Below are 282,277 nucleotides of genomic sequence, written 5' to 3'. Positions count from 1 at the left end.
TGTTAAATTCTTTGCAAAATACATGAAAATTTATAAGGGGATATTATTTCTAATTAAACTATAATAATTTCTTTCTGCATCTTGCAAGAACATCATGTTTTTAAAAAAGGAGACATTTTGAGAACTTTACAGAGATGGATTGGTAAAATTTTCAGCAATAAAAGATTGGTATACAAGATGATAAATCTTTTCAGAGAAAATATGACTAGGAGAACAGCCATGTGTATTTTTTATCACCGTAGTGCACAAGCATAAGTGCCAGGGCGTAAGGGAAAGCACACCTCATGTTAAACATGCAATTAATTATTTTTCAGAAGAGATGCTTGTATTGGTAGACCTAAGCATATAAACAGTTTAATGATTGGTTGATAATAAAATACTAGGCTTCTCAGAGATTGAATATGGGACGTCTTTACAGAAAGACAATTATTAGAATACCAATTTGTGAGAAGTTTAGCAAGCTGTTATCTTGCTGAGTTACAAGAATATCTAGATGAAAAATTAAGAGAATTTTCAGAATACCACCCCTGGATCTTTTCACAAGGAGTTGTACCAATATGAGACATTCCCTTTAAACAGCATCAGCTCAAGACCAAGTTATGAGTGGACATCATGTGACCATCTAGGATTCGTCAGAAAGGAGTTAAAGAGAAATGCCAGTAGTTGCAGTAAACACTGATTTCATGAGAAAGTCTGTAAAACCAGGCTTAATTGTCTGTTTCTCATTGAGGATCTAGATCTGGTACAGTTACATAAACTGAACTTTGTGAAATCTTGAAATCTACGCTGAAAAATGTTCACACTGAAGATCACCAACACAGATAGGCACACGTGGGACAGTGTATTATTATTGCTGGAATAAAGACCCGACGGAATTAAGTGACCGAATCCGCGCTTATTTTGCTTATTTCTCAGCAATTACACAATTTCTTCCAGAATCCTTTGGCACATATTTTTTATTCATACAAACAGACACTTGGGTGGTCATTATATTAGATTCTGTAAAAAGTCATTTTGAGATCGTTACCAGAACTGGAATTTATCTTTAAAGCCAACAGCAGCTAAATGCTTAAATTATGCATGTAGTTCCTTGGATTGATCCTTACCCATGATGCATTATTCTGGTCATTTACTTAGTCTAAGATACCATGCCCACGACATTGTGTGACAAAAAATGTTGTGTAGTCAAGGCTGCATATTTTTACTAACACAAACTTGTTATACCCAGTTGTTATGTCTGGACGTATTGTTTATTCTGAAAAATGGCAGATTTCAGGAACTTTGCCGTCAAATATATCATAAATTCGTATGAAAGTAAATGAAGAGGCTTTAATAGGAGGAAATTATAATTTGTTTACAAATTTTCGGTATTACTCTTATTTGTTTAATTTACCATCTATTGTCCATGGCGGATGGCATTCAGATACTAATGAGTCAGAGAGAAGAGGATCTAGGGTATTTGAATTCCAGTTCATCGTGGCTTAGCCGTGAACCAGGTGGTTAAGTCGCTGCCCAGCAACAGTAGATGGCAAGTTTGAGTCCAACTGGTTCCAATTTTCTCTGACTTATGATTTTCATTACAGATCAAGCATCTTAAGCAAATAGGAGTAATGCCAAAAATTTGTAAACAAATTTGTATGAAAGTACTGTAAAACTATTTTACATAGCATAAAATTTCATCATTTCTATTTGATGCATATGTGTTTAGAAAACCCAGATGAAACATGGATATTGCATCAACGTCCAACTTAAAATGTTGCTGAAATATGTTGCTAAGCATTGTCTCACCATGTGTGAAAAGCAGAATCATGGTTTGTTTTCAATTTGACAAAGAAATAGTTTATTTTAATGTTTGATATTCAATTTCAAATATTCCAATCATTAAATCAGTACAAATTTTATAGTAAAGTCGCAATTTGGTCAGTGATTCACTTTCATTTGCTTTCTTATAGATCAAGAGAGGATGGAATGTAAGAAGAGAAAGAAATTGAGAAGGGTCTGGGAAGACAGAGAGAGAGGGGGAGAGGAAGAGAGGGAGTGAAAGAGAAGAGAATGAGACACGTAGAGTAAGAAATAAGCAATTAGCAATTTTATAATTCACCTAAATTTGGGTTGCATTTCATCAAGCTGTTTGCATGCTACACTTATTTTTTTTCAGCATTACGCTCTTCATGTTTTCTCTTCTCTATTCATTTAAATCAACTTTTCGTTGTGGTGGACTTTACCCTTTAACAAGCAATGGAAGCAAAATCAAATCTTCATAAAGTACAATCTAATTTTATATTTTCAAAGCAAGAAAATGTCACAAATCATGCACAACAGCTTCATGAAGCCCCCAGGACAATGTAAATTGATTACACTGACTTGATGAGTGATTAATCATAATAATGCTATGGGGGGCCAGGCACCACTGCAATGATGTATTTACATCAGTAAAGGCACCAAGCCATTTACTTGTTTCTACTAAGGAGTTGCACATTAAATTGAAGAAATAATAGAAATACATCACATCAATAGACACATATCTATTTCAGAGAACAAGACCTTGTTCTTCCTATTTATTTGTCCTTTTTTTGAGATCATGTAAAATATACAGAGTCAAAACAAAACAGACCACATACTAAACACAAAATAATACAGGAAATATGAATGTACAAAAAATGTTCAAAATCTGAATAGAAAAAAAAGTTTTGTACACATTAGAATACAGGGTAGAAAAGTGGTTATGACAAATTAAATAAAAGCAATTTTTCTTGAAGAGGTTAGGGGCCTGTTGCAGAAAGAGTTGCGTTTAAACGCAATTCAAAATAAAGATCTTTTGCGCAAGTCCTGAATAAGGGTGCTTCAATGGCTGTAAATCACGCTGCGCAAGATTTTTTGAGTTGCGTTTGATCGCAACTCTTTCTGCAACGGGCCCCTGGAGTTATATGAGAGGCTTTCATGGCTCCGTGCTGGAAAAGTATTATTTTTTTTTCAATTTTCTTTGTTTCTACACATGTATGAAAAGGTACCATAGTTACTAGATTGGACCAAACGAGACCCGAACCACTATTTTACATGGTGTGTCTAAACAGTAGAGGAGCTTGAAATATTCATAACTTTCAGAAGAAAACCTACCTTTACAATTTACACTTTTTGTGTGTAATTATACATTTTTGTTCAAAAGCTGGTGAACCCTACCATGTAATGCACCCCTTCATGCCGAGTGTTGAATGTAGACAACAATATAATGATTAGCAAGCCCAGAGAAACAAGCTTTATTAAATGTTATATTGTATCACCTGACTTCGAAATTAAATATCTAAAACATGGCAGAACATGAGCACATTAAATTTGTTCATTTTTCTGATGTGGTTCACTAACATTTTGAGCACCACTGTATATAAGAATTCCCTCATTTTGCCTCCGACGAAGATACTGCTAGGATCGAAAGCTTAGGCCCCTTTTGACTTTTAATTTACTCCATTGGCTCTCTTTTATTAGATAAGCAGTTTTCAGCAGCTTCTTTTTGCCATCAATTCCCTTTTTTGTGTTATTATATGTGTAGTTTTGTGCACATCAAAATAAGATTTCCATCTTTGAGACAGAGGTGGAGGGGAGGGGGGGGGGGGGAATTGGGAGAGCGCAAAAAAATATACACAAATGTCTATAAAAGAGGTATAATAATATTACACCCAAAAATGAAGTACTAATACTTATACCTCACTGATTCTCTCTCTACTTGTACATGCACCGTATAAAAAAATCCCAAATAATCATCATTAGAAAAATGTCTGTTGCTATCTTTCAACAGACATGTTTTTAGCATAATTTACTACATCAATCAATCATTCAAGGTTTATTATTTACAAGGGTGAAAGAATTCAGGAATGGTACGTGTTTTGAGAGTGTAGAGAAAGGTTCAGACGCACTGTATGTGTGCTGTTATTTTAAAGAATTTAGCAAGAAAACTGAACAATACAGCTCCCTGATATGGCAGACAATTCCACTTCCATGCAAATGAAAATTATGAACACATAACTCTCATAAATTTCCTAACTTTAGACAATTTCTATGTAAATTTGAATTCTATAAAATTTGCTTTCAAAAGGCCTACCAGGTCTAATCATGTATTTAAAATACAGAGATTGAAGAGCCTCTATGGCCCTGTGACATAAAACTAATCAATTGATCATAGGGCTCAATTCTATGAATGATTCCATTGATTATTGTTCAATTGTAAAATGCAGCTACAGGAACAATGGGTGATTTCAAGTCCGGTGTTGGAAGCACAAATTGGAATGCTTCCCCTTGCTCCGAAACTTACTCAGAGTTTGTAAAACTGATCCAGATCACATTATTGACATCTCAACAACTAGTGAGTGACTTTTCATGACCATCTTCATTTTATGTTTGGTGTTATACTCGTGTAAAGATCGACCCCACGCTAACACCAAAAGGTCAACACTGAACTTGAAATCCCCAAATCAATATGCTTTATGATACAGGCCAAGGACATTCATTTTGATACTTATATCCATTCTATCCAAGGTCACTTAAAAGCTGATACCAATTTATTCTTGCAATCCAAGGATTGTCACATTTGCACTTGAGAGTCATTGACAGAGATATTAAACAAGTATTTTGAAGAGACATAATTTGTGGAAAACACTACAGTTCTTCTATTCCCCACCATAGACATGTGTAGTTACAGAACATCGCATATTCCACATAAACTGCACTATTTTTGGCAATAAGATTGTGGAATATACCACATTGCTTAAAAACCCTGACAGTTTTACATGCAAATCATTCATGTAATGTGAAATTAACAACCTCACGTTAAACATGTCATGATGATGTAATTTATGTTAGTTATTTATTCAACTCAAAAGTGAAATAACTTCTGAGAAAAACATTTACAGCATCAATTAAAAAAATATGTTCCATGAAGGCTTGATAGGTAATTTAAGTTGATAAAGCTTGAATTCAGGCTTAAGCTTGAAATTTGGCATGACTGCTACTAGGTCCAGTAGCAGAATGGGTTGTACTTTAGAGCACCTTACAAACAAAAATCAAATGCAAGTCTAAAATGTTTCAATTTGCATTGAAATTTCTTTTGAGGTGTGTTTAATTAAAAATTTCTCTGCAATGGTGTCCTGAGTACTTTTTATGATTGGTTGAGAGGCACTGCTCTCTGACTGTACCTATGAAAGCTGTTGATAATGATACCTTGTTAGTGAAGACTAGCTTCATGAAACTGTGCCCTGATTGTGAATATGCTTGAGGATGTATCAAAGGTCTGGCATTTACACAGGGATGAATGGCTTTCATTTCCTTGACTGATATGATTCCTTTTAGTTCATATGAAACAAGATTGGTGGGTGTTTGTTTATAGAGTTCATTGACTGTTTCCTGTCATCAATCTTGTTTCTCTGTCGCAGGGGTGGCTGTCGGAGCTGTAGCGGGCTGGGCAGGGCCTGATGAGAGGTTACCAACGGCAGGGGTGGTTCCTTCGGTGGGGGCGGTCACCTTGGGCGCAGGGACACTCGGATCAGCAGGAGAAGCTTCACCTACATGGAGGAAATTAACAGAATGTCAAATCATGAAGCATCTTAGGCAATCACTTTGAATGGCACCAACTTAAGACCTTAGCTACTCACATAAAGTAGACTCTACTAAAGTCCACCTTCATTAAGTTAAATAATTGCCCAAGTCAAATACCAACACATGTTATTTACATCTTCTTAGATAATATTTGTCCTAAGTTGAACAGATTTGTGAAGTCCCAAAAGAGTTTGACTGAGGAGATTCACCAATCCAGTACAGAACAAAGATCATTCATGTATTCACCTTGCAAACGAGATTTAAAAGGTTCTGAGTAATGATATTTGCAAACAATTATAGTATATCATATAAAAGTGAAGAAAAAAACCCACAAAAATGTCAGAGGAACCTTGTTAAAAGGGTAACCTGGAGAGAAGTAATAGCGAACTATCTCCAAATGTGTGTTTGCTAGTATACAAATAATGAATGTTTACGAGTGCAATGGACAGAATACTTCATGAGGTGAAAGATAAAATGATCCATTCAACGAGGGGTAGCCGAGATGAATGGATCATTACTTCATCTTTCACCGAATGAAGTATTCTGTCCATTGCACGAATGAAAAAAATTCATTATTTGGTTTAAATGACACCTATAAATGATTTCGATGCAAAACATGCTCATGCAGTGCCAGTTTGGTCTGTTGATTTTTACGTCATTACATCATGCGCACTGCTGGTGCGTGAGCTGCAGTCTCGGTGCGCGAGTGCAATGGACAAAATCGTATGGATCCAAAATTGCATGGTTGATGATGTCATTGCAAAATCGGCTGAATGATCGATATCAAACAACCAATCAAATCACAGTGTCATATAACAATTAATACTTGAGTAGCAGTCAGGAAATAATCAACTTGACCATTTAAGAACTGACCTTGGTCTTTCTCAGGTGGTTTAGCCTTGCCTTCTGAAGGTTTGCTGGATTCTGGTTTGTCATCACTGCAAGATAAGAACACAAAGGATAATCAATCTATTAATATAGACACAGTTCATTTCATTTCATGTCTTTTGATTGAATCAGATGGAGGATTGAGTAGGACATAGTCATGCAATGGGATAGTGACCAGTCTATTCACCATCTCATACCTTCATAGTCATGCAATGGGATAGTGACCAGTCTATTCACCATCTCATACATCACACACAGCCCTTTGGATGGTGGTCCCAGATGTTTTTATCTGAGTAAAATGATGATGTAGTACCTTCTGAAACCAAAGTCTTGACATATAATCACAGGCCCAATGAACAAAGGTTTGCGATTGATAGTACAGTTGACTTGTATGCTTGCACATATGATCAATGTAATCTGGGGGTCGTTTCATAAAGCTTTTAGTAAATTAAGACCGACTTTAAGAACGACTGGTGGACCTTTCTTACACACTTAGCTATCGCTAATGAATATACCATTTTCCACAAGAAAGGATCACCAGTCGTAATTAAAGTTGCTCTTAACTTACGAACAGCTATATGCAACACCCATCGGGTGCAAAAGAATAGCCCTATGATCAAACGCATGGCTTTGAGTTACAGAGCCTATGTGCAGGTACATAAAGATTATTGATTAACTTGTGGGGATGGAGGCGGGTGTAGGAGACAAATGAAAACAATGTGTGAGTTATGAGATTGGCACATGATAGATGAGTTGAGGACAGGATTTAGAATTGATGAAAGAAAGTAGGGCATTTCTACAGATAAAAATAAATTGATCCTTCTAAAGTGCAGCATACTAGGCTGTGATTCATTAAGCTATTCATAAATAATGAATGACTTTACACATGCTTGATTAGTGACGATCTAATGCCAAATCAGATTCTAAATCACTTTGATCTCTGTCAGCTTCAGTTGAAATCTGATTATTTCAGCTTGAAATTATTGCCTCATTCATTGAGAATCTAAATGCAAAGTTTTTCTTTTGTCTAAACTTGATTTGGATTATAGGAAATTCACCCCATTTTGTGTTGATTAATGAGGGAAACATGGGGTCAATAATTTAGCAAAGAAAAGGGTCTCCAGTTGTGCAGAACTTATTAACATCTTTATGAACAGCGCCCCCTGGTGACAAGAGAATGACATACCTTTTCTTAGCTTGAGGTGCAGGAGTTGTATCCATTGGAATGGCTTGTTGATCAGCAGGTTTTAGTTCCTTTGTTGTATCACTTGACTTTGATTCTGGGAGACAAAACAAAGTATCAATGAGAATAAGGGATGATGGTCCAAGCAATGTCCTAATGTACACTTTATTCCTTTAAAGTAGCACTTAAGACATATCTCCTCCGTAAATAGTATAATTTTTACAGTTAATATGTACGTAGTTGAGTTGGTCATTTAGATATGTAAGGCAGTTAGTTTGGATGTTATGTAAGGTAGTTAAGTTGATAAGTAAGTTTGGTCTATTAAGTTAAGTAGTTAGGTTTTGTGATGTTAAGCGCTTAGAGAAATTTTGATAGGAGCTATATAAATATTGAATTATTATTTAAAAGTATTGCTCTCACTATGATTAAATACAATGTACAACAGCTATTCATGACATCTACTTCAACATCATGAGATGAAGCTACTTATATTAATTTGAAAAAAGAATCCTATGAAAGCCTTTTAATGAATACATACTCATGCATTGAATGGCATCAGAACGTTTACTTGAAACCAACACAGATATGTTCTGTCAAGATTTGTTCATCCTATGCCAAATTCAGTTAAAAAAAGTGGTTTATTTTAACCTGATTGTTACAAACCACTAGACTGATATGATTGTCCTGAAGATCATTGGGGAAACTAAAATTTAAATAAAGCACCTGAAATTCTCATAGGTTTAAATACTAACTCTGTTTAATACTGACCTTTATCAGCCTCTTTGCCTGTTCCATCTTCCGTCTTGGATCTCTTAGCTTTGTGTGACCTATGATCGCGTCTACCGCCCTCACCCTCATCTTCACTGTCAGAGAACTCATCATCACGAGAGATACGTTTATCTTGAGCCATGATTGAGATACGTTTGTCTGGGTTCTCTGCCTCGTCTTCAGCGTCGCTATCATCAGGGATGGCATCCTCTGGAATGGGTTGCATCTGAACACCCGGTGCATGGGGGATCATACGCATGTTCTCATATAGGCGAGTCCTGCAAGGAAAAAACACTAGCACTGTTAAAACCAAACTCAGGAAGCGAGCTCTAGACGAAAATAATGGTAACGCTATAAAAAAAAACTCAAGGAGATGCATGTGGGATCATATGCATATTCTCATAAATAATTTAAAACAATGGCAACACTTTGAATGACCATCTAATAAATTTCATGAGTGAAAACTGAACTCACATTTATTAATTGCAGTCCCATAACATCCTGTACTATTTTATGCCTAACAGCCATTTTCTCTAAATTTACTTCATTGCTTGCTGCAGCTAACTGAGTTTATGATAGTTTACAAATACATTAAAAAACCCAGGTAGAAATACATAAATATCCTTCCCAGAAATGCATGATTCATCTACAATAAGAAATTACTATAAAAAATGTAAGGGGCTTCCTTCACATTATAAAACTCTATATAGCTTGTCCACTTGTTAGACTGAATATAAAAACTTGTAAAATAAATCAATGAAAGATTAATACGAAAACAGTGTGCACAGGTTGATACCTACTCAAGCATGAGAACTCCTAGTATCCAGGGGCCCATAACACAAAGCTTAGCAATGATCACAGAACACTTTTATGTGATTGATTGCATTGTCTACAATGTACAATCAATCGTGAAAATCAAGCGTACAATTAATCGCTAGCTGTTGTGTTATAGGATCCTGAAGTTGAAATTATCTCAAAGAAATTGTTGTACATTGCATTCTTGGTTGAATATTGATTTCATATTTTGATACACTGAAACTTGACCGCCACTGGGAGACAAATAAACAGGGCCTCATCTTACAAAGAATTGCGATTGCTCAAATCAACCACTACTATGGAAAGCCAGCATCGTCATTATTTAACAAGCATGTTTGTTCAGGATTTTTTTCTTCTAGATATGATGTCCGTTCATAAACCTATAGTTTTCTTGAAAATTCAATGTGCTTATCTTTGCTTATGTACAAAGGTTATTGTGCAAGGACATTGTGCGAATTGAGGAAAAAGTTATTCCATATACTTGAGGTTGATTGAATCAATCTTGAATCAATCGTAGCTCTTTGTAAGTGTGTGGTCTTTTTAGGCAGGTGGCTTTCGTTTGCATGTTTGACTCTATGTAGATAGGCAATGACTAAAATAACCTAATCTTTTACATTTAGGTTTCAAAATCTAGAACAATATTTTGGCTAATACAGACAACTTGTATAGGGTTTGAACTGGGCACATACATATTAATCCATGGAAAACTATGTACCGATCATCAACTCACTTGATTTTATCAAGGTATTCTCCTGTGTTCTGATTGGTCATGTTAGAAGGGCTAATGTGAAGTTTGAAGTCTGGTCCAAAATATTCAAAGTAATCATTGTATGGCAATTCTGAAAGAAAGAGATAAGAGGAGAAATTAATGATACAAATAATACTTGTGTACCAGGATTATAACAAGAATCACCTCATATTACTTGATAATGCATCAGAACGTTTACTTGAAAACCAACATGGGTGTTCTGTCAAGATTTGTTCATCCTTTGCAAAAACGCACAAAGCATAGCATAATAATATTTGATATTTATAGTGTGTCATGCCTGTAAAAGATGACACAGTATGAGAGAGAGAAGGGGGGGGGGGGGCAGTATGACTAATGACAATGGACAAGCATTTGATCAATAGAATTATAATGACATGTTACATCAAAGATACCCACCGTTAGCAATCTCAACTCCCAAGGCTGTGGAGGTCTCATACGTCCAGCATCTTGCAACGTTTCGTATCGTGTAACCACCCCCACCCATCAGTAATAGGGGTAGGTTATACTGCTTCATGAATTCAACACACTTAGCATGACCTGAGGTGTGCAAAAGACAGAGATACAATTAAACATATAAAAATTTGATTGTAACTTTTCATGTGGAGCATTGTGGCCCAGTGGATTAGTCTTCTGACTTTGAAACAGAGGGTCCTGTGTTCGAATCCCAGCCATGGCGTAATTTCCTTCAGCAAGAAATTAATCGACATTGTGCTGCTCTCAACCCAGGTGATGTGAATGGATACCCGGTAGGAAGAAATTCCTTGAATGCTTGAGCGCCTAGGCAGCTCAGCTAAAGCCGGGGTAATACTAATGGCAGGGCCCGCTGGGAGAACAGTTTTCAGAACTGAAGTGGCTTCCCTGGGTAAATGTTATTTATTATTATAATCATTATTACATAATTTGCCATAGACTTAGTTACACATTATTGTGATTGCATTATTTTAAGCTTCAGAGTATTGCAGGATGTCAAATAAAGATATTTATAATAATACATAATAAACACAACCAACTGTAACTATTTGTACATGGGCTGCTAGACTTAAAGTTATGGGCAATTCTACAAACATATAATTTTCAAACATCCGACCCTCACTCTTCTCTATTCTTGCTTCACTTCATGAACTGTGCACAGGTCATATTTTGAATGCATGACAAAATGTACAATTAAATATAAAACAGAGAGAAATCCTTTCAGAGTCACACACGTTTGGTTGGATATACGAATATAGAATTGCCCTTATTTTTCCTTTGCCTATCACTGCTGAACCTTAACGTTGACCATTGCCTTCCAGGACCCAATGGTCCATATATAAGGTTTATCAGAATTGAGGAATTCAGTAGATAAGAAAAGTTGAAAATCAGAAAGACGTAGCATTGACATAAGTGTGCATCAGAACGTTTACTTGAATAAACCACATTGAAGGTCTTGAAAAGATTGTCATCACATTTATGAACTAAATTTTCATTCTGTTTATGGAACACATTCAGTTTCAAGTTTAAACCAGAATGAAATATTTCCAGGAGTACAATGGCCTTGTGCTCCCACAACTAACCAGATTAATGCTACTCCTACATGCATGACATAAAAGTGAAGTTGAGACATTAAACATTTCTCAAGTTATCAAAAGAATGAAACCATTGTTTGAGAGTAAGAACGAAGCATCAAAGCCTTTTTCCTGATATGCATTTGTTTATACACAATTCAGACAACAGCATTTTCTTGTATGTCTTTATTGGGATTTGAGTTCCTATACAATAATATGACTGATGTGTGAATGAAGGTTCATACTTGGGAGAGCCCAATTCTATGTTTGGATAATGAATATATGGCACATTTAGACAACAGACTTTCATTGTATGGGTTTATTGGGATTTGTGTTCCTATACAATATTATGACTGTTGTGTGAATGAATACCTTTGAGTATAAGATTGAAGCACCCAAGCCTGTCCCCTGATAATGAATAAAGGACACATTTAGACAACAGCCTTTCACTGTATGGCTTTATTGGGATTCATGTTCCTATACAATCCTGTCATCTGAATGATACCTTTGAGTGTTAGATTAAAGCGTCCAAGTCTGTCCCCTAGTAATGAATAAAATTGTTCATTTAGACAACCAAATTTCACTGTATGGCTTTATTGGGATTCATGTTCCTATACAATAATATGACTGTTGTGTGAATGAATACCTTTGAGTGTTAGATTGAAGCATCCAAGCCTGTCCCCTGATAATGAATCTGCTCCACACTGAAGGCATATAGCACTGGGTTGGTACATCTCCATTACTTTAGACATGATCTAAAGAAAATAAATAAGCCATCAAATTACAAAAATGTCAAATATATTCAGAGATGTGAATATCTAGAGGTAATTTCAATTAATTTAGATATTATCTGTAAAACAACAGATAATGGCAATGTCAGTAAAGTTAGAGAAAACAACGTCTGGGAAATGTATCCTATACCTGAGATATAAGCTACAAAAAAACACAAAAAAATAAACAAAAATAAACAATGACTGATGGCAATTATGTAGAATGGTCGGAGAAATAAACGTCTGGGGTTTACCACATTTACTTTAGACTTCATCTCGAAAAAAAAATCCTAAAATAAATGGGAATGATGATGACTACAGTGAGAGTATAGGAGTATGTTATTACCTGTGCACCAATTTGACAATCTAATAGGTAATTGGTAAGTTTTACAACTTTAAACAATTAATAACCATTTTAGTGTCTATACAACTTTGTTCAAATTTTGATCCATTCACTATTCTGATTAGTCTTTCCATTTGGACTGGATTATGCTTTAAAAGAAACTGAAGACTTACTGGTTTGAAAATCTTGTCATAAGATTCATCATCGATGCCATCTCTGAGAGGAAAGTTGACTGCATAGTACTTCCCTTTCCCTGCTCCAATATCCTGTGATATCAAAAGAAAATCATTTAAAACGATAACAATGTTATAAACCATGTCTGCTATGGCATTGGATACCCATATATGTTTCAAAATAGGAGGTCAATTCATGTGCACTCCCAAAGTGAATAAGATCTTTTAAGATCTCTTCCAGAGGAGAAACAAAAAAGTAAAAAATAAGATAAATAAAATAAATAAGGTGTGGAGGTCGAAGTATGAAAGGAAAACCAAAGTTAACTTGTTCAAAACAGCCAGACCTGTACTTGGATATGGTTATGAAACATACAAGAACAAAAAAGATAAAGAAAAGCTAGATTTGTTTCAATATCAGTGCCTAAAAAGAGCACTTCAAATATTCTGGCCAAACATTATGGATGAGCTCAATAACCTCACTTAACAAAATGAGTCAGGAAGTCAAAAGATGACATTGGAATTGGATAGGTCATGTCCTAAGAAAGCAAGATGACCATTATTGTAACACTGCTCTAAAATGGAAACCTGAAGGAAAACGTAAAACGGGTAGACCAAAAACAATAGGGAGGAGAGCTGTAGAGAATGAGAAAAATACCAGTGGATGGAAGAGAAGGAATGAGGCCAAGGGTTGTGCTAGAGACCGCCAAAAATGGAAAGAAAGCGTGGAGGTCTTATCATCTTATGAGCCACAGAGCATAAATAAGGATAGTAGAAGCAGTCAAAGGAGAAAGAGTGTAATTAAAAAAGCTGTTTGAATAAAGAAACTCTTACTTTACTGCCCCATGGAATTGACCATGAGTGAACAATGAAAGTGCCTTTAGATGGCTTATTCATCAGCATTGGCTTTTATTGTAAAGGCCTGGATTTTTTTGGGGGGGATTCTACCTTTTAGGATTGAAACTGACGTGAGTCTTTAACATATTGTGAGACCTTACTCCAAGGTAATTTTACTTCCTCAGGGAAGTATTTACCATACTTCATACTTCAATCGACTCTTGCTGATGGCGAACACCTGTTACTTGGTAAGTCACCCTACCGCCCAAAGCCGATGGATAAGAATCTTTAACGTAGAATGGGGACTTACCCTAAGGTCTCCGGTACCAGGGAAGTATTCACCATACTTGTGAAAGGACACAGTCATAACACGGTCTGTCGTATAAAAGGCTTCTTCTACTCCATCACCATGGTGAATATCAATGTCTATGTACAAAACTCTCTGATGGTATCTACAAAGATAAAACAATATTTTCTGGAATATACAAAATTTTCAATACTAATGGGATAGGGTTAGGTGAAGTCACTAAAAATAATTCCTCAAAATCAAGACAACAAATGGATTAACAATAATGTTTCTTTCAACATTAAAAGGAAAAGACATTGCAATAAATAATTCACTGATTATTGACATTAGATAAAAGAAAAACAATATTACAAAGCTGCAGAAAAAAAAGAGTGTCCACCTTCTCAACTTATAAATCAACTCAATCAGAGGAAAATAGTGATCAAACCTCACATTCCATTAAAATATATTGATGAAATTAATTATAAAACTGATTAGATACAAGAATGAATAACCTATTTATCAATGCCAAGGCTATGTCATTAACAATGTAGAACCCAATGATTCAGATTTCATGGTTATCATTATGACCACGAATTGGCAATGCAATGAAAAATATATAATCACTTAAAATAGTAAATTGGTAACTTCTTATTTTACAATTTTTTTTATTTTGACCCATGATATTCCAATCTTAATATTCATTTAACTAAGTAAGATGGCAAACTATAACTACATGTAATTATGGGTAAAAACTGATGTCAACCTCGAGAAATTGTTATAAGCTTAAAAAGGGAAACTCACTTGAGTAATTCAAGGATTGCCAATACAATGTCATTAACATAGCAAAATCCTGATGCTTCTGATTTTTTTGCATGATGAAGACCCCGGCCCAGTTGATTGCAATGTCTGTCTGTTGTTTGTTGAGCTTCACAGCACCCGCTACTGAACCACCGGATGAGAGCTGACAGAACTCATAGAGACCATCAAATACAGGACAATCTTCACCTACATTGACTGTTTCAAAGAAAAAAATAATTTCATATTTAATTAAATTGCTTAATCATCATCAAAAGACATAAAGACCCTATATTCTGAAGTCTGGTAGGCATTTCATAAAATGTCAATGAACATTTAATGGAGTATACACATTACCATTTACCGCAAGAAAGGATCACCAGTTGTTCGTAAAGTCACTCTTAAGGTACAAACAGCTTTATGAAACGGCCCGCAGGTTATCTTGGGCTTTGGTCTATCTCTGTGCTAAAATTATGGAAAGCTAAAAATTCAATATTTTAAAAATTTGGGAACACTTCTTATATTCATTGCGTTCATTTTCTTAGCTCTAATGGCAAATAAAAGTACTGGTGTTAGGTAAATCATTCTCACAGTTATGAATTATATGACTGACAAGTATGATGATGACTTTTAAACAGTTTGAGATTTTTGTCTATATTTTGTCTGCTTGGCTATCCATAGTAGAAATCTAACTTTAGACCAGAGTTTCAATTAAACCCAAGTAATACTGACCACAGTGGAGAAAAAGATCTGTCTTGATGTAATATGGACTGCTAATAGACCATTTTATTTATTATATATATATTCATATATATCTATGGACTGTTAATATGAACATTTCTGAAATTACAAGCAATTTTATTGCAAAAACATGCATTTTTATTCTCAACATATGCAAGATTTACCCAAGTGATGATCTAAATGCATTACCGAGAAAGACCAACTCTCTGGCCTGTATTCTGAAGTCGGGTTTAACTTAAACTCAGGTTTAAAGTTGTGGTTTAAGTATGGAAAGCCAATTGTTACATAAATCACTAACAGTAGAGATATCATACTTCAGCTCATTTGGCTCTCAAATCATTCATAATTGTCTAGGAAGTATAAATAGATGATTGTCTTCACCATCGATGAATCAGGAAAGAGCACAGTAAACATAAGAAACGTACAACTTAATAAACATTTTGACACTTTTGGCTTCCCATAATTTTAGCACAGAGTTAGACCATGGTCTAAGTTAAACCTGACTTCAGAATACGGGCCTTTATATCTGACAAAATCTTGTGTTTGTTTGCATTTCTAACTGTCTGGTGAAGTTACATAAATGGAAAGGCTCAGGCCTAGATTGGCAGACAATACAGGAAAGGAAGGACTTACATCTTTGCATCTGTTTAGTGTATTCTGACATGTTATCAGGTCGAATGGTTCTCAAGAATTTGACATAGTCATCACTGTGGTATTTTGTCATCTCCTCCATCACAGCTTTGTGTGGTCTCTGAAATAAACCAAGATAAATAACAACATCAGAAGAAAAACAAAAAATTGCATCGATTGTCAGCTAAGCACCCCGGAATGCAAATATCAGCATCAACATCACCAACATACAGATCAGAAATTGGTACTGTTCACCATTGAGTCATTTCTTTTCAAAGATTATGTACAAGACAACCATTCATGAGGTCACTATCAGGCACTATACAGTAATTGTAAGTTCCAAATCTTGAAATGAAGGTTTTGATATGGTGGTTTTAACTCACATCTCTTTCTTCTATAGGGTCATGGCTTCAATTCTTATCTCTGTGGTGACACAAGGATATTTTGTTAAAGGAACATTTATTTTGGTGCACATTGGGTAATTACATGTACTCAAATTTCCACTGTGTGCCAAAAAAGGTTGTAATTTTATATTACTATTGATATCACTAAATACTTGAGTTTAGATAATCTGTAAAATATCAGACAAAAATCATCTATTTCCCTCAGATTAATTACAAATTTGATTCTTAAGAGAAGAAATAAAAGAATTCGCCTCTTCAGCTCATCCACATTTATCTGGAATGGTGTTCCACTGAGGATCCTATAAGCAAATTCACTTTAAACATTTGTAAAATATCTAAAATCATGTTTTAATCTTATTTTTGTTGAACATTGAAACCTCAATTGGTCTGTTCATGCACCCAAACATAAAGTAAGCAAACACAGGTGTATGTAATCCTTCGCACCCCCCCCCCCATTCCATCTGCATCTCAGGATAGTTCACTAGATAGATGAAGCATAATAAATCTTGCATTAGCTACAGGCTAAAGAATAGTTGAAGGAATGAAAATCAGCATCAACAAAAGCAAAATATTGAATAGAAATTGGTGAGCATGCAAATCTTCTGATCATTTCTTTTCTTTTAATTGCAGACAAAGCAACCATGATGGCTACATAATAAAGTTTGGACCAACAAGTCTCAAGCAATCATTGAATATTAGAGCTCTGTCGTTTTTTTTTAAACAAGTGCACACCTAGTTACCAATAATGCACATACATGTAGCATTTCCATTTATTTGGAAGGATGATAAAAGAGCAATCTAGATTAAATGCCATGCTCACGGGTGCCGCGGCCGGGATCGAACCTTTGACTTTCCATGTATAGCCAGGCGCCTTAGACTATTCGGCCACGGCACCTCCATTGGTAACTCCTTGGCTGAAAGAGCACCCTCTAATGTTTAATGATTTAAACTACTTACGTAGATTTCCATCTTTCTGTAGAGTCCATAGTTGAGTATGAGATTATGTGTCATGCGTATTCTATGCGGTTTCATGGGATGTCCTTGTCCATAGTAATAGTTGCCAACATCACCTGCAATACACAAATTAATAATAATACTAATTCATTTCATTGAATGAATAAATAAAATAAGCATAATGATTGCGGACAGTTGCTGTACCATCATCGTAAAAAAATCTCATCAATAGATAATGGTTAACAACATCAGGACCCCATTTCACAAAAAGTTGCAAGTCTTGCTGAAATGTCAAGTAGAATGATTGGCTCTTCCAACGAATGTTCATATTCCAGAAACAGTTGCTATCTTTAATAGCAACTTTTTTATGATATGGGCTCCTGAATGAATAACCAAATCTTTTAATTTCTTTTGAAGCTACAACAAATTAAAACAGCATGATCTCAAGAGCTAAGCCAAGGCTCCACACTTCACTTTTTTGGGATGGCCGATCGGTCCACCGATTCATCAATTTCACATATTTGATGGCCCACAAAGCAAATTTGGTGGCCCTAAAACAATATAAAACATTACAATTTATCAAAACTTTGGTAGCCAAACCGGGCAACAAAGTGTGGGCTTGTAAAGAATTTAGATGGCCCAACTCTCATTTCTGTTTGCCCCGGGAAATCGGGCCACTGCTTATGTTGAGCCCTATCTACGCTACCTAATTATCAACCTGCATTATTAACATCCAGGCTGAAGAGAGGAGATTGGTATTCAGTAACCTGAAGACAGGTTCAATGCTAAAATTGAACCATCTGCGACAAAGTGTACACTGTAATACATTTGTATAGTTGATCTGATCTTCCTACATGTAGATGATTAGCACATGTGTGGAATTAATATACTTCCAACTGAATTGATGCATCAATTTGACTCAAACAGCAGCATGCTTTATGTAACTGATTGAGGACCTGTTTAAAAGGGAAGATCACCCTGATGAAAAGTTTGTCATAAAAATAGAAAAAAAAATTATGAAAACTATTGGTGAGGGTTTGAGGAAAACCCATTAAAGATTAAGAAAGTTATCAGAATTTAAGATAGTTTAGGATTTGTGACATCATAAATGAGCAGCTGCCCCATATAATATAAAATGCAAAATTTCAGATTTTTAATGGTTCGTGATGACTTAGTTTTGTTTTCTTTTTAGAACAAGTCTGAAATGATTCATATATTGATATCCTGATGTTACAGTAAAAAACATTTTCAATTTTCCAAGAAAATTACATTTCATTGATTTTTTTACATGCCGGAAAGCTGCTTGCTTATGACATCACAAATCAAATAAATAAAATTTTAATAACTTCTTTTATTCTTCGATGGATTTTTCTCAAACCTTCGCCAACATCTTTTATTATTTTTTCTGCTATCAATTACAAAAAACTTTTTGTCAGGGTGAATTTGACTTAAAGGAAAGCTTTGCTTTAGTTTATATTTTTTTCGAATTCATGATTCCTTACTTAAAAACAACTCCTAAAACTTTCACCATGAAGTTCAATTCATAAATGGACATTTAAATGCATACATGTATCATTCAAAGATTAACACTGCATGGTTTCAAATGTCCCAGAAAACAATCGGCCAACTGACATTTTACACAACTGCTATCTGCGACAATTGCAGGATAGGGTTTCTGAAAAAAAAAGGTTTAAAAGTTGGGAGGAAAATTCAGATTTAACTAATGATTTTGTAACACCTTGCTCAAAACCTTGAGTTTAATTATAGTCTTGTATTTCTGCTGATGCCCATATTTTTGTCAGGGTGAATTTTCCCATTAATTGTGGAAGCGCCGTGGTGTAGCGGTTCTGACTCTCGCCTTGTAATCAGAGGGTCGTGTGTTCGAATCCCACCATGGCCTAGCGCCCTTTGGCAAGGCGTCAATCCACACTTTCCCACTCTCACCCAGGTGCTAATTGGGTACCAGTAGGAAACAACCGTCATTGTGGTTGGTTTAGCAAGTTTGCGCCTAACAGGCTGCTTGGAACGCTATGAATCCAGTGACCAGGTAATAATAATTGTGAAGCGCTTTGAACAGTCGATTGATAAATCGCTATATAAATGCCAATTATTATTATTATATTCCCATGTCCAATCATTATTATGGCAAGTTGAAATTTGAATAGGAATTTTTTGGGGAATTGGTTTCCTGCAGGATGGGGCCTCGATATCTGGATAGGCCCTTAAAAGAAAAGTCCACCCACCAAAAAGTTCATTTGAAAATAAAGGGGGAACCAAACAACCATGATACTGAAAATTTCATCAAAATCTGATTCTCAAGAAAAATAAGGAAGTTATGGTATTTTAAAGTGGCGATACATTTCAAATTGTAAGATAGGAGGTGTAAATAAACATTGCCATAAAAAATAGAAAATTACCGGTCAACAAACATTGTGAAAAGACAGAACAAACAGACAAAAAATGTAGCAGAATATAAAAGAGCTTAACATGTCAAAATGTGTGCAGGTTACTCTATTCATGAGATTTGTACACACACATTTCCACTGCCAGTGCCCTGGTAATAATGAAGCTAAGATTCTAAGAGTAAACTTGTGGTAATATCACTTACTCTTAGAAGTTTAGCTTCATTATTAGCATAAAATTGTGTAGGATGAAAAAGGAATTCATGTTTGATCTTACATTCAATTTCAAATTTCAATTTTTAGGTGAGCAGACGTGGCATGACCCCCTTCAATGACTACTTTTTTAAGGCTTTCCTTCAATGACTACTTTTTTAAGGCTTTATTTAATCATGTTAATTCAATTGGCCAAATAAACCCCTAGCCCTTCTTGATCAACATTCTCATGTTTCATCTCGGATAACGGTAACCCAGGGAGCGCCCTACCCTAGTCTCGATCGGCCATTTTGTTATGATTCATAACAAAAACGGCCGATCGAGACCGGGGAGGAGAGAACTTTTGGATTTTTGAGGTTCCAGTCTGTGCTTCGACGTCAGAATTCTACCACTCGTTAGACCTTCATCCATATAATCGTGGTAAGTGCATAATTTTTCTTTTCACAATTTAGGCCAAGTAAAAAAAGATAGTAGTTGATCGTCCGGGTTTTTTGAGAGCGGTGATGAGGGAGGTCCTTGCTATTTGCTATCTTACTATTTTTTTAAGAACACGGAGGCATTTTCTCGGTCCGATTTTTGACATCAGTGATGAGGGAGGTCCTTACTATTTACTATTTTTTGGGCTATTTTTTATTCAAATGATTGTCAGGCCATGTCAAGCTCAAATTATGTGATCGATGTATGCTCAATAGTAATAATAAATGATTAGAAATATATATATACATATTATTAAATATGTATAAATATCTACGATTGATTGGAAATCTATGGAAAATAAAAACTATTGATGTATTATTACTGATGTATACTGGTACTGTATTGTTGTCAAACAGAATGTTCATGTCAAGTGAATAATTTAAACATTTTAATTTATGTAAGGGTAAAAAAATGCATGGGGGGTCTTTTTTATTGTCATGGAGTCTTGTTCAATTTTCCAGAGCCAATCTCATTTTTAGCTCTGGGTATGGTTTCGCATCGCAGTTTTCGGGTGCTTGTTCGTTTACATAATGTTTAATACTACTGCTCAATTTTTATTCATTTTTAAAATTGATATTGAATATTAAATCCCTCATTGAATATTCGATGCATTGCCTCCTGACATTAGAAAACTCGCCAGAAAATTCAATGCATTTCACAAATTCACATGTCACGCCAGCACAGTCAATCACATCATCCTAGCACACATGCAGTTCTCCCAACAGAGTCACAAGCACACAATCACCGTAACACACATCTAAGTACAGGCGCTATCACTCACCAAAAAAACCCGCTGAAATACAAATTACATCATTAGAATTGATTTATCTGCGCCATATTTCAAGAGCATGCGACGGATTAGTTCAGATTCAGTAAGCGGGGTCCCCGAAAATGCACTAAAAATGAAGAAATCCGCGATCTTTTCCGAGTTTGCAAACCTTATTTCCTCGCTAAATTATGATGGTATCTTCATAATCCAATAAAAAAAAACGAATCAGAATTTTTTTCTTTCTTGCAATTACGGCGATATCGGACTTTGCAATTGTTTTTGAAGTTGCGAGAGAGATCCCAGAGTAATCTTGTGAATTTTTTCGTTATTCAGCAGCCATAAAAATAGTTAATAACAAGAAAATTGATGCTTGCAATTAAAAAGGGAAGATGGCGAGGACGAGAAACAACAATTTTTTTTTTTTTTTTTTTAGAAAATAGTAAATAGCAAAAATTTTCATGCGGCAGCCAAAAGTGATGTGCGCGAGGACGATCAACTACTTTATTATTTTACTTGGCCTTATCTTGCTAGATATTTTGACCATAAACTACCCTTGTCCCGTTAGTATATGTAAATACATGGTAAGCTACACGGGCCGGCGCTCCCTGGGTTAGGATAACGGCAGTCCATAACAAAAGGTTTATGAAATATATTTCAACTCATTAATGCCTCAAAACAGTTTAAAACATGTCCAAACAAAACAGACCCATGGATCAATTTTGAGATAAACAACAACTTAATATTCCAATATTTTTGCTTTAGGCCTAATAGTTAATCAATTTCAGGTATTGGGTGTATGTGCACCAACGATTAAAATTGCAGAATGGCAATGAAACTTGACTTTTGGATCAAAGACAAAGTGCATGTGAAAATCAAAATATCACATGCAAATTAGGCCACATCAAATCTGACATCGCGTCCGCGACACAAAAAATCTTGGCGAGAATTAGACCAAAAGCTTCAGTCTCTGTATTTTGGTTGTTCCGCTGAACTGCGTTGGCTCCACTCACCATACATAGACTGAAAAGCTGCGGGGTCCGTGGCTACAGACAACGTATAGTGAACTAGCGTTTTATATATCGCGATTTAAAACTGTTTTTTGAGTGAATATTATGACGTACATTAACAGGGAAATACAAACAATTTAAGTAATTGCATACCTTGGACCGGAGATATAAAAAAAAATCCACTGGATGATTGAGAAATCTGTCATCTAAGCCATTTTCTCCTGACCTGACGGTTTATCTTACAAGTTGCCATCTTGAATGACGTCATTATCGCTAATGTCTCGATATATCGCGATTATAACTATTATCGTTTGTCTTCGTGAGTGTATATCGTATTATTGCCTTGCTGGTGGAATGCAATATCGATATCACATTCGTACATTGTTGACGCCCTCTCCGTTCGTTTGTAAATATTTCATAGTTTGGCTGCCATTTCGACCTGTTTTCCTGGGTCGTACTCAACTAAACATCGGTAAAGTATCATTTTCATGCATTTTCATCTATATCGTTTAAATAATCTGAAAATATAAGAATCAAATATTTCGCATATTTAGTTTTCACATCCTTAGATTGTAACTTCGATGTGAAATATTACACCAAAGTTTGGACTCTGGTCGGACAAAGGTGCTGGTGTTATAACAAATGGGAGCCCACACGGACACTTTACCGTCGGTAAATGGGGATTACAGTAAAATGTCAGAAATTGTTGAATAAATCCCCAGAAACGACGGTTATTCCTGTCTAGGCGAGAATGCTGTGAATGAGTGTGATAAACAAGGTGAAGGACCATCTGTATGCAGTAGAGGCGCACAGCCAATATTGGAGACTGTCTCCCATGAGAGAGATTATCTCCAATATCAGAGACTTTTATAAAGAATTTGGGTATCCAATTTCAGAGACAGTCTCCAATTTGGGAGACCAATTTTCTTTGTTTACATTTGCTTAAAAAGGATTACCTTGGCGGCAGATAAAAATGTGATAAGCAGATTCCTCATGAAATATTACCCCTTTTCACCGTCTACTTTAAAAATTCACCGTCTACTTTTGTTTTTATAAGGATTTTTGTTGTCATCCACACACAAAACAAATGGGCTTCTGACCTCAGTGGGACAAAAGTTTGGGTGGAAAAAATTATGCTTTTGTTGGTGTTGTTTCTTTTGTTCTTTTGCAAAGCAAGTCTCTAATATGGGAGATTGTCTCCCTTATTGGAGAGAGTCTCCCATATTGGCCGTGCGCCTCTACTGGTATGTATGTAGGCTAGATCCAAGTAACATCCCAATCTGGGTCTGCTCTAAATTGGAAGCCGGGCTGTTGCTGGGCCGGTACCAAGTCTATCACCACCACGGACACACACACCACACTGACACAGCAGCAGACTGCTGCCACTGGAACGCTACAATGTGCAGATCAAACACAGCCGACAGTCCCGCAGTCGCAGAAACACGGTGAATTAATACGTCTTATTTCACTATCTACCCAAAAGAAAAAGTAATAATGCACTAGACAAAAGGTTCTATGCATCACTCTCATCCGTTTTTCTGTGGAAATTTTGTTTCAAATCAAGAAATAAACTTACCATCATAATAATAGCAGACCCTTTTCTTTGTACCCGTAGACGCCATGCCGGTTGATTCTCTACCGCCTACAGAATACTCTCATAGTCCCACGTACATAAACATAAAAAAAAACTGAAGAACAATGTAAAAACAACGAGAAGCTGCTCCTCATTGTATATCTGTAATACGTATTGCCCGCAAGAGAAGCTGGTTCAGCGAATTGTGGCGCTGCCAAGCTAGCGCTGGCGCCTGCTGGCTGGGGCACCAGCCAACACGAATGGGGCCCTAGATTTTGAAAAGCGTAATGAAAGTGTGTGTGTGGGATGGGGGGGGGGCACATAAAGGGCACTTTTTCTTTTGAAAAGGGCACTATCTTAAACATATGGCCATATGCAAAAAAAAAAAATCGCGGAGGGCAGCATGCACAAACTTGTTGGAAAAAATTGCATTTTGATAAGTGAAATTTATGGATTTTGTGTATACTTTTGGTGAATTTTGTGAAAATCTGCAGTAAAAAAATGTGAGTTTTCAAAAAAAAATATATATACATATATATAACATAAACACAATCTAAACAAGCATGAAAAATAAACAAACAAAAACAAATAAAACTTAATAATAATTGAAGGAAACGCTAAAAAAAACCGTTTCCTTCCATTATTAGTTTTATTAGTTTTCGTTTGTTTATGTTTCAGTTGCTTGCTTGTTTAGATTGTGTTTATGTTGCATGACATCCTTATTTTCGTTAATTTTCGTTTAGGCCTATATTCTTTTGTGGGTGAGCCCTGAGGAAGACTGGTTACACGATCGAAAGCTTGGCATAATAAAAGAGTTGGACAATATTGCTACTTCTTGCATCCTCTCTCTTCAAGTGTCAAATTCACACTTATACATTGGCGGCGGAAGCAAAAAATTTAAGGAGGGGACAACAAAAAAAATTTTGACAAAAAAAAAAGTTCTCAACCAAAAAATTTTAGGGACGTAGGAAAATAAATTGACAAGCAAAAAAAAAAAAAAAAAAAAAAAAAAAAAAAAACCCCGTCCCCCCCGCTTCATATATATATATATATATTGGCAATGAAAGCATTAGCTTCAGCATTCAGCATTATTTTGTTACCTTACAGGAGCCAATACGTGAAACTTTAAGATATATATATACATTCTACATTTTTCCGTCATATAACAGGATGACTATCTTCCTATTGCTTCTTTATAAGCGCGAGCTGAAGTAATTTTCAAGGATAAACATCGCCCTCGCATCAAGTGCGATCCATTATATTCAAAACAATATTTCCTGCCTATGATTGGCATAGACCTCCTTTCCATGGCTCTGGAAAGCGGGGGTGCAGCTGAAGCAACCCCAAGATTTTCCGGGGGGGGGGGTGAGTGTATTATTCTCATTCGACAAATATTTCTGTTGAAACCTTTTTTTTGCCCTTCAAATTTACTTCAGCACCCACAGCCCCAAAAATGTTCCCATGCAGGGCCCTGCCCCTTTCAGATCTGAATAAAAATAATCAGTTGGCGTTTGGCAATCGCGTTATTCATTTAAGATGATATCTTACTCCTTTTCATAATGAATAATAATAAAAAAGATTCTAGGTTTAAAATCTAAAAAAGGAAACGAAAGAAAAGCCTGCGTATCGAGCAAACATGTTCATTGACAGCAACACACAGCTCGTTCTTTATTTAAAGGACAAGTCCACCCCAATAAAAATTGATTTGAATAAAAAGAGAAAAATCCAACAAGCATTACACTGAAAATTTCATCAAATTCGGATGTAAAATAAGAAAGTTATGACATTTAAAAGTTTCGCTTAAATTTTACAAAACAGTTATATGCACATCCTGGTTGGTATGCAAATGAGGAGACTGATGACGTCATCCACTCACTATTTCTTTTGTATTTTATTATAAGAAATATGAAATATTCTATTTTTATCCTCGTTGTCAAGTGTTTAATTCCTCCCTGAACATGTGGAATTAGCAATGTTTGATACTATAATGATTCAGTCAAGTCGGTCCCTATGGACAAATCTGTATAGAAAATGAAATATTGCATAATTCAAACAATAAAAAACGAAAGAAATAGTGAGTGGTGGACATCATCGACTGACTCATTTGCATGTCACTGAGTTGTGCATATCACTGTTTTGTGAAAAATAAGCGAAACTTAAAAATGCCATAATTTCCGTATTTTACATCCGATTTTGATGAAATTTTAAGTGTTACGCTAGTTCGAAACGTGGGAAAGACCACCCCCTTTCTCTCTCACTCTCTCTAAAGGAATATATTTTAGAGATCCATTAAGAGTATGCATATCTCACCATAGTCATCTAATGCGAGTGCAAAGCGCTCGATGATTTTATTAGAATTACATCTGAACACATGAAACACTTTTTGTAGTCATTGCAATCATGATTATCATACGCATCTCACTAATCTAATATTGCGAGCGCGAAGCGCGAGCTGAAAATTTAGACAATTTAGACCTGAAGTGGGGCATTCTAAGGTTTCTTTGTAGGAATTAACTAGGACCATATAGGTATTTCATTAACCAACTGATGCGAGCGCGAAGCGCGAGCTGAATATTTTTGATATTCAGATCATCAGAAGGAACATTTTAAGGACAGATTTTAGGAATTCATGAAGAGCAGACATATCTCACCAATCCACTAATGCGAACGTATCACGGACAGGAAATGTTTCATATATACGAAGACCTTAACATGGGGCAATCACTTTTTGAGTCATGTAAAAGAAGCATATGTCACTACATAAAACAATGATAACTCAAGTGCTAAGAAATATATTTGGTTTATATTGACTTGAAAACGGAATGTTTTAGTACTTCAGGATTATATCGGCCTATCTCGTTAAACAGACAATGCGAGCACCAGGAACAATGAAGACGTAGGCCCTGGGCAAATTATGTTTCATAAAGTTATGATAAAAATGTTTTTATATGTAATGTAACATAACATAATTATAATATAATATAACATTATAATGAATAATATTTTCTTCTTTCCCACTACGTTTCTCTTCCTTTCTCCCTCTTTTCTCCTTCCCCCTTTTTTGGGTCAGCCGATGGAGAGGGGGGGGGGGGGTGGGTATGTGCCCCCGTAGTTACGCCACTGTATGTCCATATGGCAAATACCCCTCCAATATTATTTTTCTTACCCCATGATGGTTCAATGGTTTTATTAGAGATTACATTAAAAAATTGACTTTCCATCTTAATCCCTTCCCAAAGTCCCCAACATTGATGAATTGGAAGAAACGAGGGTTTCTCTTCAATGTTATAATAAGGACATAAGTATTTCGTTTGGGAATAGTGAACTGGCTCTTTATTTGCATTTTATGATTCAATAATATTGTTTTATTTGTTAAGCGGTATTTTAGGAAGAATTTTTATCAATAAAGCAACTATCTCTTGTGATTTTTTTCATTTCTTTTGTAAAAAGTGGGGGGGGGGGGATGTTTGTACAGGCCATCCCCCCCTCCTCGAAAAGTGGGGGGATATATCCCCCCATCCCCCCCGGGATTTACGCCAGTGCGTCCTATGCATGATGAATTGAACGCCGCCAATTAGGATCCAATTTTCAGGTGATTTGACAGGTATTCGCTAATCTGGGACCTGTTTCATACAGACTTGTAACTATTGTAACTATCCCATTATTGTAACTACCATGATGATCGCAACCAGGGGCGGAAATCTCTCCCAAAAGGTAGGGGGTCAAGGGTCTTGAAAATTTGACGAGCAAAAAAAAAAAAAAAAAAAAAAAGGTTATCTCGTCCGAAAACGCACGTTTTATTCACATTTTGAGTGATATATTTCTTAGCATCAGCAAAGACCCAAAATAGTAGAAGGGACATTTGATATTGTGTCCCCCTACTATTTTGAGTAGGGGGGACACGTCCCCCTGGGATTTCCGCCCATGGTCGCAACAACAATTGTCCATGGTTCATATCATCATGTTAACTTAAAGTCAAAAGAAAACGTAAGATGGAAAATAAACTAATTTGACAAATGTCATTAAAGTGAATTAGGTTACTCATACATTCGTAATTCTGAAGCATCGTTATTCCGAAAACGAAATGAGGTTCGTAATTCCGAAGGTTCGTTAGTCCGAAAACAAAGTGATTAACGAACCTTATTTCGCTTTCGGAATATTAAACCTTCGGAGCAATGGCGGCGGATGCCCAAAAATTTAAAGGGGGTCTACGTGAAATTTTGTGATGGGCACATGTAAAAAAATTTGACAAGCAAAAGAAGAAGAAAAAAAGGTCATCAACCTAAATTTTAGGAGGGGGGCCAGAGACATTTTATGGGGGGGTCCACCAGAACTTTTTTTTGGGGGGGACGCAGGAAACAAAATTGACAAGCAAAAAAAAAAGGTTATCAACTAAAAATTCTAAAAATTTAGGGGGGATCGTCCCCCCCACCTCAAATTTTTTTGGCGGACCTGTCCCCCTCCGGCCCCCCGCTTCCACCGCCTATGCTTCGGAATAAATAACGCCACAATTATTCGGATTAACGAACCCTTTTGCGTTTTCGGATTAACGGAACCTCGAGGTATAGGCAATTTACGTGTTTCGGAATTACGAACCTTCAAAATAAAGTGCAACCATTAGGTTACATACTACACAGTAAAAATGCTGTTTAAAATTTTATACAACGCTGTTTACTCTAATTATGAACCTTACAGTATTTGTTTAACCGTTCAAACAATCATGTTTAATTTAGTGAAGATTAGATATTGAAAATTAAACTTTGTTGCTTAAGATTTAAACACTTGTTTAAACTGCTTAAACAATTACTGTAAGGTTAATATAGTAAACAGCGTTGTATAATTTTTTAACTATGATATGTATTGTAGCTTTGGCGTTTGGGAAGATAACAAAACCTATGCCAATTGTTGTTGCAAATTGAATGAGTGCGTACAAAATGAATATATTGTGAACGTCACGTCGTTCTGTAAACACGGTAAAGTCAAACCCACATTGGAGAAAGAGAATAAAGTTGGCAGAAGAGGAAATAAATTATGTGAAGAAGAAGAATTTGCCCTTGTAATTAAGCTAATTTGGTACAAAATCATAAACATCGTGGGTGTTTATTATTTTAGAAAAAGTTGAGAGAAAGCCAAGAGAGCGAGCGGATGAATTGAATATTTTCGAGTGAAAAGCACAGTTATTCATAATTATATTTTTTTTGCAGGATTTTTGCATTTTTTGGAATAATATACAAAACAAATTTACAATGCTTGAGACATAATCATAATATAGCATAAAGTACATAATTAAGTGACAATCTTATATGTAGTGACTGGAGAAAGACATGAATACAATATATAAAAAATACATATAATGAGTTAAATGCAGAGGCAAACTATATAAGCAAATATATGCTTGAAGCAAAGCAGCCAAAAAAGGGAAGGGCTACATGGAAACCTAAGAAATTAATTGTGTCTGTAAGAAAAAAAATTAATGTCACGAATCATCAAACAACGGGAAAAAAGTAGAGATTGAAAAATGAAGTGTGTGCTAGTGAGTGCAAGTACAGTTGGGAGATTTATGAATATCTGGATAAAAGGTGTATTTTTTTAATGGAGCTTTAAAAGAAAAGACAGATGCAGTGAGTTTAATAACCCCCATAACATTTTATAACCACTTTTGTGTTTTGGTCGTGTGCCGTGGTGATGGTGGTGGGGAGGGGGGGGGGGGGGGTACTGCAGCCAGGGGCGACGATCCTGGGGGAGGGGGCACAGTGCCCCCACTTTTGTGCCCCCTTGCATTTTTGTATGTGTCCTTTCCCGAATCAGTGCCCCATTTTATCCATGAAAGGTGCCCCTCACCACTGGCGTAAATCCGTGTTGATGGGTTGGGGGGATGACTGAAATATTTTGGCATTTTTTTTGCAATCATGTATTTAGATATGCAAGGAATTGTCATTGATGTGTCCACAGTGGTGTACCGTGGGTCACGGCATTGTTGGGGCACCAGCAAATTTTTTGAATCACTGAGTGAGCGCGCGAAGGGCGCTCATTTGACAGTTATACTGACCTAAATGAGAAATTTTAAGGACAATGTCATTAAATGGATGTGTATCTGACTGATCAAATAATGCGAGCGCAAAGCGCGAGCTAATTTTTTTTTATTCACACCTAAAAAGGGACATTATAATCAAATTTGTGTAATCACGATAGCTACCTGTCTTGCTAAATAAAGCGAGCGCGAGCTGAAATTTTCGCATAGGCCTATTTTGTCCCCAAACAGCGAGATTTTAAGGAATATATTTTAGGAATCCATTAAGAGTATGCATATCTCACCATAGTCATCTAATGCGAGTGCAAAGCGCTCGATGATTTTATTAGAATTACATCTGAACACATGAAACACTTTTTGTAGTCATTGCAATCATGATTATCATACGCATCTCACTAATCTAATATTGCGAGCGCGAAGCGCGAGCTGAAAATTTAGACAATTTAGACCTGAAGTGGGGTATTCTAAGGTTTCTTTGTAGGAATTAACTAGGACTATATAGGTATTTCATTAACCAACTGATGCGAGCGCGAAGCGCGAGCTGAATATTTTTGATATTCAGATCATCAGAAGGAACATTTTAAGGACAGATTTTAGGAATTCATGAAGAGCAGACATATCTCACCAATCCACTAATGCGAACGTATCACGGACAAGAAATGTTCCATATATACGAAGACCTTAACATGGGGCAATCACTTTTTGAATCATGTAAAAGAAGCATATGTCACTACATAAAACAATGATAACTCAAGTGCTAAGAAATATATTTGGTTTATATTGACTTGAAAACGGAATGTTTTAGTACTTCAGGATTATATCGGCCTATCTCGTTAAACAGACAATGCGAGCACCAGGAACAATGAAGACGTAGGCCCTGGGCAAATTATGTTTCATAAAGTTATGATAAAAATGTTTTTATATGTAATGTAACATAACATAATTATAATATAATTTATATGACATTATAATGAATAATATTTTCTTCTTTCCCACTACGTTTCTCTTCCTTTCTCCCTCTTTTCCCCTTTCCCCCTTTTTTGGGTCAGCCGATGGGAGGGGGGGGGGGGGGGGGGGGGGAGGGGTGGGTATGTGCCCCGTAGTTACGCCACTGTATGTCCATATGGCAAATACCCCTCCAATATTATTTTTCTTACCCCATGATGGTTCAATGGTTTTATTAGAGATTACATTAAAAAAATTGTCTTTCCATCTTAATCCCTTCCCAAAGTCCCCAACATTGATGAATTGGAAGAAACGGGGGTTTCTCTTCAATGTTATAATAAGGACATAAGTATTTCGTTTGGAAATGGTGAACTGGCTCTTTATTTGCATTTTATGATCCAATAATATTGTTTTATTTGTTAAGCGGTATTTTAGGAAGAATTTTTATCAATAAAGCAACTATCTCTTGTGATTTTTTTTCATTTCTTTCGTAAAAAGTGTGGGGGGATGTTTGTACAGGCCATCCCCCCTCCTCGAAAAGTGGGGGGGGGATATATCCCCCCATCCCCCGGGATTTACGCCAGTGCCCCTCACGAACTTGTTCTCTTCTCTTGTTCTCCCTTCAGAAGAACCCGTTTTATATTTGAGCAAGTGCCCCCTTTCCTTCCTGTAAGTGCCCAATCTCGAATCAGTTCCCCCTTTTTACCCAAGAAAAGTGACCCAAACGAACGTGTTCTCTGCTCCTTTCACACTAGGCCCCATTTTAAGTGTTAACGAGTGCCGGCCCCTATGAAACAAGAAAACAATATTCTTCTATGTTACTATACAAAAATTGTAACGATAATCCTGCGTGCCTTAAGCTTAATGTGTCATGTAGTTGGGGTAGACACGCAAACGGAGGTGTACAGAGGGGGGGGGGGGCTCTTGCCCTTCCCCAATTATTCATGACCAAGAAAAACAAGAGAGAAAAGGAAAGACATATCTAGTTCACTCAAAATTTTTGCCTCACTACGCCCTGTAGGTAATTTTTTCTTTGTTTTAGGAAATTTTTTTCCCTATACCCCCCACTTTCAACTTCGCGCCGCGCCGGTCCTTGACTGCATCTATCATTCATCGGTGTCATTAGGAGGAACAAAAATATAGCTTTTGAAACAAATTCACCTGAAATCTTTTTCGTGGTATGCACTTAGTGTTGACCCCATTACAGAATTCATTTGCTTTCCTGTTCTTTTCCTCTTCATAGATTTGTTCAAAATATTTTGTTTATAATATTGAGAATTTACTATATTGCACCTCTCTGCCATTCATTATTGAGAATCAAAGTGTTTTTTTTTAGATGAAATGCTATAATAATCAATGACTTGAAAAGCGAATATTTTGGCCTCAATACGTAATCAATAGTTTACATATATTTTTAAGGTACATTTTGTTCTATTCGTGATTTTTGTTTAAACAAACTTAAATTTCATTGTTTGGTTGTGTCATAAAACTGAATGCGAGCGGGAGATGCGAGCGAGCATTTAAAAACAAGGGGTGGTATTCTGAGATCCATTTTATCTCAGATAAAATAAAATATTTTAAAGATAAAATGACCTCAGAATACCACCCCTGGGCAATATACTGTCCACACAACTATTGGTTAAAATCTGCCCAAATCGGGTAACAAATTTGCTCAATTTATGGATGATAATTGCTCAGAATATTTGTATATATTTACAAACACACATAACCCGACACAGTGGACAGTATGTTGCCCAACATTTTAAGTGTGTAATATTGTGAGAGACTTTTAAATTAATATCCCCTTTTCGTTATTTTTCTCCCCTTTTCTTGGTCTCTAAACTTTTAGGGGATCCACGGCCCCAACGCCCTCATCTGTATACCAGTGTTAGACGGTCTACATTATAATGCGATTAACACTCTTTGTTAAAAAAATCTCACAATACGTCACGAGGAAACGCGAGTATTTAGAAATAGGCTTAATTATCAACATTTTATTCGTTATTTTTTTCACATTTTTACCCTTTTCCAAAGGGAAGTTCACCCCGACAAAAACTTAATAGGAAAAATATTGTGGAAAAAATGTTGAAGATACGAGGGAAATCCATCAAAGTTTTTGAAAGTTATTACATTTTTTATTTGTTACGTAACGTGCGAGTAGCTTCCTTGTAGTAAAAACATCAATGAAATATCATTGTCTCAAAACTTCATTCTGTTTTGTTGATCATCATAATTATTGCACCTTCAGTATAATCATCACGCAAATCATTTCAAAACGCTCATGAATGTAAAAAGATTGTTATCAGGAACCGTTAAAAATGAAAATTTATGCATTCTATCTTACATAACATATGGGACAGCTACTCGTATATGACGTCACAATTCAACAACTTTTTAAATTCTGATAACTTTCTTAATCTCTTTTAGATGTTCCTCAAACCCATAACAATATTTCATTATTTATCTGGTGTTGATCTGAAAAGTTTTCGTCAGGGTGAATTTCCCCTATCAGTTTAATATCAGATTTCCTTGTAGTTTTCGAAGAACCTGACGAATATCCGTGAAAGTGAAAACACGCATACGAAAGCTTCTTACTCTTCTTGATAATAACAACACTTTTCTCCTACTCTCAGGAACAATTAATAAAGACTCTTTCTTTCAGTTTGCCACATCCTGAGACAACATATTTATTCCGATATTTCTTTCACTTTCAGGAAATGTTTATTGTTTCTATCTGCAACTCTGGTTTATCTTATTTTTAGTAAAGTAAATATTGATTATTAGAAACGACATTGCGAAATATTCTTGATGCCATTACGTTCACTATTTTTATTACGTTTACAAACATCGGACATGGAATCAAGGTGGGGAGGGGGGGGGGGTGATGGGCCATGGTCATTAGGTTGACCTATTCCCTACCCCGGCCCTACCCAGGCTACCTGGTTAGGTGAGCAAGAGTCTACACAATATTTGTATTTTTTGTACTAATTTGTTTTTCTGAACGTGCCGAATTAGTTGACGTTGGCATGATCGTGTTTGATTCTGATAATACAGAAAATAGGAATATGATACAAGGTCTGACAGCAATCCATCAAAGAATTAAAAAGGGTTTGGATAATTGCTTGAAATATTTGGTTTATGCAGTCACAAAAACACATTTAAACATATGCATTACTTTCAATTATAATGACATCAATCATTTCATTGTTCCTTCTATTATTTCGTAAGTAAAAAAAGAAGAAATTGTGTCAAAGGATGGGTTGAAGCTGGCACACTGTTAGAAAAAATAAAAGAAGTTCCTGCAGCAGAGTCTCGAGAACACCTGTAATCTTACCGAATTGCGTAATAATCATTCTGTAAATTCATAAAACAAGAATTTTTCTGCAATTTAACAGAACAGGTCTGTTTAAAAAGGGGGAAAAGGGTGTTTTATTCAAGGAAATTTGTAAGATTCCATACATCAAATACCAATTTCCTGTAAGATTACGCAATTCGGTAAGATTACAGGTGTTCTCGAGACTCTGCTGCAGGAACTTCTTCTATTTTTTCTAACAGTGCATCAAATTGATTTATACAGAAAAATGAGAGAATAGGATCGACGACAGTCCATTAATTAAAGAATAAAACATTTATGAGTGCTTGAAATCTTTATTTTACGGTGCAACATATCTACATATATTTCATTGAATTCATTAATTTTCAATTCATTGAACACATTTCATTCAAAGGTATATATTGAACAATATCTTTGTTAAGAAAATCATCATAAAAATGTCACCAATATATTTATGGATAATCACCTCATTTACCGTATATACATGAAACATAATAAGCCTTTACACATAGCCCTCTAATCTTTCTGGCATGTTAATAAAAATTTTGTCGGACTATAATGACATTAAATTCTCAAATTCTCTTTTGTACAAGCTTTGTTTTTTCGGCAAGTCCATCCGTTTTACTTTTAAATGCAAATGTCATTTCAGATAAATTTATTTACTCAATCGTGTTCTTCAAATTTATGATTATTTATATATACATATTATATTTTGTAGTATCTTCGACCTTGTTTTGTTATGTTTACCATATTATTGTTATGTTCATTATATTACTGTGAAACGGAAATAAATAAATCAATCAATCAAAATCAATCAATTAAAATAAACCAACGTCACTTTGATGGCTTAATTGAATTCGTATTGCAACTCGTTGTAATATTTACGAATCCATGCATGAGAGCCTAAACCAAATGTGATTTCACTGGATTGTTATAAGCTACTGAAATCCTCGCATCTGATTGGTTCAGAGCCAATCTGCGAGTGAAAACCACTGAAAAGATGCTGCATGAATCACTCCCCAGATGTTGCTTAACCAACAAAAATGATTTATTATTTTGGCCATATTCTATCCGACGTTTTCATAAAATCGATCAATTTCCTTAAGATATGCAGATTAGGCTGAAATTTAACGTTTGTTTTATTTTTTGATGTAAATTTTTATTGTTTCTATCTTTATTTTTCTTAATCAATTCATCTCCACGAAACAAGTGAAATATAAAATGATTGAAAAGTGACCCTTTATCATTTGTCAAAATAATGATACAGTCACACCTCATCCTCCGAACAGACTACGAATTTTCTCAAACATTATTTTTTTATCATTCAGAATACCGCAAATCATAAGTAAAACTTCTTCCATGTTAAAAGATATTCCAGAAAAAAACATATACATGTATAAATTTCAAAATATATGCATTCAATAAAAATAGCTATTTTACAATTATTTACCATTAAATTAGTAATCACTCTCTCTTTTGCAAAATATTTTCAAATTTTGAAAAGTTGTGATTGATCAAATCAATCTTACCTCTCAGGAAATCCATTAGTGTCATAATTTTTTCTACAGGAAATTTACAAAATGTCCTTTGTAAACAAAGGAGAACACACCAAATCGTCAAATCAATGAATTGATGGAAATCTAGAATATCTAGATTTTTTTAAAACGAACATGCATTTTATGTGTTGACTTTGTTGGCTTTCCATAGTTGCGATTGATTGGATCAATCTCAATTCTTTGTTAGACTGGACCCTTGTGTGTTGGGTGTTTGCTACAATCATGATAACACTAAAAGGGTCATGCCTGTAGAGAGTTCAGTCAATCCAAATCCAGGCGTCAGGGGATCATTTCGACTTGTCACACTTTTTATCCGACAATTACCATAGTAACAATGCTTCTCAGCCATTAAAAATCAAGCTTAGGTATCCGATCTGACAACTTGTCGGAGAGAAATGTTGAAGAAACGCTTCTCTGATTTGATAACTTGTAGGACGAAAATGTTGATGAAACTCTTCTCAGTTTTCAGAAGCTTATATTATGAGCCAAAAAAAAAAATGGTCAGACATAGCATACAGCCAGGGTAATTATGCTGCATTATACTGTAGAGCGCTTAGAGACTTCTGACAAAGTAAGTGTTAAGCGCTATATAAGCAAGTATAATTATTATTACAGGGCTAATTTTTTTCGAGAACTTTTTAATACAATAATCTAATTTGGGAATAGATTTTGTCATAATATTAAGAAAATGAAAGACATTTCAATACTTTTTCTCTCTCCTTTTTTTAATTGATCGTGAAAACTGAAGGGGGTGGGGGCGTAGCTCCAAGCCACCCATCTGTACGCCAGTATCCGTGTTACAAGTAACTTAGCTGCATTTTCTTTAAAAAAAAGTTCTATTACCTCAGCTAAAGATGATACGATGTGAATAGATTGCTATCCATCATATTTCTTTGACTATCCTTCCTCCAGAACAGCATACAACGGGATACTACTATTGTCATTTGGTATCAAGGTTGGCATGTCAACATAAGCATACTCTGGTTCTTCCTCAATATCACTGGATTGGTGTAAAACATTGTCAATCATGTCGTCATTTCGACACTCTTGTGACCCGTCGACATCTTCTAGTGTGTCGTAGAAGACATTGCCCGCTTTATCATTAGTTGAACCAGAGTGAATGACGTCACTGGATTGATATAAAACATTGTCAATCATGTCGTCATGTCGACACTCTTGTGACCCGTCGATATCTTCTAGTGTGTTGTAGAAGACATTTTCCACTTTATCGTTAGTTGATCTTAAACCAGAGTGAATGACGTCACTGGACTGGTATAAAACATTATTAATCATTCCATCATGTCGACTGTCTGGTGATCTTTCTGGAATGGCAGCATAGAGGGTAGGGTCTAACTGACTGCATGCACTAGTATCACCTGGTCTGACACTAGAGCTAACCATATCACTGGACTGATACAAAACATTATTAATCATTTCACAGTGTCGACTCTCTTGCGATCTGTCGACATCTTCTGGTATGGTGTAGAGAGCATTGTCCATCTGATCGCCTGATTTCAAATTAGAACTAGTGGTATCACTGGAGTGATACAAAACATTATCCATCATTTCACCGTGTTGACAGATCTCTTGCGATCTGTCGACATCTTCTGGTATGGTGTAGAGGGCGTTGTCCATCTGATCGCCTGATTTCAAATTAGAATTAGTAGCATCACTTGACTGATACAAAATATTATCCACCATTTCCCCATGTCGATCATCTGGTGAATCGTCGATCGACGAATAATATGTGTCGTAATTATTCGCAGTTTCGTCACCAATGGCATCATTCGTTTTGTCCTCATCCATGCCACCACCAGGGCCCCGATTCCTGTCCCGTCTTTGTCTAAATCGTACAACAAATATTGTGACAATAGTAACAATGATGAATATAGAACCCACGATGGCAATTGCGATGATCACTATACGGGGCTTTCTGTTATTACTCCCTCTCTCTGTACCTTTCACATCTTTTTCCTGCAATTGTGTTGCAGCTTCAGAAGTTTTTGAGGTGATCATGGTGATCGTTGACCTAGTTGTCGAGTCATACAGTTTCGTGTTTTCATCTTCCCTTTTTGTTGTTGAAACTGTCGATGTCGTGCTTGTTGGCTCATCGGTTATTTTCGAATCGGCAGTAGATGCTGTTGGCGTTTGTGGTGCGTTTGACTTTGTTGCTGTTGTTCTTGTTGTCTGTGGTGGTGGTGACGATGTTGTTCTTATCGTTGTTTCAGAGCTTGCTATCTTTGTTGTTGGTGCTGTTTCCACTGAGTCCGATGTTATCAGCATCGATTTGTTTGTTGATGTAGTCTCGGATGTGGTCTCTGGTGGCAATGTGCTGTCTGATGTTACACCTGTCATGTTTGTTGTTAGTTTGGATGTTGTCAATGGTGTCGTTACCGATAAGGTACTTGAAGAAATCGTATACGAAGTATAAGTTTGTGGAGTCGTTAACTGAGTAGGTATTTTGCATTCTATGGTGGACCCAGAATCGAGAAAGACATTGAGCAACTCAACTCTGATTGGATACATCATATCGATTGGAATATCAAATAAGTCTATGACTGAAGTGTTAGGTCTAATGATAGCCGAACTGTTCATTGTCTCATTGTTTATTCCGAATATATTTGTACGTACTCTTATCGCTACATTTGTCTTAAAACCTTGAAAGTCACAAGTGAAGTTCATTCTTGGCTGTCCACCTGACCTAGATTGTTCAATCACAGAGCATGTTGAACATCCAATCACCCGAACATCGTACCCCGTGATTACACCGCCCTGGTCATACTGACAGGTATAATTTGCTCGTTCTGGTTTTGCGTCGTAGATATTCAATTCGATTAGGCCAGAATCTATTTTGGGTTCATACCGCTGAATGAAACTACCATTGTTTATGATTTCCAACTGATCCTGGTTATCAATACTTACGATTATTAATTGTTTGTCATACACAGTATGCACAATCCAAACGTTTGCCTCTCTTGTGGGCATCATGATGTTGCAAGTCAAAGTTATATTCTCTCCAGCATTGGCAACAATGATTTCACGAGTCACCCCATCTTGAGCATTTACGAAGTACAGAATCCCATACACCACTGCAACAAAGAGGAGCATCTTTGTATTACTCGACGCCATGTTGATCACAATCAAAGCATATATATGAACTGTAAAATGAAGCTGGAATATGTTCTATAAAAAAATATTCATTTATCCTGACGAATCTCTGTGATAACTAAAACCTAACCGAATTGAGTGATCCTATATACTTCCATCTATAGTTTTGAAACAAAGATACTTCCTTGTGCAGAATCGTAGGAGCAGGCTAGGGAGGCATGGGGATTTTTCATATGCATTAGAAAAAGGTCACAAAAAATTGAGAGGTAGGGGCAAAAGGAGGGGGGGGAGTGGTGTCCTCGACGAACAGGATGGAACTTTTCGGGGAGGGTTTCCCATTGAGTTTTATTTGCACGCAAGTTTTCTCATCGCTCTGAAAATAGGATTAGATGACTTAAAAATTAATATAACCCACAATGGTCAATGAAATCACGACATATAATAAAAACAATACTCGACCCCCTCCCACCCAAAAATGAAATGTTATAGGACCAATATGCCTTAGGGATGCTAACCGGGAAACCCCAACATTGTTTCCGGAAATATGTTGCAATTCAGTGAAAGTTGACGTTGCAAAGTCTCTTTTGGTCATTGATGTCCAAATATGGATATCATCCCCTATCATCTCTGATTTTTTTAAAAAATATGATGATTTCCGGATTATTTCCATCGGAGATATGAGGCATGCAGGGCCAGTAAAGTGACAAAACAATAATCAAAATATAAGGCAGTGTTTGACATTCAAATAAAAGAGTTATTTTTCAAGGACGAGAGTCACGGTTGGAAACATGCATGCACAGGGGCCGATCCATGGGGATAGAGGAGAGGGGGGTATTTCCCATTTTTTCCCAAATGGCAGACTGACTTAAAATATTATTTTTATAACCTTTGGTGCATTTTCCGGTGTATCAACGCGATTCACAGTGGTTTAAAGATATTGACAAAGTCTTTTAGGAAAAGAGAATCATTATTAATACATTAAAATATTTCCTTTAAAAATGGATTGACGAACAGCTTAGTACCCTGATGTCGATTTTTAAAAACGATCAAATTTGAATAATGTGTTTAACGCGGAAAGGGCAGGCATTTGGTGAAATAGTGATTGTTCATTTTCAAAGTATTTTTATTCTATTAAACTATAGAACGAAAGGGGAAATAAAATAAACATTGTGAAAAAATGGGGTCCGTTTCATAAAATTATGCATGACAATAGGCTCAGCCAATCAGGATAAAAGTTTCGATGAAACTCACACTAATTGGAAAATTACAGTATTCTGAACATGATAATTAAAGGGCAAATCTACAGTTAAATATTGTCTGTATTTGAGTTAAAATTATTTGAATTCTTATTAAAAATAATGTCTCGGGAAAACTTATAAAAAGTTATGAGAAAGTTGCTTTCCGGGGTAAATACATACCAAAAATACATAACAAGTGAGAAACCCAAGTGAGTGAGAGAAACAGAGGGAGGGGGCGGGGGGGGGGGGGTGGGGTGAGGGGGAGAGAGGAGTTCCTCTACAGCTCCTCCCCCACATACCTCCCGAAAAGACACCCCACCCCCCGAAATCAAGTTTGGTTCCCGATCAGTGTTTGTATTTTTCTTCTGGGTATAATATTTTCATTTCAACTATACAATGAGAACAAAAATCACATGCATTCGTCAAATCATTTTTTGTGAATTTTTGATAAAAAATATAATAAATTCATAGCATATATACATATTAAGGTGTTTTAATGGTTTATTTCCAATTCGTCTATTGCCAATTCGTCCAATATTGACAACTCGTCTACTTTCATTTGGTCTATATACCATCAATTCGTCGACTCAGTATTGTCTACTTTCATTTAGTCTACTAATTTAATTAATTCCGACTAATAACCAGTTGGTCCAATAGCCATTTCCATAAACCATTTGGTCTAATTAAACTAAAGTGTTAAGTGCAAGATTAATGAAAAGAAAATGGGTATATTATAGACCAACTGGTTAGTAGATGAGAATGGCAGACGAATTGGTGATTAAAAGATTGGACCGAATGGTTATTGGACTAAATGGTTGTTAGACGAAACGTTGATGGACGGAATGGTATTAGACTAAATGATGGTAGACCATGTGGTGAGTGGACGAGGTGGTAATTTATAATATTGCCCTAAAATCAGTCACATTGATATAAATCACTAAAACAGAATTCGATTAAAAATAATGTCTTTATACAGTATTAATAAAGACTGAATATACATGACTTATAAGCAGGAATTGAATATCAGCCTAGTTTTGATTATATTTCCTTGAAAACTTTGATAGGTTTATTGATAATGAAAGTAAGGGGAAGAAGAAACGTTTTCAAAGGAACGAGGAATTTGGACTTCGCTCTGGAGATATTGAGTGCGGTCTATAGCAAGGGGTGGCCATCGCCTATTATGCTAGCTTCTCCACTTGGTGTAGGCACGGATCCATGGAAGGGGGGTCAAGGGGATACTTGCCCGAAGTTCTGCCCCAAGTCTACGCCCCCCCCCAAAAAAAAAGGGAAAGAGGAAATAAAATGAAGAGGGGGCAAAAAGATATGGAGGCTATTTACCCCTCTCCATGTTTATAAAAATATCCAATGAAGAAAAGGGAAATAAAAAAGATGTCCGGGTCTAAAAGGCGTCATATCCATACCTACAGGCTTCTAATAACAGGCCTACATACAGTGATCTTGAAAGAAATCAAGGAAAAAAAAACTAAGAAGAAATAAAAAAAAGCGAAAGGGAATAAGAGATCCTGAAAATGATTGACCGTATAAGTGTAAAAGAAGTAAAAGTCTTCTTGGGGTGTTTTTTCCCCACAAACTATAAGACCCTGAAAACCTAACAGCGTCTGTTAATTTCTAAAAATAATGAAATAAAGGAAGATAGAGTGACGTTATAATATCACATTTCACGAACTCGATTCCTTTTTCAAGTTAGTTCACAAAAAATTGTGATTAAACATGTTTTACACGCGATCACAGATTTAAAAAAAAATAGCTGGACGGTGTTGATATGCTTGTAGTATAGGCATATGAATTTCCTAATAAAAAGGTTATAAACTAAAAAAAAGTTGATGCGCAAATTAAGTGAGATACAAAAAGACAATAAATATAACATGATATATATAAGAATGCCTTACATTAAATGTCGACTTGGAGACAATGGCGTATCCGGGGGAGGGGGGGGGGGGGGGGTTAGGAGGCACGTGTCCCCCCGGGCGACACTTTCAGGAGGGCGCATAATCATCACTTTCCCCGGCACCATTTCTTCTTCTCCCCCCTTTTTTTTTTACTAAATACACCACTGCTTGGAGGATAGGAGACTGGCATTTTGTTCATATTTTTTTGACAAAAATGACTCAATGGGAGAGGGAAGAATCGTTGCCTTGAGACGAAAACTGAACATAATGCCCTACCCAACTTTATTTCAAAAGTATGTTAACCCCCAAAGAAACCTCATGAGAAACAAAAACATTTTGAAACTTGCAGATAGCGATCATTATCGTCATTGGCGGCGGAAGCCAACAAAATTAGGAGGGGCCCACCTGAAATTTTGTGACGGACACAGGTAAAAAATTTGACAAGCAAAAAAAAAGTCATCAACATAAATTTTAGGAAGGGGGGGGGGTTCCATATGAATTTAGGGGGGGGGGGACGTAGGAAACCAAATTGACAAGCAAGCAAAAAAAAAGGTTATCAACTACAATTTTTGAGGGGACCATCCCCCACCTCAAATTTATGGGGGGGGGGGAGATCTGTCCCCCAATCCCCCCGATTCAGCCGCCTATGATTATTGTGTTCTGCCAAGAAAATTGTCCGTTATTCATGGAATTTTCATGATGATGATATGAGTATATGGTGGTGATGATGATGATAATGGGCATCATGATGGTGATGACCCGGGGGTGATGATGATGATGATCGATGATCATGACGATGATGATAATAATGATGATGATAATGGAGAAGGGGAAAGGGCAGGGGCCGCGGAACGGTTATCAAAGTGGGGGGGGGGGGGCTCAACCCCCTTGCAACCATGCAAAAATATCACAATCATAAGATAATTTTTACATATATGGTCAGTGGGAAAAGTGGGGGGGGGTGGGGCTTTCCGCGGCCCCTGGAAGGTGATAATAAATATTGGTTGGCCGTGAGGGAGATTCCGCAGATTTCATTTTTTGTCTTAAAAACTTCACACAGTTGATAATGATGATGGCTGATCATGTGCACCATATATATACCGAGTACCGGTACTGTTATATAAAACAAATTAACGGAAAATTGCCGTGACGTCGTAGATGGCAGCTTTTCAATTCATTTAATTTTGACGGTGTAGGCTATTACTTGTAAATGAGTCTTATCCACTTCTCCTTAGCCTACTTCGTCTTCGGAAATGCCATGATCACTCTTTCTGATGCAGGTAATTAGAAGTTATACGTTTTTAAATATCACGAGGCGATTATGTGGTAAGTTTCAAATAATTTGAGTATAAATTAGATTTGTTTTAATGGAAATTAAAAGGAACCGTGCGCGTCTTTTTTGCCCGAGTGTGAGCGAGAGTCAACAAAGGCAGACAGTCGGACTCGCAGAGGCTGCCCCGCGCTGGCCGGGCCGATTTCCGCGCGGCGCAGCCGCCGCAGCGAATTGTATGATGTAGGCTAGACCAAAACTAAAAAGCGTCGGTCTCTGACTGTAGTGTAGAGACAGCTGGCAGCCGTCTGTTTCGAGGAGTTTTTTAACATTTTTTTTATTCTCCTCGTACACAGACGGCTCGCTATCGTGCAGCCACAATTAGGGGACTTGCACTGCAAAATCCCCCCGTCGGGGCTCTTCATTTTTTGTCTTTAATAAATAAAATTTTGAAAATAAACGCGACCAAAATGCAAATTAATATTCCCTCTTGGCATTAATTGCCAAAATAAAGGAGAAAAATCAAGTAAAAGGAACAAAAACAGTGACTTAGCTTACCTCGGCTGTCGCGCAAATTACTTCCCCGTTTTATCCGATCTTAAAGACCCAGACCGGACCCAAAAATGAAATTGACAAATTATATACCAATCGAAAGCTTATCATGCTTATAAGCTACTAAATACAGCATTGTGAGCTTTATTCATTTTCACCCTTCCCAGCTGAGTATTTTGCTTAAAAATATTCCAATTATCGGGCTTCGAACCCGGCTTAGAAAATAGGCTTTATTGTGCTTTTCAAATGCCTCGAGACCGTGACGTCACGTTGTGTAAGAAGCGTCGCGATTCCATAGGTTTGTACACAGAAAAACTGGGTTATTTTTTTGCTTTCCAGATTATGCATTTCATTTTCTTCACTTTCATCACAGAGTGATATCACATATATTTTTTCCTACATGCTTAAATTATGAAATCTACAATTTTGAACTAGTTTTTGCCATATTTTATTTCCTGCTTATTTGGCGTAGATTTCAAATCTGTCTGCATTCAGATTATGTATCACAACTTTTCCTGACATAGCAATTTAGGCCCAATAAGAGCCAAACAAAGAAGTCACAAAAAAGGCAGTGAATAGTTGTAGGTTTCCATCAATTTCAACAGTGAATAATTGTGAGTGCCATTTTCATCTGAAAACGGAAAAAAAATTGGATTCATAATATAGAAATGGAAGAAAATACCCAATGCTTTTGTACACAAACCTATGGAATCGCAACCATCCAGACACAACATGACGTCATCCTTTCCAGGCGACGTGGGGTGCTCAATCGAAGCGTACTTTGGAGGAGCAGTTTCTTGGATTTTTATCTAATATTTCTTAAAAATGGAAGGAGATGTATAGATTATCTTTGGTACATGTATATTTGTATTGTATGAATCATTGCCTTTCTTTTAATATATGATTGTTTTTACACCGGTCAGGGTCTTTAAGTACACAGGCCTACATATGGACATTGAGTCCCCTGTACAGATCGCGCTAGAACTTCGGTCTCTGTAAGACTGTATTTGTTGAGTGAAGCCAACGGAGTTCTTCTTCTTCCAGTCTGGTACAGTCGGCCAATGGCATATTATCGTACCTTGCTGAGTTCAGCTGAAAAACCAACATAACAGAGACCAAAGCTTTTGGTCTACGGTCTCTGTTATGTTGGTTGTTCAGCTGAACTCCGTTGGCTTCACTCACCAAATACAGAGACCAAAGTTCTAGCGCGATCTGTACAGGGGACTCAATGATCGGGAAAAACGGGGAAGTGAATTTGCGCGACAGCCGAGGTAAGTAACTGTTTTTGTTCCTTTTAATTGTTTTTTCTCCGTTTTTTGGCTCTTAATGCCAAGAGGGAATGTTAATTTGCATTTTGGTCACATTTATTTTCAAAATTTTTATTCATTAAAGACAAATATTGAAGAGCCCCGACAGGGGGATTTTGCATTGCAAGTCCCTTAATGGTGGCTGCACAATAGCGAGCCGTCTGTGTACGAGGAGAAATTTTAAAAAAAATGTAAAAAACTCCTCGAAAGAGACGGCTGCCAGCTGTCTAGATGTAGGCCTACTTGGTAGGCACCAAGTCTGCGCACCTAACAATTAGAGTTAAGATTAAGTTAACATGAATTTCTTTTTATTCACAAAATCTTTAGTTTTGAAACAGTTAATAATGTTCCTTATATTATTAAGAGTAAGCGTACCAAATTTCTCATTAAAAAATGAAAGAAAATATAGGATTTTCTTGAAAAAAACCCCGGGCAGCCATTTTCAGATTGAAAAAAAAGTGGTACCGCCATACGGTAGACTACCCCATGTCTGCGCACTCATTCACTTCGCACACGATTAAGGGATTTTGATGAGAAAGGCTGCATTTTGAGGCCTTCACATGAAATGCCCTAAATTCATTATTTTCCCACCATTTTGAGTCAGATTTTTTTTTATGAATACCTGTGTATTTATTGCATGTGTAAAGTTTGTGCGCAGATACGCGTGTGCGCAGACTAACGCTAGGGGGACTGCGCAGACTTTTTTGGGGAAACATGCCATACTATGAATGATGTGGGCCTTATTCTGCGCCCCGGAAGGGGGGGGGGTAAACTGATAAATCCGCTGTTTCGGAGGAGTTTTTCAAAAGTTTTTGATTTTTTTTTGTCCTACACAGACAGAAGACCACCATTGCCATGGGCTCGTAATGGTGGATCAAACATCCGCCATTTGCCTTAATACGTACAGTTATCTGCTAAAAAATGGTGCATTTTTGGCTTTTTGCACCCTTCTCGAGTCCTCGTCCTCGATCCCTAAGTCCTAAAATTTGCTTTTTGATGGGGAAAAGGAAGAAATAATAAAGATACATTTATATCAAATACAATCAGCTTACCACCTTTCTTCGATCACCATCAGCTACAGCTGGTGGCAAGGGCAGATGCCAAATTAAAACCCGTTCCGAGCTAGATACCATTTTCGTTCTGCTCCGCAGTTTATGACATCGTCTTATGAGAATTTGCCGAGGTGTAACGATTCTGCTCTCGCGGCTCTAATTCGTGGGTTAGTTTCCTTTTACAGCAACATCTCATATCACAACTTCTTGAGTCTGTTGGCTGCTAGTGCTAGAGCTCCAATGGCTTTAAATTAAGCTCATGCTGTGCCGGCCGGCTGCGCTGGATATAGCTACTGTATGCATGTTATAGCGGTACGTACTGTCATGACTAGGCAAATATTGTGTGTATGTGTGTAGATCAAAGAAAATGGCGCATGACGAACTGGCTTGCAATTTGAAGTGTAGAAAGTTGATAAATGAGTGCAAAATCGGGAGAAAAAAAAATTGCGCTACTTTGAAAATTATTGGTTGCCCGATTCGGGCCACCAAAACTTAGCATTTTTCAATAATGGTTGCCCTGGGCCTTGCCTAACCACATATTGGGTCCAAATCCTCAATCCTAATTTAGCCCTTGGGAAATTTGTCAACTTCCAAAAATTCTTTCTGGGTTGATCAGCCTCCTTCTAGATAGAGGATTCTTTATTATTTCATACACTATAAAGGATATCAATCAATAAAGTTTCTTAAAAAAATCTGAATACAATTCAGATTATCTACATTATGAAAATTATATCTGGCTCGTAATTCTCTTTTTTTCATAGTTTCCCTTTCTAGTAAAGCTGGAGTATAGCCTGTTACTTCAATATTTGAAATAATAGAAATATGTGCATATTGCCATATAGGTGTTTAATACGAACTTAAAAAAATTGATGCAATTTTCAGAAAGTTATGGCAACTACATGTATAAAGTTGTACACCCTAATTGTGCACATGGTCCTATACATGTATAAACAGCATTTTCTCAAAGATCAAATAATCTTGTTTCTATAATTATGATCAATTTTGCCACACCAATTTACATATACATGATCTTTCTATTTGAAATCAAGTGGGCAACTCATATTTTTGTTTTGGTTTGATGAACAGGAATGACGTTTTGCTTCCAAGGATATAACCATCGTTTGAAGGTCATCAGCTAGGCTGTTGTATGCGCCGATAGCCATCATGTTGGACTTACAAGCAACTATTGAATTTATGGTGGAGTTGGAATGCTTTCATAATATTGATCTGTTTCAGAGAGGGTGAGTGTTCAATCTGTATGTGAATGCAACCTATTGCCCTTATTCTGAAGTCGGGTTTGATTTAAACTCAGGTTCAATGTTTTTGTTTAAGTATGGATAGCCAACTATTACCTAAATCACTGACAGAAGAGAAATAATAATCCAGCTCGCTTGGCTCTCAAATCATTCATTATTGTATAGGAAGTATAAATAGAGATTGTCTTCACCATCGATGAATCAGGAAAGAGCACAGTAAACGTAAGAAACATAAAACTTAATAAAAAATCTTGACACTTTTGGCTTCCCATAATTTTAGCAGAGTTAGACCATGGTCTAACTTAAACCTGACTTCAGAATGCAGGCCTTTGTGTCCATGGCCCCGTCTTACAAAGAGTTACCGTTGATCTGATCAATCTCAACTGTATGGAAAACCACCAATGTCATATTTTCTTCTGCAGGAAATTTATTCATCCATTGTAAACAAAGAGAGTCATGTTTGATTTTCTAGAACAACAAAGGATTATGATACATGTAGCATGTATCTTGACAAACATGTATTTTAGAAGTTGATGTTGCTGGCGCTCCATAGTTGTGATTGATTGGTTGGATCGAAAGTCTTTGTAAGACAAGGCCTAGAAGTACATTGTTCTGTTCAAGTAAGGGAGGGGGAGGGAGACAGGGGGTGGTGGCGGCCTACATGTACATGTGTATACTGCAAGTATTAAAGGTATCAAGGGTTCTGTTCAGTTCAGAAGGTTTCAGCATTTTTTCCTCAAAGTTTAGTTCAGGTTCAGGGTTTGGCAGTATATCAGAATTGATCTAAAATAAAATAAATGATGAAATATTAAGAAACAAGGAACACAGCGGAAACAAGGAACCTTTACAAGAGAAAAACTGGTTTTCTGTAATGTGCATAACTGTAAAAATGTTTTAAAAAGGAATGTTTGTAAAATATGTCATTTATTTTCATACCTGAAGAAATTCTGCAAGTCATTTCTATTCATACTTTTCAGTTTTATAAAAGTTTTATATTTCATTCTTGCAAATTTTCATATTACCATTGTATGTGTTGTACTCTGAAACCACTGAAGGAGATCTAACGGAACTAAACAATAAAATATCTAGGTTTTTCAATATTTATATCTCATACTACCATTTTTTCACCGGGCTGTATGTAAATTCAGGAAAAATGAATGAAATTGAGAGAAAGAGGGAGATGGCGGAGTACAGCAAGTTTGCATATGTATGCAGACTAAACCAAGACAAGAGGGTAGAAATAGAATTTAAAACTGAAATTGGAAAAATTTGAGTGAATAAGGTTGTAAATGATAAAAAGAAAATCATACTTGATTTTTTACATACTGGTAATACATCTATGTACATGTACTTGTCCCATTTCCACCTAAATAGTGAATAAAAAAAGTTTAATATTGTCATGTACATGTACTGTACTGCTTTAGAAGTAAAATTCTAGGCCTATTTACTTTCTTGGTCCAGAAATAGTATTGTTTACAAAAATGCATACTGTACTTGGTGACTGGACAAAAAAAATAGATACATTATATTTAACAGTTTCTTTTTTTTTCTCGGGGGGGGGGGGGGGGGGGGTGAGGTGGGGAGGAAGAGCTTCCCCTAGCCTCTATCATGCCATATACTACATGTAGGAGTTTTTGCCTATTTGTACATACATGTACATGTACATGAACATTATACTAGTCTGTTTAATATAGCAAAATTCCTAGTTGAATAGGGGAGTCAGATTCACGTCAAACTTGCAGCAATCATCCTTTATACCCCACCTCTCACTTTACATGATTCATCTCATATGGATCTTAAAATCAACACTATATTCTTTGACACCGTTCTCACAACGTTCCTAAAACTAGTTTCGTGGAAACTAATAACGCGCAGTGAGAACGATGGAAGCGGTCTTGGAAGCGATCTTCCAAACCAGTAAGAAAAACCATCTCGCGATGTAGTTTTCAAGATCACTTTGCCTTGTTAAACTGGTTTAAGCGTAAGTTAGGACACAACCGTTCTTCGGGAAGCAATCTACAATGTACGCACATTTTGAGCGCTTCTCCACATGACAGATGTAGAATGCCTACGCTGCGGTTTTGAATTCTGCGCGAAACGTGTCACCCCACTGAGAGCGTTTCCATAGCAACAAGATCGCTTCATGTGAAGTGATTTTGAAAATCACTTTCATGTGACCCAATGGGAACGCTAGCAAAGTGATCTAGTTTTATAAAGCATAATGAGAACGGCCTCTAATCTACCCAGCCCTGAGCTCTCCACCACTAGCTTGATTTCTATTTTTGTCTCCACCTCTTCTACATGTAGTTAATGTCCACTTGATGATGTAAATAATTTCTTCTCCTTGTTCCTGTTGCATTGAAGTTTTTATTATAGTAACTTTGCCATCCAATTGTTACTGTCATGGTAACAGTGCTAATCAGCCAATCAGAGTCAAGGATTTAATTGAAGTTACCATTGGATGGTAAAGTTAGTATAAAAGTACATTTAGCTGTTATGCAGCAGGCCCAGTTTGTATGCTTGGTCTACATGTACAACTATTAAGTTTTTTACTATGCAAGTGAGATGTGTATGCACTTGTGGAACACCTTATAAAAAAGTGCACATGCTTGTGGAACATACATGTACTGTACACCACACCATGACCCAAATTCAAGAAAGAAGTTTAAATTACACGAGGGGGTTTAATCTCTTCTTAAGTAAAAAGATTTGGTGTAGATAAAAAAGTCCATGACTGTACTACATCTTTATGTACAACGTAATGATAATTCAAGTGTGAATTTATTGCCTATTGCCAAAAGCACAAATTTATTGAGTGGAGCCTTTCTCATTATGCTATTAAAAGTTAGATGCAAAGATGTACAAAAAAATCTGCATACATGTACATTGTATATTCCATGGTTTATTAGAGCGCCACTCAGTCTTTATGTCTCTACATTGTAATTTGTATACTCTATGAAGTACATACTGGTACCTTTCTATATGTACATGTATGTGTCGTTCTTGTTAATAACAATAGCTCTCGTTTCCAGGACATTTGTTCAGGCTATGATCGCTCTGCTAATATTTCCACATAGTAATCATATATTATAAGCAACTTCAATCCTGGATTTAATATTACACGACTCTTCCTGAAATCTTGTCACCCTAACCTTAACCCTACAACTCTATGAAATAAAGCTTGAAGAAATTGTGAATTGTCACAGTCTGAGCAAATGTTGTGTCACCTAGCTTTCAAATTGCAACGGTTCATACACACCTTGTAGATTAAAAACATTTTGACATGGGAAATCCATTTTAAAAACAAAGGAAATTTTATTTTCTTGGCTGTTGCTTTTGGGGGAGTGTTCAGGAAATTTGTAACCCATAAATACATGTGCACTATGTATGTATGTACAGAAATGTACTACAGTAGTTAACAAACAAGCTAACTACATGTACATGCATCTCATTTGGGAGTGCTCTTAATCGGGCTAACATTCACAGACTGACAAAAATAATTATTCAATTTATGTTTAGTTCAGTCATCATCCTTTCATTGAATCCCTCCTACATAGAAGTATGCCAATCGAAATGAATACTGTAAGTCACTGTACATGTACATGTACATGTACTATATAATGTGTCATTGCCATGATTTGAAGTGAGTGATTCTAAACATCCCCTAGGAACTCAATTTGCCTTTAATATAAAACAGAATTCAAGAAATGGGTGATGAAGGAGTGACTCATTCTGTTCCCTGACATACATCTTCATGTATGTGTATCTCGGCCAGTTTAGAGGTTGATTTGTAGTAGAGTATTGGTATAAAAGATGAATTACAATGAATGTATTACACATTCATGGGAAGGGGGGGGGGGTGTTTCAGAAACAAGGTGTTTGTGTACAATGTACATGTACATACTATTGATGAAAAACATCTTTACATATCATTATTCTTCCATATTAAAGAATACAGTATACGTGTATCTCTTTGAGTTGTAGAGTATTGTTGTACTTTAATGACTTGTGGGGAATAACATTTGAAGGACATTATTATGGCTTTTGCTGTTTTTTTTTGAGTGTTCAGAAAATTTATAACCAAGAAATACAAACATTGCTCATGGTACAATCTGAATGACTGAAAAAGTACAATGCATAAAACTGTATTCTGCAATCCCCCCCATTCTGTTGTTGTTTTAGTTATATGGTGCATACCATTCAGTAGTGAATATTTGCGCCTGTAAAAAGAAGTAGTGGCCTTGTTTCAAGATTAATTGGTACCAATTCATGGACATCACATACTTATTTTTTTTTCTCGTAAAGTCATCAAAAAACTCTTTTCTGAACCTTAATATTGTTTTAATATTTCCACAGTTTCTACAATCTTCACACCTATATCAAAGTTCCTCCAAAGTCTCCTCTGAAATATGAAGTATTCCTTCCAAGACAATCAGGTAAGTAAATAGTTTCAAGCCTCAATCATTGATTGATTACAGTGAAAATAGAACCCTTGCAAAAATAACAGCTTCTACAGTATAATAATACATGTGTTTTCTTTCAGGGTCTTGTTGTCATTATTGAAGTATTAATTGAGGCTGTTATTATTTGGGTCATTTTTTATGCTCATCACACAATTCATAGGTTACACACAAAGTTATTAGCATTACACCTTGCACATGTGCATGTGTTGGGCTGCTGCAAAACAAAATTTTTGGCAATTTTTATCGAAAATTTTGGGCGAATTTGAAGAAAATGGTTGCCACAAACAATAAGACTTTGTCTCTATATTGGCAATTTGTGTTGTAAGAGGGAAAGTATGGTGATACTGATGATTGCCCCTCTTCTGTGTGTATGTACTGCACACGTATATTTTTATATTATTTGTTTTTGTATATGAATTTCTCTGAATCAAGTCACAGAATTTCACGGAAATATATATATATTTTTTTTATAGGCAGATATTAAAGTTGGAAAAAAATATATACAGTAATATCAATCATGAAAATCAGAGCAATATCCTCTGAAACAAAAAATGCATCAGGAAAATCACTATCAGCCCTGTTCGAAATGTTAAATATGTGATGCCAAGCTTTATTTGCATCAATGTACATGAAGTGCTTTATCGTTTAATGGAACTAATGGGTTTTTTAAACAGATTTTCACCATCTTTGACATTACCTACGGTGAATGTGTTTTCAACCGAAGGGCAGAGAACTGGATTGTTCAGAACAGTGAAGAAGCATTTTTTAACACGGAAAACTGTCAAGAAAACTTATTCTAGAGTTTATCCCATTGACTTTGAACACAAATTGTTGAGATTTTGTTGCAGAGCTATAACACCAAGGGCAATGAACATTATTACACATAAATAAACTGTCTTGAGAATTACTGGGAGGGTGGATATGATTTGCATGTGTGATGTACAGTGCTACATGTAGATATGAAGTCCAATGTGTTAATTGATGTCTCCTTGGTGCTTCATTCAGACCATGTAATACATGTACATCAAGTGTCCATGAAGTGAATGCTGTTTATTAGTAAATTGAAGATTAAGTGCATCAATGGGTACATGTACCTAGTTTACACTGCTAATTCAATAACAAAATGCCAAATTTGCAATTCATAATTCTATTGGGGTACTGGACGTTTAAGTGGAGTATGTCGTGAAGGGTGTGGTCCTAAAGAGAACTGTACAATGTATGAAATTATTCAATTAAACTGAAAGAACTGTAGTACGAAGCACAAGATATTGTAGCCCACAGCCAACTAATGTCATGCACTTGACATGCACAGGGTGTACACGTAACGTACATGCAATAATGCAGTGTGAATGAGCATACCAAGGTTTAATAATGTATGGTTTCTAGGCTGTTCTATTTTGAGGATTTGTCTGCGATATAAATAGTTGGATGAGATGAAAGTGTTTATAAATCAATTCTAGATTACCACTGTTTGTGCCAGGCATACATGGTAATAGGAGAAAGATGAGCATTTTGAAAGATTTTTTATTTTTTTGAAAATATATTTGCCAAGTGCTACACTTCATCTTTAACCTATTTTTTGCTTTCATTGATATGCAATCTACTTATGAAATGAATATATTCTATATTAAGGCAAAGGATGTTTATGACCTCCTACATGTGTTTGTCTTTTATTAGTGGAGGGCTCAACAGTTTTCCAGAATCATATATTTGTATGCTTTGCAATAAGACTTCTACATGGTTTACCCAGGCATTTAAAAAGATATACATTTAAAAATGAGTTTAATAGTATTTTGAAAATTTTGAATTATTATTCTGCCTTTGTAAATCATTCATTTCATGTTTCTTTTCTCTGTACTTATAGCATTTGAGCTGGTTGCCCCACCTTGCATCACTCAAGATAATTTAGCGATTTCAAAGACATTTCAGATTCTCTACAAGAAAGAGGAGGTTCAACTTGATGACTGCATTCTCTTCAAAGTCTATCTACTTGTAGACAGTACTAAGGTATACAGTTTTAGAATGATTGGCTGATTGCTTTCAATTTTTCAAGTATACGTTTTAGGTCATGGTCAATCTGCTAAGATTATGAGAAGCTGTATGTTTTGTTTGTATTTTTTATATGTTTCTTATTCTTATTTTACCCTACCTGTATTCCCCATAATTTGATTGTGAAGAAAAACATTTTAGATCTAACATTAATAATGTCAAATGGGCTGATATTGAACAGATTCTCTACTTATTACAGATTTATATCACAATTGCCCATCCATTGTTTATTTATTCCATTTATTTATTTATTGTTAAACAACACATTTAGGCAGTGAAAAACTTTAAGTTACAAACAATTTAGTTTACATTTTAATTGCAGAAAAGCTCATCTGTATTCTTGGTATTCATATTTCATGTACATGTACATTTACATGGCATGTCAATTATACTACATGTACACATGATTTGAAAGTACTAATTTTAGATTTGTTTTCTCCAGTTTGTGCCCTCATAAATAACAATGCCAAGAAATATGACAAAATCAAGTTTAAATTGAAGTTTAGTGTGGAGGTACATAAAACAGAAATCCCAACACTGACACGTAGAAGTACAAGATGTACATGAGATACAATTTTATTAGATAGAGTTCAAATCACACTTCTGTCGGTGGATATTGATTCTATAATATCAAGGATATGACTCATGCCCTCTATGTACTTTATTATTCATTATTGCTTTCATGGAGGAATGGGATAGCCATGTTCACATGGCAGCTTGATACACTGAGAAGTGGGATAACCATGTTTATATTTTCACTTAGGAGTGGGATACATGTAGCTGTGTTCAAATTGTTGCTTTCACTGTGTAGTACAGTAGGATCCACGTTCATTTTATTACTTTCACTGAAGAATGGGATAGTAGTGTTCATACACTGTATTGTTTTTACTGAGGAATGGGATAGCAGTGTTCATACACTTTATTGTTTTTACTGAAGAATGGGATAGCAGTGTTCATACACTGTATTGTTTTTACTGAGGAATGGGATAGCAGTGTTCATACACTTTATTGTTTTTACTGAAGAATGGGATAGCAGTGTTCATACACTGTATTGTTTTTACTGAGGAATGGGATATCAGTGTTCATACACTTTGTTTTCACTGAGGAATGGGATAGCTGTATTCATATTGTTACTTTAAAATACATTGTGTAGTGGGATCCCTGTTTATATCACTACAGTGTACATTCACTGAGGAACAGGATCACCACATTCATGTTGTTGCTTTCATACTAAGTATATTGTTTCACTGAAAAAGTGGAATACATTTGTAGAGCTCTCCTTTTTGACACATAATGCATCTTGCTTTGTTCATGATATTAATATTTTTGTGAATGAAAGCAAAGTATGTACACATACATGTACATGTATATATGTATGTACACATGTCAGTAAAAAAATGACGAGTCTTCAGTCTCATAATTTTCGTCACAGCCATACATGTTTACATACAAAATGTACATGTAATAGCTGATTGACAATTGTACATGAGCTTAATATACATTGTTCATTGACATTGTCTGAACACAATGTTTGTGATTTCCAAGAGAATTCACTGTTCATAATTATAAAGCTGGTGTAGACTGCATATAGAATGTATGCACTGGACAAGTGTGAACGTAAAAGTGCTAGGTATTTGACCTGGTGATATTGATATATTTTCATAAGCTTATATACATTGTATCTTGTATTGATCGACCGTGTCTGAATCACTATACTAGCCTGGTCACTATTCATTTCATGGTTTATCTATTTGAAGTAAAACAATCATAAACATAATGCAGCTAAAAAGCTGAAATGTATAACATGTACAGTAGGTAAAACAATTTTACAATACACGCAGCATAAAAATAGTAGTAATATAAAACTAATGGTGCGTTTAATAGGAGAATCCAGAATATGAAATTATAGTGAAAATATTCAGTTCATGAAGTAATTGATATGGTATTGCACTGTGTTAAAAACGGGAGGTCCTGCATAGTTTGTATTGCATACACTGTATACCTTTTTTGTTTATTGCTGGAGAAAATACAGTACAGTGAGTGTGTTTATTCATCTTCTCAGCTCCCTCATATTGCCTAGGTAGTGCATATGTTTATTTATATTTTATTTATTTATTATCAATTTGGCAATTACAATATATGATTTATATACATGTATGAATATAAAACAAACCAAAGTGAGTACATGTAACTTAGCTGCCTGGGTTTGGAAAAGCTGGTGACCCAAGGTTCTCCCTCCCCGAGTATCCCCAGTATGGGTCTATAATAATAATAACTGATAGAACATTAAAAAGAAGATAAGTACATACATGTATGTAGGTTCATAATGAATTGAGAAGATTTTTAGTAGATAATAAGATAATAGATTATGTGTATAAACATGCAATATAGTTTATTATTGTATGAAGTACATGTATCATTAAAAATCAGGATTGGAGATAGTTAACTCGTAAAGCTACATGAAGAAAGAGATTGAAATCAAAAGAAATACTGTATTGGAATACTGTATTGGTTTGAGTGTACGGCCAAGAAATGTTGTTTTGTGAAAATACTACATGTAGTTTATTCCTTACAAATTTCTTATTCATGTACATGTATATGTATTATACATATAGATTTAGTTCAAAATATCACATAATGCTAAATTTTCTCCTCCAATACGTGTATGTATGTCAAACTGCTCAGTAATACTTTGCAAAATGCATGTATAAATTGAATGTACTTAAAAATAGATTTTCCTTTAGTATCTGTTCTTCCTTCTCATGAATAGTCTTTTCAACTATAATTTGCAATATTACTTGTATCTTTTGTTTTAATTTCCCCTTATATTTTCTTAGACATATCTCTGCATTCTTAATTCACCCTGTATTCCATTTTCAATATTTATTTCATATATTTCTTTATCTATCTCTATTCATTTTGATTTAATTTGACCACAATATCTTTTTTTTCATTTTCATTTAGATTGAGGAATGTATCAACAATGCTAACATCCAGTTGGGTATAGAGCTTCATTATGGAACCAGTGAACAACCGTAAGTCTCTCTTTTTTTCTCATTCTCTCCCAACTCTGTGCCCCTGTCTCTATCTCTATTAGTCTGTCCATCCCTCTTTCTATTTCTTACTCTTCCAAGTCTTTGGCCTTTATTCTCAAAAGAGGTATCAATTATGGTACAAAACCATGGTTTATCACGCTTCAATTAGGCACCGTTTGCTTAAAGTATGTTTTTGATTTTTTTTTGTTCCATGTGAGAGCTGTTTGAGGTTCACCAAAGTTTTACACTGACTTTAGAATTTTTTACTAGAAAATTACTTATGCTAATTTAAATGAAATTTATTCAAATATCACTGAACAATTCTTTTCTGTTATATCTTCATCAATTTCAATTCTGTTTTCTCAATTTATGTCACCAATATAACTCCATTGTCAACTGGGCTGAAATTGTAAATTGTGTTGAATTTCTTTTCGAGATGCCGTATAAGCTCCACATCATTGATGTGCTACCTGTATCATGGTGCAATTTAAACCTCTTTTGAGAACACGGGCCTCTCTACCTGTTTCTATGTTTGCCTTCCTCTTTCCCTCTCTTGCTCTCCCAAGTCTCACTCCCTTTTCTCTCTCTCTTTCTCTCCCAATCTCTCTGCTTTTCTCTTTGATCTATGAAGAGTTGATTTTTTGACTGTGTTGCCTTACCTGTAAAAATGTAATCAAAGCAAGGAAAAAATGTTTCATGGCCCCATGTTATAACAATTAGTGATGAGGCAATCAATCAAGACTAGCTGGCAATCCATTAACCTCCAAATCATGTTTGTCTGTACAGGTGGCACGACTTAGGGTCCTGAGACAATTGCTTGGGTCTTAATAATATCTCAGTGGGCATAGGGTTAGAGTTACATGTAGTATTGTAATAGAGTTATTTATTCAGAATAATGTAAAGGTAAGGATTAGGGTTGAATTTAGTGTTTGAGGTTGGGTTTTGTTTGGCTTAACGTCCAGACATTTCGTTGGAGAAATTGTTGCTGGAGTAAATGTCATAGAACTGCCTGTACAAGGTGTTTTTTTTATATCAAAGCGACACTCCTAGTTGAATATTTGTTTGCATTTTTTTGGCCTGAGATCACTACCTGAAAGATTTTCAAATGGATCCTGTTGTTCTTTGTGTGTTAAACACAAGAATAACAAACTTTAATAAGATTTTCTCTTCTTTGATTTATAACAATATCTTCTCCCATCCAGACCTGTCACACCCGCTGCTCTTGAGCTGGTTAGCAGTCGTACCATCCTCCTTCATCTAGGGTTGTCTACTGGTCTTCACAGTCATATACCAGTTCTCTTTGATTACTTCCACCTGTCTGCCATTTCCATGACGATACATGGCACCATTACCAGCTTGCATCAAGCTACATTCAGGTTAATATCATCATAAGTCGTAGCTCTGTTTGTAAATTCATCAAGAAATATAGTGTTCTTAAAAGAAACATGTTAGAGACTGGCTGATTAGGCTTAAATGTGTATTTTGAAATTACCCCAAATTGCATACATATAGACCTACATGCTTAGTCTCCAATTATTTTTTTTGAGTTTCACAAAAATAAAACTCTCGATCAATCTGAATATGATATGCTAAAGTATTATCAAATTTTTTTTCAAATGATATTTATTATAATCAAACATGTTAAAGGTAAATACAAATCTAGTATACTCTGCATTTGACTATTATGATACAACCTGAGCAAATGTGACAATTTAGTATACTATAGGCACAGAAATAGAAAATAACAAGAATCAAGTTACCCTCGCAATTTATTGATATGATATAATGACATAATGTTCTTACAGTGCGTATCACATTATCCTCTGTATGCGCTTACTGAGGACTTATTGTAGTATTCTTCAATTCGATGTTATTTCATTAAGAAATGCTAATTGGAAGAAACATTTGTTATAGCTAAAAGCTGAATAAAACATGTTTCCAAGGGATATGAAGTTACATACATGTAGCTTCTTAAAGGACAAGTCCACCCCAAAGAAAAGTTTATTTGAATAAAGAGAAAAATTTGACAAGCCCAACACTGAAATTTCATCAAAATCGGATGTAAAATAAGAAAGTTATGACATTTTAAAGTTTGGCTTCTTTGGCTTAATTGGCTTTAATGCAAATGATTAGACTGATTCCTTATTTTACATCTGATTTTGATTAAATTTACAGCGTTATGCCTAGTTTAATTTTTCTTTATTTTTCATATCAACATTCTGCTGAGGTGGAATTGACCTTTAAGTATGAAATAATGACTACGAATTATACATTTATTTATTTTTTTCGTTTTATTTATACAGGGTAGCCCCATCAGTAGTCATGTACTGTTTTCCAGGGGGCCCTGTAAACAAATGTTTACAATATAACAAACAAGTAAATTACATAAGGAAAAACAAACAGAACATGCAAAATAATCAGAAGTGAATACATGGAAAAAAGATGATGGTACATAGGTACCATGTAGGGAAGTAACGTTAATTCATCTAGATTTCAATCAGCATTACAATACAGGAAAAACACCCCCCTACATTTCAATTATTTAAATTAAGGTTAATCAGTGTGATTGCTACTCAATGTAAATAGTACATACGCAAATTTACTAGTGGAAACGAAAGTATGCAAATCATCAACTATTTTCCATGAAATTAACAGAGACTCATAATTATTTCATATGTGACAATCTTTAACATACAAACAATAAATTGGATATCAATTAATGCACGTTATCAAAAGTTAGAGCCAAGTCTTCCCCCCACAGGAATCCAGTAAGCTGCTTTTTGTCTCACCTACATAGCAGAGTGAGACTATAGGCGCCGCTTTTCCAACGGCGACGGCGTCAACATCAAATCTTAACCTAAGGTTAAGTTTTTGAAATGACATCATAACTTAGAAAGTATATGGGCCTAGTTCATGAAACTTGGCCATAAGGTTAATCAAGTATTACTGAAGATCCTATTAGAGTTTCATGTCACATGACCAAGGTCAAAGGTCATTTAGGGTCAATGAACTTTTGCTTTTTTGTTGGTGTGTCAACTCTGCCATGTGCTTGTAAAGTGTCTACAAAAAATCTTCTTTTCTAGTCTAAGTCTTCATACTTCACACTTCATATGTTGTGCAGCTAATAGATGCCATCTTTGTGACATCTGTGTTGATATACGCTACTATCAGAATGTAGAAACTTTATGTGTTTTTTGGTTGGATTCCTCATGGGTCTTGCAAGGAACTTCTTACTACAGTCCCACACCTTGGACTTTTTGTGATACTTGGAGCTAAAAATGTTAGTGAAAGTGAAAGTGGATCAATGTGGAGAAATGTCCTTGAGAAGTTATTAGTTAACATTCCATTCCTGTAAACATAGTCTTCGCTTCAAAACAGAGTACTACTCTATCAATGCTCTTGCTGTTCACATAAACCTGTCCTCTCACTTGGGTCTTTTCCTCCGCTGCAGACTTCACTCACATTATTTTTCAACAATTTGCTTTTTTTTTGGATTATTCCCACCCATTTCTCATTTTAAACCCATATTTTTTAATATGCCAACAAAAAGGGAATCTGACGACATTGCCCAGCTTGTCATCGACAAGCTCGAGAAAAGTAGTCAACTAAAAAAGTTTGTAAAAGATGCTGTGACAGAGGCAATGTCTGCAATCATCACCCGGCTAGAGATGCAGGAGGGCCGGATCATGGATCTTGAGGGGAGGATAAAGGCCCAGGAGTCAGAGATTCAACTACATAAGGAGGCAGAAAAGAAATCAGTGGAAAAGATGGCAGTCTTGGAGCAAAGAATTGATGACCTGGAGCAAAAATCCAGGTCACGCAACATCAGGATCCAAGGAGTTCCCGAGGTGAAAGAAGAGGATCCAGTGGAGGCTGTCCTTGACATTGGCAGGAGGATGGGGGTCAACTTGAGTTCATCCGACTTTGTCCGATGTCATCGACTGGGTCCTCCAGTAGACAAAGGAGCAAGGAGAAGTTCTCCTCGTCAACTGCTAGTGGAGTTTTCCAGCCTCCGCACCCGAGCTCGTATTATGGGAGCCAGATCAAAGTTGAAGGGTTCAAAAATCTTTGTTAACGACGATCTGACTCCCACAAGACAGAAGCTACTTTTCAATGTTCGTCACTCACCGAAAGTTGAGCGGTCTTGGAGCAACGATGGAAAAATTTTCGCTGGAATTAAGAACACGGGAGGCGGACTTACGAAAAAACTCATCACATGTGATGATGACATTTTGAAGCTTTGAATTATAATTAATGCCTATTGTAGGATATCATGCTGACCTATATGCCCACTTTGAAAAAAGGTTATTTCCTTGCAAGCCAAATCCCATGATAACCCAAAATTACTTTTCTTTTTCCATTCAACTTTTCTTTGTAATTTCCTTTGTGTTTTTTTTTCTTTCATTGTTATTTCTATTACAATCTCTAATCATCTTTTTTGTTTTTTTTTCATTTGCTTTTGTAATTCATATAATATGTTCATTTTATTTTATATACATTATTGTATGTTTTTCTCTTATATATTATGTGTGCATCTTGACAATCTTCCTTTTCATGCTGACATGTTCTTTATGGCGCAAACAGTTAGATTTCACTTGAAATTGTATACTCAACATCCAAATGATTAGTATAGAAGAAGCCATTTGTAGCTCCTTAGAAAATAATTCAAGAATACTAGAGCTTAGTGATACTGATGATTTAGGACATGCTTCTGCAATTAACTGTCAATACTAGTCAGAAAATCAGTTTATTAATAGTTTTCAAGACAATCTTGAAATTGCTACTGTCTTGCATTTAAATATGAGAAGTATGCCTAGGAACTTTGATGCATTTAGTACACTAATTGACAAATTTGAAGATAGTAAAACAGTGATTGGAGTCACTGAGACGTGGTTCTCGAGTGAGAATGACTCAAATCTTTATCGTATTCCTGGTCATAATCTTGTGTCTAATCATAGATATGCTAAAAAAGGAGGTGGAGTCGCTTTATATATTCCAGATTCGGTGGACTTTCAATTAAGGGATGAGCTAAATATGATGGCTGAGCATATGGAATCAATATTTGCAGAGTGCTTCATTCCAGGAAAAAGAAATGTTTTATTTGGAGTTGTGTATAGACCTCCTCAGAGTAACTTAGAGAGTTTTGTGAACGAAATGCATAGTATTCTTTCAAACCCACTTTTCGTAAACAAAACAATTTTCATAATGGGTGACTATAATATAAACCTCCTTCAGTGTGATGAAAATTATCATTATGATGCATTTCTTAATATGATGCTGTCTTTTTCCTTAATGCCATTAATTATTAAACCAACAAGGGTAACTGAAGCTTCATCTACGCTCATAGATAACATTTTCTGTAATAGACAACCTTTTCCATCCTCAGGGATCATTGTATCAGATATTTCAGATCATTTCCCAATCTTCGCTCGTCTAAACTTGGATAGAGGCTGTAGACAAGAATCCAAATCAATTCGGAAAAACACTTCCGCTAATATCGCAAAGCTGAGAGCAGCATTAATGGAAACTGACTGGAGTGAAGTTCTTAAAGAAAATGATGTGAACATATCGTTTAAAAGGTTCTTACAAAAATTCATGTCTCTGTATAATAAAAATGTACCAGTCGTAAAGCAAAGTAGAAGAAATCGTAAAACTGTTCCTATTATGCCATGGGTTAGTGCTTCTTTGTTGAGATCCATTAACAAGAAAAACAAGCTGTATTATTCGTATAAAGTGCGTGGTACTGAATCTTCACGTAAACGTTATGTAAATTATAAAAATACTCTTACTTCAGTTCTTCGTACTGCAAAGAAATCATATTATTGCACTCAATTTCAAGCAACAAGAAACAATATCAAGGGAACTTGGAAAGTGATTAAGAAAGTATTCAAGTCAAAGGAAAAGATATCACATGTAAAGAGTATTGAAATTAACGGTCATGTGGTGGAAGAAAGGAATATTATAGCAGACAACTTTAATGATTACTTTTGCAGCATTGGTCCAAAACTTTCACGGGCAGTGCCACTTTCTCAGCAGACTTACAGAGATTTTATGAAAGAGCGAAATAGTAAAAGTTTATTTTTCTTACCAGTAGTTCGGGAAGAACTGCTTACCATTGTGAAATCTCTTAAAAACGGGAAAAGTCCCGGTTATGATGGGGTTACTAACAACTTAATTAAAGAAATTATCTTAGGAATTATTCAACCCCTACTTAATGTCTATTATCTATCAATGTCATGTGGGGAAGTTCCTACTGACATGAAATTGCGAAGGTCGTACCTATTTTTAAGAAAGGGGACCCTCAATATCTGAATAATTACAGACCTATTTCTCTATTGACTGCATTCTCAAAGATTCTTGAGAAAGTGATCTATGTTAGAACTCTGAAATTTTTCAACAAGAGTAATATATTTTCTAAATTTCAGTTTGGCTTTCGTGAGAAACATACCACCACCCATGCCTTGCTACATTTTATTGATAAAGTATCACAATCCATAGACAAAAAGATGCATACAATTGGTATATTTCTTGATTATTCGAAAGCTTTTGACACAGTAGATCATGATATTTTGATTGGCAAGTTATCACATTATGGTATCAGGGGTACAGCATTGGACTGGTAAAAGAGTTACTTAGCTGACAGGAAACAATTTGTCTCGATAAAGGATGCTGAGTCAGGTTTACAGAATGTCACTTGTGGTGTTCCCCAGGGATCCCTCCTTGGTCCGTTATTATTTATTGTGTATATTAATGATTTTCACTATTCCTCTGATATTTTATCATTCATTTTATTTGCAGATGATTCAAGTTTGTATTATTCCCACAGAAATCCTGAGACCCTTTTAAAAACAGTTAATAGTGAACTGAGGAAAGTCACTTTGTGGATTCAAGCAAATAAATTATCTCTAAATTTGCAGAAAACAAATTACATGCTTTTTAGCAACAGGATTAGAGAAGTTCCAGGTGATGTTATATTTAATGATGTGTTAATAGATAGAGTAAAGACGACCAAATTTCTGGGGTTGCATATAGATGAAAAGCTGATTTGGAAAACCCATATAAATCATCTATGTAAGACATTATCAAAAAATTGTGGTGTAATATACAAATTGAAATCCTTTTTCTCTACTGATATTCTTTGTATGATGTATTCAACACTAATTCTCCCTTATCTCAATTACGGTGTTCTTGCATGGGGTAATTCTCTTAAAACTAATCTAGAAAGGGTGTACTTGATTCAGAAAAGAGCTTTAAGAATTGTTTGTAATGTTAACTATCGCTCGCATACTACCCCACTTTTTTATGAGCATAGAATTCTTAAATTACAAGATATCTATGATTTTCAACTTGGTACTCTAATGTATGCATACAATGCAGGCATCATGCCACCAGCTCTGGTCGCAATGTTCATGAAAAATAGTGACATACATAAGTATTATACACGAAATGCTTCTGCATTCCACTTACCAAAGTTACATACAAGTTTTGCTTTTAGGACAGTTGTAAATACAGGACCCAGGTTCTGGAACTCTCTCAATTCAAATATTAAAAAATATGTAAGCATTTATACTTTTCAGCGTGTACTTAAAGGTTATCTTCTTAATTGTTATTTGTGAGTTGCTTTAGGTTAAGATATGCTTTTATATACTATGTTATTTTTAATTTTGGAGCCTATAAAAAACTGTATATAAGACTGGAGAATGTTATGATATATCAATATTTATTTATTTTGTATCTTGTCTAACTGGATTCTTCTGCAGAGGGTCAGCCCATGTTTTTTTTTTTTCTTGTGTATCTTTTACCTTTGTCATGTTTTGTTTTTTACTTTACTATTTTACATACGATCTTCCTCTTTTTTCATGCCATGTTATCAATACTTATTCCTTGTTCCATCATATATACCTTAATTATATCATATTGCTGTTAGTTTATTAGACTTCATAATTGTACATTCAAGCAATGTATTCTATTTTTTAATGTGTTTTTGTCATTGATTAGTTTTAGTTTATCTTTTTTGTGTGTGTTTTATTGTTGTTGCCTTTTTTTTAGTTGTTTTGTTTCTCTTGTATTTCTAAGGATATTACATGTACACACTGAATACTATTTAGTCATGTACTTGAAACAAAGGAGACCCTAGCCTTACAAGCCTTGCTTTTTCAGGGGTTCTCCTTGTCTTTCTCTCAATACGTAATTAGTTATTTGCTGTGTTTCTTTTTTTTTCTCTACTGTAACAATGATTTATGGTTAATTGATCTTCATTTGTAGAATGTGAAATCACACTTGTAAGATAAATGTATGTGCAGACAGAAAGACGAATAAATATCTTAATAAATATCTACCATGTTGGGGGAATCAACATCAAAATCTTAACCTGAGGTTAAGATTTTGAAATGTCATCATAACTTAGAAAATATGTGGACCTAGTTCATTAAACTTGGACATAAGGTTAATCAAGTATCACCAAACATCCTGCATGATTTTTACGTCACATGACCAAGGTCAAAGGTCATTTAGGGTCAATGAACTTTGGCCGATTTGGGGGTATCTGTTGAATTACAATCAAAACTTTAAAAGTTTTTGGATCTGATTCATAAAACTTGGACATAATAGTAATCAAGTATCACTGAACATCCTGTACAAGTTTCAGGTCACATGATCAAGGTCAAAGGTCATTTAGGGTCAATGAACTTTGGCCGAATTGGGGGTATTTGTTGAATTACCATCATAACTTTGAAAGTATGTTGGTCTAGTTCATAAAACTTGGACATAAGAGTAATCAAGTATCACTGAACATCCTGTGCGCATTTTAGGTCACATGACCAGGGTCAAAGGTCAATGAACTTTGGCCATAATGGGGGTATCTGTTGAATTACCATCATAACTTTGCAAGTTTATTGATCTGACTTTTGAAACTTGGACATAAGAGTAATCAAGTATCACTGAATATCCTGTGCAAGTTTCAGGTCACATGATCAAGGTCAAAGGTCATGTGAGATCAATGAACTTTGGCCGCATTGGGGGTATATGTTGAATTACCATCCTATCTCTGTAAGTGTATTGTATTGGTCTAATTCATAAAACGTGGAAATAAGAGTAATCAAGTATCACTGAACATCTTGTGTGAGTTATAGTAGTTTTCAAAGTCAGCACTGCTGCTATGTTGAATCGCGTGATGCAGGTGAGACGGCCAAAGGCATTCCACTTGTTATTTCAAGTCATCACAATTACTATAGATAAAACAATAGAGAAAGCAGGAAAGCTGCAATGAGAGACGAATACATGTAGCATTCTTATAGCAGGATTCCTGCTGTTAAGACATTGCGCAGATTTTTGGCAAGTTTATAATGCAGAAGTTATGTTATGGAATTTTCTACTTTTTGTTTGATTTTGATAGTGTCCCTCGAGCTCCTAAGACTGGATGGCTGAACAAGATATCGGGAGGGAATTCCCCTGCTAAACAGATTCCTATACCAACCTTGGAATGCGTTCTCTTTGGAAATCAGACAAGGCCTCCTGTTAGCGCTAATGTAAGTCAAAGTCTATTTCATTGTATTTCTTGAATTTTGGGCCCAGTATTACAAAGAGTTGCGATTGATCCGATCTGCCACAATTATGGAAAGCCAGCAACGTCAACATTTAAAATGCATGTTTGTTCAAAATATTTTCTAGATATTTTCTAGTTTAACAGAGAATTCGGTTTGACTAAAAGTCCTACTTAATGTCATGATGTTTAATGCAAAGTCTCCCTCAAACCAATGCTCCTTAATGAATCAATGTACGGTATACCATGCAATGAAAAGCCCCCTATCTGTTTTCAATTCTAGGTGGATAAATATGCAGTAGCTGCCAGCTTACTATCTCATGCATACAAGATATACCGGAGTTTATGTTTGATTCTACTCCGCATCAGAACGGGATTGTGTCAAAGCTTCAATGAACTCATCTCATTACTCCCTCCAAATCAACAATTCAGTGTCGGTAGGTATATATATCTGACGTTCTTGGAGATTTCATTCAGATGTATTAAAGCTTGTCACTACAAAGCGTGTTTAGTAGTAGCAGTAGTAGTAGCAGTAGAAGAAGTAGTAGAAGTAGAAGAAGTAGAAGTAGAAGTAGAAGAAGTAGTAGAAGTAAAAGTAGTAGTGGTGGTGGTGGTGGTGGTAATGGTAGTAGTACAAGTAGTAGTAGTAGTAGTAGTAGTAGCAGTTAGTTTGTAGCAGCAGCAGCAAAAGTAGCAGTAGTAGTAGTAGTAGTATTAGTAGTAAGCTTTCGATTGTCTGCGACTGCAACGTAGTCCTAGTTCACTGGAAGTGGTGACACCGCTCGTTCAGTATCACGTTCATACATTAATGAAAACAGTTTTGATTGAAGTCGACGTACCCGTACCAGGCCACAGCATATACCATCGTGATAGCGAGCGGGCCGTGGGTCGATGCTCCGGAGAAATCAGGCATAGCATCACTCTACGAACCAGTGGGGTGACTGTGGGTGCAACATTTGCACTCTTGCGCAAAAAGCTGAAAAAACACAGTTGTTTAGAAATAGAACATCAATTACCTATTTTATATGTAGTGTTTGAAAACAGGATACACTAAATGTAATGAAAAAGCTGGTAACAAGTAGTAATTAGCAGTTTACCAGTCCTGCTGAATCAACGAAACTCGAATGTTGATGCGGCTTCATTCATGTTTGCTAAGCTTGGATGACGTCATCATGTACGAACTAGCACTCATTCGAGCACTATGATACCGAACGTCAAAACCCTCAAATACGAGTGATTTGGGCAGTGAACGAGAAGGCTCGTCACAGATTACTTCGCGCATGCGCAGCGCTCCCCAAATTCCTTAATCTTGTATGTCCACATGGCTCGTCACAGAAAACAAAAGGTCTCTAGTAGTAGTAGTAGTAGCAGCAGCAGTTGTAGTTAGTCATAGTAGTAGAAGTAGTAGTCATTTTCATATTAGAAGTTGTAGTAGTAGTAGTAGTAGCAGCAGCAGCAGTAATATTTGCTAAATTCATTATATTCTTGCTTGATACATCATCCACCTAAGCATTCAAGTCTCAGCAAATTCTGCTCATGCTCAATGGTTCTATCTACATTATTTATTGTATGTTCATGTTCTATCTTAGATCCATTCAACGACAGAGAGAGGTTAGATGTGATGTGTGAAATTGTAAGGGTAAGTATCAGCATTTAATATTTAGCTTCTAATCATATCATAAAGGCTTTCCTTGGATAAAAATACATTTAAAAAATGTTTACTGTTTCTGGAGTTGATAACCTTCATTTTGCAAGGCAGATTTTGGGGTAGGAAAATTTTGACTGTTTTTGAGTTGCTTGGCAGAATTTAGTGGAAGAAAATGTTGGTTTTTGGAGCAGTTAAACTTCTGTTACAGATTGCCCATTCTACCTCTATGATGGACTGTCTTTTTGAATAAAACCAATTTTTTTTCCGAAAAGAACCCCTTCTAAAAAAAAGCTTGTATGATTCTGATAGAAGTGAGGGCATTGTGGTCTAGTGATTACGACTCTTGTCTTTCAATCAGAGGGGCATTGGGTCAAATCCCAGCCATGGTGTGTTTTCCTTATATGCTGTATTCAACTTTGAATGACATTGAATGTCAAGTTCAGAAAAAAATATTTATTTAGCTTATAACATGAAAATATCCTTAATGAATTCCCATCCTTGAATGCTTGAACTCTCGATCAGGGTAGCCATGCTAAAGCCGGGGTAATAGTTTACAGCGCTTGTTCATTGTATACTAAGCTATGTAAATGTTGTATTGTTATTTTGTGACAAAATAAAACAAAGTGCCATCAAAGAAAGTGAATTTTCTCTCTCATGTCTAGAACCTGAACAGTGAGGAGGAGATTGTTGAATCAGTGAACACCTCTTTAGCTCAGCTCTCAGGTGAGATCTGTCTGATGTGGACTCAGTTCATGGATGTCTTGATTGGCCAAGAGAGAATTAGAGTTCATCTAAGAGATAGATACCACCATGCTAGGGTGAGTCTGGTGATTAATATAATGGGGGATTTCTGGTGTTGGTGTTGTTCTGGTGTTGGTGTTGTTCTGGTGTTGGTGTTGTTGCTGGTGTTGATATTATTCTGGTGTTGGTGTTGTGCTGATGTTGGTGTTATTCTGGTGTTAATATTATTCTGGTGTTGGTTTTATTCTGGTGTTGGTGTTGTTGCTGGTGTTGGTGTTGGTGTTGGAAGCAGGCCAGATCTAGCTTTATTAGACACAAAACCATTTCAGGGGCCATGTTTTTGTACAATAGTCAGCCACCCAAAACTATTGTGTCTAATCTGAATGGATCCTCTCCTGATTGGAAGCATGAGTTGCCTTCAGTACATGTAGCTCCAATACCTAGAGTTTGCAAAAATGGTTTCATATCACATTACTGATAGCTCAACACTGTGTGTACTTGTCAACAGTCTGTGGAGCATCTTCTAGCAGGAATCCCAATATATAGTGCATCCCACAAAAAAGGAAAGTCTTTTTCAGAGATAGATTTCACAATTATTAAATATAACATAGAGAAGGTTTACGGTAGTATGAAGAAGGGAAGGAAATACAGGCAGAAAGATTGAAATGGAAAGATGATATAGAATATACAGAGAAAATTAGAAGTATTATTTTCTTGAAAGTGAGTGAAGTCCTGAAAAGGACTGTAAAGCAGATGAGATGAGCTGAATATTGCTTGAGTAGCGATGATTTGAGTAGTAGCAGGATTCTTGCAGGAGAGATGTGCTGAGTTTATTTAGATACACATGGTGAACCATAAACCTTCTCCACGTTATAAACTCCACCATGCAAACCTACAAAGATCATCTGATTATTAAATGTTTTTTACTGTAAAGTTGATAATCGCAAGAGTTGAATCTCATCTGGAATTTGAAACCAACAGCTAAGCAATCGTTCACGCATGGGAGATTACAAACAGTAAACATTGAGGCATATCAGAAACGATTTGCGTAGAAACTCGCGTGTGAATCTGAATCCTCTCTCATTTCGGATCAGCGAGAGAATCAAAACAAAGAATACAAAAGAAATGCTAATAAGCCAATCGTTAAATAAGCATTGTCTTGAACCAATCTTGTCCCATATTTCTGCACAACCTAGTCTTGGCATGAAAATTTCAAACTCGTCTTGCTCATTAATGCGTGAAATGTTCATCTCACGTCAGGTATCAAACTAAAGAGAAAACAATTTAAAGTTGTGACTATGTAAATGAAATATAATTCATTTGCCTTCATAGCTGCTAAGTGTCTTGTTATATAGGCTTTCCTCCATTCCCTGTTTTATTATCTAAGATAAAATTTGATGATTGGTTATTTGGGATGCAGGATTCCTGCAGGAGAGATGTGGCTCTGAGATTTGACAAAGTGTCTTAGTGAGACTTCTCTTCATGCCTGTCTTAGTTCAAACTGAGTGCTGTGCAGAGTTAATTTAGATATCTTTCCAATACTTATGGACTCCTAAAAAAAGAGCATTAGCCTATCAGGTATTTCATCCCACGAGTGGTAAATATAAAAAAAATAAATGCCAACACCAAGAAGTCAATGCAGATCTTCAAATATCCGACTGTGTAATCCTTACAATGGGAAGATACCTTCATAATAACTTCTAAATATTTCATCACTTTGATGTTCAACTACAAGGGGTAGCTTTCCCTCACACCTTTGTATTTAGAAATACATGTACCATGGCATGGTATCAGGGTGAAAATCTACGTGAATTTAGTTGGAATAAAAACAGAAGAATGTGAGAAATATATTGATGAAGGTATGACAAGAATTTCAAGGAATCAATATTTCTGCTAGGAAAAAAGAATACTGTGGCTGAGATCAGAATCCATAACCCCCTCTGGTTGAAAGGCTTATTTTGTTAATATCTCATACAAACACAGGTTCAACGATTCTCTGAGGCTTTCTTTACTCTAAGCCATCCACAGTCAGACTGCCTGATATTCAACGAGTTGAGGAGGACAATATATCCCTAAGATCCTGAGAGCTTCCATCCATTATTGAAAGATTGCTTTCTTTCTTAACCTCTCTTACAAACACAGGTTCAGCGATTCTCTGAGGCTTTCTTTACTCTGAGCCATCCAAAGTCAGAATGCCTGACATTCAACAAGTTAAGCAGTACAAGATATCCCTAAGACCCTGAGAGCTTCCATCCATGATTGAAAGATTGCTCTCTTTCTTAACCTCTCTTACAAACACAGGTTCAGCGATTCTCGGAGGCATTCTTTACTCTGAGCCATCCAAAGTCAGACTGCCTGACATTCAACGAGTTGAGCAGTACAGGATATCCCTCAATAGTTCAGACCTTGAGAGGTTCTGCCTATGGTTCAACCCTACCACCTTTATCCATTGAATGCAGTGAACTAGATGGAGATGCTAACTCGGTTCCTATTGTCTTTGAGGATCGTTATAGGGATGACATCACAGAGAGTCCTGCAGGTGAGAATGGTCATAGGAACAGGGTTAATTGCCATTTGGTCTACACCTGCTTGATCTATTTTTCATTTGGTCTACTTTTCATTTGGCCTACTTTTCATTTGGCCTCATCCCGAACGTTCTTGTCCTAGATTGTTTACTACCCGCTTGGTTGAATTGCCACTTGGCCACTACTATTTTATCTTAATTCCATTTAGGGTATACTCGTTTCATCTTATATCAATTTGGCAAACACCACTTGGTCTATATGATTATGTGAATTGTTCATTAGACAAAATTTTCATTTGACTAAGTGCTAAGGGTAAATAGATTGAGTGGAAATTAGACCTTCTGAGCATTAGCCTGAATGGAAGTTAACTCAAGTAAGTGTTAGACCAAATGATGGTTGGAGCACATTGATAGTACACTTATGGGATGTTGCAAGAAATTGCATTTCAAATTTTGGTTCCAAAATCAATCATACATCTTGCAAATGAATAACTGTGCCCCGTCTTACAAAGAGTTACAATTTATCCAATCAATCGTAACTCTATGGAAATCCATCCATCCAGCTTGAAACTCACAAACATAGCTAGACAAGGATCTATGTAAAAAAAGAAAACTAATCATATTTTGTCTTAAAAGATATAAATGGTATTAATCAATATCTTAAAATTTGGCTTCTCTGAAAGTGTAACTCTTTTTCTTCTAGGATGCAGGCATTAAGTGAACATAAAACATCTATTTCTCCTTGGGCTTGTTTCCATGTGCAATGTGTATGAGAAAATGATGGTAGTTGATCATTGCTTTCTGTTTAATATTTCAGGAAGGAAACTCAACCTTGAGGAAGTCACTCTAAGTCTGAAGAGCCTCACCAAGCAAGGATCACCCTTCCGCTCCACCAAAAGCCGTTCACCATTTGTTGAAAGAAGGACTCGTAAAGAGATCATCGATGATGGGACGGATGGTAGCGTGCGTAATAAACCAAAGAAGGGAAAAATGAAATCCATCAGGCACATCAAACCTGATTTTCTACGGAAGGGTCTTGGCTCGCATTCAAATAGAGGAGGTGCCATTCCTAGAGACATCCGATGTTATGAGATCAAGAACGAGGCTTGTGCAGGGATGCAGAAGCGTTCATCCCTTAAAGAGAATGGAAAACCAACATCTCCAATGATATCAGGTGCTGTCCCGAACTCTATCTCCATGCCAATCCTCTCTCCCAGTATGGGATCTACATCTACAGGAGTTGATGAGTGCAGCGATTACGACAATCTTGAGGACAGTCGGGTTCCTAGGCCGCTCAGAAGCACACAATCTGCTGAAGACATTCTGAATAGTATGCATGATGGTCAGAGTGATGCAAGTACATGTAGTATTACTGGCGATCCTCCATATGGGAGCAATCCTCTGTTAGATGCCGTCATGAACCCTGAGAGGGCTGCCAGGGGTACCTCTGAAAACATTGCATTGCTAGAACCTGATGACATTGATATCAATCTGTTAGATCATACAGGGCTTTCAGATCCGAGTGACCAACGTAGGAGTGTCAGGTTGAGCTTCCTGCAGAATGGCGATCCTAACGAGGATCAGATCCTGAACAGCCTCTCAAAGTATCTCCAGAAGCAGATGACGATGTCTGAGGCTAACCTTCGGCAGGCAGAACTGGAGGCTGGGGAGGGCAGCTCTTTGGTTAGAAGGAAAGATCAAGATGTGCAATCTAATGGAGGGGCAATAGATAATGATGTTGAAGATTCCACTAATGGGGTAGAGGTCTTTGATGATCTTGCCATCAATGGAATCACTTTAGATGACGACGAGGAGTTGGAGGTGGAGGGGGCAACTGCAATAAGCTCAAATGTGCAATCGTCTTCTGTTATGAATGGGACACATACAGAATTGAATGGTCAGACTATGAATGGGGAAGGTGCTCACACCAATGGCAGTATTAGAACTCAAGAAGGCTTACAGGAAGTGGGCGGAGCTTCCTGGCCAAGTGGAGCCACACCAATGGATGGAGCAGCTGAGATAGATGTTATGGACGATACAAATGCTAGGAAAGTCATGTCATCTTCTCGAGAAGGTCTCATCTGTGATCAACGGGAAGATGAAAGTACAAATGAGGCTGTAGTTATCACGGACATTGAACCCACTAAGGAGCGGAAAGGTCACAAGCACAAGAAGGGTCACCATCAACACAAACACTCCAGCGGTGGAGGAGTTGGTAGCTGCGCTGGCTGCTTTTCCTTCATTCATTCCTCTGCATCTCCTTCCAACTCTTTCACGGAGCCGTGTCTAGTGAAACCAGTATTACCGTTAGAATCATCAACCAGTACTTCATCATCCAGTGTGAATGCTATTGGTCAGAGCAACAGTATGTCTAGTGCAGGATCTCAGGAAGGCATGGCTGAGGGTGAGGACCATAGACCAACGGATGGACTAAGGTAAAAGATCTTTCTCATTCTAAATGCATTTAACTCAGTCTGTATTGTTTTTTAAAATTGCTTTAGTACAAATTTTGCACATTGCAAAGGGTGTAAGTAAATATTATGCCCATAATATAATGGGTTGAATGCAGCGGTTATAGTGTTCAATGCATGCTCTTAGGATAGGACGAGAGTGACCATCTCAGGCCAGCAGATGGACAAAGGTAAAAGATGTTGATGTTTTGAAATTCCTCAGTCTAAATGTTTCTAACAGACATATGGTGCCATGTTTCTTACTGATGAATGCTATTAAACATCATAACCATCATCATCATCATCGCTGTTGTCGTTATGAACAATGTGCACAAACTTTTGCACATTATTGAAATCATACACATGATTGATGAAAAGGTGTATTAAGCTAAGGTCAGAGTGTACTAACTATAACTCTAGGCTCTCAGAATATCTTTATGGATTTGTGATTCCACTTTGTGAACATCATACAATTTATCTTCAATTTCAGCTATGTGAATGCCAGACTGGCATTCAAACAGAAGCTCCACTATCCTGGTCAGATGTACTGCGATCTCCAAGAGAAAGCATCCCAGGTTCCATACTTCAGCATCCCTCCTGCTGCCCAACAACCTGAAGATGAGGAACAAGGTGTGGAGGTTCATCTCATTATCTGTGTTCATGGTCTGGATGGTAACAGGGCTGATCTTAGACTTCTTAGGACCTATCTTGAGTTAGGACTTCCTGGAGAGAAACTAGACTTCCTCATGTCAGAGAGCAACCAGGTATGGGAAAAATTGCATGACTGGTGATCCTTTTTTGTGGTAAATAATATTCACCAGTAAACGTTCATTGGTGATTATTTACAGTGTATGAAAGGATCACCAGTCATTCTCAAAGCCACTCTTAACTTACAAACAGCTTTATGAACACCCCCTGGAGGCTGGAAAAGACTGGGTGGTATATCATAAAGCTGTTCATATACGACTGGAGTATGGTCTTAGGTGTTTAAAGTCAGCTACAGGGATACATCATTTAGCACAAAAAGGTTTATACATGAATTACAAACAGCTTTTAAACAGCCCACTGGAGAATGTTCTTTGTACTGAATCAGACCTTCTATCATATAACACTCCCATTTAGCTACAGAAGTTAGACAATTTTCTTTCATCCGCTAAAATTCATGTTGATAAGTGTATTTGTCGAAAATTGATAAGTGTCAAAAGAAACTTAGTTCCACTTTGTCATAGGACCAATGTGTGTTTTTTTTCTATGATATAAGTTTGTTTTTCTTCATAATTGTTTTGTAATCTTTAAGTAAACAATTTTGTTTAATAGTTTATAGATTTAATCAATTTATCAATTATCAATTTAGAGATTATCACTACTCCTTGTCTTCAACTCTTCATTCTTTGAAATTTAAGAAGCAAAATCGCTGTTCCACTAGCCATACAGCCACCCATAATTATTACCTTTTTGCGGTATCTCTGCTAAGTGTTTCAGAATTCGCATCATTTTATTTCTAATATTATAATCTCTCTTTTACTCAAGGGTGACACATTTGCCAACTTTGAGACGATGACAGACAGGCTTGTCCGAGAGATTGTTTACTATGTGGAAGTGTTCAGGATAAAACCAAACAGGGTCAGGTATGCATTGAAGGTTTTCACTCTCAATTATATTTAGTTCCTTAAGGAAAGTAAAAGATAATTTGGATAAATATTTTGCAAAATATAATGTAGAAAAGAACTATATGATGATGGAAACAGGAATATATTTGTGATTTACATATTTATGATGATGATTGTGATGGTGCTGGTATTGATAGTGATGACGATGATAGTGATTAGAGTGATGATCATGAAAACGACAATCGTGATGATGATATTGATACTTTTGATGTTAATGATAATAATAATCATAATCAAATCACTTTATAAAAATAAAAAAAACTAAAATAAAGGCTGCTTTCTCTTTTTCTCTCCATAGCTTCATTGGTCATTCCCTTGGTAACATAATAATCCGGTCAGCATTGACCAGGCCAGAGTTAGAACCATTCCTTGGAAAGCTTCATACTTTCCTCTCATTATCTGGACCTCATCTAGGTCAGCTATACAACAGTAGTACCATAGTCAATACAGGTTTGTACATTGATGATATGTTTTAATTTCTTATGAGTGAATGGTCATGTCCAACCATTTCCCTTTTCCTTGAAATTTGTAAGTAAAGAAAATATCTGTTACGTGTGATGCAAGTGTATGTACATGTTTTTCAGGTAAATATTGTATGAAATTTAAATTTTAAGGCAATGAAAGTTTTAAAGGCAATGGAAGTTTTCTTTATGGTACAATTCTTTATTTCAGCATAAATTGGGAAAATTAAAAGGGGCACTATCTCTACTCCCTTTGGATCATTTATTTTTATTTGAATCATCGAGTATATAGCTAGCTTGAGAAATAGTTTATGCACCTTCTCTACTCCCTGGGGAGCATTTATTGGTTTAATGAGATTTTGTTAGATGGGGTTTATCAGGAATGTGTTTCATTAAAGTAGAAGTGGAAGGAGTCTAACTCCTTGCTTTAGCTAGCTTGAGAAATAGTTTATGCACCTTCTCTACTCCCTGGCGAGCATTTTTTGGTTTAATGAGATTTTGTTAGATGGGGTTTATCAGGAATGTGTTTCATTAAAGTAGAAGTAGAAGGAGTCTAACTCCTTGCTTTAGTTTTGAATAATGTTTTTATTCTGATTTCATGAACATAACATTTCAATTTAACATTTCAAATCATATATAATACTTTACACTTCATATTTTCACTTTTTTCCACTAACTTAACAAAATCATGAGTCATATATATCTTAAAAAAAATCAACAATGAAATCAGTTATTATAAAAATGCTTAAAGACCAAACTTCCCCCTCCCCCCACCACAACACACCCAAACACACACACACACACACCCAACACACCACTGCCCAGAAGATCTGCTCACACTCATTATAAATAAATCATGTTTAAAAGTACAAAACAATTCGATGAAAAATTTTGAATATAACAAGCTCACGGGAGAAGCATTACATATATTGAAAGTAAATAAAGACTTGCTTTAGCTAGCTTGAGAAATAGTTTCTGCACCTTCTCTACTCCCTGGGGAGCATTTGTTCTTATTTGATTTGATTTTTTTAATTTGATTCATCAGGTATGTGGTTGATGCAGAAATGGAAGAAGTCAAACTCCTTGTTACAGCTGGCATTGAGAGACCATACAGACCTGAGACAAACCTTCTTATACAAACTCAGTCAAGACTCTGGTATGTATAGCACTTTAGGAAATTCCATAAAAATCAACATTTTTTTATGTCTGGCTTCCATCACTCTTCGCTTTGTTTATGAACTGCTCAAGCCCTGTTGATTTTATGGAATCGCAACTTTCATGTGAACCAGAAAACAGTCAAACACACACACATCAATCCAACACCATGATGACTTATCACCCATATCAATTGGTGTTCCTGTGTGAATTTAGCCTAGATGATAAACACAATATGGAAACATCTAAGTTTAACCCTAAATAGACTGGGCTATTTCGACGCCTAAGAAGACTGGGGGGGGCTGATTCAGCCCCCCCTTATGATCTCGGCCGTCGATCGCGCGATCGCGAAGAAAATTGGCACACGCGTTACCCATGGCATTATCTACGAAACTATAACATCAAATTCTGCAAAAAATCTCATGTTTCATTAATTATGCTAATTTATGCGTAAAATCATAAGTTTGCTGTAATTAATAAAATAATGCCCCTGAAATGCTAATTTTTGTTTCACATACTCTAGATAGGCATCTGATCAAATTTATTTAATAAAAATTTCAACATCACATTTATTTTCTTATGTATTCTATTGTTTTCTAAATTTCTTATGTATTTCTTTGTTTTTCGACTTTTTGTTTTTTATTGTTTTTTCAATGGAAATTGTCGGGGACTTTATTTGGACCATAAAAAAGATAAAATTAATTGATTTTTAGCAGTAAAAGGAAAAATAATGATACATTTATGAATTTTAGCTAAAAACACTATTTGCATTGGATTTGTACACAAATTCACGTTTTTGAGTAATTTTGGGTCTGCATGCACTTACGAAATGTTGCGTAATTTCCGAATCGCGTACCCGGGGGTCACAATTTTGGTCTCAAAAGTTGCGCGAGACTTGAAAGTAAAAAGTCAGCGAGCGACGCGGTCAAAAAAATTTGCGCGGCGGATTTATCACGAAAAATGTCGAGGGGGGGCTGAATCAGCCCCCCCAGTCTTTTTAGGGTTAAATAATATTAAAATGATTCTTGCTCCTTTTTGCCAGATTTAGACCCAGCATTTGCTCCAGCAGCAATACCTTTAGTCATAATTTCCCAGACTACTCATTGTTTATGGCCTTAGTGTAAGAATTCATTTTATTTATTTTATTTTTATTTTATTTAATTTCCAGGTACACATACTCATAACAATAGTCGAATTCATTACATTTAAAATAATCATACAACATCCAATACACAATATATCAAATAAAAAAAAACACTAAAAAAAGAGGAAAAAACACCAGCTAATGCCTGGGGATTATCAAAAGAAATCAAGTTTCTGTTAAAAGACTCTCCTCATTAGCTGGTGCTAAAAAAGAACATTAACATTAAAATACAGTCCAACAAAGAACAAATAAAAATGACATTTGAAGACATAATTGGGCTAATGCAGGTTTAGAAGAAAAAAAAAGAAAGAAAGAATTGTGATATTGCTTTAGGTTTAGGATGTTGTGATGATAAGGGGAAGGGCTGGAGTTAGTGTTCGGCTTTAATTTTGGAAAAATGTGACAATTTCATATCAGCACAGTTGTCACTGAAGCAAAAGTGAGATTAAATAATAACTAATAGTAATAGTCAGTTCTTGTATTGTGCATAACACATTATGAATAACATCTCTATGCGCTTCCAAAGGACTTGGATATTTTTACCCTGGCTGTAGCTCAAGCAGCATCACGCTCGGCATTGCAAGGAAGAAATTGCTGCCAGGTACTCATTCACCTCACCTGGGTTGAGTGCAGCATAATGTGGATTAATTTCTTGCTGATGGAAACTACTCCATGGTTGGGATTTGAACCCACGACCCTCTGATTCAAAGTCCAAAGACTAATCCACTGGGCCACAATGCTCCACAAATAATAAAAAGACATGTGGCTTGCAGGATTTCTGTAAGAAAGATGTGGCCTGAACTTTTGTTTATGTGCTTTAAGTGTACTGATGAACCTATACCTTCCATTAAATGAGATCCATTATAATCAAATGTATTCCATATGATTCTAGACACTGTCAGTGGAGTCAAATCATGGAAATGTGTTTCACTAGTTAACAACAATTATGCTTTTGGTTCCCAGGCCCTGAACTCAGAAGTTGTTTTCATAATTTTCTACTATTTGTTACAGGTTTGTCCAACTTCAAGCATGTAGTATTGGTAGGTTCTCTTCAAGATCGCTATGTACCAATCCATTCAGCTAGGATAGAACTCTGCAGAGGTGCTCTCAAAGATAGATCTTTATATGGTATGTATGGCAAGCCATAAGGGAAACAAATTATGTGACATTTCAATGTATTTTACTCTATAAAACTATCATTTTACACTATTTCACCAATGTCATTAGACAAAATGATTTCATTCATATTTTATTGTAAATATCAAAGATTTTATATTCTACCATAATATTTCGTAGATTTTGTTTTTAGTTTTGACCTGTTGATTTTGTGTGGAATTCATTTGACAAGATTTTTCTTGAAACTATTCAACCAAAAATATTCAACAATTCATTTGACATATGTTAGATGGCGCTTTGCATGTAAAAATTTCAATGTTACATCACCGAACCACAGCTTTCCTGTAGGCGAGACAGGTGGGCAGTTTCACCTAACCGTGTTAGGCTGTTGGTCAGTTAGTGCTTGAATAGTATTCTCCATTGAAATATGGATTTCAAGTATCTATCTATGAAGACAACCTGCACATAAAATACATTTTTCTTTTGGTCCTTAGAGCTTTAAATGGAGTCATATCATCAATTTTTGAGTGAATGGGTTTGCAAAACAGCCTTTATTATTGTTTGTATTGGATCATTCAATCAAACCTGTTTTGAAATATAAATAAAATGACTGTGACCTGCAATGACCTTTGACCCTATGTTTGACCTCTACAGGTTCAGTCTACACTGAGATGTTACATAACTTATTGAAGCCTCTTGTAACCAATCCCAATGTGTCCATCGTCCGATATGATGTCCACCACACCCTTCAGACCTCAGCTAACTCCCTGATTGGTCGAGCAGCTCACATAGCTGTCCTGGACTCCGAGCTCTTCATCGAGAAATTCATGATGGTTGCAGGTCTCAACTTCTTCAAATGAACTTTGTCAAGCTGAAAATCACTGGCTGCTTGTTGTAAGCTACAGAAATCATTGCATCTGATTGGTCAAGAGCAAATTATTCAGTGAAAAATCATGGAAAAGCCTCTTCATGAAATGCCCCCATGAATTAATTTTCCGATCCCGCAGTCATATGAGTGATGCCAAGTATGGTGGTTTAGGTGTTGAGAGCTTAAATCTAGCTGGTGAACCTAGGTTCTAACATCAAGCTAAAATACAGCAGGGGGCTGTTTTAAAATGCTGTTCTTAACCCAGGGTAGCCACTTCATTTCTGAAAACTGTTCTCCCAGCGGGCTCTGCTATTATTTCCCTGGCTAAGCTAGGCTACCTATTCAGGTCATGAATGACTTTAAGAAGACTGGTGAACCTTTCTTGTGGTAAATGATATTCACTATTAAATGTTCATTGGTGATTATGTAGTGTGTAAGAAAGGTTCACCAGTCGTTCTTAAAGTCACTCTTGCATGACTGGTGAACCTTTCTTGTGGTAAATGATATTCACCATTAATGTTCATTGGTGATTATATAGTGTATAAGAAAGATTCACCAGTTATCCCTAAATTCGCTCTTAACTTACTAACAGCTTTATGAAACTCCCACCAGGTTCAGCAAGTCATGGGTGCCGTTTCATAAAGCTGTTCGTAAGTTAAGAGCTACTTCAAGAACGAATGGTGATACTTTCTTACACGCTAGACAATCGCCAATGTATATACCATTTACTAAAAGAAGGGATCACCAGTCGTTCTTAAAGTCGCTCCTAACTTACGAACAGCTTTATCAAACACCCACTAGGGCTGCCAGGTTTTCCTGATCGTTGGGGAGACTCCCTGGAAATTCACTGATCTCCCTGATCCATACATTGATTCATTTCATTGGATTGTGTGAAATTGAGATCTCCTCAGTAAGTTCTCTGTGGAAGATGAATATTAATGTGGGCAGTGTTGCAATACCGGACAAGACAAAAATCCCTGACTACTTGTTATAAGCTAGTGAAATCCTTGCATCGTATTGGCTGAAATTTAACTATTCAGTGAAAATCTCTGACAAGCCTCTTATTGATTGAATAATAATAATAAATGATAATATGCACATTTATATAGCGTGTAATACAAATGTTTCTAAGCGCTGCATACTATTACCCAGCTTTAGCACAGCTATCCTGATTGGATGTTTGAGCATTCAAGGAATTCCTTACTATCGGGTACCCATTTTCTACACTTGGGGGTGGAGAGTGGTAGAGTAAATGTAGATAAACGCCTCGTCAAAGGATGCGAGTACCGTGGTGGGATTTGAACCCCAGACCTTGTGGTTCAAAGTCTTGAGACTTATCTACTGAGCCACAACACTCTTGTTCTCTAGGAATCACCCTGCGGTCTTGTGAACGATGTATTTTATGGTGTTATTGTATTGATGTTGATAAATTAATAACCTGGTGAATCTAGTTTCAACACCTTCTGTTTGGTTTACTGAATAACACCAATTGAGATATTGATATATTAACACTGAATGTTAGTCATAGCACCTGTCTCATTTTGAGTAGTATCAGTCAGTGTTTGTGTTGAGAGCTGAATTGAGTTGTTTATCCTACATGTACCCTCAAGCTAAAGCAGTCCTAGCTCTAGTCTAAGTATGGTGTTAGTCGTTGGTGTTAGTGTTGCTCCATTTTCAACACTGACCTTGTCAGTGGATATGCAAAAGTTTAGTTAATTTTTTTTAATTACGTATTCCTATGTCGGTAGAACATTGTTCTTGGACTAGGAAATGTACAATAAAGTAGGTTATATTATGGAATTGCTCAAAAGTCAATAATCAGGATTTTTATGATTTCCATGAACATACCTCTATTGTACATGTATAACCTATGCATTCAGACCCTGTTATTGCAATACATTCAAGCCTGTGTGATATTCTTTGCACGCTTCATTTTTAGTCCCGCACAAAGCTTTAATAGCCCAGACTAAACTGCTTTACTAAGGCTTAACCATAGATTCTCTGTTATTGTCTTTCAGACCTCTAATATTAGCCTCATTAGTCGTTATTTTCACACCTCAAATTTGAACCCAGGCCTGATGTTACTGTATTAACAGTAGGGGCTAAGTTCATGTGCTTTGTTGTTTACATCGGGAAAATGAATATTATAATATAGTTGTAATATTGTGGTAATTTGATATGTCACACAGTGTATGGTGTATTTGTTATAAGTCTTGTTTTCAAGGGGACTGTCATTATAAGGTGGAAACCATGCTTGCATGTGCTCTTATAATGGACCTTAGAAATAATGTTTTCATATTTTTCCGACCCTAAGTAATGCCTGAAATATTTCAAATTTTTTGATAATGTGAAATATACACATAAGATAGATTTTGGCAATTTTTGATACCCTTTTTCCCTGAACATCATCAGGCCGTGAAAAACAACTTTTTTTATGTGCTTTTGTGTACAAGCATGGCATCCACCTTGCAATGGTACCTGGATTGTTTTCACTCAAACTGTGACTAGCCAATATAAATGTTTTACAAAGCCTGTATTGCCAGCAGAGAAAATGAATTGTTTCAATTGTACAAGCACAATTTGCAAAAATATGTCTGTGGCATGCTAAGGGTTAACATCTATGATCTTAAAACATGATCAGTGCTTGGTCTATATTCTGTATTTGACTGACTCTTGGATTAACTATAAGTCAATTGTTAATTGTTTTATTGGAGGACTTCATTTATTCCAAACTGTCTTTAGTATTAGAATCTGCTCAAGTGACTCCTGTATTCTGGAGACACACATGCTCATTGATCTGTGTTCCATGAAGCATGCGTCACCAACATTTATTTATCATGAAGTCCCTGTGGGTCAACCAATTTATCCCAAGATATATTTATTGGCTGCAAAAAAAGAAAAAAAAAAAGAAAAATAAATACTGATCAGAATGAAGAGCCATGAGGAAGTATCCATGGATACTGTAGTGTTTGTTTGTAATAGCTTTGAGAGGAAAACACTGATAAATGCGTAGTGTCAATTATATTACACCTCGATAGATCCTTGTCATTTGATCTGTTGTTTGATGTCGATCTTTCTGCCCATTTTACAATGTCATCATCCATTCAGCGTGCAGTTTTGGATCCATACAATTTTGTCCCCCAAACCAAGACTCCAGGTACCTCAAGTAAAAACACTTGTGTTTGCAGCGCGTCGCATGTAGGTACGCAACAATCAATAGACAAGCTGGCATTGGATGAGCACATTTTACATCAAATGACAATGATGTTTTTTAGGTGTCATTTAAACAAAATAACGAATGTTTTTCATTCATGCAATTGACAGAATACTTCAATTGGTGAAAGATGAAATGAATGATCCATTCAACTCGGCTACGCCTCGTTGAATGGATCATTTCATCTTTCACCTCATAAAGCACCGGTACTCTGTCCATTGCACTCTTAAACATTCATGATTTGTAAAGTATTGTGGTCAACTAATTTTTACGAACTATCCAACTTGGTCCTCCAATTATCTTTTTCGAATAAATTCTCATTTTTGATTCAGGATTGAAATTTCCAATAAAATTCAATGCAGGGCTCAGAATTCCAAATTGTACAAAGTATATGTACATAATGTACAAGTATATTAATAACATATGATATTCAGGTACTTGCATTAGGAAAATAGGTATTATATTGTGTGTATATACAGTTGTATTACAGTTGTTCATGACTTAGTATGTTTTATATATACGATTGTATGAAAATAATGTATTACATGAAAAAAGTTATTATTATATGGAAGTGAATAAATACAATGTTGACCCAATTTTGGTGTAAAACCCTGTGTTTTATTCCTGGATTATTCATGTTAACATAAAAAAGTTATATATTGCAAAGATAAAATGTCTATATCTTAGTAGTAGTACCAGTCAGTAATACAGTAAAGTGAAAACTTCTTTTGAATTTCAAATTAATAAAATTTATGAGAAATTACTATATCATTTAAAAATAGTATCCGTCTTTTCAGACCATAATAGGCCGGCAAACAAAAAACTTTGTTTGCTTTTAAAACTCAACTGACCCTAGCATGACAATGTATTTTCATTCAAATTTATCCCACCAATAGAAAAGTGTCAAGAAAGTTGTTGAATCTTGCAAATGGAGCAGTTAAGCACTGTTTATATCGTTAAATCATGCAGGTCTCACCATTTGATCTCCATTTTACAAGAATAGAGCGCCTGCATGGCTAATGTTATTCAAAGATCAACAGATGCAAAATAGACTAACTACTAATTAATTGTTTCCCCACTTATGGCAAACAAACATTGGGGGACCTTAGGCCCGGTGCACACTATGTAATTCAATGAGATCCAAATTTCAAAGAATTTGTAGTAACATTTGAGATGAAAACATTCAAGCCAAAATAATCTTAGCGATCAGAGTTCAGAATAGTATTAAGGACTACTGATATCGAAATTCAGTCTAGTCGAGCCTCAAACCCTGTAGGAATAAAAGGAAATTCAATTTCATATGGCAGTGATGTAATCATCGGCTGTGACTTGAAGTCGATTTGGGGTTTACTCCGACCACAGGGCTTGCTGCAAAGCAAAATTATGATTTTATTATTCCTAACATGATGCCAAACTTCAAATAAAATAAGTTTACATCTTGGAACCTTCACATTTATTTCAAAATATGATTTATTACAAAATCATTTAGCTGGGCTTTACAATGCTGCCAATTTGGCAAGATGCACTTTTCTCCCATGAACCTGGGAGAAAAAACTTGGTTAAACGTCATGAAACAAGCTAAAATAAGAAACTATGTGGTTTATATTTTAGTAGTAGGGTATCAGAAGACTGACATGTAAAGCAAACATTAAAATCAAGCTGATCAGTGAATTCATGTTAAACATTAACAAATAACAATATTTCAGATCTATATAAATGTATATCAGCACATGTATCAGGTAGTATGAATTGCCGGTAATAATTTTCTAAAAGTTTATCTATTGCCTAAACATTACGGAACAAACACTAAATTATTGCATCATCAGCACTAGCATAACCAGCATTAATTATGACAAAGAAATGTATGGGTCCATGCATGGGCGGAAATCCCAGGGGACAGGGGGATGCATCCCCCCTACCACAAAATAGTAGGGGAACACAATATCAAACCCCCCCCCATACTTTTGGTCTTTTATGAAATAGAAAAACCATAATTCACAATCGAGTGAATTTTGAGTGAAAACTTTTTTTTTCATTTTTTTGCTAAAAAGGCTTTACATTTTGGGTGATAACCTTTATTTTTTTATTGTTGCTTGTCAAAGTTTTCAGCTCCTGGTCCTCCCTACCTTTGGGGACAGATTTCCGCCAATGGGTCCATGCACAAGTATAATAGTCACTATTGTCCCCAGACAATTGGGGCCATGAAATGCTTTGTAGGATCTGATGCTGGATATGCTCCTGATCAGTGTACATGTAAATATATAAATGCATTTCTAATAACATATCAACAATAGGCAGAAAGATATTACCTTGTTTATCAACTGTTCTCTCAGATATACATGTACATCTAAATTTGTTTCACAAAGATTTATAATGTGAGTCTGTCTTAAAGTTGGGTTGTAAGTGCCAATGTGCACATGACACTCAAAGACTCTCACATCTGACACACAGTCGTGAGTATCTCATGAGCATTACATGGTCTGACAATGCAGTAATACATTACACCACGCATCACTGGGAGAATTATTAGTCACACTAACATCATTTTGAAACACATCCCAAAGACGATTACATTCTTGTATTAGTGACTGAGGTAGGAGATAATTTCATACACACCTGACCAGGGGGACGTATCAGCTGTTCATAAGTTATTAAAGAGACACTTAAAACAAGGGATCGCCAGAATTCCTTAAAGTCGCTCTTAACTTACGAACAAGCTTAGCTTTATGAAACACCCACCTGGTCAAATACAACTATAAAAGACAAGATGAAATATTTTTTGCAAAGAGGAATTTAAAATGAATGATAAAAAATAATAACACCTGCTGTTTGAAATAAAAGGTGTTATAATATATATATGTAAAAATATGAGCTGGCATGATGGTAAACGCAAGTAGTTTTGGGAACCATTTTGCCAGGAAGAGTTGTAGTATGTGAGTCGATTCTTGAGTTGTGAAAACATATATGTATACATGTAGTTTGTTATATATGTATAGCAACATTTTTATTGTGATTTCAGAGACAACCATCTAAGCAGCATTTCATGAAACAGATTTGATTTGAGCCAATCAAATGAAAGGATTTCAGTAGCTTATAACATCAACTGGTTTCAATCACTGACAAAAGACTTCATGAAATGCTCCCTGTATGTTAACTATATCACTGAAATCAGAAATGTTTTTAGATTAATTTACATTCTATGAAATGAACTATATATATGGAAATAACCAATTTTGTTTAAATATAAATTTGAGCTTCAATAAAGAAAATTTGTGCTGGGAGTGCAGTACTTTCAGATCAATACACCATAGCACCATGGCCACATGCAGCGATGGGGGGGGGGGGGCAATTTCCCACTGGTAATTCTGAAAAATTACATTTTATTAATTACCTTTCACAAAATCCACCAAAAGTATGCACAAAATCTTATACCGGTAATTTCACTTTAAAATGTAAAAGCATCCCAATGATAAGCTCGGTCGTTTCGCTCTCTTGCTTTCAATTTTTTTATTGAAAGTTTATGCGTATGACCCTTCATAGCACTGACATGATGCTTTACCCGTAATTCAACAGTTTGATTTCAGAAGTTTTGGGGAACCTCAAAGAAAAATTACAATAAATTACAATGAAAGTGATCAAAGGCAGGTTTCACAAAACAAAATACAACTAAAATGTAGACTTATGGCGAGAAAAATGACCTAACATAAAACTGCAAACATCAAATCTTTTCAACAGGTAGGCCTACTTTTTCCAGTATCTTCTTCTTTTGCCTTGTTCAGGAAATCATCATGATTTGATTGTAATCCTTTTAATATTGTTTGTATGGATTTGAAATCAATATAATAAACTTGAACTGTTTTCTAAACTCAAACTCAAATACAGAAAACCCTCTCCAAATTACAACTTTAAATATCTATTAACATTTTATAATACCAAATACCATGTATCTAATTAAAAAAATAGTTTTACAATCACCCACTAAAAAGTATTAAATTCTACATGTTCACATTCATGTACAATAAAACTTTTATTAAAATATTGGCTCTTAGAGTCACATCACATCGAGTTGTTAAAAACTAGGTGTTTCTATATTTCATATTGTGCAAGCAGTATAAAAAAACATGCATAAACAACACATATAAATACATCACTCTGATATTAAAAGTGTGCATGCCATTATACAGTGCGTCCCACAAAAAAGGAAACCCTTTTAAGAGATAGATTTCACAATTATTAATGTGTTTATTACAAATTTGATACTCATGGCAAGAGTGGAATCTCATCTCTTGTAGCAAATCGTTCACGCATGGTAGATTAGCAACAATAAATATTGAGGCATATCAGAAACGATTTGCGCAGAAACTTACGTGTGAATCTGAATACATTAAAATATCAAACTCGTCTTGCTCATTAATGCGTGAAGCGTTTGCCTCATATTAGGTATCAAAATAAAGAGGAATAATTGAATTATACGATTATTTAACTGAAATATCATAATTAATTTGCATTTGAATTAAAAAGACATGGGAATTCGGCTTCCTTTTTTCTGGGATGCACTGTATATCACATACCCTGTAAATTTCAGTTACATTCTCTTAGACTTAGTTTGTGCTTTAAGTTTTACCTGAGTACAATCTCATATACTTGGTTTACTAATGAATGTGTAATATTCTCTTATAAGATCCTCCTGCTCTGCCGTCTCTATAGAGCCTGGACGTTGGTGGCGCACTTCAGCTATTGCCTCGGCTGCAGACATGTTTTGCATTTTGATGAAATAGCAGGCAACCATGGTCCCTGTCCGTCCCCTCCCACGCATACAATGAACAGAAACAGACTGGTGGGAGAAAGATATGAAAAGAATGTGTTATTCTTGCTGTATACATTTCCAGGAAGAAGTCAGATTTCATTCTACTTTCTATGACAGTATAGTGGTTTATAATGCCAAGCACATATCTTTCGGTTTATATTGTCAAACATATACATTTCATAGGAACATTGCAACACAAATTCTTTTATCACACAAATAGAAATTAAATATCCATTATATAAAAGCTTATTACTCCAAGTGAATGTTGAATTAATCTGAACTATATACATTCTGAATTTAAATTTGAATATTAAACTGAATCTTCTATATAACATTAACTATGAATTGAATAATCAGTCATCAAATTGTAGTATCCCATTTTAGACTTGTGGTCAATAGTATTTAAACAGATCTACAATCTATGGAAGCTTAAAAGTGCCACCGAGATGTTGAGATAATTATCTCGGGAAGTCGACATCTTGATAGCAAAATATAAGATGACGAGATCCTGGATCTCATCATGTTGACATCTTTTAGAAGAGATGATGAGATGACGAGATCCTGGATCTCATCATGTCGACATCTTTTAGAAGAGATGTTGAGATGACGAGATCCTGGATCTCATCATGTCAACATCTTTTAGAAGAGATGTTGAGATGACGAGATCCTGGATCTCATCATGTCGACATCTTTTAGAAGAGATGTTGAGATGACAAGATCCTGGATCTCATCATGTCAACATCTTTAAGAACAGATGATGAGATGACAAGATCCCGGATCTCATCATGTCAACATCTTTTAGAAGAGATGTTGAGATGACAAGATCCCGGATCTCATCATGTTGACATCTTGTAGAAAAGATGATGAGATGATCTTGTCATCTCAACATCTCTTCTTAAGATGTTGACATGATGAGATCCAGGATCTTGTCATCTCATCATCTCTTCTACAAGATGTCAACATGATGAGATCCAGGATCTTGTCATCTCATCATCTCTTCTACAAGATGTCAACATGATGAGATCCGGGATCTTGTCATCTCATCATCTCTTCCAAAAGATGTCAACATGATGAGATCCAGGATCTTGTCATCTCATCATCTCTTCTAAAAGATGTCAACATGATGAGATCCGGGATCTTGTCATCTCAACATCTCTTCTAAAAGATGTTGACATGATGAGATCCGGGATCTTGTCATCTCATCATCTCTTCTAAAAGATGTCGACATGATGAGATCCAGGATCTCGTCATCTTTTGCTATCAAGATGTCGACTTCCCGAGATAATTATCTCAACATCTCGGTGGCACTTTTAAGCTTCCATAACAATCCAGTACAGATTAATTTTGCTTTAATACAAACCTTATTTTCTTTCTCTGCCTTTTCCACCACCCTAATAAATTCTGCCACCTGCTCCAGTGTTGGAGGATGAAAGTCATCAATACCTATAGGAATCCATGTTATACTGGGTGTTGCCTCTACAGGGGGACGACATTCACTGGTCAACGACACCACGTAACAGATACCTTTATCTTCAAGGTAACGCATCTGGTCGGGCAAGGAAGGCAGTCCATGAGCTGCAAGGTTGCTTGATACCCAAGTGAAGAATGGGGGCGGGGTTGCTTCACCCATGGTAAAAATGAGAGGGAGGGTGGGGCAGGTGATGGTAATGGATGGCGTTCCTTCAAAACCTGTGTATGCAATGTAAAGCATGGTGAAATTATTAAAGGCAAATTCCAACTATGTAATAGGTTAGCTTGAACAGACCTGAATAGACAGAAAAAAGCAACAAATATCATCATCAAGCTTAAAATAAGAAAGTTTTGGTATTTCCAAGTGTGGATTCTTTAAAAAACATTTTCTCATTTGGATATCATCATTCATAGGGCTTGTAATGGTGGAGGTTCGACCGATGCTTAACTACGTCTATGGAGAATAAGGTGCACTATCGCACCCTCTTTGATTACTGTACAATTCCCCCTTTTGATGGGCGAAGAAGGGCGCAATTACAAAAAATAATCAGCTTACCACCTTTCGAAAATATATGCTGGAAAATACTGAGTTTCTATGACAAACACACATGCTATGGTCAGGTTCTTTCTTGGATTGTTCGTCGTCATGTTCGTTACAGATTAAGCAGAAGGGCACGCCGCCATTCATGTCCGTGTTACCAATGTAACACAAACTTGATTGACTGGCACATTCATATACTCAATCAAGTGCTTACAAAGAACAAACTTTTTCCAGAACCTTTTTTTTTGTGGTTGTTACAGTTAGCCTTTTCCATTAAGTAGCTTAACATTCTAGATCTAGACCTATTCTGAAGTCATAGTCTAAGTTAGACCTAATAGCTTACTCTAACTTAATTCTAGGCCCTACATGAAATTCATTTTGAAAAACATGACTGATAGATCTAGATCCCTAGTGCAGAGCTAACAAGTCTCACGCATTATGCGTGAGACTCAAGCATTTTGGACTCTTGTTCATCCCCTCAAAACTCTGTCTCACGCAACTATCACAGCCTATCCTCATATACATTGTATACAATGTCTGTGATCTCACTCAGATTCACAGAAAATCTCAGGCAAAGCTGATGAACTTGGCATCTCTGCCCTAGTGTGATACTGATAGTTTTACAAACTAACGTTAGCCAGGGCATTGTGGCCTGTCATCTCTCTTTTTGTGAAACTTTGGTACAGATGGGAGATGTTGTTCCATCTTTCTTTATTTCCATCTCTCTGTGTTCATTTTCTTCTTTCTCTTACCTGCCTTCTTTATTAAATTTCCTTTATTTCATATTTCCTTCATTCTTTTTTTCTTAATTTTGTTTTGCTTCCTTCTCCCTTCCTCTCCTTTTTCTTTTCATTCTTTCTCTCCTCCCATTATTTGTTTTTTTCATTATCTGCTCCCTTCATTCTTTCCTCCTTTTATTCATTCTTTTTATTTTTTGTTTATTCTTTTCCCTTATTCTTTCTTTCCCTCTCTTCCTTCCTTCTTGTTTTTCTTCTTTGTTGCTTACTTTCAAAGAATGAAAGAAACATGACTTTCCTTCATTTTTTCTTTCCTCCTTTTTTCTTACTTTGTTTCTCTCCTTTATTTTGTCTATGAATTCACACATTTATTCATCCTCCCTTTCTTTCTATATTCAATTCAAAGAATGACAGTAACATTTTCTCTCTTTTATTCTTTCTTTCATCCTTCTTTTATTCTAACTTTCTTTTATTTTTTCCTTCATTTTTTCTTTCCTTCTTTCCAATTCATCTCTTCTTTCTCTTCTTCATTCTTTCGTTCACCCTCACTTCCAATTCCAATTATATTTTTTCGCAAGTCTAAGACCGTGTAGTGTGTACTGTGTAGCCTTGTTTGTTGATCTTTGTTTGGTCAATTGTCCCATATTTCATTTTGTGAAATCTGGTCACCCTGGTCCAAAGACAAAAAAAGAAGGCTCCAATTTTCAAAATTAAAATTTGAAGTGTCCGGACACCTGACCCCCTAATCAAGCTAAGGCTAGGCCTAGTACCATGTTTTTTTCCCTGTTGATGGTTAAATTGCAATGTGTTGGTGCGTGTGTGCACTTGTTGTGTACAAAGTCAAAACTCCTGTTCAAACTGACCAAACATCAACATTAAAAGGTCAACACTGAACTTGAAATCACCCAATCAACATGATCAAACTGCAAACGAGCGCAAGCGCCCTACGCCCACCGGACCGGCCCGGGGAGCCGGTCGACGAACGCGAGCGGTCGATCAGCCTGGCTAAACTTGGCTAACGCCCAAAGCTGTTCACGACTTTTTCTGCTACTGAATATTGTGCTTTAGACAACCTTGACAAACTAAGAAAATCCATACACATGCAATTGTAACATTTATAGCGTCATATAATGATACATTGTAGGATTGCCTAATTAATAGAATCAATTTTCTTACCACCGACGCCTAGAAGTACAAATTTTTCTCAGCTAGGCCTACGGCTACGGCTAGTCTGCTGGGCAAACCCTTCACCCGAAATAAGGGTCTGAATGTGCAGCCTACTCATGCCTTGTGTACTGAAGGCTCTCTCGCTCAGGAACAGCAAGTTTTATATGTGCTAGTCTTTGCGTGGAGGCACACTTGTTGATCAAAGTTCCAATCAGGGTCTGTGCCTGCAGACTAGCCTACGGCCGGCTACGGTCCGATCCGATAGCGATATGCGATGGCATGGCGGCTCTGATCGTTTGGGTCACGTGCGTGCAGAAATATGCGTGTTATGCATCAAGCTATATCAGGTGATCAATGATTTTATTAGGGGTCTTAAATCGTGTCAAATTTAAACGACAATTTGTAATAAGTTTGCGCTAATAGAAGGAAAGGGACAACGGAAAACACTGTTTGCAAATACATTGTAATATAATAACAAAAACAGGCCTACTAAAAAGTTAATGAATTGTTTTTTTATCACAAAACATTTTGCATTTCAAAATATCCATCTCCCTATGTTAAATTATGCCGATTTTTTTTACTTGACTGCTAAGAAAGCATGAATGCCTGTGAGCAAGGGGACATCAATAACGGCTTAAGGTCCATATCTCTCTCTTCATCCCCTCTCTATCTCTATGCTATATCAATAACGGCTCAAGGTCCATATCTCTCTCTTCATCCCCTCTCTATCTCTATGCTATATCAATAACGGCTCAAGGTCCATATCTCTCTCTTCATCCCCTCTCTATCTCTATGCTATATCAATAATAACTATTGTGACTCTGCCTTTATCTTATCGGGGGGGGGGGGGGCAAAGCCCGCCCATGCCCCCCCTGTATTAATGGAGAGGCAACAATCAAAATTTTTTAATGTATAAGTGCTGCTGAAACAAGTGTGCCCCCCCCCATTTTGAAAGTGAAGACCCTTATTTTTGCTTGTAAAATTTATATTTTTAATAACCTTTATCCCCCCCAAAACCCCTACCATGTGGAATTGTTTTCCTTGGGCAGAGAGATATGGACTATTGATTTTAGGCCAAAGACAAGTGGCATGAAGCCATTAAGGCTTACATCATTGTCTCTCGATCCCCTCTCATCAAACTCTTTCTGGATGCAGAGAGTTAAATTGAATTCTACAACCAAACTTTCTCATTTTCTCCTCTCACATAGAGGCTAATACCTCAGTCACATTTGTTCTACTGCGAGTCAAAAACTGCCGTTTTATTCAATTTTTATTTACACCACCTACCGTATATGTAGCCCGGGGGGGGGGGGGGGCACTGGCACTTCCATTCACGAGTGGATATCATGCGCGACCACGGGGTCTCGAAAAGCACCCTAAACACGTAAATTTCCATATTCTGAAAATGCACCCCTTAACAAGTATTGGCGAGTGAAACCCTACCCTTATCAAGTATTAGAACTCTTGGCAAATATTCCCTGAAGTGAACCCCTAAACAAGTACAGGAATGTTTTATTGTTACGGGTTCTTCGGTCGTCGGCTTTACCTTATTTGGTTTACTACGACCCCAGCTCCTACACCTCGCGCAAATCGGACTCTAAACACGAAGTGTTGGGGCAAAAAGGACATCCTTTATGAAACATTTTAATTTTGTTTTATCATCCCCGCAAATTCGACCCTAAACACGTAATTTTCCTAGCGAAATAGAAACCTTTTTCATTATGTTTGTGTTTTTGACACCCTTATCACGTTACGTACGTAACGTGCCCTATCGATAAAAAGACATCCTTTTTACGTGTTTTTTGTGGTCGCGTATGGTATCCACTCGTTAATGTAAGTGGCCCCCCGGGATATGTCGCTATTACAAAAATGTTAGAAGAGCTATTTTTGACTTACCTAACGGCCGCCATAGAGCAATGTGACCGAGGTATAAAATATGGTTTATATCCAATTGGTCTAATGCCAATTCATCTAATTACCAACTTGTCTACTTCTTTCAACTATCCATATTGTTTATTCACCATTTTGTCTAATAACCAGTTGGTCCAATAGCCATTTACCGGTAATCCATAAACCATTTGGTCTACTATTAAAGGAGAATGAAACCTTTGGACCAAGATAGCTTGTGTGAAAACAGAAAAATCAAAGAAACAGATCAACGAAAGTTTGAGAAAAATCGGACAAGTAATGAGAAAGTTATGAGCTTTTGAATATTGCAATCACTAATGCTATGGAGATCCTCAATTGGCAATGCGACAAAGATGTGTGATGTCACTCTTGAACAACTCTCCCCATTACTTTAGTATATATTTCACTTAAATTGCCTCTTTTATTACATCTATCAGTAAAACATATATTCTTTCTATAGGAGGGCATGTAATACAGATTTTTAAAGAATACATTTGGATAAAGAGTTTGTATCACCATACGAAAAAGCAAAAAAACACATTTTCAGGGTATTTCATAGTCCATCAAAGGGAAAGTTGTTCATGTGTGACATCACACATCCTTGTCGCGTTGCCAATGGGAGGATCTCCATAGCATTAGAGATTGCAATATTCAAATGCTCATAACTTTCTCATTATTTGTCCGATTTTTCTCAAACTTTCTTTGTTCTTATTCTTTGATTTTTCTGTTTCGACACAAGCCTACTTGTTCCAAAGGTTTCATTCCCCTTTAAGTGTTAATGGTGTATAATAATAACAGTGTATATTTGTAGAGCGCACACACCGTCAGTAGACGCTCATGGCGCTACCCGAGCAACAGTTCTCTTTTACAATGGAAAAATTAGATTTTATAGAAATTTATATAAATACTACACACGAACCATGAACAAGTACAATGTAAGAACTAAGAATAGTAATTTCACATCTGCTTCTGGGCGAAATGAATGAAAAGAAAGTGGGTATTAGTCCAACTGCCAATTAGACAGTGGTCATAGATGAACTGGTGATTAGACAAAGTGATGATCTAAAGAATTGCTTTGACTTTAGCGAAAGTTTAACATATGAAAGGTAAGCTCAGGCAAGACTACCTGTATGAACAATATATTAAAAGTTTTTTTTAATGTGTTGACATTTTATGAATCGATTTGCTCTTCTGGTAAAAAAAAAATTAACCCCCCCTTCGAATCCAGCTATGAGATGAAGCTGTTGAACCACCATTCTATGGCATTTGTGTCTATGTAAATCACACACACAATAACTTCTTTCTGTCAAAGTATGCTGTATCATTATTCTTATCAGAATATATATATGCTTTAAACAGGCATGATATTCCCCTCTCCCTCTGAAAAAAAAAATCTGAAAAAATAGTTAAGGATCGTTGTGTCACTGCCGAAGTCCGAGGCACCCCAATGGTTGGGGTTACAAGCTTTTGCATAGTAAAGAAATCAAAAGTGATATTTCAAGGTGAGTCTGCATGATAGTTTTATCATTTGCCTTAAAAATACAGTAAAAACAGCATGAGAATCTTCTTGGGCAAAGGATTACACACACAAACAAAAATTAGAATAAAGAAAATTTTCAAAAAAAAAAAAATAAAATCAGAATTATAGTCAAGAGAATCATGCCCGTTTAAAATCGTGCTTTGAAATAAACACATGATCGCAACTTTTACTGCTTTGTCTCTCCATTTCCTTTAACATCATCAGGTTCACAATGCAATGTACATGGAAAGAAAGAAAGAGGGAGCCATTTACTTCACTTCAATAAATCATTTATTATAATAATTATTACAACATACTGCACAACAGCACTGTATGTGGACCATACTCACACAAAATATTTCTAAGAGTGTCGGATCAATGGCGTTTCCTGGTATTTTTAGGGTATACAAACTTTCATTTTAAAAAGTTCAGAGCATAGAATAGCAGTTCACTTCTTTGGCTCCAATTTGATGACAATTGCCTGGTGGTTGTGTCATAAGCTGTTTGTAAAGTTACACAAGACTGGAACATGTTCTTGGATGCTAAGTCAGCTAAAACGGATGTACAAGTGTCACCAGTCGTGTGTAAAGTCATTTGTAACTTAAGAACAGCTTTATGAAACACCCACTAGGTTTATGTCGCCATGTTGAATGAGAATGACCACATCTGGATAAGGTGCATTGACTTGTCAGAGAATTATTGATATAATTTGACAGATGTACGCTGTAGAATCAGGATAGTTGATATTCCATGAATTACGACCCTTGCTTGTAATACATCGCTGTGGCGGATCCCACTTTGGTCGACTTCATGCCCAACATGTGATAAAGGTCACTCTGTACAAGATTGCATGAAGGATAGTCCTATAATACACCTGCATATAGAGGAAGATTGAAAAAAAAATATATATACAGTATATTACGTACGTATGCACTTATATTGCTACTCAATTACAAATTACATTTAAGTCTGCCTAAGTTGACCCACTCAAGTCAAATAATTGATTTCAGTGGAAGCAATTATCAGACCAAGGGTCTATATCATAAAGAATTACAAGTTCTATCGTAACTTTGCCATTATGGAAACTATCATAAGTATCATGGTTACCAGCCCTTATAATAACTTCACTCATTGGCATTAATCCTGAGATACAGTTGGACAACAGTGTACTCAACATTCTGCATTAATTACTGTTTTCTCTTTAAAAGTGATTTTAAACCTCATCTAAACTATATGTTTTCCTAGTATCTTACTTGTAGCTCTACTGAATAACCATTATTGTTCCTTGTGCTTCATGATTAATCTTTTACCCGACACAGAACACCCCTCCCCAGGACGCTTTTTGGGAGAGTGCTTCTTCAAGGTTCAATTAAATATATCTTTGACTTCTCACTTACAGTGCATGCCGTCTATGAAAAATTTGTTGAACTACAAGAAGAGCTATGACTCATGACTGTTGGTGGTGCATTATGAAACACACATTTATACTTAAAAAGAGAAAAAAAAACCCGTACAGAGCCCACTCGTACCTGAATTGAAAAAGTTGTCCTAACTACAAACTTTGATGTTACAGTTATTCTTGCTCACTAAGCGGCCTTGCTGATTGGAATACACCAAGCTCACGCATCCTTTCAAAATCAGCCTGGGCATCGTAAGTCTTGTAGAAGTCAGCGTACTTCTTCTTCCTTGCATCATATACTGCAAAAAAGCCCAGAAAATATATAAGTAACTTTTATATCGTGCTTAATAAAAATGTCTCTAAGTGCTGCATACCAGTACTAATACCCCGGCTTTAGCATGAGATAATATACATTACATTGAAATGGCATTCTTTCAAAAAGTCACAATTCATTAATCAACCGACTTTTTGCCCCACTACTACATGTATGTAAAAATGAATACTAGACAAATGGCACACTGCATCTGTGTTCAGCTGCCAACAACTTCCTGATATGAATGAAAAGCTGATTGCTAACAAGTGTGTTATGGATTAATGTCATGGATATCAACAAACTTGTTTGACTTGAAAAAACAATGCCCACTTGATCTACCAATAATTGTCAATATGCAGCATATTAACATACTATTTACACATTGCACATAATTGGAAAACCAGAATAATTCCAAGGCTTAGTATAATCCCTTGTTCATTTGGAAAATGTTTCGACATATGAACTAATATAATCAGATTGGCAGAAAATAATCATACATGTATATAATCATCAGTACACACACATGTTAAAAGTACAATGAGATATCGTGAGACTAAACACACTATGATTCAAATATTGCAATATGGATAATGAACCTTGAATAAGTTGTGTAGCGTGAGGAGACTACATGTAATAGGGTGTTGCGAGAAACATGCGGTCAATTGCAACAGTATTTTCAGTTCTTAAATCAATCACATGAAGTGTAATCTAATTTGCTACAGTCAAAACAGAATATTTTCAATGTATTACAAATATTTTCTTGCTATACCACCCTTAATCAATCTTGGGGAAGGGCAATCAGTAATTCTATCAAAGTGGTTTTATTTGGCATACATTGGTTCATGTGTATTAATGTGATGCACGCTTTTGTCAAAGTGTATTAATGTGATGCACGCTTTTGTCAAAGTGCACCAAACTGTTGCCTCTTGCCATGAATAGGTATGCTATTTTATTCATGAGTCCACTGTTTTGAATAAAATAGTCCACTCTTGAAACAGTGAAATCATGAATAAACTACCATACTTATTCATGGTAACAGGCATCAAATTGGCGCACTGTAAAAAAGCGTGCATCAGCATTGGACATTTTTAATATATGTGGTAAAATAAGCAGAATTTATACAAGAAATCTGCATTAACCATAGGTTCAACTGATGGTTTTCAAAACCACCTTTGTGAATTTGGGTCATTGGGTTTTTGTTTCTATCAGGTACACACTTCTATCTACCCCATCAGGCTTGAAATTTGAAAGTCTAGACAAACGAAGTGGTGTTGCTGTTATGCTAAATGGCATAGTGTATTCCTGGGCCCCGTCTTACAAAGAGTTGCAATTGATCTGTTCAACCATAACCATGGATGGCCAGCAACATCAACATCTGAAATGCAATTCTACTTAAAATATTTTTTTTTAGATATGGGCTATTCCACGGTTACTCACACCTTGACTCATACTTGGAGCTGTAACTCCATTATTATTGATAGGAACTAAACATCTCCTTTTCACAACAAAGTACACAGTCTGACTATCCTTCGTATAAAAACAAAACTTGGGAAATTCTATTATGCTCCTGGAAAATCTTTGGAATGTGTCGGTTACTCACGTTACATGATTTGGACATGCATAAAATGAAAAGTCGACATAAGTGAAAAGTCTCCTTATACAAGGCTTTTATGAAAGTTGATTATATCCATTTCACAGAAGTATATTAGGGAGACAAACTTTGTATATAATTAAAAAAATAAAGAACACATGGTTTTTACTTGGGGTGCAGATAATATGGTTACTCACGTTACGGTTACTCACGCTACATTTTGTCCATGTATGGTTAACAACACACATTAAAAATTCAATAATGTTTATAAAATTCATTGCTAGGAACATCTAAAAGAGATTTTATACCAAAAATTGGAACAATTGGAGCTATATTAGGGAGTAGGAGGGAAAAGTACAATTTCGCTTACTAATTATGCATAAATTAGCATAATCGCTTAATACCAATTTGCATGAAATAAATTACTGTATAGTATTGTAGATTATGTCCAAGACAACCTGCATGCAAATTTTCGGCGTGATCGTGTGGCCAATGGCCGAGATCTCAAGGGGGGCCTGGGAGCCCCCCCTCCCCCCACGCCATATCAACTCCCAAAATACCCCGGCCTAGATAGGGTTACAGGTAAGGGCATTCAATGTGTTTTCGAACACTCTTTAAAGTTTGGTTAATCAAAACCAAGTCTTACTAATGCACTCTCACATTGTGAATACTTCTACTAATTCAATTTTTTGTGTGATTGTATGACCACTGATATTTTGATGAACAAAGAGTCGCCTCAAAGAGATGTACCCTCATTTTGCTTTTAATTAATCAAAAATAACTTCACAACTCACCATGAGAATTAAAACTTGACATCCCACAGAAAATGTTACCGAACTGAATAATTTTACTGGTTACTCACATTACATGATGGTTACTCACGTTACAAAGTTACTCACTTTACAGTTTTTCTTCATTATTTTTATAAAAAAATCGTACTTTTTAATGATTTTGATAGTCATCACTGTGTCAAAGATTGTCTGAAAGAAGAGAATTAAAAATCCCACCAATTAACTGTGAAGAATTTTTCTCTCAGAAAACAAAGTCAGTTTTTTCGGTTACTCACGTTACATCACCTGAGCAGGTTGCAATGTTCATTTTTGAATGAGTACTACAAATTTACTTGAAAAGCGGTTGTGTATTTTGAGTAATTCGACTCTTCTAAACTATGTAAAGTGGTATGTTGTTGCAACAACAAAATGGTAATGAGGCATATTTCATTTTTCACTATTTTTCTTGTATTTTGGTACACAATGGAAGACACAACTTTTGACCATTTTTTTCCAAAGTATACATATGAAAATAAACTTTTTATTTCTTGTTCCTGAAACTATCATGTATGAAGGACTTAAAGTATTAAAAATTCAAGAAAATATTGAATTTGAATTTTTAAGCTCATGTTCACCAACCTGTGGAATTGCCCATATGCAAGGCTCGACATTAGCGGTGGCCCGGTGGCCCGGGGCCACCAAAAATTCATCTCGGGCAACCATTATTGAAAAAATGTTAAGTTTTGGTGGCCCGAATCGGGCAACCAATAATTTTCAAAGTAGCACAATTTTTCTCCCGATTTTGCATGCATTTATCAACTTTCTACAGTTCAAATTGCAATCCAATCCGTCATGCGCCTTTTTTGTTAATCTACACACAAATACACACACACAAAGATTGCATAGTCATGACAGTGTGTAGGCCTACCGCTGGCATACAGTAACTATTATTCAGCCGGCCGTCTGGCTGAGCTTTGCATGCATGAAACCACTGCAGCTAGCTGCGCTGTGCGATAGCAGACTATTCAGACTCAGGGAGCTGCGATACGAAATGTTACTGCCAAGAAATCTTCCCCAGAACTTTGAAAATCTACGTCAAAGTCACAGTTTACACCAATGAAATGCCCTTCTACAGTCCATATTACTGAAACCTGATTATTTAAAAGCATTAAAAGGAGGAATTATGACCTCTCTTTTGACTCAAAAAGACCGATTTCCAAATGCATTAATACACATAAAACACAGAGGTGAGTACATCACAGTCCCACATGTGCATTTGTATGTATGTTGATATTTGGTTTATTTTGAAGCTGTGTCTCTTCTAGCCAAAAACAAATACACAGCTTCTTTCTTTCTTGTTTATAAATGACTTCTTAAACCATTCTTAAGGAAGTAAATACTTTGGAAAGGCATTACATTGGTATGAAATGTGAATTTTTTCCATCATTTTGTCAAAAATAAGGAAGGAATTTTCTCATTTTTTTTCCAGATAACTTTTGCCGTTTTCTTATTTTCTCCCCCCCCCTTTTTTTTACAGTGATTAAACCATTTATACCCCTTCCCATTGAATATGCCTGATTAAAGAACGTGTTTCTACTGAATAATATTAATAATAAAATTTTCCCCCATTTTTTTATAATTTTGTGCTATTCATTTTTCTTACATTTTCTTTTGTTTTTTTCTCAATTTTTTTCCTGTTCTTTGTGTTTTCTTTCATCATTTTTTCTTTTGTTTTATTTCACTTAGATCTATTCATTTTCACAATTTTTGTTTTCTTTTTTCAATACATTGTATACTATTCTAAAAATTATTTTTGTTTATCTCCCCCTTTTACACATTGTTCTAATTCTGCAGCATATTTTTCTGTGATTTTCTCCTGCTATAATATGCTGGAAAAGAGAAAATAAACTGGATTTGGGGCCTGCATAATCTAGGTTTTACGATCAAAAAGGAGGAAAGGAAAAATCAATTGTTTTGTAATCTATCTGAGTTTGCTACATGCACTATTTATTTACTTTACCATTATGAGTGTGTGTCTATACGGAGATTAAAAGTCCACACAACCTGGGAACAATACAATTCTTTTATTCTCTTTCAATCATTTTTCATATTTACAATGAAGGAACAATTTGTATATAACCACAAAATAAGCAAAGTACTTGATTTTGGCTTTTTCAGATATTTGAATTACATGTATGATATGGCTTCATTGCTCACTCACCACTAGTCCAGATTGGACCTTGTTGTTTGGAAGTGCCCTTTCCCAAAAGCTAACATAGAGGGCACATGTCTCCCAATCTCTAATCAGCGCCAATCTACTCATCTTGACTCCCCTGGGGAGTCAAGATGAGTAGATTGGCGCTGATTAGAGATTGGGAGACACGTGCCCTCTATGTTAGCTTTTGGGAAAGGGCACTTCCAAACAACAAGGTCCAATCTGGACTAACTCACCACACGCAAATACCTGGAAAATATTTGCGCCAGGACGTCAAAATTTTGATGATTTGGGGGCTTTATGGGTGCAATTGCATGGCTTTATGAGCGCGAATTTGCGCTCAGCGCCAACTTATTTCAAGGCTTGACTCTATGTATTAAGATATAAATATTTTGAGCCCAGACCATCCGTTTAAAATTCTGACTAATTCTAGACAAACCAAGGGGTGTTGCCATTAATATGCTAGTGGCATAGTGTATTCCTGGGCCCCGCCTTACAAAGAATTAAGATTGATCCGTTCAACCATAACCATAGACGGCCTGTGAAATCAACATCTGTAATGCAAATTTGTTTAAATATTCTTTTAGGTATGATGTATTTACATACATTTATTGTTATCAGAGTGATTCTCTATGTTTAAAGATTGTGCAATTTGCCTGTAAAAAAATATGGCATGTGGTATGGATGGATTTCCATCTAGTTGAAATTGATTGGATCAATTCTAACTCTTTGTAAGACTGGACCCAATAGGAGGAGAAATGCAACTTACAGAAGACTTTGACAAGGGCTGCTCCTGTAACTGATAAGGTAGCACCAATGATGAAATGTCTGGTGAGGAAACTCTTCAGGAGTCCTCTCATCTGGGGCCTGGGTAGAGCAGACATCCTTGAAGAATCTATCAAGAAATATCAAACAACATCCTTAGATAATTTTTTTCTGAGGTTATATGAAGACCTAAACAAGTTTCCTCGGAACTGTAGAGAGCAAAATATTGTGGATACTATCCAAAATAAAATATGAAACAATTCACAAATCATTTTTGGTTAAATTATGTCTTTCGATGTCAGGAGGCCCCTAGCAATCAAATTTTCTGATTACTGCTAGATCCTTCAAGACAAGAACTCAGTCGTCTCTGAATCCAGTAGAGACGCCATCTAGTTTCTGTCAAAGTAGGAAACCACTTCATAAATAATGCAAGGTTACTCTTCTTTTGTGAGAGTGAGAAAAACAGGCTGAAAGCAATTGCATTGCATTTTTGGGGAAAGAAAGAGCCACCAGCGGCATCAGGTCATATGTGTCCCACCTGTAATCCCAAGGCACATTCCTGTCAAAAAATGAATTTGCGTGCCCCCCCTCCCTGCCCCGTGCCATACGTCTATGTTAGAATCATCAGATCTGAACAAGTGCAGAATAAGTGTACTGCAGGAACAGTGATTTTCCGCTATCGCTGAAAACGGACGGAATTCACGGAAAAGGCCTTTTGAAACGGAAAGTGGCATTTCAAACGGAAAATCACGGAAAACATATTTTCCCTCAAAATATACATAATAGCAACAGAAATTACTCCAAAATCACAACTAAATGAGAATAATAAATGGCCAAAAAACCCTAGGAAAAAAGGGGCAGTATTCTGAAAGCTCAATTAGTGCTCAATTACCATTTTGGTATTCTGAAAAGTCACTTAAGTGCCCCTTTCCTTATTTGGCAGAGTTGCGTTGTGTTAAGACTGCGCGAAGACAATTGAGTAGTTACGAGACTTTTGGTATTCTGAAAAGTCTCATAGCGCTCAGCGGACTTTCCAATGGGGAAAGATAATGGTGATAAGAGGTCTATTAAGTCTCCCCATATCTTGCTAAATGTGGCTTTCATTTCTTATAAATATTATCAAATCGGTTTGATACAGCAAACAAAATTAGGAGGAAGGTAGAGAATAAAGGAGAAAGGTATAAAAAGGGAATAGAATAAAGGGGGAGAAGGTACAAGTAAAATAAGGAATAGGGAGTATATTTGGTAATAAAGACATTAGAAAAGAGGGGGAAAAGAAACGAGAATTGTATGACTATTTTTCTATATTTTCTTTTATTAGAAGCATCATAAAGTACCATTTTGTTTTGGCACAATATTTTGACAATAATGAGATTGCCAAATCACAATAGGTGCAGCAATGTTCAGGGTGAATCAAACCTTGTTTCTGACAATAAAATAAGCATAGACTCCTTTCTTTTTAGCATTTAAATAAATATTTTCTCATGGAATAAAATACAAAATAAAAAAAAATAGTGAGTGAGGCCATCGTTTTCCCCAACTATAAAATCTTAAATGTTATAACTTTTGTACATCCAATTAAGATTTCATCTTTTTTTATTATGGTTGTCTGATTTTCAAATCTTTTTATTCAAATCAGCATTTTGTTGAAGATTTCTCATAATAAATAAAAGTATGTTATTTTCAAAATAAGTAGGAAATTAGTTAAAATAGAATCCCCCCTGAGACAGAGGAAAATAAAATATTGTAAAAAAAAAGAAAGCTACGAATGGATTCAAATAGGTGGATGTGAAAATCAGAAAGCGTTCGGAAAAAAGCAAATGGTACAATAAAGGAGAAAGGGACAAGACAACAGTTAACTTAAAAAAAAAAAAAAAACCTGAACCTCTCATCACTGATGCAAATAATTTTAGCATTTTTTTTTCAGCAAAAATTCTTTGTATCAAAATCGTGTTGCAGTGCAGCAGCAAAAGCGCTGCGCTGCAAGCCAGCAAAGTGAAGAAACACTGGGCGATAGTAGACAATTTTATGTTGTAAGAGCGCATTTGATTGGCTAATTCGGCTCAGTAGGGGAGTGGCCTAAAGGGAGTTAATTAAGCACTAATAGAGTTTTCAGAATACGAATTTGGAGGTCCATTAGCACTCCATTAAATGGGTAACTTATGAGGATATTTAAGTGGAAACTTATAAGACTTTTCAGAATACCCCCCCCCTGATCTGACTTCGCTACAATCATAACAATTCACATATCGTGACTGCAATCGACATCAGCAAACTCGATTGTACCCTGGCCCTGTGCCCGTACATGGCCGGTCGAGTTGGGCTTCACATGCACTCATACCGTTCCAACAACACGGTCGTGTGTTGCTGCCCACTACGTTCGAAGATGTAACAGCACGATATCATGGTCTTAAAATCCAAGATGGCGGATTGGCTAAAGTCGTTGACTGATGATAACGATAACCAAAAAAACCTAAAATTATCGATTAAATTTTATTTCACCTTAAAAAAATGCTAATAATGTGAAAGGTGAGGATGTATGCATGCTAAATGTTTTTGTAAATATACTTAATGCACCCGCATAGATCCGATTAGAAAGGATTCTATTGTGTTGTTGGTACAGTGGCAGATACAAATTTTGACCAGTGCGAGCGTACGTATTGTGATTATGTGTAAACGGAATTGTAACTTTTCCGTGTGTACAAAGTCTATGGGGAAACGGAATTTCCGTTTTCGGACATGCAACTTCTTGTCGAACAAGGGTCAAAGCACTTGTCACACAATAGAAACGTGTGCAGACCTCTTAATAGTAGCCATTCAACTTGGCCTCGGTGTAGCCATTCAACTTGGCCTCGGTGCTGTCATTAATTGTATAATAGACAACACTAAAAGGCAATTTGCAGGATTCTTTGAAAATTTTAGACCCTCATTTGTTACTAAAGTGTGCACACTGCACATCATGACATTAACAGAGCCAGCAAAACTCATAGATTTACATGTACACTCATTCTAGACTTCATTTGCAATCTTAACACAACTTGCAAAAACTTTCTCAGACTAGGAGGGCCTGTTTCAAAATTGGTAACCATCATGCTTATTTTTGAAAATTGTTTTTAAACGATGTTTTCTCATTTTTTATTGATGATTCATATCTCCTCTTTCATGAAGTATAAGTATCCATTCAATTTTTACAACTTTTCTTGAATTTTTTGCAAATTTTATAACGTGATGCAAATTTGAAAGCATGTCGGACGGAATTCTTTCTCCGAAATTAAATGGTCCTAGGTAACACTTAATATCTTTGTTTTGAAACTGCATGTTTATAAATATTAACATATATATCAATCATCCTTTTTATACATTAACTGGAATCATATATGTAGAAATGAATGATTTCTGCAATTTTAGAAAAGGTAACTCAAAATTTTCTGTCCGACATGCAAAAAATTTCCAAGAAGTTTTCCCTCAGAAAAACCATTGACAATTTTATAGATTTTTCCCAGCCAAGTATCAATGAATTGATTGTAGTCTTAGAATGAATGATTTTTAAACTTTACCTGCACCTAAGTAGGAAAAAATAAGGATAACTTCTTTTTCCATCTGACATGAAAGTGGCATGTCGGACGGAATCTATTGAGATACATTGTAGCACAGATTACACATCTGTTCTGCAGCTTTCAGTGTACAATAACCTCATATATTACAGTTCAGATTCTGGACACACACAATACACAAACTTACACACAATTAAACAGTACTTAGGTATGGTCTTTTCCTGCAATCTGATTGGTCAGAAGTGATGTACACTTTCAATATGTAAAGCACATGGCTTGGGACCTTCCTCTTGCTTTCACCTTTCCAGTATGGTAGTGGATCGTATTACCGAACACTTTTCATGAATTTGATCATATCAAACACATTATTCCAATAAAATTCACCAAACTTTCACCATAAATACACAAATACCTACAAAATATAAACATGCAGAAATTTTGCCGAAATTGTTTTTCATTTTTACGACATCAGCTTCCAATCGGACCCCTCTTCGCAAGTGAAATATTTTGGTCACTTGAAAAGGTATCGTATTACCGAACGTGTGTTTTCTATGGGAAAACAACAAAGTCACTGATGAGCTATTTTGACCATATTTTATTGTTTTGAGGATATAAAGACTTCGAAATTGTGTTTTTGATAATTTTTCATCATTTTTCTCTTTAAGTTCCCTTTGGAAGGAAGTTGCAAAGGTTTGAGCGTATTTGATTATTTTCTGACGCATATGATGCGCGCGTTCGGTAATACAAGGCCGGTCGGTAGTACAATCACTCACTATACTTGTGTTTTACTGGCCAAGGTAGTGTCCTGTTTTACTGTAGAAAACTAACATTATGTATTGCTTTAAGCATTTTCTAAATGAATAGTAAGAAGTTTAAAACTCAGAGATGCATGTGGGATACAAAATTTGCCCAAAATATAGCTGAAGAAAATGATAATCTACTTCATAAGATGCTCATGTTTTTGGATTGGGGAAGGGAGGACTCTGTGCACTTTAGCAACTCAGTGCATGGGCTATAGCCTATGCACAAATCTATCAAGTGTCTTGTGGAAAGTTAAAATAATACTTGACTGCAATATTGTCTGCTTGTTTTACAATTCAATATGAGAGTGCACTGTTTTACATCTGAATTTGTGAATGATAATAATAATAATAATAGGGTAAATAATAATGATAAAAATGATAAAAATAATTTTTCATAATACCTGAAATCAATTTTTGTTTCTCAATTTTTATGAAACTGTATCCCACAATTTGTTATAACATCCTAAAAAAAAACGGTGAAAAAAAGAAAAAAAATTCTGGATGTGTGCAAAGAACTTAAAACTTATTTAATTTACCATCCTGATGAATTTATTTCGCGAAAAAGCTATCGTGTTTTGGTTGTGATTTTCAGTGTCCTTGAAGTTGCAAGAATGTCGGAGCGTTCAAAAAATGCAATTAGATGCAAAAATTGGCGTGACTCCCTTGATGCTCAAGATCGAAAAGAAAGACAGAAATAGAAAACGTCAAGAAAGACAAAAACTTAAACAAAACAAGGAAAAATATGAGTCTGCTCTTCTGAAAGACAAGTGTCGTAAGAGAATGAAAGCAAGAAATGCTTCCTTGTCTTCTATCTCAACTATTCATCAGTCTGCAACTTCTGATCCCACTTCTAACTCGTCTGCTTCCACTGCCATCCATGCTCCTAATACAGCTAATACATCCTCTACATTCTCTGCTTCTACTCCTGAGCCAGCATGCACCACCAAACCATCTACCCCACCATCTAAATCCAGTCCATTCAGCACGAAGCACTCAGCACTAATTTCTGATATTAAAGCTGTCAAACTTGAGTGAAAGTTTGCACCACTTTCTGTGAGGTCTTATGCAATCATTTTCTTTTGAATTGCATTGTTATTCAACTTTGACGGGAAGACTGTTTGTTCATTGTTCACCAAAAATACTATTGCGATTTGAAAGTCTCATAATTCATGAAATTAGAAAAAAATTGGGGTGATACGATATGCTGTAATTCTGGTAATTTCATTACTGAGAAATAATGAATCGTACAAAAATTGTACTGAACAGCTAAGTGCATTTTGACTGTGTGCTATTAATCATGTCGGACGGAACCTAGCATGTCGGACGGAATTTCATCAATGTTCCTATGGTAACAAAGTTATAAATAGATGTCAGATCTTTTTAACTATGAAAAACATTAGTACCCATGATGACCTTTCTACAAAAGGCAAGGAATTAATGATTTGGGCAAATTGCTAAAAAAGTAACATTTTCATTCCGTCCGACATGATTGGTTCCGTCCGACATGATGATGTGTTTTTGAATAGTTCCTGTTGCCATGACAACAATCCTTGAATAAAGATTTTTTTGAGAATTTAATGTTTGGTTGTTCTTCTGTTTATTTGACTGTGAATTGCTCACTTATCACTTAAACTTTCGATAGAATAACTTGAATAAGAAAAGTCAAGGGTCCTCATTTCTATCGATTCCTTCCGACATGGTCAGTTTTTGCCCTTTTACAGACAAATTTTGAAAAGATACTTGGGAAGTTACTTATACATGATGAAAGTCATGTAAGCTCTCCATGTCCCTGTACAGAAGTCTAAAGAAAACTACCTCTAACAAAAATGACAGCTTCTTTTGCTATCAAATTCCGTCCGACATGATTACGACAATTTTGAAACAGGCCCAGGAGGAGGTACAGAGGCGATGGTCGGACAGCGCTCTACGGCCGCTTTTCACCGAAAATGCGGCTTATTGTAGCAGATCAATGCAGACGGAACGACGTAACAGAAAATATGTGAAGCTTTGGAGAGAAGTTGTATCCCATTTACGTGATAGGGCTAGATCTTTAAAAATCTCGGGGGCGAAAGTATGAGGATTTTTGGCGGTACATGCAGATGAATGCGATGGAATCCCAATTTCTTGGCTCCATGGAGAGTAAGCATACATTAGTAAATGATGTTTAATTTCACTCTCTTATGTTATAGGACTCCTGGCTACGTTTGCCCTCTTTTCATTCCCTTGCGTGACATGATGCACATGCAGGCTTTGCGCCTTGCAGTGACCGGGTGTTGGTGACATATGCCCTCAACTCAAGCGACAAATGCTTTGTGGGAAAAGGTCTAGATCTATACATGTAGGCTTGTAGCCGAGTATAGGAGAATATCACTCATCCAATGAACAAGGTTATGATATAACCTTGTTCTCAGTTATATCTCCATGTGTGGCAAAATAAGGGTGGCAATGTTTGGCTTATTTTCTCTTTTTCTTTGGGGCAAATGCTTGATTTCTTTACAATGACAGTTTCCATTACACCTATTATTCATACAACTTGGCTCTTATTAGAATTTGATTCTTTAAATCATTTTTCCTTAATTAAAAATAGAGATAAAAAAATGAAAATTTTCTTGCCATATTACTTTCCACCAATAGAGGGCGTACACAAATATATGCCCAAAATTCAAGTTTTTGAGCGCTCTAGGGAAATACAAAAATTATTCCCAAGTTACTAATGAAAAATAAATTGCAACTGTATGGAAATTAGAAATTTTGGTCACAAAAGTGATATTTTAATTGATTTTTTAAAGTGTGTGCTATATATACAGCATTGGCATACCATAGTCCTACCTGTAGATTCTCCACAGGCAGGATGGTAGCAGTGTCAGTCAGTGAACAAGTGGAGAATATCTTAAACTCAAATCGGCTACAATAAAAATAGGCCTACATACAGATTACAGGGCCAGGGGCCTGTTGCATAAAACTTTTTCCCCGAGAAAACTCTGGACTTTGTCTGGTAAAAACTGAAAACTTAAAAAGCCAAAAAAGGTTAGACTGAAAGAATCATGAAGACATGATTTCTGCCATTGACATGATTGACTTAACAATTATAGTCAAGACAAGAACACTAACAGTCGCGTCGCAGCCACCCAGGGCAAAAACTCTGGTAAAAACAACCTGAGTTTTCTCAGGTTTTATGCAACGGGCCGGGCCCCAGATTTACACAGAGGAATCACCCGATGCGAAACTAGTCTGCTATGCAGACTCTGAATGGCTCGTGAGGTGGGATCTGCTACTGGTTTGCGAAGCAAACCAGCCTGAAAGGGTGAGCGAAGCGAGCCATTTCAGAGTCTGCTTCTTCTTTGGAAATCTTGTTCCCACGGTCAAAATAAGTCCCACCCACCCAAAATTTCAGAGAGCTTTCATTGGATAACTTCATCTGTCTATCAACCAAATTTTAGGACCCCTGAGGAGTATAGATAATCCCCTACTTTAACCACAGAGCCACGAGCAGGGTTATTATATAATACCCTGGCTCAGGCCATCAGAAAGTGTTTACATATGACATTCCACTGAGCAGCTGCATGTATGGCTCCATTGCCCAAACCAATACATATTGTGTATGCATGGTAGTGGATAGCTCTATTATGGTATTATCATTATCAAACACTTTTCATCATATCTAACTCATTCAATTCAATTCAATCTTTATTTCACAAATAGTATAGAAATACAAGGAAACATCAAATAATGCGATTAGATAATAAAAATAAATTCCGTGGCTTCCAATGAAGGTAATAAGAAACCTGTGAGGCTGGATCACCAAAACATAGTAAAAAACACAACATTAATACAAAACAAAATGTCATATCATTATAATAATTAGTGCAGGAAAAGGGAGGAAAAAACAACACATTACAAAGAACACGAGTTGAGGGGTCTATACAGTACAAGTATGCATCGATATCAACTGCGAGAATTAATAATCATTTCCTAGAAAATTTGTATACTGTTTTCTAAAGGGAGATAAAAATTGTGAATTAGTTATTATTTGGGGAATCTCATTCCATTGTTTGGGACCTACATAACCCAGCTTCGTGACTAGACCTGATAGACCATAAATGAAATTTATTGGAAGAACGAGCATTATGGTTATGAACTTGATTACTGTATGAAAAAAGATCTGAAAACTCTACATGGGTAGCAACCTCTGCTTGTACGTATACATAAATATTGTGAGTTCTTGCTTATTAATATCATAAGGACAGTTTCTTAAAGTTCAAGACCACCCCAGGAAAATCGGAAAATGCTGACTTAATAAATACTGAAAAATCAAACTAGCATATAGTGCAAAAAATTTCATCAAAATCGAATGTAAAATAAGAAAGTTATTACATTTCAAAGTTTTGCTTATTTTTAACAAAATAGTGAACGAGCCAGTTACATCCAAATGAGAGAGTCAATGATGTCACTCATTCGCTAAAATAAATAGTGAGTGGATGACGTCATAGTCTCGTCATTTGTATACTAGCTAGAATGTGCACATAATTTAAATTAAGCGAAACTTTGAAATGTCAAGACTCTCTTATTTTACATCCAATTTTGATGAAATTTTCAGTGTTATGCTTGTTGGATTTTTCTCTTTTTATTCAAATCAACCTTTTTGTTCGGGTGGACTTGTCCTTTAAAGGTCAAGTCCACCTCAGAAAAATGTTGATTTGGATCAATGGAGAAAAATCAGACAAGCACAATGCTGAAAATTTCATCAAAATCGGATGTAAAATAAGTTATGACATTTCAAAGTTTCCCTTATTTTTAACAAAATAGTTATATGAACGAGCCAGTTACATCCAAATGAGAGAGTCAATGATGTCACTCATTCGCTATTTCTTTTGTTTTTTATTGTTTGAATTATAGAATATTTCAATTTTTACGAATTTGACGATTATGACATCCTTGCCTGAAGCACAAAATGTTAAAATAATGGAATTCCACGTGTTCAGGGAGGAATGGAAACTTCATTTCACATGACAATGACAAGAAAATGAAAATACTTCGTATTTCATATAATAAAATACAAAAGAAATGGTGAGTGATGTCATCAGTTCCTCATTTTCATACCGACCGAGATGTGCATATACCGGTAACTGTTTTGTGAAATGAAGCGAAACTTTAAATTGCCATAACTTTCTTATTTTACATCCAAGTGTGATGAAATTTTCAGTGTTATGCTTGTTGAAATTTTCTCATTTTGTTCAAATCAAGTTTTTCTTGAGGTGGACTTGTCCTTTAAATAAATGCGCGGATGGTGCTAGGTAATGGAAATTGGTAATTATTCTTAAGTTTCTTTTGAATTTTGAATATTGAGTCCAAATTCATATGAGGTTACATTGATATTGCAATATTTTAAATAAGAGCGAATCATGGAATGGTATAAAGTTATCAGATTTTTATGAAGCAAACTACGCTTAAGTTTGTAAATTAAACCAGTATTCCTTAAAACATGTATCATAATGGTACTTAAACTCGAAATATTATCCAACCCAAAAACACCATAGAGTTCAGAACTTGAATAATAGATAGTTTACAAAATGAAAATCTTAAATTTCAAGATTGTAAGTTTGTAAACTATCATACTTTAAATCAAACAGGATAGCTATGTTTTATTATTTTGTTCCTGTTTGGAATTAACTTCTAACCACAGTTTGTTGATTGGACCTGGGACCTTGTATGTATATTCACTTCTCCATGCATGCTACTACTGTATTCAACCTGTTTTACTGTTATGCTTACAGCTCGGTTTGATATTAATTAGCCTTAATCAGCATCATTTAAGTTGTCATGCCCAGCAACATTCGTTCACCTTTGTATTGAAAGTGCTTTTATGCCAGCCATAACGTACAGTTATGTATGTGACAAATCTGGTACTTTCAATTCAAACTCATAAGTATGCTGAATGACAATGTTGGCATTTTTTTATATAAACTTAAATCGGATTTATTTGATTTAAATAAGATTTTTTAAATTTTAATATGATTTTTTCTAACAGATTTTTTTTAAAAACAAAGCGCAAACACCCAAAATTTAACCCTTTACACTGACATCAATTTTAAGATCATACATTTCACCACTAAGAATATTCTTAACTATATTTCATAATCAAATCCAGTCAAAATATAATTTACAGAAATTATTAAAGCCATGAATAGGCTGACATTTTCTGCTGTGTCTAAAGTGAATGTAGAGAGCTTCTACTGATTGGTTCAAAGAAACTGTCTTGGTACAGCTAATGCTGCAAAGTTGGTGTTCATTTTAAAACTCTGAACATTTAATGAGAATCAGTTTATTTGGAAGAATTCCATGACTCAGAGATTCAAATTCTCCAAAGCGAAACATTTTTTTAAATCTTATTTTCAAGCCCATGATTGAAGATCATGTTAAAGAAAACTGCACTTATCTTTTGTTTGTTTCAACCCCAAGTTGTTCTTTGAGCCAAATTGGAACAACTGTTTCAAAGCATTGGCTTGCAAAACTTTGACCGACTGCATTCAAACTTAAAGAAATGGACCAGGCTGAAAATATTCACATCTAGATAAATAGAGTAAAATGATGAAAATTTCACAAAAATTTGATGACAAATAACGAAGTTATTGTATTTTAAACTTTATCAGTATTTTGTGAAAAACAATACATCGTCATGAATATTCATTTGGTGGGTTAATGATGTCACATCCCATCTTTCCTTTTTCTTATAACACGAAATCATAATTATTTCATTTTTTCATACATGTGTAAATAATGTGTCTCCATTATGATGAAATAAGTTGCGGCAATAAATAACTAATGTACTTAATTGGTTCTCAAATCAATTTTTTTAGTTCTTGGTAAATTCTGTTTTTAATAAACCTAATATCATATAATTATGATAAAAAGAACAAGTGGAGATATGCCACCATCAGCCCAACTAATGGATATTCATGAAGACATGCCTAGTTTCACAGGAAAGATGTTATTTGTTATGCGATTTTGATCACATTTTCAGCATTTTGAATTTTACTCTATTAATCAGTGAGATATAAATTTCTCCAGCCTGGACAATTCCTTTAAGTTCTTCTTTGAGCCATAGTTGGAACTATTGGACTATTTCAAAGCATTTGCTTGCAAATTTTTGACAAACTTGCAAGTTGATTTAAATGATTTCTTTCACAATAAACTTGAATACCTGCAGTATTTGGCAGTTGTTAGAAGTTTTGCAAAAAATAAGAAAACGGGTTCCCTTATACTACTGTGTCTGCCTATTTATTTGAATAAGACATATAAAAGAATAAAATGATAAACTATTGGTCTAATGGGTCACCAGGGACATTGCAGAATTTTACTTTTATTGTACTCCATTCAAAACATTCACTAAAAAATGTACAAACATAAATCCTTTTGGCGAAGGGCACTAAAATGTATAGTTGCTATGATTTAGTCATGTTAGTGCCCTTTGCCAAGAACATTCATCCATTTTTAAAATAAAAATGTACATTTTACTGAATCTTTTTCAGTGAACTGGCTGAATTAATCACAATCTCACTCAGAATGTCTGAACAGGCTTTTTCTAGTAGGATCCAAGGTTATAACCCATGCATCCTGGCAAAATTTATGTTGAGATTCAGCCTAATAAGTTCAGAGTTCCTGTACTTTTCTTTCTTGAAAACTGTCTTCTAAAACACTTCTGAAGTTTGACATAAAGAAATAAGAACTGTTTTACTATCAACAAAGTCCACTCATACATACAAGTCGAGTAGGGGTCCCATATAGGCTACATGTACATCTTTGGTTTTGCAAGATTGACTTGATTAAGTTGATTTTATTGATTTGATTTCAATTGTTATGAGTAGATATAAAGGGTTTATTCCTTTTCTCATGATATAAAGTTGGTAAAATCTTACTCTTTTGAATTTAAAAAGTAAAACTGCCACAAACAATAAATAAAAAAAAATCCCAAATTTGTAGATGTTCCAATGGAAGTGATTTAAAGGACAAGTCATGCACCCCAACAAAAAGCTGCTTTGAACATGTTGAATAGTAAGAGAAAATCAGACAAGCATAACACTGAAAATTTCATCAAAATCCAATCTAAAAGAAGAAAGTAATGACATTTTAAAATTTTGCTTAATTTAAAAAGAACAGTTGTATTTATATGCAAATCCTTGTCGGTATGCAAATGAGGGGACCGATGACATCACTCACTATTCATTTTGTATTTTATTATGTGAAATGTGAAATATTTTTATGAACAAAAAAAAAATCCCCCCCTGAACATGTGGGATTACATTGTTTTAACATTTTGTAGTTTAAACAAGAGGGTCCTATTTTTTAAATTCGTAAAAATTGAAATGTTGTATTATTCAAACAGTACAAATACAAAAGAAATAGTGAGTGACATCATCGACTCTATGATTTCCATATCACTGAATTGTCCATATAACTAAGGGCCTTTTCATAAAGCTGTTAATAAGTTAAGGGCGATTTTAAAGGACATATCCACCCCAACAAAAACTTGATTTGAATACAAAGAGAAAAATTCAACAATCATAACACTAAAAATTTCATCAAAATCGGATATAAAATAAGAAAGTTATGACATTTCAAAGTTTCGCTTATTTTTAACAAAACAGTTATATGAAAGAGCCAGTAACATCCAAATGAGAGTCGATGATGTCACTCACTCACTATTTCTTTTTTTTTTATTGTTTGAAATATGAAATATTTTGATTTTCTCGTCATTGTCATGTGAAATGAAGTTTCATTCCTCCCTGAACACATGGAATTCCATTATTCTAACATTTTGTGCTTCAGGCAAGGAGGTCCTAATCATCAAATTCGTAAAAATTGAAATATTGTATAATTCAAACAATAAAAAACAAAAGAAATAGTGAGTGACATCATCGACTCTCTCATTTGGATGTAACACTGGCTCGTTCATGTAACTATTTTGTTAAAAATAAGCGAAACTTTGAAATGTAATAACTTTCTTATTTTACATCCGATTTTGATGAAATCTTTAGCATTGTGCTTGTCTGATTTTTCTCTGTTGATTCAAATCAACATTTTTCTGAGGTGGACTTGACCTTTAAGAACGACTAATGATCCTCTCTTACGCGATAAATCATCGCCAATATATATACTATTTACCACAAGAAAGGATCACCAATCGTTCTTAAAGTCGCTCTTATACGAACAGCTTTATTAAACACCCACCGGTTTGTGAAAAATAAGCGAAACTTTAAGATGTTTTATTACTATCCTATTTTACAGCCATTTTTGATGTAGTTTCCAACGTTATTCTTTGATTTTTCTCTATTTTTATTCAATTAAACTTTTTTCTGGGGTGGATATGACCTTTAAAGCAATGATTTGAAAAAATAATCATCATAGTGATTTAAATCAGCCAATCCTGCTGAATGAACTGAATATGAAAACAATTAGCTTTGTCAACACATGCAATGCAGGGGCCGCGAAACGGTTTTCAAAGTGGGGGGGGGGGCTGACCATGCTAAAAATCACAATTATATGGTCATTTTTACGTTTTTGTAAGCGGTTTTGGAAAAAAGTGGGGGGGGGGGGCTGAAGCCCCCCCAGCCCCCCCCCGGTTCCGCGGCCCCTGCAATGTCGATGCCAAAGATGTGAAAGTTGCATATAGTTATGCCCGGGAGCTACATGTATGTGCCTTGATGTTTTTTAATTACCTGTTTACTAGTGCAAACTGCTTACATGTATGTGCCCCATTGGTTTGAAGAATAATTATTTCGTTTCCAAATATTAATTTGTTGGATTTGAATTGTGGAAAGTAGGTCAGATCTTTGTTGTCTGTTAAATATGTGCTTACCAGTTATATTGGCTGTAGTGTATGCTATTTATATCATTTCATAGGCGGATCCAGGGTGGGCCCGAAGTGTCCGCCCCCCTTATATTGGCAGAACTAAAAGAAGGAAAAAGGCGGAAATAAAAAAGAAAAAGAAGGGAGAAGAGAGGAAGAAGATAAAAAAGAGAAGACAAGAGAATAAGATAAGGTCAGGGGAACTCCGGGAAAATAACAAAAATATGTAAAATTTTCGCTCCCGCTTCGCGCTGACATTGCCTGTTCGATGAGATACATATCTTATTTCAGTTCGGACATCGAGCTTTCATTATTTTGTTTTACAAATGATTTTTTTTCATAAGTGCTTTGTAAAATGTCCGTTTTATGGTGTGAATATCAACATTTTCAGCTTTCGCTGTGCGTTCGCATTATGTAATTTGTCAAGTACTGTACATATTGTCTTTGTGTATTACATTAAAGTTTCAAAATATCCCTTCTGAGGTGTCTGATTGTGAAAAAGTAGGCATATGAGCTAGCGCTCTGCGCTAGCATTTTTGATTGGTAGGTCCAGTATAGAAAACGGTTCTGTACATTAATCAATCGGTTCCATTATAATGTAGAAATGATAAAGATACATCATTTAAAAACAGGATATTTCAGGAAGGGAAGAAGAATGAGAGAGCAAGTGAAAGATAAAACGAAAATAAAAATAAGAAAGAAGGAAAGGAAAGAATGAAAGAGTAAAAGAGAGAGAGAGAAAGAGAAAAAAATGAAAAAAAAAGAAGGAAAGAGTGAATGAAAGAAAGAAAGAAAGAAAGAGAAAGAAAGTAAAGGGGTCACAGGAAAAGAAGAAGAGAAAAAAGAAAGAAAACAGAAGAGAAGAAAGAAAGAGGAAAAGAAAAAATCAAGAAGAATCAAAGGGAAAAAAAGGAAAACGAAAAAGAAAGGAAAAGAAAGAAAGGGCCAATGTTTATTTTTATGTCACTTATTAGGCCCAATTACATGACGGGGGTGATCTTCTACATATTCATATTCTGTATACACGTTCCTCTCTGCATGGACCGTTATAGAAGATATTTCCAAGGAGATATCATCTAACTCCTTGATATTTCAATCTACCCATGTATGTTATGTATAGCCATGGTCATGGACCTATATACATGTAGCAAGCCCAGAATGTGAAAGAGAATGGCCCTACTTGTATACATTCCACAAGATAAGAAATGGTCATAACAGCTGGATCCTAATCCCTCTCTTGCCCCTACTTCCACAAATCTGCTGTCAATCATGGTATCTACTGGCAACGGAGGGTTTCAGCAAGCTCCGCTCCGCCTCACATCCACGTTTCGTGGATGTGGCTCAAAGAAGTTGTAGACCCACTTCTGCAGCTTCAGTAGACCTAGTCTGCTATGCAGACTCGTTGAATCAGCTGAGGTACACACACTGCAGATGTGGGTCGACATTTGTAGACTAATGCGAAACTGCAAATGAGCCGCGGCCCCGCATACATCATGTAGTGCCCTAGGCTTAGTCTAGCAGCAAAGGGCTCCACAGCACCGGCATGATCGGGCGCCGCGCGGCCCCGGTGTCATAAGTGTGAGGGGTAGTTACGGCGCGCCGCGGCGGCCACTTAAAAAAAATCCAATCGAAACATGCCGAGAAAGACGAAAACAGAAGACCACATAAATCAAATTATACAGCTTGAATTAAAAAATTAAAAAAATCAAGATACATAGTGATAAATCAACATGTTTGACAAAGAATACCATGAATGAAATTCCCCCAAAGTAATGTAAGAAATATTTACCTTGGGCACTCAAATTTAGAAAAGACGTGCAAGATTTGGATACAAAAATGGCGACAATCGGAAGACGCCCTCTCTCCGCTCTATCTAAACATGCAGAAAAGAAGATGATAGAACCACTGATTTATAGAGATCAGTGGATAGAACATGCAGCGCCCTAGCTAGCCTAGGCCGAGCTTCCACTCTGCCTGGAATCCAGGAAATTCCAGGGGGCCTGTAGCATAAAACTTTGACTGAGAAAACTCTGGTAAAAACTGAAAACTAAGGTTAGTCTGATTTCTTCCATCGACTTTAACACAGGGACACAGGGCAAAAGGAGTTTTCTCAGGTAAAGTTTTATGCAACGGGGCCCAGTCTCAGGGATGGAATTGTAAATATCAGGAAGTTTTCCAGAAAGCGCTGCCATTTTCGGGATTGGGGAATGATATGATGTTCTGAATATCAGGTAAAAATTTATCACAAAATTTGATCTTTTCAATTAAAATGTCAATTTTTTTGCTTGCTAGTTCGCTCGCTCGCAATTCTTTATAAACTTCTCCTGCTACCATCACGGCCCCCCCCCCTCAAAATTGTTGGATCAATTACGGCACTGCCACTGGGTCCTATTTTTTTCTGTGTAAAGTCTTTTAGTAGAGAATTATAACTTATGGAAGATTCGGATTTCGAAAATCTCAGGATATTTTGTAAAATTCCAGGAACAAGAGTAAATTCCAGAAGTTCGTTAATTTGAAAAGTGGAAGCCCTGAGAGGGACTTATATGAGCACCAGGGTGACCAGATTTCACAAAATGAAATACGGGACAATCGACAAAAAAGATCAACAAAGAAGATTACACAGTGTTACACCTGTGAAAAATTATTATGAATTGGAAGGGAGGGTGAACGATAGAATGAAGGAGAGAAAGAAAAGACGAAAGAAAAAAGATGAATTGAGAAGAAAGAAAGAAAAAATGAAGGGGAAAATGAAGGGAAAAAAAGAATAAAAGAAAGTTAGAATAAAACGATGAAAGAAAGAATAAAAAGCGAAAAAAGTTTCTGTCATTCTTTGAATTGAATACCGAAAGAAAGAAAAAGAAAGGAATGGAAGAAGAATACATGTGTGAAAGACAAAAGAAAGGAGAGAAAAAAAGAAAGTAAGAAAAAGGAGGAGGAAAGAAAAAATGAAGGAAAGAAAAATGTTTCCTTCATTCTTTGAAAGAAAGAAACGAACAATTAAGAAAGAATGAAAACAGTAAGTGAGGAGGGAAGGAATTAAGGGAGGGAGGAAGAGAAAGAATAAGGGAAAGAATTAGAAGTGAAAATAAAATAAAGAACGAAAGGAGGAAAGAGAGGGAGAAAGAATGAAGTGAGGAGGAATGAAAACATAATGGAAGAAGAGAAAGAATTAAAAGAAAAAGGAGAGGAAGGGAGGGGGAGAAAAAAGTTTAAAGAAAGAAAGAATGAAGGAAATAAAAAAGGAAATTTGATAAAGACAGGTAAGAAAAAGAAGAAAAGAAAGAAAAATGAACAGAGAGAGAAAGGATCAGGAAAGAAAGATAGATGGAATAAAAACGGGCAAGCAGGAAGGGTAGATGGATGAAGAAAGAAGGATAGAAAAGTAAGGAGGAAAAAAGTTCAGACTTCAAGCAAACAAAATCCAATCATCTAACAAAAATTCTGAATGATATTTGGTGTTTTTCAAATATGTTTTTAAAACTAAAAAAAAAAGTTTCAGAAATGAATAAAATTTCAAAGTGATTTTCTTTTTATTTAAAAATTAGATGAAGCATCGCGGCATCATACACAACAAGACTCAAAACGAAGGCTTAAACAACTAGATCTATAGTATAAACTCAAGAACTTGTTCCTCCGATCACATCTCCAAACCAGTAATCTGAGAACCCAAAATATCATTATACAAATTTTGTACATTTTTTGTGATTATTTTCGCACGTTTGATGGAGAGAATCTGCTCCGATCCTACATGCCTAGCTATAGTAGCCTGCCACACGATGGCAGGAGGCCAGTTCGTTTGCGATGTATTGGGGTTAGCAAGAAAATCACCGCAGAACTTGCATAAGTTTATTCATTAATTTCATTGTTGTCTCTGCTTCTTCATAATTGGTTATTTGGATGAAAATTCGTCACTTTTAAATACATTTTGTTCAATATTCTGAAATACGGGACAAAAGGCGTCCCGGGAAGGGTTTGTCGGGACGCCGGGACAAAGAAGCAAAATACGGGACAATCCCGGGAAATACGGGACGTCTGGTCACCCTGATGAGCACGGTGCAGTTTTAAAAACTGCACATGCTTGTATGCATTTGTTTTATGCAGGAACAGAATGAGTCGGCCTACCTCAAATCATTAAATATTTAATGCGAGCGCAAAACGCGAGCCCCCAAAATTGTGACATTCCTTCCAGAAAACTGCAAATTTATTTCTTTGAACATACAAATCTTCCCGGGGCGCGTTTCCGTTTTACACCCTGGCGAAGGCATTTTCTGGAAAAGTAGCCAAAAAGCGACTAGTGAAGAGTCTACACACGTCGCTGGTTGCATGCAGCGTGCGACACAGGCGAGTCCACCACCACCGCATGCAATTTGCACAGTTACTGATCAGAGCACAGAGTTCCTTGGCACTTCATGTACAGAGAGAGCGGCAGTCAGGAGTGAAATCCGAACATGCTTTTGCAGTCGCGTTGTTTATGATAGTTTTTTTTTCTAAAAATAAATTATTAACTAAATGAATAGAATGACAGACAAAATCAAAATAAACAGATACTTATAATGGAAAGACAAATTGAAGTTTGATGGATTGATACACTTAGAAGCTGCCGAAAGAAGACTGATAAATAGATAGAGAGAGAGATAGAAAGAGAGAGAAAGAGGGAGAGATGGATGGATAGATAGATAAATAGATAGAGAGAAATGGAGAAATACAGACAGATGGATAGATAGATGGATAGAGAGATAGATAGAGAATTGAGAGATAGATGTTAAATAGATTTAAAAGTGAGAGAGACAGAGAAGATTATTAACAAATTAACAGATAGATACTGAAGTTATAAAAATAGATAGATAAATAGAGAGAAATAGAGAAAGACAGACAGATGGATAGATAGACAGGGAGAGATAGAGAGATAGATAGATGTTAAATAAATAAAGAATGAGACAGGGAAGATTATCAACAAATTAACAGATAGATAGATACTGTATACAAAAATAGATAGAAGATAGATAGATGGATGGGGAGAGAACTTGAGAGATGGAGATATGTTATAGATATATGGACGGAAAAAGAGAAAAAGACAGACAGATGGATAGATAGAGGGAGGGAGAGAGATAGAGAATTTGAGAGATAAATAGATGTTAGATAGATAAAGAATGAGAGAAACAGAGAAGATAGACAAATTAACCGATACTGTAGTTTCATAGATAGATAGATAAATAGATAGAAGAAAGACAGACAGATGGATAGAGAGAGCTGGAGAATTTGAGAGATAGATAGATGTCAGATAGATCAAGAATGAGAGAGAAGAGCGACAAATTAACAGATATATACTGTAGTTACATAGGTAGGTAGAGAGAGAGAGAGAGAAAGACAGACAGATGGATGGATAGATAGAGAGAGATAGAGAATTTGAGATAGATAGATGTTAGATAAAGAATGAGAGAGACAGAGAAGATTGTTAGATAGATACTGCAGTTACATAGATAGATAGAATTTGAGAGATAGATATATAGACAGATAGAGAGAAAGACAGACATCAGCAAATCGGCAAGGCAAATGATCAAGGCAAACATTCGTATTGAACCTGGAAAGTATAGGCTCAGCTGCATTTGCAAGTACGGTATGTTCTGCGGATAACTTCGGTGCGGACTTTGGATCGCGCGCCCAGCTGATAATGTAAACAAACGTAGACGTAGACTCTTCACTAGTCGCTTTTTGGCTACTTTTCCGGAAAATGCCTTCGCCAGGGTGTAAAACGGAAACGCGCTTCCCGCGCGGGGGGGGGGGGCACTCAGTGTATAATTATGCATAGTGGGTATGTGCCGCGGAGGGCCGGGAACCCCATTTTTACACTCAAATTTCCGTTCCAAGGCATAGCATTTTTGTCTTATTGAGAAAAAGAACAAAGAAAGCCGCTCCAAGGCATAGCATTTTCTTCTTATCGTGAAAAGGGAAGAAAGAAATCCGATCCAAAGCTTCGCATATTTTCCGTTACGCCGTTTCGGTCGCATTGATCTGCTACAATGAGCCGTAATTTTGGTGAAAAGCTGCCGCTGAGCGATGTCCGACCATTGCAGCTGCATGCGCGTGTATGTCCGTTCCATAGGGATGCACGCACTCACATGCAGACGACTCGTTCCAAGGACCCCCGTTTTCACAAACTTTTGTAGTTCTGAAGCCCGTTCCGAGGACCCTTCTTTTACAATTAGTCGGCTCCAAGGCCCCCGTTTTTTGTCTCGCCCGCGGCACACCCCACCACTTTTTTGATCGAGTGCCCCCCCAGGCAAATATTCAACAATGATTGATGCAATCGCGAGCCCCCCCCAAAAAAAAAAAAAATTGGTGAATTTTTAATCCTCTGTTTTATGCTTTACTTAAAAAAAGGGTAGGCCTATTTCATTTTGAAAAAAAGGACTCATTTTATTTTGAAAAAAGGGTATTTTAAAAGGGTATATTTATAAAGGTATAAAGGTGGAGGGTATACTGCCACTACATGGGCCGCGGAACGGTTTTCAAAGTGGGGGGGGGGGGGGGGCTGACCATGCTAGAAATCACAATCATATGGTAATTTTTACATTTTTGTACACGGTTTTGGAAAAAGTGGGGGGGGGGGGGGGCTGAAGCCCTCCCCAGTTCCGCGGCCCCTGCACTAAGTGGACAGGTCGACAAGTACAAACGCACCCAAAAGGTGTTTTTTCAGGACTCCAGGCTTTTTAAGTGCGCACTTAGGGTAAAAATAATAAAAAAATCAAGTCAGGGAATACTTTGTAACTCTATCATGGAAATGAATTGAGACACTTCAAGTTGGAAATCATTCCACTATAGGATTCTGAGTGAAAGAGGATTACTGTTTTAAGGTCCACCTTGAAAATACATGATCGTGGATAATGCACGGTGTCCACCTTTTCATGTCAGGATAACAACTTACTAAGTTATTAACATAAAGAATTGCATTAGTCGTCTCGAAGTCTTGGAGACGACTAATGCAATTCTTTAAGATCTCTCTTATTATTACTGCCTTATTCTCTCTCCTATCTCAACATTCTTCCCAGGTGAGCATTTCATGCAAGGTTTGTTTTATCCCGATAGTTACTATATGGACTGTGCTTCTCAGCCAATAACAATATAACTTTTCAGATCTGATAACTTGTCGGACAAACGTGTTGATGAAACGCTTCCTGGCATGGAATCTTCTTTTCTTATTCCGACGATCATTTATTAGTCTTACAACATACTTTTCTTTTCTCGTTTTTTCTTATTCAGTCTCTCCTGTGTCACCCCTTTCTCCCGGGGGGGGGGGGGGGCCACTTCCATTCACGAGTGGATACCATGCGCGACCATGGGGTCTCGAAAAGCACCCTAAACACGTAATTTCCATATTCTGAAAATGCACCCCTTAACAAGTATCGGCGTGTGAAACCCTACCCTAGCTTAACAAGTATTGGAAACAAAACGATACTCTTGGCAAATATTCCCTGAAATGAACCCCTAAACAAGTACAGGAATGTTTTATTGTTACGGGTCCTTCGGTCGTCGGCTTACCTTATTTGGTTTAGTACGACCCCACCTACACCTCGCGCAAATCGGACTCTAAATACGAAGTGTTGGGGCAAAAAGGACATCCTTTATAAAACATTTTAATTTTGTTTTATCATCCCCGCAAATTCGACCCTAAATACGTAATCTTCCTAGCGAATTAGATACCCTTTTTTCATTATTTTTGTGTTTTTGACACCCTTTTCACGTTACGTACGTAACGTGCCCTGTCGTGAAAAAGACATCCTTTTTACGTGTTTTTTTGGTCGCGCATGGTATCCACTCGTCAATGTAAGTGGCCCCCCCGGGTCTTTTCTACAACTCTTTCTCACTATTCATCTCTCCACTTTTCTATCCCCCTCTTTTATTTCTGCTCCCTCTCACTCCTTCCTTTACTTACTATCCATTTAGCCTTTGTTTCCCCCCCCCCAGTCCTCTTATTTTTCTTTCTTCCTCTCTCAACCTCTTACTGATCCCCACCCCTCTCCTGCTTTCTTTCTCCCTGTCATCATTTCCCCCATCTCTCACTTCTATCCTGTACTCTCCCCACTAATCTCTCCCTCGCTTCCCATCTCTTTTATCAAAGGATGCTAAATGAAAAAAAAAAGAATTTCTTTATTTTATAATTTTTTTTTATTAACCTACACTAAAAACTACAAATATTCAATGTAAACGACTACATTTTGGGGTAAGTTGAGCCACAAAAACTATGTACAAAATGTATGAGAGGAGAACCAGCATGTCAATTTTTTGTTTAAAGTCTTTTCTCTTGCTAATTCTCTATAAATACTAACATCCTTTAAAAGGAAAAGAGCAGTCATGTAAATTTGCTCCTTTCAGCCAGCATTTCAATCGATTTTTATGGTTTGTTTGTTTTTTAAGATACATTACCATAGGAATTACCATGGCTCAACTTGCCCCAGTCCGAACTTAGTGTGATAATTTTGTATCCACACATTTATTATGCATCCATCATATAAAAGACTATGACGAGAATGAAGATCCATACCTTGACTAATAAGGTTGTTATCATGTCTTTATTATATTCAAAGACGTGTGTGTTTATAAAGCACTTATCTATTTCACACTCTTTTTTACTTTTTTTGCTGAAATTCATGTTTTTCCCTCTAAAAGACTACTTTTTGTTTCAAAGTTGAAAACAATGTGGTGGAGTTAGGGGTTATGCTATGAGTCATCAATACATGACACCACCACAATGTCTGACTCATTCATCATTGGCCAGGGGCTGGTGGCTCAACTTGCCCCTATGCTCAACTTACCCCGCCTTCCCCTACTCTTTGGCTGGTGCCTATTTAAAAAGAACTTCAAATAGAAACATATATGTACACATGTAATTATAATCAATAAGTCAATCTTCATTGTAATATAAAAATAAAAATAAAAACATGGTTAAGAAATTAACAAAAGAAAGAATACAAATTGGATCAAACCAGCAATTAATCATTACCGGTAATCAAATTCGAAAAAAAAATGGTGGGTCAAAATGTTGAATTTTGGGTTAGAAAGGAACTGTAGTATACAACAATTACCATGTTTGTGTGCGAGTTACATTCACAAGTATGTAACACATAAAAAGAAAAATCAGAAAATCAAGATTCATACCCAAAGTATATTCAATGAAAAAGCTTCCTAGATATAAATTGAATTTTAGGCTTAAGCAAGGGAACAGTACCAGGCTACCAGCAATTAAATCTATGTAGGTGTAACAGAAAATCTAAGTAAATACAAAGAATGGGAACGTATGGCAAAGAACAAAAATCAAGAAACAAACATACATTTAAAGAAAAGGTCTGTGACATGAACTAAATCAAGAGCTATACACAATGTGGGGAATGGTAATTTATCCTATGAAGGTGAAACATAGAATTTCAGTAATTAGAAAACCTAGTAATCAGTCAATCAAGATACATACCAACAAGTGTGAGATGCTAAATGAAAAAAACATCTAAGAAATGGAACAAATTATAAGCCTTTACAAGGAGAGACAATTCAGATACATGTACTGTTGAAGAAACAGAATTTACAATACTAAAGGAGAATATTTGACTAAGTGCTGAAACTATCAAGGCGTCATTATGACCGGATCAAAATTACAGTCTTCTCCAACTGAATACTGGCTTCCATGTTCTGTGGAGATATCTACTATGGTGGAATCATTGTTATCAACCCTAGACCTACAATAGAATTAGATATGAGAAGAGTATATCAGTAAATTGAAATTCACACATTGTGTAAACATTAAATCATCAAATTTACTGTCAACATTGAAGGGGAAGTTTACCCAGAAGAAAAGTTTATTGTAAAAATAGCAGAAAAAATAATATAATAAAAATATCAGTAAAGTTTTTAGAAAAATCCATTAACGATTATGAAAGTTATTTGAATGTTTAACTTTTGGATTTGTGACATCATAAATGAGCAGTGGCCCCATATCATATGTTACACAATACAAAATGCATAAATCTGAATTTTTTAATGGTTTGTGTTAACTTTTTATTCTTTTAAGGAACAGGTGTGAAATGATTTGCCTACATAATACTGCACCATTATCTGAGAAAATGAAATTTTATTGATTTTTAACCATATGATATGTAGGAAAACTGCTCGCATATGACGTCACGAATCAGATAATGAAAATTCTAATAAATTTTTATTCTTTGGTGGATTCTTCCCAAAACTTCCTAAATATATATCATTTTTTATACTATTTTTACAATAAGCTTTTTGTCAGGGTGACTTCTTTTGATGTATACAGGGGGGGGGGACTGCTGAGGCTGACATGAAAAAATAATAATGTTGCATCCTGGGTAAGAGGATCCAGAAAAGAAAGGGGAGGTTTTTTTTGTTGAGATGAGAAAGCTTAAGTGGCTGTGGCATGCTAAACAATGGAAAAATTTATTTCAATTTAATGAATAGTTGAAAAATTGAAAAACCAAAACAAGTGAAACAACTTTGGCTGTCTCTCTTCCATTACATGACTCAATATAATGGCAGTGCTGACTTTTAAAACAACTTAGATGTATGATTTCCACAAAAAACACATTCGTTTCATAATGTACGGTAATATTAATTGGACTAAAATGACCTTTGACCTTCACCTAGTAATATTAAATTCCATTCATCTCTTTGGCAATAACAATTATATTTGCGGGTAAGTTATGTTGATAAAACAATGTGGTAGAAGTTCAAAGACTCTAAATAACCTTCATCCTGATCATGTGACCTAAAACTCATGCAAGATAATCAATCATATAGTGTGGTACGGTGTGTTATCCCGTAGGACTAGCTTGCCAAAATTGATTTTTGGTTATTTTGGATTCAGTAGAGTCCCTTTAGACCAACAAGTGGAATGCCTCTGGCCGTCTCACCTGCATCACGCAGTTCAATATAGCAGTAGTGCTGACTTTGAAAACAACTCTAACTCGCACAAGATGTTTAGTGATACATGGTTACTCTTATGTCCACTTTTTATGAACTAGACCAATAAACTCACAGAGATATGATGGTTATTCAACAAAAAAACCCAACATGGCCAAAGTTCATTGACCTTACATGACCTTTGACCTTGATCATGTGACCTGAAACTCGCACAGGATGTTCAGTGATACTTGATTACTCTTATGTACAAGTTTCATGAATCAGATCCATAAACTTTCAAAGTTATGATGGTAATTCAACAGATAACCCAATTCGGCCAAAGTTCATTGACCTTTGACCTTGATCATGTGACCTGAAACTCGCACAGGATGTTCAGTGATACTTGATTACTCTTATGTACAAGTTTCATGAATCAGATCCATAAACTTTCAAAGTTATGATGGTAATTCAACAGATAACCCAATTCGGCCAAAGTTCATTGACCTTTGACCTTGGTCATGTGACCTGAAACGCGCACAGGATGTTCAGTGATACTTGATTACTCTAATGTCCAAGTTTAATGAACTAGACCAATAAACTTTCAAAGTTATGATGGTAATTCAACAGATACCCCCGATTCGGCCAAAGTTCATTGACCCTAAATGACCTTTGACCTTAATCATGAGACCTGAAACTTGCACAAAATGTTCAGTGATGCTTGGTTACTATTATGTCCAAGTTTCATGAATCAGATCCATAAACTTTCAAAGTTATGATGGGAATTCAACAGATATCCCCAATTCGGCCAAAGTTCATTGACCCTAAATGACCTTTGACCTTGGTCATGTGACGTGAAACTCATGCAGGATGTTCAGTGATACTTGTTTAACCTTATGTCCAAGTTTCATGAACTAGGTCCATATATTTTCTAAGTTATGATGACATTTCAAAAACTTAACCTCAGGTTAAGATTTTGATGTTGATTCCTCCAACATGGTCTAAGTTCATTGACCCTAAATGACCGTTGACCTTGGTCATGTGACATGAAACTCTAATAGGATGTTCAGTAATACTTGATTAACCTTATGGCCAAGTTTCATGAACTAGGTCCATATACTTTCTAAGTTATGATGTCATTTCAAAAACTTAACCTCAGGTTAAGATTTGATGTTGACGCCGTCGCCGCCGTCGGAAAAGCGGCGCCTATAGTCTCACTCTGCTATGCAGGTGAGACAAAAATGATGAGGTTCAAATTTTCAGCTGCCCCCTTCCCTTCGTGGGGGGTCCTGTTTGGCATCATATTGGCCTGTACAAAGCCCAATGGGATAAACCATTGTTTTCAACCTTATTTCTCCCTTTTCTTCGCCAATTCTATTTTTAAGTTGTCTTGAGGTGTACAAGAATGAATATTTGATGATGTTGTGATGTCAATGTTTTTTAACTTTTACCATATGGAGGCGGATTTTGCGAAAAATGCCCCAAAATTGTTAAATTTTACCCCCAAAATGTAATTTTCCCCTTTTTTTGGCACTAGAATTGGGTCAAAGAGATAACAAAAAAAAATGCATATGTCGTTATACAGTCCAATAACAGAGGAATACATCACATGTAATTTATATGACTATTCTTGGTAAATTGATGCAAAAGTCAAACCCATTTCAGGATTTTATGCAGTGAAAACCTTACTACAACACTAGAGGGTGCCATAACTTATCATGATGATATTAGTGTGGTACAGGAAATCATCACACAGCTCCTGTAGGACTTTTGTGCCAAAATTGTTTTATTTTATTTCGGATTCACTTGGGTCCAATCTATCAGGAAGTGATAGCATTCCAATTTCCTCCACCCTCACCCACTGCCTGAGGGGGGGGGGGTCACCTCTATCAAGACCCCCTAAAATGAGGAGTATTAGCAATTTTGGGCCCAATAAAAAATGAATTGTTTTATGGTATTTTATCATCCCTAGATAGCTAGAATGCTTATCTCTGAAGACTTCAAGTTAGACAAGCATCCTACCAACCATATTCCCCCCTCCCCACCCCCCAACTGACTGGTATACAATTTCCACCATTCGGCCACTCGTTCTAGAGTACAATTTATGATTAAAGGACTTCTATTAGAATTGTCAATTATATACTTCTCGGCTAATTTCAAATTACTGATAGACAGAAAGAAACACATGAAGTATATTTTATAGGCCCCCCACACACACACACATGTACATAATCATTATTGAAATAATATGTGATGTTTTATTAACTGACCTTTAGAGAACTTCCGAACACACAAACCTGCATTGTGCCTCAATTTCTAAGGTAGAGCCTATAGACCATTCAATGTATGACCAAAATACCCTTACTCAGAAAAATTGCAACAATTTGTTTTTCAACAGTTTTTAATTGACCTCAGGAATAATATACCAAAAATTCATCAAAATCTTCATCAGGGAAAGTGGTTATTTTCAAGATAGCATTCAGGATTTCCACCATTCATTGAAAATTAATGAATATGACTCACTCATTATCCACCCGAGAATCCTAATTGGTTTCATACTCCATGGTCTAGAAGGTAAAATAATTTGTTGACATGGAGTAGAGTGAATATAAGGACCCCAGGATACCTGGAAAATCCAAGATGGCATCAAAAATGGCTACCGTGTGCTAAAAATCCACAATTTGGTTTCGATTCAATGATTTAAAGGTGAAGTAGTAGTAAATTGGAAAAAGTTACAAGGACAGTGAGTGGTCTGGTGGGTCCATAAATCCATGATGGCTTTAAAAAATTTATTCTGAAATGGCTGCTAAACTTAAAGCAGACATAGCTGATTTCATATCCAGGGAAATGTGATTTCGATGTTTAATTTTAAACCACTAGTTTGGGTCAAGTAATATATGAGGATAAGTTATAAGGACAGTCAGTGGTCTGGTTTGTCCATAAATCAAGATGAATTCCAAAAATTGATCTTAAAATGGCTGCTGATACTTAAAGCGGACTTCATATCGGCCTGTAAGATATCATTTTGGTGTCTAAACCAATGGTTTCAAGGGTCAAATAAGACATTAGGACAAGTTAATAGGGGCATTCACTAGCATTCAGTGGTCTGAGTTTTAGGAATCATTTTAGATGCCATTTTGAAAACTTTCTTGTTTTTTTAGGCAAAATGGACAAGTGCACATCTTTGTAACAAGACGAAAGTCATTTTAATCATGAAACCATTGAGTGCACACCAAAATCATATGTCCTTGGTGAATTTTAAATGAACTATGTCCATTTTTAAGTAACAGCAGTCACTTTAGACTCAAATTTCTTGACGCCATCTTGGATTTTTCGACATAGACCAATGACTGTCCTTGTTATAACATGATAATATTAATAAGATAGGTATATTTACCTAGGGAAGCACTTTAGTTCTAAAATTTGTTCTCCCAGCAGGCCCTGCTATTATCAAACCTGCTTTAGATGGGCTGCCTATAGGCGCTGAAGCATTCAAGGAATTTCTTCCTATCGGGTACCCATTTACCTCACCTGGGTTGAGTGCAGCACAATGTGGATAATTTTTTGCAGAATGAAATCATGCCATGGCTGGGATTCAAACCCACAACCCTTTCAAAGTCAAAAGACAAATCCACTGGGCCACAACGCTCGAACGCTTGTAACTAATTTTCTGACTTTAAAAATCATGGTTTAGACATTAAAACCATATCCTTGATGAATATTACATGTCCATTTGTAATTAAGAGTGGCTAATTTATACTCCATTGTTTAACATACTCGACGACTCTCCTTGTAACTTTTTCTAATGGCAAAAAGAAGCTGCTGAAAACTGCTTATCTAAAAAAAAGAGCCAATGGAGTAAATTAGAGAGTCAAAAGGGGCCTAAGCTTTCGATCCTCTCTAACTTTTTCTAATGTATTATTTGACCCACTTTTCCATGGTAGACACACACAAATTCATATTCCCAGATATTGAATAAACTATATCGGTTTTTCAAGCAGCTACAGCAATTTCAAACTCCATTTTTGGAAGCCATCTTGGATTTTTCAATATACCGGACCACTGACTGTCCCGGTATGTTGAAAAATCCAAGACGGCTTCCAAAAATTAAATAAATAAAACAAGGCAAAAGCAATTTTGAGTCTCGCCCACTTATGAAAATAACCAGAAATATCGTGATTTGCGAGGGCATGCAAGAGAATTATATCAAAACTTCAATGTGAAATGACTGGGATGGAATAATACTTGTTATAAGAGCCTTGCAAGTAAACTTTAATATTGACCTGAAAATGACCTTTGACCTTACCATGTGACCTCCGACTGCAGCATAAAATACAGGTCCCCCAAGTCCATCTACCATCCAAGTTTGGTTGAAATGCCACTTACGGTTGCGGAGTTAGGTGTCATAAGAGTCTTGCATGTAAACTTTAATATCGACCTGAAAATGACCTTTGACCTTATCATGTGAGCTCCGACTTCAGCCTAACATGCAAGTCCCCCAAGTCCATCTACCATCCAAGTTTAGTTGAAAAGCAACATACGGTTGCAGTTAGGTGTCATAAGAGAGTCTTGCATGTAAACTTTAACGTTGACCTGAGAATGACCTTTGACCTTGCCATGTGACCTCATACTGCAGCATAACATGCAGGTCCCCCAAGTCCATCTACCATCCAAATTTGGTTGAAACGTGACTAACGGTTGCGGAATTAGGTATCATGAGAGTCTTGCATGTAAACTTTAACATTGACCTGAAAATGACCTTTGACCTTACAATGTGACTTTCAACTGCAGCATAACATTCAAGTTCTCCCAAGTCCATCTTCCATCCAAGTTTGGTTGAAAAGCAACATACGGTAGCAGAGTTAGGTGTCATAAGAGAGTCTTGCATGTAAACTTTAACGTTGACCTGAAAATGACCTTTGACCTTATCATGTGACCTTAGACTGCAGCATAACATGCAGGTCCCCCAAGTCCATTTACCATCCGAGTTTGGTTGAAAAGCAACATACGGTTACAGAGTTAGGTGTCATAAGAGAGTCTTGCATGTAAACTTTAACGTTGACCTGAAAATGACCTTTGACCTTACCATGTGACCTTAGACTGCAGCATAACATGCAGGTCCCCCAAGTCCATTTACCATCCGAGTTTGGTTGAAAAGCAACATACGGTTACAGAGTTAGGTGTCATAAGAGAGTCTTGCATGTAAACTTTAAAGTTGACCTGAAAATGACCTTTGACCTTACCATGTGACCTCATACTGCAGCATAACATGCAGGTCCCCAAGTCCATCTACCATCCAAGTTTGGTTGAAAAGTGACTTTCGGTTGTGGAGTTATGTGTCATTACAGGTTTGTGATGGACGGACAACGAATGATGGACGGACGACAGACGACGAACGACATTAACCATTTGGATCCCTAAGTCTCGCCTTCACCTCTGGTGGGCGGGACAAAAAGGAAAAAGTATTTTGTCCCAAGTTTGATCACTGAAACCATGGTCAAGACACAGATATCATTTATCTCAGGTTGATATAAAATGTGGTATGTCCATCTAAAGTACTATCAACAGCCATTTTAAACTCCATTTTTGGAAGCCATCTTGGATTTCTGGGCACGAGACCACTCGCTGTCCTTGTAACTTTTCCCAATATACTTCTTCACCCTTAAAACCTTTGAATGGAAACCAAATTAAGGCCACTTAAGTAAGGAAAAAACTGAATCCAGGATTTTTAGCCTAAGGCAGCCAATTTCCCCCTCCAGGAAGGGGGGGGGGTGAATCAAAAGAAAATAGAAGCCCGTACTATGAATTGGCGTTGGAAACAATTGATCTTGAAATGCATCAGCTTTCAAATTTATTGATAAAATTACAGTGCCTAGATTTCGATTTTTTTAAGGGAAGAGCTTATTTTTTATGACGCCCTCTTGTGTTGGAGTAAGGTTTTCCCTGAAATGGGGATAATTTTTACATTAATTCACAAAAAATAATGATATAAATTACATGTGATATATTCCTGTTATTGGATTGTATAACAAGACAAATTTATTTCATTTTGTAATCCTTTTGTCCAAATTCTAGTGCCAAAGGGAAAATATTTTACAATTTGGGGTATATTTCTTAAAGTCCGCCCCCATATGTAAAATTAAAAAACATTGACCTCACATCATCAAATATTCATTCTCATACACCTCAGACAACTTAAAAATAAAATTGGCGAAGAAAAATGAGGTTGAAAACAATGGATTATCCTATTGGGCTTTGTACAGACCAATATGGCGCCAAACAGGACCCCCCACGAAGGGAAGGAGGGGTCTAAAAATTTGAACCCCATCATTTTTGGTCTAAGGGGACCCTATTGAAGCCAAAAAAAAAAAAAAAATCAATTTTGGCATGCAAGTCCTACGGGAGCTGTGTCAGTGACATACCGTACAACACTAATACCCTTCAGATGTTGTTTGAAGGTTTGCATGGTGGCATGTACAATTGCTGATGTGGTTTACGGTACACCATGTGGAGTGTTATAGAAGCAGTGGATAGAAGAAGAGAAGGAAGTGGATAGGCGAGAAAGTGGAGATTTGAGAATAGAGTATTCTTTCTTGAGAATAGTCCTGAAAAGGACTGTAAACCAGAAGGAATGTTGAGTGAGAACAGCTTGAGTAGTAGAGCTGATGAGGAGATGCTGGCTTGCGTCGGCGAGTAGAGATGATGAGTAGTAGAGAGACTCGACGTTTCGGACAGGTTGACTGTCCGTCTTCAGGACAGTCGGACAGTCAACCTGTCCGAAACGTCGGACAACCTGTCCGAAACGTCGAGTCTCTCTACTACTCATCATCTCTACTTGCCGACGCAAGCCAGCATCTCCTCATCAGCTCTACTACTCAAGCTGTTCTCACTCAACATTCCTTCTGGTTTACAGTCCTTTTCAGGACTATTCTCAAGAAAGAATACTCTATTCTCAAATCTCCACTTTCTCGCCTATCCACTTCCTTCTCTTCTTCTATCCACTGCTTCTATAACACTCCACATGGTGTACCGTAAACCACATCAGCAACTAATACCCTTACGTCAAAATTTCATGAAATACATGTAAAACCATATACTTTCAAAGTTATGACATTTCAAAAACTTAACCTTAGGTTAAGAAAATGCTGCCCCAAAGCGAGGCCTACTTCTCACTCTGCAATAATGTAATAAATGCAATATGAGAAACATTTTAAAAGCAGAAAGAGATGAAAAAGCATGTCATTGACATGATGAGAAGAAAACAAAACAAGTGGAATGCCTCTGGCGGTCTCACATGCATTATGCAATTCAATATAGCAGCGTGCTGACTTTGAAAAACGAGTCCACGTTACAAGAACTACATCCATAAACTCAAAGTTATGATGGCAATTCAACAAACACCCCCAACACAGCCAAAGTTCATTGACCTTGGTGATGTGACCTGAAACTCACGCAGGATGTTCACTGATGCTTGAATACTCTTTATGTCCAAGTTTGATAAACTAGATCAATATACTTTCAGAGTTATGAGACTTAAAAAAACTTGTTTTGATCCCCAAACGTAATCGGAATTCATTGATCCTAAATGACCTTTGAACTCGGTCATATGACCTGAAATTGAAAAAAGATATTTATTGATACTCAGGGTTGGCGGATTTAAATCACGTTGATTTAAATCGTGATTTAAATCGCGATTTAGATCACCATGATTTTTAAAAAAAAATCATTGATTTAAATCACTTCCATTGAAACATGTACAAATCATGGACAAAGTTCAATGCAGTTTTAATTCTTCAAGTCAACTGAAAAACTTTGATTAACTTTATATCAAAAGATCAACAAAGTCTTCATATCTACTTAAAACAAATTAAAATCAAATTAATAAAATCAGGTAATTCCTTAAAAACTACAGATGTATGTTGTCAATAGGTACTCATTTTTTGTAAATTATGTCGAGTTTTTCTTCTGAAATTTTACATTCTTTGTCAGTTATTATTAGTCAATTTCTTTCTTAACATAAAGTTTTCACATAATCCAACTTTTCAGAGAGCAGTTTGTAAAAAAAATATTTAATATTATATAAAAGTCAATGAGAAAAGGTTTGTTGGCAGTTTTCCAGTTTTGATCCTTCGCTTACACATAACTACTTCTGTCATGTAAAATAAAAAAAATGATACCTGCATGTAATCAACATATTTAACATGCCTCTTATTTCATATTGTTACATTTATCATACATTTGATGTTTTAAATAACATAATTATAAAAATCACATTAACATAATGCAGTACAGTCATAAGCTTTCTCTTATAAACCTTTTAAGTCACTGCAGCCCATTTTATGTTCAGTGCTACAAATAATGGAAGTTTTGTATCTGCATGTAATAATGGAAAGAGCTCTATAACAACAATTTGCAAAACTCAGAATAAACATTTAACACTGCATTTTAATGTTAAGATGCAGGTACTTCAGTTACAATCATTGGCAGTTGTAAGCTGTGTCTCATTTAAAATAAAATACTTCTTTTTGTAATACATATGTTGTAATTTAAGCAGTTTTGCAGTTTTTATCCTTTAAGTTAAAAGTAAGTAGATTCTTTTTCATACTTCATGGATCAAACAGATTTTTTTTGTAGAGAATATGGGAATGAAAATTGTAGATTAATGTAAAAAAAAATCACAGTAACAAAATGTAGTATAGTCACCCTTTGACTAAAGCTATCTCCTATATTGTTCTCCAAAACTGAGAGTTTTGCATCTATATCTGTAGCAAGAGAAGAGCTTTTTATCAAAAAGATCCTAAACATATACAGTTGTAGTCTCTCTTTGACTATTGTAAAGCTGTGACTAATTGAAAAAAATTATTGATTTGAATTATTTCTCTTACAATATACATGAATACTAGTAATTGGCAAAGGGTTTGTTGGCAGTTTTGATAAGGGATTTTTTCTCTTGGATTTTTTGAATATTTGAATGAAAAATCCCAGAGGGGAATTTTCTCTACTCACTGGGAATTCCCTATGGAATATTCCTTCATAGGCCTATGTATGAAGTTCAGATACATGATTCCTCAAATTTATTTTTGATTTCCATTTTTACTGGATTTTAATTACAAAATATGTGGTTAAGAACAATATTAGGGGTGAAATGTATAACATCAATATTGATGTCATTGTAAGAGTAAGGGGGGGGGGGATAATTACCCTTTTTTTCGAAGGAACTTTTAAAAAATCAAAAAAATCTGATTTAAATCAAATAAATCCGATTTTTTTTATTTTTTTTTAAAAAATCAAAAAAATCGCCAACCCTGTTGATACTGGATTACTTTTATGTCCAAGTTTCATGAACCAGACCCAAACTTTCAAAGTTATGATGGAAATCAACAATATACCAAACATAGCCAGAGATCATTGACCCTAAATGACCTTTGACTTTGGTCATGTGACCTGAAACTCAGTAAGGATGTTCAGTAATACTTGATTATTCTTATTTCTAAGTTTTATGAATAAAGTCCATATACTTTCTATGACATTTCAAAAACATAACCTTTGGTAAAGATTTTTATGTTGATATCACAAACATGGTCTAAGGTCATTGACCCTAAATGACCATTGACCTTGGTCATGTGACCTCAGACACTGGCAGGATGTTCAGTAATACTTGATAACCATCATGTCCAAGTTTCATGAACTAGGCCGTTGAGTTACGATAACATTTCCAAAACTTTATCTTTGGTTAAGATTTGATATTGACGGTGCTGCTGTCGGAAAAGCGGCACCTATGGCCTCGCTCTGCTATGCAGGCGAAACAAAACTTGTTTTAAAATTGGGGGAAAAAAATAAAAAAAAGCAATCTCACCTCTGGTATTTCACTTGCCTGTTAGTTGATTCTGCTCCATTGCCTGCATATGGAAAAATGTTAAAATATTAGATAAATTAATTTGAAAAAAATCTACTACTACCAATAATATAATAGATAATAATAGCTAATGAAATAACAGGAAAAAAAGAGAATGATAATGAAATAGAAGTTAAGTGGTTTCAGCAGTTCTGACGCTTCAGAGGGTCAGGTGTTTGAATCCCAACACAGTCTAGGATATTTTGGCAAGGTGTCAATCCAGGCTTTCCTCCTCTCTATCCAGGTGTTAAATGGGTACCTGGTTTGATGTAAAACCCTAATAGTTTGGCTAGCAATTGAGCCTTGGAACTCTTTTTTAGAATACTCCACACGGAGTGGAGAAAGTGCATACATTGTGTGCAGGTACATGTATGCCAGGATCCGCTGACCAGGATAATAATGACTGTAATGTAAAGCGCTTTAAAAATATGAAGTAAACATGAATGTAACTACTTTTAAGATATACTCGTGCTGAGGAAAAAATGGGAAGAAAAATCTACGTATTAATGATTCAAAGCCCTTGGCAGTTTTGCCTGCATCATTTCACTAACAATTGGCAGACTATCCTGATATATAAATGAAAGTCGTTCGCGGATCCAGGATTGAAATTTCACGGGGTGTGTCTGAAAGTGCATCTCCCTAGATTCTAATCTAATCCATAAAATATTTGGTATAGTGCCTTTCCCTAGTGACTACAAAATTGTCTCTAAGGCTGTGTTTATGCTTCCACTTTTCAGGCCAGAATCAGCGTTTCCAAATGTGATTAGTCCAAAAACATGGTTGCGTCCATGCTTACTTTCATTTAAACGCTGTTTCAAAACGCCAATCGTAAACTCACAAAAAGGTGTGTTTGTAAACGTCGTTTGACCAGAATCAGGCTTTCTGGGGAAGTATAAACAGAACCACGATTGTAAACGTGTTTAAATGACCTCATTTGGTACATGCTTCCGGTGAGACGAAAATCCGCGAGCAAATACAGTCGCATTGCTCCATGTTATCTCCACGCAGGGAAGCAACACTCGGAAAAAAAAACTTTCGAAAAAGGGCGCACCCAATTTGACCTTGCTTTCCTGCGAAGCCAGCTGGAGACCGTGATTTCGCCTCTGAAAAGCATAAACAGCCCTCCTAGAACCACGTTTACGATCGGCGTTTTGAATTGACGTTTGAAAACGCTTATTCTGTCCTCGCAATGGAAGCATAAACACACCCTAAGATAAATTTGTATATGAAATGTGAACATACCTTTTTCTTTCTGCCACAAATAGTATATTATACCAATGACAATCAGAGCAGAAAGAACAAGAACAAGAACGATGATAAGCCCTATCTTCCAAGGATCTAGGGGGAAACAGAAAAACTTTTAAACAGAAAATCTGAATAAATGCATTCACTGTTCCTTCAGAAAAGAAAAAGGGGGATTTCAACATATCAGTTGGTACTATATGTCAGGGATGTCACTAGGTCTCCTGAAGAAAAGGCTGAACGTGTTTGGGGGTCTATGGATAATGCCCTGGAGCTGGAGCTTTAAAACATTTTTTTATCAACCAAAATGTCACCAGCTTAACAGTTTAACACAGAAACATCAAATTAGTTGCATTCCGGGATATCTTCAATACTGCAAATAACTTTGTACTCTTGTAATGAGATGTTATCCATCCATACCACTGTAAATATTTCGTGATGAAAATATCCTCAAAATAAAATCAGGCAAAATTGTAAAGAAAAGAAAATTACCAAGAACATCAGATGTAAAGTTCAAACTCTGAAAAATTGATGGGAGGTGTCCAAATTCCCTATTAAGTTTATTAAGTGGAAATCCCTGATATAAGATAAAAGTGATACTGCAATATACTATACTATCTACATGAATTTAATTAAAAGCCCTTATAATGATAATCTATTTCGAGATTTTGTCATAATACTACATGTATCTTCTTCAGCCTGTATTTTGACACTTATACTTTGTTTAAAGACTTTTCTTTCTAAGATCAAGTGTTTTTTCCGCAACTCAATCACTCACTTGGACAGTCCTGGATCATACAGATCTGTTCCTCTGAGCTCTTCCCAGAGCAGTTTGATCCACCGTACTTTGGGGTGGGGTCGGAGCAGCTGCGGTTTCGGAACCGACTCTCACCTCCGGAAATGGCACTGTAGTTGCTCCAGTTGGTCCACTCACCCCAGCCACCATCAACTGATGATTAAAGAGCATTTGTTCATAATAATAACAAAATATGCATACATATGTAGAGTAAAACTGTTTTTATATATTCTGTTTTTAGGCAATCCGTCGATCGACAAATCAACTATTGATTTCGTACAAATTTTCTTTTTTATTTCTTTATTTCTTTCTATTTTTCCGTCCTTTTCTTGTAAGCACAAAATCTACATCATCAATTATCTTCAAAATATCATCAGATATGGGGACTTATCATGCCATCTGCATAAAAAGTTCAAGGTCAAAAGGTCATCATGTCGTCATCTAGACGCCATTTTTAAAAATCACATTATCAATCCTATCTTCATTATCAATTATAAACAAGGCAAAAGCGATTTTGTGTCTCGCCCACTTATGAATATAACCAGAAATATCGTGATTTGTGAGGGCACGCAACAGAATTGTATCGAAACTTCATTGTGAAATGACTGGGAGAGAATAACAATTGTCCTAAGAGCCTTGTACGTAAACTTTAATGTTGACCTAAAAATGACCTTTGACCTTTCCATGTGATCTCCGACTGCAGCATAACATGCAAATCGCCTAAGTACATCTACCATCCAAGTTTGGTTGAAAAGCGACTTACAGTTGCAGAGTTAGGTATCATAAGTCTTGCATGTAAACTTTAACATTGACCTGAAAATGACCTTTGACCTTAGCATGTGACCCATGACTGCGGCATAACATGCAGGTCCCCCAAGTCCATCTACCATCAAAGTTTGGTTGAAAAGCGACTTGCGGTTGCAGAGTTAGGTGTCATAAGAGAGTCTTGCATGTAAACTTTAACGTTGACCTGAAAATAACCTTTGACCTTACCATGTGATCTCCGACTGCAGCATAACATGCAGGTCCCCCAAGTCCATCTACCCTCCAAGGTTGGTTGAAAAGCGACTTATGGTTTAGGAGTTATGTGTCATTAGGTTTGTGATGGATGGACGACAGACGGACCATTACGATTACGTCAAACCTCCCTTTGAAAAAAGACCGCAGTTCAGATTGCAAACTGCGGTGTTGTACCCCATTTTCCATTTGGATCTTTTAAAAATAATTTCCAAGCCCTTTTCAACCGCGCTTGGCCAAGTAATCCAGGGGTAATCCTCGCTGTCTCAATTTCACCCCCACAGGCCAAAAATGAGCGTTGAGCAAAGGACGAAAAGATAAACAAAAGCTGCGCTATTACGTAAGACTTCTGTGCCTGTAGTAGGACCTTCGGAATGAAATTATTGTATTCCATATTTAATCACGTTTTCAAAGGCATATTGTATTTAGTAACCTAATGTTAGTCCATTTTCAATTTTGAACGAAGAAAATCGACCTCGGAATAAGGAAAGCAAATGAAAATAATGATGGCATGCTTACAGGGACCGCACTCAGCGCTGCGCATGCATCGTGTGTGGCCCCCTGCTGTGACTGTATATGCCGGGCTGTTGTTTTATCTTCAGACCAACGTCAAGAAACAGGTGTTTTGATACTTAAATTGCTTGCTTGAGGCAGTTACGGTTGGAGAAGAGAACTGATGAGAAGGGGAACTGGGGTATAGTGTTCTCAAATGGAAGTTTTTCGTCATGCGACATTTGGATCTCTTCTTCACCTCTGGTGGGCGAGACAAAAATTAGCAATATTTACATCACATTAACCTCAGGTCAAGGGTCAACTTGTCCATGTCATCAAAAGTCATGTAAAGGTCACGACTAGCACGTCAAAATTTTAAAATGCTCAAAATCACTTTTTGACCAAAATAGAGTATAATCCAGGTCATTTTAAGCATTTCAATAATTTGCATGTGCACGGTTACGTGCGCGTAACGGCACTATAGATTGTAGGATCGCCATTTTTTCATATCAATGCATCGATGATTTAATTCTGAGTAATTTGATACCTTGATCAACCTTCTACAAGTAATAACGGAATTAGCCTTTATCAAAATTTACAGGACGTGCGTGTGCGCACTAACCATAGACAATATATGTGCAAAAACATGACTACAAAATTCATTATAGCTCTTCAGGAAGTCCGTTGACCCCCAATTTTTTTTTCATATTCGAATAGAGAGTATGGATGTGAGATATGCTTGCCACATTTGACCCTTAATTTCATCATGACGTCATCAAAATTGCTTCCGAACTCAAAATTTCCATTTTAGTACATTACTTACTTACTGACGTCATCATAGTTATGCAAATTTGACTCTAACTTCGTAAATATTAGTCAATTTTCGCTCAGTTTTTTTATATGTTGTAGCTGAGGACATACTCTTTCTAATTTGATGGCTATATTTAAAGGAACTGATCATCCTGGAAATTGGTAAGGTATACAGGCATGTAATTTTTGCTCATTTTGTGTGCAATGTCTATGGGAAATGACTTTTTCTCAAAACTGAATTTCACTTTCCTCTATTTCGCGAGCCATATCTCCATTTCTTTTTGTCGGTTTTCTTTGAGCTTGGAGTATGTTGTAGCTGAGATTCTAAGCTATCGCCATGTGGTCTCCATTTTCCGATCAGATGCCGGAATCATTCCCGCATTTCTCTTGCAAAATAGAATTTGAGATCTTCTTAATTTGCTTATGTGTAAATCCTCTTAATTTGCTTATGGGAAATAGTGGAGCTCAATTGATAAGGCATCAGACTTGCATTTCCAGGGTCCAGGGTTCAAGCCCAAGGGTGAACATGAGAATTTTTTTTTCTTTTTAACATTTCACAAATGGTCCTTTATGACCATTGGGCAATTCCAAGCAAAAGTGGACAATTTCCAAAAATTTGTATTGGCTCTATTTCAAATCTGGATCAAATTTTTCTATCAAAACTCATATGGAATATCCTAAATACAAAAGGGGAGCATAATTAGCCACAATTTTTTTCTTATATATGTATCTCCTTATAGGAGAATCGGAACCACACAAGAAATTCTACACATGGGACTACATATTTTGTTTTTACTTAATTTCAATTTAACAATAAATATCAATTTCAATATGCTTTTTCTATATGAATTATTGCTTGTATTAATATAATAATCTATATACATGTTTTTATTCTTGGGGTGTTTACATACAAGTCCAGGTCGGGAAGGATAGCCTGCGGGCTACAGTTATTTATTTAACTTTTTCCTTTTCCAGGCAACCTGGACTTGTTCTGCAAACATCCCTTTTCACTTTGTAATTGTATATTCTCCTGTAAATTGATTGTAAACTTTTTTTGTTGAAATGCCGAATAAAATAATAACAGAAAACTATTGCTTGTTTTGAGAAACTTTCTTTTGGATAATTTGAAGGTCATCATTTTACATCATATCAAACAAAAATTTTGAAATATAAGTTCATTTTATGTTGTTTTATGAGTGGATATTTCACATGTCACTTCGTAACCAGGAATGGGTTTACGTATTAAGTCGTAATTAATGAAATAATTCACCAATTTTTCAATGTAATGCAGCATATTAAAGCCAGAACAACATAGAATCCAATCAATAAATGAAAATTATGATAGCAATTCACGATTCACAGAGTTTGAGCAATATGTTTTCTCCTCAAATATGCATGTCCATTTTGCGTCACTCCGTAACCATGATCTCATTAATTCAGTGGATCAAAACAATAAATTTTATTGTTTTGAAAAGTGGGTTTCATCAACTACTGTTGGGTACCATTGATTTGCAAATAACAATTCAAATATGGGTGATATCTTTGCTTGAATGCAAAAATGTTGCTTCTGAATGTCACTCCGTAACAGTGGAACTGCCCCATTACAAGGTATATAAGTTAAAATATTGCACAATAAAATAGTTTAAAAAGTCACCAACTATTTCACAAAACTTTTCATTTCCCTGCTTTCAAGAGTATTCAAGATGTTCCTTTTCGTAATAAAAGTTCAGTTTTCATCATGATGATCATATTGATCTCAATTAACATGGTGATTGTATTCGTGATGAGAATCAGAGACAGATCACCTAATTCGTCCTCATGATGAATTAAAATTCTTGTTTTTCTTGGATCAATCACAACTTAACACTCACTAGGACATTTGCTGTTGTTGTTGCAGCTCTGTTCTTTCAGGCTTTCCCCAGAGCAGTCCAATCCACCGTACTTTGGAATGGGGCTGTTGCATTTGCGGTGCCAGTACTGCCTCCCACCACCACAAGTGGCGCTGCAGATGCCCAAGCTGCTCCAATTGCCCCAGCCACCATCAACTGATGAATCAAAGAAAGGAGTGTTAGAAGTTGCCAAGGCAACAGAGTAACAATATATCATATTGCATCAATAATGACCTGTATGGAACTAAGCTTAGCTTACCCCTGGAACTACCGTAATCGGAAAACCGAAACTCTTGTATATATGTGTACATCTGACAAATTCTTCCAGCCAACCTGGGTCCCGTCTTACAAAGAGTTACGACTGATCCTATCAATCGTATCTCGATGGAAATCCATCAGTGTCATAATTTTTTCTACAGGAAATTAGCAAAATATTCTTTTTAAAGAAAGGAGAACACACCAAATCATCAATAAATCAATGAATTAATGGTTATACATTCATATCTAGAATTTTCTTTTGAACAAACATGCACTTTATGTTGACTTTGCTGGCAATCCATAATCGCAACTCTATGTAAAACAGGGCCCTGAACTCAACATGGACGATCTGGGGAGTATTTCATGAAAGTTGTCAGCACTGACAAGTTGACTTCCTTTGACACTTACCATAGGAAGCTGACAACTTTGATAAAACACCTCCCTGATGTCTTACGAAGTCTGCACGTCAACCGAGAACAAACTGAGTTCAACCTCTTCCAAAGTGATCTGTACAAGAGCAGATATAGCCAATACTTTGCATTCTGAAATACCTCGGTCATGTTTGCTCTACGGCAAACAGCCGTTTCCACATCTTTTGTACCAGCTACATGTACATAGAGGCGATTTGAATAAAATGAATAAAACAGCTGTTTTCGACTTGCCATACGGCTGCCACAAGGGAATTTTGACTGTAGGAGCAATAGTTGTAGAAATGTAATAACAATCACCTGGTGTCCTAGAGATGGATCCTTGGTAGAGCGTCAATTCTTCTGGCACCGCTTGGTATATGCAGTACAGAAGCTTACTAAAGTCTGGCATCTTGCTTTCATTAAAGGCCAGATACCAAGTGCTTCCATTACTAACGCCTTGCCATCCTTGGCAACTGGTTGATGTATAGGGTCGGATTCTGCAGGACGCATTTCTTTCTGCAAACTCCTTGGAGCATACAAATGCAGTATTCCCCATGTTGAAATACACATAGGTATACGAGAAATCTGGCGGGACTACATTATCCGATATCTGGAGTACTTCTTTGGGGGATACCAAAGAGTTCTTCATGTTTCTCACTGCAAAATACATGTTAAAATATAACATTAGATTTATTTTGCAATTTGTACCTTGTAAATCTATCTCATATTGCTAGTTTGCCTTTGAGAGTTTGAGTACAGTATTAGCAGATAAAATGGCAGTAATACTGACCTGTACAAATAGACAAGTAGCAGAACTTAGTGGCCCGTATTCTGAACTCAGATTAAAATCACACCCATGCTTAAAGTTGAGGTTTAGCTATGGATAACCAATTAGGGCACAAATCCCTAACAGTACATATTCAATTTATTAACTCATATGACACCCAAGCTGTTCATAACTGTCTAGAAATGATAGCTGATGTGTTTTCCTTCACTATGAAAGCAAAAGGAAACAAAATAGTAAACATAAAGGTGACCACACACATTACGATTGGTCTGTGACCCAATTTTGGAATAAAACGTAGTAGAATTTGATGCTTTTATTGAAACATGGAATGTCTTACTGTGTAATGTTCTTAAATCATCGCAAGAAAACCTATGTTCAAATCTGTGACAATGCTATTATCCTTTTAAGAATAAATGTGAATTTAATATCTAGTCTTAATGACATCATAGCAGTCATAGGATTGGCTACGATTTGAAACTAATTTGGCCTTTACTAAAAAATAAAACCTGGTAATCTTTCATAATGGTTATATTAGTATTCTTTGTAATTTCTTTCAAATTCATTTTAAGCTCAAATAAAATGATATGTTCCATTCACATTTTCAGAAGATGAGCAGAATGTGATTTGTTCCAAAACTGGATTGCTATTAAAGGTCAAGTCCACCCCAGAAAAATGTTGATTTGGATCAATTGAGAAAAATAAGACAAGCACAATGCTGAAAATTTCATCAAAATCGAATGTAAAAGAAGTTATGACATTTCAAAGTTTCGCTTGTTTTTAACAAAATAGTTATATGAACGATCCTATTACATAAAAATGAGAGAGTCGATGATGTCACTCACTCACTATTTCTTTTGTTTTTTATTGTTTGAATTATACAATATTGCAATTTTTACGAATTTGATGATTAGGACCCCCTTGCCTGAAGTACAAAATATTACAATAAAGGAATTCCACGTGTTCAGGGAGGAATGAAACTTCATTTTACATGACAATGACGATGACGAGAAAATCAAAGTATTTCATATTTCATATAATAAAATACAAAAGAAATAGTGAGTGATGACATTAGTTCCCTCATTTGCATACCGACTGAGACATACATATCACTGTTTTGTGAAATAAAGCGAAACTTTAAAATGTCATAACTTTCTTATTTTACATCCGATTTTGATGAAATTTCTAGTGTTATGCTTGTTGAATTTTTCTCTTTTTATTCAAATCTAATTTTTGTTGGGGTGGACTTGTCCTTTAAACAGTCATAAGGTGTGCAGTGGCCTTAAGTTACATGTATATTATAATAAAAAACAGAATTTTGGGCTCTGCATAATTTCAGCAGAGTTAGACTGTGGTCTTACATGTAGTTAAACCTGACTTCAGAAAACGGGCCACTCAGACCTGCCAACCTCTGGGAATGAAAAAGTGTATTTCATAATAAAATGTGTGGCGCACTCGCTCATTGCGGCGGTCAAGCTGCATGCAAGATAAAATGCGAACTGCTCTTGCACATGAAAAAAAAAAAGAATTTAAACATGTGTAGGCCTATATGGCCTACACGCGTGGAGCGTTGTGGCCCAGTGGATTAGTCTTCGGACTTTGAAACAGAGGGTCGTGGGTTCGAATCCCAGCCATGGCGTAATTTCCTTCAGCAAGAAATTCGTCCAGGTTGTGCTGCACTCGACCCAGGTGAGGTAAGTGGGTACCTGGCAGGAATTTATTCCTTGAAATGCCACCGCGCTGTAAAAGGCTGTGGGGCTAAAGCCAGGGTAATAATATCCAATGAAGCGCATAGGGACGCATTTGGCAGTGATATGCGCTATATAAGCGTGTTGGTATTATTATTATATCTCACCCTGGTTTTAACAAAATGATTGAAAAAGAAAGTTACCTGAAATTACATTGGTCTAATAACCATAATTGTGTAAGTAATAGAGACATATAGAGATGATTTTTCTTAATAAATTACGATTTTGTAAACATATTTTTTAAAGAAAAAACGTACTGAAGTATTTTGGTTGCAAAAAAGTACTAAATACGCCAAAAACAAACTGGTTGGCAGGTCTGGCCACTACGTATCTCAATATAAATATCAATACTATTTGAAAAAAAATATCATGACCATCATGAACAGTATATACAGAGTATCTTTCACTGATTCAAAGCAGCATCAACAAAAAGTAATTTGATTGTTAACCATATATGAATCATGTCACAGACTACTTGAAAAAAAAAAACTGATTCCTTTTCAGTGTCAAACTAAGACTCGAAGATTAATATGGTGATTCGCAAACCACAAGTCTCGCCTGATTTGACATTAAATAAAATAAGCAATATTATCTTTTGAACCCTAGATTACCTTTGACATTATCATCCTCATGAATTCATATGTGATATTGCCCAAGGATCAACCAAGTTTTATCAAAATTGATGCAGATATAAAGAAATGAGAGCAAGTTCAACAAAAACTTCAAAAAATGGACACGATCTCGTACCACTTGACCTTCTGACCCGTATATTATCTTTGACACCATCATCCTCAACAACACACATATTGCATTACACTAGGCAGACCTGCAAACCTTTGGGAATGAACAAGAGGAGCACCTCTGGCAGTCTCACCTAAAATTACGTGATTAAAAGTAGCAGTAGTGCTGACTTTGAAAACTAAGTACTATAATAATTATTCACAAAACAAAAAAAAAACCCATTCATATAATGATACAATACTACCTTCATTGACACTAAATTACATTTGACCTAATACTTGTCAGTGATACTTCGTTACCCTTATGTCCACAATTCATAATTTTTCCATAAACTTTCAAAATTATGACAGCAATTTAATAATTACCTCCAATATGGCAAAAGTTATTTGACCTTAATGACCTTTGATCTTGGTCATGTGACCTGAAACTCTCACAGGATGTTCAGCGATACCTGATTACTATTATGTCCAAGTTTTATGAATCAGATCCATAATCTTTAAGGTACATGTATGATGGTAATTCAACAAAAATCCATTATTTGGCCGAAGCTCAATGACCTTAAATGACCTTTGACCTTGGTCATGTGACTTGAATCTCGCATACATGTAGATGTTCAGTGATACTTGATTACTCTTCTGCCCAAGTTATTTGAATCAAATCCATAAACCTTTAAATTTATGATGGTAATTCCACAAATACCCCTTACTTAGCCAAAGCTAATTGACCTTAATGACCTTTGACCTTGGTTACGTGACCTGAATTTCACACAGGATGTTCAGTGATACATGTACTTGATTACACATGTGTCCAAGTTTCATGAATCAGATCCATAAACTTTATGATGTAATTCAACAAATAACCCCAACATGGCCAAAGTTCATTATCATTTGACCTTGGTCATGTGACCTGAAATTCGCACAGGATGTTCAGTGATACTTTATTACTCTAATGTCCAAGATTTATGTACCAGACATTAAACATTCAAAGTTATGATGGTAATTTAATAAAATACCCCCAACTTGGCCAAAGTTCATTGACCATAAATGACCTTTGACCCTGCTCATGTGACTTGCAACTCCCACAGGATATTCAGTGATATTTTGTTACTGTTATGTCCAAGATTCATGAATCAGATCCATAAACTTTCAAAGTTATGATGGTAATTCAACAAACACCCCTAATTTGGCCAAAGTTCATTGACCCAAAATGACCTTTGACCTTGATCATGTGACCTGAAACTTGCACAGGATGTTCAGTAATACTTTGATTACTATTATGTCCAAAATTCATGAATCAGATCCATAAACTTTCAAAGTAATGGTTGTAATTCAACAGATACCCCAAACTTAAAGCGACTTAAAGAACGACTGGTGATACTTTCTTGTGGTAAATGGTATATTCATCGGCGATGGTTTAGCGCACAAGAAAGTATCACCAGTTGTTCTTAAAGTTGCTCTTAACTTACAAATAGCTTTATGGAACACCCACCAGATTAACGTTATGGCCAACTTTCATGAACTAGGTCTATATACCTATTAAGTAATGCTGTCAATCCTGTCATTTCTAAAACTTAACCTTCGGTTAAGATTTGGTGTTGATGCCACTGCCATCAGAAAAGCCTATAGTCTCACTCTGCTTGGCATGTGAGACTAAAATTATTGAAAAAAAGTTACCTGAAATTACATCAATCCAATAACCATACTAGTGTAATTCTTATGAAATTGAGACATATAGAGATGATTTTTTTTTAATGAATTACGAATTTGTAAAAGAATTTTTTTTTACAAAAATCACATTTTCTAAAGAAAAAAAGTGGAATGCCTCTGGCGGTCTTATCTGCATCACGCGATTCTAAATAGCAGCAGTGCTGACTTTGAAAACTACTATAATTCACACAAAATGTTCAGTGATACTTGGTTACTCGTATTTCCATGTTTTAAGAACTCGACCAATACACTTACAGAGATATGGTGGTAATTCAACACATACCCCCAACGTGGCCAAAGTTCACTGACTTTACATGACCTTTGACCTTGATCATGTGACCTGAAACTCGCACAGGATGTTTAGTGATACTTGATTACTATTATGTCCAAGTTTCATGAGTCAGATAAACTTTCAAAGTTATGGTAATTCAACATATAACCCCATTATGGGCAAAGTTCATCGACCTTTGACCATGGTCATGTGACCTAAAATACGCACAGGATGTTCAGTGATACTTGATTACTCTTATGTCCAAGTTTTATGAACTAGACCAACAAACTATCAAAGTTATGATGGTAATTCAACAAATACCCCCAATTCGGCCAAAGTTCATTGACCCTAAATAACCTTTGACCTTGGTCATATGATGTGAAACTCATGCAGGATGTTCAGTGATACTTGATTCACCTTATGTCCAAGTTTCATGAACTAGGTCCATATATTTTCTAAGTTATGATGACATAACTTAACCTTCGGTTAAGATTTTGATGTTAATTCCCCACCATGGTCTAAGTTCATTGACCCTAAATTACCTTTGACCTTGGTCATGTGACATAAAACTCAGGCAGGATGTTCAGTAATACTTGATTAACCTTATGGCCAAGTTTCATGAATTAGGTCTATATACTTTCTAAGTTATGCTGTCATTTCAAAAACTTAACCTTCGGTTAATTCGGTTAAGATTTGGTGTTGACGCCGCCGCCGCCGTCAGAAAAGCGGCGCCTATAGTCTCACTCTGCTATACAGGTGAGACAAAATGATTGAAAACAAAAAAAGTTACCTAAAATTACATTAATCCATGAACCATATTTCCTGACTTTTTAGTTTTACAAAATCCTATTTTTTAAAGAGAAAACGTACTTTCGTATTTTGGTTGCAAAAATGTTCAATATGCCAAAAAAGCTCTGCTAAGAATCACTTGAACCGAGTGTGATAAAAATTGATGCAGAAATAAAGGAATGAGGGCAAGTTGAAGAAAAACTTAAACACTTTTGTAACAAGATAAGTGATTACTAAAGACCACCGCACACCTTACGACCTGACTGGTCGGCGACTGGCTTGCGACTGAGTGAGGGGAGATGAATCGCAAGGCAGTCCCTCGACAGGTTTCGACATGTCAAATCCTTCCGATTTTCCTTGCGACTTGTCTCTGACCGGTCTGCGACGCTCAAGCTGACAAGAGCTGTGACGTCACGTCTCCCCTCACCCAGTCGGCGACTGGTCGGGTCGTAAGCTGTGCGGTGGCCTTTAGTCTCTACCGAACTTTTTTAAGGAGAAACAAAAATTCAAAAATACCATCATAATCCTTTCCATTGGCTCCAAGAATCAACAGAAACATGATCATTATCTGTAAAGGGAATTAAAAGAGTACAAACATATTAGGAAAAAATATCGTTTTACGATAACCTAATCAATCTACAAGAAATGTCCCAAATTTCATTTTCTTATCCTTAGTTTCATCAATTTTTCTACATTTGCTTTTGTCACAAAACCTAAAGTTGATATGCATGGGTGAATGGCATGGCAGATCATCGTCCATATTGTTAACAACTTAAACCCTTGATTTCACCCCAAATAGATCTAGTAGCTATCACACCATACATGTTTACAACTAAAACCCCCCATAGATATTAAAGAAGACTTTTTCATGAACATAAATGAAAAAAAAAAAATATATATATATAATATAGCCCATAATTGCCCTATTATCGCAAAAAAATTTTGTTGCGATAAGTCCAATACATAAAGTTTTTTAACTGTGTCACTCGCTTACTTTTTACTTTCAAGTTTCATACAATTTTTTTAGACCAATATTACAAACCCCATCAAGGCCCCCCGTCCTTTTAATGTTTAAATCGTTGAACGTTAAACAAGGTAGCCTCAACTCCCTTCTTTTAATGTCTTTCAATGGCCTAGGTCTGAATTCCTGACCTCCCGGTTGTGAAGCGGGCGGATGCTCTACCAACTGAGCCTACACATCATTACGCAAACCCGTACAATCTAAATGTGTATTTCTTTGACATACACTGTAAATGATTCAATCCATATTGAAAGCTAATACTTCACATAGGATGTGTGATCTTTCATTTCTCAATATTTGTTTACTCACTATATTTCCCTTGATGTTCTTCACTGGCATTGAAAACTTCCATTGTTTCAGGAAGACACAATCTGAAAAAGTTAGATGAAAATACAGCATTACCTTCATATAACGAATCTAGTCTTATATGTACATGCCTTTTAGTAATCAATTTTCTTAACCCCATACTAAACTCCTCAAAAAAAGTTTGAAAATCTGACTTTGATTGATAATCCCTCTTCGGTTTTAGTAAATATCAACGTTTAATTAATATCAATGAATAGATTCTCATTTAATTCTCTTTACGATGATACCCTATATGAAATGATTATGGTTCACATGGAGGTGCAGTACCTTGAAATGTAGGGCAAGGTAAAAATTCAAAAGCTGCAAAATGACACAAAATTGTTATTTTTTCCGTGGTGATGAGTTTCTCAGCAGTTTTGTTTTTACTTTGACCGATAATTCCTTATCGGTTTTAGTAAATCATTTAATATTCTTTAAATTGATACCCTATATAATTATCATTCACATGGAGATGCAGTGCCTTGAAATGTGGGGCAAGGTCAAAATTCAAAAGTTGCAAAATGACGCAATATCGAAAGTCACTGTTCTTTTTTTCTGTGGTGATGAGTAAGTTTCTCAGTAATTTCTTTGAATTATTTGCATGCACCTTAACATCAACATTAACATGGCATCAAACCCACCTCTGCACAAGCAAAAACATAGCAAACAAACATGAATGGGTATTTCAAACCATGTTATCTCACAGAACCATCACCACAGAAGCGGGGGCTTGGTTTGAATGGATTTTCATCTCTACTGACAAAGCAAAAGAACCATGTTCTGTATTGACCCTTCATGACTATTTCTGCTCGTTTTGCAGCTTTTCAATGCAGACCTCATCCAACACTTTTGAATCCTGCTCTTTTTGTGATTGCATGATCATAACAAGCATGGTGTCATCTTAAAGAGAAATAAATGATCTTTTGAATGATATCAAATATGCATTGTGTAAAATTGGGAGTTGGGAGAAAGGAATGGTCAAACTCAGATTTCCAAATCCTTTTTGCTCATTTTGCAGCTTTTCAATTCAGACCTCATCCAACACATTTGAATCCTGCTCTTTTCGTGATGACACGATCATAAATAGCATGGTATCATTTCAAAGAAAATTAAATTATCTTTTGAAAGATGTAAAATATGCACTGCTTTAATAAAATTGGGAGTAGGGAGAAATTAATGGCCAAACACAGATTTTCAAACTTTTTTGAGAGGTTTATCTCAAACGCTGTACTATATTTTTTATTTTTCACATACATCAAATTTTCTGCTTAACCCTGGCTAAAGAAATGCTTGCGTACATATATCTCAGAGCAGATCTTATCCAAGCGTTCCAGATAATTCAAAGGACTGACGATCTTGAGACTTCAAAATTCTTCAAATTCAAAGAAGACTCCAGAACTAGAGGACATATATGTAAAATAGAGAAACCCAGAGCAAAAACTCGAAAAATTCTTTCTCACATTGAGTAGTATCTGAGTGGAATAATTTGCCAAATCAAGTAGTGAAGAGCACTTCCATAAACTCTTTCAAGTCAAATTTAGAGAAAACTTGTGAGATCAAAAGGATAAGTTTAACCCTGACCAATCTTTTACTTGCCCATGCTCTCATTAATACCTTTACCTGATGAAACCACACATCGCCATATGACCAGTAACAGTCTATCTTCCATTTTACTGACTTCAAGAAATTGGAAGGAGAGGGGCAAACAAGTTTTATAGGTAAAAATTTACGCCAACAACAAGGTATGTTAATAATTCAGTAATCCCTACTAGTGGTAGCCATTCATAAGTCCTTACATGTACATGTACCTCTGATAAGACAACAGCGCTGGCTCCATTGCCCCTAGAGCACAAATCGAGCACTATCTTTGGTTTGGCCTGCTTTCTTTTTACACTAGCGATCTCAACCCGGTACTATCACTCTTAGCACCACAATTGCTCAGCTTACCCTGCTATTTCGCAGGGCCAAATAATCAAGGTGATTCGCAAACCACAAGTCTTGCCTGATTTCACATTGAATCAAATAAGCAATATTATCTTTTGACCCCTAGATTACCTTTGACATTATCATCCTCATGAATTCATATGTGATATTGCCCAAGGATCAACCAAGTTTTATCAAAATTGATGCAGATATAAAGAAATGAGAGCAAGTTCAACAAAAACCTCAAAAAATGGACACGATCTCGTACCACTTGACCTTCTGACCCGTATATTATCTTTGACCCCATCATCATCAACAACACACATGTCGCATTACACTAGGCAGACCTGCAAACCTTTGGGAATGAACAAGAGGAGCACCTCTGGCAGTCTCACCTCAAATTACGTGATTCAATATAACAGCAGTGCTGACTTAAAAAAAATTCACAAAAAACACCATTAATATAGTGATACAATACTATGTTCATTGACCCTAAATGACATTTGACCTTTATCATGTGACCTAATACTTGTAAGCGATACTTGATTACCCTTATGTCCAAGTTTCATGAATCAGATCCATAAACATTCAAAGTTACAATGGTAATTCAACTGATACCCCCAATTCGACCAAAGGTCATTGACCCTAAATAACATTTGACCTTGGTCATGTGATGTGAAACTTCAGGATGTTCAGTGATACTTGATTAACCTTATGTTCACGTTTCATGAACTAGGTCCATATATTTTCTAAGTTATGATGACATTTCAAAAACTTAACCTTAGGTTAAGAATTTGATGTTGATTCCCCCAACATGGTCTAAGTTCATCGACCCTAAATGATCTTTGACCTTGACGCAAAGTTCCCGGAATGCTGAAGGCGCCCCCACTCGTCGAAAACTCTATCGGAACACTCCAAAAGCTTTCATAAGGAAATATCAGGTTGCGATTTGGCTTGATGACCTAAGCCACTTTCCCCGATTCCGATTATTTGGCGAGTTCTAGCCTAAATAATATTTCTTCAAAGCCTAAAAAAAAAGCCTAAAAAAAAATGGGCGTGATTTGATGACGTCAGTGGTTTGTATAAGCGACTTACATGTATAAGCCTTTGACTTTTTATAAACCATTATTCTTATAAACCAGGGACTTCAGATGTAGCAAAAAAACATTAACGAGCAGGTATGCACATGCGTGAGATGTGTAGTGACCTTTTTTGTTGTGCACACCAATCCGTTCTCGGCTACATTCACCCCAACTAAAGTTCCCTATTCGACAGTACAGACAGGCATGTCTTGTCTTGTCCATACTTACTGGGCAAATAACCGTGCAGTCCCTCACGCATGCATGCATGCAAACTAGTTTTGGGTTTTCGCAACCATCAAAGAGAAGTGAGACATGAAAGTAATCTTGTGTGTTTGTAAGTAAAATTATTTCTTTTTTATCATTACAAATTTTTAAATATAATCATTATGGTCACGCTGTCGCACAAACATTACAAAATCGACGGCGATTTTGTGGTTTAGGTCCCCACTCGCTGGCACCTGTACATCTCTATGCTACTTGCAAATAAATATTCGCGGAAAAAGCAACCATGGCATCGGGACACTGACTTCAACCATGCCCGGTGATACGGCAGGGAAGTACAGCTGTATGCTGTTAGAGGAAACATTGGCATGCAGATTTTTAAAAAAAATATTACAAATAAAATTGAAATTAAAGAAGATAATCCGAACACTCCAAAAGCTTTCATAAGGAAATTACTAGTTGCGAATTGGGCTTGTTAATGACATTTGTCGGCAATTATAAGCGGTGTAGTGTGATTATTTGGCGATTTATAAATAAATTAGCCCAAATAATATTTCTTTAATTTTTTAAAGCATTATATTAGGCATGATTTGATGATGTCAGTGACTATCTATAAGCCACTTTGTTCATAAACCATTATTCTTTGTGTGATTTTTTGGGGATAAATAACGGCTTGTCTTTGACTTTTTGCGTTTTGGGGAGATTTTTACCACAAACGAACAACTTGGTCTTGAAAACCATCGACAGAGTTCGTTGTGTTACATTCAACAGTACAGACAGGCATCAAAGAGAAGTGAGAAATGAAAGTAATCTGGTGTGTTTGTAAGTAAACTGATATTTTTTAATTATAAATTTGTAAATAAATGTAAATGCTGTCACACAAACATTACAAAATCAACGGCGATTTCGTACTCGCAGGAAAGTAATCCGCTCAAAGATAACATCGAAGCGAAAGTAACGAAGAAGCAGCCGCGTGTCAGAACGAAAAGACTATCTGAAGTGGAATGTTAAGAAACCCGATTACTACGGATATTGAACTGTAACTGTACTTGACCATGGACTGAATAACATATAATGGACTCTGATTACTTACGATTATCATGTTCTCTATAAATGTTTGAAGATTCAACACTATGAATCTGCTCATCAAAAAATGTGATTTAAAAATTCTTTGAAGTATGGTAGTATTTTAATAGGAGAAATGAAACAAAATATTTCATGTCTGATTGAACAAGTCATTTTAACAGAAATACAATAATAGAACAGTAAATTTTCTTTGAGAAGTAATTTAGGAAATAAAAAAATTGTACCAAAGAGAATTTTGGAAAAAAACAAATTCAAAATGTTCTTAAGTGAATAAACAAGTGGAATGCCTCTGGCCGTCTCACCTGCATCACGCGGTTCAATATAGCAGCAGTGCTGACTTTGCATACTACTCTGACTCGCACAAGATGTTCAGTGATACATGGTTACTCTTATGTCCTCTTTTTATGAACTAGACCAATAAACTTACAGAGATATGATGGTTATTCAACAAAAAACCCCAACATGGCCAAAGTTCATTGACCTTACATGACCTTTGACCTTGATCATGTGACCTGAAACTCGAACAGGATGTTCAGTGATACTTGATTACTCTTATGTACAAGTTTCATGAATCAGATCCATAAACTTTCAAAGTTATGATGGTAATTCAACAGATACACCCAATTCGGCTAAAGTTCATTGACCTTTGACCTTGGACATGTGACCTGAAACACGCACAGGATGTTCAGTGATACTTGATTACTCTAATGTCCAAGTTTAACGAACTAGACCAATAAACTTTCAAAGTTATGATGGTAATTCAACAGATATCCCCGATTCGGCCAAAGTTCATTGACCCTAAATGACCTTTGACCTTAATCATGAGACCTGAAACTTGCACAAAATGTTCAGTGATGCTTGATTACTATTATGTCCAAGTTTCATGAATCAGATCCATAAACTTTCAAAGTTATGATGGGAATTCAACAGATATCCCCAATTCGGCCAAAGTTCATTGACCCTAAATGACCTTTGACCTTGATCATGTGACCTGAAACTTGCACAAAATGTTCAGTGATGCTTGATTACTATTATGTCCAAGTTTCATGAATCAGATCCATAAACTTTCAAAGTTATGATGGGAATTCAACAGATATCCCCAATTCGTCCAAAGTTCATTGACCCTAAATGACCTTTGACCTTGGTCATGTGACGTGAAACTCATGCAGGATGTTCATTGATACTTGATTAACCTTATGTCCAAGTTTCATGAACTAGGTCCATATATTTTCTAAGTTATGATGACATTTCAAAAACTTAACCTCAGGTTAAGATTGCGATGTTGATTCCTCCAACATGGTCTAAGTTCATTGACCCTAAATGACCTTTGACCTTGGTCATGTGACATGAAACTCTAATAGGATGTTCAGTAATACTTGATTAACCTTATGGCCAAGTTTTATTAACTAGGTCCATATACTTTCTAAGTTATGATGTCATTTCAAAAACTTAACCTCAGGTTAAGATTTGATGTTGACGCTGCCGCCGCCGTCGCCGTCGGAAAAGCGGCGCCTATAGTCTCACTTGCTTCGCAGGTGAGACAAAAAAAACTAAGGGGGAGAGATATGATGTATGCATGATAATGATTTATGTGGCAACATTGTAAAGCTGCGCATACATTCGTAATTCCGAAGCTTCGTAATTCCGAAGGTTCGGTTATTCCGAAGGTTCGTATTTCCGAAGGTTCGTAATTCCGAAGGTTCGTCAATCCGAAAACGAAATAAGGTTCGTAATTCCGAAGGTTCGTCAATCCGAAAACGAAATAAGGTTCGTAATTCCGAAGGTTCGTTAATCCGAAAACGAAATAAGGTTCGTAATTCCGAAGGTTCGTTAATCCGAAAACAAAATGAGGTTCGTAATTCCGAAGGTTCGTCAATCCGAAAACGAAATAAGGTTCTTTAATCCGAAAACGAAATAAGGTTCGTTAATCCGAAAACGAAATAAGGTTCGTAATTCCGAAGGTTCGTTAATCCGAAAACGAAATAAGGTTCGTTAATCCGAAAATTAAATAAGGCTCGTATTTCCGAAAATGAAAAATTATTCATTTTGGTAACAAAAACGGTGTTGTCATTACAAGATTACACGATATTATGCAATGACGATCGATGATACATGCATGTGTTGTGGCCAAAAGCATGTATTTCATTAAGAATAGGCGCCCTGATCAAGCATAGGCTAATTTCGATTTTATCTGAGCAATTGCTGCCTAAGCAAATGGTTTAAAGATGCAGGGGATCAAGTGTGTTGGTCGCGTGCGAGTAACCTCTAGATAATAGGATTTGTATTGGAGAGGATGTCATTTTTAATAACAGCTTCTGCTGGTAATAAAAAATAATACTATAATAATGATCCTTGTGAGATGTTGAAAGCGCGAATCGCAAGCTCAAACTAATAGACATTTCATGTAACAAGACGTGAACTTAAACATTCTGAGCAGTTTTTTTAATCGTGAGAAAGATGTGTATCTTTCTAAAGAATTAACTCGAGGGCGAGCTGTAATTTGTTTATATAGTGACCTAAGTAATCTTTTAAGGACTGCATTTAGTGACTCATGAATAGAATATATATCTCACGAACTAAATAATGAGAGCGCGAACCGCAAGCTTAAAATTTGTGATATTCCACCTGAAAACTGGACATTTTATATTTTTTTGTAACCAGGAATAGAATGAGTTCCTCAATAAACAATACTTGATGCGAGCGAGAAACGTGAGCCAAAATTTTCCGATTTCCAACCTGAAAACTGGACATTCTAAGCATTCTTGTTAAAAAAATAATAGCTGGGAGAACAGTTTTCAGAACTGAAGTGGCTTCCCTATCTATATCATTATTATCATTCTAGGCCTACATGAAATTTCCAAAAGTTTGAGCACGTGATTCGCTCGCAACATCTCACAAGGATGCCCTTTTAACAGTAATTGACCAAAAAGGCGAATTTTACATCTTCAGATTTGATTTCTTCCCCCCACCAAACCGCTTGCTCGCTACGCTCGCAGAAAAGGAAACGTGAATATATAATTCATCAATCAGTGATCACTTAATTTTTTGCTCAATTCAATTACTACAAAACACACAACCTCTTTACACAGATGATAATCTCATGGTGAAAATATACGTTTGCACCAAATTGCCCCTATTGGTCCCCTTTTTTGGCTTTGCCCCCCCCAGGAAAATATATTCCGCCGCCACTGGTTGAAACACGCATCGTCTTCATGGCTAACTGCAAAAAATTCTTTAAATGTCCCCTTTAGATCAGGTCAGAGCTTATATATTTAAAATTTCTGTTTGCGACCTTGCTCGCAGTTATTATCTAAAGTTAGTTACATAGGCATTTCGTTTTGAAGATCACAAACATATTGCCCATCATATTAAAAAAAAATATATAGCTCGCGCTCGCATTATTTAAAAAGGGTTTATCATGTTATTACATATATTTACTTTTTTTTTATAAGTATAAAGCTAATTATTGACTGTTAGGACTACCCTTTCAAAGAAACAAACAAAAATCAACTTTAAGCTGCCGATCGAGGAAAATGTGGCTGAAAAAAATATTGCCCCCCCCTATTTGACGAAAGTTGGATCCGCCGGGAGGGAGGCAGGGGGCACTTGCACCCCCAAAATGAAATTAAAAAAAACAGGGAAATGAATATTTTCCAAAATGGGAAAGTTCCTTTTTCAAAAATAAATATGCCGTTTTTCGTGTTTTTTCGAAATAAAATACTCTTTTTAAGTATACAAGTTAAGTTTTCAGGCTGGAATATTGCAAATTTTCAGCTTGCGCTTCGCACTCTCATTCGATTGGTGAAATATGCATCCTAAAGAGGTCACTAAATGCTTTCTTTAACAGGTTCCTTTTCTGGTCAGTATGTTTAAGCTGCGTTTTGCGCTCGTGTTAATTTTTTAGTTAGATGCACATCTTTTTAATGACAGCAGAAATCTGCTTGGATTTTTAAAAACTTATTTTCATTTTTTATTGAAATACCCTAAAGTTTTAGCTTGTGATTCACGCTCGCAACACCTCGCAATTATGCCATTTTAAGAATAATTGACCCCCCAAAACGTTTTACAACTTCACCTTTGAATTTATTTTACCAAGCCGCTCGCTCATTACACTCTCTCCCGAAAAATAAAGCCTAAATATACGTTTTGCCATAATAAGAAATCACTTCAAAAAGGTTTTTCTCTACTTAATCACTATCAAACACAATGACTTCAAGCAGATGATAATCTTAAGGGGAAAATATCACCAAAGTGTCCATTTTGACGTATGAGTTTCATTTTTTGGCTTTACCCCCAAACGAAAATTCGTTCGGCCGCCCTTGCCTTCCCATCCTCATAACAATTGAACGGCAACAGTGTCCCCCGCCCCCCCCCCTTGCCTCTGCTTTCCCAGTTTTCATTTTTCGGATTAACGAACCTTATTTTGTTTTCGGATTAACGAACCTTATTTTGTTTTCGGATTAACGAACCTTATTTCGTTTTCGGATTAACGAACCTTATTTCGTTTTCGGATTAACGAACCTTCGGAAAAACGAACCTTATTTTGTTTTCGGATTAACGAACCTTCGGAACAACGAACCTTATTTCGTTTTCGGATTAACGAACCTTCGGAACAACGAACCTTATTTCGTTTTCGGATTAACGAACCTTCGGAACAACGAACCTTATTTCGTTTTCGGATTATCGAACCTTCGGAACAACGAACCTTATTTCGTTTTCGGATTATCGAACCTTCGGAATAACGCCACAAATGTTCGGATTAACGAACCCTTTTTCGTTTTCGGATTAACGAACATCGAGGTATAGGCAATTTACGTGTTTCGGAAATACGAACCTTCGGAATAAAGAACCTTCGGAATTACGAAGTGTAACCGTAAAGCTGTGCAGTGCGATATTATAGGGAGAGTTTAACAGCCATCTTTGTGTCAATCTATTCATCAAAATAAGTTATTGAATGATACAGAGTTAAACGTGCCATTTAGTATAAATACACCTTCAATAACCTCAAAAAATTATAGCAAAGACTATGTCATTAGAGCCAATATAATATATTGGTATATACATGTAATATGGATTATACGAAAAAAGTATCATCCAGTATTCAATTACCACCAAACTCTAATGGTTACTGGGTGCTCTTTCACCAGCTATAAATTGAACATTTAGTGCCCTTCATTTTAATTAAAAGTAATAATAGCTTACCCATAATAATTTCACCTACATAACTAGTAATTAAACACTTTACCTAGTTGAATAATAATGATACAAAAATACAACTTAAATCATAAGACCAACAATCCAAATAAAAGAAGTTATTTTTTTCTTCATTGTTTAAGAATAACCCTAATTCTCCCAGGGGGCCATAATGCCCCCCCCCTCGACAATTTTGGTGATATACATGTATCTGCTGTGCAAAATTTTTGGACCTTGCCGCTCACTGACTTTTTACTTTCAAGTCTCGCGCAAATGTTGAGACCAAATTGGTGACGCCCGGGTACGCGGTTACGACATTACGCAACATTATGTAAGTGCATGTCAAACCCCAAATTGCTCATAAATGTGATTTCATGTACAAATTCAATGCAAATTGTGTATTTAGCCAAAATTCATAATTGTATCATTATTTCTACCTTTACTGATTAAACTTAATTAATTTGGCCTTTTTTATGATTAGAAATAAGTCTGGAACGATTTCCATCGAAAAAAAACAATAAAAACAAAAAGTAAAAAAACAAAGAAATACATAACAAATTTAAAAAACAATAAAATAAATAAGAAATCGGTCTTGGTACCAGAATTTTTTTCATTCACAATTGTTAGGAAAGCTGTAAAGAGTATTTTCACCAAAAAATAGCATTCTAGGAGCTTTATATTTAGTGCATCAGAGCAAAAATTATTCATACAAAATAAAAATATATGAAGCAAGTGAAATTTACCAATGCAACTGCGTAGATTATGTCATTCTCTACCATCATGCAAATTTTCGTTGCGATCGCACAATCTGCGGCTGAGATCTTAAGGGGGTCCATAATGCCCCCCCCCCCCCGGAATGACAAGAATCAAAATACCCCGGGAGATTTAGGGTTAAATTATATGTATCTGGACTGAAAAAAGACTAAGGTCAATACTCATGTTTTCCTCAGGAATAAAAGATGAGGTCTTAATAGTTTTGAAGATTTTTTTTTTCTTAATTGCTGAATTGAATGGGTTTGGAGTAAGGACTATGCTCTAAGCATTATCACAGGGACATTACAGTGAACTAGCACATCAAAGATGTGGACCTCATCCAGCATCTCGCCAACGAAATTTAACACAATTCTAATTTCAGCCCTGTTGACACTGTAGTGAATTATATTGGTGACATAAGGTAGCTTGTCAAAAGTCCATGCACCGTTCTTCATCGTTCTTCCCGCATCCGGGTTTTCGCTTCGGCTTTCCCGCCCAACGTTCCCTTGTCTTCAAAGGAACGGCCGCCATCAAAGGCCCTTTAATGCCACCGTTCTTTTGTTCGTCTTTCCTGCATGTCTTAATTTCTGTCGAAAGGCCGAAGAATCTATTCTAAATAGCTCCCTCTACGACCAAAACAAATGTGTGCCTTCATCATGTTCATATTGACTGTCGGATCGAGAGTTCGGGTCACTGTTCTGAACTGTGGTTCGCATCTATCGGGTGCATTCATAAAGCCACGGTAGCTTTAAAAAAAAAAATCACGCATGTGTCAAAAATCGTTACTGATCTTTCGAATTTGCTGCAATAACCATGAAAACCTCTTTTTTGCAATTGGAAGACAGTCAATTCATGTTTTAGGTGGGAAAATAAGATTCCACATTTTTTCGTTTCGTAGGCCCAAGCCATTCGTAGAATTCACGTCGACTTGGAATATTAATTATTACTCGCATCTCAAGCAGGTGTTGAGAACGCCCCCCCCCCCCAAAAAAAAAAACAGAAGGAAATAGAATGATAAAATAAATATGACCGGAACAGCTAGCTTAGCGCTATTAGGCATAGAAATATAAAAGATTTACAAAGATTTATTAGAAACTGTTTTAAATAGTTTTTTCATATTTTTGACGGGCAACCATTTCCCCAGGATAACACATTGTCTCTTAATTTTCTTTATCTCCATGTTTTAAAGAAACGGGACCAAAGGGATTGTGAAAAGAGGAAAAAGAAACTAAGAGGTCAAAGGGAGAGAAAAGGAAGGGGAAACAGAGAGAAATAAGAAAATAATATTGGGATGGAATAAGAGGAAGGGTGAAAAAAATGGAGGAAATACAGTTGAAAGAGTGGACAAAACTCGGAAATTTGAGAGGGGTTCTCCCGATTTCTGCCTCTACATCGAAATCAATATTCATGAGAAAGCAGAGTTGTGTCCTCGCAGAAACCGTGATCAAGTGGGGGTGAAATTATTTTATGACTTGCGTCTTCGGAATGAGAGTACGCATGCGCGTGGACTGGATATTTACAAAATTGTGGTCGTCTATTTCGAAAATAGTATGCCATGAATGAATCAGCATCCTCAAACTTCCTGTCACCCTTCTATCACTGGGGGATTTAGGGGGGGCCGCCCTTGCGCCCCCTTTCATTATGAGAGGCACAATTAGAATTTGTAATGCAAAATGCAGCCAAAACAGAAGAGTGCCCCCCCCCTAAAAGCGGAACCTTTTTCCCCCTGTCATGGATCCTCCCCTGACCTTTAGACATTATGTTGTATAGATCCAATTCTTGGTTGGATTTACATTTACAAAGCCCCCCCCCCCTATTGGCGGAGCAAAAAAAAGGGAAAGAAAGAAAAAAGAGAGGAAAAAAAAAGAAGAGGAAAACATAAGAGGAGGAAGGCGAGTGAATAAGATGATGCGAAGACTTATTAATTAACTTAAATAATCATTACGCCACTGGGACAACCAATTCAAAGAAATAATTAAATATCAACCTTGGGCGGCCGATCGGGGAAAATATGGGTGAAAAAAAATCACCCCCTCCCCTATTGGCGGAGGCTGGATCCGCCCCTGATTTAGATTTACATTTTATTCACCCTATCGATCCCCTCTCGGGGTATGAGAGTACAACATAAAAACAACATATTACAGACTAAAGTATAACTTCATTTAATTGGTTTAACGTATTAAACGTAATGTTCGGAATTGAAGATAAATACCAACTGTGGTAACGATCTGAAAATTTGTTCGATCAGAATCCAATGAAATTTACCAACGAAGTGTTTGTATAAATGAAAAATATTTGCCAAATAGCCCTGTGAAAGAAAGTCGTAAAAGTGCTGAGAAATGAGCGATATAAGCACAGAATTCCATCAAATGTCAGGTATTTTTCGAGGCAATGTTATAATACACTGTCCCACGTATGCTTTTCTGTTTTAGTGATCATCAGAATTATCGATATTGAGCGGCGATTTCATTATTCTAAAAAGATAAGTGTATATTAATGTACTAGGTCTAGATTTATGATGAATATTTCGTATCGAAATCGTCATGTAATCATATTTGAAATTGCGCCTGATAAGTTGTGCTGTACATGGTCTATATCCCCCCATAGATATCGATATCGTCATCACCGCTGTTACTATCGCAATCATCTTCATTTCTCTATTATAAGTATTATCTTCGTTAACATTTCTATTATTTCATTATAATTTTATCATCATAAATCGATGGGGTGGGAGAAGGAGGAGAAGAAGAATTACCAAGGAGAAGCAGACGTACATGTAGAATGGAGGAGCAGTAAAAAGGGATGAGATTAATAATGAGAGATGAGGAAGGATACGGAGAGGAAAAGGAAGATAGAGAAAAAAGGGAGACGCAAGAAGAAAAAGAAGAAAGACGAAGGAAAAGCAGTAGGAGACGTATAAGAAGGGCAGGTGGGCAGAAGAACAACAAGAAGAGAGGAGACGTAGAAAAAGGGGAGAAAGGAAAAGAAAGAAGCAGAAGGAAAGGATGAGGTGGAGAAAAAAGAATAATGAAAGACGACAAAGGATATGAAGAAGAAAAAAAGATTTAAAAAAGGAGGAGTAAGAAGAGTAGATGAAGAAGGGAGTGAAGGATGAGAACAAGAAGAATTATAAGGTGGAAAAGAAGAATAACGACGGAGAAACAGAAGAAGTAGAAGAGGGGGTGAGTTTGTTCTAAAGTAAAATCAATGTGAGTAGAATTAAATTAATGTTTTTATTTATATTGCACTTGCAGTGATTACATCATTACAATACTAGGATGCCATTATGTTCAATAATTTAAGCTTCAAAATTCGGTAATTCATGGGTGAAGATAAATTATGGGGCCGTAAGCTGCAGGGAGATATGTAGAGTGATATTAGCATTAGGTCATTGCTCTAAAATAGATGGAATGTCATTATTTATTATTAATATTAGTTAGTACACTTACTGGCCTAAAAGCAAAAGCAAATAGGGCCATGATACAAGCTTCTCCATCAAGAGAATTGAACATTATTGACCTTTCAGGATTGCTTGGCATTGATACTCATCGAACTGTTCTTAGTCATTGCCCTCGCGCCCTGGCCTATGATCATGAAAAAGCAAGATCAGTCACCCGTATAGTAGAGAATCATTGACAATAGCATGCTCAGCGGGTCGCCACAGAAAACAATGGGAGAGCTAGAAGCTCACAGTCTTGAATTCCCCATATCCGCTGCCGTGATTATTGTCGTAATTTCAATAGATAAACCTACTTCAAAAGACCGTTGGCACGCCCGATGGGTAATCTTTTGTAATAATGTAGTGTATTAAAGTATGTGTATGCAGTAACTACCGCCCCGACTTCTGTTATGCTATTTAAAAGATTTCTTTCACCATCATCGAGTAGCGATTAGCGTGTAAAATTGCATAAATTATCTCACAAAACGGATCTAATGTTCATGACTACCAACATCACCATAATCATTACCATTATCTTTCATTTTTTTTAATAATAATAATAATAATAATAGCGGCATATTTACCCAGGGTAGCCACTTCAGTTCCGAAAACTGTTCTCCCAGAGGGCCCTGCTATTATTACCCCGGCTTTAGCACGGCTACCTTGATCGGGCCGCGCTCGAGCATTCGAGGAATTTCTTCCTACCGGGTACCCATTCACCTCACCTGGGATTATATAAACTATAAAATTGATACTGGAGAACGATTGGAAATAGATAATGAATGAATGATGATGATAACAGTGATGATGATGGTGGTAATTAGAACTTTGAAGTGATATTAATGGACATGATAATACGAATAATAATATCAGTGATAATGTTGATAATTAAACATTGACAAACGAAGATGATTGGTATATTTGCGGCAATGAACCATGTATAACTTGAGACGCGTTTTTCATTTATCATGTTTGTTATAAAAGGGTTTTCATATCATGATCCTGAAAGACATAGATTATATTTAGATTAAAAAGAAAGAGAATGGATGGTCATCTAATTATGGAAAAGATTTTGCGGGATGTCAAGTCCGATGCAGTATAAAAATGATTGCATATCGAGGTAGATGCGATTTTTATATCAACGATATCATCCCCCAGAGTCTATAAAGTTATGAGTTTGTGTGCATTTTAGCAAAATTGACATTTGTAATACGAGATTATTCTAATTTAGAGTGCTGTAACATCCGAACTGCATGCCATTCCTGCTACATACGTTTTGAATTCATGAGATATTTCGATTTCTGGATGCATGTTCAGTTAAAGCGGTGTACGCCTGAATCATATTGATTGTCATTTGTCATTAACTTTATAATAACGTCGATATACCAAAACAGAATTCATCAGGTTCTTTATCATTACAACAATGATATGAACTTATGCACATATAGGCCTACGTCTTTTGCTTGATAGAACACTGACCCCCCCCCTCCATTAGAGCGAGAACAATATTGTGCTCTCTCATTAATATTGATTTCGATAAGGAGATCGGGAAACGCACGCCATTAATAGTAATTTACATTATTTGTATGCCACTTACAAGTGAAGCACAAAATATGTATCTGAACGCTACAGAACAAATAGAAAGAGAGAATGAATTTCACCAAAATTTAAAGTATTTGCACAATTCACAGTAGGCTGTAAACGATAGGGGGCTTCACATGCGGAGGGAAAGGCTATTTAACCCCCCCCCCCAAAAAAAAAAAGTTTTAACATTGACTTGAATTTCTCTCTTGAATCTGCTTGTTTAATACTTTCTGTTAGATTGTTCCAGAGTTGGATCTAGGGGGGGCATGGGGCCCGCCCCTCCCTCCTCCCTCTATTTGCAGAGAAAAAACAAAACGGGGAAAGAAAGACGAAAAGAGGAAAAGAGTGGAGAAAAAACATAGGAGGAAAACGATTGAATAAATAAGATGAGGGGAAAACAATTAAAAAAGATTATGTCATGTCATTATATAAAATTTTCGCTCCTGCTTCACGCTCGCAATGCCTTTTAGGTGATTTACACATATGGAACTCAAAATATCAAATTTTGAAATCAATATACATAACATATTTCAACTCGGAAATCGAACTTTGATTTTTAAAAAGTGTTCTGTAAAAAATTATTTTTTTATTGTCTGAATATCAACATTTTCTGCTCCCGCTGCACGCTCACAAAATTTGATTTGTCAGGTACCTATTATTTTCCTGTATTCCATTTTAGTTATCAGAATATTCCTATCCATGTCAGATTGTAAAACATATTAGCTAGCGCTGCACGCTCGCATATTGATTGGTGAGTTATGAAAATTTCAATATTAATTATATTACAAACTAATTAAAATCTCCATTTTATGACAGTTTATCAACAATTTTCGGCTGGCGATTTGCGCGCACATTGATTGTTAAAAATATATCAACTCAGGCATCTTATTCATAATTACGAAAGTGCTTTAAATATATAATATTGACAGATTTCGCGCTCTGATTAGGCTTATTAGATTAATGAATTAATTTATTGATAAATTGTCCCTTTTTCAGAATGGAATATCAAAAATTTTCATCTCGCGATTTGATAAGAAGAGAAATAGGAAGACAGTCATAATTTTCACATGATGGAATATTGTTCTTAGAATATCCCGGCCCTATGTCAAAACTCAAAGTAATAATAATGAATCATATATGTTTCTTTTTAACTGTGATCCATATCCACTCACAATTCTACAAATCTCAAATTTTCCTCGAGCTCGCTTGGCTTGCTTAGTTATGTATTTACCTTTTTCATGATTACAAAGATTGCTTAGAACTTCTATTCTTCAGGTAGAAAAGTAAATATTTTCAGCTCACGCTTCGCGCTCGCATTATTTGATTGTTGAAATATGTAACGTTTTCATTTACAGATAATTAAAAGTAGCCGTTAACAGATTCTTTTTTATCAGAACGATCAATGCGTACTAAATTCATTCATCTCGTTTAGGATCACAAGCATTGCCAGAATGCTATTTTAGGACAAAATACATGAAATAAAAAATTAGCGCGCGCTTCGTGCTCGCACTATTTAGATTAGGCTTGTGAGATTATTTTACATATATTTTTACATTTGATTTAAAAGAATAAAGCTTAAAAGTGACACTATTTGGTTTACATATTATGAAGGGCCTTCTCATATTCCAATTTTACCTTAAACGCAAGTATTTTATTTTCAAACGAAATCTATGAAAAGGGTGCAGTTAGGCTTTAATTTTGATTCCAAATAGTCTCATAATTGGGATTAGTTGCAAACACGGTTTTCGAATAGAAGGCACATCGGGAAACATCAAAGTATCAAGACAGTCACCCGCGCTGACAAAGTGATAATCTCCCCTTGACATACCCCTACCAATCAAGAGGTCATCTTTCTATTGAAATCCGCAACCCGTCAGACCACCTCTATGTTCAAGAATATACGTTAATCTCCCCAATCAAGAATGGGGTAATTTAAATCTACCTTGTCAATGGGGTAAGCCGTTAAATACAGCTTGCAATGCGCTGGCCCATGTCATTTTCAACGTCCGGCTTTCGGGGAATTAAAATGAGCATCAAATTGGTAGTTTTCTTGTTCTCGTTTTGTCCCCATACTAGAACCTTGATTTTGTTCTTTTCGTAATGTGCATTTTGATATGGTTTCCATTATATTTCTTAACATTTCGACATTTAATGTAGTTTAATGCTTGCCTTTATAAAGAGCAATATTACATAAAACCTATCTGGCGAAGCAGATTATAACATAACGTTCGACTGATATTTTATCAACACATTTTTGATTAACCATGTAACTTCCCTCTTTATAGGTCTACTCTTAATGTGAACATTTGAGTTATATTTATTGCCTACCAACTCTCTGTTTACCAGGCTAAAGTGAAGGTCCTCATTTGTGTATGAACGACATGTTCTCATTAAAATACATGTTGTGAGTTTCAAATAAAGGGGGCACACTTGTGTAAAAATGGCATATTTACATTAACAAATTTGATAAAGGCTCTCAAAGGGGGGGGGGCACACGGACCGGATATACACCCCACTGAACTACGCACACCGATACAAGGACACAACGATATCCAGATCAGTGACCAGAGATCGCTCGTTTAATAGTTTGCCTAAGACGTCGATATTGTGGACATAGAGGGCGCTCATGCAGAAACATCTAATCGGAGAGCCAACCGGGGGGTGTCAAAAGAAAAGATAAAAGCGCACGCTTCCGTTTTCGCTGCAAAAGGGAACGCTGTCGTCTTAAATGGCAAGAGCACTGACCCGTAGGAAAGAAAAATGGACAATGGCACGCTGAGCGGGTTCGCCGCAGAATATAAAGGTAAAAACGCACGCACACCTTTGACAAGCCGCCTAAATTGAGTATATAGAATTGAAATTGATAAAGAAATTTACATAGAAGCATTTTTTGTAATCTATGAATAAATTTTATATAAATAAATTATTTTTCATTCAAAATTTCTTAACTCTGCGTAGGATCTTGGTGAACCTAATGTAGCTCTGATAAAATCAAAATCAATAAAAAATAAGTATTTTTTGTGAGTTTTGAAAATAATGAATAAATTAGCATATTTAATGAGTTTTAAATTCTGTCTTGAAATTTTGTATCACCACCTCGAGCTATCATATAAAGCAAACAAAATTGAAATTGATCAACAGATGAAGAAGAAAAATCATTTTTGGTGATTCATGAAGAAATTTTGCATAAATTAGCATAAATACATGTAATTTTCTACTCCAAATCTAAAAATTCTCTGTAGAAATTTGATGAACCTCATGAAGCTCTACCAGATGGAAGAAAAAAATCAAAATCGGTCAACAAATAAAGAAGCATTTCATGTGAATTTTTAAAAATATGCATAAATTAATTTTGCATAAATAAGCATAAAAATGTTTGAGTCAAAATTTCAAAATTCTGTGTAAAAGTTTGGTGAACCTCATAAAGCTCTACCAGATGGAAGCAAAAAATTCAAAATCTTTCAACAAATAAAGAAGCATTTTTTGTGAATTTTGAAAAATGTGCATAAATTGGCATATTTAATGAGTTTCAAAATTCTGTGTAGAAGTTTTGAATCCCCCGCCTAGTGCTATCATATAAAGCAAACATGATTGAAATTGGACTTGAAATGGCGAAGAAGAAGCATTTAAAAATTGTGGATGGATGACAGACAACGGACACCACGCCACGGCATAAGCTCATCTGGCCCAGAGCTAAAATTGGTGATTATTTGTGGCAGTTATACTTTCAGGGGAATGGTGTTATTTCGTTTGTGGATAAGTGTGTTAGATTTGCGTGTCTCCTTTTACTTGTGGGCATTGTTTGACATTATTGGGTGTAACAGGGGAAAGTCCTGATTCCACCCCCTATTTAAGTCTTAGCTGACTCAGGCGCTTGCAAAGAAAATAAGCATGCATGTAAAACTGAAAAGTTATTTTTTGAAAAATGTGAAAGTATTATGTAAGTTATGCTAATTCAAAGATATAACCTAATAAAAAATTAAATAAACTAAAACTAAATATAGGGGAAGAAGAGTCAGATAAAAGATACTTACAAAATAAGCCCCGAATGTGAACATATTACGTAAATTTAAATGAAAACACAATTTGCATACGGTAGAATTATTGTGACATAAGCTGATGAAATGTTGCATAACTTGAGAACCACATGCATGGACAATGCAAGTTTGGTCTCAAAAGTTAATGTAAGAGTCGTACGCGTAGACTCTAAAAGTCATGCGACAAAGGCCTTTGAAGGATGGACTTTCAAGAATTCCACTCATATTTTTTGGATGAATGATTAAGATTCATGCTCATGCTTTCATGCAATGTGCACAATAAGGAGGGAACTGACCAATATGATGGGGTCTCTCATTGACTGTGTGATACATGTAGCTACATGTAGTTTGAAAAGATACATTTTGAAATATATATGGTTAATTCAGAGAATAATCTAGCATATGATATAATTAATTTTTATTGAGGAAATTGTAGATTTTGAGAGGAAAGTACATGTACTTTCTTTACTAAGCACTGTACTTGGTAAAGTAATTATTGCAGTATGAGAGAATCGAGTAGTGAATGAGGGTGTTTTCATACTGACAGCCGAAGTGGAGTTACACTGGAGTCCAGAATTATTTCAATCTGGATTCAAAGCAGAGTACTTGACCCACTTCGAGAAGAGGGTTACAAACAGAGTTACTCCGCACCATAAGTATCGCCTTTCTCGCGTGTATAACTTCATTAATTTTCGCTTGGAAACCATGGAAAATGATTGCAGATACATCGCTGCGGAGCTTGCCCTTTTGAAAGGGGGTGTCAGTATGCATTACAAGCATATCAACTCAATCTGGAATTACTCCGCAGTAACTCCACTTTGCCTTCAGTATGAAAACATTCTGTGTTACTATTCAAGTGGATTTATTTTACAAGACTAAACTGCTATTAATATTGCATGGTGGGTAGGTAACCTTGCCAGATATGAGTAGTTGAGGACTTTAATAAGGTGGAGCTACTTTGGCTGCTGGTATTATGGCCACCCTTAAGGTCTCCATCGCAGATTGCACGGCCGCAGCAAATAATTGCATGATGGTAGACATTAAATAATCTACGCTGTTGCATAATTATGTAGACATCACTACATTCATATAGAAAACTCTCAAAAGGTGAGAGGTAGGTGGCCCATACCTTTTCCTAAAGATGTACCTAGTGCATGTCCAATCAGGAGCAAGATCACCAGATGAATCTGAAGAACACAAATGCACACAAAACATACCATAAACTGCTCTAAACATGACAACTTAGTTTGTTAGTTCACCACACTATTTATAAAATTCAATAGCATATTTCATGATATTAAAGGTATTGAAAGTGCAGAAAATAAATGCATTTAGTTTCATCTGAATAAAACATGTTAATATATTAGCATCAATATCACAATCAGAAACACTACACATATGACAAAAAATAAAATATTAGTATAGAATGTGAAACACATGCAAACCTTTGTCATCTTACTTGATAGAGTAACAAGACCTTAGGGGAAAATCAATCTTTTGTGCAAAAAATGTGTGTAAAGTCATGATTTTAAAGATTATAGAATTACACATGTACATACCTTGGATATCAGACCAGGGTACCAACCATGGGAAGGACCAACAGACCTTTTCATCCAACCAAGCAAGGATGCTTCAAATGGCTGAAGTAAACAAAAAAAAAAGATAATTTTACCTATGATTTTGAAACATATTAGACTTCCTGGCATCTAAAAGCTTTTCGTAAACTACATGTAGCACATTAATGATGTGGTGCTCAATCGCAGATGAGTGGAATATTTCTGGTATTCCATGAAATAAAGCCATCCAATATAATCATTATCATCTTTCCCCCCCAAAAAAAATAAGGGCAAAATTTGACTGAACGAGTCATGTCATCACTTACTACATAAGGCACCATCACTTTCAAAGATTAAATTTGGTCATTGACATGCAACTCGCAAATGTTTTATAATGACGTCATTGAGCGCCATTTTTATCCATGCTGCACATCGCATTGCTCTCATTGTTGTACGCATTGTATATTTCACGCCTTCGTGCAAGCGCCCTAAACTGTTGAATATGCTCTCATATTCAATAGCAATTTTGAACAGGAGCTAGATGGGATATTCATTGGATTTCAGTCCTTCTTACGGAAACGTTCTGATGCTGCACGGCAATTGATGCAGACCAAAATACGCATTTTTAATGCATCGCTGAAACATTTTACAGATGATTACAATGTTGCACTTCAATTGCAACACAATTTTCATTGATGTGTAATGAACAAAAAACTCTACAGTATTTACCAATTCATCTGCATCAGAGCCCACATTTTCAGAATGAGTCTCCTCCTCTTGGCCTACATTGTCAGCATAACCAAGACTGGCATTCAAAGAAGAGGTATTATGAACCCCTCCTGCAGACCTGGATGGTAGTGAAAAAAGTGGAAAAATGTTTAAAAAGCAATAACGTTAATATCATACAATAATATTAATAACATCAATACTGTAAGTACCCAGAACTGTTAATGCACAGTGAAGAAAACAACTCATATTGGTAAAGGGTTTGCATGGTGATAAGACTAGGTAAGGAGGTCTGCGAATGCCCTACATGAATTTAGACCCTGAAAGCGACTGTTTTGTTTGGTTAAAATTTCTGTAGAAATGGGAGGTGCAGTATTGCAAATTGAAAGCCAACTATAGTAATTCATTTGCTGGAAAAAAGTTAGAATAGTTTGACACCACGTTTAAGGAAAACATATTACATGAGAGAAGCAGTATATTTCGTACTGCCATGTCAGGAAACCATATTGCATATGAGTCCCGCATTTGCTCTGTGAACCATGTTCACAGGAGCGTGATGTTGTATGGGTCAAACAAACCGCTACCAATATCTGAAGGCAAGAAAAGGGTTATAAAGCACAAGCAAGTGTTATGCATACAAAATAAAGCAATTGCTCCAAAGGCTGATTTTTTTTTCTTCATCTTCTTCATCTGACTCATTGAGTTCAAAATCTGAACTTTTGGTTATAATAGTCTATTGACTCTATTACCTTTGACCTTTGTGTATTGACCTGGAATTTCATTCATCTATTTTCAGAAACTTGATAACCATTATTTTTGCAAGTTTTATGCAATACATATATGGAACTGAACTTTCAACATTATCTTCATCTATGAAAGTCATAACCATGTAAATTTTAATGTTGATGAAGCTTCTTTTGGGAAAAACAGTATCCATGTCTAGCTTTAACAAGTGGAATGCCTCTGGTGGTCTCACCTGCATCACGCAATTCATTATAGCAGCAGTGCTGAATTTGAAAACTACTATAACTCGCACAAGATGTTCTGTGATATTTGGTTACTCTTATGTCCATGTTTTATGAGCTAGACCAATACACTAACCTTACAGAGATATGATGGTAATTCAACAAATACCACCAACATGGCCAAAGTTCATTGACCTTACTTACAAGACTTTTCTCTTTGGTCATGTGACCTGAAACTCGCACAGCATGTTCAGTGATACTTGATTACTCTTATGTCCAAGTTTCATCAATCAGATCCATAAACTTTTAAAGTTATGATGGTAATTCAACAGATACCCCCATTCGGTCAAAGTTCATTGACCTTAAATGACCTTGGTCATGTGACATGAAACTCATGCAGGATGTTCAGTGATACTTGATTAATCTTATTATTTAGTTTCATGAACTATGTCCATATATTTTTTAAGTTATGATGACATTTCCAAACTTAACCTTAGGTTAAGATTTTGATGTTGATTCCCCTAACATGGTCTTAGTTCATTGACCCTAAATGACCTTTCTCTTTGGTCATGTGACAAGAAACTCAGGCAGGATGTTTAGTAATACTTGATTAACACTATAGCCAAGTTTCAAGAACTAGGTCCATATACTTTCTAAGTTATTCTGTCATTTCAAAAACTTAACTTTTGGTTAAGATTCGGTGTTGACGCCGCCACTGTCAGAAAAGCGGCGCCTACATAGAAAACTGTAAAGCATGAGAGATAAAAATATTCTTAACTTTTAAAAATAGGAAATCTGCTGCTAGGAAAGGAGTTAATTTGCATTAATAATTGCACTATGTCAAATTTTTCATACAAGGTTAAGTATAAATGAGATAAATTTAACTTTAATTCCTTTGAATACATACAAAGTAGGATTTTGAAATATTTTATCCATAATGCTACATGTACATTTTACAATACAAGTGGTTGAACATTTAGATGCATCTGTCACAACTAATTTGCTGAGCTCCTGCAGCACAGACGAAAGAAGAAGTGCCATCATGAAGATGCAGTGCTTTGATTTGCGCATATGTGTGCTAGCCTGCGAGGCCATTGCTCTAAGACGCAATTGGTTACTTGATACAATCTCCTCACATAGTGTGTGCTGGACTTAATGGAGAATAATGAGCTAGAAAACTCCATGGAACAGGGGAAATAGCTTTACAAACATGAGGGGAACGTTTCACCGACACCTTTATTTATAGATCAAAACCCAATCAACCTAATTCCAAATTGCCACTCATTTAATATTTTGCTTGATACTTTTGCAAGGTCGAATGTAGGTCACTCTTTATTCTGTATTGATTGGCTGTTTTATCTATTTATTTATTTTTATCCATATATGATATATACCTTGTTTGTATATTTGCGTTTTTTGTCAATTTATATGTCATATTTTTCCCCTTGTATTAGCATTTGTAATTCAGCCTTTGGCTGCAACGTATGTTTTTTGATGTACCAATAAAGACCATTATCAGATTTGAAAAACTTCCTTTATTTTGATTGGTTGAGAAGCACTAGTATAGGCTATGATTACTATGGTAACTGTCAGATAAAACAGTTTTATTAAACACTTCTCAGAAATCACTTATGATTAATCCATTCTATTCATGTCACATACCTCTGTGTTGTGTCTCTGATGAGATCAGTGCCTGGACTTGGATCTAAAGGAAACAAAGAAAGGTAGAAGAAAAAATCATATCTTTTCTTGAGGGCAGGGCCATCCCCCCAAAAAAATAAATCTGATTTTCAATAATAAAAAAGAAAACAGTAAAACATTTTCGTCGAAATTGGATGTAAAAAATGAGGAAATTTACAACATATTAAAGTTTTGCTCACTTTCACAAAACAGTGAAAAACTGGTATAGGGTCATTCCATGCCAATTCACCCAATGAAAGTGCAATTTTGCACCCGACCCTCTCAGAATTCGTTGTAAATTGGTACACATAAAATTCAACATGGCCCACGCACAAAACAAAAAAAAATTAGTCAAATCGGTCCGTTGGTTCTCGCGCTATGGCCCGCCCTTTTCTCCTTGTTTTGACAAAAATGGGCGTGACCTTCAACTTTCAATTAGGCCCGTTTTGAAAGTCCATTTTTGATGCACGTGTACACGGCGTGTTTTTCGGTCGTGTACACGTGTACACGTTGTAAACACTGTGAGAGCGAGTTCTGTTTTCATGTCGACACGGACCCGCATCAATATGTCATAAAAAGGGGTCTATATAGCCTAAGTCACGGTTTTAAAGCTTACCTGAGAAGTTTGAAGTATCAATCCACAAAAATTGGTGCGAATTAAAAGTTTACTCGGCTTAGCAGCGCATTAAATTAATAAAGAATGCAAAAGAAAATCAGTGCTGGGCCCTAGCTATCGCCGACGCTCGGTGGATGCGCATTTTGTATACTGTACCGTACATGCATGCACAGATCGCTGCAGAATAAGTGTAACTGAAGTTATCGATTAATTTTCATTATTATGTTGCCAATTTGAAGAGCGTTTGTTTGTAGGCTTGTGTGCGAGCGTATAACACGTAAGTTGTAGCGATGATCGCGATCGCAATTGGTGATTCTCAAATTGACTCTGAGTGTGATTGAGCAACGCTTTCGAGCTTTTGAGACCGGAGCAGACCCATTTCGTGCCGATTTCGTGGTACAAAAACGTGAGTCTCCAGAAAGAATGTGGATTAAATTGGCGATTTTGGAAGTGAACTCACTCTGGATTAATTGAAATATGTTGACATATTAGTAATTAAAACATGTGCAGTGTCTGAGAACTAAGATTTAATGTGAGGCTGTGAGCTTGTTTATGCAGATGCTACCGTGTACACGGTGATGGAATTTAGTACACGTGCACTGACTTGACCGTGCGTGTACACGTGTACCCGAAACGGGCCTAATTTCAATGGCCATTGCGTCGTAATGTGTTGACCAATTTTCATGAAAGTGGTACCAATCAAAAGGAAATTAGGAGAGGAATCCAAAACATTCATCAAATAATGTATTGGAGCGATTTATAAGGTCGTGACCCTTGACCTTTACTTTGACCTTGAATTTGACCCCCGGACAAATAATTTTTTAACTTGATTTTCGTGTATGTTAATTGTTTGTATGATATTGACAAAATATGTTTAAACCAATGATGATATTTTATTTCTTCACCTTTTAAAACTCTTCCAAAGATACCATGAAATTTCACTCTTGTCCCACATACTGATATTCATGTCAGTAAAGTGTTCACCAGTTATATATATATATATATATATATATATATATACATATATATGATATATATTGCTGAACATCAAAATGCCTAAACAGATACCTATTCATGAGCATAAATGTTTAATGTTTCATTTGTGAACTGATGAGCTTAATTTCTTATCATGCGTTTGCTCACTGTGACTCAAGATTGGAAGAAATCATGTAACTGGTGAACACTTTACTGACATGAATATCAGTATGTGGGACTAGAGTGAAATTTCATATCTTTGGAAGAGTTTTAAAAGGTGAAGAAATAAAATATCATCATTGGTTTTAACATATTTTGTCAATATCATATAAATAATTAACATACACGAAAATCAAGTTAAAAATTATTTGTCCGGGGGTCAAATTCAAGGTCAAAGTAAAGGTCAAGGGTCATTACCTTATAAATCGCTCTAAGACATTATTTGATGCATGTTTTGGATTCCTCTCTGAATTTCCTATTTAAATGGTAACAGTTTTGTGAAAATTGGTCAACATGTTATGATGCAATGGCCATTGAAAGTTGAAGGTCACGCCCATTTTTGTCAAAACAAGGAGAAAAGGGCGGGCCATAGCGCGAGAACCGACGGACCGATTTGACTAATTTTTTTTTGTTTTGTGCATGGGCCATGGTGAATTTTATGTGTACCAATTTACAACGAATTCTGAGATGGTCGGGTGCAACCACTGGGTGAATCCAGATGGAATGACCCTATACAAATTTGGGAACGAATGATGTCACCCTTTCACCATTCCCTTTGTATTTTTCAATAACAAATATGAAATACCATAACTTAATATTCTGTGAAACAAAAATTGATTCCTCCCTGAAAATTTTGAATTGCCATTGTTTGTTTTTTTTGTTTGACCTTGTGCCCCAAAAACTATCAGACCAATACTGCACTAGAGATCATACACTCATACTCATACTGTGTATGCTCGGACCAAATTTGAAGATGGTCTGTCAGAAGCTTCTTTAGAGAAGGAAGACGGGTCAGACGAATGACTAACATAAAGAAATGACTCTGACAAACACCTACTATTTGGTAGAGACATTAGGCCCATTTACATGAGAAAGAAGCAGAAGCATAAAAAGAAAAAAAAAGAATACCATCTGCCTGAACTCCATTGACTGTATCTACATGTAGTACAGTGCCATTCGGGTATAAGGTACATGTAAAAAAATCCTCCACTGCCCAGTATCCACTGAAACTATTTTCAACACACTCCTACTATGGAGATATATTAAACATGAATACATTCTCCTTACCCTCTACATGGGAAATTCCACTTCCTCCTTCCTCTGATCTGGTATAATACATCTTGGTTTACTTCTTTTCTTGAAAAAGCACTAGATAAAGAGAGATTGTAGAGAAAGCATTGACGAAAATAGTAATGAATACAATAAAAACTTAAAGTACATGCACAGGGTCTATACAGTAAATTACCGGTAATTAAAATTTGAAAAGTAGATCTAAATATGAACTGACAAAGATAAACAGGATCGTGCTTGACTGGCACATTCATATGCTAGAGCTGGATTATGACGAACGATCGACACATTCACCCGGTTTTGGTAATGAAAATTTTGTATTTTCCCGCATATATTTTGTGAAGCTGGTACTGGTAAGCTAATTATACGGACGTCTTTATTTACATTCTACACTACAGTTTGCCCATTTGCGTGAAATCGAAAAGGGTGAGGTAGCTCACTCTTTCTGAGGCAATGCAGTGCAACCACCTTGCCTGTGGGATTCTACATGTATTGGTACTAGTACTGGTACATTACATCTATGCAGTATACAACACACATTAAAACAAAAGTGTCGCTATCTAAACAAGGCGAGCACCACTAGCGTACATGTACCTATGGGGGGGGGCCAGACTGCCCCCCCTGACGAGTCACAACCCACGCAAGGGTTGCATGGGTTGACAAGTTTGAAATTGAAGACCTTTTTTTTGCTTGTCAAATTTTTTGGCGGGCGATTTTGCCCCTGTGGAAAATCCGAACGAAAAGTTCTCTCCTTCTACCCCCGTTTCGATCGGCCATTTTGTTACAATTCATAACAAAAATGGCCGATCGAGACAGGGGTAGGAGAGAACTTTTCGTTTTTTGAGGTTCCAGTCTGTGCCCAGATGTCAGAAAAACTGCCACTCGTTAGACCTTCATCCATATAATCGTGGTAAGTGCTTGATTTCTGTTTTAACTATTTATTCGGAGAATTATTTTGATAATACTTCACGCTTGTCAGGTGAGTATGCCTTTACAAATAAGATCCTGGGCTCCTGCGTAGCGGGTGGGAGTTCCCTGGGTTAGAGGAGCTCTAGTCTAACCGACTGAGCTACGCTTTCCGTAGGAAATCCATCTTTTAAAACCTAAATGAATTTTTATCTATAAATTTCATTAATTTTTACACTTTCCTACGCCTAATGCGTAGGAAGGTTGACAATCCTGTATTTTAGGGGTCTAAATTATTTTAGGTTGCCAACTCGGTGCCAGGTAAAAATGGCAGAGGTAAAAATGGCAGAGGTAATAATGGCAGAGGTAATAATGGCAGAGGTAATAATGGCAAAGGTAAAAATGGCAGAGGTAATAATGGCAGAGGTAAAAATGGCAGAGGTAATAATGGCAAAGGTAAAAATGGCCGAGGTAATAATGGCAGAGGTAATAATGGCAGAGGTAAAAATGGCAGAGGTAAAAATGGCAGAGGTAAAAATGGCAGAGGTAAAAATGGCAGAGGTAAAATTGGCAGAGGTAAAAATGGCAGAGGTAAAAATGGCAGAGGTAAAAATGGCAGAGGTAAAAATGGCAGAGGTAAAATTGGCAGAGGTAAAAATGGCAGAGGTAAAGATGATAATGATAGGCTACATTATGATTATCATCCATGACCGGATTCTTGTCGACGAAATGGGCTATAAAAACTGATTAAATATTATGTTGTTTTTCGTCATTTAAGATCTAAACTCAATCATTTTCTTGCCAAAATGATTTCAATTAGTGACTGCATGATGAAAGGATCTTAAGCTCGTAAGCAGAACAACGCTTTACATACAAACCCAACGATTTTAAAAATGTAAACACCAATGTGTGCAGCCACTAACCCTCTGAAACGAACAAGTTCGGGTCTACGTCGAACTACTTTAATAATTTAAACTGGATAAAAAAAATAAATGAACATTCTGTAATAAAAGTTTTTCTTTAATTTCCATATCATGATGGATCATAAAATCTTAGCAAATATGCTAACTCAAGTGTGCCCCCTTTTTAAAGCGAGACCCTTTTCTGCTTGCTATTTATTTTGTTTACGAGTTAGTAGGCGGAAAACTTTTTTGCATGTCATTTTTCAGGAAAATGTGCCCCCCCCATTGGAAAATCCTGGATCTGCCCCTGATTAATGTGATATGTTAAATGTAAATGATACAATTATTGTTCAGTCTTTATAGAGCAATACCTCAATGCAGCTAGTCCAAGTGGATGCCAGGTTCCCAAAGGGTTTGACGTCATATATGGGAAGCTACCCCATGACATTTTATGCACTAAAAAATGGTTCATAATTGCTTTAAAAAATATTTCAGGAGCGTCAGTGAAATGCTTTGTCGCTGAAGATATTCTGAAGAAAAAAATGTTTTGGATTTTTCTAGAAAATTACATTTCATTAATATTTTCTATACACCAAATATGGGAAAGCTGCTCGCAAATGATGTCACCATTGAAATATAAAAGTATAGCTTTTTAAATCTTTGATTGATTTCCTAAAACCCTCACCATTATCATTTTATTTTTTTCTGCTATTCTACAATGACTTTTAACCGAGGTTGAACTTCCCCTGTAATGAAATAAGTAGGGGAAGGCGGGGTAAGTTGAGCATAGGGGCAAGTTGAGCCACCAGCCCCAGGCCAACAATGAATGAGTCAGACATTGTGGTGGTGTCATGTATTGATGACCCATAGCATAACCCCTAACCCCACCACAGTGTTTCCAACTTTGAAACAAAAAGTAGTTTTTAGAGGGAAAAATATGAATTTCAGCCAAAAAAGTAAAAAAGAGTGTGAAATAGATATATGCTTTATAAACACACACGTCTTTAAATATAATAAAGACATGATAACAACATTATTAGTCCAGGTATGGATCTTCATTCTTGTCATAGTCTTTTATATGATGGATGCATAATAAATGTGTGGATACAAAATTATCGCACTAAGTTCGGACTGGGGTAAGTTGAGCCAAACAGCATGGGGCAAGTTGAGCCATGGTAATTCCTATGGTAATGTATCTTAAAAAACAAACAAACCATAAAAATCGATTGAAATGCAGGCTGAAAGGAGCAAATTTACGTGACTGCTCTTTTCCTTTTACAGGATGTTAGTATTTATAGAGAATTAGCAAGTGAAGACTTTAAACAAAAAATTGACATGCTGGTTCTCCCCCATACATTTTGTACATAGTTTTTGTGGCTCAACTTACCCCAGAAGGTGGCTCAAACTTACCCCATATATGGGGCAAGTTGAGCCATTTGACATCGTTTTTTTCAAAGGTCACGATGACTTTCAGTGTGGGGATAGAAAGTTATATATAGGTGGATAATATTTCAGAATTAAATTTCAAGGCAAGGTACTTATTTCGACAAGATTATTAATCATATCAATTCTAACATGCAAAAAGCAAAAACTGTCACAACTTACCCCGCCTTCCCCTACAATTGCGATCAAGAGTGTGCTTCAAATTTGAATACTAATACAGCGATTTGACATGAGAAGGCCATCCATGAGAGTCCAAAAAAATAAGATATTCCAGCCAAAAGATTATCAATTTGGTGCAGACGATCTATCTATGATTTTAAGAACGTCACCCTTTCCATTATTTTTATTTTCTTAAAACCTTTCTTAGTTAATCTATGTAGGGCTTACATGCGGGGGCTTTTTGATTTTTTTTCATGGGGGTTGTGAAGACTCTTTTTACCTATACCATTATGACCTCTGCCATTTTTACCTCTGCCATTATTACCTCTGCCATTTTTACCTCTGCCATTTTTACCTCTGCCATTATTACCTCTGCCATTTTTACCTCTGCCATTTTTACCTTTGCCATTTTTACCTCTGCCATTTTTACCTCTGCCATTATTACCTCTGCCATTTTTACCTCTGCCATTTTTTCCTCTGCCATTATTACCTCTGCCATTTTTACCTCTGCCATTATTACCTCTGCCATTTTTACACCGAGCCGCTAACTCAGAGCTACCAAGTCTCACGCATTATGCGTGAGACTCAAGCATTTTGGACTCCTTTTCATCCCCTCAAATCTCTGTCTCACGCAACTATCATAGCCTATCCCCATACATTGTACACAATGTCTGTGATCTCACTCAGATTCACAGAAAATCTCACGCATTGCTGGTCTTTGAACTTGGCATCTCTGCTAACTTCAGTTCAGGCTGTTGTGATATGTCCAAGATCTATATATTTAGATCTAGGCTTAGAATAAATCTTGACTGGTTCTGCAGTCTCACATTTACATCCTAACCTAGTGGTCACGCTTAGACAAAGCGTTGAACAGCTACAGTATAACATACTTTGTTCCAATCTAGAAGTAGAACTGGTCCTGGTCCTGTTCAATTTTGGACCTTATCTGTCAACGTTAGACTAGATTCTATAATCTGCTGATTCTGGTCATGTTTTAGACCGAGATCTAGGTCTATCTAAACTCTAACCAGACTAACGTTATTTAAGATTTAACGTTTCTAAGCTATGTCATTTAGATCTCTAGAAATCTAGATCAGACTGATTGACAGTAAACATAGCACAATTGGATCATAACACACAATCATCACAACAATGTCAACAACCAACTATCAACCAAGTGATATAGAAGTATCAGTATCAAGAATTGGTATCGATAGAACAATGCAAAGTCAACGATATTGAGACATTAAAAATGACATGAAAATGTGATTTGTGATTGAGTCCAATGTAGAACTGAGTTCAGGATTTAAAATTCAAATGATTTTCCATCTGATCTGTTCGTCAATGTCATTTGATTGATCTAAGTTCTCATCTCTTTTTCTCTCTGACGATACGTTCTGCATTCATTTCAACATCAAGTTCGAGTTCAGTGTATAAAAACTTCATCACGATCACGTTGACAACCTTGCACTATCGCGATGACGATGATCGATCGTTGATCGGCGCTGTCACCCGTTCTGATCCTTCCGGTCACGTCAGCAACGCACCAGCAACAGTTCTGTTTTGTCCCAGCAAAGTAACAGTTCTGAACTCCTGATCCCGGTCCTGGTCCAGTCGACACTCGACAACATTATCAATGACAGTGGTGATCTAATGTGTACCCCTAAGCGTTCATAAAACTCACACATATTCACCCATTCAGTAGCAAAACAAAACGACCAAGCAATTAATGTGTGCCGCTCGAGCGTTCATGTAACTCACACATATTTGCCGTACCGGTACTCCTATCGTCTGCGCTGCATCGCAGGTTCCGAGCGTTGATCGTTCAACCAAAATTAACGTCGAGAGCAAACGACCGTAGCAATGTATGCTCCTTAGCGTCCATAAAACTTAAACATTGCTCACTTTCCCGTTCCAAGGAATGATCAAAACAACGACAGCATTACCGCTGCCACCATGAAGTATTATGTCCTCATTATATAGGGATGATCCAGACTCGTTAAGAGCTCGAAGACATAATAAATAGTCGAGAGTACAATCAGTCTTAGCAACTCGTAGCCATGATGTTTATTGCTCTCCTGATATTCGTTCGCGCCGCATCACATCTTGCGCGTAGTAACAATATATAGATCTTGGACATATCACAACACAGGCAACAGCTCCACGACCGCGCTGTTAACGGTAGTTCAGTAGTGCGTACGCGTACGTACGTGCTGGGTATGGCGGGCCATTAATGCCATTATTATAGGACTACTAGTATACAGCTACACGCCTATCATGCCTATGTAGTAGATGTAAAGTTGTATTTACCAATGGGGTATTATGCAATATATAGGGGCCGGGGGGGGGGGGGGGGTGGTATAGACATATGCATTCAAGTTCATAGCCGTATTGATGTTAATCAGGGATTTTTTTTACGACCTGAAAAGGTCCCTAAGGGAGACAGGGGGGGCTGTGGGCGCTTCCGGAGGAAGGGGAGTGGTGGATCGAGGTTTGCATTCACGTGTCCCAATTGCGATCGAGAGTAAAGTAATCTTTGTAATTTGGACCATGCCCCACCCATTCTGTCGCTCGACTATGACGAATCCCGGGTGAAGAATAAACAAACATGACAAATGACTAACCAAGACACCTTGCATTTTCTCTCTATTCTATATGAGATGACCACGTGACACCCCGACGGCTTTCGGTATATCGTTATTGTATACACCCCCCCTGGCCCCTATATATCGCATGATACCCCATTGGTAAATACAACTTTACATCTACTACATAGGCTTCACTCATCCAATGAACAAGGTTATGATATAACCTTGTTCTCACTTAAATCTCCATGTGTGGCAAAATAAGGGTGGCAATGTTTGGCTTATTTTCTCTTTTTCTTTGGGGAAAATGCTTGATTTTTTTACACTGACAGTTTCCATTACACCTATTACAGGGCTCCACACTAACCCATTTTTTCTACTGGTCCAACCTATTCATGTCGGACCAGTAGATACCCAGTTTTTCAAATTTTTACTGGTCCGAACCTAAAATCTACTGGTCCCAAAAAGTAAAGAAAACATTAAAAAAAGGCGCAAGTTTATTTTTCTAGCCTTTCGTGACCCCCCCCCCCCCCCGTAAAACGAAGGAATGAAGGACAAAAAGAAAGCAAGACAGAAACGAAGAGAGTAAGAAAGAAAGAAAGAAGGAAAGAAGGAAGGAAGGAAAGTCAGAAAGAAAGGATGGAAGGAAAGAAGGAAGGAAGGAAAGAAGTAAGGAAAGAAGGAAGGAAGGACAGTAAGAAAGAAAGAAAGGATGGAAGGAAGGAAAGTAAGAAAGAAAGGATGGAAGAAAGGAAGGAGGGCGGAAAGAAGGGAGGAAAGAAGGAAGGAAAGAAGGAAGGAAAGTAAGAAAGGATGGAAGGAAAGAAGGAAGGAAAGGAGGAAGGAAGGAAGGAAGGAAGGAAGGAAAGAAAGAAGGAAGGAAGGAAAGAAGGAAGGAAAGTCAGAAAGGATGGAAGGAAGGAAGAAAAGAAGGAAGAAAGGATGGAAGGAAGGAAAGAAGGAAGGAAAGAAGTAAGGAAAGAAGGAAGGAAAGTAAGAAAGAAAGAAAGGATGGGAGGGAGGAAGGAAGGGAGGAAAGAAGGGAGGAAAGAAGGAAGGAAGGAAAGTAAGAAAGGATGGAAGGAAAGAAGGAAGGAAAGGAGGAAGGAAGGAAGGAAGGAAAGAAGGAAGGAAGGAAAGAAGGAAGGAAAGAAGGAAGGAAAGTCAGAAAGAAAGGATGGAAGGAAGAAAAGAAGGAAGAAAGGATGGAAGGAAGGAAAGAAGGAAGGAAAGAAGTAAGGAAAGAAGGAAGGAAAGTAAGAAAGAAAGGATGGAAGGAGGGAGGAAGGAAGGGAGGAAAGAAGGGAGGAAAGAAGGAAGGAAAGTAAGAAAGAAAGGATGGAAGGAAGGAAAGAAGGAAGGAAAGAAGGGAGGAAAGGAGGAAGGAAGGAAGGAAGGAAAGAAGGAAGGAAAGAAGGAAGGAAAGAAGGAAGGAAAGAAGGATGGAAATAAGGAAGGAAAGAAGAAAGGAAAGAAGGAAGGAAAGAAGGAAGGAAAGAAAGGATGGAAGGAAGGAAGGAGGAAGGGAGGAAAGAAGGGAGGAAAGAAGGAAGGAAAGAAGGAAGGAAAGTAAGAAAGAAAGGATGGAAGGAAAGAAGGAATGAAAGAAGGAAGGAAAGGAGGAAGGAAGGAAAGAAGGAAGGAAAGAAGGAAGGAAAGAAATAGAGAAAAAAATTAAAAGAAAGATTGAAAAGAAAGAAGGAAAGAAAACAGGAAGAAAACAGAGGAAGAAAGCTTAAACTATTATCATAAATAATTTGTTTCTTTTTTGGCTCAATTAAAATAGCTACGAAAGTCAGAAACCAAGTGTATCAACACACACATAAATGCATATGTGGGGCTATATGTATTCAGACGATACCACCCGAGACCCGATCTGTTTGAACCAAACAGAAGTGAAAATTTACCCTTTTACTGCTTACAGATGACAGAGTTACTCCAATTTTTAGGAAATATGGACATTATAAGAGCCTTTCATGAGTATGAACCGTGAATTTTGACAGTTCTGTGAGAGATTTCTGCCAGAGTTTAGCCAGGTTTCGTTCGTGCGGCCAGTGGAGAATTCACCATGTGGATTGTGTGGCTGACTACATGTACACTGTCCGCATGCTGTATAGTACTCTAGTAACACGTGCGATTCATCCTGTGTGTATTCTGTGTGTGAATTGCAGAATTGAACGGGGAAATGGTTTGCTGTGAATTTGACCATTTCTGGAAAAGTTATTGGCCCAACAATGGTTTTTATTACTGGTCATGTCGGACCCTTAAATCTTGCTATTTTTGGAAAAATTACTGGCCCGACAATGATATTTTTTACTGGTCATGTCGGACCAGTAAATCTTCCAATTTCTGAAAATCTACTGGCCCAACAGCGATTTTTACCGGTCTGGGACCGTCGGACCGCCGCTAGTGTCGAGCCCTGCCTATTATTCATACAACTTGACTCTTATTAAAATTTGATTCTTTAAATTATTTTTTTCTTAATTAAAAATAGAGATCAAAAAATGAAAATTTTCTTGCCATATTACTTTCCACCAATAGCGGGCGTACAAAAAAATATGCCCAAAATTCAAGTTTTTGAGCACTCTGGTGAATACAAAAATTATTCCCAAGTTACTAATGAAAAATGAATTGCAACTGTATGGAAAATAGTAATTTTGGTCACAAAAGTGATATTTTAATGATTTTTTAAAGTGTGTGCTCTGTACAACATTGGCATACCGTCCATAGTCCTACCTGTATAGTGAGTGATTGTATTACCGACCGGCCTTGTATTACCGAACGCGCGCATCATTTGCGTCAGAAAATAATCAAAGACGCTAAAACCTTTGCGACTTCCTTCCAAAGGGAACTTAAATAGAAAAATGATCAAAAATTATCAAAAACACAATTTCGAAGTCTTTATATCCTCAAAACAATAAAATATGGGCATAATCGTGATATAGTCCCCAAATCCAAAAGTGGGGATTATTAGAATCACACCTACCAGAACTCATGAAAATCACTTCCTTTCTCCAGAACACTCCCCAACTCTCGCACAGCTCTGTAGCAAAATGATAACACACACAAATGAAACACACTGTATATAAACACTAGGGTTCTCTCCCTATTATATACTCGTGATACAGTCCCCACTCAATGGGAAATCAAGTTTGATTTTCACGGCGGTGGGGACAGTTTCAACAGTATAGTATACTCGTGATACAGTCCCCACGCTATGGGATACACAGTTCACTTTGTACGCAGTGGGGACAGTTTCAACAGTATAGTATACTCGTGATACAATCCCCACGCTATGGGATACACAGTTCGTTTGGCACGCAGTGGGGATAGCTCCAACAGTATCATACTCGTGATACCGTCCCCTCACAACATAAAATCGTGCTCGTTCAACAAGGGGATGGGGACAGTTTCCCGATGCAATGTGACAAGGATAAAGCATTTTAGGGTATGGCTGCAGAAGTTGGGGGGGGGGGGGCTTCAGCCCCTCCCTTTTTCCAAACATAAACGTGAAAATATGACCATAGGATTGTGATTTTATGTGCAGCTTCCCCCTTTTGCACCCACAAATGTAATGCACTTTACCCACGAATGTAATAATTTTTGATCGCCCACAGATGTAATCCTTCTAAACTAAAATCCTATAGAACTTCCTTCATATAGCACAAAAGTGCAGTCTTTTTTCCAGACCCGGTTAATTAAAAATTATAATGTAAGTCCAAAGTCTTTTTTTCCAGACCCGGTTGTTTCCAAACTTATAATATAGGTTCAAAGTCTTTTTTTCCAGACCCGGTTGATTAATAAATTATAATGTAAGCCCAAAGTCTTTTTTCCAGACCCGGTTGTTTAAAGAATTTAAGGTTCAAAGTCTTTTTTTTCCAGACCCAGTTTTACAAATCATTTCTTAGAGTCAAAAAGTAACAAAGATCCCCACTCTCTTATTAATATTAAATAACATGGAAATATAGCGTAGTCTTACATCCAGACCCAGATCTTTCAAATAAAAATGAATATACTACTACTAATACATTAATATTATGAATTGAATACTAATAAATTAATATAATTATTAATTTACGCTATATTTCCATGTTATTTAATATCAATAAGAGAGTGGGGATCTTTGTTACTTTTTGACTCTTTAAGAAATGATTTGTAAAACTGGGTCTGGAAAAAAAAGACTTTGAACCTATAATTTTTTAAACAACCGGGTCTGGAAAAAAGACTTTGGGCTTACATTATAATTTATTAATCAACCGGGTCTGGAAAAAAAGACTTTGAACCTATATTATAAGTTTGGAAACAACCGGGTCTGGAAAAAAAGACTTTGGACTTACATTATAATTTTTAATTAACTGGGTCTGGAAAAAAGACTTTGCACTTTTGTGCTATATGAAGTTCTATAGGATTTTAGTTTAGAAGGATTACATCTGTGGGCGATCAAAAATTATTACATTCGTGGGTAAAGTGCATTACATTTGTGGGTGCAAAAGGGGGAAGCTGCACATAAAATCACAATCCTATGGTCATATTTTCACGTTTATGTTTGGAAAAAGGGAGGGGCTGAAGCCCCCCCCCAACTTCCGCAGCCATACCCTAAAATGCTCTATCCTTGTCACATTGCATCGGGAAACTGACCCCATCCCCTTGTTGAATGAGCACGATTTTCTGTTGTGAGGGGACGGTATCACGAGTATGATACTGTTGGAGCTATCCCCACTGCGTGCCAAACGAACTGTGTATCCCATAGCGTGGGGATTGTATCACGAGTATATACTATACTGTTGAAACTGTCCCCACTGCGTACAAAGTGAACCACGAGTATACTATACTGTTGAAACTGTCCCCATCGCCGTGAAAATCAAACTTGATTTCCCATTGAGTGGGGACTGTATCACGAGTATATAATAGGCACTCATTCAATGAACAAGGTTATAATATAACCTTGTTCTCAGTTATATCTCCATGTGTGACAAAATAAGGGTGGCAATGTTTGGCTTATTTTCTCTTTTTCTTTGGGGCAAATGCTTGATTTTTTTTACACTGACAGTTTCTATTAGACCTGTTAATTCATACTGCTTGGCTCTTATTTAAATTTGATTCTTTATATAATTTTTTCTTAATTAAAAATAGAGATCAAAAAATGAAAATTTTCTTGTCATATTACTTTTCACCAATAGAGGGTAATGTTGTAACCCGCAAGTGAAAACCCGAACCGTACCGTCCCGTATAATCCAATAATTTGCCAGCGGGACCCGCTGACCCGTCGGGTTTTAACCCGCAAGTCAATTTATCTTTGAAAAATGAAAAACATTATTTCTGCAATCCCCACACTATACAGGCTCAAATCAGGAAAATATATGTCTACTACTACCTAGCCTAGAGTGAATTTACTTACAAATTGCAAATTCGCCTTTTATACCGGAGAGAAAATGTTTTTTTTTGTGACTTTGTACCACGAAATGGGTACGCTCTGATCTCGAAATTGAAAGCATGACGCAATTAACGCCTCGGATCGGAGCTAGCGAGCCGCAGCTCAGCGCGCTAGCTAGCCCAGGCTGCCCAGCAAGGATCGGCAGACGGCAATGTTGTTTTTCAGTCCAGGTCGGTCGACACTGCGACTCACAACAATCATAATTACAATATTCAATTCTATGGGACCTCGTCTATAAAGTAATCAAAATTGCAATAAATACCTGGATAATGATACAGTCAATTTTTTCTTCTCGTTTATCTCTATATTATTTCCTTCTGTTTTTGTATTTCATTCGATAATATGGCTGCTAAAACTCGATGTTCAGTTTCCCGTCGCCCGCCTGCGTTATGAAATTTGGCCCGCGTTTGAAAATCAAATTCTGAAAATAAACTATTTGGATATCTAGATTCAAAACTGATTTAAAACATTAATATAAGCTTTTCAGTAACACAATTACTTGTATATCTTGTAAATACCTGTAAATCTTTTCTTTCTTTTTTTGTGAATGGAATGACGCTGCATGCTCAACCATACCTCGAGGGATGTTCGTGCAGGCTCCACTCAACAACCGTAGAAGTGGTGGAGCCTGCACGAACATCGCTCGAGGTATGGTTGAGCTACCTCAATAAAGTCTAGTGGTGAGTTATTATACGGCCTACATTTGCTAATTATAACTTAAAATCATTTGTTTTATTTTTCCAGGGGATGAGGTAAATATCAGACAAAAAAAATCATCAAAGCTCAATCTGTTACAAGGCCGACGGGAGGCTCACCCACGTACGCATTGGCGCTTGTGCTAGCTAGTCTGAGCTCTGTCTCTCTGGGGGACAATTCGCTCTGTAAAGGCCTCAATGATGGTGATTTTCTGCTTCAGACAGAGTTTATATTTCGGGTATATTTTTCAAAACTGCCAATGAAGTTTGATGATTTCTTCATTGTCATGTATATTTAAGTTATTAATGAGTTCATTCTCACCAAATTTAGACTTCCCCATAGAGAAATACAATTTTCGTGGAGATCTGCGTTTTCAAAGAACTTCAGGAAAAGTAAGGGTATGTGGGCCTTTATTACATGGCCAAGTACTGGAATTAGATGGAGTAAAAATTAGATATTAAATTCATTTATATCAAGTTCAACTCACAGTCTCACCCACACAAACACACCCACATCCAAGATTCTAAGCATGAAAAAAACTTTAAAAATCATACAATATTAAACAACAAGTAATAATTAATTTAATAAGTGAACAGGTATTCCTCAAAATACAAAAACGTAGCATTTGAAAAGAGCTCCTGAGATATTACCAAAAAAAATGAAAATGGAGCCCCCCCAAAAAAATGATTAATTTTTCCCTGGCTTCAAGTTCCACAGAATAAAGTGCGTTAAAAGGTTACAAAAGGTCAAACTTTCATCTTCTGAAAAATAATGAATAATGAAATCGGTTCCTCATTATGAGCTGGAAAAAATGGGACGGGAAACTCAACATCGAGTTTCATTGGCCCATGCGGTTGCTTTTTGACTGCGCTGGCCTTTGAAAGAGCAACTCGATGTGTTGTTGAACTGTCTCAGACTCAGTCCTGTTCACTATTCACAAGACAAAAATACGCCGGCATTTTTTAAAAGGAAATATCTACGTCTCTAAAAGAATCTGCCACGTAAGAAGCACATGATCTTAACTCAATTTTCACTGTGAATGTTTTTATTATGCGTCGTTTATTCTCCCTTTTTTTCGCATGACGGTCTGCGGGTTTGAGAATGAACTCGGCCCGGCCCGCAACCCGCGATCGGAGGCATACCGGCAGGTTAACCCGTACCGCAACGGGTGCGGGTTACAACATTAATAGAGGCCATACACAAAAATATGCCCAAAATTCAAGTTTTTGAGTGCTCTGGTGAATACAAAAATTATTCCCACATTACTAATAATAGATAAATTAAAACTGTATGGAAATTAGTAATTTTGGTCACAAAAGTGATATTTTAATGATTTTTTAAAGTGTGTGCTCTATACAGCATTGGCATACCATAGTCCTACCTGTAGATTCTCCACAGCCCAGATGGTAGCAGTGAACAAGTGATAATAGGGAGAGAACCCTAGTGTTTATATACAGTGCATGTGTTTCATTTGTGTGTGTTATCATTTTGCTACAAAGCTGTGCGAGTTGGGGACTGTGTTCTGGAGGTGGAGAAAATTAGGAAGTGATTTTCATGCGTTCTGGTAGGTGTGATTCTAATAATCCCCACTTTTGGATTTGGGGACTATATCACGATTATGCCAAAATATGGTCAAAATAGCTCATCAGTGACTTTGTTTTCCCAACTTTTCCCATAGAAAACACATGTTCGGTTATACGATACCTTTTCCAGTGACAAAAATATTTCACTTGCGAAGAGCTGATGTCGTAAAAATTAAAAACAATTTCGGCAAAATTTCTGCATGTTTATATTTTGTAGGTATTTGTGTATTTATGGTGAAAGTTTGGTGAATTTTATTGGAATGTGTTTGATATGATCAAATTCATGAAAAGTGTTCGGTAATACGATCCACTACCATAGATTCCCTACACACACTCATTCAATGAACAAGGTTATAATATAACTGTAAGACTCCCAAAAAAACACACCTTACATGTTTTATGACTTGAGCTGTACTAACTTGTATTTTCAAAAATGGCTGACAAGATGGCTGACAAGAAAGTGCATAACAAAAATATCCAATCAAATGATAGTAAATACAGAGAAGTAACCAATAGGGTAAAAGAGTGAGAGTCATGTGAGTAGGTTGAATAGTCATGGAAGAGAGGGGAGAGAGAGAGAGAGAGAGAGAGTGGTGACAGAGCAGGCAAGGTTGAATGAGCAGGGGCAGAACAATAGAAGTGAGGAGCTATACAAAAGGAGAGGAATGTAGGTCAGAAGTGAGGTAAGCAGAACAGAGTGGAAAGCTAAATGAACATAAAATAGTTATACATCAGTAAAATTATAACCTTACATAATATTCCATCTTCACAAAAAAATGTCCTCATTTTTGAAAGTACTTTGTGCCTACATGTATACATACATTTGATCCGTAAGAAAATTGAGTCACATTAAATCTGTCTGAGATCAACTCAAATTATGTAGTATTCCTTCTCTACAATTCCTTCATTTTTTTTTTTCTTTCTTCTTTTTTTTTTTTTTTAAACATCCATCCAAATTGGAAAAAAAATATCAGTTGTTTAGAATGTCTAGCTTAATACATTCTACATGTCCAGCAAATACCAAAATTTCATCAATAAACATCTTTTTTTTTTGACAACTTGCTAACTGCAATGAATCCTATCACGAACAAGTCAAATGATCAAAGTAAAAAAAAAAGACGTAATATCAAATACTTTGAGCACAACGTGGCAATATTCTGTAAAATCACATGTCAAATTACAACACATAGTATCAAATATTCTAAGCTCAACTTTGCAATTTTCCATAGCAAAACTTTTAACAATCTTGCAAAAAAAAAAAAAAAAATTGGTTTCACAATTTGTACAATCTTCCACAAACAATTTTTCATGGCAATGCCTTTGCCTAGAAACAAATGTCATGTTTTTTTTTTCTTGTTTTGTTTTTGTCTATTAGCTTTTAAGAAATTTTGGAAGTTTTCCATATCTAATAAATTACACTGAGAATAGGCATTCTGAAATAAACCTTCCAAACTGTCTCAAATGTAGGAAGACATAGCAAAATACAGTGTCTATGGCTGACACAATCAGATACCAAATTGATCAATGAACGAAACAATATACCTTTCAAAAGTATATCAGTAATCCTTTCAATTCACAATGAAAGTAGTATACCTCTCGAATATACCTTTCAAATATATCATTTTGAATATACATATCAGAAAATTTTGGAATACATGTATAAGAATTTTTTTTTTTTTTTTTTTTTTTTTTAAACTCAAAATATCAATTTCATCAATATCTTTCATACGACTCAAAACAATTATTCTGAGTTCCAAGTAATGTTCGGAAAACAATGTAAATGCATACGTCTGAGTTGAATACTCGCATCAGTTCTTCCGATACATCTTATAGAATTCTTATTCAATTTAGGTCAATATAATAATCCGTTTTTAGAACACTTTGAATCTTCAAATTTTTTTTTTTAACGAAATGCAATAAAATGTTGACATCTATACCTTTCTGTGTCCTTTCAATATGGATTAGTACAGCTCAAGTCATAAAACATGTAAGGTGTGTTTTTTTGGGAGTCTTTCTTCTTTTTTTTTTTTTTTAAACATCCATCCAAATTGGAAAAAAAATATCAGTTGTTTAGAATGTCTAGCTTAATACATTCTACATGTCCAGCAAATACCAAAATTTCATCAATAAACATCTTTTTTTTTTGACAACTTGCTAACTGCAATGAATCCTATCACGAACAAGTCAAATGATCAAAGTAAAAAAAAAAGACGTAATATCAAATACTTTGAGCACAACGTGGCAATATTCTGTAAAATCACATGTCAAATTACAACACATAGTATCAAATATTCTAAGCTCAACTTTGCAATTTTCCATAGCAAAACTTTTAACAATCTTGCAAAAAAAAAAAAAAAAAATTGGTTTCACAATTTGTACAATCTTCCACAAACAATTTTTCATGGCAATGCCTTTGCCTAGAAACAAATGTCATGTTTTTTTTTTCTTGTTTTGTTTTTGTCTATTAGCTTTTAAGAAATTTTGGAAGTTTTCCATATCTAATAAATTACACTGAGAATAGGCATTCTGAAATAAACCTTCCAAACTGTCTCAAATGTAGGAAGACATAGCAAAATACAGTGTCTATGGCTGACACAATCAGATACCAAATTGATCAATGAACGAAACAATATACCTTTCAAAAGTATATCAGTAATCCTTTCAATTCACAATGAAAGTAGTATACCTCTCGAATATACCTTTCAAATATATCATTTTGAATATACATATCAGAAAATTTTGGAATACATGTATAAGAATTTTTTTTTTTTTTTTTTTTTTTTTTTAAACTCAAAATATCAATTTCATCAATATCTTTCATACGACTCAAAACAATTATTCTGAGTTCCAAGTAATGTTCGGAAAACAATGTAAATGCATACGTCTGAGTTGAATACTCGCATCAGTTCTTCCGATACATCTTATAGAATTCTTATTCAATTTAGGTCAATATAATAATCCGTTTTTAGAACACTTTGAATCTTCAAATTTTTTTTTTTAACGAAATGCAATAAAATGTTGACATCTATACCTTTCTGTGTCCTTTCAATATGGATTAGTACATGTAAGTGCATAAATCAGATAACTGAACAAGTACCTTAGTTCGCCGAACATTAAATTTGACCTCTAACTTTCTTTTGTTTTTATCATGGCAAAAACAGTCATATAACATTTTTCTTTTCTTTTAAGTTAAACATTCAAAACTGAAAACTGATCCTGTTTTCAATGAAAATCATGAGAAATTGCTTAAAGTTTCACAAATTTTGGTAAACTTTTCACCCTGTAAATTGTTCACTTTCATTAATATATATATGTAATTTAGAATTACATCCATAACATACTATCACCTACAAAACGGTGGTGATGTAAGATAACATGAATAAAGTTTATATTGGCATGTCTTTCAGTCTATATAAATTCTTGTAAACAAAGTTCTTCACAGTCTCTAGAGTCTGCAATGTCTCTCAGACTATATCAATGTTTGTGAACAAAGTTTTTCACAGTCTCTATTAAATCTTGAAATTTTGCATCAGTTTGTCTTTCAATCGACATCAGATAAATGTAGAAAAGTTCAAATCAATGTGTCTCAGCCGATATCAGTATATATCAATCTTTCTATCTCTATCAAGTTTCGTAAACAAAGATTCCACAGTCCATCAGGAAAAATGGAGAAAAGTTCAAATCAATGTGTCTCTCAATCGATATATCAATCTTTCAATCTCATGTTTTGCAAACAAAGTTTTCATAGTCTCTATAGTTTGTAATCTTGAAATTTTGCTGGTACTTTAATTCGTCGACCATATCGTGAATGAGTGTCTGGACGATTTTCATCTTCTGGAGAGCGTTCATTACTACATAATCGTCCATTGTCCTTTGCATTTTCATTTCTATGTAATTGTCCATTGTCCGTTGCATTCTCAGTTCTATGTAATTGTCCATTGTCCTTCTCATTTTCGTTGCTAGGCAATTGTTCATTGTCCTTCATATTTTCTCGTAGGCGATGCTGCCTTAGACTGGTGCTGGGTTGACTACCCGCTCGCGTCGCAGGGTCGGGGTTAGAGCTTCTGGGTTCTGGCTGTCTAGTCGATGACCTCAGATGATAATGAGATCTGCATTGGCGGTCAGCTGGCGAGGATGACCTACATCGTGGTTGGTTAGGTGACGAAGATGGCCAAAGTAGTGATTGGTTTGATGTTGACCTCAGTTGATATTGAGGTCTGAGTTGTGGTTGATCAGCCGGTGAGGATGGCCTCAGTTGGGGTTGGTGAGTCAGTGGCAGAGGCCTAGGCGGAGATTGTTCAGTTGGTGAGGGTGGCCCACATGGAGTTTGGTAAGTCGGCGAAGACGGCCCAGGTTGTGTATGGTCAGGCGCTGAGGATGGCCCAGGTTGAGTTTGGTCAGGCAGTGAGGATGGCCCAAATTGAGTTTGGTCAGGAGGCGAGGACGGCCCAGGATGCTGCTGGAATGGGGCTGACTTCTCTGCCTGCGTTGGTTGTTGGCCAGAAGGTTTGGTCAGATTTGGTTGTAGTTGCCGTGTAGTTGACTCATCTAGCCTGGAATGGTGGCTAGAATTCGTTGGCTGGTTTGAGGTTTGTTGCCGAACAGACAAACTTGACCGAGGCTGTTGGTCATAGTCTGACTGCTGGTGATGAAGGATGTTATCTGGTGGTCGAGGTGACCACACGAGATAGGCTGGGCCATGGCTAGGGGATTGATGTGACTGCATCTTCCTTCTAGTCTCGTCATCTGCTGGGGGTACTGGAGGGTACTGTTTTGTGGCTTTCTCAGTACCAGGTATTGATGGAGGAGGTGTGGCTGGTGTAGATGGTGAAGTCAACATCGTTTGTGGGGCTCTGGCTCGATGTAGTTTCAAACGATTATGATGGACACGTCGCTTGATCCTTTCATCGCGAGTATCAACGATGTCGTAATTCAGTCCATCATCTGATGAGGAACATACTTTGAAAGGACCTTTCCAGTTTGGTTCTAGTTTGTTTCTGCTATTGGTTGGGTCATGAAGTAAGACAAGGTCACCCCTGTTGTACTTGGCAGTGCGGGCCTTTGTGTCGTACTGTTGTTTTTGTTGTTGTTGTTGCTGTCTGGTTTTCTGTTTGGTGAACTCCCATGCTTTTCTTAGTCTCTCAGATAGGTTTGTTGTGTACTGCAGGAGCGTGTTGCCAGATGAGGGTGGAGGAGTTGAACAAGTGATGTTTGCAGGTGTACGGGCTTCCCTGCCATGCATGACGTAGTATGGAGTCAATCCTGTTGTGGCGTGGATGCTTGTGTTATATGCCAACTGGACTTGATTGATATGAGTGTCCCATTCTCCTCCTTGGTGAGAAATGTACTTTGCAAGTTGATCCTTTATTGTGCGATTACAACGTTCTACTATGCCGGCTCCCTGGGGATGATACGGCGTCGATCTCGACTTTTTGATGCCCAATTTGCTGCACAGTTCTTGCACTAATCTCGATTCGAACTGTCGTCCCTGGTCTGTGTGCAATGTCTCTGGAATACCATGTTCTTTCACATATTCTTCGAACAAGAGTTTGGCGATAGTTGGAGCAGTCTGATCCTTCATCGGGTAGATATTGACATATTTGCTGAAATGATCCGTCACGACAAGTATGTAGCGGAAACCTCGTCTTGTAATTGGGAGCTCAGCAATGTCAGCGAAGACTATCTCCAAAGGGCGTGTAGTGGTGATTGGGTGTAGGGGTGCTTGGAGCTTGGGTGTTGGTAACCGGAAGGACTCACAAGCTGTGCATGTGTTGCAGAAGTCAGTGATTTCCTTGTTCATGTATAGTCCAGTCATTTTAAATTTTCACTTGGAACAAATTGCAACAGAATTTATTCCAATGCAGAACGTTTCTTTGAGGTCCATAGAAGACCATACTAAAAGTCCCAGAAAATCCGAATAGGGGAAAGTGTTCTAATTTGCATAAACATAATGGTTAATTTTGGTCATATTCGCTCATTAAGTTTACGTAGCAGACGACGCCAATGTATTCTATGTATTCAGACCCGATTACAAATCATATCGATTCCGGCCTCGATATACTATAAACATTGACTTCCTCAAACTATCGCTGTATCATAAATATCAGTAAGCAAACATTTATACCACAAGAACATTGTTACTGTTGACATTAAATACATAAATTAGATTCTGTTTGGACTGTATTAATTGTTTAACATGAAAGGGTCTAGGCACGGAAACTATCATATGCTAGTCACGTGACATTGTACACCAAAATAATGACATTTTCTGCTTGCTCGATCTCAAAGTTCAAGAGAAAAATAAGATGTATAGCTATTAGACCTGCCACATCCTATTATACTACTATTTAACTGTATACCAAAGTAGCACTTTTTCCGTATTTTGCCAATTTATGGGAAAAATCTGTCAATTTGGAGCCCCTGAAGAGGGAAGGGGTCGATGCGCCGTATTTTGCCAATTTATGGGAAAATCTGTCAATTTGGAGTCCCTGAAGAGGGAAGGGTCGATGCGCTGATAGACTAAACCTACTCATCTTTAAGTTTCAAATAATAAAAGTGACTTAACCATATAGCAGAAATGCCTTTTGCCCGAATGGGGGGGGGGGGTCAAAACTGCAATTTTGAGACTTCGGGAACCCCTAAGGGAGGTAGGCTTTGATGAGCCAGCACATCTTTATTGTAGTTGATAGAGGAAAATCTACTTTTTTTATCTCCAAGTGGTTACGAAACAATGAAAGAAGTTTGCTATAGAGCAGAAACAACGTTTTGCCTTAATAGGGGCTCCAAATTGGCAGATTTTCCCCATAAATTATAAATAAAATAAGGAGGAGAAAATAGGCAAAAAGGGCAAAAAAGGGAGACTTAGGTAACCCCTGAGGGGGTAGGCTTTGCTGAGCCAGAACTTCTTTATATGTAGCTGATATAAAGAATTTTTTTAATCTCCAAGTGGTTACGAAACAATGAAAGTGGTTTGCTATATATATATATATATATATAAACATTTTTGCATCAATGAGGGCTCCGAATTGATAGATTTTTCCATAAATAGGCAAAATATGGAAAAGGGATGGTTGACTTCGGCAAACCCCTGAGAGGTAGGGTTTGCTGTGCCAGCACTTCTTTGTATGTAGCTGATGGAGGAAAATCTAATTTTGTTATCTCCAAGTGGTTCCACAGAATAAAAGTGGTCTACTGCAAAGGGGGAAACGCCTTTTACCTCATTTGGGCTCCAAAATTTTACAAGAAATGGGTAAAATACGCTTAAGGGGTGGGGTGATTTCAGCAGCTCCCTAAAGGATGTAGGCTTTGATGTGCCAGCACTTCTTTACACGTAGCACATAGACAAAAGGCTACTCTTTTGTTTCCAAGTGGTTTAAAACAATAAAAGTGGCTTACACTGTAACAGAAACATCTTTTTGCCTCAATGAGGGCTCCGGATTTATAGATTTTTCCATAAATTGGCAAAATATGGAAAAGGGGTAATTGACTTTAGCGAACCCCGTAGGGGATAGACTTTGCTGTGCCAGCACTTCTTTAAATTTATCTGATAGAAGAAAATCTATTTTTTCATCCTCAAGTGCTTACAAAACAATTAAATTTGTTTACTGCAAAGGGGAAACGCCTATTGCCTCAATGGAGCTAAAAATTGTGCGAATTTTCCAAGAAATGAGCAAAATACAAAAAGGGGTTGGTGACTTCAGAAGACCCCTGAAAGAGTAGGCTTTGATGTGCCATCACTTCTTTATATGTAACTCAAAGAGAAAGCCTGCTCTTTTGCCTCCAAGTGATTTCTAGACAATAAAAGTTTTTTTCTTTGTAGCAAAACACCGCGTTGTCACATTGGGGGCTCCAAAAAGCACGATATTTTTAATATTTGAGCTACGGATAAGGGGGTAACTTTGACAAGCTATTGCGGGACTATGGTGTGATGTTCTTGAACGTAATTGCATACAGCATGCAGATCAATTATGCATCCTCGAACTTTTTCTAAGAAATTTCATTAACATAAATGTTTCAAATGAAGAAAAAGCCCTTTGCCCACATATCAATTTAAGTAATATACACTTTTGTATCGCTAGACGTCATTGTATTTACGCGTGTTAGTCACACCAACAAAGGCGAGGCAAGACCGATTTTGTATATTGTACTATCTTCAAAGGCATCCAAGCGATCGCGTTGTAGTCGATATAAAAGACGGACTAGACCCGGAGGTTGGTTTTTGGTGTCACTTTATCGCAATATCGCATAATACATTCGGATGTATTTGCCCTTAATCTAAGCAAGTTGAGACATTAATACTGTTATGAAGCATATCAATTTTTTCGTTGATATATCCCCTTTCTTGTCGAATGCTGATATTTTACATTAGTTGTTGATGCTAATGTTAAAACAGAAAGATTTCAATGCACATGCAAATTTTTGACCGAAAACACAAAAATTTTGGCATAATTTCTCACATTTTTCGAAAAATATGAACCGGACAGTCCCGGAAACGATTGCAACCGATTTATGATATCTTAATCATAGTGAATTGCGTATTCATTTCAAGATTTTTCCATTATCTGTACAAAAAATATCAAGGATAAGGCATATCAATTAATTTTGGCAGCCATCTTGGATTTATGCAAATTAGATGCCTTTCCCCTATTCGGAAAGTTTGGGACTTTTAGTATGTTGTACTAGGGACCTTACAGAAATGCATAGTGATAAAAAAAATTCTGTTGCAATTTGTTCCAAGTTTGGTCAAAATTTGGGCTAAAATGACTGGGCTAGTAGGGCCAATAGCACATTGACTCAGCTCTCTGTATTGTGCGAAGTGCTCCGAAGTGTCCGGATGATGCATCACCATGTAAATCTTGGAGTACCCTTGGGATAAGTGAATTTGGTACCACAAGTTGGAGTGAGGGGTTACCAAGCTTGTCTTTCTTCTTCCTGTAGAGTATACCATCTAGGAGGATGAATTTGGGGTACTGCCACAAGAGACGTCTAAGCCGGGGATTGTGTCTGCGGATCTGTCGAATGGTTGGTCGCTCACCCTTGTTCATGTATTCAATGATCGTACTGATATCTTGATCTAGTTGCTGTTCATGCTGTACATCTACATCACTGTCGAGGATTACACCTTGGTAAGGCTGGGTAGCTTTCAGTGTGGACTGCCTTGTTGAATCATAGGAAGTAGGTGTATCTGTCGATGGTCGTGATTTAGACGAGCGAGTTTCGACTGCATTGCACACTGGACTGGTTACTGTGTGTTTGGGTAGCTGTTCCGGCAGTCTTGGAGTGACTTGGCTCTCGACTGGGCGTCTAGATAATGCATCAGCATTGCTATGTGATTGTCCTTTCTTGTGAGTAAGGCTGAAAGTGTAGGAGTTGAGTTCCACTATCCATCGAGTTCTCTTTCCAGATGCGTCGTCTTGAATTGGGAACTTTTTGAGAGCCAGAAGAGGTTTGTGATCTGTCAGAATTGTGAAGTGTTGGTGTCTCAGGTAATGACGAAAGTGGCGGACTGCTGTAACAATGGCCCAGAGCTCTCGATCATAGGTTGACCACTTTTTCTGAGTAGTGCTAAGAGTTTGGCTGAAGTAGGAGATGACACGTTCCTTGCCGTCTTGACTCTGTGAAAGGACAGCACCTACTGCTTGAAGGGATGCATCTGATGACAGGATGAACTCCTTATCAAAGTCTGGATAGGCGAGTAGAGGTGGATTGGTTAAAGCTTCTTTCAGGTGTTGAAAGGCCATTTCACACTCTGCTGTCCATATGAACTGTTGACCTTTGTGTGTGAGAGTTGTCAAAGGAGTTGCAATCTTGGCGAAGCTGGGTATGAAACGTCGGTAGAAAGATGCCAAGCCAAGGAAGGATCGAACATCGGTGGGTGTTCTCGGCTGGGGCCAGGACTTGACTTTTTCGACGTTGCTTGGGTCAGGTTTAACTCCTTTGGTGTTGATTATGTGGCCAAGGTATGTGACTTCTTTCCTGAAAAATCCACACTTGGATGGTTTGAGTTTAAGTCCAGCATCTCTGAATCGTTTGAATACTTCTTGGAGATTCTTGAGATGATCATCGAAATCCTTGCCCATGACTATGCAATCATCCAAGTATACCAGGCATCGGGACCAGTGTAAGCCATGGAGAACCACTTCCATGAGTCTTTGGAATGTCATTGGAGCGTTGACAAGTCCGAATGGCATGACAGTGAATTGGTAAAGTCCTGTGCCAGTGGTAAAAGCAGTCTTTTCTTTGTCTTGTGGGTTGAGCTTGACTTGCCAATAGCCACTGGATAAGTCCATGACGCTGAAATATGCCGACGAGGAAAGGGAGTCAATTGAATCGTCTTGGCGTGGAATAGGGTGAGAATCTCGAACAGTCACTGCGTTGAGTTTTCTATAATCCACGCAAAATCGGTATGTGTTGTCTTTCTTTTTCACCATGACAATCGGGCTTGCCCAGGGGCTGTAGCTCTCTTCAACGATGCCTCTTTGTAGGAGGTCGTCTACTTGCTTCTGAATCTCTACCCTCATTGCCGGTGAAGTTCGGTAAGCCCTCTGTCGAATTGGAGCATCTGAGGATGTGTCAATGTGGTGATAGATAATGTCAGTCTGGCCAATATCTTGGGATGTTGTGCTGAAAATATCCCTGTAGTCTTGAAGAAGTTGTTCAGCCTTCTCGTACTCTGTCTTTGTGAGGCCTGAAGAAGGGAGAACACTGGCAGCTGGTGACTCGTCTGTCGCTTTTGGATTTGCGTCAGTGGTTACGCTCATGATCTTGTATTCCTCTTCGCTATCCCCAGTCATAGAGAAGAATTGACCAAGGCAGGTGTCTGCAGGAAGATCAACTGTCTCGTCAGAGGGATTGATAAGGCGCACCAGAATAAGACCATCTTGAGGCTTGAACAGAGATCTTGCACCAATAACAGGGATGTGATCGTGTAATGCTGGTTCAAAGTAACCATCATAGTCTCTTGGTATAATGTCAAACTGTGGCGATGTCAGTCTTCCCTGGACGTGAGTTTCACACCTGGGTGGAATCTGAGCTTGTCCAACAAGAGCAACTTTACACTTCAGCGGGGCTTGGTACTGCTGACGGTCGATGAAGGGAATAGTAGTGCCGGGCATGTCGAATGATGTTGGCGTTATGGAGGCCTTGTGGCTGTGGATAAAGTCCCATCCAAGTACAACCGAGTGAGTGATGTTGCGTGCCACAAAGAACTCGTGTTGGGTAGACTTGTTCCCGATATGTATTGATGGTGCAACTGTCCCAATGTTGTCTACCAGCTCACCTGTGATGGAGGATGCCATGAATGTTAACTTTTCCAATGGGCTCCTTTGTGATGCTGGAATGGATGACAGAAATTCAGCACTTAGAAGAGATATGAATGATCCACTATCGACGAGTGCCAATACATAGACGTTGTCGATGATGATAGGGATGTAGGGTGATTTCGAGGATGAAATAGAGGCTATTTGTATTTGGGCCTTGGTGTGTGTAGTTGATGAACGACCCTCTTCCTCAACTTCTAGTAGTTTTCCGGCTGCCGACTTTCAAAGTGAACTTGACGAAAGGGAGCTTGTCTGCGGGAGTCAGCTTGATTAGCCGTGGATCGATGAAGCTGAGTTTGTCTGCTTGACGGTTCATATGGCCTTCTAGAGGGAGACATCCTGGATTGGTATGAGTAGTTCTGATAAGGGCTTGGAGATCTGTGTCTTGCATACTGATCTGGAGATTCATGCCGCCGGTAGTCCCGGGTTGGAGATGGAGAAACACGACGTCCCATGTTTTTCCAATCCTGTCCACGGCCTGATGGGCTACTACCACGCTGCGGAGATCTACTAAGCCTGGTAGCTGTCTCAAACTTTGAGGACATCTCATCTAATCTCCTTTCTATCTCTGTCAGTCTTGGCAGGACCAGTTGTAAGACTGATGCCTCTTGGACAGGCGTCTTGTCCTTGCCTCGATCTACTGCTCCTACTACACCACAGTCTTGCGCTTGGTGTGCTCTCTCTACCCTTAATGCTATCTTCAATGCCTCGTCAAAGTTTGTGCCTCCAAGTTCATGGATCTTTACTTGGAGAGGTTTCTCTAAACCTGCAACAAATCGTCTGAATTTTTCACCACCTTTAGCGTCACTATCATAAGATGGGAAAGCTTCCTCTACTAATGAAGTAATGGACGATGCGAACACTTCCAAAGGTTCACCTGGCTGACGAGTGCGAGCAGTAGTACAAGATCTGAAAGTTTCTATGAAGTGTGTCCTTCCAAAAACATGAGAGAGTTTTTCTTTCACTTTCTTGAAATCCTTCCGGTCTGATTCAGCCATACTCTCCCAAACAGTGAAGGCCGATCCTGCGAGTCTTGCAGGAAGGAGGGTGTGTAAGCTAACAGCGGTGTCTGGAAAAGCTGTTGCTGCAACTTCGAATCTGCGTATCCATTGATGGAAGTCTTTGCCATCCTCTCCTGTAAAGAGTTCTGGTAACTCCATACGATAAGATGCCATAATGGTGATGTGAAGGAGGGAGGAAGACCTAAGTTACACTGAGTACAGCTCAAAAATTGTGAACTTTGGTAGCTGGAATATCTATAGTGAGCGGCTATAATGGAAGGAGGGTGTATTCTGCAACTGGGTAAATTGCAATGCTCAAAACTGGATGTAGAATATGCAGGTTTACAATGTAGAATACTGCGATGTATGGCAGCCAAAAACAGGTTAAAGATATAATCTGGCTTTGATAAAAAACATACAGTTCTGTAAATGAAGAAGGGTGAAAATATCTTACTGATGGAGACTCACCAAAAAAATACAGGTTCTGTATGAAGATAGTTGTAAAATCTCACTCACTGACACTGATGAAGGATGAATGTCGAAATTCACACAAAATTACTGATGTAGGAAGGAATCAATGTCCTAAAACTCAAGATGAATCCTCAGTAATCAATGAAGGAGGGTGAAGTCACACAAACACTACTGCCTCAGCCTCAGGAACAGATGGAGGAAGATCAGTGAGAAGGGTGATTTCATGCTCTCAAACATTCACATTCACAGTTAAAGATGGAGGGAGAATTTCACTTTAACTCACCAGATGTATAATACTGCAAAAATTTCTACATGAAGTAAGGATGCAATTACAGTTGAGTGCAGAAAAACCACTGCTGCCACCAGTTGTAAGACTCCCCAAAAAACACACCTTACATGTTTTATGACTTGAGCTGTACTAACTTGTATTTTCAAAAATGGCTGACAAGATGGCTGACAAGAAAGTGCATAACAAAAATATCCAATCAAATGATAGTAAATACAGAGAAGTAACCAATAGGGTAAAAGAGTGAGAGTCATGTGAGTAGGTTGAATAGTCATGGAAGAGAGGGGAGAGAGAGAGAGAGAGAGAGAGTGGTGACAGAGCAGGCAAGGTTGAATGAGCAGGGGCAGAACAATAGAAGTGAGGAGCTATACAAAAGGAGAGGAATGTAGGTCAGAAGTGAGGTAAGCAGAACAGAGTGGAAAGCTAAATGAACATAAAATAGTTATACATCAGTAAAATTATAACCTTACATAACCTTGTTCTCAGTTATATCTCCATGTGTGGCAAAATGAGGGTGGCAATGTTTGGCTAAATTTCTCTTTTTGTTTGGGGCAAATGCTTGATTTTTTTACAGTGACAGTTTCCATTACACCTATTATTCATACAACTTGGCCCTTATTTAAATTTGATACTTTAAATAATTTTTTTCTTAATTAAAAATAGAGATCAAAAAATGATAATTTTCTTGCCATATTACTTTCCACTAATAGAGGGCGTACACAAAAATATGCCCAAAATTCAAGTTTTTGAGCGCTCTGGTGAATACAAAAATTATTCCCAAGTTACCAATTAAAAAATAAATTGCAACTGTACGGAAATTAGTAATTTTGGTCACAAAAGTGACATTTTAATGACTTTTTAAAGTGTGTGCTCTGAACATCGGCATACCATAGTCCTAACTGTAGATTCCCCACAGGCAGGGTGGTAGCAGTGAACAAGTGCCTACACAGGGAAGTGGTGAACAAGTGATAGCCAGATAGGCTTGGCCTTGGCGTGTAGCTGTATATAGGCTAGACCAAAAGCTTCAGTCTCTGTATTTTGGTTGTTCCGCTGAACTGCGTTGGCTCACTGACCAATACATAGACTGAAAAGCTTGGAGGCCCAGTATAGCTTCCAAGGAGCTGCGTTTTGGGATTATTGCGACAAGTAACAAGTAACGTACAGACAACGTATTTTAGCAGTAACGTTAGATCGAACAGCGGGAACCCGATTTTCCGATCGTTTTTTTGCACATAAAATGTCATATTATGAAAAAGAAATCACATCCATATTTACGAAAAAATGTTTAAAATTAAGAAATATCGTACCTTAGACCTCAGTTACCGCTAATTCTTTTGAAATGATGATCGAAACATCGTCATCTTCGATCCTTTCATTGGTCAAGGTAAGTTGCCATCTTGGATGACGTCATCATCATTACAGACGTATTTACCAGTCGCTACCTATCGCGATTTGTGCCGCTGCTTTGCGCTGCGCTTGGACATCTTGATGTGCGTGCGTTCGGAACTTGTCGCTCGCATTGATTGGCCAAGATATCGAAAATTTAATCGGAAAGCCTTGATAAAAGCACAACTCGTTGACGGCTGCCATATTTTCCTCTCCGGCAGAAAGTAAAAATTAAGGAATAACCCGGGGAATAACTCATCGGCAACGTATATTTTCAAAATATTATAAAATGTTTATGATATCAATAGAAAGATTAGAGTCTAACGAAAATAGTGGACCTTCGTCCAAGATAATATGTCATTTAGAATCTAAAAGAAGTAACAAATCTGGACAAAACCCGTCCGCCGAATTGTCGGACCAGATTACACATGAAGGCTCGTACTGACAGTGTCAGTGTCAGTGACACATTGCCATCGGTAAATGGGGATTGTAGTAAAATGTCAGAAATTGTTGAATAAATCCCCAGAAACGACGGTTATTCCTGTCTATATATAGGCCTAATAGTTACTAATGAAAAATAAATTGCAACTGTACGGAAATTAGTAATTTTGGTCACAAAGTGACATTTTAATGACTTTTTAAAGTGTGTGCTCTGAACATCGGCATACCATGTCCATAGTCCTAACTGTAGATTCCCCACAGGCAGGGTGGTAGCAGTGAACAAGTGCCTACACAGGGCAGTGGTGAACAAGTGATAGCCAGATAGGCTTAGCCTTGGCGTGTAGCTGTATTATTGTATATAGGCCTAGTCCTATAATGGCATTAACGGCCCGCCATACCCGGCACGTACGTACGCACAGTACCATAATTTAGACCCCTGAAATACAGGGTTGCCGGAAGGTTTTAAAAATTTTCAATAGAAATAAGAAAAGTATAAAAAAAATTAAGGTTTCTTACCAGGCTGATGTCGTGTAGATCCTTCGCTCCACATGTGGACGCACAACACTGTAAATAAAATAGATCCGGCAATTTCGGGAATCCCCTTTAGACCCGTGATGTAATATGGTTGGAAAAATATTAATTCATATAAATTCAACGGTGCATATCTGAACAATTTTTTTCATAGAGGGGGATTACTACTGGATCTGATCAGTCACATGGGAGAGCAGTAATTTGTCAATGCTGGGTTTTATGGGAACTTGATTAGTTGCCCAAGAAACCCCGTGAGCACTGTGACTGCAACCAATTTTGCACATAGTCTTGCTTTGAGCCCCTGTAGTGTGAAAAAATCCTGAAAAACACCTTTTCATCGGCTTTTCATATATTTAGCGTTGAGGATATTGGATCCGGGGGGGGGGGCACTTACATTGACGAGTGGATACCATGCGCGACCAAAAAAAAAATACGTGAAAAGGATTGTTTTTTTCACGATAGGGCACGTTACGTACGTATAACGTGATAAGGGTGTCAAAAACACAAAAATAATGAAAAAAATGTATCTATTTCGCTAGGAAAATTATGCGTTTAGGGTCGAATTTGCGGGGATGATAAAACAAAATTTAAATGTTTTATAAAGGATGTCCTTTTTGCCCCAACACTTCGTGTTTAGAGTTCGATTTACGCGAGGTGTAGAAGGTGGGGTTGTATAAGGTAAAGCAGACGACCGAAGGACCCGTAACAATAAAACATTCCTGCAATATGTACTTGTTTAGGGGTTCATTTCAGGGAATATTTGCCAAGAGTATCGTTTTGTTTCCAATACTTGTTAAGGGTAGGGTTTCACACGCTAATACTTGTTCAGGGGTGCATTTTCAGAATGTGAAAATTACGTCACGTGTTTAGGCCGGGTGCTTTTCGAGACCCCATGGTCGCGCATGGTATCCACTCGTGAAGGGAAGTTGCTCCTCCGGGTATTGGATGAACTGAACTACCAATGATAAAGGTGTGGATGACTTATTTTTGGCGATTTTTTCAAATCTCATTTTTAACACATGAGTCGCGATCTATGGGGAAATAGTGAGTGGTGTACAGCAATTTCAGGACATTTGACTTTGAGATCAGTATTTCATCAATGAATTGAAAATTAGATATTATAAAGCACAAATATTCATGATCATTTTTACTACAATTAATTGAGATATTGAGCTAAAGATTATGTCTTTATCTTAAGTGTCTGGAGAACCCATTCCAAAAAAGGGAAGGGTGGGAGGCACAGAGGCCATGCTGTGTTTGGAGTGTATATTATAGGAATAACGCATTCTGCGGAGTTGTTTAGCGAGTATGCAATGCTATGCTGCACGAGAGGTTTCTTCTGAGCATGCGCACTCACACGAGCCGAAGGCGAGTGTGGAGTGTGCATGCGAAGAAGAAACCCATCCAGGGGCCGGGGGTGAAACTCCGCTTCTGCATCCGGTCAGACATGGGGAAATTTTGGAAGGTCAAAAGTGCACACTGCTCCCATTTTTCGCGTACAAGGCTATGGACACCGCAATTTCATGGCACACCAGCGAAACAGAGGCGTGGTCATAAATTGGCCTGCGCGCACAGCGTAAAAATATGCAAATAAGCAATTTGTCACAAATTAGCATACTACGCGACGTGATTGAATATGAAATTTATTCATAGAGCTGCGTCTTTGGTAAATTCATGTCATTGATCATTCCCCCGTTCACCCCCCTCAAGGTATTCAGTTGTTTATTCATCTTTTCTTGTTTACATATTTTTTATTCTTTCGCGTTTATTACTACATCAATTAATTCCCTTATTTATTTGCTAAATATTTCCCTGGAAGACATTTTGGAAGCTTACAAGAGATTCATTAGTAGGATTGAACTTAGGGGTCTGCTTGCTCTATTGGTGTTCATCACTGCCCATTATTTTCATATACACATCATGAATAGCCACAAATATTTGGTTATTATTTTTTTTTTGGGGGGGTGGGGTAAATACTTAAAATGATGAGAAAAATCTGAGCAAGAGAGCAATCAGGTCATTTTGTCTTTATTTGAAATTGAAATGAACTATCTGGTGCAAATCTTAATGAAGATTTTTTTTTTAAAGTCTGAGTTTGGGATGGGAGCAAAAGAGAGCCCAGTACCCCCCCCCCATGTATTTGCTCTCATCAAGGCTATCTTAAAGGTCACTTCCAAATAAAATAAAAATTTTGTACCTGCCCACCCCCTATATTTCTCTATCGATTCCACCCCCCCCCCCTCTCTCTCTCTCTTCCACACACACACACACATTCCACATAACCATGCGAGCAAACAATTATTCTCATTTCATTTTAATTCCTATCCCACTTTTAAATCAAACTCATTCATGTCTTTAATTCGGCTGCACCTGAATGTCACAGTATGCCATGTTGCAATGGCTTTTATGGGCTATCTTGCCACGCATGTTATTTTGATACTAAATACCTGTTGTACTAGTATTATACCCATGGATACCTGACATACAGAATCAATCAATCAATCAGTAGCACTATCATATTCCAGTCATATAGAAGTAATCTTCAGTGCCATTTCATCACAATAACATCATCATCACATATCTTTCACGGAATATAAATTGGTGGATTAATTAAATCACGAATATCAAGATTAGAAAGTAATATTTCAAATTAAAATGTTTATTAATTAATAAATATTTGAATACATGATAAAAATATTTTTTTCTCTTTTTTCTCACCAAAGCATCAAATTACATCAGCAAAATGCCTGTAATGAGTGCAAAAGAAATTGCAAGGATATTACAAGAGACGGGATGTATTTTTGGGGTAAAATCTAGAGAAAAAAAATTGGAAAAAAAATAAGTATGTATATTCACTTACATAGTTATTGATAAGCCTTACATAGTCAATATAAGGGGGGCATCAAGGATGCCATTAATAAAAAGATTATCGATATACCTCTCTCTCAAAGTCAGTTACTCAAATATCAAATCATTATTTTAGCATTTGCTGACAAGAAATAGCCTGCTAATCTAATCGGGGACACTTCATAAAAAAGGGGAGCACATTGCCACATTTCTCTAAAGAGTGCCTTCCCAAATCTGCACATTAGAAAATCAGTAACAAAGTTGCTTATTGTCTATTGTTGTGAAGTGCTGCTAGAGCTGTGTTCTATTTCCAACAAATTCTTTTATTTTCAGAACTTATCTAGTCCATTATATGGGACATCGACAATACAGTGTTACAAAAACAAAGAGATTAAAAACGAAAAAAAAAATAGTACAACTTTTCACTTCCCCCAGAAAATGAATTCAACAGCTTAATGTCCAGCAATACATAGAGGTTCTTGTTTCATAAAGACTTCAATTATGGTAAATTGGCCCCAAATGTAACTAGCAACTAGCATGGGAACCCCAATTTTGATCTGTTGCTTTAATGTTTCCATAGTAATTACCAGAATTTCAAAGTTAGAATAGTAGTTAGTCTTAAAGGGGAAGTTTACCCTGAAAAAAGTTTATTGTAAAAATATTAGAAAAAATAATAACAAATATTGCCAAAGGTTTGAGAAAAATTCATCAAATAATTAAAAGTTATTAGAATTTCAATTATTTGATTTGTGACGTCATATGCGAGCAGCATTCATACATAGCGAATGGTAAAAAATCAAATAAATGTCATTTTCTCAGAAAATTTAAAATGGTTTTCACTCTACCTTTTGTGTATCAATAGACAAATCATTTCATACCTGATCATGAATAGAAAACAAAATTAAGTCATCAGGAACCATACAAAATTTGAAATTCATGCATGTTATATTACATAACACATGGGGCAGCTGCTCGTCTACTATGACGTCACAAATCCAAAACTTTGAACTCTAATAACTTTCTTACTTTTTAACGGATTTTCCTGAAACCTTCACCAATATTTTTTTTACTAATTTTTCTACTATTTTTACAACAAAGTTTTCTTCAGGGTGAACTTCCCCTTTAATGAATTGGGGTCCCGGACTGAGAGTGATTTCTTCACCCTTTGTTCTGTCACATTGTTTTTATTATGCACATTTTTTCAATGAAAATCCATTATTTCTTATCACCTTTATATGTCTGTAGGCATGTATGTTACATAGCCCAGACCTCAGTAAAGGTCCATTCTGCATTGTTTAGATAACCAGAATACAACCTATCCCTTTCAAACTACTAATATTATTCAAAGTGCTTTCACTAACAGTATAAGTACTACATGTAGATGATTAGAACATTGATAAGGGGGGGGGGGGGGGGATAAGTGTGACCTTTGGAAAAATATTTTAATCTTGTGTGAAACCTATGGACCTAAATATCTATACTCCAATTAATTTTTTTTTTCAACAGATGTGTAGTTTAAGCAGCATTCAATATGTATTGACACATTTATTTAAATTCATTCAAGTTTTTAAATCTGTAATTGCAATGAAGAAACTGCTTGTTATGAACCTGGCCTTCATATTTCTTCTTGATCTGCCCTGGTGATACTCAAACTGCTTGTGAAACCTGCATAGTAAACAAAAAGAGAAATTAACAAAATGAGCTGCTGATATAAATTATTCTTACTCACCTAGTCCAGTTTATTTAGAAGTTTTAAACTTTTTATGAGCCCCTACTCTTCCATGCAATATTTTTTAGAAAATGCACATGTAGTAACTTATGTTGCCAGATAAAAATCATAGATCACTATTATAGATCATTATTCATATAACTTTTTTTTATTAAGTGTGAAAACCCATTCAAATATATATCGAAAGATTAATCTCAATATTTTGTCCTTTTATTTCTGTCTTCAGAGTAACTGAGTTTTAAAGTGAATTTATGTATGATTAATATAGCTAAGAGACATGGACTAGAAGTATGCATTGATGATAATGGAAATACTGGTGAATTTGAATCCAAAAGAACATTATCTCATCATGGAGCTTTACTTTATGGGATAACATGATTCAGAAAAAAATAGGTTTTTTATATTTTTATGAAAACAAGCATACCTGGCAAGCTTTTAGATCAGATATCCTGTTACTCATGAGATTGTACCTCTTGGTGATGTGCAAATGGTATTTGACTTTGTACTTCTGACTAGGCTGGGACTGCTAAGAACTGGATCCCATTGGATCTGCAATTCAATATACATACAATACTTTACAGTTAAACATTTCAAAAGTGATAAACAAAATTCCTCTCTTAAAACAATTTTTTCAGAGTTCCAGCTTTCAAAATTCCCAACACAAAAAAAGCAGGTCTTGACCAAAAACTAAATGGTTCAAGCATACGCGGCCTACTATAGTGAGGTCTTTTGTCATATCTTCAATATATATATACACCAAGCCAGCTTTGACAGATGTAGGATAATTATTTGTGTAATAATATGGCTCTCGCTCATTCATCAGTGCGAGACAATCGTTAATTTTTTTGCACTCATCTATAAACATGTCTGATTTGAATCTCTACGTTAAGTGAGTTCCTCTTTAAGTTTGATTTTTATTTTAAAAAAGGGTTAGCTCACTTGCTGGCAGGTTTAAATGACCCATTGCCTTTCACCACAAATAACATCAAGTGAGGACAATAAAGATAAATCAATTGGATCAGCTGCTCTCTCTGCTTAGCCTTATACTTAAACAATTCAAAATAGGGCACTATAAATTTTCTCAACCCTTCCAAAAACAATTGAGCAGTTTGAACCCTGACAAATAAATGTTCCCCCCCCCCCCCGAAAAAAAAAGAATCATTAAACTCCGTTGCTAGGCTAATTCCAATGGTCCAGCCAGGAACTAAAATAAAGTTAACTTAAATCTTTGTAGAAAAAAGTCAAACCAGACAGATCTAGAATTTTATTTTTTTAAATCTATGTTCAAGTTAGACCTATCCTAGGGCCTTACTTTTATTTAAAAAAAGAAAAACGTTAATATCTGTCTCAAATCATTCCATGAGCATGGCAAAATCTACCAATATCATTCCAAACAGATTCAGTTCATTTAGATTTAATTTCATTTCATTTTAAATGCAGATAATTATATTGAAATAGCGGTGTCGAAAAATCAGTACTAGGCCCATGGCCTATAACTTCAAATTTCAACTCAAGCTTGTTTGACAATTAATTTCCAACACCTAATGACCTAGCCTACATCGGCAATTTCGCAGCCGGCTGGCACCGGCGATATCAAAGTCCGCATCCCGCTCTGGCTATATGGTACGGTATTTGCCGTTATAATAAACAAGTCCACATCTACCCCTGATATTTGACAATAAGAACTGAAACACAGATTTAATAAGGGCGGACAAGAAGCATCCCAATTTACAAACTTAGTTCTACGAACAACTATGTTATTTTCTGAGAAAATATGTCAGTCAGATTTCAGACTAATTTAGGATCAGGACAGGAAAAAGAAATGGAAATATGGAAATTGTGGTTTGCGTTGTAAACTGCACATAAAGCCATGCATGCGACGGCCGAACCCCAGCAAACACACTACAATTTCAATCAAGATCAAAGTAAGGAATTGAACTTAACTTACTGTTATTCCTATGGAATGTCATTAGATTGATATCAATGTTTCCTCCAAGATTTTCTGCTCCTTTGAAGTTCACTCAGAAATCATGATTTCGAACATCAATTCTAAAAACAGATAATTAGACTTGCTATTGTATTTCAAAAAGTTGATTTTCGCAGAATAAAAAAGAACGACACTTCGCACAGATATCGTAGGGAATTGTGGGACGGAAAAAAATGTTTAATGCATGAGTACATGAATAAAACATTAGCGTTTTATCCAATCATACAAGTGCATTGTGCGTATTTTGACGTCATTACTTATGAATTAAACATTGACCTTCCAAAATCAACCTTCAAATTGGACAAATGGCAGCCATGTTTGTTATGTACAAAACCTATGGAAAATCAAAAACGCGCAAAAAGAGTTGCCTCTCTAGCTCCCTTCGGGAGCTTACGTACACGTAAGATCGTATCTCTGTGAAGAAACCTCGAGTGCACTGCATATCGCTGAAAAACGACGGGTAAATGCGTACGTTGTTCCTTTTATAAGATGGCTAACTAATTTCGAACGCAATTTTAAGCACCTTATATCCCAGGACCAAAATCCAGTTAAAACCAATTACAGCAAAACCAATTGAAACCAGTTGGCCAACTGGTTTCAATAGGGAAATTGGAACAACTGGTTCCAATTGAAAACCAGTTGCCAATTGGTTCCAATTAAAACCAGGGGAGCGTTTCATGAAAGGACTTGTCAGACGATTTATCCGACAAGTCCCATTTTATCCGACAGTTACCATAGGAACACTGCCTCTCAGCCAATCGAAATCATGGAAAGATGTCAGATCTGACAACTTGTCGGATGAAAATATTGATGAAACGCTCCCCAGTTGGCCAACTGGAACCAGTTGGCAATCGGTTTCAGTTGGTTTTCAATTGGTTCCAGTTGTTCCAATTTCCCTATTAAAACCAGTTGAATCCAATTGGAGGCAACTGGTTTCAATTGGTTCCAGTTGAAACCAATTGGAGGCAACTGGTTTCAACTGGAACCAGTTGACTAAAATCAATTGGTTTCCAACTGGATCCAATTGGAACTTCCAGTTGGAATGAACTTAATTAGTTACAAATTAATTAACATTTGCACTACAAATATTGCTCATGCCAACACAGAAGCAGTGTTATATGTCTGTTAATACCAATGTAAAGGGCATTGATAAAACACAGACTTTCATATTTATACGTGTATATGGAAGATCTTCAAATATATGTATTTTTATTTGATGTAATTCGGTAACAGTTAGTGGTGTACTAATCATCTTTTAATATGTTCTAATTATAATCTTTAACATTTATGAACATGGTTTTCACTGCTAAGTATTCTAAAAACTTATCTGAAAAAAGTGTGGTACTTCAAATTGAAAAAAATTCAATAGATACAATGTAAATTAGGATAAATCTGATAAAACATTAATAAGTGCACACTGGCAAAAAATATGCAAATTAACTGGTTTCAATTGGATCCAGTTGGGTTACTGGAAAATTTCCAATTGGAAACCAATTGGAAATCATTTCCAGTTACCCAACTGGATCCAGTTAGGATTTCCAGTTACCCAACTGGATCCAGTTAGGATTTCCAGTTACCAACTGGTTCCAATTAGAGTTCATTTCCAGTTACCCATCTTTCCAGTTAGAAGTCATCCCCAGTTGCCCAACTGGTTCCAGTTAGGATTTCCAGTTACCCAACTGGTTCCAGTTAGAAATCATTTCCAGTTACCCAACTGGTTCCAGTTACGATTTCCAGTTACCCAACTGGTTCCAGTTAGAATTCATTTCCAGTTAGAAGTCATCTCCAGTTGCTCAACTGGTTCCAGTTAGGATTTCCCGTTACCCAACTGGTTCCAGTTAGAAATCATTTCCAGTTGGAAGTCATTTCCAGTTACCCAACTGGTTCCAGTTAGGATTTCCAGTTGCCCAACTGGTTCCAGTTAGGATTTCCAGTTGCCTAACTGGTTTCAATTGGTTTCAACTGGAAATTGCTTAATTCCAGTTAAAACCAATTGAAACCAGTTGAAACCAATTGAAACCAATTGAAACCAGTTGGAAATCCAACTGGTTTCAATTGGATTTTGGTCCTGGGATGTGCCCTGAACAGTGCTGTGCGGTAAACAGGGCTATGCATTGCTGGAAGGGAAACTTGAAAAGAAGGGGTGCAAACACTCTGAATGAATGCCTGTCATGTTGTTCTGTAAAACCCAACTGACAGCCCCAGCTAACTAGGCACTTTTTTCTTCAAATCACTCAAACAATTGTAAAAATGCCAGTTTTGCCATTCGCTTTGTATGTAATTTTGGCACTTGCCTATATTGGGGTCTAAAATTCAAGGCTAGCATGCGCGTAGTAATTAGAAATACGTGTAGTTAGTAGAACAAAGTGATAAATAGGTACCAATCCTGCAGCTAATCATGAATATTCATTAGCTTCCTCGATGTGCGCGCACACAATCTTTCGAGCGCGCGCTTTTTGATTTACTCCGCGATCCGGCATAGAGTTATAGAAACCTTAGTACGTATTTTAGTCTGGTCTGCATGTTAGCGAAATTATGTGGACACGGTGGACAAAAGCGTGATCTTTTCTCCAGGGGCGGTATTCTGAAAGCTCAATTAGCGGTCAATTAGCGCTCAATTAGCATTTTGGTATTCTGAAAAGTCACTTAAGTGCCCCTTTCCTTATTTGGCAGGGTTGCATTGCGCGCATTTGCAATACTACGCGTTATGACCGCGCGAAGACTTAATTGAGTAGTTACGAGACTTTTGGTATTCTGAAAAGTCTCATAGCGCTCAATTAGCGGACTTTCCAGTGGAGAAAGATAATGGTGATAAGAGGTCCATTAAGTCTCATCATATCTTGCTAAATGTTGCTTTCATTTCGTATAAATATCATCAAATCGGTTTAATACTAGGAGGAAGGAAGAGAATAAAGGAGAGAACTAAAAAGGGAATAGAAATAAGGGGAAAAGGTGGTGTATAGAAAACAAGTAAAATAAGGAATAGGGCCTAAAGGGGCTATATTTGGTAATAAATAAATTAGAAAGGGGGAAAAAGGAGACAGAAATATTTGTGTACTTATAGGGAAAACATTACTATCATTTTTCTATATTTTCTTTTATTATTAGCATCATAAACTATTTTGTTTTTGCACACTTTTTTTGACAATAATGAAATTGCCAAATCACGGCAGATGCAGCAATGTGCAGGGGTGAATTAAACCTTGTTTCTGACAATGAAAAAATAAGCATAGACCCCTTTAGTATTTAAACGAATATAGAACAAAATACAAAAGAAAAAATAGTGAGTGATGCCATCGTTTTCTCCACCTATAAAAACCTATGTCATAACGTTTGTACATCAAATTTCAATAAAATTTCGGCTTTTTTAAAATTATGCTTGTTTGATTTTTAAAATATGTTTATTCAAATTTTGTTGGAGAAGATTTCTCATATAAATGAAAAGTATGTAGTTTTTAAAATAAGTAGGAATTAAGTTAAAGAAGAACCCCCCCCCCATCATGGCCCCGAGACAGAGGCAAAAAAAATATTGTAAAAAAAGAAAAAGAAAGAAAGCTACAAATGGATTCAATGGATAGGGGGTTGTGAAAATCAGAACGCGTTCGAAAAAAAGAGAAAAGCACAAAGGTACAATAAATGAGAGAGAAAGGGAAAAGACAACAGTTAATTTCAACAACATAACGAACCTCTAATCTCCGATGCAAATATGCTGAAGCATTATTTTTCAGCAAAAATTCTTTGTATCAAGATCGTGGTGCAGTGCACCTGCAGCAGCCGGGCGCTGCGCTGCAAGGCAGCAAAGTGAAGAGACACTGCGCGCTAGGAGAAAAATTTACGTTGTAAGAGCGCATTTGATTGGTTAATTCGGCTCAGTAGGGGAGTGGCCTAAAGGGACTTAATTGAGCGCTAATAGAGTTTTCAGAATACGAATTTGGAGGTACATTAGCGCTCCATTAAATGGGTAACTTAAAAGGATATTTAAGTGGAAACTTACGAGACTTTTCAGAATACCCCCCAGACCTTTGTTTATGTATAAGAATTAAGAATGGGGTATGCTCCAAAAAAATCTGGCTGCAGGAACAGTGAAAAAATGGGTGAAAATGTCAGAATTTATGAGCTCAGATTTGTCTGATATATAGACTAGCGCTAGTGCAAAACTCAATAGCAGTATTTTGCATTGGATCAGTTCTTGAATTCAGACCCGGCCTTTTTGAACAGATCTTCTGTTTGTCCTCGCATCTCAATGCACCAAAAAATATCTGAATGAAGATGCTAACCAAGCCGAAGGGTGACGATGGAGGGGGTTGAATAGGGTTGAATGTTGGTGTGTATTGGTCTTGGGGTAAAGGTGTGCAAGACACATTTTTTGCATGTGTTGCCATGGTAACAGTGTATTATTGCAAAAAATCGATCTTGCAGTTAGAAGCACTTCCTCTGTTTTTAACCGATTCTCATGAAATTTGGCACAAACATTGGTATTGAAGTAAAGATGTACTAGGCATTTTTTTTTGTGTTTCAGAAACTGTGTTGTTATGGTAACAAAATATCATATGGCAAAATTTAGGTAAAAACTTGCAATTTGAACTACTTCATCAGTTTTGAACCAATGCATTTTTAAAGCTAGACATTACTCTTTTTTTTGGGGGGGGGGTCTTTAGAAAATGACCTCATAAAAATTACAGTTAAAGGATTATGACTAGGAACTTAACCCCCCCCCCCCGAAAAAAAGGTAAGAAGAGTCCTTTGCACTTCAGACCATTCATTGAAGTTTAATGCATTCTGATTTAATAAAAAAATTGTTTACAATACCCAATTAACCATTGTTTATTTATATTCTCCTAATCAGTCTTTTATTCATATTCATGTTCCGTTCCTACTCTTTCTTTTTAACTCACATCACTGTTGATTTTGAGCTTCACCATGCCATCTCATTCTGTTTCCTGTCTCTAAGTATATTTTTTCTGACATATTTTAAAGTGTACCTTTAATCATGCAACTAATTATAGAAATATAAATGTATACAAAAATCTCTGCACTTGTTTTAGAAATTCACTTGCAAATCCATGACTCAGTAACATACCATATCAAAAATATACCTATGTGCACAATAGATTTTAGCCTTATATTTTTTTTTCATTTAATTTTTTCACTATATTTTTGTGACAGCCCCTGCTTCATGCTTCAAATAAAACATTGATTAATTGGACACTGGAAACATTTTTTTTCTTCAAAACAGAATGTTTGAGGCTTTAAATTAATATGCTGAAGTGTAAAGGATTCCCCCCTTTTTTTTGGGGGGGGGGGGGGGGGTGGTTAAGTTCCTAGTCGTTATAATTTCCTTTTACTCTTTATGTGGCAATTTTCTAAAGCCCCCCCCACCAAATAAAAAAATGTAAGGGGTGTTTTTAAGAGTGTTTAAGTTCCTCATGGTCATGGCCTTTAACCTTCTATATTTTTATGTTGTCAGTTTTTAAGGACCTTCTCCGCCCCCCCAAAAAAAAGCCTATAAATATTATTGAAGGTGATTAATACCCTGCGCTATTATATGACGTTATAAAGGGGAATCAAACCCAAATAAACACTCGTTTTTAGAGGAAAATTAAAAATCAGACAAGTTTATAGGTCAAAGTTTGAACAATATCGGACAAACCATAACAAAGTTGTGAACATATTAAAGTTATAAACATTGGTAATCACTATACCCATGAAGACTTCAAATTGACCGCATATGTGATGTCATAGTGATGTAGAAGGCAAGGACCACTCTTCCATGGACTGGAATAATTAATTAGCTAAAATTTCTTTTTCAAATGTTTTACTTCAAATCATATCTTTCTTTCATGAGGACATAAAACATACTACCGGGTTTATATTCGGCCCCAGCGGAATAGGGATTTAGGAGAAAACCAAAAATCCTGATAACTAAGTACTAGTCTTATGGGAAAGTTGTCCTTGCGGCCTCACCCCTTGTCATAATTTACTTACCCAGTTGCCAATTTGAATTCTACATTCTAGTAGCCTTAGGGATCTTGATTTTAAAGCAGCCATAACTTTATTTTGCTTGTCCGATTTCTTTCAAACTTTCACCATTCTTATTTTTCTCCTTTTCCATTCACACAACATTATGACCAAGGCTTGATTCCCTTTTAATACTGAATATGAATCTTTACCCAAAATGAATATTTGTGTCAACTGTTATGAGCACAGGCTGAAAACTGAGTAGTAGATTGATCCACAATGAGTTTTCCCAATATATCGGGCTAAATGTAGTTACCAAGGCAATGCAAGTCTCTGACAAAAGCAGGTTCTTGCACATCTTTACCTCAAGGCCAATGTGTGAGCCATATTTCATGAGAATTGGTTCAAAACAACAACAACAACAAAAAAAAAACACTGATGAAGTAGTTCAAATTGCAAGGTTTTTACCTAAATTTTGCCATATGATATGTTGTTACCATGGCAACACAATTTTGGAAACACACACAAAAAGTGCCTTGTACATCTTTACTTCAATACCAATGTGTGTGCCAAATTTCATGAAAATTGATTGAAAACTGATGAAACAGTTTGAATTGTAAGGTTTTTTCCCCAATTTTCACCAGATAATATGTTGTTACCATGGCAACAAGATTTCTGAAAGACACACAAATATAAGTCTTGGACATCTTCACCTCAAGATCAATGTGTGTGCCAAATTTCATGAGAATCGGATGAAAACAGAGGAAGTAGTTCCAACTGCAAGATTTTTACCTTATTTTTGCAATGATACACTGTTACCATGGCAACACAATTTCCAACACATGCAAAAAATGTGTCTTGCACATCTTTCCCCCAAGACCAAAATATGTACATACACACCAACATTCAACCCCCTCCACCGTCACCCTTCGGCTTGGTTAACATCTGCTTTTAAATACTTTATTTTGGTGCATTGAGATGCGAGGACAAACAGAAGATCTGTTCAAAAATGGGTTGAATTCAAGAACTAATCCAATGGAAAATAATGCACTGCTATTGAGTTTTGCACTAGCGCTAGTCTATATATCAGACAAATCTGAACTCATAAATTCTGACATTTTCACCATTTTTTCACTTTTCCTGCAGCCAGATTTTTTGGAGCATACCCCATCCTTAATTCTTATACGTAAACAAAGGTCTGGAGAAAAAAAATCATGCTTTTGTCCACCGTGTCCACAAGCAGGGCATTTTTGACGCTAACAGACCAGACTATTTAACTCTATGTTTACTCCGTAGTACTAGCTAGCTGCCATAGAGATGATTGATTTATTTTATTTGGCAAGTCACCATAACATATATACAGTAGCATTAAAACAACAGGCTTGCACAGGATGACCAACGAAAGCTCGAAAGCTTATTTCCAGTGAGGTCCTGAATTAAGATAATAAAATGGTTCAATTATACTATTTACATATTAAAAATGAAGGAAAAAAATCAGAATTTAGTATTATCAATAAATAAGATATATAGACAATAAATTAGATATATACAAGAATATAACGAAGAAGAAGAAAAGAAGGAGAAGGAGAAGGAAGAGGGGCAACAGAAGAATAGTGGGGACGAGGAATAGAAGGAGACAGAAGAAACTGATAACGAAGGAAAATAAATAAGGAGAACAACAGCAAAAACGGTGACGACAATAACAACACGAAGAGGAGAATAGGAAGAGATAAAAGAAATAGAAAGAACAGAAGAATATATCGAAGCTTCAATCACACTATGTAAAATACATAATAATACCTGGTAGAGAAGAGAAAAGACCTAGGTCAGTATTCAGGCTAAATCAACCGTATAACATATCATTTGCATCTTCTTTTTGACTCTCAAGTGAAAGATATTCTTTCAATTTCCTCTTAAAATGCAAAAAGTTTCCTATTTCCTTTATATAATTGGGAAGGGAATTCCAATGTTTTATAGCATTGTAATAAAAGGAGTTACCAATACTCCCTATCCTTTCTGGTAGGCAAAAGTTGAAATGGCTGTTTCTTGTATTATAGTTATGTATTTCGGTAACGAGATTAAAGTTTGATCCAATGTAATGGTTCGATCTATTGTGATAGATTTTATGCACGTGGTGCAAAATAAGCTGCTTTGATCTTTTGTTGACTTCAAGAAAACCTGCTCCAGTGAGTTCGGTATAGCCAACATGGGTTCTTGCACCAGAACAGTTAATGAATTTAACCATTTTATTCTGTATAATTTTCAACTTCTTTTTATCGAGTTCGATTATGCCACTATAAACCAAGCAGGGTTAGCATAGTCAAATAAACTCTGAATAAGTGCAAAACAGAGAATACGCCTTGCTTTTTGATCCATACAACTTTGATACCTGTACAAAAAATTCAAACGGGCATTCGCTTTTTTTACAATTGATTCTGCTAAAGATGAAAATGAAAGGGAGCTAGTCAACTCAATGCCTAAATACTTTACAGATTCTTTCCTCTGAATTATCTTATTATTGTATGATACTTCAAATTCAAATGAAGTTTTATGATTACTTTTAGAACAAAACAGAATGCTTTCGGTTTTGCCTAAGTGTAACGATAATCTATTATCAGTCATCCAATCGACACAATGTAGACAGCTGTTCGCTAAGTTTTTCCTCAACAAATTTTGGGTTGGAATATGAACAAAGTAGTACGCTATCATCTGCATACAATAATAATTTACAGCCAGCTTTTATACAAATAGACATGTCATTGATATAAGTTGAAAATAGGATTGGGCCTAAAATACTTCCCTGTGGAACTCCACACGTTATAGGCATAATTTTGGAACGAATATCGCGAATAGCCACTACTTGATGTCGATTCGACAAGTAGGATTTGAACCATGCTACAGTAGCCCGGTTAAAACCCAATATTTGTAATTTTTTCAATAAGATGCCGTGATTAACTGTATCAAATGCTTTTTGAAGATCTAGAAGTACCATCCCAACGAATTGTCCCTTAGAAATATTTGTTCTCAGATAATCAGTCAAGTGAATAAGGCATGTCTCGGTCGAATAGTCATGTCGAAAACCTGACTGATATTCGTAAATCATATCAATTTCTTTAAAATATTTTTCGATCTGAACACATACTGCCTTTTAAAAAATTTAGGATACTATGCTTAAAACACTGATAGGTCTATAGTTTTCAACAGCAGTTTTATCTTTCTTCTTATGAATAGGAGTTACTTTTGCAATTTTCATATCCTCTTGGAAAGTGCTAGTAAAGATAGATAGATTTATCAAGAAATTTAATGGTTTGTACAAACTCTTTGCTCCTTCTTTTAGAAATTTAGCAGGTATCAAATCTAAACCAGTGCTTTTTGATACATTTAATTTACGCAACTCATTAAAAATGAATTGATCACTAACAGGTAATAATTCAAATTTATCTTGGCTTATATTTTTTTTTCATAAAATTCACGAATCTTTTCACTGTCTGCACTGAAAATGTCTTTGCAAGATGGAAGTTTATCTACCAACGTATGTTAAGGCCCTAAACCGCAAATTGCACCTAAACCGCAAATCGCCGCCTAAGCTTGTAGAAGAAAAGTATTTTTCAAACGAAGGACCTTGGATGAGTGTTTTCACTCCCCTGGTAACATTTAGTATTAAAGTTTGAAAATTTTTGAAAATAAGTTACTATTACTACTACTACTACCACTACTACTACTACTACTCCTACTCCTATACTACTACTACTACTACTACTACTACTACTACTCCTACTACTACTACTCCTACTACTACTACTACTACTAAAACTACTACTACTACTACTCTTACTGCTACTACTACTAAAACTACTACTACTCTTACTGCTACTACTACTACTCTTACTGCTACTACTACTTCTACTACTGCTACTCCTACTACTACTCCTACTACTACTCCTACTACTACTACTACTACTACTACTACTATTACTCCTACTCCTACTACTACTCCTACTACTACTACTACTACTAAAACTACTACTACTACTACTACTACTCTTACTGCTACTACTACTACTCTTACTGCTACTACTACTTCTACTACTGCTACTCCTACTACTTTTAAATAAATAAACAAATAAATAAATACGTGTATCAACAAAGGGATCAACAACAACATTTCTCATAAAAATGAGATCAGCGCCCGAGTTCTAATTCCTCACTCTTCAACCTCCATCCTTCTGCGATTTATGTTTGCCGCCCTCTGTGTTCACGCCTCCTATTTGTTTAAATATTTTACCAGGGTGCTCATTCAACATAAAGTTGGTCTCCCATGGGGCCCTAAAAGGCTATCATTATTGTTCTTCTTGTTTGTTGGTTTTGGACTCTTGGTTATGGTGGGAGTTGGGCAACTTGGGCTGTACATAGTGCCGTTTTTTTGTGTTTTTTTTTTGTGTTTTTTTTTGTGTATCCCTAATTCTCCCCTAGTATAATCTAACGCCTGTAGGTTTAAACAAAGGAAAAGGAAAAGGGAAGAAATGAAAGGCGGAAAATAAAGAAAGAATCGCTATAAATAATTTTTTAAATATTTATTATAATCTTTTTAAAACTTTAATACAAAATGTTACGAGGGTAATGAAGCCATGTACTCATATTATTATAGTCATAATCAGTACGAAATAGTAGTAGTAGTAGTAGTAGGAGTAGCAGTAGTAGAAGTAGTAGTAGCAGTAAGAGTAGTAGTAGTAGCAGTAAGAGTAGTAGTAGTAGTAGTTTTAGTAGTAGTAGGAGTAGTAGTAGTAGTAGTAGGAGTAGCAGTAGTAGAAGTAGTAGTAGCAGTAAGAGTAGTAGTAGTAGCAGTAAGAGTAGTAGTAGTAGTAGTTTTAGTAGTAGTAGTAGTAGTAGTAGTAGTAGGAGTAGTAGTAGTAGCAGTAAGAGTAGTAGTAGTAGTAGTAGTTTTAGTAGTAGTAGTAGTAGTAGTAGGAGTAGTAGTAGGAGTAGGAGTAGTAGTAGTAGTAGTAGTAGTAGTAGTAGAAGTAGTAGTAGCAGTAAGAGTAGTAGTAGTAGCAGTAAGAGTAGTAGTAGTAGTAGTAGTTTTAGTAGTAGTAGTAGTAGTAGTAGTAGTAGGAGTAGGAGTAGTAGTAGTAGTAGTATAGGAGTAGGAGTAGTAGTAGTGGTAGTAGTAGTAGTAATAGTAGCTTATTTTCAAAAATTTTCAAACTTTAATACTAAATGTTACCAGGGGAGTGAAACCACTCATCCAAGGTCCTTCGTTTCAAAAATACTTTTTTTCTACAAGCTTAGGCGGCGATTTGCGGTTTAGGTGCAATTTGCGGTTTAGGGCCTTAACAGACGTCAGGCGCGCCGGAACACTTTCAGTTTTTTTTTTTGGGGGGCAAAATCCCGAAGGGGGCACAATATTTTTGACAGCGTGAGTTACCGAAGCGATCGAGCGGGAGAGGGCGTGGGACCCCCCCACGGTAAGGACTTTGTGTAAAAATGGAGTTTAAAAGTTACGTTTCTATTAAAGAGAATTCAAAAATAAATTTCTTGAGAATTAAACATAGAATTCACTACGAAAGACTATATTCAGAGTTTATGAGAACCTACGCGCAAAACGATCTTATAATTCGGAATGTGGTTTTCGTGTCTGATCAATTAAATTACGTAATACGCTTATATTGACTCAAAATACCAGAAATTACATTTTTCATGCAATATCCTTTCAGAAATATTTATTTATGTACATTTGCATACACGGACAACGCGAGAGAGCACAATTATTATAAGTTTCAAGGAGTGTATTAAGCAGAAGAAGCGTAACAACAGAACCAAAATACATTCTAATCAATGTCTTTTTGAATTCAAAATGTCAAACTGTTCTGACGTGGCAGACGACGATAAGCGCTTAAATCCCCATTCTATTTAAATAATTTCTGACCTCAGCATTGGAGAGAGTCCCTGATTATCCATGCATAGGCAAAACGTTTCATATTTTGTAACTGGAGGAAAAAGAAATATGACCTGCTTAATTATTGTCCAACAATTTAAAACTTTTCTGAAAATTTAAAACATTACTCGATTTATGTGTTTCCTTTGGCTGCAAGCACTTTTGGATGGCCCCTTCAAAATCTTCTTTTTTCTTTACATATTTTCTGGGGAAAATGTGACCATAACTAGGAAATGATGAATATCAAATTCCAGGAAATATTCATTTGTAAATAATCATGAACTAACAAACTACGGCAGTTTATAATGTACATTATGTAACATTATTTAGAAGAAAACAATTACATTCCAACAGCGGATGTGGTTGACGGTACACCATGTGGAGTTTTCGAAAAAAAGTGGATAGAGGAAGAAGTAAAATTGATGGGAGGAAGTAAACAGTTGATAGTCGAGTAATTTTTTGTTCAAACGGGCGTAGTCTTGATAAAGACAGTAAACCAGAAAAGGTTGAAGAAGAGGCTTGATTAGTTGATAGATGAGTACTCCTGCTCTGCACTCCTTTCGCCGACTCGATCAAGATAGCATCTTCTCATTTATCCAATAAGCAATTACTCAATCCTCTATAACTCTTTAAACTTTTCGGTTTTACAGCTATTTTCAGATTCCATATATTGCTCGAGTAACTAGCGTTCACGCGCGTTGGTGATATCTGGTCCGGGGAGCGTTTCATGAAAGGACTTGTAGGACGTTTTATCCGACAAGTCCTGTTTTATCCGACAGTTACTATGGTAACAATGCTTCTCAACCAATCAGAATACAGAAAAGTTGTCAGATCTTACAACTTGTCGGACGAAAATATTGATGAAACACCACCCCGGTCTGAGCGTTTCTGGGCGACCTCGCGTTTGTTAGCCGACACAGCCAGCATGCAAATTTTTTAGTCTGAAATGTATTCATTATAACAGGCCCCCCATTCCACAGAACGGAGACCATTGAAAGACCACTGAAAGACTTAAAATTGGTGAGGTCTTACAGCGGTTTTGAAGATCAATGAAATTGTTCATCTCTGTGGAATGGCTCAGAAAGACCCCTCAAAGAAATCTGAAAGACTGATGGATATTTCTTGTCGTACTGGTCTTAGACTAGTCCTCTCGAGATCTTTAATTGGTCTTTCAGAGATCTTTTAAGCAATAAGTGATCTTTCAGAATTATTAAGAGACTGCCGAAAGATCAATGAAAGACTATGAAGACCTTTGAAAGTTCATCGAAAGACCGCTGAAAGACCGCTGAAAGACCACTGAAAGACAATATTCCTGTAAGACCGTTGTAAGACTGTTTTGAACCGTTTCAAAAAGTTTTGGAGCCCATGAAGACCACGAAGATCACTGAAAGATTGGTCAAAACTCGTGTAAGACCTCAAAGACCATTGTAGGTTCATTGAGAGACCTCTGAAAGATCAACCAAAATTCATGGTTTTTCAAAAGTATTCCAGCGGTCTTGTTCTCTGTGGAATGGGGGTATTAAAGGTTAAACGTTATCACACTGTAATTAGATGGAAAAGGGGCTTATCAAAGGTATGTTTCACAGAGGGACATGTTCGTCAAAAGACACAAGGCTTACTAAGATGTGTAATTGCCCCGTCAGGGGCGAAATTTTTTCATTTTTGACAAAAGAAATGACAATTCTTAAGCAGAAAAGTGCCTTTATCGTTTACTTTTGTCCTTAAATAATATCACTTTTCTACTTTTAGGGGGGCACATTGAGGGGGGGGGGGGGGCAAAATCTCGTTTTGCCCCCCCAAAATTTTCTTTGGGGGGGCAAGTGCCCCCCCTGCCCCCCCCCCGCTTCCGGCGCCCTTGGTCGACGTACGTCGGATTCCTACTTTTTACAGGCCGTAGAATATTAACGCGGAGTTATAACATTTTTTTCTTTTCTACGCTCGCCGTAGAAATTAGACTAGCCGTAGGCATGGCGTATACGGCGGCCGTACATCGAGCGTACGGCGTCCCTGCGGCTGCCCTCGTCTTTTTCTTCCCTCCTTTCCCCTTCTCCTTTTGTGTTATATGCTTGGAGCCACAAGGCGCGTATTTTGCACCTCGGGGGCCCGACCTATAATTTTTGGCCCATATGCATGTGTACTTTTCAGAAAAAATGGCGACCCCTCCTCGTCAGGCAAACAGGTGCCTTAAATGCATGTTGAATTATTTTTATTTCATAATCACATGAAAAAGGGCAACTGCAGACCACTTTTTTAATGATAACTTAATAAAAAGCAAACTATTCATGAATATGATGTAATACCACTTTTTTTTAAAAGAACAAATGTGACCAGGAAGCACAGATATTGCCCTTTCACCAGCAGCTGACTTGGGTAAAATATGACGTTATCATCATCATTATTATTACTATTATTATTACTAATATTATTATTATTATCTTGGGGAGTTAAATGCTGATTTTTGTTGTTGTTTCCTAGGGTGCAGTTCTTACTTAAGACTAACGCGTTTATTAACATTAAACTTAATCTTAATATTGACTTTATTCATATAAACACGTTAATATGGTTAAGGGAGATTTATTTCATAAGCCGAAATAAATCATGCGAACGCGATTTCTGATAGCTTGTGTATAGACCTGAAAATAGAATATTCTGAGAAGTGTTGTAAGCATGAGCAGGATGGGTTCTATCTATCTGTCAGGGCGAGCTGAAAATTGTTTATATTCCAAAATAACCCAAAGTTTGGAAATTCTAAGCATTATTACTAATCATGAACAGTATGGGCACTTAAATATTATTCGATGCGAGCGCGAAGCGTGAGCTGAACTTTTTTTATATTCCGTTCCAAAAATAGACATTCTACGCAATTTAGGTAATCGTTAACAGGATGTCCATCTAACTAATCATTCGATGCGAGCGCGCAGCGCGAATCACCCCAAAGGTCGAATTTGCCCCCCCCCCCTTCCTAGGTCGAACAATACTGATCGTATAATATTCAGATCAGTGTCAAACATTAATTTGGCGACCCCCCCCCTTCCTAGGTCGAACGTCAAATTGGTGCCCCTGCACTTTTATTACTCCCCCTTTCCACTTTTTTCTTCTCTCTTTTTCCCTTCTTCTTGTTTCTATCTCTTTCTTTTCTCCCTTTCCTCTTTCTCTTCTTTCCCCCTCCTTTTTTATCTCCCTTTCTTCCCTCCCTCTTTTGGCGCCCCCTTTTTTCCTACCCAGGGGCCCGGAACCCGAAAACCCACCCCCTCCCTTCAGCCCAAAATAAGTGCATGGGCATGGTGCGAAACTTGAAAACTTTCTGAAATGAAATGTCTAATGTAAAATATCATGATGAGTGTGACAAGCAATTTATGGTATACTCCCTGTATAGTCCCCATGCGGCCGCCGTGAGGGCGCATTGCGGCCACCTCGCGTCTGCCGTAGTATTTGTCAAAAACCTACGGCCAGCGTAGGGTCGCCCTAGGGCGACCGTATTTAATTGAATTGAATTGAAGGTTTTATTATCATTTCATTGCAGCCAGTGGCTGAATTGAGAAAGATTTACAAAGTGAAAACATATATATATATATATATATATATATATATATATATATATATATATATATATATATATATATATATATATAAACATAAACAGTGAAATATTTGATGTAAGCCATAACCGCAACAACATTTAAAATAAACAAATTTTTTGTTTTAAAGAAATGTCCAATAACCAATTAATATTCCAGTAAAATTTTGAGACATGATAAACCAATGCGTATGAACTTATGTATAGTTTTACTTGAACTTGAAATTCTTGGTATAAAGAATAGTGGTTTAAGAAATAAATTGCAAAAATTTGAGTATTTCGTGTAGAAAGTTATGGAAAAATTGCAAAAAATAAAGGTTTCATGGAGTGCATAATATTGAGTAGCCGTGTATTCTCGAAAAATTCTAGTAATTTAACACAATTAGATGAATTCAAACATGTATGAAAATAATGCATCAACAATTTGAAAACTTTAAAAACTCAAATGTACATCCAAAGTTATGAAAGAAGTTTATATTAAGAGAAATTTAGGCTTGATTGGGATGCATGGTGAAGATTCATTATAAACTCGAAATTACCTCAAAATTAAAGCAGATGGATATAAATTTAGAAATCGATTATAAATTTCATTTCCATATCGTACGTCATGATTTCAAGGACATACGTCAGCCGCAGATTTTTTTCTCCATAAATTAAAAAATACGCCGTGCGGCGACCGTAACATATGTGACCGCTAGAGTAAGTGGCCGTGGAAATTCTGAGGCGACCGTAGAATTGCTACTCGCCGTAGAAATTTTAGAATCTACGGCGGCCGTAGCAAATGTGACCAAGGTATAAAGGTCAAGTCGACCCCAACAAAAACTTGATTTGAATAAAAAGAGAAATATTCAACAAGCATAACACTGAAAATTTCATCAAAATCGGATGTAAAATAAGAAAGTTATGACATTTCAAAGTTTCGCTTATTTTTAACAAAATAGTTATATGAACGAGCCAGTTACATCCAAATGAGAGAGTCGATGATGTCACTCACTCACTATTTCTTTTGTTTTTTATTGTTTGAAATATGAAATATTTTGATTTTCTTGTCATTGTCATGTGAAATGAAGTTTCATTCCTCCCTGAACATGTGGAATTCCATTATTTTAACATTTTGTGCTTCAGGCAAGGAGGTCCTAATCATCAATTTCGTAAAAATTGAAAAATTGTATAATTCAAACAATAAAAAACAAAAGAAATAGTGAGTGAGTGACATCATCGACTCTCTCATTTGGATATAACTGGCTCGTTCATATAACTATTTTGTTAAAAATAAGCGGAACTTTGAAATGTCATAACTTTCTTATTTTACATCCGATTTTGATGAAATTTTCAGCATTGTGCTTGTCTGATTTTTCTCTATTGATTCAAATCAACATTTTTCTGAGGTGGACTTGACCTTTAAGATGGCGGCCGCCCCGAACCACTGAGTGCCCCGAACATGGATTCACAGCAACTTGATGAAGTCCGCCCTCTAGTGTCAATGATATACATCTCTATGCTAGCTGCCCAGACCCCAAATTGGTTAAATTGTGTGATATCTGTTATCCATCAATATTTCCATAGCTTACATTATTGCGAAGGGTTGAAAGTTTTAAAAATAAGACAGGTTTGGTGTCTATATATTGCTGGATTAGTGCCATATTTACTTACTTATATTTCCAATATATTGTGAAGTATTGAAAGTGACTAGCGACCCTCATCTACCATTATGACTGGCGACCCTCATCCATTATTATGACTGGCGAACCCTTTCTACTATTATAAATAGCGACCCTCATCCACTATTATGACTGGCGAACCCCATCTACTATTATGGCGACCCTCATCCATTATTATGACTGGCGACCCTCATCCATTATTATGAATAGCGATCGACCCTCATCTACCATTATGACTGGCGAACCCCTTCTACTATTATGACTGGCGACCCTCATCCATTATTATGACTGGCGAACCCCTTCTACTATTATGACTGGCGACCCTCATCTACCATTATGACTGGCGAACCCCTTCTACTATTATGACTGGCGAACCTCATCTAGTATTATGACTGGCGACCCTCATCCATTATTATGAATAGCGATCGACCCTCATCTACCATTATGACTGGCGAACCCCTTCTACTATTATGACTGGCGACCCTCCCATTATGACTGGCGAACCCCTTCTACTATTATGACTGGCGACCCTCATCCATTATTATGACTGGCAACCCTCATCCACTATTATGACTGGCGAACCCCATCTACTATTATGACTGGCGACCCTCATCCATTATTATGAATAGCGAACCCCTTCTACTATTATGACTGGCGACCCTCATCCATTATTATGACTGGCGAACCATCTACTATTATGACTGGCGACCCTCATCCATTATTATGAATAGCGACCCTCATCTACCATTATGACTGGCGAACCCCTTCTACTATTATGAATAGCGACCCTCATCCACTATTATGACTGGCGAACCCCATCTACTATTATGACTGGCGACCCTCATCCATTATTATGAATAGCGAACCCCTTCTACTATTATGACTGGCGACCCTCATCCATTATTATGACTGGCGAACCCCTTCTACTATTATGACTGGCGACCCTCATCCATTATTATGACTGGCGAACCCTTTCTACTATTATGAATAGCGACCCTCATCTACCATTATGACTGGCGAACCCCTTCTACTATTATGACTGGCGAACCTCATCTACTATTATGACTGGCGACCCTCATCCATTATTATGAATAGCGATCGACCCTCATCTACCATTATGACTGGCGAACCCCTTGCAAGGGGCGGATCCAGGATTTTGAAATAGGGGGGCGCCAGCGGCGAGGGAGCGAAGCGACCGAGCGGGGGGAGGGTGTGGGAGGGGGGTTCCCCCCTCCCACGGCAAGGACTTTTTCAAAAAATCATGTCCAAAAGTCGTATTTTGAGAGCACCTTTAGAAGAAAAATGCACACTTAAATCACTGTAACTTCATGAATAAAAGACACATACTGACTCATTTAGGAGCTGGTTTCCAGCCACACACCGTATAAGCGGTCATTCAAAACATACATTTGGCAAAGGCTCTTCACTTGCTTGCATCGTGTGATTGAAACGTCAAATTTAAATGATACGAAACTGAGACTTGTAATCGATAAGTTCCGAATAATCCATTCTGTTTATTGTCATTTGTGTATTTACATTGTGTGTTTCAAACGAGAATTGTTTAGTCGTATGGCAACATGCATAAAATTTGGTTCTTTTTCCCCCAAAATGCACAGTTTGCTCCTTGATAATTCGTTGGAATGATTGCTTCGGCGAAACTTAGTTGGGGCGCCCTGGATAATATGCCTCTGAATCTACCAGAAAGTGTAAAAGTTAGTTTACATTAAATACAAATATGTCTGACCTATACATTTCAGTGAAAACGTACATGACCAAGGCAGAATGATAATGCTGCGCACGTGGCGTGCGATATAGGGCTTCATCTTTGAGTGAAGAATAATATAGGGGATAGACATTATCATTCGCATCGTTGACACTTTCTCTCGATATCTGTTACTTACAATTTACATATATTTGCCATAAAGACGGACAAACGCATGTTACAAAAAACACAAAATTTCGGGAAAAAATGATATCCAATCCAACATCTTCACACTGGTCACTGCACTGCAACTCCCGATTACAAGTGGTGCAACTTTCCAACCAATCGACTTGCGCGCCCTGGAATTCCGGAATTTACATATTGCAATACAGTATGACAGAGATGCATTTGTGCGAACACAAAGGCCATGAGCGTAAGTTAAAATATAGTTTTGACTAGATCTAGCCCTTGAAATTGACTACATTGTACCAATCCAGTAAATATAACCATCCAAAAAAAAAAAATATCCGGCGAAAATAGGGGGGGGGGGGGGGGCGCGCCCGGGGCGCCCCCTCTGGATCCGCCACTGGCCTTCTACTATTATGACTGGCGACCCTCATCCATTATTATGATTGGCGACCCTCATCCATTATTATTAATATCGACCCTCATCTACCATTATGACTGGCGAACCCCTTCTACTATTATGAATAGTGACCCTCATCCACTATTATGACTGGCGACCCTTATGATCAATGAACCTTTTTCTTCGTTCTGACTGGAGACCCTTTTCCCTTATTATGACTAGCGACCATCTTGTTTGATTACGAATGGCGACCCCCATCGTTGATTATGACTAGCGACCTCTATGAACAAAGCCCCTTATGAATAGCGACCCTTATGACTATTATGACTAGCGGTCCTTATAACTAGCGGGTATTATGACCAGTGGTCCTTATGACTGGCGGGTGGACCCCGAATAGGATGTGCATATAACTGTTTTGTGAAATTAAGCGAATCTTTATAACTTTCTTATTTTACATCCGATTTTGATGAAATTTTCAGTGATGTGCTTCTTGGATTTTCCCTTTTTTTTATTCAAGTCAACTCATGGCTAAAGTGGACTTGTCATTTTAAAATGTTGTCAAAATATTATGACAGTAACATAAAGATCTTCTCAAAATGTCATAATTGCAGTCATGTTCTTCTCAAATACTTTAACAAAATATTTTGTTAGAAATGTTTTTCTAATGTTTAAAAATGTATGAGAAACATCCTTATTTTTATTTTTTTATGATATCATTTAAACATTTTTGGGAAACAAATATTAACTAACATCCTTATAATTTTATGCATGTGGGATGACAACAACATCAAACGCTGTCGAAAAATATGAAAATATTTTATTGAAAAATAACTAAACATTAAAAAATCTGTTTTCTATTATTATCCCAAAGTGCTAATGAAATGTACAACATCCTTATTTTAATGTTATTATGGTATCATACTTAAATATTTTAAGAAACAAAATAACATTTTACTCACATCTATTTATTACAGAAAATACATATGATAAAAAAAATACCATCTCAAAACACTAGGAAAACTTATTATCAGCATTAAAGGTTCTAGAAAAGTTATAAAAAATGACGTTCTCAAAATATTTCAGCGAAATATTCTTTAATAAATGGTTTTCCTCATTTTCACAATATTTTAATACAAATTTATTATAAACACATTCTTTAAAACGTTTTTATATCACATTCATAATTTTTCAAAAACAAAACATGGGTCTGAATGTGCAGCCTACTCACGCCTTGTGTACCGAAGACAAGTTTTCTATATGCTAGTCTTTGAGTGGAGATACACTAACGGATAAGTTTAAATCAGGGTCTGTGCGTGCAGACTAGATTGGTAGTGATAATTGGATATACGAAGTGATAATGACTTTCGATTTCTCTTCCCGTGTCTTTATTTTTATTGAATGAAACCACTACTTCTGAAAAACAGTTGAAACAGAAGGATGAAGAAAAGAAATCCATGATGATATAGAATTATGTTCATGTTTATGCTTTATAAGTGACATATTTTTTTCAAGAAATTACTCCTCCCTGCAACCAAGCGCATGGGGTGCACCCTTCTGAATATCAGTTCATTTCTATTAGGATTTTCCATTCAAATTTATGATGTAAAATAAGTGAAAAAGAAACAAAGGAAGAAACAGAAAAGTAGCAAAGGAGAACAGTATGCAGGTAAAATAAATCTTCAATTATCAATTATAATAATCAACACTTTTATTGCGGGCATCAGTGGGCATTAACAGAGAGACAAGAAAAACATAAAAAGATATGTGCTTTTAAGAATTATTTATTGCCTTTATTCATTTTTTTCATGAAAATAGTATGATAAAATAAATCTTGATTATTTGTAAAAAGCATTTTAATCCCAGTCATAATATAACCATTAGTCTGAATTAAAGAAGTTTACATACAGGCTTCTTAAACATCAAAACAAAATGCTATTAAATTTTAAGCTCGTCTACCACTTTCTAGAAAAAAGTCGCTCATCAAATATAATGTACATAAATTTATGGTTGGAAAACGTTTTAATGTATTAAGATCTTTTTTTACACCTGGAATTCAGTTTTATCACAAAACCATGTGATTGATTAAATGCTTCTTAAACAACTAAAGAAAATCTTTATCAAAATCTGAAATAATCTAAATCACCACATAATTTTGCACTGATGATTAATAAAAAAATCATCATCTCAATTATCTTTGAGGTTTTCGCCTCTTCATTAAGTACAAACAATATCATTATTAAAAAAAATCAATAATAGCTGCAATACAGGCACATCCATAATCAGAGACTGTAACATTATACAACAGAAAATACATCAGAACTGCATTGAATCACACTGATTTTTGTATATAGGAATTTTCTGCAAATATATATAAATTTCATTATAACAGCAACTATACTTGGAAAAAAATGGAAACAAAAATATCACTCTTTGCTTGACAGGTTTACAGATCAAATACCAAAAAAGAAAACGAAAAAAAGAGACATTTATTATCATTGAATGATACTTGTTGAAATAAAAGGAGACGATCACAAACTTACACACCAACAATATTGAAAGATTCTTTTCCAAAGCATGAACAATCTATACAATAACTGTTACATAAAAATAACAAAAACTATCTGTAATTAGTCCCATGGAGGTCCTTTTTTACCTCCATGATTAATACAGAGATTTCATGAAAAGTATAAACAAGAATTTATTTCAGATAAAAATAAAAGATTTATATGACAATATGGACTTTACTCCAATTACACCTCCCGAGATATATCAATATTTTAAACACTACTTTTCCAAATATTCATACGTGTGGGTTCAATCAAAGGCAAATTCAGTAGGGAAAATAGGTTTCATAAATAAGACTTGCTTAAAAACAGCCTAGTATTGGATGAGGTGAGTTATTTGTGAATTCAATCAATCAATGAAGTAGTGTGTGACAAGTTCATTGGCAATCTCATGGACTGGGAAATATACGTTATGCCAGGTGAGACAAGGAATACATGGTTTTCTTCCCAGACATGAAAACAGAATCATTTTTCATTAAGTATATCGCTGAATATAAAGAACTATATTGTAAATCTCTTTTAGCAATTCATTGTAGGCTTGGGACGATTGTCATTTTTACCATTCGATTATTTCCTGAAAAAAATAATCGAATGATTGGATTGTTCGTCGGGAATCACGTCTTTTAAGTCAATAGTTGACCTACTTTATGGTGACCCCCCCAATGAAGAAATCTCCATCAAAGTCACATGTTTAGAATAAATGAAAGTAGGACCTTTTTCCCCTTCTCCATGATATTTATATCAAAAGAAACTACATGAAATGAGATTAAAACTTTCAGTTTATTGTTCCAATGGAAATCTTCCCTAAATCCATGCTGGTACTCTGGTATTATGCATGCATCCCTCCAAGTGCCACACCCCTGCATATGAATGAATCAGCCCAAATCAGCCGAGTCCAAAGTCCAAAGCCCAAAGATGTAAACAACTCACTCATGAACTATTCTTTGAGACTGACCCCAGGTGGAGCATTTCACTTGAACAATTTCATCCCTTGCCCACACCATCCCCCCCCCCCACTTGTGGCACTACCCACGATTCTACACATGTATTTAAAAAAAAATATTTTGCAAAATATTTATTTGAAATACCTTTTAAAATTACGATTTTTTATCATTTGAACCTACATGTATAACTGGGTCTATATTTGGAGACTAGTCGAGAAAGTACCGGTGAAGACGGGCACATGTTGGAATGTAGTTTTCATTGTGTGAGGGGGATATAAAAAAGGTTGCATTATTGTTTTGAAACATGAAAGGAATTCTCCGGCTCCCACCCTTATCTTTCTCCCTCTCTCTCTCTCTCTCCCTCACTCACACACACACACACACAGATGGGGGGGGGTCAATTTATTTCTGAAGTCATGACCTTTCCTGATATGGGAACCATGTGTCTTCTTCTTTGTTTCCCCAAAAGTTTCATTGGCTATCCGAAGGTCCAATCAGCTCAAGTGAGCTGGTTGTGTGTTTTCTTGTTTTGTGCACGCAGACAATGAACTTATTTTGTGTATCGAGGGCAAGGTCGGGTGGGATTAAAATTTTCGGAGCGCTTTCATGTTGGTGTGTAACTGTGAATGTGATACAATCATTGATAATTTTTGAAAAATTACCTCGGTAACATAATTTTTAAACCTGTATGAAGTATTAAAAAACCGTTGTCATCATTGTTTTCTTGTCATTTTGTTATTATTACTTGGGTATTCGAGTTATCCCAATGTCATAATCGGGATCTGCCGAACATTCGATTAGTGTAAATTTTGCTAATCGATTGGTGATTGGCGGCATGCCAATCGAACCATTCGATCAATTGATGTTTACTCCCAGGCCTAATTCATTGTCTTTTGAACATATTTATCATGTTCAAAAGCTGCTTGTATGAGTTTTTTTTTTTACAAAGTAAGAGCCTCTTTCTCTATTTTACTTGGTGTACATTGACCGACATACTGATTGCACAATATTTGATTGCATGTTTTGAAGAAAGATCTAAAGGAAAGAATGTTGAAATTCAACTCTTTGAGCATTCTTTGACACTTATATATACATACACAATTGTAATATATGAACAGATTTTGAAGCATAAAGATGAAAGCTTTCAACCCTATTCCTATCATATGACATTATCAAATGACTCATTTGTGATACATGTAGGATATCATATGGTAAATATACAGTTTCCAAATTATTCTATTCAACATGTTTTCACAGTTGCAACAGAGCTATTTAGTAATTAAGCAAAAATATGTTTACATATTATTGATTGAGGGATTTAACTTTAACATTGTAGAAGTCTCACTGGGGTTGATCCGTAAAGAATGCTATTCATCTGTGCTAGCCACAGAAATGTTGTGAGCCTAGCAGAGTGCTAACAATAAGCCCAGCCACATCTTTTGAATGTCAAAACATTTCAATGTGTGAGTAATGCATTGTTATAACATTAGGCATCGCTGCCACATTACGAGTTGTGACAGGGCCTCTGTTAGCGTATTGTTAGCGTAAACAATGTTTCTGTGCGTTCAGTAGAGGTGGGTATATTGATAACTGCTCCAATGTAAAATATGTACATTACTTAAACCTTATCACAACCATCATTCTGAACATGTAACCCACCACAGCACTAACCCTTATGTTATGACTACCAAGATATCTAGACAGGAGCAGATGAAGCAGGGGCCAATGTCGGGTCACCATAGCAACCATTGATTTATTCTAGTTCTACATACGTAGCGGCTGTCGCAACACCACAATTGTTATCCTTCATGCTGATGGTGACATAGCCATTGTTTCCCCAATGGGTAGACCAGGAGTTCTTGATCAACCAATAATCCTGTCCATCACTATCAGTCCCGTAGCCAACGGCCAGAACAGCATGGTCTAGATCATCTGTAGTATTGCCTGTACAATTCAAAGAATTCAATTCATTTACATTTTGAAAGAAGAAGACTTTGGAAGAAAAGGATGATTTTGAAAAGAGAGGGAGGAAAAGGAGGAAGCAGAAGACAAAGTCAAGATGAACCTGAAGACAAAATGGAAGGTGAAGAAGAAGAAGACACAGAAAAAATGAAAAGAGGGAAGGGAAAGAAGAAAGATAAGAAAAGTACATAAAGAGCAAAGAACAAAAGGAGTGGAAAGAATGATGGACTATAAATTAAATGCTAAAGCAATATCTTATGCAGCTTAAACTTTGCATGAAGAAAATAATCACTCATGTAGTATTCATATGCCACCCCCCAAAAAAAAACACCCAAAGGGTTAGATGTTGTACTGTCTGAGTGGTAGATTCTATCTTCACAAAATCAAAACATGCAACACGACATAGGTACTGACAAGAATGCATAACTGGTACAATGTCATGTCACAAAATTTCCATCACAAATATGAATCTGCCAGGTAGAAAACAAGAGCAATGAAGAAAATAAAGGAACAAACAAAAAGAAGAGGAAGATAAAATATCTTACCACATGCATTATCATAATATGTGCCATACGAGTAGAAACTGAATGATGGAACGGCAGCATCAATGCCGACTGCAATAGGTCCTTTGGTTGCTAAGGCTTTCTTCAGAGCTTTCTGATCGCCAGATGTGACATTGAAGTATTTCTTGATGCTAGCCTTGGCCATAGACTTGTCATAGTGGCATCTACCATTCTGAAGTATAAAATATAATATATGGGAAATATGAATAATATTTATTATATGAAATATGAATAATATGAAATATGAATAATATAATAATAATAGCTACAATTATAAAGAAGAAGAAAACAAGAAGAATTCAAAATGAGGACAAATTTCTTGCTGAATGCATATCTTGATTAAGAATATACACATTCTGTAAAATATCATTTGGTCTAAAACAACTTATAGTCTAAATGATTAAATCAATTGCCAATTAGTCAAATTTTCACAATGTAAAAAATGAGATATTGTAATTGCGCAAAAAATGGGAGATAATAATAATAAAAATAACAATAATCGAAATAATAATATCAAAATGATAATCAATATATCATTGTTTGAAATAGAAATAGGAAATAAAAATCCCCTAAAAATTGATTTTGCTAAATTTATCATGGACGCGGCAGCCACTGAGCAGCGCAAGATGAATATTGCTCAATCCCTAAGTCATCAAATCCCTAACTCATCAAATGCCAAACAGGGAAGCGGCAACTCTTTCTTTAAAGTCTTTTGATCTGATGCAGCCGAGGCTTGAACTCCGGACCTTCCAGTTGTGAGATGGATGCTCGACCAACTCAGCCAACACATCGGTTGAATAAAATCATCTGGTCATTAAATATGAATCTTCTTTTGTTGTCCCAAAATTAAGAATACCGTTCATAAAATGCTGAATGAAGAATTAATGCGTACCTGTCCAAGGTAATGACCATAGGTCTCTTCCAATGGAATACCTCCGTTCTTCATAAGCCATTCATAAACCCTCCATTCTTCGCCACCATCACATCCATTGTTACCTACAGCCCATGTACAATCCATTAACATCTGCTGTGAGAGCCGTACTCGCTCACCGTACTACACAACAATGACTAAGATGTGATTTGATGTTGTATCACTTTATTTGAATACTTAATAAAGGATAAAAGAACATATAAAATCAAGCATTTACATGAAATGGAAAAAGGAAGCAAGAAGTTTAATTTAATTTTGTGTCATGTCAAAGTAAAAAATAAAAGTTAAAATATGCAAAAATAGTAAAACAGAAAAAAAGCTGTTTTACTGTTTTTTTTTAATATTTCATCCTGAAACCCAACTCAAGCAACACTAACACTAATCAACGACTGTTTTTTGTTTTAAATCTCAAAACTAGAATCAGTTTTCACTCAATAATTCATTTTTTGCTTTTTCAATTTAATTCAACTAGTATGATTTTATTCCATTCAATATAAAGTTACATAATCAGGTAAAAATACATGCCATGTTTATTAAAGTACAATAATACAATGATGCACATATACATGTAAATAATTTAATGATAAAAATGGAAAATGGCTGCTGTATGAAACACTAAAGGGTTTTGTCATAACAGCCACCACAATATTAAAAGAATAAGTATAGGAAAGACGTAAATGAGAAGGAATTAAACATCACAATAGGTTGATTAATAAACAGCTTTTCCTGTTTCCAAATCAGAAACACAAATCATTTAACAGTACCATATTGTAATTTTCACAGGAGCAAATGTCATGAAACAAAGCAAAAATATTAGATGTATTTTTTTTAGAATGAAGAATGCACCAAAGAAGAATTCTCTTGAATTTAAACTGAATTAATTAGCATTCAATACCTTGTTGAAATACAACACTAACCTTCATGAAAACAGCCCCCTCTATAGTTTCAGCTGATCCAAAACTCCAGCATGATCCACACACAGCCTGATCCTTTACTGGACTCACAGCTCCTATAACGGGTAATTCAACAAAAGATAGATTATTACGACAAAACAAAGAGGATAAAAGGAAATAAATCAGGCTGGTATATGTGTTAAAAGATATTCATAAAAGATCTACTAACATATAAATGTGCTTAATTACTGAAATGCAAGGAAATCAAAAGTTTTTGTACAGGGGCTAATTTATAATATTCTTTCCTATCCAATGCAATTAATACAGGTGATTACCTAAAAGTCCCAGTGCTGTTTTACTTATCTGCTTCAAGCGTTCAAGTGCCCCAATGAATCTTTTACACGTTAAAATGCAGCACGCATTTTCACATTGGCATCTACAGCTTCTATCACCTCAAATCTATTAACAATACCTAACCTTAAAAAGCTGGTATGACTAAGTAAGAGAGAGAGGAGAAAGGCACATAGACCCCCCTACCAAAAAAAAAAGAAAGTGTGGGATTAGCAGTAAGAAATATGAACTTTTATTCAGGATGTGTTCAAAATGTGTACTTCCTTTGTTTACTATCAATGTGCTCGAAGTGCATTTCTATCTAAACAACCAATGCCGCACAGACACAGTGTGTCACAGAAAAAAAGAGGAAAATATGATTCCCAATAATTTTTAAAGACAAACAAAGTATTTCTAACATTTCATTTAGATCATCATTTTAAGTCAGGTTTTTTCTTCTTATTTTGATGCATGTTATGAAAGTTCACATACATATGAACAGGAAGAGTTATTAATCTAATTATCAAAGTTGTGTCAAAAAAAAGATCAACAATGATATTTTTAGGATAAGGCAAAAGAAAAGGATACCTCACAAGCATTTAAAAAAATTCTTGTTATCCTTTTGATTCTCAAAATGACAGTGGATTTGTGCTTCTGTGTAAATTTCTAATAAGCCTCATTATATATTTTTGTATTCTGCCATGCATGGAATATTTTCTAAGTATTTGATCTCAAATTGAAAAAGAGATTTCACTTTCATTATTAATGTCAAATTTGTAATCAAACATTTTAATGACAGTGATATCTCTGAAAACAAGTTCCCTTTTTTCTGGGACGTACTGTACTCACCTCTCACATTCCAGTCAATATGATCTGGTATAGCATCATCAGGAATGTCAGAACCAGTGTAAGGGAAACCATTGTTAGGTTGGGTTTGTCGGAGACGACCTTTCATTCTCTTCAACTCATAATGTGATTGGTCGGCTAGATGGTTTATACCAAGAACGTATCCCAGGTTGGCTCGATTGATGGAATGGATCATTCTATACATAAAAGTAAAGACTTTTCATGTTAAAGAGAGAATGAAACCATATACTTCACTTTAAAGTCAGAAGGAACATATATCATAAAAAGCTTGATGAACAATTAGACAGTGAATAGTTTATCAGATTAAAATTGAAATATCACATGACAGCACATAAGTTCATTCCAAGCCTCTAAAACATATTGTCCAATATGTTGAATTCAAGTTTATTTTAAATTCTGGTCAAAATGTATGGATAATATATGAATAGCCAATAGTGACATAAATCTCTAACAGAAGAGGGTCAATTTATTAGCTTATTTGAAAATCAAATCTTTTTAGTGTCTGTGAAAAATGAATCATTATTATTGAACCATGAGGAAAAAGCAGTGTAAAATAGTAAATATTCAATGAAAGCAACATGTTGACACATTCGGCTTCCCATAATGTAAGCACAAATTTAAGACATGGCCTAATATAACATACACTGCACTTCAGAATACAGGCTATTGTTATTGGAAAGTATCGCAATGATGTACTATCTTCTGGTGTATAAATGTGTGGATCCAAGAATTTTCAGGGGGGGGGGGGAACATTTCCCCCAAGGAAAATTTGACAAAGAAAAAAAAATGTCCTCATATGTGTATGAATGACATATTCCCATTGAGAAGATATACTGTACATTAAAAAAAATGGGGGGGGGGGGGCACACATGTGTAAGAACGGCATATTTACATTAAACATATTTAATATGGTTCTCAAAGGGGGGCACAGGCTGGATGTGCCCCCCCTGGATTTTCCACTGTGTGGATCCATCAACTGAAATCATTCTTACCTCACATTCTTAGTGAAGTGACCCTTGCGTTCAACATGCTCCACGTCAGACTTGTATGTCTTGCCATACTTCTGCTTGAATTCATCAAAGAGTTGATGATATCGATCTCCTAGTTCAGGATTCACCATCTCTTTCATTGGGTTACCTTTTATCTTATGCTCAATACCCGGCCCTGGGAATCCCTTACACGTCAAATCTGAATGAAATGAATTGTGGGAATGAGAAGTCATCAATATAATGCAGCTCCTAACTTTTGGCTTGATCCCTGGTGGGTGTTTCATAAAGCTGTTTGAAAGTTAAGAGCGACTTTAAGAACGACTGGTGATCCTTTCTTGTGGTAAATGGTATACACCATTGGCAATGGTTTAGCGCATAAGAAAGGTTCACCAGTCATTCTTAAAGTCACTCTTACGTTATGAACATCTTTATGAAAACGGCCCCCTGATCTTCTGATAAGATATATGTCACATGACAGATGAATTATTGAATGATCGCAATGTAATGATTGAGATGATGATAATGACGATGATGTTGATGATGATGTTGATGATGACAGTAATGATGATGATAATGGTGATTATGATGATTATGAGAGAAATGATGATTATAAGAGATTCAGAAATATATTTTCAATAAAATAATGCTAACTGCATAAATATATGAAAATATATTAAAACCAAAGAGAAACAAACATAATAACTGAAACCAAAACAGGGTTGAAAACAATTATAACCAGGCCGAGAAAACTCCAAGCCATTATTCTAAAAGTCTTAAACATTTTACAAGAGGAATAACTACAAGCTTGAGTTGATATTCTGAACATGTAAAATGATACATGTACTGATGGATGGCAATTATAAACTAAACCAATTATTAATAAATCAACTCTCAATACTCAAGTACTGTAAGTATGCAATATCTGTAAAGTGCAAGAGTTTCAAGTGCATTCAGATTTCCATATAATTTTGCCAGGTAGTTTAGACATGAGAAAGCTGATTGCAAGCTTTTTATTTATGTCTTAGGTGATTAGTATATAAGGATACTGAAGTCTCCACATTTAATAGTCAATTATTGCATAGTTTCAATGGAGTAGGTCATTAATTTCTAAGTTTAGGCCATTGATTTTCAAGTTTCAAAAAGTTATTGGATCATGTAATTTCATATTGAATCATTTTGTTTGTATTTTGTCTTCTCATTCTGATTTTTTTCTCCTCCTCTTCTTGACTGTCCATATTCAGGAGACCCTTTAACTCTTTTTGAAGTCTAGGAAATCAATGATGACTGAGGTCAAATATATATCTTTCGCTTTTGACAACTGCTATTCTTTCAAGCGTCATTAATTACATGTATGTCCTGGTATGAATAATAATAATACTAACATACATCATTTATATAGAGGAAATTTTTCTGGGCTTTAGCCCAGCTACCCTGATCAAGCATTCAAGGAATACCTTCCTACCAGGTTCCTGTTTACTATACCTGGGTGGAGAGTGTACATAAATGTGTAGTGTAGATAAGTGTAGATCAATGCCTTGCCTGAGGACAAAAGTGCTGCAGTGGCAGTTAAATCTGGACCTTTTGGTTCAAAGTACAGAGACTTATTCACTGAGCCACAACACCTCTATGAATAAGAAATATCATCACTTACAATTAGGCCTACATTATCTTTTGTGTATTACTCCATGACTGACTCACTTTTAGGGATGGTGAACGTGTCTTCTGAGATCTCAGTGTTTTCATCAAAGAAGTTAAAATCAATGATATATTCATCATAATGTGAGCCAAGCAGACTATCAAATCCCATCATGACGTACTGAACGGGCCGTGGAGGTGTGGTGGTCGTAACGGCAAATGTGTATGTACTGGTGCGAGAGCGGTTGTTGTAGGTTGTTGTGGTTTTGTTCTGCCATAGGTCTACGCTCCGCCCATTTCTCATACCGCTGGACAAGTACTGCAAGCAAAAGAGAATAGGCCGATGTAAGGTTTTAATAGTAATCCTCTTTCACCTTAATATTGTACATCATTAGGACCAGGTCTAGAAAATCATGAATGGTGGAGGCACAGATGAGTGTTGATTCCTTTTGTCAGATGATTTTCATTTTTGGACAATAAGAACAAAAGGTTCTTGCTCAAAAGAAGGAATTAAATAACCACCACAAAAAATTGAAAACCAAAGATAGGCACCGAAGAGGGCTATCTTTACCAAAGGGAATTTGGGCCATAATGGAATGGTGGGGGGGGGGGGTGGGCTAAAAATCCCAATAATCCTCTTTGACCCACACCTGAAGTGTGGACTTTATGATTCTGCATATCAACTTTTCCCTATGCACTTTCAACATTTTGAACACATAACTGGCTCTGAGTTACACCAATATGACAAATTAACGGACAAGGCAATGTCCACCCAGGGAATTGTGAGTTTTGGTCAATCCAAATGAAATATATGTAGAAAAGTTCTGTAATGTCAAGGATTTAGTTTTCTTTTCTAGAGATAATAGAATGGCTACAGATTGGTAATGATGACAATTAGAACCTGAAGCACTATGCAGAGTGATTACAAGTGCTTCATAAGTTGATTATCTTTTACTTTTCATCAAGGAGTAAAACAAATATTGTGAAATTAATTAAGAAAAACAACATCATGGGAAATAATAATAAGATCTTTGGCAAAGTGCTCTTTATAGAAGATACAACCAATCAATTATTTAGTTGTTTCATATTCTTTGTCGAGAACTGAAAAGGAAAAAAAAAGTGTGTGGACAAACTGATCGTAGAACAAATGACGACTTGGGAATGGGACAAATTGGCATTAGACCAATCAGAAATAAACCCTTGGGTTAAGGGCCATGACTCCAGCACAAAAGGATTAAACGTTACATTGAATTAGTTTGAAGAATACTTTCCAACAACAATAATAATAATTGTACATTTAGAGAATTTATATTGCACATTTCAATACATATATACTACATATAAACTGGGCATTTCAATACTTAAAAGGTGAAATATTTAATGTTACATATAAGAATAATTTTAGAAGAATTGTAAAAGCAATTACATTCATCTATTAGTTATTTCCCTTTAAGGAAATCCAAGAATTGTAAAGAACATTCAAGAATGTCTTTTTATTATGCAGGCCTTGCCTATTTAAAAGCCAAGGAGTTGTATTGTTATTTCTGAATAGAGATTAGGAACAATAGGCTTAGCTATGTTATTGACACTCTTGATTTCAATGAGGTCATTCAAGAGTCTTCTGGATTTTTGACTGCTCCATTATAGGAGAATTTTCTTTTGGAAGAAGGTGCTAGAACCTTCTATGGTGGTGACATTTTTTAGAAGCTTCTAGATTAGATTGAAATTTGATATAAAGCTGCAGATTTTTCAATCACATCATATTAGATCACACCATCACATCATATGAGAGCAGGAGATCACATCACATCATATGAGATCACTTCACCAGATCAGATCAGAGCAATTTATGCATCAATGAACTGTTTGCAGTTATTTTGAGAGAGAAATTATCAGTTCTCATCGAGATCATCAACATCATCAACCTGTTCAATGAATACGCTTCAACCCATGGATTGCTGAAATTGACCGTTAATCATCATCAACATCGTCTTCACGGACATTTCAACTCGTTGCAGTGACTCTTATTATTCATCGGACTTCAACATCAGTTTCATCATCGCCATCATTGTGAATTTTCGCCAGTCAACTGGGATTTTATCATTTGGATTATTACTTGGATATAGCATCATCACTTCGGGATTTCAAGAGATTTATGTAAGATCATTATTTGTTTTATTTATGTATAATTATTTCCTGTAATAAAAAAAAGGAAAATTCAAACTTTATATTTAAAAATCTTCTTTGTTATTTGTTGCAGTATCGTAACATTAACAAGACAAATATAAACAAAAGCATGATCAAGTTATACAAATGGGAAAAAGGAGGTCTACTATTTCTTCAAATTATATAACAAAATGTGACTTATTTATTGAACCTTTCTTATGGTCTGTTTTTTAGTTTAGTTTTGAATAAGTTAACAGATAATGCTTTCCATATTGAGGAAGGGAGACTATTCCAGAGTTTGGGTGCAGCACTAAACAAAGGCATGATCACCTAGTGTAATCTTTGTTTTAAAAGGTGGGTTACAGAGGAGCATGGTGTCATGAGATCTTTAAAGTCTGTAGGACTGGGTGGGTGATTTCAATGTTAGGAGTTCATGGAAGAAGAAGAAGGTTTTATACTCACTGTGAAGTAAGTTAGATTAGGCAGCATACCCTGAGGCAAGACTGAAGCACCCTTCTCACCGGGAATCAGGAAACAACTCTCGAGAGTACGTACATCTTTCAGGGTAGCAGGAGAAATCTTGTAGACATTCCCATAATTCCCCTCGTCACCCCGGTTGTAGATCTTGTCCATGCCTGCAAGTGGATAGAAAAAAAATTATTTGACAGTCAGTTTGAAAAGTTGAGATTCAATTTGAAAATGTGCTTGAAACATTATTAAAGAGCACATACAAATATTGAATGAGGACTTTGTTAAGAATTTGGTTGACTTTATAACTGCAAATTTCACAAACTATGTTGAAATAAACTTTGTTCAATTGTAATTCAACTCCAATTAATGAAAAGATTATAAACTACACTATGTTGTAGTTTCAAGAAAAATCTAAAACAAACCATAGCACTTCTATTCTTTTTATAGGTTCCAAGAGAATGAAAGTGATAATCAAAATATATAAAAAAAATATGATTAACACTTCAACAAGTGCCAACATGGTAAGTAGTACCAATACTAGTATCAGGTCATGACAAGTCTTACCACTGTAGAAGTCAATTCTACTCCTGTTCTTAGCTCCCTGAAAGAATATCTCAAATGGTTCATTGAGTTCAGCATAAGGCAGTCTGACATAACCTGAAGCATGGTAGTGGTCCTTGAAGACAGGTTTAACAGGAGATCCATGGAGGCAAGATATACCTGATGATCAAAGAGAAAGAATTGAGATGGTTGGTGGGTGGAATGCATGAAAATAAACCCACTTTTCAAAATATTCTTTGAGTTAGACCTGGTAAAATGCTCGAAATCTATATATATACAAAATTTTCCATCAAATTGATTAACGGTTGTATCCATGGGGGTTCGCACTAATGGGCTACCATCGGTGAATGGGGATGACAGTAAAATATCAGAAATGGTTAAATGAATCCCTAGAAATGACACTTATTACTTTCTATTAGAGGGGGTCCATTGAATAAAGACATGAAAACCTTCTTCCTTTTTTCTTTTGATTCTTTACGGTTCTTTTAATTTTTCTTTTATCTTTCCTTTATAGTTTTGTTTTCTATTATTTCTCTTTTCCTTTCCTTTTTTCCTTTTTCTTTACCTCATTATTTTCTTTGCTTTTGTTTACTTTTATTTTCCTCTCTTATTCTTATTCTTTTCCCTTTTGTCTCTTTATTTTCTTTAATTTCCTTTTCTTATCTCCATTTTTCATTCCCTTTAAACTGACATCAACTTCGATAACATCTGGCGACTGTAATATATGTGATGTAAAGATCATGGGATGGACTCTGGATTTTGTTGGCCACTTTCTCATAAATTATTCATTACCAAGATGGCTGCCCACCATATACATCAGACAAGAGAACTTCCAGTGTCAAGCCTCAAAAGCTGAATTACCAGTTCCAAGGTGGGAATATAGATAAAAATCCATCTCGTCCTACTTACTAATTTTCTTTAATATTTTAATTTATTATTTCATACTAGATCTAACTTAGATGCAAAAAAAAAACATTGACTAGTCACTAAAAAAAAATGTTTTGAACAAATGCTGTTGACCCCCTGTACAGACAAAGTTAAAACTTTGATCTCTGAGTCTAACGTTAGTGAAATTGGTAAGTGGAGCCAACCAACGGAGTTCAGCGGAACAACCAATGTAAACATTCACATGACATGCGAGGTTATTAATAGCAATGTAACAGACGTAGATAAAAACGAAACTTAAAGGTAAAGTCCAAATGTTGATTTGAATCAATAGAGAAAAATAAGACAAACACACTGCTGAAGATTTCATCAAAATCGGATGTAAAATAAGAAAGTTATGACATTTCAAAGTTTTGCTTATTTTTAACAAAATAGTTATATGAACGAGCCAGTTAACATCCAAATGAGAGAGTCGATGATGTCACTCACTCACTATTTCTTTTGTTTTTTATTGTTTGAATTATACACTTTTTCATTTTTTACGAATTTGATGATTAGGACCTCCTTGCCTGAAGCACAAAATGTTAAAATAATGGAATTCCACGTGTTCAGGCAGGAATGAAACTTCATTTCACATGACAATGACAAAAAATCAAAATATTTCATATTTCAAACAATAAAAAACAAAAGAAATAGTGAGTGAGTGACATCATCGACTCTCATTTTGGATATAACTGGCTCGTTCATATAACTGTTTTATGAAATGAAGCGATCGAAAATTCAAAATGTCATAACTTTCTTATTTTACATCCGATTTTGATGAAATTTTCAGTGTTATGCTTGTTGAATTTTTCTCTTTTTATTCAAATCAGGTTTTTGTTGGGGTGGACTTGTCCTTTAAGCTTCAGTCTCTGTATTTTAGTTGTTCCGCTGAACTACGTCTACGTTGGCCAAGAAACAACGGTTACTCATGTCTAACAGACATGAGTAACCATTGGGGGGGTCACTTCCATTCACGAGTGGATACCATGCGCGACCGAGGGGTCTCGAAAAGCACCCTAAACACGTAATTTCTATATTCTGAACTACACCCCCGTTTTAACAAGTATTGGCGTGTGCATGTGAAACCCTACCCTTAACAAGTATTGGAAACAAAACGATACTCTTGGCAAATATTCCCTGAAATAAACCCCTAAACAAGTGCACGAATGTTTTATTGTTACGGGTCCTTCGATCGTCGGCTTTACCTTATTTGGTTTAGTACGACCCCACCTTCTACACCTCACGCAAATCAGACTCTAAACACGAAGTGTTGGAGCAAAAAGGACATCCTTTATAAAAACATTTTAATTTTGTTTTATCATTCCCGCAAATCCGACGGAAAGACTTCCATATGTCCCCTCCACTAATTTTAAAAAATACTTCCCCAAAACCCCCTTCTGTCTTTCTCTTTTTTCTTCTTTTTTTCTTCTTACTTCCGGTGGGAACTTGGATTCGAACCTCTCGCTGCAGAACGAAGCATCTCCAGTCTGTCGCCTTACTCACTGAGCTAGCAGGAATTGTTGAAAGCCATGGGTTTCATAACAATTATGATGTGTGTGTGTATTTGAGTTTTGTCAGACGTGTATCAATCAGATATGATTATTTATGTCTGGGACCGACCTTTAACGTCACCATCCGAAAGACGTGACCAGGGCTCGAACCTCGAACCTCTGCATCAATTTGTAACTTCCCCACAGCATGGATTACAGGCGCATGCCACAACGCCCAGTTATGAACCGATGTTACTATTCTACTCTCCAAGAGTATTGGGTATTTATTTTTCTGACTAAATAAACCGATGCCATTGGGAATTACACACACTCAAATTTTTGACGGAATAAAGCCATATTTTGGTATGTATCCGACTTTTCCTTCTTAAATCTCTTAGATATTAGATAATTCTTGATAAACCTTCTCCATATTTTTTTTTTCAATTTTAGTGGAGGGGACATATGGAAGTCTTGCCAATCCGACCCTAAGGCTAAACACGCAATTTTCCTAACGAAATAGATACCCTTTTTTCATTATTTTTGTGTTTTTGACATCCTTCATCACGTTATGTTACTACGTACGTAACGTTCCCTATCGTGAAAAAGACATCCTGATCCTTTTTACGTGTTTTTTGGTCGCGCATGCAGAGCTACCAAGTCTCACGCATTGTGCGTGAGACTCACGCATTCAGGGTCCGTCTCACGATCTCACGCATGGCACCCATTTTTCTCACGCATATCGGTACCCAACAGAAAAAAAGAGAAAAAGTAGCATTATTCGCCAGATTATACGACTGGCTGACCGCCTTCGCGTCTAGCCCGGCACACGAGACGAATCAAAAGTGCAGTCAGCGCACAGCTAGTACGTGATACGATGAATAGCGTGCGTGCATCGCATGGTTTTGAAGCCCATATATCCATAGAGATGGATCTCTATGCCCATATCTCATGCGCGCGCGCGTTGCGCGCGCACCTTTTCGCAACGTACGAGTGTAAGTACTGGCCGCGCGCGCTCAGAGACGTCGAGTCATGAAAATCTCACGCATTACATTTTTTTTAACTTGGCATCTCTGCGCATGGTATATCCACTCGTCAATGTAAGTGGCCCCCCCGCTAACAACAGAGAATAAAAGGTAGCCTAGACCAAAGATTTCTGTCTACAATGAGTTTACTGAGCGCACTGCACAGCAGCAACCAATTCATTGCAGAAAATAATCTCGCGCTCGCAAAAAAGCCAAAATATTAAAAAACAAGAACTTGAAGAAGAAAGCTAAGTTACTCAGATCTAAAACTTAGAATACTATTAATATTGGAAATAGAAGTCATACTAGGAACAATGATAGGTACTTACTTGCCACCAGGATAATGCATATCACCTCCAAATGGTTTGACATCCTATCCACGAACGAAAAACAGGAGAAAAGACGATACCTGCCGCGCTGTTCTACCACTGCACTGCTCTGGACACTGCACTTCCTCGATCAGCAGCTGAACGACTGCAATAAAGGCATGTGATTAATCACGTGATTAAGTCACATGACTATTTTCCAAGGGGCGTGTCCGTTCATTTGAAGCTCGATTTTCCCAGGGTCGTTTGGTGGCGGGGGTGGCTGAAAACTTTCTTTATCTTCAGAATATAATCTCATCATGATCTGACAAAATGATTGTAAATAATTCTGACGATTTTAAATCTGCATATTCCACCAGGGATGTTCGAACACCAGCCTCTCTTCTCGTTCTTTTCTATCCTCCTCGAGCCCCCCCCTCGACCCTTCTCTTTCGCATTCACTCCCTCATATACGCATAATCTCCTTCAACTCGAGATTTATTGTAAAACAACACAAGTTTATTCAAGCCTCATCACTTGGGCAACTATTTCAATAATTCTTCCTGCTCGTCTTGCCCCATAGTGCGCTGACCCTGATAGACGACATAGTCTGCATGATCCCCGTAGCCAGGGATTGTAATGAGGGGATCGAGTCCTTCTCTTCCATGGCCAGAAAATTTGACAAGCCAATTAAAATAAAATGGTAATCAGATGAAATTGTTTATTATTTTGTACCCGAGAACCCTTTTTTTCCCATATTTTTTTTCTTGCTTTAGAAAATTTAGGGGGTTCGATCGCCCCCCCCCCCCCGTCTTCGAGCTTGGCCTTCTGTTATTTCTTGATTGGTGTAAACACTGATTGAATTATGATGAAATTGATATGCCAATTCCATATTGTTATATTGACTTAATTCTTAAAAAATTATATTCATAGCCTTGAAATTAAATGAAAGTAGTCCAAAAAGATCCTAGAATGCCATAGGTCTAGTCGGCAGGGGGGGGGGGAACCTCACCACTCCCTCCCCCAGATCCTGCACTGGTGCATTGTGCTACCCAATTTAAATCAATATTGTGTATTTACAATTTGTATATTTTTTCTTACAAATAAGATTATATATTAACACAATTATGGTTCTCATTTCAAGCAAACGAAATGAAATTAAATATTTGTATTTTTCAAAACATATAACCTATTATCAATGATTATACTTATTTCCTTTTTTTTGCTTTTTATATTCATTAATTGATAATTTTGTGACAGAGTAAAATATTGTCTTCTATTTCTAATAATGTAAAAGACAATTTGATGAAATTCTCTCATTCAATTTTAAAGTATGATTTAAATGACTCATTTTCATAATGCATGCATCACAATTACAATTTTAGGAATCGTTTTTACTTGTATTTCACATTTAATTTCGGCTCCGTGAAGGCATTGCAAATCATGAATTAACAGCGAGTAAATTGTACTCCTCAGTGGATTATAATTATTTAATTGCAAATTTGGATTTGCGATCGATTACAAATAAGTTAAAGGACAAACCACTCCAACAAAAATTGACTGCATAAAAATAGAAAAATCCAACAAGTATAACACTGAAAATTTCATCAGAAAGTTATGACATTTTTAAGTTTCACTTAATTTCACAAAACAGTTATATGCACATCCTGTTCGGTATGCAAATGACCGAGGGGAATGATGACATCACCCACTCACTATTTCTTTTGTATTTCATTATTTTATTCCCATTTTCCACTGATTGTCCTTGAAACAAAGTTCCATTCCTCCCTATAAACACGTGAAATTAACATCGCCTTAAAGGGGAAGTTCACCCTGACAAAAAGTTTATTGTAAAAATAGCAGAAAAAATAATAAAAAATATTGCCGAATGTTTGAGAAAAATTCATCAAATAATTAAAAAGTTATTAGAATTTCAATTATTTGATTTGTGACGTCATATGCGAGCAGCATTCCTACAGAGCGAATGGTAAAAAATCAATGAAATGTCATTTTCTCAGAAAATTGAAAATGGTTTTCACTGTAACTTTTGTATATCAATAGACAAATCATTTCACACCCGATCATGAAAAGAAAACAAAATTAAGTCATCAGGAACCATACAAAATTTGAAATTCATACATTTTATATTATATAACACATGGGGCAGCTGCTCGTTTATGACGTCACAAATCCAAAATTTTGAACTCTAATAACTTTCTTACTCTTTAACGGATTTTCCTCAAACCTTCACCAATATTTTTTACTATTTTTTCTGCTATTTTTATAACAAAATCTTCAGGGTGAACTTCCCCTTTAACATTTTATGGTTCAGTCAAGTTGGTCCTTATTGTCAATCTGTAAAAATTGAAATATTCTTTCCAATGAGAAACAAAAGAAGTAGTGAGTGAGGAACATCATCGTCTCTCTCATTTGCTTGTCATTGAGTTGTGCATATAACCGTTTTGTGAAAAATAAGCGAAACTTTAAAATGTCATAGCTTTCTTATTTTACATCCGATTTTGATGATTTTTCAGCGTTACGCTTGTTTGATTTTTTTCTATTGGTTCACATCAACATCTTTATCGGGAGGACTTGTCCTTTGATATCTCCACATTAACATACAGAAATCATTTTAAGGTTGTTTATAAAGTTCTAGCGCTACCCTTTACACATGGCCCTGGGGGTACTGAGAGTTACCTTGGTGTGCAGAGTGTATTATTCTCCATAGGCAGCACCCCCAGGATTCTAGAAGATGTGTAAAAAATGTAACAAAAACGACCTTCATTTGCGTATCGAAACCTTTTCTTTTCTTTTTATTTTGTTGCTTTGCAGATCGGGACCAATTTCATCTCTGTTTCATCGCCTTTTTTCTCTTTTTGCTCTTAAAAATTACTTCAGCACCTTCACTAAAAAAATTGTTCCCAGGGCCCTGCCAGTAAAAAGTTAAACAAGTCTTACAAAGAAATTATCAATGCACTTCATATTGTAAATAATTAGTAGTTTCACGACGTTACAGCATAATCACCCTCGACAAAAAGGCGAATACTTATTTGTTTTCAGATAAAATACGCCCTCAACATTATCTGGACTGGCGGTGTACCCCATATCAGGACAATACATGTCTGAATCACTGCAGTCGCGAGTTCTCCTATCTTTTTTATAGTCATCCCATTTTGGCGCCCAGGTGGTTGGTCTGAACCTACATGAGGTCGTGTTGGAGATACTCTCTGTATAGTAATCTATTGCTTTCATGTGATCACAGAGAATGCTGAAATAACAGTTAGGCATGTCTGTTCCTCCGTTAGGGTAAAAATCCTGATGACCAAGCTGTGGAAGAGAGAGAGAGAAAATAACAGAAAAAAAATGTCAAGTGGGGCTAGATGGGGGCAGGGGCCATGATAAGTGGGAGGAAAAGGAAGGAAGATTTTATTTTGTTTGTTTGAAAAGGGAGATATAACCTTATATCGTATTCTTTAAAAAAAAATGATTTTACTTATTTGTCTGCCATTATAACCAGTACTGCCCCTGACCAAAATCACCCAATATTAAATTCATATTAATATTCTTATTTTATACAAGTTTTGTTCAATATAAAATGAGGTCTTTGTCAAGACAGTTAACAGTCCGTATGAAGGCGTAGTTTTTTTTTTTTTTTTTTTTTGGGGGGGGGCTTCTAGAGGCTTGAAAATTATTCTAATACAATGAAAATGGCATATTTTGGGTATCCTTACGCTGACCAAGCAGTACCCCCTCCCCCGTTTAAAACTATTTCTTATATAATGAGAGGGAGTGTAGAGACCGAGCGAAAAAAAAATCACATTTTAAAATGCTTCATGGCCTGATGGGTGTATGTAGATGAGGGTATTGAGTGGGTAGGACTGGTTATCAGGAAATGGGTTTATGTTGCTTGTCTCTCCAGGCGTTTATTATCAAAATTGCATGTGGAGCACTTTATAAAATATGAACCGATCAAACTTGACATAGAAATACCATTAAAGATTTAAAATTGTAAATCTTTGGGTGCGCCTCGCGTGCAAAATTCTGTTATAATTTTGTTCGCAGAGCAAGTCGAAAAATTGGGAAATTGTCTTTACTCCTGTCGCCACCCAAAACATGGAGTGACATTCCTGACTCTAAAATATATATTTTACTAGTTTAGCCTCAATCGGGTAGTATATAGCGACAGAGCCATTCAAACAAAAATACATATCCTAAAGAATGAGAAAAGTTCGGAGCGCTATTGACACAACCCGGATATGTTTAGAGATAAAACCAGTTTTATGGCATTATATTCGTGGTGGGTAGTATATAAGGAGGATTGCAGGAGGTCATAAACTTGTTATACTCGCGCTTCAAGAGAGTATCTTTAGATGCTATTTTACGAGGGAGCGGTTAGCGACCGAGCGAGAAATTTTTCGACTTTGAGTAGTAAAAACTTTTGATTGTAGAGCACTTGACAACATAAATAGAATACTGCATTAATCACTACATAACTTTTGATTGTAGAGCACTTGACAACAGAAATAGAATACTGCATTAATCACTATTGCATTTTTTTGTGGTCGATTTTTTTTAGGGGGGGGCTTGAGCGATTTTCGTGGGGTTTCTGTCCCCAGAGACACCCCTTAAACCGCGCCTGGCCGTATGAAATGGAGATGAGGCCGATGTCAGACTAAATGCTCAAGAAATTTACGAAAACCAAAAGTATATAATGAAAGTCACTGACGCTCAAGGACATTCGGTTTTGCTTGAGGCATGTTGGTGTATAGGCATATCCATGACCATCTACAACAATACAGGATTGTTGCCCCTGAAATTTTAATTTCAACCCCTTATTTCTTTACCCCTTTTCATTGATAATTGCCAAAATCAATGTGATTAAAAATTGTTCTCCCTCCTAGAAATTTGAGAAAAGTGCAATCACCTCATCCATTAGCCCAAGACCTCCCATTGCGATCAATTCACCGTCTGTGTGTATGACGTCAACAAATCTTGCATCTGATTTGTCCAGACGACAAAAGTTCCTCACTCGCTTCCCGCCAAATCCTGGACCAGCAGGATCCAAACCTGAAGAGTGGAGGGGAAAGAGAAAAGACACAAAGGGAAAGGCGGGGTGTTTCGTCCATTGGTTGGTTGAACTCAATTGCTGATAGAGAACTGATTATTTAAGCAACCAGGGGACTTATGACTTTTACTTCTATTTGAATAACCACGGTACTTAACGACTTAAAGGCCTATATACCTTGCTGATAAAAGCAACTTGACAGGGATCTAACACTGTCTAATTTCATGAACCTTGTTTCCGGTACGGGGTCAGTCACCATGGTTACCAAATTACGAGAATAATAATCTTCTTACTCTCTTAAAATAGTTCAGCAAAAAATGCCTAACTTTTAACGCAACCCTGGGCAACATACTGTCTACACACACAAAATCTGCCCAAATTCGGTGATATAAACTAATGATTGGGTAATAAATTTGCTCAATTTGAGAATAATTAAACAGAATAATATACATTTTACCAACACAGTGTCCAGTATGTTGCCCAACATTTTAAGCATGTGGGTTTTGCGTTTCAAAAATAATACCGAAACATATTCTTTATACATACTTCAAGTTTTACACTTTTTTCCTTCTGATATGGTTCAACTGCACTTTGGCTTAGCAACAACTGAATGGTCTCGATTTGAAAGAATGAATCAGGTAAATTGTCTCTACCTGATATTCGTCCAATTCTTTTAGACGTAGTCATGGTAGTTGCTCCTGCATAGCCCCCAATATGGGCACCAAGACTGTGACCGATAATGTGTATATCGGCATAGAACGCCCCGCCGTGTACAATGAGAGCTTCGATTAGTTTGGCGACCACGCGGCCGACAACGCGGGAGTTGGCCCTCGATGTCGGATACCGTCTCCTGGCACCCAACGACCAGTCAACCATGATCACATTGACGTCTTCCTGAAAACAAATATAAAGTAATGGTCATAGTTTTATAAAGGGTGAATTTGTCAAACATTCTACCCATAAGACGGCTCTATACAAACGATCAAGGCATACATTTGCTAATCTTATTTTTAATTGCACATTAACGCAAACAATTGAACACCTTTTTGCAGTCTTTCTTTTTAGCTTTATACCTCCATCGTGATCAGTTCGGTCGCTTTGATTCCTCGCTTATTATGTTCTCAAACGTTATGCTAATATTCACTGGTTTCTGCCCCACACCCTTGTAAAATTTGTGCATGTGACCATGCTTTAAACGTGTATTTTTTGCTTGATTGCAATAAACTACTATTAGGACAAAACATTTTGTAGGCTTATATTCATGTCTGTCTTTTGAAAAAGAAGTATCGAAAAGAGAAAATATCTGGAATCCAATGGAGCTCTGTTTACAACTCATCATGGGAGCAATGAAAATTTTGTCAAGTTGCACGGCTGTCTTGTTATAAGCTACTGATATCATCGTAGTATATTCAGTGCCCGGGGGGGGGGGGCACTTACATTGACGAGTGGATACCATACGCGACCAAAAAAAAAACACGTAAAAAGGATGTCTTTTTCACGAAAGGGCACGTTACGTACGTAACGTGTAAAGGGTGTCAAAAACACAAAAATAATGAAAAAGGGGTATCTATTTCGCTAGGAAAATTACGTGTTTAGGGTCGAATTTGCGGGGATGATAAAACAAAATTAAAATGTTTTATAAAGGATGTCCTTTTTGCCCCAACACTTCGTGTTTAGAGTCCAATTTGCGCGAGGTGTAGAAGGTGGGGTCGTACTAAACCAAATAAGGTAAAGCCGAAGACCGAAGGACCCGTAACAATAAAACATTCCTGTACTTGTTTAGGGGTTAATTTCAAGGAATATTTGCCAAGAGTTTTCTTTTGTTTCCAATACTTGTTAAGGGTAGGGTTTCACACGCCAGTACTTGTTAAGGGGTTCATAATAATTTTCAGAATATGGAAATTACGTGTTTAGGGTGCTTTTCGAGACCCCATGGTCGCGCATGGTATCCACTCGTGAATGGAAGTGGCCCCCCCCCCCCGGATTCAGTAAAAATAACCAACAAGGCGATTTGTCACCAACGCGCTCTCGACCTACCCTTAATAACAGAGCGTCTTTCATACGAATCCACCTGTATCCCTTCATACTCCCCTTCCAACCATGTATTAGTATCTTCGTTCTCCTCCTCGCATCGAATGTCGACGTCGAAATCGTTGAAGACGACCTCTCTATCGATTCTCCTACGTCGCTGGTCGTCGAGCGGGTAAAGAGTTTGAATGTCGTCCCGATCTTTGCCGGTGATTCAGGGTGACGATGATGACAGGTAAAATATACACGGTTAAAACAACCCAGATCACCGTAGCATACTTTACAAAAAGCTATAGAGAAAATGGAACATATTCATTAATAAAATACATTTAACAGTTATCGGGTGTAACAATTTAATATTATTTTTCCTTGACCTGATTACCTACTATTTTCACTCCTTTGCTAGCTGTTGAAGAACATAGACATGAAAGACCCCACGCCATCCACTTTAAAAAAGAATAAGAAGTATATACTCGTGACCCTCTTGTCTCAGTAGGGAGCCGAATATTACTTGAAACATTAACCCCTTTCCACTGATTTTCAACTGATAGCATTAATTGCTTGCAACCAATTTTACGAGAGAATCTCAGTAGTTTACAATGATTGGTAATTGAAAATTGATCGTAAGAGGCCTCGTGAAGCATATCCTGATGTTATGAATGATGCAATTAGAGGCAATTCTTTGCAGGTTTTTTTTTTCTTTCGTAGTAGTCCTTTACACATTGCAAAGGTGTTCGTTTCATGCTTAGTTATCAGATTCAAATCGTCAAGACCTTCCTTTTCCCACATAGAACGTTTGGAACCATGAAGCAGACAATAAACTCGCTCTTACTTTTTATCCTTCTTCTTACTGTTAAAATATTCATTGCTTGCTTTTGAATTCTTGATTAACTCATTGTTTTATTTTGACTTTTTCGTGTTGTTTTTGTTTGCTTTTATTTCATTTTTATTATGTTTAGTCGTCCTGTTTTGCTTATATTTTGTCTGTATTTGTTTTGCTTTGTATTATTTTTTAGATTAAGATTCCCTGTTCAATCAATCTAGATCAGATGGAATATAGGCCTTCTGTTTATTAAAAAACTGCGGCGAACTGTGTTTGCAGCTATTATTTTTTAAAGAGATGAGACAATAGAATAAATATAAATCATGATTGCGTCTTGGTAGTCATTGAAGTAACTGTAAAATCATTCTAATATCAATCACAATTTGAGGTTGATCGCAAATTAATATACGCGCTTGACATACAAGAATTCAAATCAGTACTGGATGCCACAGCAAAATATCAATCGAAGACACATATAATAATTGTATAAACATGATAAAATTTTATACTACGGGCGGACCCATGATTCATGGGGGGGGGGCATTTTGTACAGAAAAAATAACAAGCCCCTTCACCCCAAAAAAAGGTCTTCACTGCTAAATAATGGTGATTTATACCAGGAAAAAATTAACAAGCAAAAAAAGGCCCTCTCTTGCGTATAATAATGCACAACAGATTCCCCTAATAAATATTAGTTATGGCTCTCAAATGTCAAGGGGGGGGGGGGGCGGGCCAGATGTTTTCGCAGTACAAAATAGAATATCGAACGGTCGGTATTGACCTCGACGTAGTTCAAGTTGCAATAACAAATATAACAATATTAAAAGCACGGGCTCAATCTCCGGATATTTTCCGTCAATCATTCGTAATAGGTCCATGGTTTTAATGGACCAACGGGACTCCCAAAACAAACCGGAATCTACTTTCTCGTAACGCCTATTGAACTGTTGAATAACCAAGACAATGCGATAGGAAAGACTTTATATTTACAAACCTTTATTTTTGGTTTCGTTTGCGAATATAATCAAAATATTTTTTACTGACAATATTAAGGCAGGAGGAGCGGGGGGGGGGGGGGTGTCACATTTGACTGTTGGTTGGGGAAAGGAGAGGTCAGTGGCGGATCCAGGGCGGGGGGGGGGTGCACTTCCTGCCCGTGCCCCCCTTTTAAGAGCCATTATCAAATTTTTAATGTAATTATGCTGGTTCTTAAACAGAGTTTGTCAGCTTTTGAAAGTGAGGACCCCTTTTTTGCTTGCTGAATTTTCATCGGGAGAATGTGCCCCCCCCCCCTTTTAGAAAAATGCTTGATCCGCCCTTGGAAAGGGTTTGTTGGATGTATAATGAGAATTATTACTTTTAACGTATATTTTGCAACCAAAATGAAATCAATAAATGTGATAGGCTATCTGAATGCAGTGATTCATTTTCTTTCCCTTTTTTTCCTACAGTCAATAGGAAAATTATGTAGGCTACTATAGATACTAATGCTAAAATCAGAAGTTAGAACCTAGTGAGATTAGGCCTGCGTCTAAAATAAATTTTACCCCGCAAAATTTTTATCTGCGCAATGAGGATTTGAGAACTGATAGACTAATAGCCATTTGCGTTTAAAATCGAACATTCCATTTAGATCGACAAGGCATATACTTATTACCAGATCATAGGCATGATAGGGAAACTAGAAAAATCTCATGCTCGCTGCAGGTAAAGTCAGACCAATGAAACCGCTTCCGAACCGACTGATGATATGTCATTGAAAATAATGTAATATGATAGTGGTAGGGCTGGGGTCGGTTTCATTAGCGTGACTGTATGATATTGCAAGCTTTTTATTAACAAGCCATGTATTTCACCAGTCAGAATCTTAAACAATCAAACATTCACTAAAATCAATGCGAGTGGCGTAATGAGACAAAAAATTTGAGGGGCCAAGATATGGCATATAGGGCAAAATGTTTGAAAAGGTACAAGCGATCGAAGCGAGCGAGCTAAAAATTCCACATGTTTATAAAAAAAATCAAATTTTGTGATAGACGTTGACATATTTGGATCATATTTCACCCTTCTCTCTTTATTTTTCGATGGATGTTGATTTTTTTCTTTTGGAGGGGGGGGGGAGAAGATCCCCCTTCGGCTAACTGACTAACGCTATAGTCATATCAAAGCAAGGGACTCCCTATACTAACCACTGATGTCATTTATAATAATGTATTCAGCTTTGATCGATCTCGGTTTCGTGTAACTGGAGCAGTAGTGGCGGTGACATTAATCATGTTAATGATCCATTCTCGATCATGCTGATGGCTAGTATATCCGGTTAACGAAAGTTTTCACTAACAATGTTGTAATGGAAACCTGTCAAATGACCACTTTCGCAACTACTTATCGTGTATAGAGAAAATGACCCGCGCATTATCACAGCCATGAATTACATAATTGTAAAATCAGTATTATTTTATAAAATTGAAGTATCTTACCAAAGCTAATGCATGATGACAAAACCAGCACGAAAATCCACGACACTTGTCTCATATTGGCAGTATGAAGCACAGTTCACTTGTATTTAGTAGGCTTAGTTAAAGACATGTGAGATGTCAGAATGACAAATTGTTGTTCATTAATCGGTCTAGCTGTGCTAATAATATTTTGTGTCTGTCAATAGACTTCCTCTGTCACTCATCACAGTCGACATAATGCTACTGAAGATTGAGTCATTCAAAAGGCGAATCGGATTACGTCAAGGCCCTCGATCGAACCATAGCGGTAAATTGGAGAGCCTCTCCTATAGCTGCATGAAGCCGAGTTATTGATGACGAATAAAAAAGGGCAATTTTTTTTTATAGCCACCGCATCTGGTCTCAACTAATCAGTGGCGGATTTGAGGGGGAGGGGAGGGGCACAATATTATAACACGCACTATAGTACTTTTTGTTTTTAGCGCCTAGCTCTACACATCCATATTATTATTATAAATAATTATCATTTTTAATACAGTGAATCATAAACTAATTAAGTGGTCGGCACCCCCAGCAGATCCCCCAAAGTCCTGAACCCCCTCAATGTTGAGCTAGATCAGCTGGCAAGCTAAGTTACCCTCATGAAACTACCAGGAAAATGTTTAACATAGTTCAGTGTTACATGAATGACATGCTCCAGGCTGAAAATAATATGATTCATTGATAAAGAAAAATCAAGCAAACAAAATATTGAAAATTTGACAAAAATCTGACAAGGAATAACAACGAATGTCATTAATGAAATTTTAACTCCCTTGACTTTTATATTCAACCAATCTTTGGTAACTGGTGTGGTTCCTCAAAATATGAAAGTAGCCAAGGTTGTTCCAGTGTTTAAAAAAGGCGATAAACGGATTGTCAGCAACTATCGTCCAATTTCACTCCTTACTTCCCTGTCTAAAATTCTTGAAAGATTAATATATTCTCGTTTGATAAATTTCTTATCTGATAATCATATATTATGCGATTCCCAATTCGGTTTTAGAAAAAAACATTCCACTGTACACGCCTTACTTTCTTTTATTCACAAAGTGGCAAATGCTATTGATAATTCTCTGCACACAGTTGGTGTATTCCTGGACCTTTCTAAGGCCTTTGACACGATTAATCATGATATTTTGCTTTACAAGTTATCACATTATGGTGTGCGTGGAAAGGCCTTGGAATGGTTCACGAGTTACCTAACTAACAGAAAACAATTTGTTTCAATAGAAGGCCATAAATCTCAAATGAAAACTATTTCTTGCGGTGTACCGCAAGGATCACTCCTAGACCCACTGCTTTTCTTGTTGTATATAAATGATTTTAATAATTCATCAAATGACCTATCATTTATTCTTTTCGCGGATGACTCGAACCTTTTTTTGTCACACCGTAACCCTAATTTACTACTTACTATTTTGAATAGGGAATTGCGGTCTGTTCAGACATGGATTCAAGCAAATAAGTTGTCACTCAATGTAAACAAAACAAATTTTATGCTTTTCAGTAACTCTTTGAATTCTTTGCCGGACCATGTAATTATAAACAATGTTAATTTGCAACAAGTTAAATTGCCTGATACATTTGTTTCTATGTTTCAAAGGAACAATCTAATCCACACATATCCCACCCGGCTAAGTGACTCCTATCACCTTCCGCGTACTCGCACTCTCCTTGCTCAAAGAACAATCGCATTTGAAGGGCCCAGGTTTTGGAACTATCTTCCCCATAATTTGGTACAGAGTGCCTCACTTAATATATTCAAACGTAAACTGAAAGCGATGCTTATCAATTCTTATAATTTCCCTTTGTAAACTTTTATATTCATGTACTTTGTTAATACGCTCTGGCTGAAAAATAGTGAAAGAGTGGCGGACTCTTTTTTACTAATATTTATTTTATTACTTTTTTGTATTCCTTACACATTCGTCACATTTTGGCATTAATTTGTTATAATCAATTTCTTACCTGTCCTCTCCTCATTAAGACCGAATTTTTTTCTGGATCCTGCAGACTTAACAAGCCTTGCTTTTTTATGCAGGTTCCCTCATATTTCACTCCTTTTATTTGTCTTTAATTCCAAATCGCTATTCTCTTTAATTTGAATTTATTGTTATGCCTTGTCTGATTTGTATTCTCATAAGTTTTCTGATATTGTTTTCAAATTTTGTTTGTACTTGTGAAATATGTAAAATAAAGTCAAATCAAATCAAATATTAAAGATTTGCAATCCGGTGAAACAGTTTTAGGCATGTGTTCATGAATGTTAAATGAGTAAATCAATGATTCATATCCCCACTTGTTCTTTTTTATCTTATATAAAATTAGGTTTATTTTTTTCTAACAAGAACTGAAAAAAGTTGGATTGACGACTGATTAAGGCATCTTATATTCATTGCTGCAACTCATTTCATTATAAAGGAGACATACATGTGTCATGTAATAACATAAGAATAAGGAAAGTGGGGACGTGATATCATCAGCCCACCTATATGATTAGTGTGCATGTAACTATTTTTACAAATTTTGCTAAACTTAAATCTTATTTCATTGAAATTTTCAGCATTGTGCTCTGAATTATTTTTATTTATGTAAATATTTTCAACACGGATCAAATGACATTTTGAGTGGTGGGGAGCCCGGGAGATGCCCCCAAATCCCGACCCCTCCCCTGAGATTGAGCTAGATCAGCTGGAAAGTTTATTAACATGAAACCAATTAGAATATATTCAACTGTAGAGGAGCTGGGGGTAGTAGATTAAGAATGAATCTGATGTTATACTTTTTTTTTCAATTTCGTTTTATCCATGCCATGTTTCCCATCATGTACTCATCTCCACTATCAAATACGAGGACACCTATGCTACTTGCTCAAATGTTTTATGAAAAATGAATAAATACGTATACATTGTATCATAACTTAATAATTCAATGATTGAGTATGAATTTTTAAAAAATATGATAGTTAAATTTTTAAAAAATATGATAGTTAAAAGAGGACTAGGAAAAGGAAGGGAATGGGAAGAGGAAAAATGAGAAAGAGATTACGAATGGAAAAAGAGAAACGGAACATAAGAGAAAACCAAAAAAAAAAATAAATAAAAAATAACATTCACACCTCCAAAGACATGTGTCGATTGCTTCAATGCAAACAAAAATGAATGGGAATAAAGCATAAATTTAACATGACTTTGAAGAAGTAAGAAGTCAAACATTTTAATTTTTCTGATAAAACATATTGCCCTGCATTAATAAACAGTAGGAACATATTTAATTTTCTGAACGCTTAAATACGGGAAAAGCAAGAACATAAAAAAGGGAAAACGAAAGGAAATCGGGAAAAGGAATGAAAAACTCATGAGAAAAATAAATCATTGTGAAATACTACTAGGCTGACCATGTTTGGTAAAAAAGTCAAATAAATGACAAAATTGAACAGAAAGAAAGAGGCCAAAATAAGCGGAAACGAAGGTAAAATTGAATGAGCCAAAAGCTAAATTTGAAAATGAAGAAAAGAGACGAGGAAAAAAAAAGAGAACTTAAAACCAGGACCGGTCTGCGGAGGATTAAAAACAAAGAACGGGAAGAAAAATATATGCCATATAAAAAAGTGATATTATTGTGTATGAAGTCTACTATAAACTTCATCAATTTAATGCAGTAATGGTCACAACCAGGGCTCCGTAACACAAAGGTTAGCGATTAATCGCTAAATGAAATGGCCTATCAAGATCAGCGTCGCATGCGTATTTGCTCCCTAGACTGATAGGAACCAATCAGAATTGTTCTTTCATATTACCGATTAATTGCTTATCTTTGTGTTACAGAGCCCTGATCAAACAAAGTCCTAGGCCAAGGTCTCGACACATAATATATCCCTACCTATTAAGTAAAGTTTTATGCAGGCAAGAGAGGTCCGGGCTGAAAATATTTATATCTCAATACTTAGAATAGAATTCACTGAGCAAAACACCGAAAATTTCATCAAAATCAGAAAACAAATAATAAAGTTATTGAAGTTTAAACTTTAGCAATATTTTGTGAAAACAGTCGTCATGAATATTCATTAGGCGAGCTGATGATGTCACATCCCCACTATCCGTTTTCTTATGTTATGACATAAAATCATATTTTTAAATTATTTCCTTGTGTGAATAATATGTCTCCCTTATAATGAAATAAGTTGCAGCAATAAATATCCGATGCATTAAATCAGTTGTAAATCCAATTTTTTTAGTTCTTGGAGGAAAAAATTGAATAAACCTAATTTCATATAGTAAAATACAAAAGAACAATTGGAGATGTGACATCATCAGCCCACTAATGAATATTCATGACGACTGTTTTTACAAAATATCACTAAATTTTAAAATTCAATACTTTGTAATTTCTTTTCCGATTTTGATGAAAATTTCGGCATTTTGCTTAGTGAATTCTACTCTATTTATTAAGCTCTAAATACTTTCAGCCCGGACCATCCCTTTAATGTCTACTCGAAATCTCAAAAGCTACCGAGACTTTGCCCCAGACCTCATGCAAACAGAGGCTCCTCATCTGTAACCTCCTGCATTAAGCTTTATGTTGAAGCACTGGCGTATATGGTGTAAGGGCTTGGTTCCACAGCCTCGGGGGAAGAAAATAAAGATGACAAGGACAGGAAATTAATTGGGGAAAAATTAAATAATTATGATATATAATAAATAATTATGATATATAATGTAAAAAAAAAACTATCGCATAATTAGAATTTCATTTCAATTGGCCATTGGCAACAATTTCCCGCATTTGCTATATGTGCCACCTCAAAATATTTGATTTATTACGCAACTGCGTTGAAGTAATGTGTATACCTGGATTTTTTCTATAAGGTTTAAAATGGCTTTATACATGTATAAAGAGGTAACAAGGGTTCCGGCACCGGACCCCACCCGCATATCACTAGCACACAGACTGAAGGGTTCTACAGCTAAGAACAAAAATAAAAGGATATGAAAAGTAAGGATTTTATTCCAGCTGTTCTAGCCCAATTTGGGGGAACCAAATTAATTTGATTTTGATTTATTGTTTACTTCTGCAGTTACATAATACATTTTCCATAACATAACAAACATAGTATATTGACAACTTTTTTGGCATGAATCATAACTAATTGTACTAAATTTATCATTACAAACAAAACTGATCTCATACCAAATTAGATAACATTTACAATATGCAGGAGAAGGATTGTCATCATAAGCATATTGCTTAATTGGGGTCATCCGCGGGGGGGAGGGGGGTGCCCGACTACTTAAAGTGTCAGTTAAGTGTCATTCATGCACATGTGAACTATTCAAAATATTTTCCTGTTGATTTCAGTTGGTTACCTTGCCAGCTGATCGAGCTCAATATGGGGGGGGGTTCAGTATTTTAGGGGCGTCTGCCGGGGCGCCCACCACTTAAAGTGTCAGTTGAGTGTCATTCATGTACAAGTTAACTATGCCGAACATTTTCCTGTTGGTTTCAGGTGGCTACCTTGCCAGCTGATCTAGCAAAATTTGGGAGGGGTGGGGTTTTAGGGGCGTCTGCCGGGGCCGCCCCACCACTTAAAGTGTCAGTTGAGTGTCATTCATGTACAAGTGAACTATGCCGAACATTTTCCTGTTGGTTTCAAGTGGTTGCCTTTTCAGCTGATCTAGCTCGATTTGGTGCCCCCATTGGGGGCGTCTGCCGGGGCCGCCCCACCACTTAAAGTGTCAGTTAAGTGTCATTTATGTACAAGTGAACTATGCCGAATATTTTCCTGTTGTTTTCAGGTGGTTACCTTTCCAGCTGAGCTAGCTCAATTTTGGGCCCTCTTTGCAGGGCCCCTACGGCCACACCCACCACTTAGGACACGGCAGACGCCCCATTCATTGCATTGTGTGATATGGGGAATAGCTTCATTAACATGAAAATTATCTATCTTTTCAGCTATGCTGACCCCTCCTGGCTCCCGTACTATAAATACAGTACGGTAATTTACATAAACAAACATAAAACAAGAGATATGCATATATCAAGCGAGTCGATTCGATTCATATCATATTTCATAGTAAACTCAGCATGGAGAAGGGGAAATGAGGGCAGTAGCGTATTGAGCAAAACATTTTCAGGGGTTCGATGTGCACGTATCGCGTAAAATTGATAAAAAGTTGAGAGCGAGCGAAACGAGAGAGCAAAAGTTTTGACAGTTTTTTGACAAAATTCCAATTTTGTGATAGACTTTAACATAGTTTCAGAAAATCACATTTCACACTTTTTTTCTTTTTTTAACGTGATTTCTTTTTTTTTTTTTGGGGGGGAAGGGAGGTGGGGGGTGGGGGGAGGGGGGCAAGAGTCCCCTAATCCCCCCACCTGTATGTGAGTAGAGGAGGAGATATGATACCTCGAGGTTAAACTTAACTTGTTCTGACTTTTAAAATAAATTTATGGCGGTTGTATTTACATATTGATATTAAACAAAACATATGCGAAGGAATTCTAATTTCTCATTCGTTATCTTTTCGATTACCCTAAAAGACAATGTAGGATGTGTATTGTCGTTTAAGTGACTGTGGTATAAACTGAGGTATTAATATTGTATTGTTGTTCGAACCACTACGAAGCTATGATTATTGATTATCAAGTGTCAGTCAAGTAGTCACATCCGACTCCAAGGCCCAGTCTTACCAGCTTCAAACAGGAGCTCCTTGGTCTTACAAAGAGTATCAACCACAACTATAGAAAGCCAACAACGTCAGCATCTAAAATAATTATATTTTCGTACATTCACTATTTCTTGACAGATTGGTACGCTTCTTTTTGTTTTCAAAGGACATTGCGCAAACTTTGTGCAGAAAATAATCATGATAATATGACATTGATGGAATAATTCCGTACAGTCATGACAGTTGAGGATCAATCGTAACTCATTGTAAGACGGGACCAAGATTGACCATGTCTGACGGCTTGGAGTCGGTTTCCTGGTGTGACGAAGGCATAATTAGTTTTGATTTGTTGAGTCTGAACAATCCCATCCAACTTCAAATTTGAGTTCATCCCGAGTTCATCAGACTGTCACTATGTACATAATTATGTAGATATTTTGTATATATTTTGTAATGTAAGCCCTTAAATTTAAACTTTGTTAGTGGTTTATAAGGGAATATACTTTAGCAGCACAATATTTTGGCATCCTGATAATGCTAATCAATATAACAGCTGTGCTCTCTTCGCGCAAATTAGACTTAATACTACGGATATAAAGGACCCAATTAGTTAAGATCGAAATAGTGGATGTCAATGAGGTCAATGGCATTTCGGTCGGCGGAGGGTAGTTGGGGAGGGGGGGGGGGATGGAGGGTCGAATGCTTAGAATGACGAAATCCGTTCTCTTATTGAGTAATACACGTAATTTATCTCTCTCTCCCCTCTCTCTTATTAATTTATTTCTTATTTGCTTCCTAATTATGTCAATCGGCCTATATTAATAAAATACACTTTTTTAGTGAACACAAATCTAAAAAAATAACGAATGGTGAGATACCACATCAGGCTAAAGGGGCAGTTCGGGGAATAAAGCTGGGTTGAGGTTGCCAGTCTTTTGGCTTGTAAATTAATTTCGTCTTTCGTGTTCCCGAATGATTATTCAAAAGTCGAAGACTAAGAGGTCCAGAACAAGAAAAAAGCTCCTTTATTCATTAGTCTTACCGATTAAAGTAATTTGCACAGACTATATCCATGATATCATTTATCATTCTATCATTAAAATTTTCAAAGGGATAAAATACACAAATGAAGAAGAAAGATAATCGAATTCTTGCACACACTTTAAAGATATAATAATACACTTCATTTATATAGCGCCTTTTCATCAGATACAAAGCGCATTAAAGAACGAAATAATAACAGAACACAAATAGGGAGTATGAAACATAAGAATAATAACTACAAAATTATGAACATTATTATGAAACCGTATAGAAAAATTAGAAAATAGGTAAGTTTTTAGACATTTGTTAAATGAGGAAAGTGTTGGGGGAAGTCTTTAGTGAAGGCGGCAAGGAGTTCCATGTTTTAGGGGCAACGATAGAGAAGGCTCTATCATTACTAGTGGCCGAGCGTGTGTTGTATTTGGATGTGTGTGCGAAGAGAAGGTCAAGGTTGGGGCTTGATTGTTCACACATTCATAAATTAGAGTTAAGGCCTTTATGTTTGATACGATAATTAACATGCAGCCAATGGAGATCATTCATAAGAGGAGAGACATGGTCATACTTTGATTTACAGTGTTTCAGCTTTGCTGCTTTATTTTGAAGGAGTTGAAGAGAGCCAAGTGAGTTACAATAATCTAAACGTGATAGGACTAGTGATCTTAAAGCTGCATGACAAGAATCTTTATTAACAAACTTTCTAATTCTACTAATATTACGTAAATGGAAATTAACTGATTAAGACACATTTGTGATTGAAATATGATATTTCAGATATGATATTTTAATTTATTAAGTTGGTCTAAATGCAAGACACTGTATATATTCATTCATTTTTTTACATTTTAAACACTTAACTATTGGGGAGAAATTTTTCGTTTTTACAACATGAAATGGGACCTTCATAGCCCATTTTTTTTAAAGGCAATCATTTATATCGAATGCCTCGTCACACTTCCATGCAGGACTAGCATACAAGAATATACTCAGGTTTGAAAGTTCAACGATTATACCATGTAAAGAGTGAAGACTATTATATGAACTTCAAAGTCTCATAAATATGTAAATTAACCACATGAGATAACACAATCTCACTACTTTTGATTCTGTATTTTGTACTTTTCAAGAACCAAATGTCGGTACCTGCACACTTCCACCGAATGAAAGTATGTGGAGAGAGACATTATGACGTCATAATATTGTCAGTTTACGAGCCTAACTATAATATGATAGATATATAAGTCTAAACTACTGAGCTTGGAGAAGGATAAACCGGAAGAACAGTCGTAACAATATGACTTCATGTAATCACAGAGCTCGCTGTGCCGTAAACAAACTTTCAGCCAATCAGAGAGCAGTATTGATAGGCTGCCATTCCTGTGCGGTATAACCTTATTTAGTTTGCTTATTATGGGTATAGCTCGTATAGATGGCTGACCGGATCGTAAGTTGGGCGATGTACGTGGATTAATGACTGCCCCGTGTTGCCATGACATTTGCTCCGGCGACAATTGATCCGCTGTAAATGCCACATATTAATGGAATGCCAACTTCGACGCCGGATTTCAACCCAGATTTCAAGATTACACCCTATCCTAAACCTAATATAAAACCCTATTGCAACACTAACCCTATATCTTAGACGAAATAATTAAAGCCAGGGGCAATTGTCGCCGGGAAAATGTCGTGTCACCGATTCGACTACCATGCCCTGGGAAACGGGTGTGCAAAAGCACCCAATTTTTATTTTATTTATTTTTTTTTGGGGGGGGGGGGTGCATTACGTTTATTATTCTTCATAGGCATACCCACCGTTTCTGGTAGGTGTGACAAAATGTAGCCAAAATGACTTGTTTTATATAAAATTCGTAACTATTCCTTAGAAGAAATACTAACGGGTTTGCTCTCGAAAAAAAAAACCCATTTCAGTCCTAAATTAAATAGAACCTCAGGCATGTTCATCTGAATGTCTCTGTTATGTATATCGATGATGAAGGTTCTTATTTACACAAACTTCTTCTCGCCTTCAAGATTTGCATATTTTTTGTATTGTTAAAAAAAATAATTGTCCTAATATTGCTATATAAACCTGTCTATCGATTAGACATAATCATTAGCTTAGACTGTACGGTGGAGATTCCTTCGTCTCAAGGTAATAGACGCCTTCACCCTTTCTTTTTTCGGCCCAGTAACCCATAGGGGGACACGAAACTGTTTGGTTGCATTGCAAGTAGTCGCCTTCTTCCATGCGATGCCAATCAATAGCTGTTCTCATTGAGGTGAATTTCGTTGTGGGCGAGTTGGTGATGGATTCGAAGAAGAGATCAAGGGCACGCATATGATCACAAACAGGATTAATAATACAGCCAGGTTGAGATTCACCACCGTTTGGATAGAAGTCCTGATGCCCAAGCTGCAAGATATTATAAAATAGACAGCGTCCATTAAGAAATTATGATAATAATATGGGCATCTATTTGAACTAACATGTAGCTACTCAAAGAAACAGATGTTTCTGGATATCAACACATTCCATCTTTCACTTTTTGGGAGAGGGCGGACGAATATCAAAAGAAATCGACGGTAAACTTTGGGAATTCGGCAAACTTGGACGGAGCGTTGTCATTCGCCAGTTTATTGTTTAAGTGTAAAATCTTAGAAAAAGAGAAAAAAAATAATGATTAAACATTTTATTACTCTGCCAGGCTAAAAGAAAATGGATCGATTGATGACACTTTCAACCCCCTCCCCCGCAGCAAGTTCGGCGAACTTTAAATGCAGCATAACATGCGATTGCTCAACTTTGTAATTTTTTTTCTCGACATTTGCGTCCTTCATAAATTAGCATTGTTCCTATCTTCTGAATATGGTTTTGATTTCCGGGCAACACGAACGTCTTTCAAGGAGGACACAAGTGTCGAGAAAATGATGGCAAAAGTTTCATAACTATATTCCTCATGATTATGGCAGATACAGAATACCCAAATGATTGGCAAACTTAATTGCCCAGTGTCAGGGGATCGGTTTATGATCGAAGTTTGTTTGACGTTTTATCTGACATATCCCGATTTATATGACTGTTACCATGGTAACTGTGCTTTTCAGCCAATCAATATCTAGGAAAGAAGTCAGATCTGACAATCTGAGACAAAAATGTTGCAGTGACGATGCTCTCGAACATACCTAAATGCTATTATAGCAACTTTTACACAATAAAAGAAAATACTTCGGAAAATGTATCAAATTTTCTCCTAAAACAAGTGTAGAAGAACCGGGTTGTTATTCGCAAGAATATTATCTGAGAGCAAGCATCATTTCATCTCATACTTTGCCCAAATAAAAACTTGTAGATATGCATTAAAGTATACCTCATCCATTAGACCAAAGCCCCCTGCGACGATTATTTCACCATCAGTGTGAATAACATCAACAAACATGGCATCTGTTGGGTCTAGTCTGCACTCAGCACTGGTTAAAGATCCACCAAACTCAGGACCAGCCGGGTCCAGACCTAATCATATTAGAATATTTGAGAAAAAAATAGAACAAAATTAATGTACAGACACTTCCGAAGAATCACTATGTCGGGGCGACTCCTGGGTGAGGGGGGGGGGCAAAGGGTATTAAAATGAGAGATCTGGGTCGTAGAACTCATTTATTGAGAAAACAAAAATATTATTAATTTAGGCTGTCTTGTCCCACCCGCATCCTATTTTTGATAAACCAACGAACCCAGAGGACAGTGTTGCTACCCTCACCTGCATCCCACATTTTGATAAACTTGGTGATAAAAGCGATTTCATGTAATTGGAGTCTTCTATCCCCTGTCTTTCTTTTTAGTTAGTACCTGTGATCCTTCCAACATTTCCAGACAGAGCTTCCCCAGCGTAGCCAGCAGTGTGGGCACCAAGACTATGTCCTATAAGATGAAAGCTCTCATAGGAAACACCGGTCTCATCAATGAGTCGTTTGATTATCCTTGCTACCTGGACACCAACCACGCGGGTATCAGCTCTGGCCTGATCGTAGTCTATGTTATCAGCTGCCTTACTCCAATCAACCATGATCACGTTCACGTTCTGAAAATTATGAAATCACATTAATGAATAATAAAACCAAAAAAAAAGGATATTGATTAATAAATATGACATGAGAAAACCGAAACAAAACAACAAGGTATGCATCCACAATAGGACTTTGGAAAATGTTAATGTGTTCTGATTTCGTGGAAGGCCTTCTACAATTTTTGAATCATCTTTATTAACATGATGATATAGTGAATCAAATGGATTGGGAGGGGGTGATACAAATCTTTTATATGGGTGTAAAACACGAAAGAAGCACATTAAATTTCATGTGACTTTTCGTCGAATAGCACTCTAAAAAATGAAGTGCTAATTCAGCTCTTAAAGAGCGTGTATAGTGACTGCACTTCGGAGTGCTGATTTTCCTCGTTCAAATTTGAACTAGACAAAACAGCACTCCGAAGTGCAGTCACTATACACGCTCTTTAAGAGCTGAATTAGCACTTCATTTTTAGAGTGTATCTAGGAATAGCTATTTGTATGCTTTTCATGTCTATCTTAAGGAAAACAGAAGTCACCGTAGATTAAGCTTTTTTCAAATCCCTTGACCAAAACTTATTCGGTGATTGGATATTCACCCAATCACAAAACTCTCTACCATAATGGTCCACTGATCAGTGATATGGTCACGAACAGAGGCGTCGATCATGGGGGGGCAGGGGGGGCGATCGCCCCACCAATGAAAATATTGGGGGGGCAAACATATCATTTTGCCCCCCCAATAATTCCGCATGTGCTAAAAATAAAATAAGATTGTAATGTTACACAGAAATCAGCAAGTGAGATTGAGATACACAACTCGTTCTTTGTCTAAAATCGTGCTCAAAATGTCCACTTTTCAGATTGGAATATCAGAAAATTTCAGCTCGCGCTTCGCGCTCGCATCATTTTTGTAACAAAAACCCATACTTTCCATGATTAAATAGGTGAATATGGTCCCGTTTTCAGTTCTAAACTTTAAAAGAACTCCCACTTCGATTTGCAATAATCTTTTGTTGGATATATATATCTTGTTCTTTATTAAAAACGCCCATTAAACTCATTTTTTTTTCAGATCGAAATATCAAAATTTTCAGCTCGCGCTTCGCGCTCGCATTAATCTGCTGGTGAGATATGTATATATATATATATATATGTGTGTGTGTGTGTGTGTGCGTGTGTGTGTGTGTATACATATATATATGTACACATATATATAGGCATATGTGTGTGTTTGTGTGATCGAGCGCCTTTGGAAAATTGATTCATGATTTTGCCCCCCCAATCTGAAAAATGGATCGACGCCCCTGGTCACGAATCACGATCTCACTGACATCATACAGAACTGTTTGGTCAAAAGGGGCGCTGTTTAACTTGCCTCGATTCTTGGATTAAAGCAACACACAGATAATCGCTTGAATATCTTATCCACATGTATCTAGACATCCTTCGCAACATATTCAAATAAAAGACTTACCAAAGCTGTTGTACAAATTGCCGCGTTTTCTTAAATTGCGTAATCTGTCCTGAAACATGTACTGTATTTTCATCATTCATTTTTTTTCTTCAAGACTCATCTATGACAAGGGCCAGACAGGGGTTTCCCCTAGCTACTTAACTCCTCTATGTGGTATATTGGTAAGGACACCGGTGTTTAAACTTGGGGCACAGGTTCAATTCACTGCAGAGACATTTTATTTCGGCTTCCCCAAACTTGTCAAAAAGGGACCATATAAGGCCTAGACCGCCTAGACCACAGAGACGGGTTAATGGCTAGGGAGAATCTGATCCGAACGACTTATAAACAAGTTTTTAGCTTAACAGACTATATAAGGCCGCGGCGTTCTAAACCTGGAACTCACCTTTTTTTTTGGGGGGGGGGGTCTAACCAAAATGACCAAAAGGGAGGATTTCTCGGCATGGGGAACTTTGATTTAGGCTATATTGTTCTCTATTCCTATTCACAGCAAAAAAAAAAACAGTTGTGAATAGTCTTATGAGTGTGAGGGGCAGGGATGTCCTTCGCCGAATGGGAGGGGCATGCAGGATGTTCTTCACTGTGCATGAAAATCTAATCTTGATTGAGCCATGTCATACTTTGATCGTGTTCAAAATTTTGTGTTTCGGGGCTCTGAAAATCTTCTGTCTTACCAAAGTATTAAGAAGAATATTCTGCATCTTCATCGAATATTTGTTGAATCTATTATCCTGGAAACCATGGATATACATCTTAGTATTTCTCATAGAATCAAACGAAGAACTATTCAGCCATTTTTGTCGACTCTTCTCGATTGTTAGACTCTCCCCAGTCGTTTCTATCGTTTCTGGAGTGAAGAGGGTAAATGTCGTGTTGATCTCGACTGGTGTTGATGGCTGCCGGTGATGCCAGCTGAGAAAACTCGTGGGAAAACAGCCTAGACCGTCGTAGCACACTATCTTGTCTAAGTATTCTTCAACTGTGATTTTGATAAAAAAAAGAAATACGATAAGCATTCCTCATGATTTCTGATTTTGAATACATTATTTTTATCTGATCGTATACCGACAATCCTTCTCTATTTGATGGAAAGTTGAATATGGCATCGAGCGCAAATCCATATTGTATTTATATTACATTTCATGAAAATCTGATCGCAAATAATAAAGGTATTGAATTGAAAACTTTTTAAATTGTGTGGAAACAGTTGTAGGTCTGTCTTGAGCGAATACGTACAATAGGTGGGTTCAGTCCCCCCTTAAAGGGGAATGAAACCTTTGGAACAAAATAGGCTTGTGTAGAAACAGAAAAATCAAAGAATAGGAATAAAGAAAGTTTGAGAAAAATCGGACAAATAATGAAAAAGTTATGAGCATTTGAATATTGCAATCACGAATGCTATGGAGATCCTCCCATTGGCAATGCGACAAGGATGTGTGATGTCACTGATGAACAACTTTCCCTTACCCCTACTTAAGGAACTCCACTGGTTACCTCTATTCCAACGCATTCAGTTTAAAGTCTGTTTATACGTATACAAAACTCTAAATCAATTAGCACCTGAATATCTTAATAATACCATCAAATTATACACACCCTCTCGTAATCTTCGTTCAATCACTGACACATGCAGACTTTGCATTCCCTTGTCAAAACTCTCCTCTGCCGAAAAACGGTTTGCCGTAGCAGCTGCCAAGACTTGGAATGCTATCCCTCTTTCAATAAGAAATGTTTCCAGTGTTCTTGGCTTCAAATCATCCCTTAAGACATACCTTTTTCCTCAATAATTAATATTTTTCCTTTTTATCTTGAATATTGTATAGTAATCATTGCAAATATTAAATGTTTCATACTTTTGTACGCGCTATGGTACTTTTTGTTTTTAGCGCCTCTAAATACCCATTATTATTATTATTATTTAGTGGACAATAAAATACCCTCAAATGTCTCTTTTTGCTTTTTCTTATGATGATACAAACTCTTTATCCATGATGTATTCTTAAAAAATATGCATTACATGCCCTCATGTAGAAAGAACACATGATCTAGGGATAGATGTGATAAAAGAGGCAATTCAAGTGAAATATATACTAAAGTAATGGGGAGAGTTGTTCACAAGTGACATCACACATCTTTGTCGCATTGCCAATTTGCTATCTCCATAGCAATAGTGATCGCAATATTCAAATGCTCATAACTTTCTCATTATTTGTCCGATTTTTCTCAAACTTTTGTTGATCTGTTTCTTTGATTTTTCTGTTTTCACACATGCTATATTGTTCCAATGGTTTCATTCTCCTTTAATTGTCACGGAATATGTTTCACCAATGATTATGTTACATAGTCGATCAGTTGTCTTTTTCCCCATTGTACATGGACCTGCGCTACGGAGGATTATCTTGGGATGCTGTGACAATGCTCAGCACTCCCAGCCTAACAATTAATAGACTAATCCTCCCTGGACCGGGCTCTGTTCTTATCGATAGGAACATAATAAAAAAACAAGAAGTAAGGATATGACATCACCATCTCGCCCAATGTATAGTCATACATAAAGGATGTGAATTAAAGTATTTCACTTACAAATGTAATATTGGAAATGTCATAACTTTGTTATACTTCGTCCAGTTGTGGGAGTCTTATTTCACAATATTCAAATCATATAATTAAAACTCGGAGTACCTCTTAGGCAATGGATAAAGTACGAAAGACAAAAAGGAATGCTAACAAACTTCCGGGAAAACTGGGCAGTACCTACTGGAGTAGAGAAACATAATGATGCATTCATTTTGTGCTGGTATGAGCCTGAAGGTAACATGAGTAATAGTGATTTATCTTCTATCGCTATGAAGTTCTGACAGCCCGTGTATCAAACCCGTTGCCAGTCAAACGTTAAGATTATATACAGTCCAATATGTGTACAAATAATATACATAGAATCGTGATTTTTTACATGGACACCCCTTTCCATTTTCGAAACAGTTCTACGTCTTCTGGTTTGAATTCATACAAAAAGTCATATAAGTCTGTTTGAAAAGTCAAAATTATCCTTGTACAATATTGTTCGAACTTGCGATGTATTTTCCGTTTATCTAGTTTTGCTCTGAAGCGCCCAGAGCATTATAAAGTGCGCTATTCAAGTTCTATGTATAGTTTTTACAATTATTATCTTTTTATCATTATTATTGTAATCATTATTATGCATTATTGTTATTATCATCATTATTTTTGTCATTAACAGTTGAATGTAGGTAACTACATGTTCTAATAAATATTGCATCATATAGTTTCTTTTCTCGAATAAACCCTAACACTATGTGGTACCCAGATCTATCATTATTACGCTCTTCTTTCTTCAATTCTACTTCCACTTTTTCTTTTTTTAAATCATATTTTCACTACTGTTCCAGTTCCATCCCAGGCACACAAATCTCTCGTTAAAATTACCACGGAAAATTCATTTATTTTAATGTCTTAAGCATAAGAAAAACCTAATTATGTGAATCTAAGAGGAATACATTACTCACCAGAGGTCCATAAAGAAGTTGAGATTGTCCAAGTGATATAAAGCCTGATAATAGTTACAATCTCCATCATGAAGAGAAACCCATCACATATATCTCACCTTGAATAAAGGACCAAAACTTGGGCCAAAACCACTAGTTCTTAGTACTGTATTTCGTATGATAATCTTCGTCCTGTTCATGATAACGCGAAAGTGAATCGTGATCCTTCCCTCATTCCTGAATATACATGATATACTAGGCTGAAATCATTAAACTCGGTGGATTTAAGAGCTAGGTGCATGTCGTCAATTGAGAATGAGCACTGTTGCATAAAAAAATGCTATCCCCTTAATTTTCTTCTTCTTTGCACACTGTACCAGCACTGTTATTCATGGTGTATTATCTCACATCATTTAGTTTTCAGTTTCAGCCCGCTCCCCTTCACGCTCTCTCGATCATTCTTCGATTATTCTTATTGTTTATTTTCTGTCTTTATTCTTCTTCCTTTTCTTCTACTTCCTTTAATACATCTTCCCTGGAAGAGAAAGTGAGCGACGAACGAGGAGACAATGCTAATATTATTCAACTCCGTAGGCTCGACTATTCCCAATATTTTTTTCTTTCTCTTCGATTTCCTCCTTTGTTTTTCCTTTCCCTACTTTTCATTCTCTGGTGCTGGTGGCGTGGGGGGGGGGGGGTATGTCCCTCAGCCTCCTTAGCTGTAAATAAATTCGAAAAAAAGTCAAATGTGACTCAGCTCTCTAAATGAAAAAAAAGCTACTGACGGATCCCTTCGGAGTGAATTTTAATATATGGATGTAGCTCACTCTACAGTGAATTGTGCATCTGTTTAGACATTTTCACCCCTGAAAGAGGTTAAATCCACCCTCGAAAAATGCAAATCATGGACAAGGTTAACTCGAACTTCATTCTGAAAAATAGTTTATGTTAAGAGAGTAAAGCTAATATTTCATCCAAATTCAATACTTGCTAAGATTTTGAAATGGGCACTCCGGGTTGAAAATGTTTATATTTGAATAAATATGGTAGAATGCACATAGCAAGACGCTGAAAATTTAATCAAACTCTGATAACAAATAACAAAGTAATTGAATTTGAAAGTTTAATTTAAACAATATTATATGAACATGGTTATGAATATTCATTAGCTGGGCTGATAATGTCATGTCCCCATTTTCATTTTTCTTAAGTTATTAAAATAAAAATTACTTCACTGATATTTTCATACATGTGTGATTTTGATTAATTAAATAAATCTTTCTCGATGCTGTTTAGCATCAGTCTAGAGGGTGTGGCTACGAAAGAGAAACTCTATTCCAACGGCATCCAAGATCGCGATCGTTTACGATCATTTGGTCACAATATTATGTTGTACACAATCGCAGCGGTTGTAAGCAGTCGTACCACCAATTGTTCGGATACACACTTATGTGTTTGGACTCCACATGCCCCATCAAAATGATGACTGATTGTCTACTGGAAATTGAGGATTAACAGTGGTATGGTTTAATTGTTTTTCTTGGATATTGAAGTTGTAAGTTTTGTCCCATTTTTATAAATTTAATCAATTGAGTTGTAAACCATATTCCTGCGTATTATTTGATATATTATTTGTCTTATATTAGAGAGATGTTGACACTGTATCTATGAAACATTATAATGACATTTTTTTTTCATCCAAGGTGACAATTCTTTTTTCATTGCAATCGATTCAATTATTTTTATCAGCGAGATTATCTCTTCCGTAAAAGGCGTTTCTCTCCTTTTTTGGTTTTGGTCGGTTTAATTCAACCAATATTTAATATTAATATTAAAAACAAAATACATAGTAAGAATGACAAGGACTAAATTGAAGCCAAATTCTATTATAATTCTTCTAACGGTAATGTTGATTTGTTCTTGAATTATCTGCAAATAATTGTGATCCTATACTAGTACAATTGAGGACCTTTTTAGTCTCCCATAGAGGGGGGCGGGGGGGGGGATCTGTTCAGAATGGAAATTTTCCAGCTTTCAAAATATTTATTTTTTCTCACTCAATTTATAGAATACATTGCATAAAAATAATTCTGCAGTACACGCGTTCTACTCCCTTTAATTTCCTTAAAAACCCGA

At 36.4% G+C, this 282,277-nt stretch overlaps 7 protein-coding genes and 2 long non-coding RNA genes across 10 annotated transcripts; 1 reads left to right on the top strand and 8 right to left on the bottom strand.

Moving 5' to 3' along the window:
- Positions 1–3,888: 3,888 nt before the first annotated feature.
- On the bottom strand, positions 3,889–24,092 carry LOC121430490 (histone deacetylase 1-like). The gene is given in 14 exon segments (XM_041627767.1): positions 3,889–5,552; positions 6,460–6,524; positions 7,661–7,754; positions 8,426–8,703; positions 9,972–10,080; positions 10,407–10,547; positions 12,201–12,309; positions 12,841–12,933; positions 13,985–14,126; positions 14,765–14,849; positions 14,852–14,977; positions 16,133–16,250; positions 17,491–17,603; positions 23,932–24,092. Coding segments are annotated over 14 exon segments (1,671 nt in total). The 5' UTR covers positions 23,978–24,092; the 3' UTR covers positions 3,889–5,400.
- Positions 24,093–43,242: 19,150 nt separating this feature from the next.
- Positions 43,243–80,788, top strand: LOC121430663 (protein FAM135A-like). Of its 2 annotated transcripts, none has more exons than XM_041627994.1 (18): positions 43,243–43,330; positions 47,318–47,472; positions 51,844–51,923; positions 53,815–53,957; positions 56,964–57,034; positions 58,237–58,410; positions 66,429–66,561; positions 66,859–67,012; positions 68,165–68,214; positions 68,886–69,041; positions 71,266–71,503; positions 72,306–73,923; positions 74,429–74,702; positions 75,469–75,566; positions 75,907–76,058; positions 77,115–77,225; positions 79,380–79,496; positions 80,139–80,788. In XM_041627994.1, the coding sequence occupies exons 2-18, from the start codon at positions 47,396–47,398 to the stop codon at positions 80,342–80,344; spliced, it is 3,852 nt and encodes a 1,283-aa protein (XP_041483928.1). In that variant the 5' UTR covers positions 43,243–43,330; positions 47,318–47,395; the 3' UTR covers positions 80,345–80,788. The 2 variants fall into 2 exon arrangements, with proteins under 2 accessions (XP_041483928.1, XP_041483929.1); XM_041627995.1 differs by having other exon boundaries at positions 43,243–43,376.
- LOC121430664 lies at positions 80,483–86,328 on the bottom strand. Its single transcript, XR_005972052.1, has 2 exons — positions 80,839–86,328; positions 80,483–80,729 (listed from the first exon to the last, which is right to left on the bottom strand). It is a non-coding gene; the product is annotated as an uncharacterized LOC121430664 (long non-coding RNA).
- A 32-nt stretch (positions 86,329–86,360) lies between these two features.
- On the bottom strand, positions 86,361–92,312 carry LOC121430662 (dual specificity protein phosphatase 23-like). Its single transcript, XM_041627993.1, has 3 exons — positions 92,298–92,312; positions 89,734–90,062; positions 86,361–88,400 (listed from the first exon to the last, which is right to left on the bottom strand). Exons 2-3 carry the CDS (start codon positions 90,001–90,003, stop codon positions 88,203–88,205), a joined length of 468 nt encoding a protein of 155 aa, XP_041483927.1. The 5' UTR covers positions 90,004–90,062; positions 92,298–92,312; the 3' UTR covers positions 86,361–88,202.
- A 4,976-nt stretch (positions 92,313–97,288) lies between these two features.
- LOC121431145 lies at positions 97,289–208,408 on the bottom strand. The gene is made up of 16 exons (XM_041628652.1): positions 208,349–208,408; positions 179,219–179,299; positions 176,323–176,365; positions 173,699–173,816; positions 172,973–173,053; positions 172,543–172,600; positions 152,059–152,120; positions 151,245–151,296; positions 145,008–145,346; positions 144,004–144,177; positions 139,796–139,966; positions 139,018–139,113; positions 137,737–137,779; positions 126,621–126,700; positions 102,773–102,898; positions 97,289–97,413 (listed from the first exon to the last, which is right to left on the bottom strand). Exons 2-16 carry the CDS (start codon positions 179,268–179,270, stop codon positions 97,289–97,291), a joined length of 1,620 nt encoding a protein of 539 aa, XP_041484586.1. The 5' UTR covers positions 179,271–179,299; positions 208,349–208,408.
- A 4,357-nt stretch (positions 208,409–212,765) lies between these two features.
- On the bottom strand, positions 212,766–215,005 carry LOC121431389. Its single transcript, XR_005972118.1, has 3 exons — positions 214,888–215,005; positions 213,364–213,488; positions 212,766–212,875 (listed from the first exon to the last, which is right to left on the bottom strand). It is a non-coding gene; the product is annotated as an uncharacterized LOC121431389 (long non-coding RNA).
- Positions 215,006–238,834: 23,829 nt separating this feature from the next.
- Positions 238,835–253,127, bottom strand: LOC121430835 (crustapain-like). Its single transcript, XM_041628253.1, has 10 exons — positions 252,990–253,127; positions 249,225–249,380; positions 248,652–248,824; positions 246,087–246,342; positions 244,392–244,587; positions 243,382–243,575; positions 242,227–242,318; positions 241,271–241,432; positions 240,361–240,550; positions 238,835–239,797 (listed from the first exon to the last, which is right to left on the bottom strand). Exons 1-10 carry the CDS (start codon positions 253,030–253,032, stop codon positions 239,607–239,609), a joined length of 1,653 nt encoding a protein of 550 aa, XP_041484187.1. The 5' UTR covers positions 253,033–253,127; the 3' UTR covers positions 238,835–239,606.
- Positions 253,128–255,458: 2,331 nt separating this feature from the next.
- On the bottom strand, positions 255,459–263,681 carry LOC121431409 (pancreatic lipase-related protein 2-like). The gene is made up of 5 exons (XM_041628973.1): positions 263,362–263,681; positions 260,068–260,348; positions 258,684–258,924; positions 257,890–258,032; positions 255,459–256,292 (listed from the first exon to the last, which is right to left on the bottom strand). Exons 1-5 carry the CDS (start codon positions 263,414–263,416, stop codon positions 255,987–255,989), a joined length of 1,026 nt encoding a protein of 341 aa, XP_041484907.1. The 5' UTR covers positions 263,417–263,681; the 3' UTR covers positions 255,459–255,986.
- Positions 263,682–272,863: 9,182 nt separating this feature from the next.
- Positions 272,864–280,523, bottom strand: LOC121430756 (pancreatic lipase-related protein 2-like). The gene is made up of 5 exons (XM_041628143.1): positions 280,163–280,523; positions 277,310–277,614; positions 274,942–275,173; positions 274,463–274,605; positions 272,864–273,507 (listed from the first exon to the last, which is right to left on the bottom strand). The coding sequence occupies exons 1-5, from the start codon at positions 280,230–280,232 to the stop codon at positions 273,208–273,210; spliced, it is 1,050 nt and encodes a 349-aa protein (XP_041484077.1). The 5' UTR covers positions 280,233–280,523; the 3' UTR covers positions 272,864–273,207.
- Positions 280,524–282,277: the final 1,754 nt, after the last annotated feature.

Source organism: Lytechinus variegatus, chromosome 17, assembly GCF_018143015.1.
Source record: "Lytechinus variegatus isolate NC3 chromosome 17, Lvar_3.0, whole genome shotgun sequence".
NCBI lineage: Eukaryota > Metazoa > Echinodermata > Echinoidea > Temnopleuroida > Toxopneustidae > Lytechinus > Lytechinus variegatus.
The sequence above is the reverse complement of the archived record's forward strand: the minus strand, read 5'-3'. Positions and strand labels throughout refer to the sequence as shown.

What these genes read in the sequence shown, in the direction of transcription:
- LOC121430663 (XM_041627994.1), top strand. Translation starts at nt 47,396, where the DNA reads ATGTTGGACTTACAAGCAACTATTGAATTTATGGTGGAGTTGGAATGC. An exon ending in CATCACAGAGAGTCCTGCAG is followed by an intron (nt 71,504 to 72,305) that starts GTGAGAATGGTC and finishes TTAATATTTCAG; the next exon opens with GAAGGAAACTCAACCTTGAG. An exon ending in ATAAAACCAAACAGGGTCAG is followed by an intron (nt 75,567 to 75,906) that starts GTATGCATTGAA and finishes TTCTCTCCATAG; the next exon opens with CTTCATTGGTCATTCCCTTG.
- LOC121430662 (XM_041627993.1), bottom strand. Translation starts at nt 90,003, where the DNA reads ATGGGTGAAGCAACCCCGCCCCCATTCTTCACTTGGGTATCAAGCAAC. An exon ending in AGGCAGAGAAAGAAAATAAG is followed by an intron (nt 88,401 to 89,733) that starts GTTTGTATTAAA and finishes TTCTCCCACCAG; the next exon opens with TCTGTTTCTGTTCATTGTAT.
- LOC121431145 (XM_041628652.1), bottom strand. Translation starts at nt 179,270, where the DNA reads ATGTATTATACCAGATCAGAGGAAGGAGGAAGTGGAATTTCCCATGTA. An exon ending in ACCCTGGTCTGATATCCAAG is followed by an intron (nt 172,601 to 172,972) that starts GTATGTACATGT and finishes TGTGTTCTTCAG; the next exon opens with ATTCATCTGGTGATCTTGCT. An exon ending in AGGCAAGTGAAATACCAGAG is followed by an intron (nt 126,701 to 137,736) that starts GTGAGATTGCTT and finishes ATTCTATTGTAG; the next exon opens with GTCTAGGGTTGATAACAATG.
- LOC121430835 (XM_041628253.1), bottom strand. Translation starts at nt 253,032, where the DNA reads ATGTCAAACCATTTGGAGGTGATATGCATTATCCTGGTGGCAA. An exon ending in CACGTTCACCATCCCTAAAA is followed by an intron (nt 244,588 to 246,086) that starts GTGAGTCAGTCA and finishes CATTTCATTCAG; the next exon opens with ATTTGACGTGTAAGGGATTC. An exon ending in ATGGTCATTACCTTGGACAG is followed by an intron (nt 240,551 to 241,270) that starts GTACGCATTAAT and finishes TTTATACTTCAG; the next exon opens with AATGGTAGATGCCACTATGA.
- LOC121431409 (XM_041628973.1), bottom strand. Translation starts at nt 263,416, where the DNA reads ATGAGACAAGTGTCGTGGATTTTCGTGCTGGTTTTGTCATCATGCATT. An exon ending in GTCATCATGCATTAGCTTTG is followed by an intron (nt 260,349 to 263,361) that starts GTAAGATACTTC and finishes TTTTCTCTATAG; the next exon opens with CTTTTTGTAAAGTATGCTAC. An exon ending in AAGACGCTCTGTTATTAAGG is followed by an intron (nt 258,925 to 260,067) that starts GTAGGTCGAGAG and finishes ATTTGTTTTCAG; the next exon opens with GAAGACGTCAATGTGATCAT.
- LOC121430756 (XM_041628143.1), bottom strand. Translation starts at nt 280,232, where the DNA reads ATGATGGAGATTGTAACTATTATCAGGCTTTATATCACTTGGACAATC. An exon ending in AAATGTTGGAAGGATCACAG is followed by an intron (nt 274,606 to 274,941) that starts GTACTAACTAAA and finishes TAATATGATTAG; the next exon opens with GTCTGGACCCGGCTGGTCCT. An exon ending in GCTTTGGTCTAATGGATGAG is followed by an intron (nt 273,508 to 274,462) that starts GTATACTTTAAT and finishes AATATCTTGCAG; the next exon opens with CTTGGGCATCAGGACTTCTA.